Consider the following 245447-nt stretch of genomic DNA (forward strand, 5'->3'; position numbering starts at 1 on the left):
CCCCTTTCATGCTGATTGGCTCATAGGACACTGGGGACATAGGGACCCTGCTCCCTCAAATATAAAGGGTCTAAGACCCCCTGAGATCCTGGACCACTATATCCCTGATGCCATTAAAAGAGGATTAGACAAATTCATGGAGAATAAGGCTATCAAAGGCTAGCAGACATGATGGCTATGTTCTGTTTACACTGTCAGAAGCAGTTGTGTCTCTGGACACTAGTTGCTGGGAATCACAAGGGAGAGAGTGCTATTGCACTCAGGTCCTGTTTGTAGGCTTGCCATAGGCATCTGATTTGTCACCGTAAGAAAAGGATGCTGAACTGGATGGGCCTTTGCTTGACCCAGAAGGGCTTTTCTTATAAAGGTTCTTATGCTATACTAGGGGCTGCATCCCTGCTTGTTTCAATCACCAACCACTACCAGTAACGGCAGTGACAGCAAGATGAAGAGAGTCTTTCTTTCATTCCCCCTGCCATGAAAAGCCATATGATTGAATTAAATGCCTTGTCTTAAGGAGTTAGGTGTCTTTTAATCATTATCATTTAGCCATTTGTTCTTGCAAACACAATTAGATAGTCTGCTTTCTTTCGTATGTTGAATTTTAATCCAATAGTTTAAAATACATATGTAAATTCCCAACTTCACTGGTAAGATACCCAGTTTAGACCAAATTAGTACAACAGAAGTAGACTTAGGTAAATGCGGGTGATTTTGTTCCAAGGCCTTTCTAGTTGTACAGCATCATGTTCATGAATTTGAGCACCAAAATACAATTGTAGGTGTGGTTTACTTTTAAAATCCATCATTACTGGGTAAACATCTGTTATTTGGTACTTGGCTTCCTTTTGATTTTATAGATTGTGAATGATTCTTCCAACTGCCAGTTTCAGAAAATATGTTTCCCAGATAATAAGATCAAATGCCCGATTTAGTATACAATCCTATACTCACTTATCCAGGAGTAAGCCTCACAGAGCTCAACGGGACTTCGTGTTGAGTATACATGCATAGCATTGTTTAATTCACCAGGAGGGTTTCTTAGATATCCTTCTGAACAGAAATGCTTGTTTTTTCATAGTTTATTCATACCATTTGTTTTGACAAAAATTCCCTAAGGCTGCCAACAGATGCCTCAGTTCCATTTGGGTTTAAGAGAACAGAGTACATGTGCATATAGTACTGACAACAGAAGTCAGATTCTATAACTTGCTTAAACATTACAAAGAAAGAGTGCCCTAATGCAACCCTGTTTCACACTGTTTCAGACTGTCGTAACTGAACAATGGTATCAGAATGCTTCTAGACAAGCCTATGATCTGAACTTACACTGCCGAGTTTGGACCACAATATCACCATATTGATCCAAATGTTGCCATCAGATCAGCAAAGGCAAAATGGAGATGCCCTTACTCAGCCGTGAGCATTTGCAAATTAAATGGTGTAAAATGAAAGAGCTGTCAATTGTGGAGCATCCTGATCTAGATTTAGCTGTATCTCAGCAAAAAAATAAAATGGTTATTTGCACCCCATTTTTCAAATCTGTATCATCTTAAAAAATGCATTAAAATTGCATTAACTAATGGGACAATAACTGTGAGGTTAGTTTGGGATCTTTTCCATATAGATTAGAATAATAATATGAGAATACAGATAGAATTAATGGAAGCAAAAAAGCTTAGAAAACTGTCTTGTTAAAGAGGAAGTTTGTTCTTAACTTTAGTATGTGCTAGAGATGGCTGAGATTCAAACTTATTACAGTTCTTACTAATATCTTACAGCATTTAATTAATTAAATCACAGACTTTTAAAAAAAGTTTTTTCTCAAGTGCAGTTTGGAAGATTGGGCATTGACCAGCAACTAGGACTGTAATCCAATTCTCCTTAACCTGGGAGTAAATCCCATTGAAACCAATAGAGCTTACTTATGAGTAGACATGTATTGGATTGCAGCCTAAGTCCACTGTTGATTAGCTTAGATTGGTGGTTCCTGAACTTTTCCCCCCCACAGACCACCTGAAAATTGCTGAGAGTCTGGATCACTTAATTATTTTTCTCCCTTGTAACAGTTGTAATGTGCTGTGCTAGATGTCTGATATTATATCTTAATGTATTGCAATTTACATTCCATAGAATTCAATTTGTAATATAATAAAATGCAATACAAGAAATAAAAGAAGCAATAAAAATACAATGAAAACTTTTTATCAGTACTTAATGTGGACATGCCGTGGACCGCCTGAATGAAGCTCATGGACCACAGTTTGGAAACCCCTCGCTTAGATGGATTTAACATTCATGTAGAATAGGGGAATTGGAGATGTACTGCATGTATCAGCCCAGGCGAGAAACACTTACAGAATCGCTTATCAAGCCTTTATCTTCTCTTCCCTATTGCAGCCCCATTGCACGCCCTTCCTTCTTCCCTCTTATTTGTATAGGGTTGCTACCTAAAGGTTCTTGTGCCTTTAAGAGGTCCCTGATAGGCAGGAATCAAGTAGCTGAAACTTACCATGATATGGGAATATAGTGATGGGGAAGGTTTTGTTTGCTTAACTCCAATATAATTATTGTTGTCCTCAAGCGCCACTGCGACTGGGCACTTTATAGAACACAATAGCAGGCACTGTGAGAGAAAAGAAACTTGATTAACGGTTCTCCAAGTGAGCCCATAATGGCTACATGCCTTAATCTCTTCCTTGTTTCTGTTGGTTTGGTGCCTTTTTGTGTATTTTGTGCAACATAATTTGATGGGTAATATATTTTTATTAGATTTTTGAGGAGCAATTGAGCTTGAACATTTTTATTATCAGTTATATTACTTGGATTAAATAGAAACAAAAACAGTAGCAAGCAACAGCTCAATAAATAACAGTCTTTTGCTTTTCAGTATTCATTTTGTACTATTTTAAAAATACATTTTGGGCTCACAACAGGCGAGAAGGGCCTCCCTTAAAAGATATACATTCCTCCCTGACTCTGCCGCAGCTTCCCCTTTGTGTTTATAGGAAAATGAGGTGGCCTAATGGCATCACTCTGCTTATATTGGGTTTTATTGTGTTCCTGGAAGAGGGTTTTTTCCATTTGAGCCTATAAAGCACACACTGAATTTGTGTCTCTGGTTAGTAATAGACTGGATGAGGAGAAAAATCTGAAACTTTATCCAGAAAAATGGAGGTATTGGCCAGAGGGGGGTGGATTCTACAGATCCAGGTTTGGCAGTTAGCCTTTTTTTGTACAGGGTTGCACTCCCCCCAAAGAAGCAGGTGTGTGGAACCTTTGGCCTGCCATATGTTGCTGAACTACAATTCCCATCAGCCCAGCAAACATAGCCAATAACCAGGGATGATCGGAACTGTAGTTCAGCAACATCTGGAGGGCCAAAGGTTCCACACACCTGTTCTAAAGGATCAGAGAGGCAGCTTGGCAGTGCTTCTGAATGCAGACACCCAGATAGTGGCAATGGTCAGGAACATTTTTCAACAGCTTTGGCTGATTCACCACTTGCATCCTTTCTTAGAGAAACTGGACATGGCTATAGCCATTCATGCACTTGTGACATTCACCTTGCAACATTGCAATATTGTCTACAATCTGCAGCCAGGGCAGCCAACACAGTGCCCTCCACGTGTTAGTGGACTCCACCTCCCCTCAGCCCTAACTAGTCTGCCCAAGGGTGAGGGATTGTGGGAGTTGTAGTCTAACAAAATCTGGAGGGCACCACATTGGCTATCACTCGTCTATAGCCTTTTGCAAGTCACTATCAGTGCAATCCTATACATGTCTATTGCTCAGAAGTAAACCTCATTAAGTTCAATGGAATTTACTCCCAGGTAAGTGTGTATAGTAATGTGGCCTAGGTTCAAGGCTAAGCTGAGGTTTTAAGTGGCAACTTTCAGCAGTTATACAATACTCCTTACATTTTTTAAATTTTTACATTGGAAAGCCTGATCTTTTTGTTCCATGGAACAGGCACATCATGACGCACAAAAGGTATCCCTGTGTACTTTCTTGGTGAGAAACTTGAAATCAGGCTGCCATTTTTATTGCTTGCCTTTTTCTTGGCATGTACAAATCTCATTATGTGATCAAGGATGGCTGTCAGCTGAAAGAACAAAAAAAAAAGAGCAATCTCCAGAATATCATTAGACAACCTCATATTTGTCTTTTCAGTTGGGCAATTTTTTGGTTGCCATCTTCTGGAGAGCCAATATTTGCTATGGGCAAAAGGCTAATGCTACAGAAGCCAGGAAAGTGGCCTCATCTGATTTTTGCTGTTGTAATGCTATAACGTTTGACTTGGCTCTCAAACTGCATCACCAGGAGTGATCTGCTCTGAAAACTCCCTTATTGTATTGCACCTGCTATCTCTGCTTGTCTTGGAATAATAGGTTGATGAGGAAGAGGCAAGGAGAGAAACAGAGGCTGCCAGATAAGTGGTACTGCTCTAGGGAGCAGTTGGCCTTTTTTTTGTCTTTTCCCCATCTATGATCTGGTATATATACTTTTGATTAAAAGAATATTTGTTTAACAGTGGAATAATCTGGTACATACTTTTTATTACTATTGTGAATTGAAATGTAAATGCAATGAAAACAATAATTTTAATAAATATCAACAGTCTTGGAGTTTGAAAGCATCCCTCTCTAACACCGATTTCCTAATTTAACATGTCTCCATTATTGTTCCTTTTAAAATATAACATTGGGGTTTTAACATGACTGGAACCGACTATGCACCCTTCCTTTCCATATCTAACTGAAGTCTAACCCTATCCTTATCCCATATGCTGAAATACAATATTGCAAGGCATCTGAACATTATCCAAGAAACGCGCAGGATAACTACCCTACACTCTGGATGCTGCATGGACAGATCTCCCAGGCTACAAAAAAGGATAGGCGTATGTGCTAAACATAGCTTTCAAGAAACATGAATTTAGAAGTCCTTCCATAGCACCATGAGGTAAAATTCAGTAAGATCTTCTTTCATATGAGTGAGATGGTATGCTATAGACCAATATATTAAATAGTACTTTGGTCCTACATCAAATCCCAATTTACCTCTTAGGCATTTTTCAGAAATCCTAAACTGAGAAGCTCAGATTCACTCAAACTTGCACTTTGAGCCCTGCCCAAGTAGGTATGTCTACAGTTTCCATGTATTTCATAATAGTCCTCTTACAATATTGGAAACCACCTGCTGTTCCAGGAAAGAACTCCAGCTATGTGCATCTTTGTTACCTAAAACTCCATGCTAATCCTATCTCACTATATATCCTTGTGTGACCCTATCTTAAAGTTAACAACATTCCCATTTATCCAGACATCTAGTTATCTACAGCTATAATAGGAGTGTGTTCACTGGCTTTTTAGCTGGGTATTTAGTACCGCTGGAAATGATCCTAGCACTGAAAGGTTTACACACATCCAGTTCTAAAATTGGACTAAAAGCTTTCTGACCGATGCTGGTGGTATCTCCAACACATTCCCTCCCCCCATCACACACACACACTGACCAAATACATTGGTACTAGGGTTGCCAAGTTCGTGGCCTGAGACTGATCCTGTATCTTTAGAAGAGAAAGTCAGCCAAGTGCAGATGTTCTTGCAACCCTGTAATGAGAAAAACCACAAGGTGGAATTCTTTCTTCCCCCTACACAACTTTTAAAGATACAGAAGACCTCTTGCTTGTCACGCCCGGCCTCCAAGAGGTCTTCTGTATCTTTAAAAGTTGTGCAGTGGGAAGAGAGAATTCCACCTTGTGGTTTTTCTCATTACAGGGTTGCAAGAACACCTGCACTTGGCTGACTTTCTCTTCTCCTAAAGATACAGGATCAGTCTCAGGCCAAGAACCTGGCAACCCTAATTGGTACTAAGAAGCCTAGCTTGATAGTTCATCACTGGGACCAATTAGTACAATAAGCCATTTAGTGTAGTTGGGGAAACAGAAGTATAAACCTTTACTGAAAAGCTTTCCTAGTGAGGAAAACCAGCTAGCACAGCTGGCTGGGACTAATGGGAGTTGTAGTCCAAAGCTGCTGGAGAATACCAGGTTGGTAAAGGTGAGTGCACCATACCTTTGGTGATGAATCGTGTATTGTGAGAAGCACACAAATTCAGCTCCTGACCTGGTGACTGCCCTGTCCATAGTACAGATTATGCTGAACAACTGTTTGTGCACATCTTATAGAACTGATTCACAGCATGATAGAAAAGGCATGAATCATCTGATGCAAAACCAACCCATAGAGAGGAAAGAACAGAACAAATACCATACAGAATTTAGGAAACACAGCTTTATGTTTTATTCTACCTTCATTCCACAATAGGATTCTACTGCAGAGCCACTGTGGCTGCACTGTAATATTAAACTCAAAAAGAAAGTGGAAATTCCTCATTTTATACCATTATGCTGCCTAAATTAAAATGAAAAGCAATGGCTCTATGCACACTTACCTGAGAGTAAGTCCCACTGAACTCAGTGAGGCTTACTTCTGAGTAGACATCTATAACATTGCACTGTCAATTTCTGAATGTGTTGATTTTACTTGCCTCTCCCTATTAGGGTTGCCAGGTTCAAGGCCTGAGACTGATCCTGTATCTTTAGGAGAAGAGAAATCAGCCAAGTGCAGGTGTTCCTGCAACACTGTAATGGGAAAAACCACAAGGTGGAATTCTCCCTTCCCCCTGCAGAACTTTTAAAGATACAGAAGACCTCTTGGTTGCCAGGCCCAACCTCTAAGAGGTCTTCTGTATCTTTAAAAGTTCTGCAGGGGGAAGGGAGAATTCCACCTTGTGGTTTTTCCCATTACACTGTTGCAAGAACACCTGCACTTGGCTGACTTTCTCTTCTCCTAAAGATACAGGATCAGTCTCAGGCCCTGAACCTGGCAACCCTACTCCGTATACAGTGCTAAATACATGGATACAATTGGAAAAAGAAAATTTTAACCAGAATAACATATTTTTACACTAACACTCAATCCTGTGATAAACTGGATGTGATGAGAGCTGGTGGCTGTACAGATGTCCATGTATTGCTGGACACAGAGCTTTTTGCACAATAAAAAACTTCAGAAACTTTAATAAACCTTTCAAGGCTGTGCACCAGCATATGATATAAGATCCAAAATGGGCCTTTTTCCTTCCAGAAGTGTCACTGAGGGATTGCCTCCAATCCTTTTATTGCTGCAAGAACAGTTTGGTTCATCCTACGCAGAATGAGAGAATTCCAGAAAACAAACAATCATCAACTGAAGTCTGGATAGAACAATTAAATGTAAACAAAAATATGCTGCATATAACTGCTGGCCTGGTAAAGAACATCACTCATTTATGGAGAACTATAATTATGCATTTATCATTTATATAGCAATTTAATATGAAGAATGCTTTACAATCCATACCTTAGGCTCTCTTGCTTTCTATAAATCCAAATTCCACTACATGCCATATTAATTTCATTCACTTCATAATTATTTGCAGCCAAAAGGAAAAAACATGGACAATTATTCCATAGAACACTTTCTTTCCTAAAGGAAAAATAACCCAGTATCCTACCCTGTTTCTGCAGCTTTTTTGTAATTCTGAGGATGTAAAATATTGGCTAGGGCCTTATGTACTTCACTGTCCTCTGCTGGATAAAATCACAGCTACTGACTCAAAGCGCTCATGACTCATCATCTTTTCAAGCAAGTGTCCTACAAAGATGGCATAAACAACGTCTAATGCACATGCAAGTGAAGTCTCAGAAGCCCGTGAATGTAGATCACAGGTCTGTTTGTTCTCTTCTTGTTGTATAATAAATTAATAATAATAAATTTAATTTTTGTGTCGCCTATCTGGCCGAAACCACTCTAGGCGACGTACAACATTAAATTCAACAATACATAATAATACAATACATAATAAAATACAATGCAGTCAACAATAACCATTTTAAAAAGCGGCAGTACAGGGCCATCAATAGACAATTTTAAAACAATATAAAGAAATTAGCCCACCCCGGGGACCCCAAAGGCCTGTTCAACGAGCCATGTTTTTAAGGCTCGGCGAAATGTATCTAGGGAAGGGGCATGGCGAAGATCGAACGGGAAGGAGTTCCAGAGAGTGGGGGCCACCACTGAGAATGCCCTCTCTCTAGTCCCTACCAACCTAGCTATTTTCGTTGGTGGGACGGAGAGAAGGCCCTGTGTGGCTGATCTGGTCAGGCGGCTTAGTTGGTGGTACTGGAGGTGCTCCTTCAGGTAAACTGGGCCGAGACCGTATAGGGATTTAAAGGTTAAGACCAACACCTTGAATTGGGCCCGGAAAACAACTGGAAGCCAATGTAGATGAAATAACACCGGCGTGATGTGATCACGGCGGCGGCTGTTTGTAAGCAGGCGTGCCGCCGCATTCTGCACCAGTTGTAGTTTCCAGACCGTTTTCAAGGGTAACCCCACGTAGAGCGCATTGCAGTAGTCTAATCGAGAGGTGACCAGGGCATGTACCACCAGTGGGAGCTGATGAATAGGAAGGTAGGGTTGCAACCTCCGTATGAGGTGTAGTTGATACCAAGCTGCCCGGCTCACTGCCGAAATCTGAGCCTCCATGGACAGCTTGGAATCAAGAACAACCCCGAGGCTGCGGACCTGATCCTTCAGGGGCAATTTTACCCCATTAAGATTCAGGTCAGCAATACCCAACCTTCCCCTGTCACCCACAAGTAGCACCTCGGTCTTATCAGGATTGAGCTTCAGCCTGTATGCCATTTACTAGTTCAGCCAGCATCTATGTATATGGTTAAACATTTTTTTGTACAAAATTAAGCTAGCGTCTGACTATCTCAAGTCCCAACTGAAACCATGTCCCCATTTGCCAGGTATATCTAGACCACAGGTCATCAACCTTTTTGGATTAGAGGCCACATTTCAAATGTTGAGATGGAGCTGAGGGCACCAGTCACAAAATGGCTGCCATGGGATGTGTGGCATAATGCAAAATTAGAGAGAGTATAGTCATTGCTGCTTTTCTCCTCCCACCCCCCCACCTCCCAGACAATCTCATGTTTACCATGGGAAGTCACCTATGTCCTGCTGGTCCTAACTGTAGAGATACAATCCTAAAACCAAAGCTTAGGCTGCCATCCTGCATTCACTTACCTGAGAGTAAGCCCCATTAAACACAAGAAGACTTACTTCTAAAGTAGGCATGTATACTATTGTACTGTAAATTAACTATACAGTGAATTCTTAATAAATGCCTGGTCATCAGTTCCTGCAAAGCAGGAGACATGCCTAAGCCTCTTTGCAAAGTTTTTACATTTTGCATTTGCCATTTGGAGAGAGAATTCTTTAATATCCACGCAACTGATTGTGTAGTAGTATTTGCAGAAAACAGCTTCTAGGAAGTGCCTGATCTCAGATGAATTTACCACAGGAAAGATGCATTCTAGTTGCTAGGAAAAAAGGAAGGGCAAACTATGGAGATTCCAAGGACTACTAGAAAATAAGACAAAGGCAGGAAAAGTGCAATTAAGGGGAGGGGAAATCAGACGCTCTTTGATACCCTAGGGATTCCTATTGCCCAGTGTCCAAACAACTCACTTATCAGTCACAGCTCTGACTTTACTCTTTGGCTAAAAACACTGACACGCAGGAGCAGCCAGGATGGCTCATTTCACAGAAATCGCTTAGAAGGGTATCTGTACATTTTGCTTCATAACTTTCTTTCTAGTACAGCTAGAGACTTACTTTCTTTTTTTTTAAAGAAAGCTCAGAGTCTGAAACCCCTTCCTGAGGGCACGAATGAAGGGGTTTGTGGATGCCATGCTGCCTATGGGCACTGGATTGGCATCCCCTTATCTAGACACTGACCCAGATGCTACTCTAAAAACTTCGCAATCAAACCAAGTCTATACATCCCACAGAATTATTCGGGAAAGATCTGAGGGTATGTTGTGTGGGCAGTACACTTCAGAATGTAGATGGAGATGTCATTTCTTAATATTCTTCAACATTTTACAACAACAACAACAAAAGCCTTCCTGCAAATAAAAAGCTAGTAGGGAACAAAGTTCTAATCCAGGTTTGTTAGTTTTCTACTTGCATTCAGGTTTGGTTAGGGCAGCATTATAAAATGAAAGTTCCCATCTTCTTTCTGAAGTGTTCTGTCTGTTCAGACCTCTACCACCTCATTCTGCTGCATGTGTAGACCATACCTCACTTTGTTGTTTTGAACTGGAGGAACAAGATGGGTTGTCTTCTATTTTCATGTGGTGTTGAAAAAAGAGCCTCTGGGTGGTATATAGACAAGACATGAGTTAGCAGCAGGAATATATCAGTAGAGTAACAGATACAGAACAGAATGAGAGTATAATAAACTAATAGTAGTATAAAAGAATGAAAGAGGAAACACTGACACATCTTGCATCTTATTTGTTGAATGTTCAAGGGCACACAAGAGATTAAGCTTCAAGAAATTCACATATCTAGCTGTATGGAAAAGTAACAACTATTCATTCCCTTAGGGTAAATGACAGAGAGAAGAATAATGTACTTCATTTATAGGCACCTGCCTATTAAAGTATCCCAGGTGTTCCATAATAAAACACCTATAACTGACTGACAACATACCATAATGATTATGCACATATTTTTGTGGTGAATAGACACTTCCACAAAACAATACCAGGCCAAACCCTGAAAAGTTTTTAACAAAAATGAAATCAGCCTACGACAACTATAAATAATCTTGCACATATCACAGTTTTAGACTTCTATAATCAAGCATGATTGTTTTGTTCACATTACAGTGGTATGCTGAGAATGAAATCTTCAGATAAATTACAGAACTCTCCATGGGATAATTTCCTCTGGAAGCCAGACTCGTCTATTGTATGCATCTTAAAATTTTAACTTCCATGTTTTCACATTTACTGAATACCTTTTAAGGTACAAGATTATTGCTGGACGCTATGGGATATTTCACTTGAAAAAGAAGTGTATGCCAGATAAAGTTCACTGGACACATGAAAGAGCATTACACAGAATAGACGAACTGGGGATAATGTAAATGTACTGCCTTCAAGTCGATTCCAACTTATGGCGACCCTATGAAGAGGGTTTTCATGAGGCTGAGAGGCAGCGACTGGCCCAAGGTCACCCAGTGAGCTTCATGGCTGTGTGGTGATTCGAACAGTCCAACACCTTAACCACTACACCACACTGGCTCTAGAGAGGTATATATACTGGAGGTAGACCTGTGGAACCAGTAGACTTTCCTATGCTGCCTTAGGTTCCTTTTTATTCTAAACCACAGGCATATACCCCACAAACCTGCCACCAGAGGAACCACTGGCCTATTTCCACCTGAATCCTGCAATATCAAGACCGATCCAATACATCAATGTACCTTGTCTCCCTACTACTCTCCCTATTAAACTTGGAGGAATCAGTCGCCGTGCATCACGGGAAATGGTTTTACTTCCCCCCCTCCATTTCCCTTCTTTTCCTCAAGTCTGCGCGCGGTCGAGACTACATCTCCCAAGAGGCTCCGCAAGAGCGGACGGATCACCTGATGCCTCACACACTCTGAGCAAAATGGCGGCCCCCGTGATGCGACGCTGCCGGCATTGGCTTCGAGCTGGGAAGCTCAGCATCGGGAACTTCGTTGAACTGCGTGGCCCGAAAGGTCTCGTAGTTGCTAGCGCGCTCTGCCGGAGTGGAAAGGAGATTACAGAGAAACAGAAACGGTACGGCAGGGAGCAGTAACCGGGCCCGGCAGTCGCGCTGAGTAGTGGAAAGCCTCGAGCTTCTCAACTCCTGTCGCATTTGCTCGCCTCCACGCCCCCTCCCTTTGCAGTAGGATCGTGCTGTATGCAGTCAATTTCGGCCCCCTAGAATTATAATCTTCTTTCTTTTCTTAACCTTCCAGGATCTCAAGTTAACTATTAATCTGTCGCAGAAATCTGGATAGGAGTGATAGTAAAATAAAGTAGCTAACAAGTGGCACCTCCCCACCCTCATACTTGTTTCTCGAAGTTTAAAGTAAAATGAGGATGATATAGAATTCAAGTTAATGTTACCTTTACTGTTTGGAAGACGTTAATGTGCATCAGAAATATGCTGGGCTGCTGTGTGGATACACTGAGGACCACTTCACAGATTACACTTTTCCTACCCGGTATTGCGGGGGGGGGATCCATTTTGCAGCCCCTTCCATATAGGGAAAGAGCCACAGCTCAACGGTAAGAGCATCTGCAGAAGGCTCCAGGTTCAATCCGCTATGTCTCCAGATAGGGCTGGTAGTGTTCCCTGCCTGAAACCCTGGAGATCCATTGCCATTTAGTGTAAACAGTATTGATCTAGATGAACTAATAGTCTGATTCAGTATAAGGCAACGTCCTATGTGCCACAAACATGTATGCATCTCAAAAATACACAAGCTTGCTGATTATGATGTCTGCACCTCTACTGTCTTTTCCTATAACTGTATATGAAAATGGCATATTTGCAACAGCCTTTACATTGCAGTCCCAAGCACATGTGAGACACTTTATCAAATTTATTATAGTGTACAATTTTGTGGACTAGAATCCACTTCATTAATCCTAATTAATCTGAAGGATGTCTGCTTTTCTTAAGAAATGAGATGAGAATGGAAAGCTCACTCTGTTCTGGTTTTTATAATTCCAGTGTAGAGAAGCAGAAGCCTGAACATTGGTCTTGTTAAAAAAAAGTGTTTTAATATTTGAAAGAAAAACTGTGTTTGATGAATTTGCTTAGTGCTTTTCTGGTTTCCATATTTCCCATCTTGATCTAAGTACCTCTGTCATGCTGCAGCATAAGCTTCACTTCACCAGTGAAATATATTTGTGTCTTTTCTTTATACAAGTCCAGATAATTACTTCCAGAACCTGTCAAGCGGTTCATGCAGTAAAGGTGACTGTTCTCTTGCTCATATAAAGATTAATTTATGGATGTGAGAGCTGCAATTACCTTTCAGCAGATAGGAAGGTGTTTGTCCTTCCTGTTCAGAGAACCATCTCTTGAGTTGAAAAGAATATTTCTTTATTGCCAGACTACTGATGTTTATGCTAATCTAGTACTAATAGTGCTCTGTAGACCCACCTTTCTCAGCTTCAAAGTGACCATCTGACAGCATATGCATAATTGAATATGCCACCTGTCTGTTGGAGATTTCTTATACTTAGAAGGAAATCAATTAATATTTATTTTCTGTTTCATAATCTCCACTGGGTATGAAATTGGATACCTGTCCAACAAACCCTCTCTGGATAAAACTGTCTTCTGAAATGCACACTTTAAATTGATGTAAGGCCTTCAAGATACGAGTTTCTTTCTGCCTTCTTTTAACAACCTGCTTTCTGTACAATACTCAGTGATGTTTAATGAAAACATTTCACAATATCTCTCAATATTCATTATACAGCAGTGGTGGGCTTGCAGTGTGCTATAGCACGCTGTTGAACTCTGATGTTTTTGGTGTTTGCATTCCAGCCAATGAATATGCCTTTTGATTTTCTTTTAGTGATGTTCCCTGGGCAGCAGTGGTTGGCCTGGAAATTCATGCACAGATCTGCTCCAACTCAAAGCTTTTCTCCGGTTCACAAGTCCAGTTTGCAGCACCGCCTAACTCTTTAGTATCTTTTTTTGATGCTTCTCTACCTGGAACTCTACCAGTAAGTTAGAATTCAGTCCTGATTGCAGTCTTGAATTTCCAACAACAAAAAGTCTGTATTTATAAACAGAAAGAGAGATTCAGGAGAGGCAGCCACCATTAATTCTTCAGTTTTTAAAAATATTAAGAGTCATAATAGTTGTAAGGAACACCAGATAATTACGCCACCTCTGTTGAACAAGGAGCACAAACAAGGAACACATAGAACAAGCCTTGCTGACGCAGAACTAGCATGGCTTCTGCAAAGGTAAGCCCTGTTTCACTGAGAGTTATTTGAGAGTGTCAATAAGCATATATATACAAGTGGTCCAGTTAACATAGTGTACTTGCACTTTCAAAAAGCTTTCAACAAGTTACCTCACCAAAGGCTCTTCAGTAAGCTTGGCAGTCATGGAATAAGATATGAGATCCTCTTGCGGATCAGAACTGGTTAAGCAGAGAGAAAGCAGAGAACAGGAATAAATGGAAAGTGTTCCAGATAGAGGGGTATAAAAAGTGGAGGCCCCCAAAGATGGCTATTGGCACCTCGGCTTTTTAACTTGTTCATAAATGATCTAGAGTTAGTGATGAGCAGTGAGGTGGCCAAGTTTGCTGATGATACTGAATTGTTCAGGGTGGTTAAAACAAAAAGAGGTTGCTAAGAGCTCCAAAAGTAAAATGACAAATGCTATTCAATATACCAGTGGTTCCCAACCTGGGGACTGGGACCCCCAGGGGGGCCGCAAAGTAATCCAGAGGGGGTCGTGAACAGTAAAGAAATGAATTTATTAATTTTTAAAACAGTCTTCACTCCTTCTACACTGTCTGCTTTCCACTGCCGCTGCAGATGACACCTCCTCCTTGCTCCAAACGAGAGGGGAGGCCTTTTGCTGAAGCGCCAGAGCGTCTTTCCGGCGCACTAAGGGCAGGCATCTGCCCATAAAATGCATGGCAGATGCCAAAGGAGGCTGAGGGTGGAGCTACCAGGAAGAAGAGGGGATTACTATCACTGATTCCTGTCTCCTTGCACTGCTGCTACTGGCAACACCCTTACTTAAGAATGAGAAGAGAGGGCTTTTTGTGAAGCAAAAAGAAGCAAGCCTGCAAAGAAAGGCTGCTTTCCTCCTTCCTTCCTGGCAGCCAGCCTGCCTCCCTGGGGGGAGGGGGTCACAAAAAATGTTCAGCTTATAAAGGGGGTCCCGTGCTCATAAAGATTGGGAACCACTGCAATATACACAAGTGTAAAGTTATGCATATTGAGGCAAAAAAATCTTAATTTCCCATATATGCACAACTGGCATTGACTGACCAGGAATGAAACCTTGGGTCATAGTGAATAGTTTGATGCAGGTGTCAAACCAGTGTACTAGGGATCATTAGGAAAGGAATTGAAAATAAAACTGCCAATATCAGAAAACAATTATACAAATCTATGATGCAACTGCATTTGGAATAGTGTGTATAGCAGTGGTCCCCAACCTTTATGAGTAAGGACTCCCTTTGTAAGCTCAAAATATTTTGTGACCGCCCCCACACACACTAAGTGTAATTTTAGTCTCTGTTAATTGAAAAAAAATGGTGCATGGCAAAATCACATCTCTAAATATCCCTTTCCATAAAAAGTCCCTGCAGACAGTGAGGTGTTGCTTTCTTTTCTTACTGCGAAGGTTCAATCAGATTTGGATCCCCCTCCCCCCCAACAGTCTGAAGATGTACAGTCCTGTCTCCCAACACCAGTGGGTTACAGTGTTGGGCTAAGATCCAGGTTCAAATCCCCACCCAGCCATGAAACCCACTGGGTGACCTTGGGCCAAACATGGTCTCTCAGCCTGACCTATCTCACAGGGTTGGTGTAAGGATAAAATGGAAGGGCAGGGAAACCATGTGCACCACCTTGAGCAACTTGGAGGAAAGGTGGGATATAAATGCAATAATAATTAAATAAATACATTTCAGCTGCAGTATGTGGACCCCAGCCTCAGCCAACCTTCTGAACTTTTTAAATAATAATAATAATAATAAAGCCTTCTTCTGATTTCTTGACTATTGTCTGCATTTTGGTTAATGACTGTGCCAAGGTATTGATAATCCCTGACAAGTTCAATGTCCTCATTGTCAACTTTAAAGTTACATCAATCTTCTGTTGTCATTACTTTAGTCTTTTTGACATTCAGTTGTAGTCCTGCTTTTGTGCTTTCCTCTTTAACTTTCATCAGCATTCGTTTTAAATCATTACTGGTTTCTGCTAGCAGTATGGTATCGTCTGCATATCTTAAATTATTGATATTTCTCCCTCCAATTTTCACGCCTCCTTCATCTTCATCAATCCCGCTATGTTCTGTGTATAGATTAAATAAATAGGGTGATAAAATAAACCCCTGTCTCACACCTATTGGGAACCAATCGGTTTCTCCATATTTTGTCCTTACAGTAGCCTCTTGTGCAGAGTATAGGTTGCACATCAGGACAATCAGATGCTGTCGCACCTCCATTTCTTTTAAAGCATTCCATAGTTTTTCATGATCTACACAATCAAAGGCTTTGCTGTAATCTAATAAAGCACAGGGTGATTTTGTCCTGAAATTCCTTGGTCCATTCCATTATCCAATGTATGTTTGCAATATGATCTCTGGTGCCTGTTCCCTTTCTAAATCCAGCTTGGACGTCTGGCATTTCTCGCTCCATATATGGTAAGAGCCTTTGCTGTAGAATCTTGATCATTACGTTACTTGCATGGGATGACAAAAAAATATGTCTTTACCAGTAGATCACTTTTTGGCTCTTGTCTTGTTACAACAGGAAAAGTAACATGGGGTTGATTCCCTAGTCTTGCTGGCCACTGAGTCCATATCAGGCTTTGATTTTTCTTTAGCCTTAAGCACTACTAGCATTTTCTGGCAAGAGGAAATAGCTTAGCCTAGCCTGGAGGTATCTTATCCCAGCTATCATCTGCCAGACCACTGTGCTGTGCTTCCCAGCTGCCATAGCAACCTATAACATGGGCTTTGCATAGTTTGTCACTTGAATGTTTACCTCGGGATAATTGCTACTTGGCGACTGGTTTCCTAACCAATTTGTAGCTATTTGGCCAAGCAGTTGAAAAAATTTCAGTTATTTAAATATACCATATGTGGTTCTGCCTTCTTACACTGTATTTCTCCAACAGCAGTTCTTTTGTGGAATGCAGTAAGATCATGCTTAAAATTAACTGTAGGTGTGTTTAGGAACATGGGAAGCTGCCTTATACCAAGTCAGGTCATTGGTCCATCTAGCTTAATATTGACTACTTCAGCTGGCAGCAGGTCTCCAGAGTTTCAGTCAGCGGTCTTCCCAGCCGTACCTGAAGATGTTGGAGATTGAACTGGAGACCTTTTGCAGGCAAAGCATCTGCTCCACCATTGAGCCATGGCCATCAAACATACATTAGCTGTAACTAGATTATTGGATGGATGAGTTGTATGTGTGGAGGGTTAGCGCTAGGTGTGGCTAATTCATTTCAGAAACTTCATTTTCCTGTGCCTGGTGTAGTATTTTTAGATCCCCTGTTTTGAAGAGACTGAGTATGCAAGAATAAAAAGTCTTAAGAACACTGGGTGGTATCTAATGGTACCTTTTGCTTTTGCAGAAAGTTTGCATAAGTTGGGACACCCCATCTTCACCAATCCCCCTATACCCACTTAAGCTGACTGTTCTTGACCCTGCTGCAAGCTGTTCATAAAGGTTAATGGACCAAGGCGAACACAATGGTTTATAGTACAGAGGGCTGCAGTAGGTAGGAGGGATTGATGAAAATCAGATGCCCCTTTCCACAAAGGACCACGTTGCCATTAGATGCAACCCATTGATAGTTTTGCTATTCAGATTTGACAGTGAAATGTAGTTGAGCTTCTGGTGGAAAGGAAAGATCAGTTTTCTGCTATTTTTGATTTGTAACAGAGCCCATGCTGCACAAACAAAAATATCTCAATGCAGCTGTTGATGTCTCTTGTAGTAGGGTCCCAGGATATGCAGAGGAACACCCCAATCTGAGGTATTGTTGAGCGGCTACTCATCAGAATAGCCAGTGCCAGCAAGAACAAAGGTGTGACCTGGTATACCATAGTGCTGGGGTTGATATATGAAACCTAGGTTGAAGTCCTCACCAAGAAATTGCACAGCACTGGTGTTTGCTGTGTCTATAGGTAAAGTTGTATATTGTGAGTCACCTCGGGAGGGTTAACCCTGAAAAATAAACAATACCTTATAAATGTCTAGCTAAATAAATAAGCAAGACAGAACTAAGTGTAAAGGTTGTCCCTGAACACACATTGGATATGTGCAGGGGAGCCTGAGTGTATCTTGCTATTTTCTTGTGGATTTCTGTACATTTTGAGGAGAAATTGTTGTTTCTTTTACAATTGTTCCCTAGTGAGAAATCTTGAGCCTAAGCTGAAACAGTCTTCCTTTGAGATAAGAGCTCCTGATTAGTAGTCAGCTTGATGGCTAACCTAATGAAAAATTCGTGATCTGTTCTTGTTCACCTCCAACAGAGGCTTTTATCTGTGTAAGGAGAGGGGGAAAAACATTTTCCTTTGCAGTTTTTGGTAGATAAGTTGAAAGTGGATATTTTAAAATACTAGTACTTGAGTGTCAGAATGTGATATGGAATTCTACTATTATTTATTAGCATTACTGCTTCATAGTTTCTTGCTGTGTTAGACAAGACTGGTGGTAACTTTAGCAGTGTATGTATGGCCTTCCTGATTTTAACAGGATGCTTTAGCGTGCATGAAAATCTTACTAGTTGCACAGGTTATTTCATTATTACTCCGAATATGATTGGGCTTCTGTTTTTGGCTTAAAATTCTTTCTTCTTTAAATAGATGAAAGAAGTGGTCTTTGAGAAATATTAATTACGTGTGTAAATTTCAGTTTTTTCAAATGCAAGACTATTAATATTTATGCAGGGGTTTCCAAACTTTCTTATAGCTGATTCAAACAGCATTTTTCTAAGTACTTTTGTGGGTTAGGAAATAGACATCAGGAGATCTGCTATCTAATCTGTGTGTTTTGTTGTGGGGGAGGGTGTTAAAATGTTAAAAACATTCATGGGGATGGAATTGAGGCTGTGGTGTTGGGAGGGGTGAATTTTTACATGTTTTCTGCATCATTTTCTTGATCTAGATCACTTATTTATAGCTTTCTGCCCCATAGTTGTTGTTGTTGGTGGTGAGAGAATATACAGATACCATACATCTCTTCTACTTTGATCCCCATTGTACTCTCAGGTAGACAGAAACAAATTATAGAAATGATGGTCACATGGTCAGGCAGTGTGTTTCTAAAGCCCCAGAAGGAGGAACTCGATTTGATGTTAAATGTTTTAAACTTTTGTTTTATATGGATGGTTATATAGTTGTAAACCGCTTTGGGAAGCATTTTTGCCTGAACAGCAGTCTATGCATTTCACTTGTTTCACAAATCTCCAAGGAAGTCATACAGCTTACACAGCAATATGTACTGTACTGGTTGGACATGAGTAGAAATGACACTCTGATGCCTGATGTGCACAAAGTTGGCTGTAAAGGGTGGGGCTTGCATCTACGTAGAAAGGATGGTTTTACATTTTGGACTCATTCACAGAGGTAAATGGCCTCTGTATGGCCCTCTAGAATTTACTGGTGGCCTCTTCCTAAAACCTACAAGCAAACAATCCTTCAAAAATGCTTACAACTCCTAGCCAACTGACACACACACACTAAGCTTCAGTATTATTTTTTTTTTAAAGAAACATTCCCAGTGGAAGAGCTGGCGCAGTGTATCGGTTATGAGACAGAAACAAATCAGAATGTCTCCAGTTTGAATTTCACTCTATCATGAACTCAGCAAGTGATCTTAGGCCAGGGGTGGGGGATCTTTGGTCCTCCAGATGCTGCTGAACTACAGCATTAATCAGCCACAGCGAGCATGGCCAATTTCCAGGGATGATGGAAGTTGTAGTTCAGCAACATTTGGAGGGTCAAAAGTTCCCTAACCCTTGTCTTACACAAACTGCAGTCTTTCAGCTTGAACCTCCCTTTTCCTCAGTATAGGGATAATATTCACCTATCTTACAGGGTTGTTGTACATTGTAAGGATTATAGTGATGGGATATGTAAGGTGGTTTGACCCTCAAACCCTATACTAATCTTAGAATTTTAATAATAATATTTCCCAACATGCTCTTCTGCCTCTTACCAGTTGCTACTAGGCCCTGACACATCCCTTCTCAACAACTGGGAATGTAAAACTCCCAGACTTGTATACAGGAGTTTGAAGTACTTTAATAATTCTGGCCAAAAAAAAGTAAGCCCTTTGTAGCCCTTCCTTTCTAGGAGGACCCAGTGACCAACCTGGCTGTATGAGGCTAGTCCAAAGCTTGAGAATACCTCACTATTCTGGAAGATGCTCCAGTCTGCAGTCCTGTGGCTCACCAGGTGGGGCAACCTCACACACAGTTGTGGGTTCCCAATTCAGGGCTCAACAACTCCTGACATATCCATCTCTTGCTCCCTATATTCCCTTCCTTTGTTATGTCCCTCAAAGAAAGATATTTGGGGAGAATCTAAAATGTTTTCCTCTGAAATGTTGAAAGCATCTCCCATATCTGAAATGTTTTCATTCTGTGCATCTCAGTTGCTAATCATAGCAAATTGTTCTGGCAACAAACAGAGGAACTGAAGTATAATTAAGGCTTTGAACTGGGACAACTTAAGGCTTGGGGTCCTTATTTTGCAGAGCCCATCCACATATTGCAGGCATACCCCGCTTAACGTTGCTTCACTTAACTTTGCCTCGCTATAACATACATGCTCCATATGTCCCCATACCCTGCTTAACGTTCGCGCATGCAATAACGTACATTTTATTGGCATGATGCCACTGCCATCTAGTGGTGATTGTGTGCAGTACAAATGAAGACAATTGCTTCACTTAAAGTAGATTTTCACTTAAAGTGTACTCTCCTGTCCCATTGCGAACGTTAAAGCGGGGTATGCCTGTACATTTCACACAAATTACTGAACTTTTTTGGGGACCAAGAAATGCCGTTAATAGGTCAAAAGTACTAACAGTAGTGGTTAATTCTGAATGCTTCTGTCTCAGATTCTTCCATCATTCACTTTAAGCTACCTGTGAAGGTGTCAGAGATTGTGGAAGACTGTGGGAAAGTTGAGAGCATGACAGAGTGTGAAATTTGCAACTTGTAGGGGTGCCCAAGAGAGAAGGAGACACAAATGATCTTAATGTTTAGGCTGGACAGGATCAGGGGAGGGAGCTGTTTTGAAAAGATTTTGGAGGGCAAGCATTGGAGAGTGGCAAATTTGGGAACTGCAGGGATTTTCAGACTTGGAGAATGGGGTCAGTGATTGTGCTGGTGAAGGGGTTTATAGATGTATGATCTGGAATAATGTCATTTTGGAACTTGAGGGTTATTTTAAGAAATTAATAACTACTCTTTTTCTATCCCAAAGTGGCTGTCTTGGTAAAATGTTTTGGGTGTGGGTGGCCACTGGGGACCCGCTGGATGGAGAGTTTGGTCCTTTGACCTGTTTGAATTTGATATTCAGCTTTAAGTAGTCTAGTGAGCAGGATCTTCCATGAAATTGGTGTATAATATTTAGCCACTTTAAATCTACTCTCATGGCTGAAATTAATATAAACTTCATCCTGACTTCAGGAGGTCAATGCTGAGACTTTTGCAAGTCCCAGTTGTGTGCCACTTTTTTAATAGCTGGGAAAAAGTTAAACCAGGAGAGTGTACAGCTTAATTATTGTGAACTTGAAGTTCCATATCAATAGTTAATTAATTTAGAAGATTAATCTGTCACTTGGGGAATGATGACTAAAGCAGCAAGATAAAGAAGAATTATTTTGTTTACTGGACAAGGTTTTGTGTCTGCAAAGGGATTTTTTGTGGTCTTCATTATCCTGTACTACAGTATCTAAATATTTCTTTGATCTTTCTTAAATTGGTTTTGCATTGGCAGAATAAAAAATAAACTGCAGAGTACATTATTAATTTTGGCAAACCCCTTATGTAATTATTAATGGCACCTCATTTGAGGGAGCAGGGGTTTGTGATGTGTTTAGTGATGGATTTATTTATCTGTAAGAAGGATCCAACCCTTTCACTGAATTAAACTAATGCATATACATTGATGATTAGCACTGAGAACGTCTCTTTTTCCAATTTGTGTTGGTAATGCAGGACTGCCTTTATTGAATTTCTCTTTTCTACAAACGCCAATATTTGAGGGCTTCATTATGCAAGAGCTGCTTTCTAACAACACAGTTGTGGTAGATTAGTGAATCGATAAACTTGTAATAGTCGGTAGACAGCTACATTAGATTTAAGTTTTGTGTTTTTTAGTTAATTTTTGTAAGACCGTGGATTTTGGAATCCCAACTCACATCCAGTCTAAGATTAAAGATCCCTTCTTCTTTCCCCCATTCTCTCTCTCTCTCTCTCTCTCTCTTTGGCAGTAAGCTACATTACCAAAATAACTTGTTGGGCTGTCCATAACACACACATGCCTAAATGTATAGTGTTGGGTTTTTTCTTGTGGATAGTCAATAAGAATCAATATAAAAGCTGTCCAAATGTGCTTGGTTATGCCACCAGCAGGCATATCGTTTCCATATCTTTTACTCCTTACTTCATAAGTTATGATTGTCAGGGTTGTGTGCTATTGGTGTGTGGAAGCACTGCTTTCACTGGGACCGACACAAATGATTAGAGGTTTTTAAGCCTAAGGGGCTGTATCCAGTTGTGTTTGTCCGCTCATTGAAAGGTCTGTTCTCCTGCGGAAGCATCCATGTGTAGAAGAAAGAGGGAAGGTTGTGTGTATGTTTTTTGTGAAGTCCCTTTTTTCCTGTACCCACCCCCCTGTCATGCTATTTCAATGGATCCCCCAACCCACTGTGACAGGACACTAGGAGCTGGAAGGAGAATCAGAAAAAAAAATGATCTCCCCCACTTCTGTTAATGGAAGCTCCCTCTGAACCAGAAGCTTCTTCCTTCTGTGAGCAGAGACAACTGAATACAGCACAAAGCTTGTCATGTGAAGCACTGCTGGAGGAAAGTGGTTTACAGCCACTTCCACCCTGAGACTATAAGGTTTAATGGGTTCCTTCTCGGAGAAAGGGCCGGATTTAAATTTAGTATATAAAATAATAAATAAATTGACCACACACACACCTTCCTTTTGCCAACTTACTCTGCTTCATGGAAAGGAGTTCTTACACACAGTTGTGTTATTGTTAAACACTTAAAAAAAAGCTGGTTCAGTAATATTAAAACATGCTTTTTTAAAAAATAGTTATGAATTGTCTTCATATTGTCTATGTTCAATCTGGTTTCTTACAGCTGAAAACCACAGTATACAGGTAATTTTGTGAATCCTTGATGTTTAGGCTTTAGCACTTGCTTAGAAAGTATGAACTGTTGACTTCTCTCGTTTGACTTGAGGTCAAGTAAATAGCTATCAGACATATTTTCTGGTTTTATATTTTCCTTTTTTTAATTGTTCCACTATATATATTTAAATATTAACTTTTCTGGCAAAAATTATGTTGTTTTACTATTAATATAAATTCTGTGTGTATAGAGAAGGGGATGGATTAGGATGTGGTAATTGCTCCTTTGAAAGCTGAAAAGCTGAAAATTAAGAAAAAGAGTTGATAGAGACTGGAGGAAGATTGTCCAAAAAAGCGTGTGTGTGTTTGTGAGAGACAGAAAGTGCTCTTGTAAGAACACGAAAAGGTTTTTAAAAAGTGGATGATTTTTTATCCTTTATACCCTGAACGGCAAAGTAGGTGCTTCCTTAGATGTTGAAAAGGGCCAAGAATTTACTCAAAGCCACCAAGATCTGTAATCCATCGAAAATAATGACCCTGGCTTGTTCCACAAATTATCTGCTTTGTGGTAATGTGGAGGTGGGCTTTTTTACTGGTGGCATCAATGTTGTAGAATGCATTCCTGCTGAAATACGAGAGTTCTCATCTGTACTGGCCTTCTGTATTGGTCCACATCCATTTCACAAATGTATCTAGACAATGTTCCAAACCATGCCCAGCTCCTCATGACTCAGATGCTATGGAGAAATTAGAGCTGCTTATCATCAGCATACTGATAACACTTTGCCCCAAAACTCCTAACTGCTCCTAATGCTTTCATATAGATGACAGGTGACAGGATCGTGCCCTATGGCACATCAAAGCAAAAAGACGTGGGGCTGAGACACAGTCTCCCATTGCTATTCTCTGGACCAATACCCATCCCACAGAGCCAGTCCATGAGGATACCATGGTCAGTGGTATCAAAAGCCACTAGAAGATCAACAAGCAGAAGAGATGCATTCCCTGTCCTGCTCTTGGTACATGTCATCCATGAGGGTGGCCAAGGTTGATTTATTAAAAAAAACCACCCTGAACCCAGATTGAAATGGATCCAGATATTCCCTATCCTCTGGGAATTCCTGCAACTGTCTGCCACCACTCTCCACCACCTTGCCCCAAAAGGTTTTTTTTTTTTTTGCAACAGGGCAGTAGTTATTGTAAATTGCAGGGCCCAGAATGGGTTTTTCAAGAGCGGATGCACTACTGCGTATTTAAGAGCAGCAGGCAGTAAAGGGAATAAGCCCCACTGAACTCAGTTCAGTGGGGTTATTTCTGAGTAGACATGAAATATATAGTATTATACTGTATGTATATCTGTCAAAATCTGATTATAATGAAGAAACTCAAATGGCAAAAAAGGCTGAAATTTCAAGCCAGCTGAACAGTTAAAAACAAATGTAAAATGTCAGAAGAGACCAACCTCCTGAGGCAGCTAGTTTTTTATGTTTTAGAGGATAAAACTTACCGCTGAAAGTGGAAAAATGTACTGCATAGGAAACTATTAATTTGATGTTAAAAAAATTTAATACTTCAACATTATTTGCTGACTGGGGTTGATCGGAGCTGGAGTCCCAACAACATCTGGAGGGGCACAGGTTCCCTACCACTGATCTAAAGTTGATATTAAACTAGCCTAAACAAATCAGACCCATGCCCATCTGTTAGAAGAATTTTGGAAATCTATTTCGAGCATTTTCAAACATTCAGCCGAAGTTTTTTCTCCACTCCAAATCCTGAGGATTTGGAAGATAAGTTGGCTACATGAATAAGTTGACATCTACTAGCACACAAATGTGAGGTTGAAGAGCAGGGTTACATCCACACCATTTATTTATTTAAATTTATATCCCTTCCTCCTAGAAGGAGCCCAGGGTGGCAAACAAAAACACTAAAACTCTAAAACATCTTAAAAACAAAATACATTAAAATATTAAAACAAAGCATCTTTAAAAATACCTTTTTTTAAAAAGCTTTAAAAACATCTAAAAAAGAAATTCCAGCACAGACACAGACTGGGATAAGGTCTCTATTTAAAAGTCTTGATGAAAGAGGAAGGCCTTCAGTAGGCGCCGAAAAGATAACAGAGATGGTTCCTGTCTAATATTTAAGGGGAAAAATTCGGTGCGACAACACTAAAGGTCCACTTCCTATGTTGTGTGGAACGGACCTTCTGATAAGATGGTATCAGGAGTCCCTTGCCTGCAGAGAACAGTGATTGATTGGGTATATAGGGGGTAAGACAGTCTTTCAGGTATCCTGATCCCAAACTGCATAGGGCTTTGTACACCAAAACCAGAACCTTGAACTTAGCCCGGTAGCTAATAGGCAGCCAGTGCAATTCATTCAGCAGCGGGGTTAACATGTTGACAATACCCTACCTCAGTGAACAATTGCGCTGCTGCATTTTACACCAGTTGCAGCTTCCAGACCAACCTCAAAGGTAGTCCCACATAAAGCACGTTACAGCAATCTAGCCTGGAGGTTACCAGTACATGGACAACAGTGGTCAGGCTATCCTGGTCCAGAAATGGCTGCTGTTCTTTCAGAGGGAGTACGACTCCATCCAAAGTAGGCAATTGACCAATTATCCGAACTCAGGAACTACCAACCCACAGAGTCTCCATCTTGCTAGGATTTGGACTCAGTTTACTGGCCCTCATCCAGCCCATTAGTGAGTGCAGGCACTGGTCCAGGGCTTGCACAGCCTCTCCCAATTCACAATACAAAGAAAGGAATAGAATTTCCCTGCGAACTCTTGTGGAGACTCAGATAACATTTTTTCTAGAATTAGGTGTTTTAATTGTGGCCAGTGTGTCTCTGACATGCAATACAAGGACAGTAACATTGACGTTTGTTATAAGATCGTTGCTAGGATAACTAAGAGAATGTATGTGAAATACTTTGAACAATCAGAAAACACCATGCTGGATTAGATGGACTCTTGGATCTGATCTAACAGGACTCTTCTTAATTTCTGAAAGTGCTAAATAAATGCTTAATAAATGCTTATTTATTATTATTTCTAATGAAATAGCGTAGGGAGATGTTAATGAGTTTCTTTTTTAATTTTTGAACTCGGCCTTCATACATTGTCACTATAAATTAATAGCTATTCAAAGTATCAAAAAACCTGCTGGTTTAGGATCAGAGTTGGCTCAAGCTCCACAAAGGCAGGAAATTGGTAACTAACAGATGTGCCCCATGATCGGAAATAATTTTCTGCAATATCTCAACTTGGGCTTGCTTACTACTTACCCACCGTGCACCCACACTTTTCCTTGGTCTTCCAAATCTACATTGGGAAGATAGTGCCTGGAACCAGCAAAGACGCCCCATGTTGTCCTGGTCCTGTATTGTCTTATGAGGCATCTGAGCCTTACTGTAGTGCTCCTGCAAGTTGCCTGTGGCTGTTTGTTGCTTCTGTCAGTAGCTCTCAGGATGGACACTTGAGCCTTACACCTGAAATGTGTCATATGATCAAAACATGTGGTCTGCCCCTAACAGCTCCCCCAGTTCCATCCACCCACTCCAGCATGGGAAGATTCTTTTGCATAAGACTTCAGCTTCTTGCTGCCGAATCTGAGCTTCCCACACAGGAGAAAAGAGATAGTGCTGCTTGTAGGCAAGCAAAGAGGAATACACACTGTTTTAAAGACAGCATGTGGGAGAGGCATTTGTTTCATACTGGCTATCTGAGTGAAGTCGTGTGTCGTGTTTCTTTAGGTTCTCAACAGGAGATGTGTAGAAGCCGCAGTGATGACGGGCCTTGCGCTGAACTGCACCATAAACAAGAAGTCCTTGTTTGACAGGAAACACTATTTCTATGCAGATCTGCCTGTGAGTATGTATTGAGCTTTGTCCCTCTGCAAATCGGAAGAGAGATGAGCCTGGAGAACTGATGGGGAAACAGGCTGGGAGAAGAGATGCATTTCTGTTCTCTGCCACTGTTTTGCCCATCCAAGCACTATGCCTTGATGAATAGGCAGCTGTAGCCAGGCTCTTGCTGATTGAAGGTGATTGTCCCGATTGCTGACTCCAGTACTGCGCCTCATGTTTCCAATGGCTCTGCGTAATTGAATTGGGAGAAGGCGCTGCTAGGGCCAGACTTCCTCTATTCCTAATTGTCTGTTAGGGTTAAGACAAACAGTCTGATATTGATCTTTCATTTAGAATGAATGTACTACAAACACACTTTATGGTCCTGTAGACATCTACAGGCGGTCATTCTCCTTACTTTTAAGGATCTGAAATGGAACGTTCTATTTTAAATCTCACTGATTGCTAAAGCAAATAAAGAAGATTTAAAATCACATAGCAATAACTTTGGATATTACAAATGACTTTTATATTAGGACTATACTTGCTTTGTCAAACATAATGAAACAAAGCTCAGTTCCAAAGTGATGCCCATCTGTTCAAATTCATCAAAGAATCAGGATTTATCATTTTAAAATTTAAACAGGGGTTTGTGTTTTTCCTGGAAGCCACAATTTGTAATGCTAAAGATACTTGAGAGTTTTTGTTTTCTTTGTGGAGAATCCTTATATTATGGGATGGGATGGAGTACAACAGTGCCTATTACAGACATCGTATTAGTTGTTCACCTCTACATTTGTATCCCACACTTCCTCTTAGGAAGTCAGAAGGGTGTTTTAGCCTCATAAAAACCATACAAGGTAGATTAGATTAAGGAACAGAAGTTGCCAAAGGTCACTTGGGCCAAACGTAACATGAAGTGGGATGTTTTTGGTCAGACCTCCTGACCTTTTTTCAAATTGAAAAGCAGCGGTGAGGAAGGGAGTGGAGCTTGGGAAAGGGGTGTTTAAACTGTCTTTGCTGTGATGTTTTTCCCATGAAAACTACCGCCTACCTGAAGCTGATGTTGGCCCCACTGAGGAAAAAGACAGGTAGAATATGTACAACATACAAAGGTCACAAGTGATGTTTAGCTTTATTAAAAAATAACAAGCTTTGCAACCATTCTTAAATTTAAAACAAAAATAAAAAAGCTGTTTGGGGAAAATCCATGATCGTCTAGTTTGGCCTTCATAAGTTTATACTTGAGTGGGAATGTGAAACTGTGCATGAATACAGTATACAAAAATCATCTGAAAATAAACAAAATGAGGTTTTTCTGGATTTAAAAAAAAAGATTGGCTGACTGCAGATTTTGTTTAAATTATTTTGAAAAAATTATAAGGGGTTCTGCTTATGGTGCAATTTGGAATAGAAGAACTATCAAGCCCATTCATTTGGGTTTGGAGTTGTCCTTTAGGGTTCACATGAGCCTTAATTTTAACCAGGGCTCCCTATAATATCGCTCCAGAATCTATTTTGAGTGCTATGTCTCAGCTGTGGTACATATGAAAGGATAATAAAGTAGTGCACTGTAACAAAGCAGAACTTTGCAGCGCATTTTGTTGGCTCCTAAGCACATGCAAACTGCACCTTCCCCCTCCCCCCCCTTTACACAGTGTGTTGAGCACCTGAGTGCAAAATGGCCAGTTTGCTATGAGGGGAAAATGGGGTTCCCAATACTTAGAACACTAATGCGATGTGTGAGCTATTTGAAGGGGAGAGTCATAGAATCATAGAATAGTAGAGTTGGAAGGGGCCTATAAGGCCATCAAGTCCAGCCCCCTGCTCAATGCAGGAATACAAATCAAAGCATTCCCGACGGATAGTTGTCCAGCTGCTTCTTGAATGCCTCCAGTGTCAGAGAGCCCACTACCTCTCTAGGTAATTGATTCCATTGTCGTATGGCTCTAACAGTTAGGACATTTTTCCTGATGCCCAGTCGAAATCTGGCTTCCTGCAACTTGAGCCCATTATTCCCTGTCCTGCACTCTGGGACGATCGAGAAGAGATCCCGGCCCTCCTCTGTGTAACAACCTTTCATGTACTTGAAGATGTTGTGCACCGCCCAGGGAGCCATTGGTTATGGGCGGTTTATAAATGAAACTAAATAAATAAATAAATAAATAAGTGCTATCATATCTCCCCTCAGTCTTCTCTTCTCCAGGCTAAACATGCCCAGTTCTTTCAGTCTCTCCTCATAGGGCTTTGTTTCCAGTCCCCAGATCATCCTTGTTGCCCTCCTCTAAACCTGTTCCAGTTTGTCAGCATCCCTCTTGAAGTGTGGAGACCAGAACTGGACACAGTACTGAAGACGAGGCCTAACCAGTGCTGAATAGAGGGGAACTAATACTTCACGTGATTTGGAAACTATACTTCTGTTAATGAAGCCTAATATAGCACTTGCCTTTTTTGCAGCCACATCACACTGTTGGCTCATATTCAACTTGTGATCAACGACAATTCCAAGATCCTTCTTACATGTCGTATTGCTGAGCCAAGTATCCCCCATCTTATAACTGTGCATTTGGTTTCTTTTTCCTAAGTGTAGAACTTTGCATTTATCCCTGTTGAATTTCATTCTGTTGTTTTCAGCCCAATGCTCCAGCCTATTGGTCAGCAGACAGGAGAGGATGCTTTACTTTCCACCAGCCAGTTCTGCAGCCACCTGCAGCTGCTACTCCCCAAGAGTGTTTTTCCATGCAAAACTGCCCTAAGCTAGCATTATCAAAAGCCTGTAATGGGATTCATAGTTTAGTCTCATACATGTAGATAAGATGAATGCTACTTTGGAGATCATTGGACAGTTGGATATGACACATGGGGCTTCAGAGAGAAAACAGTTGCTTATTGTCATATGTGGGCTTTAAAAAGTAATTGTTTTAATGAAGAATGGTGGAGGAGGGGAAAGCTAAGTGGAAAGATGATACTGAGCCTTTAATGTGTATTTTGTGAATTTGTTGTTGTTAATGGCTAAAAGGAAAGGGCCATCTATTGGAATATAAAGCTGGTCTATGTCCATTTTAAAGTAATTGATCACTGCAATTTTAAATGCAGGCTGGCTATCAGATTACTCAGCAAAGGCTTCCCATTGCTGTGAATGGGAGGTTGTCATACATTCTGCACACAGGGAAAAACCAGAATGAAATGGTAACCAGGACTGTGAGGATCAAGCAGATACAACTGGAGCAAGACAGTGGAAAGAGCCTTCATGATGATTTGAGGAGCCAGACGCTTGTGGATTTGAACCGGGCAGGTAAGTTTGGGATTCTTTTTGTCCATGTAATTATGTCATTTAAAACAAAATAGAAAAAAGCTGAAAAATTCTGTGTTTCTGCTAAAGTACCTGACTGGAGCTGTCAGTGTTGCCTCCTGATGTGAGTTGCTGTTTTTATTTTTTGTTAAGACAAGTTGAAAGACTTGCTTGATCAAGGCTTCAAGAGAAATTCATGTATTTCTCACAGCTGGCCAACATGTCTGGCAGCAAGCACAAGGTTGGGTCCCTGGCTGATAGTTCTGTTTGCCATTTTCGGAGGGGAGGGTGGGTGGGAGAGCCTGAATCCTTCATGCATGCTCAAGTTCACATGCAGGAGAGTTCCTTTTCTTCTAGCCAGGTTCCCAGACAGGAGAATGGATGGAAAAGGGAAACTGAATGGAAACTTGCAAGATGGCTGATTGATACAAAATCTTGAGTATGATTCAATATGGCCTAGATGCTGAACTATAACATTTCTGGTCTACCCACCCACACAGATACCTGTTCACCATGTCAAGTCAGGGAGAGCTTGGGGCTTGGTGGGAAAAGGTTAAGCACCCTCCACCTGTTGAGTCTCTCTACCTCCACTGTTTTTCAGTGGAGTTCTCAGCCCTGTGTTTGGTGCCAAACACACAAACCGGCCCTGAGCAACTGCTTTTGAGCCTTACCCTTGAAGAATGTTGGACCTAGTTTCTCTCTTGATTTTGGCCGGAAATGAGTGTTTGTGTGATAGTTTTGAAGATCCAACCATTTTGACAGTGACATTTTGCCAGCATGGTTAACGAGCAAAGTCAAGGAAGCTCTTAGAGGCAAAAAGTCTTCCTTCAAAAAATGGAAGTCTTGTCCAAATGAAGAAAATAAAAAAGAACACAAACTCTGGCAAAAGAAATGCAAGAAGACAATAAGGGATGCTAAAAAAGAATTTGAGGAGCACATTGCTAAGAACATAAAAACCAACAACAAAAAATTCTATAAATACATTCAAAGCAGGAGACCATCTAGGGAGACAATTGGACCCTTGGATGATAAGGGAGTCAAAGGTGTACTAAAGAACAATAAGGAGATTGCAGAGAAGCTAAATGAATTCTTTGCATCTGTCTTCACAGTGGAAGATATAGAGCAGATCCCTGAACCTGAACTAACATTTGCAGGAAGGGATTCTGAGGAACTGAGAGAAATAGTGGTAACGAGAGAGGAAGTTCTAAGCTTAATGGACAATATAAAAACTGACAAATCACCGGGCCCGGATGGCATCCACCCGAGAGTTCTCAAAGAACTCAAATGTGAAATTGCTGATCTGCTAACTAAAATATGTAACTTGTCCCTTGGGTCCTCCTCCGTGCCTGAGGACTGGAAAGTGGCAAATGTAACGCCAATCTTCAAAAAGGGATCCAGAGGGGATCCCGGAAATTACAGGCCAGTTAGCTTAACTTCTGTCCCTGGAAAACTGGTAGAAAGTATTATTAAAGCTAGATTAGCTAAGCACATAGAAGAACAAGCCTTGCTGAAGCAGAGCCAGCATGGCTTCTGCAAGGGAAAGTCCTGTCTCAGTAACCTATTAGAATTCTTTGAGAGTGTCAACAAGCATATAGATAGAGGTGATCCAGTGGACATAGTGTACTTAGACTTTCAAAAAGCGTTTGACAAGGTACCTCACCAAAGGCTTCTGAGGAAGCTTAGCAGTCATGGAATAAGAGGAGAGGTCCTCTTGTGGATAAGGAATTGGTTAAGAAGCAGAAAGCAGAGAGTAGGAATAAACGGACAGTTCTCCCAATGGAGGGCTGTAGAAAGTGGAGTCCCTCAAGGATCGGTATTGGGACCTGTACTTTTCAACTTGTTCATTAATGACCTAGAATTAGGAGTGAGCAGTGAAGTGGCCAAGTTTGCTGATGACACTAAATTGTTCAGGGTTGTTAAAACAAAAAGGGATTGCGAAGAGCTCCAAAAAGACCTCTCCAAACGGAGTGAATGGGCAGAAAAATGGCAAATGCAATTCAATATAAACAAGTGTAAAATTATGCATATTGGAGCAAAAAATCTTAATTTCACATATACGCTCATGGGGTCTGAACTGGCGGTGACCGACCAGGAGAGAGACCTCGGGGTTGTAGTGGACAGCACGATGAAAATGTCGACCCAGTGTGCGGCAGCTGTGAAAAAGGCAAATTCCATGCTAGCGATAATTAGGAAAGGTATTGAAAATAAAACAGCCGATATCATAATGCCATTGTATAAATCTATGGTGTGGCCGCATTTGGAATACTGTGTACAGTTCTGGTCGCCTCATCTCAAAAAGGATATTATAGAGTTGGAAAAGGTTCAGAAGAGGGCAACCAGAATGATCAAGGGGATGGAGCCGACTCCCTTACGAGGAAAGGTTGCAGCATTTGGGGCTTTTTAGTTTAGAGAAAAGGCGGGTCAGAGGAAACATGATAGAAGTGTATAAAATTATGCATGGCATTGAGAAAGTGGATAGAGAAAAGTTCTTCTCCCTCTCTCATAATACTAGAACTCGTGGACATTCAAAGAAGCTGAATGTTGGAAGATTCAGGACAGACAAAAGGAAGTACTTCTTTACTCAGCGCATAGTTAAACTATGGAATTTGCTCCCACAAGATGCAGTAATGGCCACCAGCTTGGACGGCTTTAAAAGAAGATTAGACAAATTCATGGAGGACAGGGCTATCAATGGCTACTAGCTGTGATGGCTGTGCTCTGCCACCCTAGTCAGAGGCAGCATGCTTCTGAAAACCAGTTGCTGGAAGCCTCAGGAGGGGAGAGTGTTCTTGCACTCGGGTCCTGCTTGTGGGCTTCCCCCAGGCACCTGGTTGGCCACTGTGAGAACAGGATGCTGGACTAGATGGGCCACTGGCCTGATCCAGCAGGCTCTTCTTATGTTCTTATGATTAAATAATAAATGGTTCCCAGTTTTCCTCACACAAAAGCATGAGCGCTTTTCGTGTGGACTCAATTTTTATGTCTAATTTTTTCACTGAGATCAAAAGCTGCTGCTAGAAATCTCGTCTGTCTCTGGTAGGAGTTGGCCTCATGGAGGTTGTCATGGAGCCTGAGATGTGCTGTGGGGAAGAGGCGGCTGCAGCGGTGAGAGAACTTCAGCTTATCCTGCAGGCTCTTGGGAGCAGCCAAGCAAACATGGCAGGTACAGACCTAGGAGGGCATGTTTATCCTCCCTCAGCTGTAATTTTATCCTTACAAAGGCACTTTCACAGCATCTTACTTATTTTGCCTTCCAGCTGCTTATCATTCAGTACTGTTGCGGCACTGTGTTGTGTTTGCTTTCTTTTTTCCATCGTCAAAATCTTCTGAGTATGAATAAGGTCACTTGCGCCTCTGGTGCCGAAGAGGGGCCCAGCTGCCTCATCTCCAGTTCAAATTCTTTTGTACTGCTAGGCCTTTTTACATTTTACAAGATCAATCTTAGTGGGAAGGGAATGACTGATGGCTCCTGTACTGTGTTGTTTTTTCCCCTCCCCTTGCCTGCCAGCCTGCTTGCCTTCCTTCCAAGTTACTGTGGTGCAGATTCTTTGGAACAATGGCAATGTAACCTGACTAATAATCTTTGGGCTCACTGCAGCTTATGTGCAAGTGGACCTGGGAGAGTTTGTGAGGAGGTCAAGGGAAGTGGACAGAAGTATTTGAGCTTACATTTCATGTGAACATTTGCTATCCAACATTTCAACGGCAGTGTATATGCAGATGTGTAGATATTAGTTGCATATTAATCGACCTAGGTTTCATCTAACACATCAGAGTAATCAAGATTGAAGCCCCCACAAACTGCTGCAGCGTTACATGGGAACAAACCTCAGTATCTCTCTTGTACTCATTATATGGTGTGCGCCTTGGCACTTTCCCCTTTCCTTTGTTCCCTTGTCTCTGTGTGCAGCCACACAATTTGCAATAATTATTTAGAAGCAAACACACACTCTGCTGGGGACTCTCTGCTTTTGAACAGTAGACAGTAGCATTTCTTATTTCACCCCCTCCCATTCAGAAATCACCAGTGGAGAAAAATATTAACACTTGAATAGGACATCCACCTTTCAAATAAATTCTCAGCTGAGTATGGTGTGGATAGTGGCATCTTCCACTTCTCTGTTTACATGAGGCTGCCACTGCTATCTGCAACTCTTATGTTTACAATTGCAAAAATGGCTACTCCTGCTTTTAAAAACCTTTTCAGGAAAGCAGTCTTACCTGGAGAGGCTTCATTGATTTTTATCCTTTTTGGTATTTGTTTGTTTACATTTGTGTCCCACTTTCCCACCAAATGGTGTCCAAGCGCATCTTTTTAGGTATTCTTTGTGGTGGCTTATTTTTATTTTCCACATTTAACTGAAGTACTAAGCATCCATAGCCTTACAAATAAAGCCTAACAATAAATAACTATTCTATATTTCAGTGAAGCACAGTAACTTCTATCACTTTTCAACACAGCTGAGTTTTGGCAATGAAATTGTTATGGGGCTTGCATCATTTGGTGATATTTTCCCTGTGATGTATCAGGTTCAGTCACGTTCTTTTCAGCTTGTTATACAGAATCTACTTTATCTCTGGTTTTGGTATTATCTGGGCTATTTCTCAGCTTGCCCCTTCTTGCCTTTTCTATCTTCCAATTGAGTGTGGAGACAAAGGCAGAATTTAATATCCATCCTTTCGGTAGCAGCCACCTGCAGTGCACCAAGATCAGGACTTCATTGCAAGATAATCAGAAAAGGTGAAGGCACTTGGAGGGAGTGCTAGCTGTGTGATTGTCATGCCTTGCCCTAGGGTTTGTGAGAAGGTCTAGTGGTAGAGTGAGCACATGGTTACTACCCACAAGATGGGGGTTGGAGGCAAGTTCAAATTAAGGTGAAAGCATGAATTGCCAAAGGGTAAACAGTAAGTAGTTCATGTGCAGATACGAGTTATAAAAACATGCAATTGCTTGGTGCACACCCGATCCTAAAACAGCATAGTGATAAAGGACAAGTGAAACCTACAAATTCAAGCAGGTGATCCAGTGGCTTCAGTCAGTAGTGTTCAAGCTCTGTGTCTTGAGGGAAACCTTTTTTCACATTGACAAGTCTGCCAAGAAACCTGTATATGTACTGTAGAGGACTCCAGGCACATTCTAGGCTGCACACTCAATTCACCTGGGACACTGGCTGAGCCTTTTATAAGCTTCATTGTCACACTGGGTGATCAGAGACTACATCCTGGAATGCAAGTAACACTTCTGTGCAGTTGCGCATTGCAGGAGAAGATCAGTTCATAGGAAACTGACTTGTTCTGAGTCAGACCCATGATCCCTCTACTTCAGTATCATCTGCATTGGCTGGCAGTGACTCCCCAAGGTTTCAGACAAGGGTCTTCCTGATCCCTGCCTGGATTTTTGAAAAAAAAAGTTGAAATTTTTTGCATTCAAGCCATGTGCTCTACCACTGAGCTGCGCCACAATCTGTGTTTCAGTTTCTCCTCCGTTAGTGATTTTCTCATTGAGGAATCCTGGATTTGTCTGGAACACAGTTTTAAAATCAACCAATTTAGATGAAAGGTGATTGCCCATGATAGTTTTTGCATGCTATGGTACATTTTACTGTGATCATAACGCCAATTGAGTTTGTACTGAAATGGTCATCTGGTTGTTTTACCATATACATGATAAACCAGGGATCTCAGCATGAGATGGGCAACCTTTTTTTTGCTCTATCCCTTCTGGTTTTGCTGGTAATCTGTGCTTGTGGTGAAGCAGTCATTAATAGCTTAAAGTCAAATTAACTGAGTAGCAACTGTTAGAATGTGACTTGGACATAAGACGTTTGAGCTCCTACAGTAACACCAGCTGTCCTTGCCTTGGAACATAACCTCTTCCATCATCGATATTTACCACTGCTGGAACGAAGCAACAACGCTTGTAGTTAGTTAACCTGAATCAGTGGGAGGTGCTAGACAGAAAGAGTAATGTTTTGTGTTCTTCTTTTGACCACCTTGTAACTTGTTTGAGCATCTTCTTCCTGCTTCTCCTAAGACCACACATTCTTCCTTTGTTCTCCCTCCATGTTGTGAGGATGAGTCTCTCTGAGCTCTTACTCAGAGAGAAGGATATGTATGTTCTTAGTGAATAAACCTTAACTTTTCTTTCTCATCTTTACCAGTGGTCTTAACAGACTGATTTGTTGCAACTGCTGTATTAACTCTGCTGACCTTCCAACAACCACTGCCCTATGTATTTCAAGAAAGGAGTATTGTGTCCATGTCCCTTGCAGACCTGCCAGGCATTCTGCAGCATGTTATCACACCTGTGGCCCAGCTAGTACCTGGGAGCAGCATGGAGATATAGAGAGAAGCTGGAGTATGCTAGGAAAAGACCTTATTCTTTGAATCTTAGGGGATGGGCAGTAACTCAGTGGTAGAACACATTCTTTGCATGTAGTATGTCCATGGTTCAGTCACCAGACAGGACTGGGGGAAAAACTTTGCCTGAAACTGTGGATAGAGTAGACAATTCTGAGCTGCTTTGTAGAATAGACAACATTGAGCTAGATGAACTCAATGATTTGGCTTGGTGTAAGGTAGCTTCTTACATTCCTATACTCTTTCATTAGCCAGTCAGTTTAGCCAATTCTGGCTCTCTAACAAATGTGCTTGTTTGATAGATGGGCTTGCAAACTCATGTTTTTGCATTCATATATTTTCATAGAATGCCTGAACAGGAAGGCACCATCCTTCAACACTTTCCCTTGCCCAGTGTTCTGCCCAGAAATATAGAAAGGGAGCACTTGTACCTTTGGAAAGTGCCCTTGAGGAGATTTAACTCTGGCTGGATGCTCAGTTTTTATCCTTTACAAATTTAATACCTATGCTGTTTACTACATTGTGTAAATATCCAATGTTTACTTCACTTTACAGAGCATTAACTTAAGTGCCGATAAGAAGGAAGGTGTGAAAATGTGTGTGTTCTGTGTAGTTTAGTGTTATGGTATTTATTGGAGAAGGTTTTATATTGCTTTACTAGTTTGACTGCCAGACTATTAGATACCTGTTAGATGTGGAAAAGCAAAGAATTATAACTCGGAAAGGACATTGTGGTCCTTTGGTCTCACCCCTTTCTTCACTGGCAGATTGCCCTCTGCATCGCTTTCTATAGGGCTATATATGAGACACTTTTTGGCAGCTGGTAGGATTCAAAGTTGTATTTCTGGCAAAGATTACAATTCCTTGTGGGGAAGGCAAAAACAGGTTTCTGACACCTGTGCTTGAGGTGAAAATTTTCAAGGACACTTCAATAAAGCTGCTCTGTTATTGGCTTTGTGACAAAGTAGTGTGAACTCTTCAAATGATAGTTTTATAACAGGCAAAAGCCATATTCTGTCTTGATGTTTTGTGATTTCTCTGCTTGCCATTAAAGGCTTTGATCAGAGTTCTATCCTCTTGCCTAGGATGTATCATCACAGGACTATCCTGTATTCCTGTTAGTTTGGTTAAAATCTCAGAAAGCAAAATCTGATAAAAGGTGCTGCCATGTTCCACAAAGTTTACACCACAGTTTCCACATGTTGTGCCACTATTCTTTCTGCTGTGTAGTCTTGCCAGGAATTTGCAGCTGAGCTACAAAACTTTATTATGATATGTCCTATTTTTAAAAAAAATTGACTACGACTGCACAAGTCCCATATAGCTCTGAAGCAAAAAGCAAAAATGAGCATAGAGGCTTGAAAGGGGTATAAGGGCTGCTTTCTCTGTGATTTCTGAAACACTTGGGTATGCTCTCAGTCACTGTTGTGTCCTAAGATGTGTGCAAATGCTACCTTGAAGGGATGTACATGTGCTTTTTCACATAGAAGAAATGTCAGCTTGGGACAAATCACCAGAAGAGTTTCGAGTGTGTGTGCTGTCAGAGCTGTCAGTCCCTTCTACTTGCATCTTTAAGTGTATGCAGTTGTAGGCATAAGGGAAGAAACAGGCCTTTGTTTATCTTCAGAGACAGCTAATCCATGTCCCATTTTTTTTATGGGAAGCCCTGTACAAACCACTTGCAGATAATTTGAGACTAATACCTTATGGTGAAGCCTTCTCACTCAACTGATGTCTCTTTAGAGGGTCAACTGAGAGTAGATGCCAATGTATCCGTGCATCACCCTGGACAGCTTTACGGAGTGAGGACTGAAGTGAAGAATATCAACAGTGCCCGATTTCTTGCCAAGGCAATAGGTAAACAAAACACTTTTTCCCAACTGAGAAACTTTGGAATTCCTTGCCAGAAAAACTTCAGTTTGTGTGATTGGACAAGTTATGCTGATATATACAAACATGCTAATGTTGTAAATGTAAATGTACTGCCTTCAAGTCGCTTCCAACTTATGGCGACCCTATGAATAGGGTTTTCATGAGGCTGAGAGGCAGTGACTGGCCCAAGGTCACCCAGTGGGCTTCATGGCTATGCGGGGATTCGAACCCTGGTCTCCCAGGTCGTAGTCCAACACCTTAACCACTACACCACGCTGGTTAAGATGCATATATTATTTTAGTTCTCCAATTATGTGTTGGTGTCAGAATTTAGAAAATCCTTTTCTTACCTCACAGATATCATTATTAACAATAATTCACTCATAGGCAAAAAAACCCTTGCGGTTTAAGAACGTACCTATAGCCCACAGATATTTCTGGCAGCTATAGTGAATGCACCAGGGAAGCAGGAGACCTGACCTCCTCTCTGAGATATTGTACTGCCCTACAAATTTGTCAAAATGCAAACACAATTTGGGTTGGTCTTTCACAGTCCAATCCACTTCCTGTCTAGCTCGGAAGAATTTGGTAACATGTGCATGTTACAGGGTTGTTAAGCAAGTGTTTCTGAATTCAGGACTATAAGTTTTGTAAGGTTTTGTTTTGAAATGAGCTTAGGGGAAGCATCAGAATGGCATGGGGGGTATTTTCAATTTAACATAGTGGAATGTGAAAAATCCACGCTGGCTACAGTATACAGCCACCCTTGTGGCTGTATAATCAATTTTTTTACCACACCTAATCAAATCTCTCTTTAGGTAGCTTATAAACAATACCACAAATGCTTCCTAAAAGTCTAATGCAGATTAATTATAAACTAGTCATCAAGAAACAAACAAAAAAGCAGTCTAAAAGTGAATTTCATAATCCAGACTAGGATTAACGTATTCCAAAAAAAGTCATCCTAAATTTTCAAAAACATTCCTTTGTGTCTCAAGGTGGACAATCTGTAGTCCACACAGATCTCTATCAGTAATTTGTTATGCAATTTCCAAAATATCACTCAGAACAAGGAACTGTGTTCAGTAGGAAGAGTACCTGTCCCTGATAACTCAAGGCCTCATTCTAGAATTGTACACATTTTAAATGTTTTAATCTACAATCATGACCCCCTAAAATCATCTTTAAAAAGAAATGCTCTAATTCTCTTGGAATTTCAGAACATCTGTTTAATTCTGTGTTAGAAATGGGATTCTTCACTCATCAGGATCTCAGCTGAGAAAGATGCAGGTTTCTACAAATCAATCTACATAACTACCATACAGTTAAGATGAATGGCCCATTCTTGATATTCAGCTGCTGAAGAACATAGGATTCATGAATCTAGTGCAATAACAGATGTAGCATAGAATTGGTCAACAACCTAGCACTATTGCCTCAGAAGTCAAACAGTCCATTTATGGAGTCTTGCAGGCACACTCAGAGCAGGGGTAGGGAAATTTGAGTCTGGGGGCCAAATAGATCCATCTGGAGTGCTGCATCAGACCTTTGAGACTCTCCTCCCCCAGGCCATAACCCCTCTTTGCAGGCTGCACGCCACACAGCCCCTGCGCTGCACCTTCCTTGAGTGTTTTTGCCTAGCTGAAATGGGTCCTTAAACTCTGATGATGCCTCTAAGCATTAACAGCAGGGTGTGCATAGAAACCCCTGACTCTTGTATAGCTAGAATGTAGCCTACTATATACAAAGAAGAGAGTTGCTCAGCCCACGTTTGCCTCAGGGTATGCTAGGCATTGTGTAGAGTATGGAATAAGTCTTTGAAGGGAGTACACCTTGACTGGAAATGTACATTATTTGCTGCCTTCCTTGTCAAGAACTGCTGCTTGTACCATCACCGTTGTTGTAATCAATAGAACCAGGTGCCTGCAAACTACTTACACTGTACCTAATCGGCTGAAATGCAAGCACGCTGGTATAATTTGTTCTTTTTAATTCTATTTTCCTTGTTTTTAAATTATTGCCTTAGATTACATGTTAGTCCATTAGGTGTGCACACATGCATGTAATGTCGTGTTATAATACAGGAAAGTATAATTTCTTGGCTGGTGGTTGATGGGCCGTTTTTGTTAGCAAGGCCTCTGTGATGTTCCTATATTAATGTATATATGGTAAGTGTTGGTTGTTTAGAAGATACATGGTAAGTGGAGTGAAAGAGGAGGGGGAGTGAATGGGCAGTAGAATGCTAGATGATTGGCTGAGTGTTTAAAATGGTTGAACGTATAAAAGGAAGAGTGAGAGTGGAATCTGGGGGGAGAAGAGAGGGTTGTTTGGTGGGTTTGAGAGAGTGGTTTGCCAGGAGAGAGTGGAGAAGGAGGGGGGTGGAGTTCGGATTAGTATTGAGTAAAACCATATGCTTATGTGCCTTAAGAAGAAATCTTGTTAATCTTGTTAGCTTTGTTATCTTTAATAAATACTTAATTTGGTTTACCAAAGGCCTGATCCTTGGCTGGGGTTTCACAGACCAGAAGGGAGGGTAAGGTAATGACCAAGGCTGAAGGGAAACTGTAACAAATGGTGGCAGCGGTGAAGAGAATAACAATACCAGTATTCAGAGTCTCTGGGAATACTAGTATTAGGACGTGACTGGTGGTTGCCTAGCAGGGGGATCTGTTGAGATCTGTGCTAGAGTGGGGAGAGAAACAATAAAAAAGGACAGTCCGGAGTGATGGAGTCCCTGGTGGTGCCTAGTGACAGGCAGTAGCCACGCGCAGGTAGGAACCTGACAGGGAGAGCCAGGGAAGGGCGTCACAGCCTCCTCTACAACGAAGAGAGCAAATGAATTGGTTTGCTATTTGGTAGATACCAGTTTAGTTCTGTAGTAACAGTAGAAGTAATAGTAATTGTTGTTTTAAGTTATTACCTGTCCTTTGTCATAAAGTCTCAGGGTCAGTTAAAACAATTGAAAAAACATTAAAAACAGTTTAAAGAAAATTGCAATTACAAAAGTAGGGCGGGTCCTAAAAATACACATCTCTGGTGATAAAGGCCATGGTAAAGAAGTGTGTCTTCAGCATTCACCCAAAACTGTACAGTGAAGGTCCCAGATGGACCTCTGTGTGGAGCGATTTCCACCCCTTAGGGGCTGCTACAAAGAATGCCCTCACATGGGCCACCACCCCCTGAGCTTCTGAGGGCAACAAAACTACCAAGAAGGGCTCCTCTTCTGATCTTAACACCCAAGAGGTTCTGTAGGGAAGAAGGCAGTCTTTCAGACATTTGGGACCTTAAGTCATTTAGGGATTTGAACACTAATGTGAGCACCTTAAATTCGGCCCAAAAATGAATTCCAGCCAATTCAGCTGTTTTAAAATAAAGATTATGCAAGTTCTAAATCAGGGGTTCCTAAACTGTGGTCCATGAACTTCATTTGGGTGGTAGGCAGTGTCAAGAATAGGTAAGTGCTAAAATGGCTCAACCAGAGGGAATTCTGGGGGGCTTTGTTACAAAGACCTCCAGGATACTCTGTGCTGGGGAAAGCGAAGTGTTTTAGTGCCAGACAGCTGCAAATTGCTAATGTCAAGAAGATGCAGATGAGCCTTATCTATTATCTCTTACCTGCTTCCTAAGATCAAAGTCAGGAATTTGGGTACTGCAGATCAGGGACCACTTGGTGTGAACTGTCTAGCCCTCCTTATCTTCAAAGAAGGTGATCATGGAAGGGGCGCCTAGGATGGCAAATTGTCCCCCCTCCCTGTTGTCAGCTAAACCCTATAAAATGAAGGGTGATCCTTCAATTACTTGTTCCCCCATTTCATCCATCACCATTTGTCTATGGATTTCAGTCAAAGCCTTCAGGAACCAGGCTATCAGATTGCAAAGTGAGTATTAGCTAGGGTAGGTAAGCTTTTTTTTAATTTTCTTTGTCTGTTTCAATCTCTCACAGTGTTATGTAAACGTATCTCTTGCTCAGTCCTGTTGAGGGAAATTGGCTTTAAAGGAAATATATGCTGCTCGTGGTAACGCAGCCAAAGCTCTGCTCATGGCCGGAGTTCGATTCCAATGGAAGGAGGAAGTCGAATCTCCGGTAAAAGGGGTCGAGGTCCACTCAGCCTTCCATCCATCTGTGGTTGGTAAAATGAGTACCCGGCATATGCTGGGTGGTGAAGAAAGGCCGGGGAAGGAACTGGCAATCCCACCCCATATATACGGTTTGCCTAGTAAACGTCGCAAGACATCTTCCTATGAGTCGGAAACGACTCACACTATAAGTGCAGGGACACCTTCTCCTTTTTTCTTTTCTTTTAAATAAACTACCTTTTCTTAATCGTGTGTATTGCTTGGGGCTTTGGCTCTGAATCTAGTTTTTGACCACGAACCTACTGACTACTGTTGGTTAATTTAGGTTAATGCTCTAGAGCAAAGAGTTTAGCAATAGGTCTGCTCTAGGATTTAAATTAGTGCTCTGAGTTCCCCTTACTCAGAGTGTGGGCTAGTAAAGGGGTGGTGGCAGTCTACCTTCTAGGGTTGGTGTTGGGTATAAATTAACCCTGGGAAAGTGTTTGCCTGGGAAGCAGTGGCCCAGGGAATTGGGACTCTTCTCAGAAGCAAAGAACCCCTTGGGGTTGCTGAGGTCAAGGGACCCTAAGGGGCAATCATTGACAGGCAGGATATTTGTGGTTGAAGACAGGAGATCAATATTCACATTGATTTATAATTGTATTTGAATTGCTTCTCTTATTTCTTGTATATTACATTTTCTTGTATTACAATTTGAATTCTATGGAATACAATAAAATACAATATATAAGAAATAGAAGAAGTGATAAAAATACAATTAAGAATTGTACTTCATCTAGCACAGTGCATTACAATTGTTACAACAGGCAGAAATATCATTAAGTGGCCCACCAAGACCAGCAGTTTAAGTGGTCCATGGGAAAAATGTTTGGGGAGCGCTGATCTAAATGGAACCCCAGCCAGTAATCTGGCCACTGTATAGTGGATCAGTAGAAGTTTCCGAGTCATCTTCAAGGGCATCCCCATGTAGAGTACATTGCAGTAATCCAGTCTGGAAGTTACTAGAGCGTGGAGTACAGTGGTCAAGTCATTTCTATCCAAAAAGTTGCATTGCTGGTGAACCAGCCATAGCTGGAAAAAAACAATCCTGTCCACTGAGGCTATATGAGCCTCCAGTGGATCCAGGAGCACCTCCAAGCTATGGACCTGATCCAAATCTGGAGGAGCACAACCCCATCCAAAACCAGCCATCTCCCCACCTCACAGACTCAAGAGCTTGAGATACTTCCTTAGATGAACATGATGTCAGAGATGCAGTGAGTTAGGGGAAAATGTATGAGCCACAGAGCACATGCATCTATAGCATGGGTGTTGCATGAAAATGATGCTGCTATGTTCCCAAGCAAGTGCAGTCTGGGCTCAGAAAATGGGAGGAGACCCATTTATGCGTGCTAGCATATGTGCTGAGCTGTAGAACACATGTTGTGCATGCATAAAGTTCAATCTGTGTCTTCTCCAGATAAAACTGGGAGGATTCCAGCCTGAAGTCCTGGAGAGTCCCTGGCATTGTAGACAGTGTGAGCTAGATGGACCAGTGATTTAACTCTGTATTAGGCAGCTTCATATATTTCTGTATATGCAATTTATTTTTGCACCTTGGACTGAGTCAAAAGATGTGAAAAACACAAAACTTGCTTATGATCTCTTACAGAAATTGGTCAATAAAGGCCCTATCAAATAAAGGTGAAGAGTGTGCAGTCAGTCCAATGACAGTTTCATTTGTATGACTTCAGAATGTTTTGGAATGGGCTTGTGATCAAAATTATACCTTCTAAAATTATATACATGTTCACATCACGTAATGTCAGAAAGCAATTCAGTTTCTTCATGATTCTCTGTTACTGTTAGGCTTGCTTTGGCTTTGATAGGGGTTTCCCCCTTGCTGTCTGACACTTAAAAATAGGTAAGGATGCAACATAACTCAACTGGATTTGTTTGTTTTATTAAGACTATGAAATACGTAGGCAAATTGAAGAGTTGGAGAATGGAGGAACTATTTTGAATGAAACTAGAGCCTTTGACTTTAAACTGGGGTAAGTTTTACATTGCACCATGTTTGGGGATTGTTTGTTACATATTGGAACGGCATACAAAAAAACTCAAATGAGAAGAAAGCAAGATTATTAGTCACAGAGCCACCCTGAATATATCTGACATTCTGATCCTAAACAAAATTATTTTAAAATTCATATCGACACTGGAGATGTGGTAGTTATGGAGAAAGCACTTTAAGTTATGTGTGTTGTGTTTCTTGGCCTGTGGCAGTCTGGTTTTGTGCCACATTTGTGGTTTTGGACACATTATTCATTTTGTGTTAGCATGTTGAAGGTCAAATCCTATACAGTAATACCTAAGTTACAAATCCTCCAGGAACAAAGCCCCTTTTAAGGATGGCTTTTTTAAGGTGAAACTGACTAGCTTTGTTTTGCTATGGATAAACTTTCAAGCCTATGCCTTTGCTTTAAAATGAAACTGACCAGCCTATGGCTTGGCTTTGCTTTACTATCAATAACCCCAGGAGCCTATGCCTTTGCTTTAAGGTGAAAGCAAATCCTGTGTCTTTCCTTTGCTGGGGATAAACTTTCAACCCTGTGCCTTTGCTTTAAGGTGAAACTGACCAGCCAGTGTCTTTGCTTTGCTTTCAATAAAACTGATAAGCCTGTGCCTTAGCTTTCCTATGGTGAAACTGACAAGCCTGTGGGTTTGCTTTGCGTTAAAGAGATATCTTGCTTTCTCCCAGGGCTGGGGAGGAAAGGATCCAATACGATTCAGAGGAGGAGAAGGAGGGGAGGGGGAAATGATGGGGTGGGGTGGGGTGGGTGCCAGATAGGCATGCTTTAAAGCCCCTGTTGAAGCTGACCCCACCATCTATGAGTGGGTATAGGAACCTATCCCTGTTCTTTTCATGTTATTCCTACCTCTGGTACCAAAGTTTCTGTTAAAGAAATAATATCCAGGAATGCATCTACTTCATTAACTGAGGTATTACTGTACATGATGGTGTCAACATGCGATCACCAAAACACTGTTTTTTCTTCTGTCTGCCACGTATCCAGTTGGTCATGTGATTAAACACCCTTTCCCAGGTTTCCCTGGTTTAAGTGGAAAGAGTCCTAGGAGATTCCTATGTAAATACCCGAAGACAGCACATTAAATCAGGAGTTCACAATGTAAATTATTTAGGTGGACTTCTGCTGAATTGTGTTCTCCCTGGGATGGTTAACACTAGGGTAGACATGGGGAATGTCTGGCCTGAGGGCCAAAGTAGGCCTGTCAGGGATCCTAATTTGTCACGTGAGCACATTTTTCCAAACCATGGCCACCTTGGTTGGTTAGGACTAGGGACTGGGTGCACTAGAGAATTCCCTAGTGCCATCGAGGTGACTTGCTGTCAGTGCCAATCAGCTGACATGCCTTTCTGTCTTTATTTTAGGTGCACTGTAGCAATGAGAGATAAAGAAGGAAAACAAGACTATCGGTAATGATGTTTATTTTGTTTTTAAAATAAGCTTTTAATTGAGCACCTGAAAGCCACAGTTCCCTTTTGATTTTCACAGACGTGACTTGCCAATGACAGTTAGCCAAATCTGTCTCTGTACTTTGCTTTTCCTAACTTAGCAAGCGATACCTCCAGAATTGAGAAAAAGCTGGAGAGACGTAGTTGCTTGCTGCCCTTTAGTTGGGTTTACAATCGGGAGGAACCGTTGTTTTGCTGTATTAAGTAATATCTTAATAAGAAAATGTGTGTATGTATTTATTTATTACATTTATATCCCACCTTTCCTCCAAGGAGCTCAAGGTGGCGTACATGGTTCTCCCCTCCTCATTTGACCTTCACAACAACCCTGTGAGGTCAGTTAGGTTGAGAGGCAGTGGTTGGCCCAAGGTCACCGAGTGAGCTTCCCAAATTGTCATTGGGAATGGTCCTGTGTTCCACTGCCAACGTAGATGCAGCTAACGGTAGCATAAGATAGGATCTTCTCAGTGGCAGCCCCCCCCCATTGTGGAACTCTGTCCTGAAATGGGTTCAACTGGTCCCTTCATTTATAGTTTTTATACATGGTTGTCTCTCATCTTTTAATGGACTTTTACTGTAAGTTAACTTTGCTGGCTGTTGTTTTTATAGCTATTTTACTGTTCAAATTTTTAGTGTATGAGGATTGTGATTTATTGCTACAATACAAAAGCCCTGCTTGGGGGCCCTAAAGGGTGCTGCAAGGACGTACATGTAAAGGTTTCTGTAAACCCAAGACTGACCACTGCTGAAAATACATTCATTCTTCCTTGTTGCTGGTCAGAGGTCAGGACTTCACTATCTATCCCTGGCCTCTGAAAGACAGACTTTTGAAGAAAAGAACTTGTGAGTGCTGCCTGTTTGGTTCTTTTGAATTAAACTAATTACATTTTATCATTAATGCAAAATAAATAATGAAATAAAATGAAGAAAAATCCACCAAGTATTTATGTTAACTTAGGCTGCAATCCCATCCCTGCTTACCTGGGACTCAGCCCCATTGAATTCAGTAGAACTTACTTCTGAGTAGACATGGTACAATTGCAGTTAGAATCAAAGTTGGAAAGTACAATCAAAGGTCATCTAGTTTAACCCCCCTGCTAATGCAGTAAACCCACTGCTACAGCATTTCTGAAATCCAGGTGTTGCTTAAAACCTGTAACAAAGGTGAATCCACCACATTATGAGACTTTTAAAATAATTTATTTTATTTTTAACAAAATGTATATACTGCTTGATTGTAAGAAAACCTCTAAGTGGTATCCAAGATGGTGTGTTCCATTGTCAAACCACTTAAACCATCAGAAAATTAATCCTAATGTTTCATCTAAATCCATTTTCTTCTACTTTGAACCAATGGGAATCCTACCCTCTGGAGCAACAGAAATTAAATTTGGTCTGTCATCTGTCTGACAGCCCTTCAAATATTTGAAGAGGCTATCGTATCTCCTCTTAATAGTCTATTCTCCAGATTTTCATTACCAGCTGTAATTTAAAAAAATAAAAAAGCACACTATAGCTGCCAGAGTATGTTCAAAGCTACATAAATAATACTTCCAGTTGTCTGTCATGTGGATTAGTTGATCGTTTTGTATGCCTCTTTGCTGTATGGACAAAAGGGGCTGTACTTTCTTATCAGGCTTTAGATGATCTGCAATAGATGTTCTATATTTCCACAGCTAATGCAGTTGAATAATGTAGCTAATGCAGCTATAACCTCTTTAGACCTCATTTTCTTACATCACAGGATACTGTCTGAAGAAAGGGTTGTGGCTATTTCATTAGTTCTTTACACATCTGCTAGCCTCAGATGCTTTTTTTGCTGCTTAAACTGATTAACTTGGAGATATACATACACCAACCAACCAGAGGGAAGAAAAAAACAGGAGAAAACAAGCATGAATAAATAAAGACAGAAGTTATACTTAAACTTGCTTTTTAAACTGTGCTTTTGTTTATTTAAAGCTGGATTTGAAAGCAGTGGGTGTAGCATAAATGTAGCTTCTTCAAGGAATGCATCCCAGCTGATCGTAAAAAGAGATTGCAGTGCTTTAATTGTTTAAGTTTACAAATCCATCATTTGTTTATGTAAGGCAGGAATTGGTGCTTTAATTGCCATGTTTTTATGATGGCTTGAATTAGCCCCCACTTCAGCACAGCCCTTGTCCTTTGATGTTGTCACTCAGTTTTATTTACCATGGCACCCTGCTGAAAATGGCAACTTGGCTTTTAGCACAGCTTGCTTCTTTCATTGAAACTGCTCCGATTAATATGAGAGAGGTTGCAACCTGCATGAAACACTCTTAGCGGCTGGCTGTCAGTCTTCCTTTTTCCCTTTGCCAGATTGTAGTCCCAGTTGGTCTGAATCACAAGTCCTGTTTGGCACTGAGGAAAAGAAGTGGCATCTGCATTTTGTTTTTTTGGGTGTGTGTGTAAAATGGCTTAAATTTATTCCCTCTCCCCATTGCTGACTCTTGACAGCCGGTGGCGGATCATCAAAAAAAGCTTGAAGCTACACCTTAGCACAGGGGCTTATCTATTGCTACCCAGAGGACTTGTACTAAACTGTGCACTCCACGTGTTTGGTCTCCTTACATTAAGTGCCATAATTATTAGGAGAAGTAGCAACTTCAGCACATGTTGCTGGGATGCGGCAAATTGGTTTAAATGAAAATAACAGCAGAGGAACGTCTTTGTTCTCTCCCAGGTTTATGCCAGAGCCAAACCTTCCTCCTTTGATTCTTCATGATTCTAAATCTTTGCCCATTCACACAAGCTACCAGCATGTAGTGAATATTGATTGGCTTCGGGATAGGCTTCCTGAACTTCCCAGTGCGAAGAGAGCAAAGCTTGTTGAACGTTATGGGATTCAGCCTCAACACAGTTTCACCTTATTGGTAAGTCTATTGATTGAACATTCAAGTAAACTAAGAAACTTCAAAAGATCCAATGCTTCAGAAACACTCTTAAAAAATGTCATATTAGCCAACTGTCAGTTCTCATACATTTTTCTTATGTAGAGAATGAGTTCAACACATTTGGCCATTTCTGGTCAGATATGCACACGAGAGGGTCTCTGAAACCATATACCTGCTGTTTTGGACATGCATCCACATCATCAGCATAATAGCGAATTGAAGTATATAGCTAGTTATTGTAGCCTGAAAACCTTTTGTCTTAAAAACGTGCCTTTATCCTATTTGTTCCAGTATACCAATGCTGGTGTCCCAGCAATGCTGGCACAACAGAGTGAACTCACAGAGCACAGACCCAGTTGTTGCCTCTCATCCTAATGTCCTTGCTCAGTCAGTCTTAAGAGCCAGGCCATTAAGGATATTGTTCATATTATTCTCAGCTTGTGGCTATATTCCACTGTCTGTAATGTTCAAAACTTGCAGAATTTCAGCACTTCTGTAATCTTCCCTATGACGCATTGCTGGTGGACTGCCCTGTATCTACACAAAAAAGTGGGTTACTTTCAAAGAATAGAACAGCCCCTTATGGCTTTATGACATCCATTATTCTACCTTAAACTACTGTTAACACACTGAGAGAAACTATGAGACTTCTCTGGAATTTAATCATGCCTATATCTGTCATAAGCCTACCATATAAACAAGCCCTTCCATGCAACATTATGTTCTGGCTTCAGGGATTTTTTTAAGCTGTGAAAATAAATAAGACTATCTAACTTAACTTCAGATTGCTTTCATTCTGCTAAGTACTAAGCTTTGGCTAACATTAGCCTTCTCTCCCATGTATTCTCTTCTCCATCTCTTTCTATCTAATGTGTCTCTCAATTGAATACAACAAAATGAAAAACTTGGACACCATAGTTATTCTAGACACTTGCTTGAATTCAAGTCAGGAGCTTGCTTTGAGGATGATACCAGCCATTTGAAGCCAATAGGAGTTGTATTAATGTTTGTGGTCCAAGAATGACTCTCTGTCGTCCATTCCCTGTACATTTAGGTCTTAAGGTTTGTGTTGAACAAAGATTTTTCTCTTCTTTTGATTCACTGAATCGAAATTCACCTGAGATGTCTAGTTTCTGTTGGTGTTTTAAGCCTAGATCAGGAATACAAACAGATTGCTAATGGGGAGGATGCATGAATGTAATGAACAGTCTTTCAAGTTAGAGTGCCCAAGTGTGCTCATTGAATAAATGGCATAGTTACTGGGACACCTTCTAAATGCAAGATCCATGCTCCATGCCAACTTCTTAGTGAGAGCATTATGCAGGGAAAATTGCATTAAAATAAAGCCATACTTCAGTAATGAAATACAGGTTTTTCTCCCTTTGCTTATTCTACTAGCTGTTGCATTAATTCTTAGGGGAATTTTAAACTATGTATTCTAAATTTCTAACTGTAACTGTAATGAACCCAAAAATAAAATAGATAGAATCTATACATAAAATAGGCAGGAAACAAAATCTACAACAAAGACAATAAATTCAGCATTGCACATGTAAAAAAAAGTAAGTTGCCAACCAAGGGTGAGTAAGGCACGGTATGGTAAACCACAGATCTAAATAAGGGTTGAGGTTACAAGGCTTTAATATGTGTCTATAGTTTTGTATTTTTGGACTATGCTGCTGCTCCATCAAGACCTCTAGCATATTCAGTGAATATAAAAAGAAATTAAATGGTCTCTGGTTTAACTCTGCCTAGACTAATTTGTTACATAATTTTTTCAGCAATGAGAAGATCCTACACTTTGCCAAATCTCTGAAAAACAGCACATCGCTCTAATGAAAAGTGATGTACTTACTGAAATTCTAAACTAATGGCACTGGAGGAAAACCATGTTGCTGAAATTTTACCACATTCTTCTAATTTCATTGAGATCTTCACGTACATTTGCATCTTTTTCAACAATGTTTTTTAATATATTGCATCTGATTGTTATGGGATGCATCCAGAGTTGTTCCTTTGTTGATGGAACACACTTTGATCTAGTGGAGGCTCCCATCAGGGAAACGGGAAGGAAGGCTATTTTTGCCAGTTTGACCTCCCTACTGCAGCTTCCTAACACTTCGCATGCTGTTCTGAAGGCTTGCCCAATCCTGTACGACATTTAGATGGTGTTACAAGAGGGAGAGTGAATATACGAAAAAGACCTTACTTTCCTGTTCCACTGATAGAAGCCTCCACTGGATTAAACGACACAATTGAATACAAAAAAATATGAAAACTATAGGGGGATTGAAAAGACAGAGTTGGGGTGGTAGTGTATGAATCAGCGACCTCCAAGAGCATCTGTCGTGAACCACCCTGTTCAGATCTTGTAAGTTCAGGTCTGTGGCTTCCTTTATGGAATCAATCCATTTCTTGTTTGGCCTTCCTCTTTTTCTACTCCCTTCTGTTTTTTCCAGCATTATTGTCTTTTCTAGTGAATCATGTCTTCTCCTGATGTGTCCAAAGTATGATAACCTCAGTTTCATCATTTTAGCTTCTAATGATAGTTCTGGTTTAATTTGTTCTAACACCCAATTATTTGTCTTTTTTGCAGTCATGGTATGTGCAAAGCTCTCCTCCAACACCACATTTCAAATGAGCTGATTTTTCTCTTATCCGCTTTTTTCACTGTCCAACTTTCACATCCATACATAGAGATTGGGAATACCATGGTCTGAATGATCCTGATTTTAGTGCTCAGTGATACATCTTTGCATTTGAAGACCTTTTCTAGTTCTCTCACAGCTGTCCTCCCCAGTCCTAGCCTTCTTCTGATTTCTTGACTATTGTCTCCATTTTGGTTAATGACTATGCCAAGATATTGATAATCCTTGACAAATTCAATGTCCTCATTGTCAACTTTAAAGTTACATAAATCTTCTGTTGTCATTACTTTAATCTTCTTGACATCCACCTGTAGTCCTGCTTTTGTGCTTTCCTCCTTAACTTTCATCAGCATTTGTTTTAAATCATTACTGGTTTCTGCAAGTAGTATGGTATCACCTGCATATCTTAAATGATTGATATTTCTCCCTCCAATTTTCACACCTCCTTCATCTTGGTCCAATCCAGCTTTCTGTATGATATGTTCTACGTATAGATTGAATAAATAGGGTGACAAAATACACCCCATACTGAACGCTTCCAGTCTGTGGGCCATTGTTTAGTTTTCCATATTTCTTGACAGATTTTAGTCAAAATTTGGACAGATTCAGTCTCAGTATCCTGGTGCTTTGTTTCTTCCAAGTATTTTAAGAGCAGCTTTCACTTCACATTCTCAAATTTCTTATTCTTCATCATACAGTTCCTCCATGAATGAATCTGTCATCCTGGCATCTCTTTTATAGAGTTCTTCAGTGTATTGCTCCCATCTTCCTTTTATTTTATCTCTGTCAGTCAGTGTGTTCCCCTGTTGATTGTTCAACATCCCTACTCTTGGTTTAAATTTGCATTTCATTTCTCTAATCTTTTGGAATAGGGCTGTTGTTCTTCCCTTTTTGTTGTCCTCTTCTATTTCTATAGAATAACTATTGTAATAGTTCTCTTTGTTCCTAGTCGCTGTATGGTTGCATTTAGGGTTCTGACCATATTTCTATCTCCTTTTGCTTTCCTTCTCTCTTTAACCATTTGAAGAGTTTCTTCAGTCATCTATTGAGGTCTTTCTCTCTTTTTAACTAGAGGTATGGTCTTTTTGCATCCTTTCCTGATAATGTCTCTGACTTGACTCCATAGTTCTTCTGGTTCTCTGTCAACTAAGTTGAAAGCCTCAAGCCTGTTTCTTATTTGATCTTTATATTCTTCTGGGATGTTACTTAAATTGTGTTTTGGCATTATGATTGCTTTGTTCTTCTTCTTTAGCTTTACTCTGATTTTCGATATGACCAGATCATGATACCACAGTCTGCTTCTGGTCTTGTTTTCACAGAAAGTGTGGAACTTCTCCATCTTCTGCTGCAAATTATATAATCAATTTGATTCCTATATTGACTATTTGGTGATGTCCATGTGTACAGTCGTCTTTTCGGTTGCTCAAAAAAAGTGTTTGCAAGAAACAAATTATTGGCTTCACAAAATTCAGAAGGTCTTTCTCCTTCTTCATCTCTGTCTCCTAAGCCCCATTTCTCCACAATTCCTAGTTCTTCTCTGTTCCCTACTTTTGCATTCCAGTCCCCCATGATTATCAGCACATCTTGTTTTGGTGTGTGATCAATTTCTTCCTGTACTTCTGCGTAAAATCTCTCCAATTCCTCTTCTTCTGTGTTTGCTATTGGAGCATAGACTTGGATGATGGTTATGTTAATAGGTTTCCCATTTAATCTCATTGATATCACTCATTCAGACCTTGCGTTGTAGCTCCTAATTGCTTTTGCTACATCACTTCTCACTATTAAAGCAACCCCATTTCTTCTTGATTTCTCATTTCCTGCATAAAATATTTTGTAGTTGCCTGATTGAAAATGTCCCATTCCCATCCATTTTAATTTGCTCACGCCAAGTATTGTAATGTTGATACGTTCCATTTCTTGCTTGACAATTTCTAACTTTCCCTGGTTCATGCTTCTCACATTCCATGTTCCTATTGTGTGCATCGTACAACTCTGGACTCTCCTTTCGCATCTGTGCGCATCAGCCTCTGGGTTTCCTTTCGGCTTTGACCCAGCTGCATCATTAGTCATAGCGCTACTCGTACTTGTCCTTTGTTCTTCCCCAGTAGCTTGGTGAGTGCCTTCTGACCTGGGGGTCTCATCTTCCAGCACTATCTTGTGTTGCAGTTTGGATACTCTGTTCATAGGGTTTTTGTGGTAAGAGGTATTCAGAGGTGGTTTACCATTGCCTTCCTCTGAGTTTGGATGCATCTTAGGCTGGTGTCTCAGCTTTGACCATTCCACCTTGGGTGCCCCTGCTAGGAGTCTAGCCTCTTGGTCTAGACTCCTGATGGCATTGCTCTCAGCTTCTTCAACACTCTCAAACCCCCTCACCACGTTAAGATGTGCATCCTAGAGGGGGTTTCAAATACTAGCTCCTTTAAAAAAAAATCAGTATACTGCAGAACAGCTTTTAAAAAAAAAAAAAAAAACCTCATCACTTTTAATCATGTTTGTTATCAGAAAAATTTTGCATGCGATATGTATTTGCTTGAGTTAATTTGTATGCCAGATACAGGCCCAGGAGAATCTAATGAGCAAGTTGAAGTGCATTTGTCAGTACGTAATGAACTGTCCCTCCATCAGGATTTTTTGTATCCTTGCCTTTGTGGAAGATTTAGAGTCTGTTCAAAGTTAAGCAAAGGAGGTAGCTCAGTACTGTAGCTTCTGAGTGGGCTTTATGGTCAAATATGAAAGTCTGGGTTAAGGAAGGAAGTGACAATCTATTGCTTTGGCATTTTTTACATGCACACAGCTCTTAAATGCACTGACCTCTCCTGCTCAAACCTGTCCTTTGATTGGATACTCTGCAGGTGGACTGGAGTTAGGGGAAGGGCCACAGCTCAGTGATGAAGCATCTGCCTTGCATGCAGAACCTCCCAAGATCAATCCCCAGCAACTCCAGGTAGGGCTGGGAGAAACTCCTGCCTGAAATCCCAGAGAGCTGCTACCAGATAGTGTAGACAGTACTGAGCTAGATGGACCAATGTTCTGACTCGGTATAAGGCAGTTTGTGATTTTGGTTGGGCAGGGTGCTGTTTCTGATACATTCCAAATACTCTTCCCAAACATTCCCTGACACATTTGACTTTCATCTGCATGTGTGTATGAATGTATGAAATTCAAAATGGCAGAAATAGTAGACAGATCCACATGGGTGTACTTGTTAAATATGTAGGATTTCTACCAGACTGAGTATCTCATTAAGCTGTTAGGAATTAGTGGATAATATATGCAGCAAGAAAACTGAAACTCCTGACAAACGTGCTTTGAACTGAATGGGACTGGATAAGAGTTAGGATTTTGGAGACGATTGCACTTGGCAGTGGATGTAAGCAAGTTCCTTTCAAGGGTTGCCTTGTGTGTGAGCTTATTCCCTAAACTGACAAACTGTCTGAGAGAAAAATATTCCTCCTATGAGTCATAGGATTACTCCAGTCTTCTGTGCTAAGCAAGTGTTGGTTTGAGTCTGCCATGCATTTTGATCAACTTTCCAGCAGTAGGAGTTGTCTGGAAGCAAACAACTGCTCAAGTCTTGCCTGCAGAACAAAAACGGCAAGAACTAGAAGGCTAGGATTGAGTTTGTCAGTCATGGTGAATTTGATTCAACTTAAAACACCCACACAAATTGGGCAGAAGTGCTTACGTTCTGGCTAATTATGCTTGCTGACCCTCCTTTAATTAACAAGTTTATAATCTCTTTAAAGATAATAGCTTTTTTCTCTTCCAAAAAAAGGTTGTATTTGTCTGATACTTATCCTGACTCCACATGCCAGTTTGCTTGTTCAAGTTCAGCTCTTTCTTGGGTTGTTGTGGCCATATCTATTTCAACCATTTTAGAAAGCATTAGTATAAAGTACCATTATGACATTTGACAATATGCCGGGCAAGTTCTACCTGATCTATCATATTGGGGAAACTAAAAACTTGCTGACTCTTCCCTCCCTTACTAGACTCACACCTTTACCTTTCTTTACATGTCTAGTTAGATACAAATGTTTGCAGATGTATATACATCCCTACCCCGTGGCACTTTCCTTAATAATGTGGGTGCTCCATTGTTCTACAGCGTCATCTGATTTTACAGGGATGTGGGATGTGTGTCTCAAGTTGGGATGGGGAAGAAATGGGCTGGTGAATGCACTGTGTAGACTTGCCCTAATCTAGCCGGCTATCTACAACAACAACATAGCAGCAGCAACTGCATGCTTCATCACATTTGCAGCATTTGTGAAAAAGCACAATATGCATATAGGATAGGTAATACACTTCTGAGCGTGTGTGGGTGCATTTATTTATTTATTATTACATTTATATACCGCCCCATAGCCGAAGCTCTCTGGGCGGTTTACAGCATTTGGTGATCTATGACCAACAGTAAGAGCAGTTATAACTGTGAACTCCTCTACATGAATTAATTCAAGTAAAGAGCTTGTGAATGGTTTAGTTTCTGCAAAACTGGCAGCAGAGAGGCTGAAGTCTTGTCTAAAATACTCTTCCATCAAATATTTATGCTATAGCTCTTTTTGGAAGTGAAGTTAACTTGGAGCGCGTTAATCAAACTGACTGCTGGGCATTACTGAGAAGTCAAGAGGTTAAGTATATTTCATGTGTGTTGAGAACAAAAAGATCATGGGAAGGGGTTTTTTATTTGTTTGGGTGCAGTGGGGATAGGTGGTTTGGCTGCTGTCTCCTTAATACATCATTTTATTTCTGAACAGAATGAAGATGGATTAACAGAATTTTTTGAAGCCGTGGTGAATGCCACAAAAATGAGTCCCCAAAAGGTGGCTAGCTGGATTCTAAATGTTATACTTGGCTATTTAAAACAGTATAACCTTGAAGTAAAGGAAAGGTGAGGCTTTTAAACTTCCATATTTTTGCTTAAGCAAATCTTGTACACAAATAGTAGTATTTTTCATAATAGTCCTCTGATGCTACATGGACATCTGAATGAAGTGTTCTGTGATCAGGGATGCCACAGTAACCTTCAAGGTTCAGTTTATAACTGTGTAGGTAGTGTGGTTCAGCTGATGCAGACAATTATACTGGACCTTCCTTATCTGATCCTAGTAATTTACATAAGGAAGAGGGGAGAGAGATCAGTGGCTGGAAGAGCAAGTCTTGTGCAAGATAGGTGAAGAGAGAAGGAAAGAGGATTTCCTTCTAATGGACAATCAAGTACAGATGTCAGTCAGTACTACAGTACTCTCAATGGGATGCATATTCCCATCCACAACTAGCACAACCCTTCATGTGTAACTTGGCATGATTGGAACTGGATTAAGATATCCATGGGAAAGTCTAATGTGCAACATAAACAAAACAATCTGAGCCTTTAGCTGGCAATTTCCAGGATTGTCTGTGCATGTGTACTTGCAGTTCCTAATTTACACTTCTCAGTTTGCACACGTGCACTCACATCAAGGTATATGATCAATATTTGTTTTTAAGGCAGCAAAACGAAAGTAAAACTGTCATAACCAGCAATATCAAATGTGCATTTGTGCAGTAAAATGTCTGCACACACACGTGTCAGCCTACTGCAATAATGTATCAGTTTGCACAATCATTTTTTGTTTTTGTTTTCTGCGGGGTGGGAGAAGAACCACGAAAAGCAACAGTATTTGAAGCACCACTGACTTTCCATGGATATTTTTCAGCACTGGGGCAGTATGCAACAACGTGCTTTCATTTGCACAAGGAGTTTTGGCTGTATAATGCAACTTCCCCTCCCTCTCCACTCCCTGCGTGCTCCCTAAATCTTATTTGAGTTTTTCTCAACCCCACCAAGCTTTGGGGAGGGTGCAGGGGGAGAGGGAGGAGAAGTTCTGTTTTGCAAGCAGAAATCCTTGTGCCTAGTGGAAGCATTTAGTTGGATACCATCCATGGAGAGGTAAAACAGGAAATTCTATGTAAGGATGGGGTTTTGCACATCCCAACTTTGATACTTCAGTATAGCTGTATTTCTAATATCTCTGATTATTTAATTCATTTGATGTTGTCTAGTCCAGTCAGTCCTCTTCTTCTGGCTGAACTTCTGAACCTTCTAGAAAGTGGAACGATTTCCTCTTCAGCAGCCAAACAAGTGAGCATTCCTCTTTTTGAACATTACCTTCGTCATAAGCTTGTTTGTGTCACAGTACATTTCCGTCTAGAACGGGTTCCCAAATGGTGGTCCGTGGGCTACCAGTGGTCCATGAGCGTCATTCAGTAAAATACAATTAAAAACTCATACAGCATCTTGTACAGTTGCTACTGTAGGCAGAAAAATCATTAAGTGGTTTGCCAAGACTCAGTAATTTTCAAGTGATCTGTATGGGGGGGGGGAGGGGGGGGGGAGTTTGGGAACCACTGGTCTTCCATAAATCAGGACAAACAGATGCTGTGGCACCTCCATTTCTTTTAAAGCATTCCATAGTTTTTCATGATCTACACAATCAAAGGCTGTGCTGTAATCTATAAAGCACAGGGTGATTTCCATCTGAAATTCCTTGGTCAGTTCCATTATCCAGCGTATGTTTGTGATATGATCTCTGGTGCCTCTTCCCTTTCTAAATCCCGCTTAGACGTCTCGCTCCATATATAGTAAGAGCCCTTGTTGTAGGATCTTGAGCATTACTTTACTTGCATGGGATATTAAGGCAATAGTTCGATAATTACTGCATTCCCTGGGATCCCCATTCTTTGGAATTGGGATGTATATTGAATGCTTCCAGTCTGCGGGCCATTGTTTAGTTTTCCATATTGGTTGACAAATTTTTGTCAAAATATGGACAGATTCAGTCTCAGTAGCTTATAGCAACTCTCTTGGTATGCCATCCTACAGGGGTTTGAATAGCTATAGTCTGCTTAATCACTGAAGCCCCTTTCAGTGCAATCTTATGCCTGGCTCCTGAAAAGAAGTCTCACTGCACTCAGTGGGCCTTGCTTCCAGGTAAGAAGGCTGAGGCTGTTGCAGTTTTTATTGCATGGCATCCCAGAGTTGTTGTTTAGTGGTGTTTTTTTTCATTGTGAGGTGGTATGAATGTGAAAGTTGGCATTTACCTTGAGATGTCTGCATTCTGAGACTTTAGCATTAGCTTATCCTTATAACATTTGTAGTGCCCTGGTATGCAAGGATTGTTAGGTCTTCTGCGTGTGTTCTAAAACCAACAAAGAGCCTTGTGCCACCTAGAAGACTAAACACATTTATTATGGCATAAGGTTTAGTCCATGAAAACTACCACTCTGGAGGGAGGTGAGGGGGGTGGAGAGAGAGGGAGAGTACACAAACAAAAAGATTTTTTTAAAGATTTTTTTTAATATGTTTTCAAAGATGTTTTGTTTTAATATACTTTAAAGTCTGCTTTTATGATGTTTTAGAGTGTTTTTAGTGTTTTTATTTGCCGCCCTGAGCTTCTACTGGGAGGAAGGGTGGGATATAAATTCAATAAATAAATAAATCACACACACATATATGTATATTATATATGTATATAATTCCCACATGGAAAAGAGCTTGTAACGTGGCAATTGTATTTGCACTTATTTTTTATGTCATGTTAGTACACCTGCTGGGCAGATAGAGCCAGTTGCACCTTTTTTAGCCCATGTTCATGCAGTAAAAAGATGCATGCAGAGTGTTGCAATCTACTAGTGCAGCCTTTCCCAACCAGTGTGCCTCCAGATGTTGTTGGACCACAACTCCCATCAGCCTCAGCCAGCATTGCTAATGGTCAGGAAAGATGGGAATTGTGGTCCAACAACATCTGGAGGCACACTGGTTGGGAAAGGCTGTACTAGTGGTTTTGCCACAAACTTTTACACAGATGTGTCTTCCTGCTTCCATCCTCTGTATGCCTTTGGAGGAGTTCTGTGATCACACTGACGTTTGGCTCTCCTATCAATCCTCTCAGTGGCCCACTTCACATGGTTTAATGTGAATGAGCAGCATGCACAAAAGTTCCTTTAGCCCTCCTTCACTTCTCTTGCTGCAGATGAAAGAAGTCAGTGTCTGACTTGTGTGCTATCTAATCCTGGGCTCATGGCTTGTTTCTGTCTAAACCATGAGTGGTAAGAAAAGAACAAACTTTACCTCTCGTGGTTTGTTCGGAGAGAAACAAACCACGAGCCCAGGTTTAGACAACACATCTTCCTGCACATTATATGTTCACATTATATGTTCACATTAAAGCACAGTTTGTTTTAAAACCTGTATACCAGGCCATTGTCTCACAGAGAGAGTTTCTAATCTATTTTTCTTGGTGTCAAAACATTTACATTGTGTTAATGGCGTTATTTTTTTATTTTTTTAAAAAAACTGTTTAGCTATCATCTGTTTGTGGAGCTAGTATTCTCTGTGTCTTTATATTAATAACTTGTTAAGACTTATATCCATCTCAAATCCCAGGGTGGTTTCACAAACGTAATCTAACGACCAGTATAAATAACACATCAACAATGTCATTATTTGGTTATCATTGAGTAATCCTGTGAAATACATTGCCCTTGCTACACTTAGAACTTTTGGTGGGCTAGATGTCTGAAGAATAACAAATGCTTCTAACAATTCTCAGCAGTAGGCAGAGAGATTGGATGGCCTGAGGGCACAAATAGCTATATACACGCACGCAACAGCAAATGAATTGCTGCATTTGAGAGCGGGGTGATTGACCTGCAGCACTGATGGGTTAGGCAAATGGAGATGCATACACACACAACACACACACATGTACATGAAAGATTTACTGTGGGGGTAATTACCAGCCCAGGTATGCATAAACAAGTTGAAATGGATCCTGAGATGACTTGTGTTCAGCCAAAATTTGATTGAATAAAGTTCTAGCTTTATTCTACACGTGAGAGATGTTACGAACGCCAAACAGATGTGGGACCGGTTGGAAGGCATTCATGTGCAACAGACCGCGGGATCTAAGTTGTGCTTGGCAAGGAAGCTGTACCAGATGCGCTTCACGGGTGAGTGCGAAATGAGTGAGCATCTCACGGAATTCAGGCGCCTATTTGCTGAGTTGCAGGATCGAGGCATGGAACACTCTGTCCTTCAGAAGACCTGTTTGATCCTGGCTTCACTTGATGGGACTTGGAATAATTTTGTTATGGGAATCAAAGCCATGCCTGATGGAGACCTGAACGTTGAATTTATTGAAGAAAAGCTGACCCAGGAATGGCAGCGGAGACAGGAGGTGAAAAGTGCCGTGCCGAAGGAGGCAGCCGGAAGCAAGCAGGAACAGCAGCGGCTAAAGGCTTGTTGGAAGCTTCCAGCAGCTTAAAATTTGTTTGTTTTTCATACTTAGTACAAATCAGGAAGCTCAAGTTGGTAAGGGCTGTGAGCCTTATCTAATGTGGTATGTAGGCTTGATAGTGTGGCTGAGATGAGGTATGGCTGTGTTAATACTATATTATGTAATTACAGCACTCCCAAACAAGCCTTCTCCAAATCCATGCACACAGTCATCAAAGAACCATTTCAGGCATGAGCTTGCTCACTCACCCTATAGCTTATTAACTCATCTCCTCATAACAGCACATTTCAATTGAGGAGGTATTTGGCATGTTTTCCATGTACAGGAGGTAACCATGATTATGAGCTCCAACTGGGAAGCTGCAGAAACCCCGGCTTTGACGATAAATAGGGAGATGCTGTACAGTAGGGCCCCACTCATACGGCAGGTTAGGTTCCAGACCCGCGCCAAAAAGCGAAAAGCGGATCAGCTGTAGTGTGGGGGTCTGGAACTTAACCCGCTGATCACGCAGGAGGAGGAGAAGATCACGCTACAGCTGATCTTCCCCGCTTCCGGCATGATCAGCTGGAGTGCAGGAGTCTGATCACACCAGAAGAGGAGATCAGCTGGAGTGCGTTACAGCTGATCTTCCCCTCCTTCGGTGCAATCAGCTGGAGTGCGGGGGTCTGATCGCCCTGTGAAGAAGAAGATCAGCTGTAGCGCGCTACAGCTGATCTTCCCCTCCTCTGGCGAGATCAGCTGGAGCGTGAGTCTGATCACACCAGAAGAGATCAGCTGGAGCGCTCTAGCTGATCTTCCCCTCCTCTGGCGAGATCAGCTGGAGCGTGAGTCTGATCACACCAGAAGAGATCAGCTGGAGCGCTCTAGCTGATCTTCCCCTCCTCTGGCGAGATCAGCTGGAGCGTGAGTCTGATCACACCAGAAGAGATCAGCTGGAGCGCTCTAGCTGATCTTCCCCTCCTCTGGCGAGATCAGCTGGAGCGTGAGTCTGATCACACCAGAAGAGATCAGCTGGAGCGCTCTAGCTGATCTTCCCCTCCTCTGGCGAGATCAGCTGGAGCGTGAGTCTGATCACACCAGAAGAGATCAGCTGGAGCGCTCTAGCTGATCTTCCCCTCCTCTGGCGAGATCAGCTGGAGCGTGAGTCTGATCACACCAGAAGAGATCAGCTGGAGCGCTCTAGCTGATCTTCCCCTCCTCTGGCGAGATCAGCTGGAGCGTGAGTCTGATCACACCAGAAGAGATCAGCTGGAGCGCTCTACAGCTGATCTTCCCCTCCTCTGGCGAGATCAGCTGGAGCGTGAGTCTGATCACACCAGAAGAGATCAGCTGGAGCGCTCTACAGCTGATCTTCCCCTCCTCTGGCGAGATCAGCTGGAGCACGGGGAGCTCCAGCCCCCCCTCCAGCTGATTGCCCCGCTGGCGCCGTATTAGCAGAACACCAAAAAGTGGGGCCCTTCTGTACACTGAACAAGGCCAATGGTCTATTAAGTCACATACTATATATTGTTAACCCTGATGAGCAGAAGGTCTTTACCTTGTTTCTTCCCTGCAAAATATTTTATTCCAGTTTTGTTTTCTACCCTGAAATCTTGGATGCTTGAGGCACCCAAATCAAAGTGTGGGGGTTGGAGGTGACGGTGGTGGGTTCTAAATAGCAGGCATTGGAGGATGTAAGCAGGTTTTATACTCTTCAGGCTTGCTTGGTGCTGTAACTTAAGCCCAATTTATGTCCATTTGGAATTGTAGTGCTCTACAGCTGATCTTCCCCTCCTCTGGCCCTTGCAAGGGCAGCATCTTTTCCCATTCTATTTGTTTTTGTTGCCCACACTTTGTACTAAGGCAAATGACCAATGGAAATGTTTGGAGTAGCATACACCCCGCACCACAACCAATCAAGAAGTCATCATAGTTCCCATTTAATGAAACTGGGACTAATGCAATCACAAGGATGTAAAACTTCTCTGAAGGGAAGGCAGTATTTGTAAATTACTGCTTGAAAGCTGGTTCACACTTACCCTCCCATCCAGATGACATTTACATATGAAGAAGCCATGTCATTTGTACTCAGCCCAAGAACTTCTGTCATACACATACAACTGGAGGAGCATGAAAAGAGGCCAAAGGAAAGCGAATCTAGTAACTGAATCATCCCTTAGGAGACACTAAAATGAATATTCTATCTAAATAAAAATGTAAGCATCATGCTGAAGTTCGCAGCACCACAAATAGTGGCACTGTGAATTGTAGTGTGAACACCCCCTTACCTGCATGCCACTTACACCACCCGCCACCACTCACCTCCGCAAGCAGCTAAGGCAGCAGCAGCTTGGTTGGGGACTGGCTGGCTGGTGTACTGCAAATACCATTTGTCCAGGGGGGGGGCACCAGTGCGAGGCAGCAATGGCAGACTGGGCAGAAGGCTGGCCTGTAGTCTGGTTATGCTGCAAGGCCTAGTTGCACTGTGCAATGGCACTGTTTGTCTGGGGCAGCAGAGGAACAGATGAGGCAAGCAGGTTGGTGAGGGGAGAGGGGGTGCCTGGGGGGGATGAGGAGAGCAAGCAGGGAGCAGAGCCCCTCCTTTTAGGACATTATTTGGCCATGATTCACTTGTGTTTGTTAGAGGAGTTCAGAACTGTAGCCTAAACTGGAAGGTGTCATTTGCTGTTTTTAATTAAACCAGTGGTTCTAATATATTTACTGGTGTATTTAAATTTACATTGTATAACACCACCACATGTCTTGGGTCTTGATTGCCTGAGAAATAAAACAAGTGGCGCACTGTGGCTACCTGAGATATCTTTATTTATTACTCTCTTCTGGCCTCCAGCCAAACAAATGCGACTGCAAGCTTAAGCTTGGGACTTGGTACAAGGTAGATTAATTTGAATAGCAGCTCAGATAGAGTCTATGTGTAGTTCATCACCTACCTGGAAAAGCACTGTACTGTTATTTTGAGTCTGGTGACCTTACTGTCTTGAGAGAATTTTCATCTGTTGTGGCGAAAGATTTACAACATGGTTAGTCCCCACCATCTTTTTTTAATCTTGTTTTGTGTAAAGCGTTGCTAATTGTGCTAGGGAGCACTATGTTAAAGAGCACTCCCATTTTCTTAGCTTCAGTGAATTAGTAACACAGAATTTCCAGCGTGCTAGTCATTTCTGCATTGGCAGATTGCAATTGCCCAAACATGCAATTATGTCTTCAGTGCAGGATCAAGCAGAAGCAGCTGTTTCTAAAGGTCTCTCTCTCTCTCTCTCTCTCTCTCTCTCTCTCTCTCTGCACCTCCATCTCTACAATAAGAGTGGAGGGAATACTGAAAATGACTGCCCAAAGAAATTGCTTTTTTATAAATAGCCCATTCTCTAGGGCCTATTCCAAGGTACTGGAGCCCAACTACAAAGCTAGAAAGCACTGCAACTTTAACTGATAATTATTCTATACAGATACTTAAGTTCATCCAGCTGTGCTTTACAATGATAAATGGGGTAGAGCTGCCACATGGTTTTGCATTATAACCTTCCACATCTCTGTGGTCTATGATAACCTGCCTTTATGTAGCTATATTTTTTTTTCTCCCACTGATAGTCGGTAAGGTGACAGTTGCCTGGTTAACTGGCAATTCTTTTGGAAATGCATTTTGCAGTCTCATTTATGCATACCCATGGAGTAGATGGTTCAGCTAGTATGCATATGCAAAGATTACACCCTTAATATTTCCAGCTACGCGGTCCCAATCCAGTGTGGTATTCACAGTGAGCAATGGAGGGTCAAAATCTTCATTCCACACAGGTGAACAAGCACTGAAGGGGTGGAGGAAGACAAACTACTTGGTTTATGTAGTCACACCATAGTATTAGGCAATCACTTGTACACACCAGTTAGGATAACCAGTCTGCATTAGTAATATCGAATATGCATTTCACATGTTTTAGACCAGTCCTTCACTAGGAGTCCTTTATCAAAAGGAAGATACTACATTTTACCAACTCATGGAATAGACGCATATTATCCTTTACAAAGGAAGAGAATGTGAGAGTTTTCCACTAAGACTGAGCAATGGGCATTTCAAAACAACCGTGGCCTGTTATCGAACTGTGGTAAGCCAAAATGCAGGATACCTTAGTATGTGGAGCCTGAGAACAGCATTAGGAGCCAGAACAATAGTTCATCTAGCTTCGTGTTTTTGTCTTGGACAACAACCATTGCAGTGGAGGCTGGCTGATTAGGGCAAATGAGACACTGCCCCATCAACTATAATCTGCCCACAGCCAGCCCCCACCTGCCTGCCTTCTCACTTGCAACCAGTCCAGGGGAGTGACACTGCCTGTCACCTTCCTCCTCCTTCGTCTCAATGTTGCCCTTGCAATGAAGACAATCGGGACAAAACTAGAATGAGTTGGCGCTCCTCTCATTGGCTCTGGCTCCACCTCCTGCTTTCTGCCCCACCAGTCCCAGTGGGCACCAGCCGCCACTGAATCAGTGCTGGATGCTGTAGATTCTAAAGTTTAGAGGACTTGGTTTTACGGGCATGGTTCTTCTGGTGATGCTTTTCAATTGTATTATGATTGGACAAGGATCACCAAGACTCTCTTCTCAGTAGGAGAGTTACAGTGTCTTGCATACTTGTACCATAAATATATAATCTCTGCTTACCTTGCTTTCTTAGAGAACTACAAATGGCAGTCCAAAAAGAGGTGTTCATGATTTGCCAAGAGTGAAAAACTTTTCATCACAAATATCTTGCTGGTTTCCTTTGCACATCTAGATAATGAGGTGTCATCAGTAGATTGATTTCTGCTTTTTTGTAAGAATAGGAGTCATTATGCCCATAACTCTTTACCACCACCTTATTGCTAAACTCATCCTTGCCTTCTGAAAGACAAGACGCATGTTTCAAACACTGATTTTCCTTGATGTTGCAGGTGTTGGAAGAGATGTGGAAGGGGAAAGGGAAGACTCCAGCTCTGATCGTTAAAGAAAAGAAGCTTGAACTGTTCTGGGATCAGAATGAGCTTCAGCGCATCTGTCAGGCTGTGATGGGAGGCCATCAGAAAGAGGTGATATTGATAACAACCCTGGGAAATTGAGAACAAGAGACTGTGACTCTTACAGGGTGGGTGGTGGTGATAAAAGATTTAAATTGCCATCTTCTCTTCATATTGCCCTTTTGCTTGGTAACTCTTTAGAGAAAATGGGGAAAAACTGCATTGTGACATGTGAAGTTGCTGTAAGAGATGGTAACTGAGCCAAGATTTAAATCTACATCTCCCTGGCATCAGAAACTGCACTAACTTGAATATTCTTTATAGACTACACTAGTAAAATAGCATTTGCATGTATATTAGAAGCAAAGTATAAAACATCTCAATCTGAAGCTTCTAATCTTCCAGTTAAATTTTAAAAAAAGAACTTGCAAATGAAAGAAATCCTTCCAAAGAGTCAAAATTAGTTTTATAGGGAATAAATGCTTTTACGTTGTCTCCAGAGCACAGAATGAGAAAGCAGTAATGAATTGCTTACATTAAGTAAAATGCTGTCTGGTTACAGATGCAGTAGGAAAAATGCTAACATCTATCAAGAACAATGCTGCCCACGCCCATAGCTCTTCAGTGGAGGCTAACAGCTTTTGCAGAGAGCTTTTGATAAAGAAAATGAGCTTGTGCTAGGTCTGTCTGACCTTCATCGTGCTAACTAATTTGCAGTGGCTGATGAAAGTGCTTCTGTATTTTCCAGCTAGTACTGCAGCACAAACACAGATAGACTGAGAATTAGAACTGATCAAGGTTCACAAGATCTCCTTGTTATTAAAACTAGGACCTAGTAAACAACAGATTATGAGAATGTAATTCTTTCACTAGTATTCTAGCTAAGTCAAGCATGAAAAATCAAATGCTGTTTTGATGCTGCTTTTCTGAATGATAGACTATTTAAATGGGTGATTGTCTGTGCTCACACCAGTATGAGATCCTATCTTTGAGACAGGTTTTTTCCAGATAATTAATCAAAGTATTTGCCACAACACACTTTAGTTAAACAACAGGATAATCCTGCAAGCCCTTTCCCAAGACCAGTAACACAGTGTCCAATCCACCTATGATGGGCAAAACATCACAGGGACCGCAGACTTTCTGCAAGGGGAGAACTATTCACAGATTTTGGGGAATAGAAGGTGGGGATGGGTGGAGGAAGTGAAGGATCTTTGCTGATACACACTGCCATGTAGCCCTGTAAGTGATGATTAAGCAAAGGATTTTTTGAAGCCACAAAATGGGATTGAGGGATTTATCATGTCACTGATGCTACAGGCAGTTTCCAACCACCTTCTATGTGGCTTTGGCAATCACATTAGAAACTGCAGCACTAGCCCTGAGGGAAAATGCCATTTTGCCCCAGCAACAGCATACTATGATTTGGATGCTGAGAAAATGAGGTTTTCCCTCTGTAGCAGCATTACCTCAAAAGTAGTAACTTTGTTTTCTAGCAACGAGGCAGCAACTATATTGCTTACAGAATTACTTTAATAAGCCCCTTAACTTTGGGCTCCTTCTGGGAGCAAGGGCAGAATATAAATGTAATAAATTAAAAAAATAAACTTTGGCTATACTGTTGACAGAATGTGCATCTTGCTTTAGTAACAAGTTTTTTACCTAGAAGAATAAATACTTAAATTTTGAATGGCTTCAAAAAACTACATCTCAGTATAACCTGGTCCCACAAGTTGTCTAAAAAGTGTCTGGGTATTGCCAGTAGCAATATGCACATGGTGGAGCAGATAACAAATCGACACAATACTATAGACTAATTAAAGAGTCGGTAATATCCAGTAGCAGTTTGAGTGCTGGGGCAGAGCCCTGCAGCCACCTTCCAGCCATAGGCATTGCTGCCGTTTACCTGGATGGGAGTGGTGGTGAAGTTGTGGTTGCACTAGATTGGTGGCTGTGCCACCATGCAGCCCTGACCTTTCTCTTTTCCAGCTAAGCAGCGGTGATGCCATTGCTGGCAGGGCAGCTCCACCCAATCACATGCACCTCTACTGGATATTGTCAACCCTTGAATTAGTGTATACCAGCTGCTGGGAAACAACAGTAGAAGGCTATTGGCCTTATGTTGTGCTTGTGGACTCCCCAGAGATACCTGGTTGGCTATTGCTGTGATACAGCAGTGTGATTCATATGATCCGCCAAGCCAAATGCATCTCATCAGTGGATTTGTAAGCCCCTTGTTTTTGCTAACTGAAAAGTGGTGTGCGCACTTGGGCAGATCACAGTATATGGCTAGTGGGCTATGTTTGATATAATGGTAGCAAGTTCTACAGGCCTGTTTTATTTTTTCCAAGACTTTTGTTGTTTTTTTAGTATTGTGAGCTTTCCTCTTTTCATATTAGTTGTCTGAAGGAATTGTAATTTGCCTCATGGAACCTGTAATAAAATGTTAAAGTACATAATCTCCCTCTTAATGTAGGGATAGGGAGCCTGTGGTCCTCCAGAGGATGATGGATTCCAGTTCCCACCAGCCCCAGGTAGCATGGCCAACTGTGAGAGATGAAAGTTAGAGTCCAACATCATCTGAAGAGCCATAGGTTCTGCTCCTGTCAGGGTCCCAGCCAGTCATGCCTTCCTTTTAAGATCGTAGATGCTCAAGCAAGCCACTTCTCACACAACTATTTTCCTGTTGGCATGAACTTGTTTCACAGAATTCAGTGAAAAAGAATATACATGGTTTACTGTGTATTCTTAAATCTGTGAAATCATTTACTACTCTTGAAAAATACTGCATACAGATGTCAAAACAATTAGTATTGAAGTATCTGCTCCATTGGTGAGATAACATGTTAGCCAAATGCTAACGAAAAGCTACGCATTGCCTCTTATAACAGACTCCTTTATAACTCTACTAAAGAGTGCTGTAATGACCCTTCACCTTATTAGTAGTTAAGACTAATCACTGCAAAACTCTTAATTTCACAATGCATGCTTTCTGCATTATGCTTGCTGTTACCAAAAATAAAAAGTCCAGCTTGGCTTGCCATTTTTGGATGCAGAACAACCCTATCTTGGCTTCCAAATGTAGAATCTTTAAATCCAGGTAGACCCTTGTCTGCTCTATAGAAACATGAGACAGGAATTGTACTATTTAATATCATAGGAATAAAAAAATTGTTAACTTCTGGGTTTGTGAAGTGTAATTAAATCAACGTTTTATGTTGAAAGTAAAAGATTTTTCTAGAAAAACTAGAAAACAGTCTGCCAGTTGTTAAGGTTTGCTCTGGCTTTTCCTATTAGGAAGATTAGAATTTAATAACAAGTTTGTTCAGTGTTTTTACATTTATTATTATTATTATTACCCACAGGTCCCAGGGCTGGTTACAACCATTTTAAACACATAATTAAAAACAACCTAAACAACATCACAGAAAATAGGGTGGGTCCTAAAAATATACATTTGGAGTGTTGAAGGCCAAAGTAAAGAGGTGCATCTTTATCATTCACTAAAAGTTGCACCTCGGTGGGGAGGGAACTCCACAGCTTAGGGCCTGTCACCCCCTGAACTTCCAAGGGTGGCGGAATTACCAGAAGGGCCCCTTTGCTGATCTCAACACCCAAGAGGGTATGTAGGGAAGGAAGTGGTGTTTACTGGAGGATGATCAAAACTGAGGGTTTTTTTTGGCATTTTTCTTTCCAGGTGGCCGAGATAAAGAAGGGAAACAAAAAAATACTGAATAAGCTTATTGGACAAGTTCAAAGAACAACCAGAGGACGCTCAGATCCTGTATTGGTGAAACAAATACTCGAGAAGCTGCTATCATAGGAACTTGGAGTGAAAATTCCATATCTGATATTCACAACTGCTGTCAGGGCAGTTATTATTTGATACTATCTTTAGCAGTCAAACCATTGTACAGATTATTGTAGCTACTTTCTGCAGTTTTTAAGCTTTATTCAGGCCATCATCCTCTTCAGTGTTCGTCAAACTGGAACATAAGGCATGCAAAGTGAGCACCAAAACTGTAGCATGCACAAGTTTTCTGTTTAAAAGATGCTAGTTTTGTAACATACTGAATTATTTTCTCTAAATTATCAGTAATATTTCTTAGAAGTGTATTAAATACAAACCTCTTAATGTATTTTCAAAGCAGAGTACCCCCTTCTGCTTGTAAAGTATGTGAGACACTTAATAAAAGATATCTACAATTGCTTGTATCAGCAGATGTTCAAAATCAAATATTTTGTTACATGATTAAGGGAATCCTTAAGTGTGCTCTTAAGCAAAAAGAGTGGCATATTCTTAAATTCCTTATATTGTGAGTTTCACCCGATACTGGACTCTTGAGAATGACTATTCGTTTGAATACTGTTTCTCCCAAAATGCAAGTAAATTTGAATCTGAATTTTTATCACTTTCAGCTTCTAATTTAAAATCCTAGCCCATGTAAATAACATACAAAATACATTATTTAAGGTTTGCTGTTTCATTAAGCACACTTATGGCAGCAGTCCAAACATGAATTCACACTTTGTTTTGTGAGAGAAGAAAAGTTCCCTTTGATCTTACTAACATTATGCCCTCTCTGAGAAGGAAGTTATCTTTTTATTCCAATGTAAAGGACTTTTCTCTCCTTATACTGATTCTCTGCAACTCCACAAACTACTTTGGAATGAAACAGTTAATTATTTTGAGTTAGAAAATAAACAAAACAAGGACCCTTGTTAAAAAGAGGAAAGCTTTTTTGAGATCTCTTGTATCACAGTTCTATATATTGTATGGGGAAAGATAACTACCAAGCAATTCAGCTGCCCATCCTCTGGAATTTTAAGCCAACTCCTCCCACCCTGACCCTTTACTCTAGGTTTCAGCCACTACAGAGAATAAATATTTTGCTTTTGGACTGAAGCAAAGAGATAATGAGCCTTTCAAAACAGGTTGCAGAGACTCCAAGCTGGTATTTCAAGACAATATAGAATGGCAGAGTTTTTATATGTTTAATGAATAAAATTTGTACATAAATACAACTGTTTTATAAACAATAAAGCAGCAACATTTAAACTGACTTATTTTTGCTGGACCGAATTAAAGTACCTTGGGCACTTTTGTCCCTCTTAAAAAGTGAATTGTGCATGTACACTAGCACTCAAACAAAGGTTGCATGTCTCCATGAAATCAAGTATCATAATCAGCAGATGTTGTTTATGGTTTGGGATTATATATTTTTGTCATAGCAGATGGCCTGTCCTGCCCTTTTCTCTATTACAGTGTGGTTGCTTTTTTGTTCTATATTGGCTCAGTTGAGATGTAAGCTTAAGTGAGTAAACAGACATGAAAGAAGAAATCTGACACATCCTACCAAAAGGTAAGAACATACAATACAGACAACTTGTTAAATAGGTTATAGGGGCAATGTACAACCATTCACCATCTCACCATCTTGTCCTCATATTCCAGAACAGACCAGTTGCTGCCTCAAGCTGGAAGCATTAGTTGTGATGGTGATGACCTGACAGTGGACATTAGTTTATAATCCATCAATTGCTGCCAAAGCAGAAGCCAAAGTAATGAGAATGGAAATTGTAGAAGACACTTGTACAAAGAAAGTGTTGTGCTTTAATGTCTCTTGGCCCACATTACATTTCAATTAACAGTACATAGATTAAACAGTTTCCTGAAGGATTGCTCTGCAGCAAACATGAAATCTTGTGGCACCTAAAAAAACACATATGACATAGGCCCTCACAGACTAGAGTTTACTGCATCCTTAGCTAGTTGTATCACATGTAATCCTCAGTTGCTAGTATATATATATATGGTTGTAAGGTGGGTTGTAAACAGCAGGGTCAAAACAAAGTGAAAATTGAATTTGTGACCAAATGTATATAAAATAAGTCTCCTAATACTACAAGACTTTGTTGGCTTATATTATATAACTATTATCTTGCAGTATCTACAGCATAGTTCCTGGTTGTAACAAAGTATCTGTGGGGCTATCAGACATGTGAGCCATCGAAGTGCCAGAATTTAGAGGAATTATGATTGCTACCAAACGAGAAGAAGCCTTCAGTTTATTTTTTAATAAAAGCTAGCTACTTTTTTATTCTACAGACTCCCCACCCCCTGAGTGTCATTAGGTATTTTGTATTGTTTTCAATGAAGCTGATGGAAACTTTCTACACTTTTGATCTACCAAGTGTGACCTATAAGCAGAAGCACCCTGTCGTGTTGGATAGGTGATGCAGATATACACGTGGATATGTATCTCCATCCTAGGCACAATGCTGTCTTGAATCAATGAACAGTCTGAATGAACATTTTCATGTTATGTGCAAGAAGCACAGAATTAAGGATGTTATCTCAGTGTTTAGTGAGTTGATCATAACAGCAATTATAACAACCATCTCATTCTACTGTCAGTTGTACATATCAGAACATAGCTTATACATTAAGTATTCAATCAATCATAGTGTGGATGTATTTGCCAAACAGGAAAGCACCTATTCCTAGTTAAAACCATTTAAAAGAAGTAAGTAGGTATGAAAATGAACTTGAGCATAAACTCCTCTACCAAAAGCAACCAGTAAGACAGAGCCTATTTTCTCTGTCAAAATCTGTAGTCAAAGGACAGTGTAGTAATAAGCAACCAGGTTTAAAAGACCTAAGAAAGAAACCACTTTGATGTTTTTCTTGTCCACTATTTGACCAGTGATTGAAGTACTGGCCATCGAGGCTCTGTGAAAAAGTGTTTGCTTGAGGATACAGCTTGCTGGGAAGGCTATTTTACCAGAGAGTTCTTGTAGGTAGAGATGCACTATCACCTTGGTTTCCAGTTTTCTTCCTAACATCTATAAGAGGCTACTGATCACCTTAGAGAGATACTGTACTCTTTGCTTAACTAGGACATACACTTAATGCTATGTTTAAGGTAGGGATTTTGGAAGTAACCACTTGCTGCAGTTGCTTAAATCCACTATTCAGACTGTGTTTGGGGGTTGTGAAAGTTACCATAGACAAGTCTAGCAGCAGTGGGGGGGGGTCATTTAACTGCTTTACAATCACAAAGCAATTCCAATCATCCTTGGGGAAAGTATCTCATCCTTGGGGAAAGTATCTCTATCACTGCTGGGTTCTTCCAGAAGGAGGCTGCCTCACCCACTTGTATCCCTCTCTAACAAAACAAACAGCTAACCTCCCTTGAAAAGACAGACTGAATATAGGTATGTAACTCGCTGGGTTATTCTTAGACTAGTATTCAGCCTCCCCTTTTTGAAAAAGCTAGTTAAGCCTCACTAAACGTCTTTTTTCAGCAGATCCTGGCATACCTGTAGGACATTACTGTGAGATGGTATTAATGAACCTAATGGATAGTGTTCTCAAATTACCAAAAAATGCTGTCTCACTGCAGCTTGTGTCGTTGCTTTTAACCACTCCAATATCACAGATTCTTTATATCATAGCTAGGGTCCTCCAGGCAGAATGCCTGTGGCTTATATCTTGTCTATCTAACCTCAGTCAACAGGTACTTCAATGCCATGGGAAGCTGACCTGAACGGCTCTGATTTATTTGGCATCTTTACATAGCTGGGAAAAATCAGCCAGAATTCAAATATGGAGTCGATGTATGATCCATAAGCTGTCCTCTTAAGTCTTGAAACAGTAGTTGGAAGCAAGTGGGTAAGAAACTGATATTGAGTTTAGACAAAATGGAATAACCTTTCAACTGTTGATGACTTTATTTTTGAAGGGAATAGTATTTATTCTCTTTGAACAAGTTTGGAGCCTAACAGTGCTCCTAGACAGAGTGGTAGTGGTAAGGAATACCTTTTAATAGCTACATAGATTCTGTCCCTTTTAGAGCCATGAGTTCTCACCACAGTAATGTTTTAGATGCAAGACTGCCCTTGGAAGATGACACAAGATTCAGCTGGTGTGAAATGCTGTCGTTTGCCTTATAATTAACAGGCATGAGCAACAGAATATACATCTGTTTTACGACAACTGCTTCAGAGAGCTAGCGCTTGCCTTTAAAAGCCTGGAACTGACATACCATATTTTGTATGGCCTCAGCCAGGGACAAGCATGAACTGTAGTGAGAGTTAATAGGCCACAAACCATTTGTGAAGTTTTGTTGAAATTGTTTTGTAGAGTAGGATCCAGAGAACTGTGAAAGGAGTCCTCATAAAATGTTTCCTTGCTCCTGCAGACACTACTGCATCTGAGAAAGATGGTCCTGTGCAACAGGGGACTCTACAGAATGGTACTGGATACACCAGCAGGTTGAAGAGAGGTAGCTTTGGAGGCTTCACTTGCACAAGCATTTTTTTTAAACTTCCCAATTTCTTAAGTTGTTTTGGATTTAGGAAAAGCAGCATGTAGGTATCTTAAAAGTGCTTAGAATGGATGAATTAAAGACAAACTGAATTCAGATTCATTATGTTAAAGTATTTCTGTGCAGGAAATTGAAGTTAAAAGAAAACACAGATGCAATGGACAAAAATAGAGTACAGTCTTTCCTATATTCTACAGTTAAGGGCATGAAGTAAATGCTGTAAAGCTTATTACAGATAGGTTTATTGAAATGTATATTGTAGCAGCAGCTAGGCCATACTGTGCCACACACTAATCTTGGTGCAAATGCAGGAAGTACATTAGAGACTTAAAGTTTATAGGGGGAAAAGGGAATAAGATTGCTATAAGGCAGGGTTCCTCATACAAGCAGCTTACAAAGGGAATATCAACCTACCTACAGATAAACTGTCTCCTTGTAAACATCCAGCTAACCAGTTGCTTGTACAATGGTTAACATTATTTAACTAATGAAGGAGTTAGTAAGGGAAATATCGGCTTCCTTTGACCTAAAAGGTTGCTTATCCCTTTCTAACATAGCTTGCAAATGGCCAGCATGAAAATCAGAGCAGTTTTCTTGGTGGTTTGAGCATCTTAGGGTTAATATTTTCAACCTGTATTCTGCAAGGAATAGTAATTTTTCATTGTTTAAAAAAAGTCACTGGTCATGTAGCCCCAACTGATCACTTGTGGAATTAGAACTTGATTGTGGCAAGAATGTACTCCATCAGATGCAGCAAGTGATCTGTGGAATTTTTGGATATTACATAGAGCCATGGGAGCAACGGAAGATATTCTAGGTAAGACTAAAAAAAAATTTTTTTAAACAGCCTGAATACAGAAATCAGTAAAATGCTTAATCTGAGCTGATTTAGAGAAAGTTGTTAACTATTCCTGCTTGAAGACGTATTTCAAAGCTAGCTTGCTTTCTGAATGCCTTTTTGGGCCAGTACCCAGTTCTAAATTATTCCAAATAGCTTACTTATGCAAAGTAATCCAAAGCCACATTAACCAAGATGTAATTTTCACTTTCCCTGAGATGGCATTTATATAGGAATAATTACAACACTACAGCTTGAATTAGTGCTATAATCATGGCTTGGATAATTATACCCAAAAACTGCAGCACTTGATTTCAGAGTTGTGGGGGGTTTGTTTTGTTTTTTGCCAGATTTGGGTGGTTGTGACATGTGAAACACAAGCCAAAATAGCAAAGTCTTTTTGTATTTTGCACTCAGATAGGTCAAGAATAGTCTGCTTTCTAGCAAGTTGCGGTTGGCATTTTTACTTATTCATGTATGTAATTCTGTAGTTTTCTATTACTAACCCTCCAGAAAGTCCCTGTAAAGACTTTATTGTAACTCTCAAATTCATATTAACACTACTTCATTAAAATCTACAGAGTTACAAATATCACCTTCCTCTCTACTCTCAGTGAGAATCTAACTTCACAAATGTTAACAGTGGCCTACAGAAAAGAGGCACAACATAACTCCAGTGAATGCAGCTCAGTAAATTGCTTATTAAATCAAGCTACCCTCAAATATGAACTGTGGCTACAATTCAAAGTAAATGAAGATCTTCTCTGTCCTGAAGGGAATGGGCATAGAAGTGTTCTATACATACACTGCAGCAAATAATGGGCTCAGGAACAGGCCAAGTGAATTAACATGTATTAAAACAGGGTTTTTTAAGCAATGTTACAGCGACACATATTAAAGTCAAGGAGGAGAATGTATGTTTTCACTCCTTTAAAAATCGTAAAGTTTCTATCTCACACGGCAGCCCTGGTTCTAAGTTTTGGGAAGCCAAGTAGATTCACATCCTTTGTACACCTTGTAGGTAAGCATAGGGGGTCAAAAGATAAGTGACTGAAAAATACGAAGCTAGTTTATTCCAAGGCCAAACCGGTCCTCCATCTAGCTCAGTATTATCAATACTCTGTACCGAACAGCAGCAGTTCTCCAGGATTTCAGACAGGGCTATTCCTCAGCCCTACCGGGAGATGCCAGGAATTGAACCTAGGACCTTTTGCATGGAACACATGTGGTTCTTTCACTGAGCTATGGCCTTCCTTGATTGATACAGGGTACCCCACACTGGTGCCTATATTTCACTGGTTTGACCAACCACTGAGAACCTGGCCTTCCTACTCCAGTCAGAGGTTTCACAAAAGCTGAACTGATAAAGGGATCCTCATCAACTGCCTGTGCTTCTTTAGGAAACGCACTAAACAGCTAGGAAGACAGAACAGATCACTTTGTTAGAGATTTTTCTGCAGCACTCTAGAACACCCAGTTAAGCCTTGAGCCAAGCCTACACATTGTGCATGGTGAGGGTTTTTGTTTGTGTGAGTGTAGTCCCTTTCAAAAACAAAGGTCAAAATTTCATAATTGATTACATAGTCTGTAATATGGCAGGTTCGTTGCGTTTTCTAGAGTCAAATCTTTTTAAAGTATGATTTACTTTATAGCAAATATATTCACATTCCAGGTTCCTCTGACGTTACGACTGAGAACCGCTCTTCATTGGTGGACAAAGGATTGCAATCTACGCAGAGGACTTTCCTTAAAGGACCCACCATGGGAGACTGTCACATCAGATGCGAGTCTCCAGGGGTGGGGAGCTCACTGCAGAGGTCAAATCCTGCAGGGATCTTGGTCCCCTCACGAATCAAACCAAAGCATCAACTTACTAGAACTTTGGGCAGCACGGTTGGCGCTGCAACATTTTGTGCCTTTATTCCATCTCAAACATGTGCTGCTGAGAACAGACAACTGTGTGAAAGCGTTCATAAATCGTCAAGGAGGGACGAAGTCACTGGTTCTTCATCAGGAGGCATCTCTACTAATTTCCTGGGCAGAGCACACGCTCCAATCATTGACAGCGGAATATATAAAGGGAGTAGAGAATGTACAAGCGGACTGGTTAAGCAGACAGCAGATGTTGCCGGGAGAGTGGCAGTTGCACAAAGATGTGTTCAAACAGATACGCAGCAGGTTCGGAAGGATGGATGTGGACCTTTTTCGCTTCAGATGTCAATCATCAACTGAAGAGGTATTACACACGCTATCCATCTCTCAGAGCAGAGGGTGTAGATGCCCTAAATTCTCCTTGGCTGAAGGCAACACTGTATCTTTTCCCTCCTTTTCCATTGCTATCTCAGGTAATGAAAAAGGTAAGGATGGAGAGGACCAATGTTGTTCTACTAGCACCAGATTGGCCAAGGAGGCCATGGTTCTCAGAGCTAGTCAACCTATCTGTTGAGCCCCCATGGCGTCTGCCTCTTCGACCAGATTTGCTGCTACAAGGACCGCTTCGCCACCCCGATCTCCAATGGTTGAGCTTAACCGCATGGAAATTGAGCAGGTCAAACTGCTGAGGGCTGGATTACCAACGGAAGTGGTAACCACAATATTGGCATCTAGAAGACAGTCCACAATAAGAAGCTACCAGTATACCTGGGCGGCCTTTTTGAAATGGTTTAATAGGAATCATGTTACACCTAGGAAGTCGGGAATTACAGAGGTGTTATCCTTTTTAAATGCTGGTTTGAAGAATGGGTTGAGACCCAATACTTTGAGACGACAAGCATCTGCGTTGTCAACAGTCCTGTCTAAGTCTTCTTATGCATCACTGGGAGCTCACCCCTATATGAAACAATTTCTAAGAGGGGCTTCACTATTGTCAGCACCTGTTCATCATCGTTTTCCAACATGGAATCTTCACAAGGTCTTGGCAGCTCTTCAAACACCGCCATTTGAACCATTGAAAACGTCTACGTTACGAATACTTTCCTTCAAAGTATTATTTCTCATAGCAATAACATCAGCTAGACGAGTATCGGAACTTGGAGCTCTCTCGGTGGCAAAACATCTATGTATCTTCCATACTGACAGAGTCATTTTGAGAACAGATTCTACTTTCGTTCCAAAAGTTAATTCAGCCTTTCACTGTCAGCAGGAAATAGTATTGCCAACATTTTGTCCTTCGCCAAAGCATCCTCTAGAGCACGCTTGGCATTCATTGGATGTGAGGAGAGCACTTAAAGTATATATAAATAGGACTAGGCCAATAAGGCAAACTGATTCTTTGTTTGTTTCTTACCACCCAACTACTCTCGGTAAAACGGTGTCCTCCTCTACTGTGGCGAGATGGATTAAGGGCTGCATTGCCTTAGCATACAGTTCTCTAAACATACCACCACCTTCAGGCATCATTGCTCATTCCACTAGAGCAGCAGCTGCCACTGCAGCTTATTCAACAATGCATCTCTTCAAGAAATATGTAGGGCGGCCACTTGGGCAAACCCTAACACTTTTACTAAACATTATAAAATAGATATTTATGCTTCAGCTGAAGCAGCCTTTGGGAGGCGAGTTATTCAGCAGGTCCTGAGTGATCATTGAACATTTATGTACCCACCAATCAATACGTCAGCTCTGGAACATCCCACTTGGGGATGTCCTGGTGCCCACTGGAGAAGGAACCGTTTTACTCACCAGAAGGGTGTTTCTCAGTGGGCGCCAGTACACCACCAAGGCCCACCCTGGGATACAAACGACAGGAAACATTATAATAAAACGGGTTGACACTGAAGAGTCAATGATCACTCCTATCCCATGTATCATTCAGTGGAGTTGGCAGTCGCTCTGAGTAGAGACTGTATAGTTATTTTTACAACTTAAGTGTAAAATGTATGTTTTCATAATTACAGTTAATGTTGTCACAGTTTTTTAGATATGTATAAGTTTATATTTTAAGCTTGGCCAGACGGCGAACTAGCACTCCGTGGGAGGGGCCGCATTAACGGTCGGTTTGGAGTGTTAACTCTTTCCTGCCTCAAGCACTAGCAAGGAACACAATACCCACTTGGCGGTGTCCTGGCGCCCACTGAGAAACACCCTTCTGGTGAGTAAAACGGTTCCTTCTTAAACCAAAATAATATTTTAAATTTAAAAACAGCTTATAGAGGCAGGCTATTCTTTTCCACTTTTTTTAAAAAAAAGACTTAAAAAACAGATAGTATCAACTCCCAGAGGAAGTTAACCTTTTAACAGCACTTAAACAATAACTGGAATATTTCTCTTCAGCTTATCAATAAAAGGATACAAATATGTTCTACCAAAAAGACTACAGCTTGCATAGAAACATTTGTGTGCAAATCGTACTAAATTTAAGGCTTGAGAGTTTAGTTAGGTAGCAATCAAAGAATGCTGAGAAATGGCAGGCGAAAAATTCCACACAGTCTGCACTCAACATCATTTTACTCATTTGATTTAAACTTCAAAGGAATCAACAGCTGAGAGTGTCAGATTTGTCCACAATGTAAGGCAATATGGTATGTATTCAGCACAGCACCTGCTTTCAAAAAGTCATGGGCTTATATATGCTGAATCCATTTACATTCACAACTCCAGCCACTTGTAAAGCACAAATTAGGGAAAGAATTGCTCCCCCCTCCAATAGATACCTTAAATGTTATTTGCATAAAAGGCTTATTGAATTTGTCATGCTGGTCCTGGTAAGTACACTCTTACGGAGCAACCAACATTCCTAGACAGAAAAACAAAACAAGTCACCTTGCAGTTGGTTACACAATTGTATGTTTTTTAACCCAAAGCATCTCTAGCAGAGTTTAAAGGGAGAAACTGAAGTAAGTAAATTCAAGGGTGGGAATAAGATAAAAAAAGAAATCATTCCATTAATACATCAGTGTCTATGTTGCAGAGTTGGAAATAAGGCCCAACATAAAGATGTAACAATTTCCCCAAATCAAGTATTAACAGGAACATATAGTAGAATTTTTTATAAGTAGGTCTGTGTTTAAAAACAAAACAAAATCTTTTTTTAAAAAAAGTCTTAAAACTAATAAAAATTCTCAAAATCACCAAATACTTTGTAACACAGAATGGAATGTTCCTGTGCAAGAGCAGCCAGCTCCTTGAGAAACTCTGGGAAGAGGGCAGCAGCAAGGACAGCATTCCTGATGTGCTGGGGAACACTGGGAAGAGCAGCTCCTTTTTTTGCCTTACTTCCAGAGAAAGGTTGCAGGATGACTTGAGAATCCTCTGAAAGGTTTCTGCCTTTCCCCAAAACGTTGTGCTGTATGTTGTCTGAAAACAGAAAAGATTGATCATTTTTGCACCAAATTAAATATAGACTATTATAACAAAGGTGTAGTACAGATGTGGGGAACCTTTGGCCCTCCAGATGTTGCTGAAGTACAACTGGCATCATCATTGGCCATGCTTGCTGGGGCTGATAAGAGTTGTAGTTCAGCACCATCTGGAGAGCCAAAGGTTCTCCACACCTGGTGTAGTACATGGAACACCAGCCCAGAATCAATACTAGAATCATTTCTATAGCACTTTAAAGTGTGCAAAGCATTTTACAATTCTACTTTTCTTTCATCCACATAATCACCCTAAGAAGATAGGTCATTCATATTCTCATTTTACTATCAGAGAACCAAGGCTGAAAGGCTCTGAATTCCAGCTTTATGAGATAAAAGACCATATAGGAACAAATCTTTCCAAGCTCTAATAGATACATTTCCATATGCATCTGTTGTTCTACATGCTATTATCCTAAACTAAATCATCATCAAAATTCAATATAAATCCTTCTATATTTAAAAAGGAATGTGCTGCCAATTTTTTTTTCAAATATATAAAAAAAGGACATTTACTTTACAGTTTGGGGAAGCAAGTCCTTATTATATTGGTAAATTTGGTTCTGAGCATTCCACAATAACCTTATGCACAATTGAAATAGTCTCATATATACCATTACCACAGGCAATTTCTACTTGATATTCCCTAATTGACATAATGATACATGTTGATGGACAACTGGCTGCAGGCACTGTAGTTTGACTGCTGATATTACAAGCTTGACTGAGAGCCAAACCTGCAGCTATCCAAGCATTAGTTTTTTCTATAAGCATTAGTTAAGAAACCTCAAAAGGTGCTACAACATGGGGGGGGGTACAGCACAGGCAGAGTGCCTTCAGTCTCTGCATCAGGTTTATGAAAAAAAATACCAATATGGAAGAACAAATGATCAATCCTATTTTTTTAAAGAAAGAAAGTGTTGGTGGGGGGAGGAGACAGGAGACCTGATGGAGAACTTAAAACAAAAACCAAACTCTTCATGAATAGATAATCACTGAATACTGGAACTTGTTCACAGAGCATGAGCAAGTGTTTTGGGGAGAGATGAAGCAATGTTAAGAATATGATGGACAAGGATCTCGTTGCAAGACCTTAGGGGCCACATAAAACAGTGGCCAGGACGCAAAGAATCGTAACACTAATTCTATGTCCTCAAAGGAGCCTCAGGCTTGTTTTTCCTCTAAAAACAGTCCTCATTTCCCCAGGAAAACTGCTTTTGAAATGAAGGGCTATTCAACAGCAGTTTATGATATGACCTGATAGTCAGCTGTTCAAAGATAAATCCAATGGGCTAGACGAAAGCCTCTGATGTGAACCTAAGCAATTCTTTTGACACCAGACTGGATAATCTATAGCTCAGGTATAATGCCTCACAACAGTAAGGTTTTTTTTGTAGTACAGTTCTCTGAAACAGCTTCCCAAATCCTATGATCTCTGGTAAACATCTTATTTACTGCATGCACCCATGATAGGCTAATAACACATTAAGAAACAATTATTTTGCAAGTCTATACTATTAGAAGATGTCATTATGCCAATCAGAAATGGAGAAACATTAAGATGAACCAGGGTGGGGGTAGGGAGACAGAATACATGCCTCCATTGCTTCCCACAGCACTAGTGAAACACTTCAAATCAAGCAGAAAGACAAGGATTTTAGTCCCCAAAATAATAGTGACTTCTTTATACATTCTACTGGTACGCAATTAGTCACTATGGTTACTGTTCTCATCAGATTCTGCACATTCCCCCATCATACCCTCAACACAGCTTCTGTTGAAAACTTATACCCACAGCAGCTATACACCCAAAGCGCTCTGACACAATGATTCTAGCAAGATGCAGGAGCAGATGCCGTCTGCCATGTTGTGGCAGCAAGTGGCAAAATGTGCATCTCTGTTAAAGACAAGGGCCAGCATTCAATGGCAGCCCAAAGACGCTCTAAGCCCTTTCTGGTGCATGTAGGAATGAATGATGGAGCGACTCCCTTACGAGGAAAGGTTGCAGCATTTGGGGCTTTTTAGTTTAGAGAAAAGGCGGGTCAGAGGAGACATGATAGAAATTATGCATGGCATTGAGAATGTGGATAGAGAAAAGTTCTTCTCCCTCTCTCATAATACTAGAACTCGTGGACTTTCAAAGAAGCTGAATGTTGGAAGATTCAGGACAGACAAAAGGAAGTACTTCTTTACTCAGCGCATAGTTAAACTATGGAATTTGCTCCCACAAGATGCGGTAATGGCCACCAGCTTGGATCGCTTTAAAAGAAGATTAGACAAGTTCATGGAGGACAGGGCTATCAATGGCTACTAGCCATGATGTCTGTGCTGTGCCACCCTAGTCAGAGGCAGCATGCTTCTGAAAACCAGTTGCCGGAAGCCTCAGGAGGGGAGAGTGTTCTTGCACTCGGGTCCTGCTTGCAGGCTTCCCCCAGGCAACTGGTTGGCCACTGTGAGAACAGGATGCTGGACTAGATGGGCCACTGGCCTGATCCAGCAGGCTCTTCTTATGTTCTTAAGAGAAGAATGAGGGCTCTGGATGCAGGAATTTAATTTTGAAACCATAACACCTACTGACTGCAATACACAGAATATCCATATTACTTCCAGATGATTCCGTAAACAAAGCTATATTGCCTCTCAAGACAGAGGTTCCATTTAGCCATGGCTACTGTCAATATCTATTATCCATGGATTGGCCTAAGAGCTGTTTACCCCCACATCTATCTTTTTTAATTTAAATAATTTAATTGATTGACTGGTTGATTAAATTTATATCCCACTCTTCTTCCCAAAAGAAGCCCAGGACTTGAGGTGGTCATTACACCACATCTTGTGACAGTCATTAAATGCTGTATGAAGTAGTACTTTAATTCATTTATCATTAACCTATAACCAACCAGACCCCTTTTGGTCATCTTTCTTCTCAATTAAAACTCCATTTTAGATATATTCTTCATGGAGCTCTACAGAGTTTGCTTGGGATTTCACCATCCTGATCAATCTGAGGTACGCAACAAACTTTGCTACCATGACAGTAATCACCTTTGACTCTGTAACTTTTATGGGTAAGTAAAATAGCACCAGCCCCAACAATCCTTGAGGAACCCCCAGTGCTTATTTCCCTCCACTTTGAGAATAGTCTGTTGACTCCTACCCTCTTGCTTAGCAATCCACAAAAGGATCTCTCTTCTTGCCCTATCCCTATAGCTCTTAGGTGCTTTTGCAAGGGACTTCATCAAACACACTTTGACAAGTAATAATGACTGCCAAATTGCACCTATTTGAATAGTTTGTTGGCCCTCTCAAAGAATTATTTATTCATCTGTTACATTTATGTACCACCTTTCCTCCAAGAAGCTCAAAGGGTTGTACATGGCTCTTCCCCTCTCCATTTCATCCTCACAACAACCCTGTGAGGTAGGTTAGGCTGAGAGACAGTGACTGCCTAAGGTCACCCAGTGAGTTTCATGGCTGAGTGGGGATTCAAACCCTGGTCCAACACCCTAATCATTACTCCACACTGGCTCTAAATCTTTCTTTACAAAATACATGTTGATCCTTAATCAGCAAGACTTGTATGGGTTATATCCAGACTTAGTCATACTTATGAGTAGACCCACTGAGAACCTGATATCTATGCGGTAACAGCTCTGCCTTGACAGGTTACTTCCAAATCAAGGTACAACAAACACTCATTCATCACACTAACAGCTGTGTGAAAGAACCCTTAAAGTCCCAAGTTTAAAAAGGAGTTTGGAGATTTGGTATAAGAGCTGTTCAAGGAAATCTGCCACTAATGCACATGGAATTTTTTCTCTGAGTTGCCCTTTAAACAGCTCTTGTGCAAAAAATCTCCCAAACAGTATTGTTGTTTTGTTGAAAGCAGCCAACTTGGGAATTCTTTGCAGGCAGCTCGTGAACAAGAATCACAGAAAATGCATGTGCTCATGTGCCACTCTCAATCACAGCAACTGTTTTACTATCATACCTATGCCTTGGATGCTGCAATAAAAGTTGACTTTGGCTAAACACATTAATACTGGTGGTAATATATTTGGAAGGCAGCTGCAGTACGGAACCTGTTACATATAAGACCAAACATCTCCCCCCTCACCCTCAGGGAGTTATGGCTGGACTTATTTTTAACGTAGTCAACTCCACTTAAGAGAACACATTCATGAAATGTTGGACATGCTCATCTCTCACGACAATGCATAAACTGCAGAGCTTTTTCCTACTAGGATTTCTAAATGAATGTTTGTAACTACTCTCTCCATCACATGGCCAAGCTAAAAATAAAAACTCACATATATTACCAATTACCCCTCTGATAGTGCTGAAAAGAAGAAAATATTATTACTCAGTTGTTGGAAATTTTAGTATAAAGGAGCCATATCCTTACAGAGATTTTAAGGGTGTTGGGTCCATCATGTGATCTAAAAGCTGACAAGCCATGAAGATAACTTGGTCAACCAGGGCAAGTTACTGTCTCTGCACACTGCCCATAGCTTCCTGGAGGAAAAGTGAGATACAAGGGAATGGAAAGAACACAGCTCAGTAGTACAGCATAAACTTTGCATGCAGAAGGTTCCAGGTTCAATCCCTGTAATCACTACTTAACAGGATCAGGAAACAGGTGATGGAAACCACCTCTACCTGAAACCCTGGCGAGCTGCTGCTGGTCAGAGTAGGCAATACTGGGCTAGATGAACAAACAGTCTGCTCTAGTATATAGCAATAGACAGATTTTTCTGTTCCTATAAACATACAGACAAGATGAGATTGTTGCTTCTTGAAAGGCAGCAGTAGCTTACACGGTCTTTAACTGGGACACACTCTCATTATGGGATACCTCTGCAGGCAACTTTGATATACCATACCAGACTCTGCTCAAGAGGTCAACTCAGGCCTCCCTGGGTCTTAGCTTTCTCATCTGCTGGCCTCCAATGTGGGGTGCACCCTACTCCCAGTTGAGTGACCATAGTGAATCTATCCCTAAATAAATTTTATCTCCTTTTGTATCTGAAAAGAGGTGTCTACTTTGAATTGTTTAAATTAATTTGCTGTTGTGTTTTGTGCTGTTTTTAGTTATTATATTGGGTACATAAGACATATGTGGAAAACAATTAAGTAGTAGTAGTAGTAGTAGTAGTAGTAGTAGTAGAAGAAGAAGAAGTAGAAGAAGTAGAAGTAGAAGTAGAAGAAGTAGAAGAAGAAGTAGAAGAAGAAGTAGAAGAAATTATTTGACCCCAATATATTAAGACTAGCACATAATTAAATAAAACATAAAAAGTTATTTGGTAGTAACATAGCAAGCTTCTTATTTATTTAAGTTCTTGTTAAGAACAGGTAATAATTAATAACTTTTAATAATTTTATCCTATTAAGAATTGCTGTCCTGGGTTCCTGCTGGGAGGAAGGGCGGGATATAGATCAAATAATAAACAAATAAATAAATAATAATAGTTACTTGCCTTTGGTCAATGACTCTAGTGGAATATCTGACATGTCCACCCGTAAAAGCAGGTACTGCTGGGCTTGCATGAGAAGAGCAGGGAAATCCTTTTCAACAGAAGCAAACTGTTCAATTTTGTTTTTCACAGATGCCAGCACCTGCCAAAACAATAGTAGTAATACATCTTCATGATGTCATTTGAGTTTTGTACTGAATTGTCTGTTTACTGTGTCCCTTGCTCGCATTAAGGACAGTTGTGGTGCCAGGCTCTGTTCAACGGCATTACTAATGCATCAACTTTAAGGCACTGTTAAGTAGCAACTAAAGAAAAAGTTCAAGGCAAAATATTTTGTAAATTCACTAATAGGTTTAAGAATGTACCTATAGCCAACAGATATTTCTATCAAACTTTAAAAAGTAAGGAAATTGGGCAGCGATAGTGAATGCACCAGGGGAGCAGGAGACCTGACCTCCTCTCAGAGATATTGTACTGCCCTACAAATTTGTCAAAATGCAAACACAATTTGGGTTGGTCTTTCACAGTCCAATCCAGTTCCTGTGTAGCTTGGGGAAAAATGGTAATGTGCCTCTGAGCATATGGTGAATGGAAGGGAGGGGTGAAGGAAGGGAGAGGGAAGGGGCAAGAGGGAGGAGATAGGAGGAGAGGAGGGCAGGTTTTATCATTTGCATGCTTATTGAATTCAGTGGGATTTACTCCTGTGCAGTCATGGCTTCTCCCAAAGAATCCTGGGAAGTGTAGTTAGTGAAGGGTCCTGAGAGTTGTTAGGAGATGCCCTGGTCCATTCACAGAGCTTCAGTCAGAACGGCTGACTGTTAAACCACTCTGGCCACTGGACCTCTGTCAGGGAATAGGAGTCTCCTCTCAACACCCTTCACAAACTACCAGGATTCTTTGTGGGAAGCCATGACTGTCTCAAGTGAAATCAAAGTCTGATGTGGGTGTGGTCCCCTGATCAGGCAAGCCCAGCAGCTGTGAGTCTGGCTTTTAGAACACTGACAGTTGGTTCTTACTGAGCATGCCCGACATTACCATGGAGTTCAATGCAAATTTTATTAAATTAATTAAAAATCAGCCAGGCATTTTTTTAAATTTTAAACTGCAGAAGGTGATGGTCAGAGTATGGGGCCAGGTCAGTAATAGGAACACAGGTACTCTGTGAACATGGCTGATTTTTAATGAATTTCAAAAATTATGTGAACTCTGACAGAAAAAAGTCCAAAAGGGATCTGGGTTTTTCCCCTCTTTTTAGACTTTGAACTCTCAATTCTCTCTGTTTTGTGTATTGCCATGAAAATTTAGAGGGTTGTTAAGCAAGCGTTTCTGAGTCCAGCACTGTATGTTTTGTAAGGTTTTGTTTTGAAATGAGCTTATGAGAAGGATCAGAATGGGATGTGGGGGGTATTTTCAATTTAACATTGCAGAATGAGAAAAATCCATGCTGACTATAGTATACAGCCACTCTTGTGGATATATAATCTTGGGGGTGGGGGGACAGATGGCACAGGGAGACTTCTACCTGCCTCATTCTAATGGAGTTTGATTAGTAACAATGCAATACATGAGGAAGATCTCCAGCTTCCTTATCCTCATAGAAGCCTTGTGGAGTAATATTCAACAGAGTTCATCCACAAATATGCATGGAGAGAAAACAGAGAACAAACTGAAACTAATGCTAACCATATTTGCTTGTATTCATTCCTTATTACTCTTGCGTCTAATATGAAAACTGTAAGGTCTTTGGGACAAGGATCTGTCTGTTGCTTACATCATTGCAGAGTACCATGCACACTGATGTCACTATATTAATAATAAATATAAAACACATCAAGAATAATTAAAACAAACTATATTTTCAACCATATCAGGACTTGCCAGGATTTGTCTTAGGCAATAACGAAGTACCTGGTACAATGACCGCACACTAGGCTGGAATACCATGTTGGTATTGAGCAGAAAGGAACGGAGAAGGGGTTGTGGGTAACTGGCCAGATGAGTAATGATGCCAATGAGCAGCAAGTTTACATGCAAGGAGTTTTCCAACATGTTTTCCAGTTTTGAGAGCACCACACTGATAAATGGACCTGCAGATTTAAACACACACAAACAATTGTTAAAACAACAAAAGTAAGGAAAAAGGAAAGGCTCTGTAATGTTAGGAGAACAAGCATTAGGAAACATAGTTTTCTGTCCATTTGTGCCCAAAAGTCAGGGTGAGGAGAGAGGGACTGAAGGTGCTATGCTTGATGCACTACATGCTAAGGAAACCATGTCCTTTAGTAAGCTCACTTTGTGTCAGTTAGATGGCGATCAGGGCAGACTGGAATTGAGTCTAATGAAAGGCCCTTGCCTGATCCCCAGCTTGCATCAGATTGACATAGAAATAAGCCAAGTTCCTTCTGAAAATACTAGGAAGCAGTTTCACTTATTTCCCCCTTTCAGTTACGCCCACCTTTAAAATCTACAGACTGTCCTTACAACCTATTCAGCCCCCTTCATTCCCTCCTAACCCTTACTAGGCTGAGTGGCAGTAGCACTCTAGCTCCAGCAAACTGCAAAGGGGCCCCTAACATCTCTTCCAACATGTGTCAGAAGGATGTGTAACAGTTGCCCCTGAGAAATGTAGTTTCTAAAGGGCTAATACATTCCCACATAGCCAAATATTTCCCATGAGCTACTTTGGTCTAGCCTAGCATTCTTCAGAGAAAGGAAAGGGGAGAGACCTCTCCCTTTGTTCTCTCTCCCTGCAGCTTGTCATGGCATGCCACCACCTCCAGAGCTACTGCTACCACCCCAGTCCAGTAAAAGTGAGGTGGGAGAGGGTCATGAAGGGAATTGGGGAGTTTTAATGCTTGTCTCTTAACAGAGACAAACACTGTAAGCCTCTGAGGCTTTTAACAAGACTCTATGACATCTCAAGTAGAAACTACTTAACCTCTGTTCACACCAGATTAAAAAAAGGAAACTTGATCCAGGAGAAGCTGGTGGACATTCCACACATCCACCCATAGTTTCCTGCTGATATGTTTGCTGATTTTCTTTGCTATGGAAAGATTGATGGGTGGAGCCAGGAAGGAATATTAGTAGGCCTCCAGATTCATAAACTTGGGGTACCTGCTTTCAATTTCTTTACAGCATTTCTACATAGGTTGGTTGGTGCTGATTTGTTGTTCATATTGCCACAATTGGCACTTGTGCAGGGACCATACTTTGCATGACAAGCTGGGACTAGCGCCCCACAACCCCTGATGAGCATGCATGGTCCTTAAAGTGTCTCAGGAATGGTGGACACAGACAAGTGCCTCATAAGCATTGGCTACCAGGCACACACCCAATATTGGTGGCTACGGATAGCATGAGTCTCATGCTGTTTTAGGACATTCTTCCTTCCTGGTTTTCCCAACAGGCAAGTAGGATTGGTTTTCCAGTCTGTATTCAGGCTGTCAACAGCACTGCTATTCCTTTGTACTTTACCACTAAGCTGTCAGCAATAGCACTGTGTCCTGTTTTCAGCCCAGCACAATGTGTGTTCCTGTCCCCTCTCCTACCTACTGTGGAAATGACAGAATTTTGACTTGCAGTTCTACCATACATAACTATCCTATGAGGGACTGCACTAATGCAAGACTGCACAGCTCTAAACATAGAGGTCCCAGCTTCACATTGGAGGACACAACTACCACTACCACCCAGCCCCAGTCCATGCACAGAAATTATATGCAGGCATTCCGATGCCTATGCTTTTCCTAAGCTTAGCAGGGAGTACAGACAGTGACAGCCTCATGCTATTTTAGCATGGACTTGGGCCCTGGCATTTTACAGTGTCTACTTCACAGAAGTTTGGCCAATTAATTAGGATAGAAGGGTTTAAAATGGCAAGCAGGGCACAGCTGGACGTCTCTGCTCCACTTGCTATGCCTAAGATGCCACTACATAGCATAGCATTAGGATCAGGTTGCTCAGGCTTCCTACATGACAGTTAAATCCAGGAAGTCCATCAGAGGTCACTGCAACCTTTTAACCTCTGCTACTCAAAGGAAAGTATGTGTTACTGAGACACAGTATTAAAAACTCACCACGTTTTGTTTAACATAGACATGTTGCCATATGCAAAACGCATGAGGGGGAAGGGTCATAGCTCAGAGGTAGAGCACATGTTTTGCATGCATACAGTCCTAGGCTCAATTCCCGGCATCTCCAGGTAAGGGTGGGAGAGACTCCAGTATGAAACCCTGGAGCTGCTAGTCAGTGCAGATGTAGACCATTCTGAGCTAAATGGCCCAATGGCTTGATTGATAAGGCAGCTTCCTGTGGTCCTATACCACTAGTAAAGACCCAGGTCAGTCTAATGATAGGGTTTGCTTGCAACCTTTGCAAATTCACCCATTAAATCATCGAATTCTTTAAAAGCTCCCATAAGAGTTCCATAAAATTCTTTAAAAGTTCCACTGTCCTTTAAAAACGTTTTTAAAAGAGAAAGAAAAAAAGTCTCGCTTACTTTCAGCACAGCCTGTTGGAAATCCAGACTCTGTCTTCCGCTGCTAGAAATGCCTTCTTATCTCAGGGGGATTCCTGATCAAATCTAGCAATCTACAGCTCGACGGAGTTCCGTGGATAATCTCTTCGGTTCCCCTTTTATCTTGGAGAACATTTACACCAGTCAAAAATTCCTCTTGACTGGCTTTTAACTGAAATAAGCTTCCTCTGAGATAGAGCTCACTCAGAGACGACCACCAGCCAGCACTCCTTCCGGGAAGTTTTTAACGAGCTAGCCTCCTTCTGTCTAAATCTTATCAACTAACTTAAATTACTATCGTAAAAGAGACTTGTTTACGAATCGGCAACTCAGAAACTTGGGTGAGTCACACTTTTTTTGTATTATACAAAGCTAAGGAAGAAGGGAGCAATTCAAAGAACCTGCTTTATTTTTTATGACAAAAAGCTGGCTTAAAGCTGGAATTACAAAGATTAAACGGATAAGAGGCAACTTATTAGATAAGATGATTTGATTATTTGAAGGAAATATATCTGAGAATATATATTTTTTTGGGGGGGGATTAATTTTTTTTTTTTGAACGAATCTGCTGTTCGTGTATCTTACTAACTGCTGGATGCTGAGAACTGGATTTGTTTTACATTCCTGAATGTGCTGGAGATAAGAACTGTGTTGGTTAAACAGGCCTGGAATATTAACTTTTTTGTTGCTGGGAGAAAAGAAACTGTTTGCCTCTACATTGGCTAATAATAGAAAAGGTGTTTTTTTTTCAAGAATGACAACTAGGAAAGCAGCCAAAGTTTTGGAGCGAAGAGTTTCAATTGATACACAGGAAGGGATGGACATGTTCCAGAAAATTATGGAGGGATTTAGTGATTTTAAACAAGAGTTGAAACAAGAGATGAAACAGGACAGACAACAACTTAAAGATGAATTTTGCAATATGAAAAAGGATTTTAAAGATTTACAAGATCATATTAAAACAGAAGTGGGTGAGATTAAAAATAACATTGGGCAATTAACACAGGATGTAAAAAATGTTAAAGTTAAGGTGCAAACCTTAGAGAATAGAATAGATATTACAAATATAGAACTGAAAAAAAATTGGACTATATTGCTGTTATGGAACTTAGAGATAAAGAACATTGCTTGAGATTCCGTGCAATTCCTGAGGAAACAGGTGAAGATATCAGAGAGAAAATTGTTAATGTTTTGGCAAAATCCTTCGACAGGAATGAAGATCGGATGGAATTTGAAATAGACAAAGTTTATAGAATTAATTCCAGATATGCAACAATAAAAAAAATCCCAAGAGGTGTGCTTGTTTATTTTTTAAAAAAGAGGACCAGAGATATGGTTTTGCAACATCATTTTAACAATGTCTTCAAAATTGACGGTAAAGAAATACAGGTGATGAAGGAAATTCCTGTTAGGCTTCTACGTAAGAGAAAAGATTACGCTTTCTTCACAGAAAAACTTAATGTAAAATTCAATTTAGATGGGATGTTCCAGAGGGAGTGATTTTTACATTTAGACAACAGAAGTATCGATTAAATACTGTTCAAAAAGCAAGGGATTTCTTGAGAAAAGCTTCAAAAGACATGGAAGAAGATAAACTCAAAGATATGGACATAATTCCTGGGAAACAAAGTCAACAGAAACAGGTAGAGGAAGAAAAGGATGATGATGGATTAAAGGGAGCAACAGGCACAGACTTTTCTAAAATACATGCTTGAAAATGGATTACAAATATCTAACTTGGAATATAAATGGAGCTAATTCATCGCAGAAGAGAAAGTATTTCATTATTTGAAAAAATTAAAATTGGATATAATTTGTTTACAAGAAACTCATATTAAGAAGAAAGATTCTAAATATTTAATTTGTAAAAATTTGGGTGAAGAATTTATTTCGACAGGATTCAAAAAAAAATGGTGTGGTTCTTTATATTAATTCACAATTGTCTCCTAAATTGATATTATTGGATGATAGTGGCAGATTTGTGGGAGTTGAAATCACCATTCAGGGTACAAAAATTTTGATAGTGGGCATTTATGCTCCTAATGAAGATAAAACAAGGTTTTATACTGGACTTATGGAAAAATTATCAGAGTTTGCATATGATCATTGGTGTGTCATGGGTGATTGGAACGGGGTAATTTCACCAAAAATGGATAGACTTTCTGGGAAAAATATTAAAGAGAGACAGGGCAAATTGCCGAAGATCTGTTTCGAATTGATGGAAAATTTAGAATTGGTGGATGCTTGGAGATATATAAATGACAATGCAAAGGAATTTACTTACTTTTCAGAAAGACATAAAACATTTTCGAGGATTGATATGATTTGGATGTCTAAAAATTTAGTGAAAGATATTTCCAAGATGGATGTGTTACCAAAAACCTTTTCGGATCATAATCCAGTGATACTGACTTTTTTAAAAAAAATCTTGGATTTAGATGGAGACTAAATTAATCTTTATTACAGAATGATAAAATAGTGCAGGAATGTAAGAAGAAATTAAAAGAGTTTTTTGAACACAATTTACATAAAGGAACAGATGAAAATATTGTTTGGGATACAAGTAAAGCATTTATGAGGGGATATTTTATTAAATGTAATTCTGAATTAAAAAAGAAGAAACAACAGAAAATGGAATTGATCTTGGAAGAAATAAAACAAAAAGAGGAAGAATTGGAAGAGAATCCAACTAAAGCTTCTACTGTAAATCAAATTAAAATGTTACAGAAACAAGTGTCAATGTTGACAGTTAGAGAAATTGAAAGGAAATTAAATTTTGCTAAACAAAGGACTTTTGAATTTGCAAATAAACCGGGGAAATTGTTAGCATATAAATTAAGAAAAGAATGACAAAAAAAATCTTATTTTAAAGATACAAGGAGATGAGATGTTGACAGACAATTTAAAAATCCAAAGGGTTTTCCATCAATATTATTCAACTTTGTACAAGTGTCAGGAAATTCCCTCTGAAAAAATAGAAGAGTATATATCCAAACAGAATTTGCCTAAAATTACAGATCTTCAGAGACAAGCTATTAATGGTCCTATTATGTCAAGAGAAATATCTGAGGCTATAAGTAAAATTAAATTAGGAAAGGCGCCAGGACCAGATGGACTATCAGCAATGTATTACAAATGCTTGGAGGAGGAACTTTTACTACCTTTACAGTATACAATGAATTCTATTTTACAAGAGGGGAAGATACCGGATAGTTGGAAAAATGCCAATATAACATTAATACCTAAAGAGGAGCAGGATTTAACCAAAACAAAAAATTATCGGCCAATATCTTTATTGAATAATGACTATAAAATTTTTACAATGATTTTGGCTGAAAGAATGAAAATAATATCGCAACAATTTATTCAGGAAGATCAAGCGGGGTTTTTACCTAAAAGACAATTACGTGATAACGTCAGGAATGTTTTGAATGTGTTGGAATATCTAGAACAACGAAATGACATACAAGCTGCTTTGATTTTCTTGGATGCTGAGAAAGCATTTGATAATTTGAATTGGAAATTTATGTTTAAGGTTCTAGAGCAAATAGACTTTGGAGTTAATTTTATAAAATGGATCAGATCGATTTATACATCACAGAAGGCACAGATAATTGTCAATGGGGATTTAACGGACTCATGTGAAATACAAAAGGGTACAAGACAGGGATGTCCATTGTCCCCACTTCTATTTATTCTGGTTTTAGAAGTGCTGCTTAGAGACATAAGGCAAGACAAAAGGATTTCGGGAATAAAGATAAAAAAAGAGGAATATAAATTGAGAGCATTTGCTGATGACTTGATAATTGTATTAGAAAATCCCTTGGAAGGAATCAAAGTATTGATGGGTAAACTAAAAGAATTTGGACCATTAGCAGGATTTAAGATCAATAATCAAAAAACGAAGATGTTGGTGAAAAAATTATCTTTAAGAGATCAAAAAGAGTTAATGGAGAAGATAGATTTTAAAATAGAAGAAAAGGTGAAATATTTAGGTATCATTATGACAAATAAAAATTCAAAGTTGTTTCATAATAATTATGAAAAACTATGGACAGAGATTAAGAAAGATTTGTTAAGATGGGATAAATTACAGTTGTCATTAATGGGTAGAATATCTGTAATAAAAATGAATGTATTGCCGAGAATGATGTTTCTATTTCAAACAATACCTGTCATATCCTCTGATCTACCTTTCAAACAATGGCAAAAAGATATTTCTAAATTTGTTTGGCAGGGGAAAAAACCAAGAGTTAAATTTAAATTATTACAAGATGCCAAAGAAAGAGGAGGGCTGGGATTACCAAATTTGAGACTTTATTTTGCTGCTTGTTGCTTAGTCTGGATAAAGGAATGGATTCTATTGAGGAATAAAAGATTATTGGATTTGGAGGGTCACAACCTGAAGTGGGGATGGCATGGATATCTATGGTATGATAAAGGAAAAGGTAATGTGGATTTTAATAATCATTTTATAAGACGTCCTTTGTTGAATATATGGAATAAATACAAAACAAGGGTTTTTTTGAAAATACCACTATGTGTTTCAAGTCAAGAAGCATTTTATAGAAGAGAAATGGCTGGAAAAGAGAAATGGTTAACTTACCAAGAACTATTAGAAAATGTGCATGGTGAATATATAATGAAAGAGAGAGAACAACTAATAAAGAAGGATATAGTTCACAATGGTTTGCCTATTTACAATTGTTAGAAAGATTTAAAATGGACAAGAAAATGTATGGGTTTGAAATAAATAAATCTGATTTTGAAATAGGTTTGTGTACAAATGATGAATGTATAATTGCAAAAATGTATAATTTTTTATTAAAAATGGACATGGAAGAAGAACAAGTAAAAGAGTGTATGGTTAAGTGGGCAAAAAATTTTGGTTATAATATACAAATGGATCAATGGGAAAATATGTGGAAAAAAGGTTTGAAATTTACATTAAGCTATAATCTTAAAGAAAATTTTTATAAAATGATGTATTGTTGGTATATGACTCCAGAAAAGTTGTCAAAAATGTATAGTAATGTTTCTAATGTATGTTGGAAATGTAAACAACAAGGATCTTTTTATCATATGTGGTGGTTGTGTAAACAGGCAAAATTATTTTGGGCACAGATAGGTAGGATGATGCAAAAAATTTTAAAGATAAATATTCAGTCAAAACCAGATTTTTTTTTTATTGGGTTTTATGGATAAACAAAAGGAAAAGAAATATGGAAGAATAATATTATATATGATCACGGCAGCAAGATTACTATATGCACAAAAGTGGAAAATGGAATCGATACCAACAATGGAAGAATGGCTATTGAAATTAATGGACTTAGTTGAGATGGACAAATTGACATGTCTTATTAGAGAAAAAACAACAGATACATTTCTTAAGGAATGGAAGCCTCTTTTGGACTTTTTGTTGAAAGAAAAAAATGAAATGATGATAATGGGATTTGACGATTAATTAAGATAGACTTTGGAAAAAAGTGAATTTCGTATGTTTTAGGAGACAGGTTTGATATATATTATATACTTATAGCTGATCTGTAACAAATCGGAAGTCAAGTTTTTCTTTTTCTTTTATTTTTTTTCTTGTTGTATTGTTTTTGTTGTATTTGTATTTGTTTTATAAAAATTTGAATAATAAAAAAAATTATTATATAAAAAAAAGTTCCACTGTCCTACTGGACTTTTTTAGATGAATGGGATGGTGATCATTATTGCTACCATGACCCAAGAGCAAAAGCTGTGCAAGAGACTGAGAAGAGTATGATAGATATTGAATGGTTAACTATTCTGGAAATAAGTCCACAGTTATAGTTGGAAAAGGGTTCTCACTGAACAGATGAATAGCTTCTAAGACTTAACCATGATATATACAAATGGCCCTGTCATCACTAAGCTAGCTTCAAGCACCTTGTTAGATGAAGAATCTCAGGTGACAAGTAGAGGTTTACAAGCTTTGCAAGAGAAATAGCACAGACTAATTAGATCAAAATTAATGATGTTATACAAAACTCACCGTTCAGGCAGACATAAAACTAATTGGGGTCCTATTCATAATAAAAGTTTTATTTGCCACATTACATTCCCATTACTGAAATACTGATTGTGTCCTTGTCAGTGGATGAATGGGTTGGGGCTTGTATCACATAAATTATTAGTAGGAACGGATGCTGTTTTTCTCAGCAAACATAAGTTTAGTGGCACATACAAAGATTACTTAATGTCCACATTGATGTCTGGAAAAAAGAATCTGCTCATCCCTAGACAGGGAAACTATGTTTCAGTGCTGCAATCCTATGGAAAAAGAGGCATGAACAAAATTCCTTATGCTGCCTGTGTTTGGATGATTAAATCCTGTTTTAATAAGTCAGGATATGTATAAGCTCCATACATTTGAAGCAGGCCCCTTTCTTTACATGAGCAGGGAAATACACCAGGAAGCTACAGTAACTGTAAGTGCAGAAATGCATCTTTGATTTGAGTGTTGCATGTATCAGAGTTAATAATAATGTATTAGAGAATGCTGCTGCAATTGAGGTTTGATAAGAAAACACCACTGCATATATTTCATTTTTTCCAAAATTCCTGTTCCCCCTACCCCCAAGGAGGAAATGGGGGGGGACATTTTCCAGCCATGGCTTCAAAATTTTCAGGAATTTCACATTTCCAATTGAGACTAGTGCCAAATCTGAAATCTCCCAAAAGCAAAGGCGGTGAAAAAGTAATTGGAGAAAGAATAATCGCAACATCCAGCACAATAGAAACTTTCCCATACTACCAACGCAGTGCCTGCATTTGCACATAATACTAAAACATGTTTTTATTAGGAGGATGAGTCGCAGCAGCTTTGGTCTCACATGCTAACCCCCGCTACCCAGCCACAAGGAGACGTTTGGAAACGTTTACTTCCATTTTAGATTAACCGCATCCTCTTGTGACATTCAAACAAGGATAAACTGGAGTTAGACAACTGTGGTGAGCGGAAAATAGGCAAATTCAAACAATTTACAAGTTTTCATTAACCACAGTTAAATGTGAATATTTCCAATCTCCTCTTCACAGCCACATCAACAGTAGAAGAGGGAAGAATGGAAGATGTAAGCCTGAGGCTCACTGCAACTCATCCTAGTAATGCCAAATATGGTTTAGTGTTACATGCCAACTGGGCTACTAAAAAGGAAGATGCCACTCAAAAAGCTGAAGATGTATTAATACTGGAGTAATTTGAAATACCAATTTTTCTTAATTTGGCTGCAACAAAGACAACTGTGGTTTTTGGCCTATTAAAAGTTGTCATCAGTTGCTACTGTTCAGAGACCACAAAGCTTTCAGGAACATAAATCCAACTATTTATGCAGTTTTCATGTTAAGGTAATTATTTTTTGTACTGAACAGCTGTACTAGTGGAAATGAAATTATTTCTAGACCAGATGAATAAATCTGATAGCAATATGCTCATTCAATTGCATTACTCAATTTAATTGGTGGATGGAGCTACGTGACATGTGACCATATTTAATATATCCTCCTTACCTACCCACTGTTATTTTCTGAAAAATTTCTCTCTTATGTAATATTGCCTGGATCCTTTGGGGAACTGAGAAGTGCTGAAGAAATACGATTTACAATTAATAAATAACAAATGGAAGTTTGCTTAAGTTTTTTTGTCATTTTAAACACAAATATGAAAACTTCTATCCCTTATATCAATATTATTCAAACTAATATTTTTGTTTTTGTTTTTCTAATAGGCTGGATATTCATAAAATGTGATTCCAGGAGCTCAGGCATTCAGAACAAATCATATTCCAAAAGCTACCAAAGTTACACAGTTATACTGTGTTACCAAGTCAACATACAATGTGTCTTGCTACATGATTACAATATAATCCTGCGGGTAAGTGTGACACTGAAACCAGAATGAATACAACTCAATAATGCGAAGAGTTTCACATTTGGGGAGCAGGATGTCTCAATGTGCAGGCAAAATGGGGCAGATGCAAAGAATGGCAACAGAGCTGCCATCTAGTGGTCAGACGTGAGAAGTAGAAGTGACTAAGATACTTGCAACTTGTTTATATAGTGAATAAACATTTTTTTTGTTTCACTAGGAGTAAGATTAATTGCCAAATCTTTAAGTAGCAACTGCTTTTTAGTGGCACCTGCTCTAATAGTTCCATTATCCCTTTTCTTAAAATATGTAGGAGTATTTCCTCATATGATGTTGCTACTGGAGATTTTCTGTATAGAAAATATAAATACCAAGACATTGAAATGATCAAGTAAGATCTAAAATCCAAGCCAAGAACACATCCACAAACTTAATATTCAATGACAATATAATAAAGAAGTTCTCCTGATTCATATGCCCCTTTTTGCCACCCAGAACATTGTTGAAGAGAGTTCAATTTAGTTAAATAAATTAGCAAATTCCACCTGTAAATGGGACACTCTGGATTCTTGCAGGATTGCTGGACCATGCATCTTTTGGTCCAAAGGGTGAAGGTGTACTTTCTGCTGATGGTGCATCAGCTGAAAAGTTTTCAAAGTCTTCTTCCTCTTCCACTGGAGAAACTGGATCAGGAATAAGCAATTTAAGTTCTACCAACCCTGTAGGGTTACAATCCAATTCTTTAATGATATTATCGCACTGAGAAATAAAATCCTCACTTTCTGGGCTCAGCAACCTCACATTAGCATTGTGATTTGTTTCTGGGGAAGAAAACGTCAGTTTCAAGTCTGGCTGAGATATTTTTTCAGCAACGCTCTCATGGATTTGTTTGGCTGTTGTATGCTGGGTTGAGTCAGCATTTTTCATGTTGTGTTCCTCCAAACTGGAGTCCAACTGGGGACTTCTAAGAGGACTGTTGATAGGGAATTGATTCAGATTATCTGTGCTTTGAGTTTCTGATATTAAAGCTTCCTCTTTTAAGGCATCTGCTTCCTGAGCATCCTTTTGAGCACATAACCTGTAAACCATGACATCATCCTGAAAGTCAGATTCTTCTATATATGACCCTTTGATAAACATAATTGCATTTTTCTTCATTTCTTGAATGTGCTTTGGTGGCTCTGTAGGAGGTTGTGCCTCTACATTTCCTAAATCATTATCATGATGGGGAGAGCCCATATCAGATCCAGGAGAAATCCCTGTATCATAGCTATCATCCCATTCCAGTTCTAGCTGCAACTTTTCTCCCAATGGAGTCACCTGAGAGGAACTACAGTTACTAGGTGTTCTGTGCTGGAGTCGTAAAATGGGCTGGTCTAGGTTTTTACCATCCTCCTCAGCTAGAGTTTGGATAAAGGTATATGGATCAGGGTTTTCACCATCATATGGAACAGACCAAACCTGGCAGTCCCTCATACAGTGGAGGATGAGGGTTTGAGCATCCCAAAGGTACTGCAGGTAACTGATATCAACAGTTTTCCCATATTCCACAATACATGTGGCATTTGCAATACTGCTACAAATGGACTCTTCAGTTCTATCTGAAATGGAATGGCAGAATAGTCACAATTAGGACATTTAATAGTAATACATATGACAGAGCTCACACAAATATGCAAAGATCATACCAATATGCTTGTAATTTATAGCTTGGTTACATGTCTAGCACACTTGCACAGCACATTAGTATATACCATCATTCAACAGGAGGCAAATTTACAAAGAGATAGCTGACCATTTAGATTTGACAGCCTTGCTAGGCTACATAGTTCACATTTGCTAACATAGGTATTGTTTGGTCCTACTAGTTTTCTAGTGCAGTTGAGAGATCTGACTCTTATTCTTGCCTGTTGCTATTTTATACTTATTTACATTGATAAATACCATTTTTATTGTTCATGTCACTTCATAAAGAAAGGTTGTTTTTCTGCAGACTAGTTCAACACTCCTCAAAACTAGGAGGCAGGCTCCTTGACAGGAATATCTGATGGATTAACAAGCTGCAATTGTACAGAAGGATGATCTTTATGCTACTGCAAAATCACATCCTATCCCTGGCAAGTGGGGCAAAATGAAGCACCCCTCTTCCCTTTATTTTGGCAATACTCTTGAAGCAAATAAATGTTAACATCTGTTGCTCATATAGGATAGTAGATTCCATAAGATGCAGTAAAGAGGACTGCCCTCCTCACCACTGCCCTATCTACAATAGTACTTCCACGTTTTTGTGCTTTTCATCAGACCAGGGGGGAAAAGCCCCTTCAAAATCAGTTCACCATAGCTGGCTGAATGAAGTCTATTCCATACTACTATGGAACTCTTATTTCAATTCCTGCTCCTATTATAAGCTTAAGGAAATACTCTTGCAATGATCCTGCTGAAGTTTAGATGGCTGAAGGCAGCTCAACATATTATAAAGCACACAGGCAATGCTGAGCAACAAAATAGCCAAATGATTGAAACATTTGTTTGGTTTTGTGGAAAATAGACTAAACCCCTAACAAATAAGTATGATGAAAGCCTGAATTTGACAAAGCTTAATAGGCTCCTCTATAGTATAGAATGTCCTTTATTTTTATAGATGGCTTTGTAACATTTAGTGCAATAGTTTACCTTGGAACAAGAAGTTCAATTATTTTTTTCCCACTATGAAAAGGTGCATATTTTAATTGGTATTGTGATGCTTCCTACATCTGACTGAATTGTCAGTCATAAACACAGAAACAACAAGGTGTTAAAGATCATGTCACTGGCTGCTGGAAAGGCAATTTCCACCAAATTTCCAATAAATTTGTTCAGCTGACCTATGACCAAGATGTCCTGAGATATTTATGATGCTCTTGTGGACAAAATACTAAAGTTTGGGGCAAATGGCTCAAGTTTTATTAGTTTGCATGGTTGACATTTCTTTCCTTAGAGGAATGACTGCACTTTTGATGAGTTTAAAAGAAGGGTTTATTTCCCCTTTATTTAGATTCCAATCTCAAGAGCTCCAAGTGTGCTAATTTTTATCTATATTTACTGTTAAAACAACCTCTGAGGGGCAGATCAGGCGTAGAAACAAGCATTTGCATAAAAGTTACCTAGAGAGAGAGTGTAGTAGAGCATGGATGTGAACAAACCATTGGTGGTTTTCTTGTGTATCATGCCATCAGGTGAGCTACAGCGCCTAATGACCAAAAGCAGGAATGCTCAGGAGTCAGGACTTGGACAGCTCCTTCCGGTCCCTTCTCCAGGCCATTCCAGATGAGGCTGAAACAAATTCTTCCCCACAGGCACAGGATGAAGGCAAACCACAAATAGATAATCAGGGAGAACCATGCATACAGAAGGAGCAGGAATACAACATATCATAAAATCTTGACTCACATCGCCAACATGGCAAACTGAAGCATAAACAAACATGAACTTTAAAAAAAACAGGTAAACACACAGTAAGAAATTTGAATGTATAAGCAGCCCTTAGGGAGGATTCTGATGGCATGATACCTTGGGAAACCACCTTTCAGGTGAGACCAACATTCCATTTCCCCCGGGTGGCATGCCATCAGGTGAGATGTACTAAAGCAGCCCCAGTAGGGAGAGTACCCTGGCTGCCTATATAAGAGACACAACTTGTTGCAGAACATGCCTCCTGAAAGAAGGATCAGCTGAGGCACACCATTCTATTTTATAGTGTCTAATAAAAGAATCAGGGTAGACCAGACCACTGCCTTACAGATATATGAGAGGGGCATTGGTGGCAAATACTGCCAAGATGGCTGCAGACTGAATAGAATGCACCATGATGTTACGAGGTACCATAAGCTTGAGACTCTCATAGGTCAGAGTGATACAGGCCTGCAGCCAACAAGTCAAATTGGAACTCGAAACCTTCTTCTCCAAAGTTCTTGGGTGAAAGAAAACAAACAGTGAGTCAGTCAGCCAGATGTCACAGGTGTAAGCAAGATAGACTCTGATGGCTCTGCGAACATTGAAGGAATGCCGGGACTTCTCTAGAGGGTGTACAGGATTTGGACAAAATGATGGTAGAACAATGTCCTGATTGTAGTGGAAAGTAGAACTTATTTTAGGTCAGTGAGTAAAACAGAGTCCTTGTGAAAGACACATAAATGATGACCAGAAGACAAGGCCTCGAACTCTGATACTCATCTTACCAAGGTGATAGCCATAAGGAAGAAAACTATGAAGGAGAGGAATTACAGAGGCACAGTTCTGAAGGATTCAAAAGGAGGTTGCTGAAGACCCTGTAGCACCTTCTGTAAACTCCACAAAGGGAAGAGGTGAAGCACTGGTAGTGAGATTGAGGCTGCTCCATTAAGGAAACATGACCAGTGGGTGAGAACCTAGAGAAATGTGTGAAGATACAGCTGATAAAATTGACGATATGGCAGATACCTGTCAAGACAAGATATTGGGCTTCAGTCCCATCATCAAACCCTTTGAAGGAAGTCCAGGACCTGTTGAACAGCAGCTCTGAAAGGACAGATATATTTGGGAAACACACTAGTTGACAAATGAAGGCACGTACTTTGGTAAATCTGGATTGTAGAAGGCCACCTGGAGACTAGAATGGTATCAATGACCACCCAGAAAATACCAGACCAAGTCAATTGGCGCTGCTCAGATACCAAGTCATCAGGCTCAACCACCCAGGATCTGGATGCCGGATCAGACCCTGTGAAAGGAGATCTGGTTTCATTGGTAACATTCATGGTTGTGCAACAGACAGAGTCAGAAGGTCCAAGAATCATGGCCAATGTAGCCAGTATAGAGCAAGCAGCATTACTTGGGTGCTTTCCAGACAAAGCTTCCTCAGTGTCCACAACCTACTGTGGTACTGGTGGGAAAATGTAAAGCAGACCGCCTCGTCAGGGAACCAGAAGAGTGTCAACCAGCTCTGCTCTTGCGTCTTGATATCTAGAGAACTAGCGAGGAAGCTGTGTGCTGTGGCTTGAGACAAACAGTTCCATGTTCAGGAGGTCAAAATAACTTTGCAGACTGCAAAACACTTCCGGATGGAGTCTACTCCCATGGCATGACCTGCTGCCTGCTCAGCATGACATTCAACTCTCCACTGAGATGTTCTACTCTCAACGACTGCAAATGATGCTCAGCCTAGCTGAAGATGAGAGTGGCCTCTGCGCGCAAGTGCCCCCTTGACATTTGCGCCTTTACTCAAGTGTTGGTGCGGATGAGGACATGAGTGAACTGAAACTTTTGACAAAAATGAAGTAAAGCTAGACAGACTGACCTCACTATCAAGCCATTTATGCTGCAGACCGCCTCAGTTGCAGACTAGATGCCCTGAACAAACTGGTAATTGCAGTGAGCTCTGCAGCTGATTAAGCCGGTGTCCATTGTGATCAAGGTCCTGACTAGCTCCTGGAACAGGGAGCCCCTGTGGAGATTTTGGGCCATTGTCCCTCCCCTTAAATATTAGACATGCACTATCTCTGTTATCTTTTCAGCACCTACTGAAGACCTTCCTCTTTCAATAAGCCTTTTAAGTAGAGACATTATCCCAGTCTGCATCTGCATTGGAATTCCTTTCTAAGATGTTCTGAAAGCTTTATTTTAAAGATGTTTTTAAAGATGTTATGTTTTAATATGTTTTTTAAGATGTTTTAGAGTGTTTTTAGTATTTTGTTTGTTGCTCTGGGCTCCTTCTGAGAGGAAGGGAGGGATATAAATTTGTTAAATAAAATAATAAAAAATATTGGAATAAAGAGCTGAGGAAGGGAGAGAGATTTTGTGTCTGAAGTTGGCAACATCCAGCTGAAACAACAGTAGCACCCACTCGAGCAGTCTCATATGGTGTCAAGCCCAAGGAACGATTTGGATGGTCAAAACAAACACTCCCAGTGTTTTTGCAAGCAACATAATATATGCAGCCTGGTGGTGCATCGGGAACCATGTCATGTCTCTGATTGATGAGATTTGTTCCAGAGATAAATAAACTACGGCTCATGCAGTGTCCAATAAGGCCTCACATGTTGGAGTTGCTGAGTCGGTGAAAGATGGCTTTTGTCCAGGTTTACCAGAAACTTATGGTCCCTCAGGGCTGCAAGGGTGAGGTACATATGGGGCTGATGCCTGCTCCGAGTAGCCCACCTGGACCAGAAGGTCATCAGGTATAGGTAGATATGGATACCCTGGAGCCAAAGATGGGCAACCAGGATAACTATAACCTTTGAAATCACTCTCAGAACCAATGCAAAGCCAACCAGTAGGGCCCAGTACTGGAAAAGAGCCCGGCTATATGTGAATTTCAGGAAGCATCTGTGGGCAGGCAGAATAGGCACATGAAGATAGGCTTCCATCAGATCAATAACTGTTATGAAGTCCCCCTCCTGAATGGTCTCCACAATCATATACAGTGGCTCCATTTTGAGATGGTAGTAACTCACAACCTTGTTCAAGAACTTGAGGTCAAGGATGGCTCTCCATGAGTGGTCCTTCTTGCAAATCATAAATAAGATGGAGTAAATTCTTGAGTAATATTTGTCTGCACTCACCGGCTCTATGTCTAGAAGATGACAAATTGCCTCTACCATCACAGTGCATCTCTCGGGACAGCAGGATAGAGGAGAAGGAAGAAACCTGCTTGGAGGAAGATGCGAGAATTCTATTGCATAGCCATACATTATCAGATCTTGTACCCAGGAGTCCATTGCCATCCATTGCCACATGTCCGAAAATTGGTCTGCTCCCTACCAGTATGGCATCAATGCTGTCTGTTTTGACAGTCACCTCTTCAAGCAGATGAAGACTGTCTTGGCCTTCCCTGGTGTTGGGAGAGGGTCTGGAAACGTTATTTAACACAAAAACCTCTAGCTGAATGGAAATCACAGCCCCTTCCTCTCAGTCTCTGGTGCACAAAAGGGCTGAAAGGAATGGTACATAATGAACATCCAGGATGTTTAATGCTCCTCCCTCTTGGTGGTGGCTAGGACAGGTTTTTGCTTATCTTTTGGACTAACCAGTACTGACTTGAGGGTCTCCTAGCCAAAGAGCATGATACTTACATACAGGGCAATAGAGAGGTTGATCCTGGTGGTATTATCAATCTCCCAATGATGGAGCTAGAGGCTCCAGTGTGTCACCACTCCAGTTGACATGGCATGTGTCATGTCGAGAGTAGTATCTGCCATGAAGGCAGCTGACTTGTATATCTTTATCAGTCTTTCTCAACTTTGCAGGATCAGTGTCAAACGCAGGGGTTCACAGAGGCATGCAGCTAATGAACAGATAAGGTCAGACCATCTGCCAGGCAGGAGGAACCAGGGGGTCAGCCAGTGTGTTTTACCGTTTGGGAAGCACCAAAGAAGGCAGAGAAGTCCTTAAGGGAGTCCAAATGTCCAGAAACCAAGAGGTCCAATCAGGCAGGGCAGGGTTCAAGGCACGGGTTTAACAGAGTTGGAGTAATGTCTGCAGCAAGGCTTGATGTTGACTCTATCAAGGACTCTCCCTTTCCTTCCAGCCTTTTGTATTCTGCATGCTGGCCTAGGTGCTTCCAATCAGCCTGTGTTCTTGCGAGCTCTCCTGCTCCTTAATTGCACTGATTGCCTTTGTTGCTGCAACACCTGTTGGTGTCTTCTCTCTGCTGGGGAAGGGGCAGCCTCCTGGTCGCTTCCTGATTCTGGCAGGCAGGCTCCCTCGGGCTTGTTTCTGGTCTGGTGAAGGGTCCTGGGCTGTCTCCCTGCTTGTCCCCTCCCCTGGGTCTGCGGTCTCCCATTCCTCTTCCTTCTCGGATGAGTCCTCTGAGGGGAGCATGACAATCAGGATCATCTAAGAGATCATCAAGCCACATCATGGAGGCTCTTGTGAACAACAATGCAGTGCACAGAGTTCAAATGGCATTGGCATAGGCATAGGCGTCATGGGTCTTCCTAAGAGCAAAGTCCAATTTGCTTTCAGAAGGATCCTTAAACTGAGAGTCCCTTATTTGGGAAGGAGAGATTTGGAGACCAAATTCGATATCAGCATGTCCACTGCCAGGTCCTTCCAACAGGTTCCTGAAATCAGGGTTCAAGGAATAGTACTTTGTTAGCAAAAGCAGTAATGCAGCGTGCATGTAGTGGGTAAGCCTATTCTTCCTTTGTCAACTTGTCTAGAGGGTCAGGAACCGGGAACAAATGAATGGCTGCCTAGGGAGCCTTCAGAACTTTAGCACCCTTTATTGGTGGAGCAGGGTCTGATGGAGTCAACACAAGACCCAAATTGTCAAGAGTCCATCAAAACAGAGGCTGAAAACTAGGTAACTCAAAGAGGGGATGTGAGGTATCCTCTTCCACCACAGATTCAGATTGTCCCACAAACACATAAACTCAATAGTCTCTCTCACACACAAATTCAGGACCAGAAATGAAGAAGAGCAAGGACTAAGCAGAAGAGATCTGCCTCAGACAAAGGCAGGAATGGACTGAAGCAGGAACCAGAAGGAGCAGTCTAAATCTTGACTCCTGAGCATTCCTGCCTTCAGAAGCTAAGAGGCGCTGTAGCCCCCTTGATGGCATTCTACCTCAGGAAAACTTGTGTTTCCCATATGCAAACTAGGGATGGAGGGAAATTTGCTCAGTTCACATATTAATGTGAGTTTACTCCATTTGAAGTCCTCAAACCAATATACAAATCAAAATGGAGTTACACTTGTGATGCAGTTCTGAAACCAAATATGTACAAAAAGCATATTTTAGGGGGAAATGTGAACAACAATGCATATATTTGTGAAAATAATGAACAAAAAGGAATTGAGAAAATTGCTTGCAGGAATGCATATACTGGGAGAAATACACACAAAAATGTGTATGAATTTTCATGAAGAATTTTTTGTTTTCAACTTGGTAAACTGATGCAGAAATGGTGCAAACTAAAGACTGAAAAAATGAGAAAGCAAAGTAGACAGATTTGTCCATTCCTAGTGTGAACTCAGTGATGATGCCATGGACTACTTGTGGCTGCTTGCATCTCTTTTCCTCTGTTCTCTCAAAATATGAAAAACTACCTTTCAGAAATAAGAATTTTCACATCTTTCTATGTTCATGCACATACACACATCTATATAAACTGGGGTCTTCTGTAAAATGTTTTGAGGTTTTATTGCACTCAATATATATATAAATTACAATATAAATTCTTTTAAATAAACAAATTTATTCATGAAGCATTCCTACCCCAGCCCCCAAGTCTAAGGAAAAACCTCAGCTAATAGTGTATAGTGCATGAATGACCCAAATAATCTTTCAATAATGAAGGACCCTAAGAATAATGGATAACTGTTAATTGTTAACAGCATTGAGGGGGTGGGGATTGCTTATAGGTAACGTGTATGTATTAAGGAAAAATCAATCCAGTGCCCTACATTTTACTGGATAGCTACCTTACTGAAAATAGGGATCCAAATAGATATAGCTTTACTTTAGCATTACTTAAATAATGTTGGTATGTTAATTTTATATGCAAGCTGTCTGGGCAGGCAACATGAGTTGAGTTACAAGAAGTTCTTCCACGTGGTGAAGGCACCTTCTGCTCACAGATGTGCTGTTTTACACCACTGTGTGAAATTGAATCTAAAGATTATTTTCTGCTTACGTAGTAACTTGCACATGCTGTTATGCAGGAAACATCTACAAAATCTGTTATGGTACTACACAAACTCTTGCACAGGAGCTTGTGCAAGCATTTGCAGAAATATACTAGGAGCCATTTTCCTTCTACTCATGGTAAATACTTAGCTCTTCAGTCCAAATGCTGCACAAGAGTAAAAAGGTTTTCACAAGATCTCATGCAGTTTGTGTAAGGCAATTTAGGCCAAGAACAAAGTATTAGTCTGGGACATAGAAATCCTGCACTGAACTCCTCACATATTCATTGGACTGCTTTATATCATCATTTCTTGGATCAGTTTCTCATCTCTACCGGAGAATTATCACTGGCCTATCTCACAGAACTGATATAAAGACTAAAGTGGAGGGGAGGCGTTACCTGCTGCTAAGTACAAGATAAATCTAGCCAAATGTTACACATGGGAGAAATTAAGAAATTTAATTATCATCATGAGCTCAAGTTTTGTAAACGTGCAGCTACTGAATACACTGTGAGGAAGAAAAAAAAGGCAGATACAACTTAACCCTAGGCTTGTCCATTCAGAAAACAGATGAAATATTTACCTGCCCTGTGTATGTTCTTTCTCCACAGAATATAATCTTTTTCTTGCCTTTCAAAAGTCAGAGTAATCCCACTAGAGCAACAGACTGGAGTCAAAGCAAGCAATCTAGCAGCAGATACAGAATACCAATCCCGTTCCCTCACAGCCCATCTTTGGCTGAACATGATGTGATTACAGGGTATCAAGTACCTAGAATAATAGAGCCTTTCATTAATAAATTGCAGTGGCATAGTCTTTTAAAAAGTTGTTCTCTAGTCCTAATTTATTCCTTAAATTCACAGTGGTTTCTAGAGAAGTCAGCCTAACACGAGCCAACAATGGGATTCACCTTCTGACCCAGCCCAAGTGTCAAAGATTTGGGGATGTACTACAGCAAAACAATCAGGACACTGGTAGCCACATAAAATATTCTGGGGGGAAAGTTTGCTGAGGCTTCAAAACATAAGAAACAGCTAGGGGTATGCTGAAATGGAGGAGAATGTTTGGGAAGCAGCAACTGAAGTATTTCAGGGGGGAACTTACCTTGCCATAGGGGCAGGGGGAAATGGTGGAATACAGCACTCTCCTGCCCCCTCCAAATGAATGTGTACTTTTAGCACTTAGGAACATTGTTTTAAAAAAGCATGGCAAGTGCCCCCACTCCCAAAAAAACTTTCAACAATATTTTGGGGTGGGAGAATTAGCTGAAACAGCTCTCCCCATTTTGCAGCCTAAAACCTGCATTGTACTGTGTACAGTTCTGTCTACAGTACAGTTTGAGGTTCCTCACCTCGAAAAGGATATTGTAGAGAAGGAAAAGGTTCCGAAAAGGGCAACCAGAATAATCAAGGGGATGGAGAGACTCCCCTATGAGGAAAGGCTGAAGCACATGGGGCTTTTTAGTTTAAAGAAAAGGTGAGAAAGAAGTAACATGATAACAGGTGTGTAAAATTATGAATGGCATAGAAAAAGTGGATAGAGAAACGTTTTTCTCCCTCTCTCATAACACTAGAATTCATGAACATCCAGCGAAGCTGAATGTTGAAAGATTTAGGACAAATAAAAGTACTTCTTCACACAGTGCATACTTTTTTTGTGGGGGGTGGGGGTTATGTGGAGATTTTCTTTTATTGCAAAAAAAAAGGATAACAAAAGAGGAAGAGAAACTAGAATGCAACATATTAAACAAATCCCCAACAAATGTCATATACACAGTGCATAGCGAGACTGTGGAATTCACTCCCACGAGAGGCAAGATGGCCACCAAGCTGGATGGCTTTAAAAGTGGATTAAAAAATTTCATGGAGGATAAGGCTATCAGTGGCTACTACTTTCATGATGACTATGCTGTGTCTCCATAATTGAAGTTAGTATGCTTCTGAATATCAGCTGCTGGAAACAGCAGGAAGGGAGAGTGCTCTTGTGCTCAGGTCCTGCTTGCAGGCTTTCCATAGGCATCTGGCTGGCCGCTTTGAGAACAGGTTGCTGGACTAGAGAGGCCATTGGCCTGATCCAGCAGGGTCTTCTCATGTTCTTATGCCTTATATCAAGTCAGACCACTGGTCTATCTAACTCAGGGGTGGGGAACTTTTGGCCCTCCAGATGTTGCTGAATTATAACTCAGTTCTAGCAAGCATGGCCAATGACCAAGGTTGATGAGAGTTATAATTAAGCAACATCTGGAGGGTCAAAGGTTGCCCACACCTGATCTAGTTCATTACTGTCTGCAATGACTACCTGTGGTCCTTCAGGGTTGCAGAAAGAGTTCTTTCCCAAGCCTATATGGAGATACCAGGGATTCACATGCTTGCTAGTCAGCTATGGTCTTCCACCCAAATCACCAAATTACACAAAAGACTGAGTGACGTAACCTTTAGGTCCCTGTTTTGAATGCTGCCAATTCATCTGTGTAAGTAACCAACCATCCTTGTTTTTGTTTTTTAAAAAGAAAAGAAATAAAGCTGTTTCATGAATGTAAAGATGTGTTATAAGGGAACAATCTGGCCTGCCACTAACTTCAGGAATGGTTAGGGCAGAATGTTGCAGCAATTTTTTAAAGAAAATTCATAATGAAGGTAGCATATCCCCAGTTACAATAACTAGTTAGTAATTTGCAAATATATGGTTCAAGAAGTAGAAGGAAGGATTGAAAATCATGGGCATAAGAATAATTTTATCACAGCAGGCTAAAATTTCTAAATGATACAGAGGAAAGGGTTATATAAAACCTTTAAACCAAGAAACACAATGATAAGGGGCAAGAAATATATTCCTAGCTTCCTTTTCCACCTTTTCCAGAAAAAAGACACATCATTCTATATGCAGAAAAGCCTGTTAATTTAGTCTGAATGAATGTAAATTCTTTCACTCAGTCAGCTAACTTTGTAAGAAGTCTACTTTCATTCTTCTAAGTAGTTTGTGATTTTTTAAAAATATTCTCCTTTTTCTTCTTTGTCACTAGACATCTAGGATTGGATTGACAGTGAGCTTTCTGCATGCTTGTGCATACAAAAATAGAAACATGTGATCTTCACCCATAGCAGTGCATACCAGGGGTTCCATCCACATATATCATGCACAGTGTGGAGAAGACAACACATGAAGCAGCCATTGGATACTATCAGAGGGGTCTGCAGGGCAATATCAGGAGAGAGAAAGGAACAGTTTGGTTTTACCTTAAAACTAGCTGTAACATCACATCTTCACAATGCAAGCTGGTAAGTGTTCTGAACAATGCCAAGGACACGACACAGAGCTAGGAAACGATAAGCACAGTCAAAATCTGCAACTTTCCATCCTTTCCTGAAGTAAAAAAAATCATTTTGCACTAGACAGCAGCACACAACCTGAACTCCTGTACTTTTGAAATAAGATTAGCGGCATGTTTTACTTTTACTTCACTTCCGATGAATCTTGTTGGCATGCCTCAAAGTAAGCATCAAGCCAGATGTAAATATAGATACTGTATAGTAAACGATAAACTATAATTTATACAGAAATGCTTTTAAGCAGCAAGAGAAAGAAAAATTCCAATTAGTCAAATATGCATTACTGAAATGTAATTGGCCTCTAACCATCAAACATTTATGCAAGTATTCTTTTCTCTTTCTCAGGTTTATAATATATTCATATACAAATAAAATTATCTGGGAATGGTATTCTTTTATATGCCTGGAATACTCTGATCCAGCTGGAGGCCTTTGAAGGAAAATGGTTCAGTTCCTCAAAAAGCAACTAAGAAAATAAATAAATAAATAAATAAATAAATAGTACCATCACATTTTTTCATTGCATATGGAAAAGGGTAGTATTTTTGCACACCTGCATAAAACCTTAACACTTATCTCATGTAACCAAACATGTTGTATCTCTGGTTTCTAACAGAATAAGGAATAAACATTGAGAAAGATCTATTGTGAGAGCCACTGTATTTCACTAAAGGGAGAATTTAGCTTGCATCTGGAAGTATGGATTGAAATGTCATGGACTTTGTATGTAAAGTATTTGAAATTCTTCTCCATGGATTTGGAGACTATTTAAATGTTTACATGATCACATGATACAAATCAACCTCAGTACACAAGTCCTACTACTTGATTTCTTATGTAGAATGAAAACATAAAATGTCATCACTCAGCCCCACTGGAGAACATGTAGTACCTCATGACAGTCCTGGGATTTGCATGAAGTCAAGACAGGGTAGGGAAACAAAATAGAAGGCAGGTTGCACAGCAGCAATGGCTGTGGCATGGGAGCAAGAAGGGAGGGACACTGACATGGGAAAAGTGGTGGTCTAAAACAAGAGGTCTGAATAGATTGGCAAGGGAGGAACATTGAGAGGTTTGTTGGTATTTTTTTTTAAAGGTTTTAACTTGGAGAAGTAGTATAGATGGGTACAAGACAGGAGCTAACACAACAGAGCCTTTCCCAACTCCCTTCTTGCTGTACTCAACCCCCTGATCACTCTTTCTTTGTGTGTTATGTGCCTTCAAGTCAATTATGACTTATGGAGACCCGATGAATCAGCGACCTCCCATAGTGGAGATGGCCTTCCTATTTTTCTACTCCCTCCCCCCCATAATTGTCTTTTCTAGTGAATCATGTCTTCTTGTTATGTGTCCAAAGTATGATAACCTCAGTTTCATCATTTTAGCTTCTAGTGATATGTCTGGTTTAGTTTATCTTTTCCATGGTCCATGGTATCCACAAAGTCCCCTTCCAACACCACACTTCAAATGAGCTGATTTTTCTCTTATCCATTGCTAAAACAGCCATTTTCTTTTAGTGTTTTTCAGTTCCTGGATTCACTCAAACCTCTGCCGCTGTTAAAAATAGCAACTTTTTCCCTTTTAGTGTCCCTTTTTTCTCATTGTACTCCAACAACTCCCGCTTCCATTCCTCAGTGGCCTCATGTGAGAGAGATAAAGGATGCAGAGCCCCCAAATATTCCATAGTACTTTCACACAATGTATTTCACTCCTGGAACCATGTCTTGTCTTCAACATGAAGTTACAGATTCAACATAGCAATTTAGAACAGGTATTTTATTAACAAGCAAGCACCCATCTATATACAATATGCATCAACTGAACTTAGCCTTCTCTGACAGAACAAACAAACTGACAGGCTTGCTCTTAAGATTCTATTCATCTTGAAGATACAGCAACGTATATCATCACAGGGGTATGTGTGCAAAGGGGGCTGCAGAATAGGAGAGGGGGGAGAAGGCATGGAAATGGGGGTGGCCTGTGTGCTTGCACAGGGGAGTTGAGAAAAAGGAGGAGAAAGGGATGAAAAAGGGGGAGAAGGTAAAATTGGGGGTGCAGATGGGGTTGCAAAGAAGGCAAGAGTAGGAAGCATGGGAATGGGGGTGAAGATGAAAGCAGAGGTATGAAAGGGGCCACAGAACATGAGGGGATGGTGGCTTTATAATTACGTGGAAGGTTACAAGGGTGCTTAGTACGTTTAGTGTGTAGGAGGAGAAAGATGCAGGAGATTACCATGGAGGTGGTCTGTGTGCAAGGGGGAATTGCACAAAAGGAAGAGGAGGAGGCATGGACAAGGGGTTAAGATGAAAACAATGGTACAAAGCAGGGCTTCAGAATAGAAATGGCTTCAGAAATGGGGTTGGGAAGGTGAAAAGGGAGATTAGTAGTTCGATGGGAAAGGGAAGCTCTAGAAGGTTAATGTGTGGGGGGAGTGGAAGGGGACAGGCATAAAAATGTCAAAATCACTATACATACCAAAAGCTTATGATAATGAGAAAACTATTTGTGTTCTGTGGAACTACATTCACATGGATGACATTATCTGTGGCTCAGTTTATGTATTTTCACTCAAAACACATCGTACTTTAGCTTCTTAAATCAAGAAAGAACAGTTAACGTCTCCCTTGCTGCCACAGTTCTCTCTAACCAGGTCAGCACAGAAAGACCTGACCTCCCATCCTTAAGTATTATAGTGACAAAAGGGTTCCTTCTTCCTGACAGGCATGATAGCCTCAAGACCATCCCTTTGGTCCCCATTCTTGCACTCTGAAAGTGAGTCACTGCTGCCTAGACGGCTAACAGTTCTACACAAATAAGTGAAGGCAGACTGATGCTTTGTCTAGGGCACCAAGCAAAATTACATACAAATTCACCCTTTGAAGGAGTGCAAGAGAAAACTTGAGGCACTTAAAGAATCCATTCTGAAAGATTACTGATTAACAGGACACTAAAATTGGATTCTGTGAAGGAACATCATAAATGGGGTTCTCTATTCTATAGAATTGTTCTTGCTTAGTTCTGTCATCAGCTGAAGATGTAGAGGATACATTGATTAAAATTATGAGCTTACAGAATGGAATATGGGGGGACATTCATTGAGGGAGAAAGGGTGATCTTAATTAGTCCATGAAATGAAAGAAAATGTGTTTTATGTATGTATTCAGGAGGGCAGAAGTGCTTGCACATTTAATCTTGGCAGTAACTGCAAAATCATTCTGCAATAACACATAGGAATGTTGTGCTATGGTAACATGCTGAAAGCTGCGGCGCTGGTTTCTATACTTAGCTAAGTTATACAGCAGAGAACTCATTTAGCATCACTGATGCATTTTGGTGGAGCTCCTGAGTTGCTCATGGCTGGAGAATTCTTCATAATACTCACCCCCTCTGTCTGTGGTACAAATAATTATGGTTCAGAAGAGACAACATTAGCAAGCTGTTAGCTACTGAAGTTGCTTGAGAGTTTTCAGAGAGTTAATCTGTTTGGAGCTAGAGTCACAGCAGCAAGTATGTGTTGTGTGCATGTATTCCCTTCCCTACTTGAAAATGTTTATTTGGCCCAAGATGTCAGCCTTAATGCACAAAGTTAACACACATACTGATCATCTGGCTTTGCCTGTAATTCTATGCATATGCTACTCTGCATCTCATATGCAGCAATGCCTCCTCCATCCTTTAATAGGGAATAAGTGCCAGCCAAAGAGGGGGTCAGAAGGACAGCTTGGCGAATGCACATTGAAACAGGTGCTCTTGCTTTCTGATCAAGATTAACCTGCCTACAAACAGAAGCCGCTCTTAGATTAACTCTTTCTGTAACTTAATTAACACATCACAATTATTTTCAGAAGGGTCTCTTGGCAGTCTCAGTACCAGTGAAATATGTTTATGCTGCAAAGCCCAAGGAACTGATCAAGCTGGTTATACTTACAGAATTATACTGACATTGTATCAAGCAACATCACTTTACTAAAACAAGTGTTTAGATACTGCAAAGAAGGCCACGCCATTCTGTTTCTCTGTACTGAGACAACGAAAACAGGAAAGCTTGCATAGGGAATGCTAGCAGTGTTTCCTGGGATGGCGGAGGGAGGGGAGTGACTGCTTTGTATGTCTGCATAGTTATTTCAAACTCTTAAAAATATGATGCTGTTAAATTTTTATAAAAACCTGCTTCCAAGATATGCACTCTGCAGTTGATTACTTAACACACAGGGAATAACAAAAAGACAAAAACAAAAACAAAAGTCCAATTAAGTGGCAAGCAAAACACTCCAAACCTCCAATTCAGTTTTATGCTGCTGCAGAGCTGATTTTACTGCTGACTCATTGCTTTTACTGTTGTTTACATTAATAGTTTTATTGTTTTAAGTGTTTATACAATTAAATTTTATTGTGTTGCTATGGTTGTTTTTTAATACAGTGAGCTGACTTGAGGACTTTGTACAGGCAATAAAGTTAAAATTAACAAAGCAAACTCAAATTAAGTATCAAAAAGGATTTACAAATAGGCACAAACAGTACCAAATCAACCATTAAAATACTAATACTAGTTCCTTGATTTTTCTGAATAGTATTATGTTCAGATGACTAAGGTTTTAGAATGCTGAGAACCTCTATATTTATTTCATTGAAATATGTTGCTGCCTTTCATGGTTTCAGGCTCTGATAACATAATTGGACTGTATGTACTAAAAATGAATATACCCTCCAAAAGCAAGTGACCATGTGCCCCAAGATCGGAGTAACAGAGAAACCCATGGCAGTAAAAAAAAATCTTGAAACTACATCATTTATGTTGCTCAAACTTCAGATGGTAAACAGCTTTCTAGATGAGCAGAAATTGCCAAGTACCTTTGGTACATCTCCTCCCAACCCCCAAGATATCCTAAGTTGCCCAGTGTAAAATTGGGATTGGAATGACCTCTCTGGGTTTCTGAAAGAATGAGCTGGAAATTTATAAATGTGGGGGGACGGGGACTGTTTCATGATTACGTTTGTTATGTTTATTAAATATCTAATTCATTTAAATCACATTCAGTTCATTAGCATTTGTTCATGTCATGTTTCTGTTACTCTCATCTCACCCGAAATGGAGTGTTTATGCGGCTTGTGAGGGTGTCCAGGATTTGCACAGTCTCATGGCAGTGCAGCAAGATGAACCGGAGGAAGATCTTTAGTAAAGCTGGTTCTGAAACATTCCGCAAGAAAAGATCCAAGTACGCAGTTGTAGTCATTACTTCCTCCACAGTCACCTAGGAATGAATTCAGACCATATCAACTTTGTTGCTCTGGTTATACAGTCAACATGGCCTCCACAATGATTTTTCTATGGGATATATAATAAACACAGTTTGTCTTGAGTGGGTATAAGCCAGAATATATAGAACAAACATCTGTGTGCTAGTTTGAGTGTCTTGTTTAGTTAATGGCAATGCTGGAGTTTAACCATTATGCCGGGAAAGAAGGATGCTAACAACTAACCCATTCCACAGTTGTTTGAAACCTTCTCTTCTAGTACTTGACGTCCTCTTCAAGCTGCCATTTACTGAACACTAAAATGTCTGCTATTTGGTATTCAGAGAAGGTACTTGCAACAGACACAGGATTTATAAAAATCCTCCTGCTGCATTGTATTTGCTCTTTACATTTCCTGTCTGTACACTGCCCATAAAAGATAAAAAATCACACATTTCATATCAGTTGGAACGAATTCTTGTGAACACATTGATTCGATCTCAGCAAACCATACAGAACACCTATTTCCATTGCCTGCTGTGGAAGTCATGCAACACAAGTCACCAAAATTCACAAGTGCAGAATTTGCTTGCAGCACTCTATCACTGGATTGTGCCACTATAGTTCCCCACCCAGTTACAACACTAAGAGATAACTGCAGCTATCAGTTCTAGCCAACTGCAACCCTACATATGGAAGATGCCTAGATGTAACTGAAGATGTGTACCAGGACAGCCTACCTGTAATTTATTGTATTGTACAATAGCACATGGTCTCAGAAGTAAAACAAATTTGTTGTAAAGTAAATGCCACACAAAAAACTGAATATATGTTCTTGCCATACACTTCTGATCCTCACATGGTGCATGTTTGTGTTTCTAATAGTACTGCATGTTACTTTGCTAATGCAGTCCTTTGAAGATTGTGTATCAGTAGGTATCTGATGTTCTAGAATCAATCTTGGTGTTGTGCACCAAAGGGTGCAAAGTCAGCAGTTTCAAAAATAGTGATGTGTGAACTTAATAAGCTTAAAAGTACAGATATAAATGTATACTGGCTTGCCTTTATTTATTTATTTATTAGATTTATATCCCACCCTTCCTCCCAGTATATGAAGAAGAGCATTAGCCATCTTTTGTTTAATTTTCTTCACTGGATAAATCAGGAGACTTTTTTTTCCTGAAGAAAGAAAAGGAAAGGGGGGGAGGGAGAGAGAGAGAGACTCCAAGTAATCACTTAAAAGCTAAGAGGATGTAGAAAGTACTTCAATGGGTGATACTTGCATAAAATGCTGTAAATTGTTTTTTTCAAACTCAAAGCCTTGAGCACATTAGCTGCATATGAGGAAATCTCTCAGCATACAAGTTCTTTTTATTAAGCATTTTTAAGACTGTAATCAAAAGTATACATTTTCCCTACTAGTATCTTACTTGTTAACACTATGCTTCTATTTGTATTTACATACCAAATTCCATCTAACTATCAACTTACTACATATATTGCAAAAGTTGTGCTCTCTCTTGCAGCATATTTAGTCATATACTTACCCATGAGCTACCATAGATGCAACATGAGCAATTTTCATTATAGGTGCAATTTTCTCCTCTCAAGTTCATAATACAAAACAGAACAAAGGCATATATAACTAGAAAAAAACACATCCTGATCACCATGGTCCTCCTTACAGTTACATTCATCCTCGTGAGCCACCATTTTAGGCTTCTCAACTTAAACTATTGGTGGGGGGGGAGACAGAAAAAGACCATATAATGTATTCCATACCTTGGATATACTAGACTGATCAGTCTTCAGTGATACATTATTTATGAGAGTGGAATGTTCATTCATCACTCTTCAAATAGTCTTGAGAATCTGATTCCTGACCAAATAAGCTTACAGCCTAAGCTTGATTCTGATAATAGCGTATACACTTTCTTTTAAAAGGAAGAAGGTAGAGCTGAGTAGTTCCCAGGCTTAGGTTGCTAGCACTTTCCCAATTTTTTTTAAGTGTGGGCCCATCCATACAAATGTATAATCTGCAATGTTATAGCTTTGTGACCCCATTAATTCACCATCATCCATATGACGTTACAAGCTAGTATGGATTTTCGCATTAACAAATCTGCATTATAAATAACCCCAAAAACCCAATAAGCTTTCCTAAACCAATAATCAATCGCATTAATGTCCATGGGCTTGGATGCAATGCCGCGGACTTTACTGCAGCAGGCAGTCCATGGGCATTCCTCTTTCATGTGCCAAGCCGCTTCTCCTTCCCCCCACCCTCTGTCCATGTCTCCTTCTTACAGTTCATTCCTGCTTCTGGTAGTGAACTGGGGTACTTCCTCCTTCTGGCTTCTGTAACATATCACATTGGGTTTTTTGTTTTTTTAAATCTACTATTTTGCTATTAACCATAGCACTTAAAAGCTATTTTGCAATGTTACACAAACAATTAATTGAAAACACGGAGTTTAAGGGAGGTTTTTAACTGAGCTTCCTGGGGCTGATAGGGAGAAGGGGGAGAGAGGAGCAAGCTTTAGTACTTTAACGTGGCATTGATCTTGCAGCCGATGCAGCAGCAGGCAAAGCCTCTCTTTTCCTGCCCAACAGCTGATGGGGATGGGAGGGGGAGCCAAACATACCAAAGAGACAAAAATTGGGGAATGAGAGGAAGAGATCAGCTTCTCTCCCTCCAAGCAGCTAGATCTCTCTCTCTCTCTCTCTCTCTCTGTGTGTGTGTGTGTGTGTGTGTGAGTGAGAGAGAGAGAGAGAGAGAGAGAGAGAGAGAGAGAGAGAGAGAGAGAGAGAGAGAGAGAGAGAGCGCACACTAAATTGTGCTCTTTTCCTCCTAGCCTGAAACTGACTAATCTGGGTCCTCCCTTGATACCTGAAACTGAATGAGAGAAGATCTTTTGCTTTCTCCCATGGTGGGCAGTGGAGGGTCTAATACAATTTGGGGAGGGGAGGCACGGAGAGGAGATTTGGTGGGTGCACTGGGCAGAAGGTAAGCTCTTTCAAAACGGTAACAACAGGAGATAGTGAGAAACAAACACAGAAAGTGATTTGCCTCTCAGTTCGACAAATTCAATGGAATCAGGAGTAACCGGTGGCTCCCATCCTTAGTATGCACTATGTTATATGTAACAACCCAGACATATATTTTGCTTGCTCTTGGGGGGACATTAACATCACCCTTTTGCACATCCACAAACCTGTGCATGCATGGAAATTAAAAAGAAAGTTTCTGCACTCTGTAATGAGGAATCAAATATTGGGAATTTTTAATCTTTGATTCACCTCAATGAAACAGAGTTTGGAAAGCCTGCAACAGCAAAGATTCCTGGGAGACAGCCCCTCTGTGACACCTGAGTACATATCTTGAAAGCCTGAAGGTATAGACTTCCTGACTCCTATGGAAATTTGGGGAATGTCACCCAGTAAGAACAGGCGCTCCTTTCAAACAAGGAAACGTTTATGATAACCTAAGCCTTTAGGAGGAGACAGAATAGCTCCTTTCAAACTAGGAAATGTTATGCATATCTAAGCCTTTAGGAGGAGACAGGATAGCTCCTTTCAAACTAGGAAATGGTCTGCATAATGGTTATGATAATCTTAACCTTTAGGAAGAGACAGAACATCAGGAGTTCACAGGTAGGAGACTGCAGTCATTATCTGGGAATTCCTCAAGGAATGGTTTCGGAAAAAAGAACAAATTCCTTGACTGATGATCCAAAACTTTTTAATTGTTCTTATTTGTCACGTCCACATCTTCCTGGAGACATTTACACTGAGGTCAGTTTAGTTAGGAAAAGGTATAAAACAAGAGGGGTTGGAAGGGGTTGGCAGTTCCTCTTCTGGAGGACTCCAACAGCTGCTTTTCTTATCAACGCACCCTAGCATCTTCGGGACAATTGCAGAGCTTCAGAGCTAAGGATTTGGGTGAGAACTTTCAAATCTAGCGCTGGTTACAAAGGGAGGAGCTTTGGCTCATTGGGCTAGATACGAAAGTCTCTCTCTCAGCCTTAGTCTTGCAGCAACTCTCCAGGAAAGGTATATGCAACTTCTGGGCCTTTTCTTTCCTTTTTCTTTCTGTGTGGGTGAGCTTAATGTGAAAGTGTTCATAGGGTTAGTCTCTTTGCTTTAGTCTATCCAGTGTTGCTGAATGAATGAATGAATGAATAATAGTTAGAACACTGCTCATTGTTAAAATTGTAATTATACATAGCAATATTTTCCCTTGTTTCTTCTCTTAATAAAACCACTCTTTATTTTACTTTCTGTGTATGTGTCATTGGGTTAAGGGTAAAATTATACATGCTCTGGGGGTGACGTGCGGGTAACTCCAGCCAAAGATCCTGATGCACTCTCAGTAGGGGAACTTGCATTTCTAGTGAGCTCTGCTCATGAGGAAGTTCAAGGTCCATTCGTAACAACTCTTCTGAAAAAGCACATGAGAAGCTAATGACTGTTATGGACCAATCAATGAAAAGGGGTGGACTTAGGGGAGCGACCAATGCTAAAGCAAAAAAAAAAAAAGACCACATGTAAGGACACTTGATAATCAGGTTTTCACAATAATCTGACCACAAACAGGACATGTATGGCTCTCAAGGCCACCAACTGAATATGAAAAACACAGATTTTGCCATTAGGTATGCCGATAGGTATGGTTTATAAGTTTTTCAACCCTTATTGAAAGTTCTCATATGCACAAGAGACCTTAAGTCATTAAGCCAGGTGAGAGGACAAGCAGGAGGTACAGAGTTTACAGATTTGCTGTCGTGCCCCAGAGCATATAAAGCTATAGGTACTGCTCCACCAAGATCCTAGTAATTCACAAACTGGACACATTCTCTACTCACAATACGGTTTGCTATATTTCCCCACACCTATGTGTCATCAGAAACTGCCTCAGAAATTCATAAGTAGTAAAAATAATTAAGACTCTAAAAGAAAAAAAAGATATTGTACAATAAAATCACTAAAACTTGGAAGAAGAGTGTAAAAAGCAACTTTGATGTGATAGAAATGAACAGCTACATCATGCACAAATCCCTACATGCACATAAAGGAGACTGCAGCATCCAAGAGTGTTTCCTTCCACTTACACACCATATAATAAAACAGCCTTCCCCAACCTGATGCCCTCCAGGTGTTTTGGACTATAATTCCCATCAGCCCCAGCCATCATTGCCAATGGTCAGGAGTGATGGAAGTTGGACTCCAACAACATCTAGAGGACACCAGGTTGGAGAAAAAAGGAGAGATATTTTGCAGGGAGAACATTTTAACAGTTTGAAGGAAAATGAGTTGTATATATGCCTGCTAGTTGTATATAAACATTTTTAAAGTGTGATTGTACTCCCCACTCCACCCCCAAACGTCCAACAGTGACTATATATCCATCACAAAAACCTTTGAAACTGGGGGATTTCTTTGGCAAAAAGCCCAAAGAAATATTGAATGCAAACACAAGCCAGGCTCTTATCACCACTGCTGACACAGAAATAGACTAATAGAAAAGTATAATGAGAATAGTGGAAACAGAAAATGCAGCAGCAGGGGTCATAGGAGGTGGGAAATTTAGGAACTGGGCTGAACTCACTCATGCCTAAGGCATGGGTGGCCGAACTGAGACACATAGTATAAGAAGGAAGGATTGTGACATGCCTCGACAGGGCCATGAGGGCTTGCACAACAGGCATACATCTTTATTGCAGGGTCAAGCTTGTATAACTAGGTTCATAAGGAGGCGGGGAGGTGTGGGTATTTATTTTGAGATATTAATGCTTTATTTATATGTTACATGTTAGATCTTGTTGATTGGAGATGTTTCTGCACTGAAAACTTCTTGTGGCTACATACATATAGCCTGGATCATCCATTCAAGTAGCTTGTGTTTTGGTTTATTTGGTTCATTGTGTGTGGGGGGGTTGTTGTTGTAGTTGTATTATCTGTACTCCTTGACATGCATCTTTAATTAAATTCAACAAAAATAATGTTTTTGAAAAAGAAGGAAGTCCATAGAAAATACTGATTAAGACCTGTAGTCAGGGCCACAGCAGAGGGCCCCTGAAGGACCCCTCCTTAGGGTGGAAGGGTAGCACTCCCATTCTGCAATCCACAGCAGTGCCACCTCCCAACCCTGTCACACATCACAGAGAGAGGGAGCTTCCAGGCACACACACACAATACAGTCAGCGCTGGCTTCAGTAAGCCCACATGCATGCCCCACCTACCTCTCCCATCCTGAGAATGACATGCATGTTGTGCACGCATGCCTGCCATCAACCAAGATGGCAGTGGGGGCTTTCCTAAGGGGCTGACACCCCCGCTGCCATCTTAGTTGATGGCAGACATGAGTGCACAGCTTGCACATCATTCACAGGAACACGAGAGGTAGGTGGGTTGCATGGATGGGCTTATTAGCCCCATGCTGCCTGTATGGGGGGTTGGGATACAGGCCTGGGGAAGGCTGGTGCCCAAGGGCCCAGTCACGTCTGGCACAAGACCTGCTGGTAGTCTGGCCTGCCTCTGAAATTCCATATTATTGCCTAACGCAAAACTATACCAAGGCCTAAGTACAGTAATGACCATTAACTATAGGAGACCAAAAATTGCAGGGGCAACATTTTTCAGAAGTTGCAGGGGCAATGGTACTAGGTTGGGTTCCTTTGAATGAAAAAACATCTTGAAGACTCAAGGTGTCTTTTACTGTTGTATTTACAAATATACAAGCACAGCATTAGTGGATGCAAACAGGTACTCTTAGTGCAGTCAGAAGATTCCATCAGACAGCAACTTGTGCAGCCTAGGCAGGCTGTCCCTCTCAGTTTCACTTTGCTCTCTCTTACTTTCTGTCTCTTTCAAATTGCTCTTTGGCCCCTCCCAGAAGGTCTCACCTTCTCCAAACTCTGATGGCTACCTCCTTCAAAACACTCCAGCTATCAAAGAATATCTCCTATCATTTGTTCTTATTGAAATATCTACCTGGCTATCCTCAGCTATTAGCCTAACAAGTCACCAGCAATAACAGTATTGTAGTAAACTTGACTCCATCCGTCCAAAGGCCAGCCAGCACTGACATCAGAATCTGACATATTCCATTTATTTATTTATAACAGTATTTATATACCACAATTTCACAAAACATCAGCAACTTCTTTTTTAAAAAAGAAAACCTTTAAAAGTAGTGAAAGAATAAGAACTTCCTCTATATCTAGATGTAAAGAGAATTAACCAGAATAAATCCATCATATGCCTTTATCTGGCAGCCCTTTCACAAAGACAACTTTCATGCAATTAATACAATGTGAAACTTTGCACGATCAATGAAATTGCACCTCTCATTTTATTCCTTGAACCAAAGTAAGTAATAGATGCAGCATTTGTAAGCCTTCTGAATTTCAATTGCGAGTTCAGTTTAATATTCTCCATTTGCAGTAACTGGGGCTTACTGTCTGCATTGCACTCATTGACAAGACAAAAGGGGATGCTCAGGTTCACTCAAACAACTTACACTGCCCTGAGGAAATTGTTTACTGTTAGCCTCCTAAAGCTCATTAGAGCTAGTTTTATAGTGTTTACAATCCTGGCCATTTGGCTAGATTCGGAGAAAAGCAAATGGAAGAAATGCTGGTGGCACTGTTCTGCAAACTGTTACACTTTGTGCAAGATAGAATTAGGGCAAGCCTAGTGCAATATATTGCACAATGCCTCAGCTAAGACAAGCACAGTGCTAGTTCTCAGTTATTTCTCCTCAAGCAAGAATCTTGTGCTAAGTTAGGAAAAGCCTATTACACATGCAGAAAGGGCTTTCTGTTCAAAGAAGAGCACCTCTGAATTCAACCCATAGTCTGCAACTGAACTGCACTAACTTTAATTGACAAGATCTGATCAGTAATGTTTTACACCAGCCTTCACCAACTCAGTACTCTATAGAAGTTTGAGACTATAGCTCCCATCACCTCTGCCCGTTAGTTCTGCTGTCTGGGTATTGAAGTCCAAAACATCTGGAGAACACCAGTTTGACAAAGGCTGGTTTATACAATCTGGGTGAGGTGGAACTGCCTGCTCTACAGGGCATCACAATCATCCTGAAGGATGAGGATGAGGATCACAGCTTGGAAATATTCTTGGATCCAGCTTTGCTCTGAAGGTTTAAGGTGGTGACAGTTTTGTGTATAGGAGTAGTTTTCATTTCTTCCATCTGCTCCCTTATTTAGTTATAGTATTTATAAACTACACTATGCCAGACACACCTGAGGCAACGTCCAATTTATAAAAGCATGTCTTAAATGAAACTAATGCATAGCAGAAGTCAACTAAAACCTTAAATACACTATGGCCAAGGCAGCAGCAAAATACTATCATTCCTTGTCCAGTTCAGAGCGAGAACTACCAGTCGGAGACGAGGGTGCAATCAATTCTTGTTTTATTAAAGTAATGGATACATCAAAGGCTGTGAGCCTCATAGAAACCCCTATGCTAACACTACAATCCCTAACTGCACTCCAGACATGCTCTGCAACTTGTGAGGAAAGTTGACTCAGTGCCCACTTCCGGGCACAGTAGCCTCAAATAGGAGAGGTCTTGGGGCGTAACCTCTCAGTCCGCTTCTCCTGACGTCGTGAGCGCAGTGAGGGGGGGCGAGCCTCCGAGGGCTCATAGGAAAACACAGGTTTCTGATCGGCAGGCGGGAGAGCGGAGGGCGGGGAAGCGTAGGGCGTTTCTAAGATACTGCTTGGTGAAGAGTGAGTGTCTGCTCACTCAGGAGCATCCCCCAACAGTCTTGTGGGAGTGCTGGGGGGCTGAGCGCTGTCCCATTGAGGGGCAGGACTAGTCATGGGAACTGGCGGGGTGGGCAACTCGCTCTCTTCCCCAAGGTCGGGGTTAGACTCAACAACAGCTGGATCGTCCATGCTCCCTAACGGCTGAGGCTTCTGAAACTCATGCCTTCCCCCTCCTTCCTTGGGTAGGACGCTGGGTCCATCACCCCTGGGCTCAACATTCCTACATAACCTCAGCAGCAACAAAGCTGGGTTTAAGGCTTTACAGTTCAAGACCAGCACCTTGAATCATGCTTGGAAACTCACGTGGTCTGCATTAGTGTTTATTCATTCACTGATAAAAGGTAGTTAACAAGGCAGTTTTTTTTGCTGGCAGAATGACATCAGGAATGTTCTTTGGGAGGATATTTCAGAGATAGTGCATACTGTTGGGAAAAAGCACTGATCCTTGTTCACTCATGTAAAACTGTTTGAGCAACTGAAAACAGAGGATACCTTTTCCCTTCAGTTCTCAGTGAATGGGAGGGACTTATGGGAGAAAACATTCCCTATGGTATACCAGCTGTACCTTTATCTGGAAACCTGGCCAATTTATCCATTCTCTAGTAACCCTTAGGACTTATTATTGTAATGTATGCTATAATAATGAAGGCTCAGCTTTGAAGATAGTTGGAAGCTGCTGCTGTTGCTTATCTTTTGGTTTGGGTATAATTTAGGGAGCCTATTCATTAACTCATTACATTTATATCTCACCTTTTTCTTCAAGTAGCTCAAGATGGCATACATGGTTCACCTCTTCCTCATTTAATAACCACAACCACCCTGTGAGGTAGTTAGGCTGAGAGATAGTGACTGGCCCAAGATCACCCAGGGAGCTTCATGATTAAGTGGGGATTTGAATCTTGGTCTCCCAGGCCCTAATCCAACACTCTAACCCAGTGGTTCTCAAACTTTTTTGGTTTGCGGTGCACTGTAAAACATAAAAAAAAATTCTGGCGCACTTCGTGTACAAAATTAAAAATATATTAATATATTTTAAACTATGAATAAAAATAACTTAATAATAATATACTTTCATAATATTCGCGGCACACCTAGCCACCTCTTGCGGCGCACCAGTGTGCCCCGGCGCACCATTTGAGAATCACTGCTCTAACCACTACACCATACTGGCTCTATGATAAACACTAATGCAGACCACGTGAGTTTCCAAGCATGATTCAAGGTGCTGGTCTTGAACTGTAAAGCCTTAAACCCAGCATATCTTAGATGTGCCTTCTGCCAAATGGAAGATCTTGTTTTAAGATCTCCCAAGGAGGACGCAATCTAGCCCCTTATTTTTTTTATATACTCCTGGGAGGTGCATTTTGTGGCTCTCTATGGTATTGAACCAAGTTAAAATCTTTTTATTCCATTGGGTCTGCCAGCTTTCATTTCAGCATGTGCTAGCTTTAGTCCATGTCTTAATTTTCACAACCATAGCTTTTTACACGAGTTTTCATGACCTTGGCTATATGTGACTTTTGTTGTTTCCACCTGTGCTATGGCTTTTAGTTGCATTTTGTTAGAATGGTTTCCATTGCTATAAATAGCACTGAGCAACTTGTTTTAGAGAGGTGGTATTTAAAATTTAAAATATATTGATAACATTGTTATCTCTCACAGATGATAAAGTTACTTAGATAAAATGGCTGAAGCGCAAGCAGATTTAGCCAAGGGAATATCTCATTATGTAGCTACAATGGAGTAGTGACCCTGGAGAACGACTCCTGTATATGCTGGTATTAGTAAAATTGGAAGCTGCTTACTTTCATACTACTCTCTTTGTATGACACTTATTCCAGTACTTTGTGCTTATCAAGATGATATGATGGCACCTTGGGGACAGACCAAAAGCTCACTGGCAGAGCTCATGGCAGTTTTCAGGTTCCATTCCCGCTAAATCTAGTGAAAAGAGTTAGGTAGCAGTCAATCAGAAAGACCTTTGCCCGAGACCTCAGAGGGGTCAGTCAGAATGGATAACATTGGGCTAGATGAACAAATATTCTGGTATAAAACAGCTTCCACCTTTTCCTCCAAAGTCTGTGCTGGTACATTGCCATGAAGATTGCATAGTTGGCAAACTGGCCTCCACTTCAGGAAATGGGGTCAGACAACCTATTCCCAGAACAAGTTTAGGAACATTGCTCTATGTGAACTACTATGTGTCCTTGTTTATGTTTAGGTTTCTAGCTCAGTTTAATGGAGCCGCTGAAAGTTTAGGAAGGTGCGTCTGAAGTAGCTAATATTAATCAAGCCACACTGCTCCCACATGAAAGGTATGGGCTCCTGCACAGTATTGGTCATCCATGCTGAGTGCTCCCAGATAGACCAGAGACAAACTCTAACATTTCTTCAAGGAAGATGAGGTACAACCCATGCTTATCCTTAACACTTTTTACACGAAGCTGACCAAAGTGATGCTACAGCAAACAGGGAGTAAAGATTTGGTCATCAGGAAAAGGCGGCACTTGTGTGCACAAAAACAGGAGCTGATGATGCAAATCTATTGGTGTGCACATGTGTCTAATAGGAGTTCACACTTCAAAAGCCACTTAACACAAGTAAGTTCCAAAAGTGAGCCAAAGTCTGATTGAAACATTTCTATTGCAGTTTGGCTGCTACTGAAAATTGCAGTGGTGTGAGCAAAGTTTGACACAGCATTTAGAATTTTTAAGCATTTTTTCCATATGGGTCCACCAACGGAAAGAACTTTTAAACTTTCTACCAGCACACTATGTACTATACAGGAAAAATATGATTTTCTTTAACTCTTAGAAGATTACTTGCATAAACACAATGCTCGGCTATGCCTTTAAATCTTGTTACAGAATTCTGCAGTGCATTGCCATTTCCCTGCAATGATGTAGTAATGAGTAGTATAAAAGAACTATGAAATATATTTATCATTAAATATTCCGTATTTGAATAGTTAGTTTCCGTACACAATAAGGCTCCTGTATACCAAGAGAGATCCACACAGTATTTTCAGCATTCAGTTTTATATATTACCAACAATATGCACACATATTTATTTTTTAACATTTCTTCCAAGGAAGAAAGCAACCATGTGAATGGTCTACTTAGCTGTCAGGATTACCAGGCCATGCATATTATAGTTAAATGTGCAAATAAATATCTATGAGAAAATTAAATAAATCTAAGTGACATGTGTATTTGAAAATTTCTATAGAATTCTTGCCCCACTGACAGATCACTAAGGCTCTGTTGGGGCCACGTAGGAAGTTTTAGCTTGTTGGCCTTCATTTGCTGACAAGTTTTTTGCCTACCCTGTATCGTTCTTCTAATTTGGCTGATTGGCTTGTTTTTATTTGGCTAATTTGTTTAATTTGGATTTGGCTGATTCATTGCCCAGCCAGGTAGTTTAATACTGTAAATAGGTTAATCACATCTAGTGGATATGTGCGGGAATTTAACAGGGTAAGGTTTGGTGAGCACCCTTAGGCACCCTTTAAGGTAAAAGGTGTGATCTGAGGCTTGCCTTCTGGGTTGTGAGGACTGTTGGCAATATGAGGTTCACCTTTGGGGTTAACCTATAATGCCCACTCAGAGTTGTGAAGCCCTGGGAGGGGGTGGAGCAGGAAGGCCTTCCTAACCACCCTGCGGGGCAGGGGTCCAGAAAAGAGGATTGGGCTTGAACCACCTCCTTTTTCATGGCAGGATGTCCTCATCTGATTGGTTAAGAGTTCTGTCCCGCACTTTACTGTGCAGATTATTTTTATACAATCAATCACGTAACTGGCTTTATTTAAATAATTGTGACCCTTGATTTACCCACACTTCATCTTGCTTGCCTCTTCATTTCCCAACTATGGCTGCAATATCTTCCAACTCCCAAAAAAGTTCTTACACTTATAAGTGCAGCTGTGTTAGTTATGCAAAATGACTCAACACGTTAGCCTTATGGGAAAACATTACAATCATCATCCTAGATTGTCTCATAGGACATATGTAAGTTATGAGAAGCTATAGTAATTACAATAAATGAAACTGCAAGTGTATTTTGTAGAAAGAATTTCAAAAGAATGAGACTCCATATTTCTCCACCAGCAAGTACCATGAGTGCCAGAAATAAACTGGCTCTATGATCTAAACGTTATACAACAGCCCCTGTTATCAGAAATTTAGCATTCTGAAAATCAGTGCATCCTCATCAAATTAAGAACATTGTTAAAATGTGCTTCCATTTAATTTAGTAAGTTTAGGGCATGCACATGTAGTTTTTTAGACAGATAGAAAATGGGTGAGGCCTGGTGTGTGTGTGTTTTTCCCATGCTAAAAAAATCAGGTGAGTGAGAGGATAGCTAGAAAACATCATCAAATCAGTACAAATTATTCAGCAATTACAAATGGTTTTGCGATATAAAAAAGTTGCTCTAGCATAATGAAAAAGTCTTCTTTATCTAGGTCAGCCAGAGGCTGTCTATGTTGAATGCAAAAATCATCAAGCAAATATCACCTGTTTAGTAATCAAATTTATGAACAAAGCAAAAAAAGGAAGACCCCACATGCACATTTAGTTAACTCATGTTTATCTGGTTGAACACTGTGTTTTCAGTAAAATCTTTTAGCTTTAGCTCAGATCCACTAGATGGCACACTCCAACTTTCTCTATTCAACATGTCTTAAAAGATATTGCTAAAAATTAACATGTGATCAAAATACATTTAAATAGCAAGAAAAATAATAATCTACGAATACCACCAGTTTTAAATTAAATCCAGCAATTGATGAAGTTGTCACCTCTACAATGTCATTTGTCTCTTTAGGATGAGAACTATGATTTTGGCTGGGGGGGGGAGGTGCAGAGAAGACTCAACATTGTTTTTTCTATCCTGGCCTTTGACACTTCAGACATATATATTTTTAGGATCTACCCTATTCTTGTGATTTTTTTCTTTTTAAAAAAGGTTATATTTTAAACATAACACCCTGGGACATCAGGCTGAAGTGAGGGTAATAAATAAATAAATAAAAATAATAATAATATAAAATGTCTGGTTTGAATACTTAAAAAGAGCAGAGTACTCAGTAGAATTTACCTCTGAAAATGTTGTATGATCAACTTGCTACGTTTAGACCAATTCCTCCGTTCTTTTTTCCCTACCTTGACTGCAAGATTAGACAATTAGCTATTTGCAGTTAACTCAGAATTAATAGACATTCATGGGGACTTATTCCCAGCCAGGTATATAAGGATCGCAGCCTGGAAAGTATACATTTTTTAACATATACTGAAATGCAAAATTGTCATTGAGGGTGACAGTTCATCACTAGAAGAGGTAGGAGCTCTAGGCTAAAGGCCTTCCGCAGATGTGAATATATTCGGTAGAAGGCAACATAATGCACTTTAAAAAATCTTTTTTAAAGCCTTCGGGCTTAGGGCGGTATATAAATTAAATTAAATAAAAATAAATAAAATAAATAAAAAATCTAAATTTATTACTAGATATCAAATTTTATTTGTAGGGCACACTGTACTCTTTAGCTAATTTGCCTTAACAGCAATTAAATGATCACAAGCTTCATTGCAAATTGGTCTTATAGTCTCTGGGGTTTATTTCTCCTCCTTTCTTCATATACCCCAGCTTCACTTAGAAGCTTAGGCATATAAAAGAAAAACTGCTTAAACGTATTTCCCAGAAGTACTGTTCAAATTTTTCCTCTCTTTAGTAGCAGGCAGTTAAACAACTAGTTCCGATGTTTTAATCCCATTTCTGATCAGGATGCAGTGAACCCCATTTGGGATCTTAAGTGTAGACACTGATTATGCTTTGGATCACATTCACTTCTAGGAATTTCTTTAGTGTTTTTTCATACTCAGAAGGAAAGGTTTGTTTCTTTGCAAATACATAAATCATTTAAAAATACATATATATCCACTAAATTCTATTTCTGCTTGATTTGTTCCAACATGAAGACGACACAAGAAAAAAGAGCTCAACAATCTGACATGTAAAGATGACAGGACACACTGAGAAATCTAAGAAAAGGAGGACACTTTTTGGCAATATTAATAATTCTATTAATTATCTACATGGCAGACTGCACTGAGAGTCTTTCAAATGCTAATGAGACTGTCACAACAATCTCTCATTTAAATAGCTGTAATGCTCATGTTACAGCAATGCAAGAATGTACTGCTGAAATATAGTTCATACTTCAGATGTGCTGCCAGGCACCAGGGTAAGTTCCCCCTCTGGTTCTATAAAGCATAAGTTGATAATTTATGGATTGCAGTTGGTGTATATCACATTCATTTAGGCAACACATTCAAAACATTTTAAGAACGGGGGTGTCATAGGCTTATATTGCAGAGAATGAAGCTATGAAAATATAAGATTGCTATGCCTGAACTAAATTTCACAAGAAAGTAGTCTCAGGAACTAAGACAAAAAGTTGTGACAAGAGATGAAGTTGTAGGCCTTGCTGACAAGAGGATCCTGGAAATTACAGGATGGTCAACTTAATATTTCTTCTGAAAAAACTGGTGGAAAGCATTGTTAAAGACAGAATTACCAAGCATATAGAAGAACAAGACTTGCTGAAGAAAAGCCAGTGGAGCTTTTGCAAGGGCAAGTCCTGTCTCACTTTTAGAATTTTTTAAGAGGGTTAACAAGCATATGGATAGAGATGATCCTGTTGACATTATGTACGTAAGACTTTCAAGATGTACCACACCAAAGACTCTTGAGTAAGTTTAGCAGCCATCAAGTAAAAGAAGTGGTTCACTTATGGATCAGGAACTGGTTAAGAAACAAGAAGCAGAGGGTAGGAATAAATGGACAGTTCTCCCAAAGAAGGGATGTAGAAAGTGGAGTCCCCCAATGATCAATGTTGGGACCTGTGCTTTTCAACTTGTTTATAACTCTAGTTAGGGTTGAGCACAGAGGTGGCCAAGTTTGCTACTAACTACAAAAATTTGCAGGGTCATTAAAAGATTGCTAGGAGTTCTAAAAGGGTCTCTCCAAAGTGAGTGAATCTGCATTAATATGGCAAGTGCATTTCAATGTCAGCAAGTGTACAGTGATACACACAGAAGCACTAAAATATCCTAATTTCACATACACAAACATGAAATCTAAATTAGCAGTGGCTGACCAGGAACGAGATCTTGAGGTCATAGTGGATAGCTCAATGAAGATGCTGACCCAGTGTGCAGCAGCTGTGAAAAAGGTGAATGCCATGCTAGGGATCATTAGAAAAGGAATGATCATAAAACTACCAATATCATAATGTCATTATACAAATGTAGGACATGACCACACTTGGAATACTGTGTATAGTTCTGGTCACCTCTTCACAAAAAAGATATTGTAGGGCTTGAAAAGGTTCAGAAAAGGGCAACTAAAATGGTCAAGGGGATGGAGCAACTCCCTTATGAGAAAATATTACAACATTTGGGGCTTTTTAGTTTACTAAAATGGTGAGTAAGAGGGAACATGACAGAGGTGCATAAAATTATACATGGTGTGAAGGAAGCAGATAGAGTGTTTCCCCCCACCCCTTGCTTACAATATTAGAACTCAGGGACATCCAATGAAACTGAATGTTGGAAGATTCAAGATAGATAAAAGAAAGTACTTCTTCACACAACACACAGTTAAACTATGCAATTCACTCTCACAAGAGGTAGTGATGGCCACCAGCTTGGATGACTTTAAAAGAGGATTAGACAAATTAGTGGAGAATAAGGCTGTAAGTAGATACTAGCCAGTATGCTGCTGCCAAGTATGGAGAGTGCAACTGCACTCAGGTCCTGCTTGCAGATTTCCCATAGACATCTGGCCGGCCACTGTAAGAACAGAATGCTGGACTGGACACGCTTTTGAGCTGATCTAGCAGGGCTTTTATGTTCTTCAGAATTTTGCCAGCAAATCTGTTTAAAGTCAAAGAGAGCTTCGGCTATGGGGCGGTATATAAACTGAATTAATAAATAAAATAAATAAATACATACACAAATACAACTCACCATAGCTCTTAAAATTAACCTTTATATTTATTTGAATAGTTTACTTCCTTATTGGTGTTTTTTGTAAGGATGGGGGAGGTTGATATAGGTCTTACAAATGGGTTTCCTTAGGGAGAGGGAAAAGCAAGATTAACCAACTAATGACTAAAAATACCTGCTGGTCTACTCAGTTAATCATGGAATTAACACCGAGAATTAACATTCTCCAGGCAAATTCAAATAGCCAGCTAACTTTCCAGGCCCCCAAAAATCCTCTAAGTCTACATTAATTCTTACATTAACGCAAAATAAAAATACCAGGGGTGCATGCTAAATTGTGGGCCTATGTAGTACTGTGTATGAAAATACAAGGTCTTCCTTAGCTATTACATATTACAAGCCTCCAATGAGAAGAAGTGATTTTCAGAAGACAGTTCGGGTTCTATAACTCAAGGTTCTTACACAATGAAAATATCTGTTCCTCTATGATATGGAAAATATCTGTGAGTGTAGCCCATCACATTTTATAGCCATGTGGAAAACCTACAATGATTTATTACTTTAAAAAATTGGTTATGCAAGAGCCTAATTTCAGACAGGGAAAGATTTCACATTTGATTATAACAACTCTAGGAATGTCACCATCAGCAGAGGCCCAAAGGAGGTGGTTCAAGTAAAGAAATCAGGCCCAAATGGCTGAGGTTCTATTAGTCCTCTGTCATCGTACACATAATATACATAGGCCATTGAAAATTGCTACTGATTTTTGTCAAACAAAAATATATGAAAAACACTGACCTTATGCAAAGCTGGGGCCATAACTGGTACCAGAAACCCATTATAAATGTAGTTCACAAGCTGGATCCAAATCGAAGGATGTGCCACCTGAAAATAAAGGAAACAAATCAAGGGAAATCAATCAAAAATCCATCTGGAGTATCATACTTATGATTTCACATATTTTGCAGATGTTCATAGAAGAATTAAGGAAGAATAAGAATAATAAGCCTCTGATAAAGTCTTCTGAGAGTTAAACAAATGAAAAGATGATAAAAATCAAACGATAGCTCTTATCCTACACACACCTATTGGAGACAGAGTCTCATTAAACTTAGATATGCTTGCTTGTATACATAAATTTACTTAGAATTGAGCACAGTAATTTACACGTAAGCAAAGATTAAAAGGCTTCTCATATCTTTAGGTCATACAATTTAATAGTGCAAAATGGCAAATTAAGAGCTACCCAAGTGCATATCACATCCTGCTGATGTCACTTTAGAGTGATCAAGCTATTATTAAATTTACTAAATTACAGTAAAGCAACAGAAAGTTCATTATTTATCTTTGAGCTTTTCAGCACATTGCAACATTCTTTGAATAGTTAAAACAAAAGAATTTATCCACATACTAACTACTGTTCTGTAGTGAGAGAAAACACAGAAATGTGAGGCACTCAATAACTCTCTGGCAACTATGCATTTGTGAAAATGTTCTTGTAGGTTAGAGAGCATTAGATCACTCAGCATGGATCTCAGTACAGAATGATTTGAATCATTGCCTTGAGAGGAAAAATGTTGATCTGAATCTAGACTAGTGAACAACTATCAACCTTTTAATCTTTTGCAGTATGAAGTCTGTCATTAGCAACAGCAAAAAAAACCCTATATGAATAAGGGAGTGAATTAGTTGAGTGCTTTGTTTGTTATAATGAAGCCACAAACAAAGACAGTACTTGTTTCTCATGCCTTTGTACAACTTTTTCAGGTTAAATCTCCTTGCTTTAGGAAAGGAAAAAGATGCCTTGAAAAAAACAGTAAGGGAGCTAGTATTAGGAATGATTAAAACAGGAGAACTGATTCCACTGTTTCATCCTATATTTGTTGAAAAAAGAGGTGAAAAAATTAATTTGAAAATATAATACACTCAATGATAAAAAAATCTAAATTAACAAATATTTTATTATAATGGGTTGGGTCCATGAAATAGAATGCTTCTGATCCCTTGATCCAGTAAACGAAATGTGACTGGGCTGTGGCATTATGAACACCTTCCAACAGCATCTCCTGTTGAGTTTTCCCCACTCTTCCCAACCATAGGTTAAGATCACATCAGCAGCAGAAGCAGCTTGATTAGTGGGGCAGAGCTGCAACATTAGTTTCCCAGCAGTGGAGTTATTGCTGCTTACCAGGATAGGAAGAGGCAAGGTGATGGGGAGGTTGGGGCTGTGTAGGTGCAACAGTGGAACTTGTATTGTAGCTCCATTTCACAGGGCAAGCAGCTTCTGGTTGACACTAAACTTAACTGGGATAAATTTTAACCAGCGTTGAAAATCAGTGATTGAAAATGATTTTATAATCCTGGTTTAGAGTGAATTATTATTAGCAATAAGCCTTAAGTATGGTAAAAGAAGGGGAAATTAGCATTAAAATTTGTGCTACATGATTCCATGGGCCACTACCAATCCCTTAACCATGGTTAAGTGCTTGGGAGCATTAGGTCAATTTCATCTTTATGTACTACATTTCTGCTGTGAAGTAGTTGTTCTTAACATAGAAACATACAGTTAGATATTACATATAGTGACCACCCCTGTCATCTTTCCATGATCAAGTGTAACTGACCATAACTGACAAAAGACATGCTCAGGTCCAATGCTGAGAAATAAAGACAGAAAGCTGCAGTAATTTTTATATATTTGTAAAGTTGTATTTTCTTTTTAAACACACAATTCCTATCTGGTTATAAGTATTAAGGTAATCCTGAGTAACATTTTATTACTTTTTATTATTGAATTTAAAACTATTTTATTCTGAATGGTGCAAAAATGAAAATCTCAGTTATATAATAAGTGTTTGCTACAGAACAGAAATTCTTATCTTGGAAAATAATTATATAAAAAGGTTAAGACAAAAATGAGGCCCTTTATTTTCTATATAAATCTCTTTTGCAGTGTGAATAAAAACAGCAGTTTTCCTATATTACTCATAAAAACTCTTCCATCCTGTACTTTCACTAACGAGACTCAGCAAACTTGAATGATTCAGATAAAGCTACAGATACCAAAGAGCCATAGTGCAATAAGAATCTTGAGTGCATCATCAAAGAGATATAAAATGTGATCTTATCATTAGACTGGAGAAGGACAAAGACTCAAAAGAGAGAAAAGCTAATTAAGAAATAATCAAGAACAAAGAAGATGAGAAGACCAAACAGAATTTAATTTAGATTCTTGAAACATACTTAAGCTCCTGATCAACTCAACCACAATGAAAATTGTTCACAGCTATTGGGGTGCATTTGTGTGCATGAATTTTACTGTTATAAAAATCTGATCATAAAATAGGATAATTAGTTCAGACAAGCACAATATTTTGTCTGAAAAATAAATCTTCGATTTTAGAATCAGTAAAGGTCATTCAGCAATCATCCTGAAGAAGATGGCAATGTTCATCAAAATAAATTTGTATTTCATTTATGAGGCATATTTGTTCCTAAATCCCAATTATTTAAATAACCAATTCTGCTTATAGTCACAAGAAACATGCACAATCATTACATCAAGACTGAACTCTAATTATTCACAAAAATATGAACACAGGATTGTATTCAATTGTGCCCTTAACATGAACAGAAGTCCTTCATGGTACAGCCGGTGTAAGGAATCTTTGGCCCTCCAGGTGTTGCTGAATTACAACTTCCATCCACGCCAGCAAGCATGGCCAATAGCCAGGGATGATGGAGTTGTAGTTCAGAAATACCTGCGGCAGAATGTTTGATCTTGTGGAGGCCTCTGGTAATGGAAGAGGGTAGGGAATATGTTCTTCAGTTACTCCTTTCTCCATCCCTCAACACCTTCCACACAGTTCTAGAGGATTCCCTAATTTTTTCAGCATATCTTCAGGAGAAGGAAGGGATTGCAGGAGAAAAGAGGTATCAGCAAAAATTGCCTCCCCCAACTTCCATTAACAGAGTTGTCCACAGAATCAAAAGACTTCCCACAAATGGAAGAGCACAACTGGATTCCATCCACATATTTTAAAAAGCTGTATTCTTAAGCAGGATCTCTCTTTGGCCTAGTACCTGTATTACTGCATTGCAGAACTCAAGAGAGTTCATAAATTGGACAAGAGCTGGAGAAAGAAGCCAGTCATCTTTCAGCAGACAGTGCCATTCTTCTCCTTTGTCTTCCAACTTTGTAGGTAAGGATGAATATAGGCCACTTAAGCCTGTTGCTAGCACCTGAATTGAGAATGAAAAAAGAGGGGGAGAACACAACTGTTTAAAGAAAGTATTTGCGTCACTGATAAGCTTTTCCTTAAGAAGGCAGAACTGGAAGGTTCCGTCACTTTTCAGGAAACAGTTTTAAATTCAGATATTTAAAAATCATTATAATAGCATCCCTATCCTGTGTTAATGGCAGGTTTTACACACGTATGGTATCTCATGAAAATTGACAACCAAATCAATGTAAAGAAAGCAGATCTCTTTTTACCCCAATTAAAATACTTGCAAAATGCCAGCAACTTATTTTAAAATACTGGTGTAAACTGCTTAAAGATTTCTTGAAATATAAATATACAAGCTAAATAAACAAACAAACAGAGAACTGGTTGTTAGAAGCACTAAACATTAAAGTATGAAAAGGCGACATGTCTATAAGCTATAAAGGGCATATGGGCAACACACAGTAGACACAGGCAACTGAAAGAAAATAATGTCTCCCATCTATATATCTACTACATGTCTGAGTGTTTGGAGGTGTAAATCTTATTCACACTTCTCAGTATTTAGCTTTGTAAACAGTTGTGTACATACAGGAAGGATATTTGATGTGTATAATATAGGTCAGCCCTTAGATGTTCAGACAGTAGGATTTTCAGATCTAAATTTTTTTGTAATGTTTTTATTCGTATTATAGTTGTTTTAACACACAAACTGAAGTAGTATTTTTTTCTGTGATTTGCATTTTAATCTATTTCTAAAATAGTAGGTGTCAATGATACCATTGCCCAATATTTATGTGAAGCTCACGTGTTTTTTCTACTTGCTTCTCTGACCCCAGTCACAGTCACTACATTCTGCATAGAGAACTATGCTATCTCCAGGGTGTGCATACAAAGTCTAAAAGACTATTGTCAGGCTGTCCACTACATCAGTGGTTCCCAACCTGAAGGCTGGGACCTCCAAGTGGGCTGCGAAGTCATCCGGAGGGAGGGGGGTCGCAAAGAGCCAATATAAGAATTATTTATTAATTAAAACATTAATTAATGGGTGATCTGTGCATCACCAACTTGCAAGCCTGCACTGCATGTGCATGCAACCATCTGCCTCCCCTTACTTCTGGCTGGTACAGTCAGTTCCTGCCTCACAGACAGCTTACTCCCAGATAAATCACATTTCAGTAATTAGACCAGACTAAGACTCTGTTGAAGCTTTGAAACTTTACTGCTTTGGAGGGGCATGAGGCTTTATAGTACAAAGATGCATCATTCTGGTTAAAGGAAGTCAAACTTTATGTCTATAATACAAGAGGTCGCAATCCTAACCAGGTCTATTTAGAAGTAAGTCCTATAGAATTCAATGGAGTAACAGCCATATGAAGTCGGTTAGGCCAAGAATTAGTGTATGGCCCCGGCTGTAAATGAGCAAAACAAGATGGGTAAAGTAAGTTTTAAAATGTGAAATTGCACATGCTCTGCATATTTTTGTTGCTGTTTATCAGGGCTTTGCATGGTTTAGCGTTGCCACTGGGGGAGAGCAGGGCTCTTGTGCTTCTAACAACTGGGTGTTAATAATAATAATAATAATAATAATAATAATAATGTCACTTGTTTCCTGAGCCAAGTGCTGAAGGTGAGACATCGTTGTGTCCAGATGGAGGGAACACTTAGAGTCCAAATGCCCTGGTATCATTCAGGCTCCACTCACCACTCTGGGTGGTTTACTTTTATTTCCTTCAAAATTTGTTAAAAGTTGATTATATTGCTGCAACCTGCCCTGGGACCTTATGGTGAATATAATCATCATCATATTTGTTTTTGTGATGAATAAAAAGTGACATTATTTAATGCTTTATTATGTATTTTTTCAATTAGCAGAGACTAAAATTGCAACAATTAGCATGCAGGGGACATGAAAATTTTTGAAGTTACAAAGGGCATCCCATTCTCATAGAGGCTGGGAACAACTGCTCTATATCAATCAAAAATGCATGTTTATAGTATAGCTATATGCTTATGAAGCCGCTTGAGTTTTGGACCAAAACAAACAAGACCTGCTAAAAGAAGACTACATGGGCCATTATAGTTTTTTCTTTGAATGCAAATAATCTAGGCAGGCGCCATAATAGGAATTATGAGCTTTTTTAACATTATAGTCATTGCTGTGTGTTGGTTTCTTACATGTATTCTTACATGTATTCCAATAATCAATGCAGAGACATGTAAAGAATAAATATTACCAGTCATGCAACTCTAATTTTACAAGAGCCAATTAAAAGGATTCTATCTGTAAATCATTTCGAGTATTTAAATGGTAAGTCTGATATTCCAAAAGACATAAATATGAAACATCAATTTTTTGACTGACAAACAAAAAAGGCTGCCAAAGTGTGTTACCCTGCATTTGCTGTTTGTTACTCACTACTTATTCTATCACTTAAGCTACAATTAACAGAATTGTGGGAGGAAAAAAAGTTATAGTCTGTCAGGGTAACACTTCAGGAATATTAACTACAACAATATTCCTGTATGGTTGGTGTACTTTAGTCATATAGACAAAACAATAAATACACCAACAATTTCATTCTGCAAGATAGCTAATGCAGCTAATGTGGCCACAATCATTTGTCAAACATGTGATATTTTCTCCCCCCTCAATCATCTCTAAGCTATTTCAAAGGAAGGAGGAGCAACAGAAGAATGCAGGAGGAAGAGAATTCTTCTCAAGGTATGATACACTCCTCCCTGCTTCTCATGTAGTTTCAGTTGGAAAAGTGCTTCAAAAGATAGGGTAACACCCGAAATGCCTGTGTAGCAATTTGGACCTTTCACTCCCTGATCCTCTGTTTCCTGAGCTATATCAACTCTGTAGGGCTCATCTCTTAGAGGTTTGAGGTAGTGTAACACTATGGTTACAATCCACAGTACCGTGGACATTCTCAAGAGCTTCCATGTGCCCAGCAGGTTTTTTTCCCCTCTGGAAAGAACAGATGCCTCGTCATATTGCAAATGGCTTGCTGTTTAGTGGAGAGATGCTGTTTTATGAAATACAAGTCCAGATCCTGCTCATATGAAGGAGCTTGATACAGTCAGACCAGTGGTCCCCCTAGCCCAGTACTGTATAACTCTACCAGCGGCTCTCCAGACAATTAGGTGGAGGACTTTCCCAGCCCTTCTACCCAATATCCTTTTTAACTGGGGAAATGCCCTCTAACACTATGTGTCAGTACTATGAACTGTTCCAAAATCCAAAGCCCAGTTTAGCACACGTCTAGACATCAGATTTGTCTACTGTGAGCTAGTTTTCTGCTGTGAAGACAATATCACAAACTTGGTGCCTGTATTCCTTATCATTAACCATGTTGGCTGGGCTGGTGAGAGTATCAATCCAAAATAATTACAGGGCACTAAACTGGGGAAGACCATGTGAAACTACAGACCCAACAAAATTAAGTCACAGGTCTATGGCAAGCCTACATATTACCTTGTCCCTGTGAAAGGCCATTTCCAATGGCTAATTCTCCATACATTTGCAAAATCTAGTCCAGCTTGCTACATTGATCCTCATAATTGCTAGCTATCCCTGGAAGCAGTCATTTCTCAAATAGAAACTCCATGAAGCAAGGAGCATCATAATCAGGACATATAGATATTATATTGTTAGCCATTCTGTGCTGCCATTAGGAGAAGGGGTGGAATACAAGTATGAGGAAATAAATAAAAATATTGGGGCATGTTAGCCTGCCATAGAAATAACATTATGTGGGGATCAGTCCTTAGACAGCATACACACTACATGTTAGTTTTAGAGTTACCAGATCTCAATTTGTCAGCTGGAGACTCAGGTTTTTTGGGGTCCCCTCCAGGTCTCCAGGTGACTCACCTTAATCTCCGGACGTTCAGCTTTCATTAAAAAAAAATTAAGTTTCTAGGTGGTATGGTTGCAGAGATATACACCAAAACGTTAGCTGCCACCCCCACAAGTTCTTAGTTACTCTAAGCTCTGCTCTAATCCCTGCCCTTGCAGGCTTTTAGCTAATAAAAAGTCAGGGTTGTGATTGACAAGGAATTATAGAGCCAAAAAACAATAGAGTCAAATTGAATTGTCTGCCTTCAAATCTATTCCAATTTATGGCGACCTTATGAACAGGGTTTTCATGGTAAGTGGTATTCAGAGGGGGTTTACCATTGCCTCCCTCTGAGGCTGAGAGGCAGTGACTGGCCTAAGGCTCAGAAAACATGATTTCTCCTGCTTTTCTGAACATCTCACAGATAGAATAAGTAAGCTTTCCGTCTTTTCCTCTCTTGTGTGTAGGAGTCAGACAGGTTTAAATTTTGAAGAGGGCAGTGTTTTGCAAACTTCCCAATATGAAGCTTTCATCCAATACTTGCTTTTCCAGAGTAAACATACCCGGAGTAAACCCTACTGAATTCAAGAGGACTTCCTTTTGAGTAGACATGGTTAGGATTGTGCTGTAAATTGATGGGACTTTTGAGTGAACATAGGAAAGAATTGTGTTTGTGTTGTATCTTTCTCTCCCCCTCCAATCCTATTTTTAAAGCAATTAGGCAGGGCTTACTTAGGTATCACTGTTTTTATTATGTAGGAAACTAACAGCGATTTTCTTTTTTTAAAATGTTCTGCAATGATCAACTGGTTTTGACAATAAACTATTATATGGAATGCATGTATTTTTACATCTCAAGTTCGTGTGTGTATATGGGAATCTTTCCAACAACCCCGTGAGGTAGGGTTGCAGTCTGGAAACCAAGGCAGTTCACAATAAGAAATAAATCCCTTTAAAATCCAATAACCATAAAAACAATTTGCAAAACAGCTTAAACTGTTGCAAAACAGCTTAAAATGGCATGATTCTGAATTTTGGGTTGCATGAATGAAGTTGCTTATCACTTGAGATTGCAGTTCTGTCCCTGTTTGAGTAAGCCCCACCGAATACATTGGGACCTGCTTCTGAATTAATAAATGTAGGACTGCACTATAAATATCTTTACAGGTTGTGTAAATAATAAACATATTTGATAGTCATGCTTATACAAATATTTCTTCATTTTTCATATTTTTGGTTAGGAATCCTGACTGGTTGTGGGATTCTTAGTTTTCTGCCTTACTTGTAGAAATTTTGTTGTGGTTGGTATGGTATTGCATTTAAAAAATCATCACTGTCTTTTGTTTTTGTTTTTCTGTTTGCATGTCATTTACCTTTATCCTCACTCCCTTTCATCCATAGAAGCAACAACAGTGGTTCCATGCGCTCCGCTCAACCTTCTTGAACCTTGTTGTTTGTTTCTTCGGCTATGGGGCAGTATACAAGTTTAATAAATAAATAAATAAATAAATAAAAGAGAATTCACATACTGGGCAGCGTGGCTGCAATTGTTGTTGTTCCTAAGTTGCTGCCTATGAAAGTAGACCAAACCATGTGTGCTTTCTCTCTGTCAATTATATTCACTGGAATTGGGTTGGCTCATGAAGTGAGTTTATAGCAGCGCACAGGGGAGACAGAAAAGGGTAGTGAATCTTCTTACTCATTACTCAGACCTCTTTCTGAAGTGAAGGGTCAAATCTGTAAAGACATTTGGATGTTAAAAGGTAGGGGCCTGGCATTCTAGGCAGGGGGTTGCCAACCCTACTTGGATATGGATATATTTGCAGAGGATCCCTAATCAAGCTTTACCAACAACACAATCCGAACCATATCTATTGAGAAGTAAGTCCTATTGAGTTCTATGGGGCTTAGTCCCTTAGTGTGTTTAGAATTGCAGCTCTTTGGGGGCATCCATCTTTACTCGAGTGCTGCCATCTAACATCTCCACAACACTAGGCTCCTTTCTTGCTACAATGGCCTCCTGGTGACTGGCCTGGCCTGAGGGCACTTAAACCCTTCTTGCTGAAAGCAAGTAGGATAGATTAAATGTTTCCTACCCAGGAAACAAAATCTTTTAGCTAAGATTTCTATCGTAATTTCCAATCAGATAAATGTTTTTGTATGAATTGTATGCACCAAGCAACTGTGGTTGATGCTTATGTATCATGCTTAATGACATCACTTGGACCCGCCCCATGATGTCGGGATGCTTCTGACCTGGCAACCCTAGCTAGGTTAGATAAGTCAGTTTTAATTAAAATATGTTATTGACTTTATCATCTACCTAATTTTTGTGGATAAAGTCTTGAAACTCTTAACTGCAATGTGTACCTTAAATAAAATTACAAAAATCATAACATAGCAATATTGGGGATTGCTAAGAAGTCTGTAGTGTTAGGAGGGTAACCTGCTTTTTCAACTACTTGAGGCTAGAACAAGGGCACACATTCAGGAATGTCCTAAAGTTGAATGTTTGTTTCTTTAGCATAGCTAGCATTATTTTAATTATAGGGTAGGGATTTTGATATTCAGTACAATATCATGTCTTGTTTTGTTCTAACTGAATCAGAATTGAGATGTTTTATTGCTCCATGAGGAAATGACAGTATAAGAAACCCTTTAATCATTCTGCATTTTTTTACAGAGTGAACTTTGGATGCCAACTAGGCCCCTGAAGCATCATTCTGCATTTTCACAAAGGCAGTACAGAACTCTGAAAACTACAAAGCTCAAACTCACAAGGCCCACACATTATGGGTCTTTAAAAAGTGAGCAACACACAGGATGGACTTTGATATTTTATTATAGACTTGGGCTAGCTACCTTTTACACACTAAGACAATCATTGTAATTAGGAATGTGTTTTGTCAATGATGGCCCCCTACTGTTCGAAGGTTAATACAGTTGTCTTTAATCTTCAGAGTAAAACGTCTTTCTAAAAATTAATTGGCAAATGTAATTATGGAAGTTACAGCATGGATCTAATAAGGATATCTACCTTGGGGGTTGTTTTTAAATATGAGTACTCTTTAGATGTATCTATTTAAATTAAGCCAACAAGAAAATCTCTGAGATAGAGACTGATTACTCAGTACTCAGAGTTCAACAGTAATCTTGATTTTTTTAAAAAAATAGAAACAGGATAAGAAGTTTCATATGTTACACAACTATTACATCCTGTTCCACACTCTCCACACACACACTCCTCTAGAAGGATCTTTAAAATTATGCCCAAAAGGACTGGGGCCACTACTACATCAACACTGAAATTAAACAAAACTTTACTTAACTATACAACATATTTTGAGCCTATGGAATTTCATTTATTTGTAGACCAGGGAGGCAGAGAGAAAAGAAAAGTATTTTTAGACTCACGTGCCAGTTGCTCTGGGACTGCAAAAAAAGTTAGGGGAAAGGTTTGAATCCAGACTAAATCAGTTGAAATAGAAACCAAATCAAGTTATTACCAATTTGCCCTGCTGATTTCAAGGGGAACTAATTTCAATTAACTTTGTCTGGATCCAACCCAATGACATTCTGGAACAAGGAACATCAAGCAGTTACACAACTCTTAACAAAGTAAGATCAACCACAAAGGAAAATCACCCTGGATATCATTGGATCATCTTCAGTTCACCACTTCATTTCCGCATTATCAAACTGATCTCTTTTCTAGCTCATTTTTTCCAAATTTACATAAACCACTTTGGAAGATAGTATTTTTCTGTGAAGCCACATGATAAAATAAATAAATGAATAATGAGGCAGTAGGTCTAAAGATAGCAGGAACTGAATGTAGGCAGAGAAGAGTAGCAGTAGTGGTGGCAGTGAAGAGGCAAATGTGAAGCTAGCATTGTTTGAGAAACATTGCTAGTTTCTGACTTTAAAAAATTAAAAGAAAGCAGACTGTTTACTTCTAGAAATCATTATGCATTATCTCATGGAAACTTATGCAATTTGGCATGTGTGTCATTGTGATGGGTAGGGGTAGGTAGAGAAGCAGAGGGGAAATAACAGGTACTTGGCCCTGCGAGTTCAATAAGATTAAGTAATCCATTGAATCATATTCTTATTGTAAGATGGGGGAAATAGTTGAATTTGCTTAAAAAGAAAATTTAATCAATAAACCAGAAGCATAACTGAAAAGGTGAGATTTTCTAAATTTCAACTCCGTTTTCAGGTTTAACAGCTAAAAAATGCTAATGTTTTATTTTAAAAAACTTGTCTGATCTTTAAATGGCATATTATAATACTATTAAGATAATTAGTCCCAAATGGTCACCTAAATATAATACAATATTATCCACATTAAATAGCATGTATGTAGTCCATAATTCATTCATTTTGCCCCTCAATTAGTTTTCTGTTGAGAAAGCAAATTATAGTATAACAATTATCATGATTCAATGCAGACTTACAATTTTTTAAGAGTTTACATTTTTTCTTTTGAAAAAGAAGACATTGTTCAAGGCAAGGATTAGTTTGTGCTCCTTCGTGCTTGCATCCCTTCTGGTCCCCCTTCCAACCCTTGGGACACTGGTAGCTATGCTGGGAACTCCTTGGATCTTACTGTTCTGCTGATGAATGCAAGGTCAGTGACTAATAAAACCACTCAAATTCAGGATTTAATCCTGGAAGAATGCACTGACCTTGCTTGTATTACTGAAACCTAGCTAAATGATCAGAGTGGAGTAGGAATTTCCCAGCTCTGCCCACCAGGTTTTGTGGCACTCTAGCAGCCTAGATCCAGGGGACGGGGAGGTGGGGTTGCAATTGTCTGCAGGGAATCTATCTCCCCTGTCAGGTACCCTGTCCCTAACACCTCATATTCGGACTGACTTGAACTCCTCATTAACTACAGTTGTGCCAGATGTCCCCAAGGCTTCCTCTGGTCATTTTTCTATGGATAATTTTCAGCTTGTAAAGCCTGAGGATGTGGACAGGATTCTGGGAGAATCGAGGGCCATTACTTGTTCCCTTGCCCCTTGCCCATACTGGTTAATCAAATCTGCCAGAGTGGGAGCGGTTGACTGGTTGGCATATTTAATTAACACCTCCCTATCAGAAGGTTCTATGCCAACATTGTTGAAATAGGCTGTGATAATAAGACCTTTGTTTAAAAAGCCTTCTTTTGTTGTTAGACTCTGCAGATCTTAACAACTTCTGCCCAGTCTCTAATCTCCCCTTTTTGGGCAAGATGATTGAGAGGGTAGTGGCTGATCAGCTCCAGGTTTTCCTGGATGAATTGGACTATCTAGACCTTTTTCAATTGGGCTTCAGGCCCGGTCATGGGACAGAGACTGCCTTGGTCACCCTGCTTGATGACCTACGCCGGGCATCAGACAGGGGGAGTGCAAACCTGTTGGTGCTGCTGGACCTCTAAGCGGCCTTCGATATGATCAACCATGGTAACTTTCTGGGCCGTCTAGCTGAGATGGGATTGGGAGGTACCTGACAGACAGGACCCAGAATGTGGTGCTGGGAGACTACTGCTCGTCCCCCTGGCCATTGGCCTATGGGGTACTGCAGAGTTTAATTCTGTCTTCCATGCTCTTTAACGTTTATACGAAACCCCTGGGAGAGGTCATCAGGAGATTTGGAGTACAATGTCGTCAATATGCTGACGACAATCAACTCTATCTCTCCCTACCACCTGATTGTAGGGAGGGAGTGCTCATCCTAAACCGGTTCCTGGAAGCTGTGAAGGGCTGGATGTGGGCTAACAAACTGAAACTTATGCAGACAAGAAAGAAGTGTTGCTGGTCAAGGGGAAAACTGTGCCAGGGATAGGGTTGCAACCTATTCTGGATGGGGTTGCACTCCCCTTGAAGGAAAAGGTCTGCAGTTTGGGAGTCCTCCTGGATTCTGCCCTGCTGCTTGAATATCAGGTGGCTGCAGTAGCCAGGAGTGCTTTTGGCCAACTCAAACTGGTCTACCTGCTGTGTCCTTTCCTGGAAGTTGACTTGGCCACAGTGACACATGCATTGGTGACATCGAGGCTTGATTACTGTAACACACTCTATGTGGGGCTGCCTTTGAAAATGGTTCGGAAATTACAGTTGGTTCAAATTGCAGCAGCCAGTAGGTTAACTGGAGCACGGCACAGGTAGCATATTACCCCTGCGCTTTATTGACTCCACTGGGTCACAATTTGTTTCCAGGCCCAATTCAAAGTACTCGTTCTGACCTTTAAAGCCCTAAATGGCCTTGGACCAATGTACCTGAGGGACCACTTACACCCATATGTACCTGCCTGGGATTTAAGATCATCTGCCTCGGGTCTCCTTTGCGTGCCTGGAGTGAAAGATGTTAGACTGATAGGCACGCAGGAGAGAGTCTTTTCAGCTGTGGCCCCCAAGCTTTGGAATACCAAAGACTGAAGGTAGAGCCTGACACTGATTTTATGCCTTCTATGTTAATTTTTAGCTCAGTAGTCCCTTCAGTACCACTCCCTATATATGTATATATGCATGTATGTGTGTGTGTATGTATATATATTATTTTATGTATTTTAATTACATTTTATGTATATTATTATTATTTATTTTAATGTTTTTGTTATTTTTATTGTGTACAATTTTATTATGCACAGGCTCGATTTTATTGTAAGCCGCCCTGAATGCCCTATTATAGGGTAGAAGGGTGGCATAGAAATATTTTAAATAAATAAATAAATAGTTAGTGTTAAAATGAACTGAACACACTTCACAATTACAGTGTGGAGTAGGCATCCTGAAACTGGATCATTAATATATATATATTCACTAATAGGCAAAAAAAACCCTTGTAGTTTAAGCACTTACCTATAGCCAACAGATATTTATATCACTCTTCTATCCTTTCATTTAAAAGCAGGAAAATTGAGCAGCTACAGTGAATGCACCAGGAGAGCAGGAGACCTGACCTCCTCTCTGAGATATTGTACTGCCCTACAAATGTGTAAAAATGCAACACAATTTGGGCTGGTCTTTCACAGTCCAATCCACTTCCTGTGTAGCTTGGAAGAATTTGGTAATATGTGCCTCTGAGCATATGGTGAGTGGTGGCAATATTGCAATCAGCCCAAATAATAGAAACAAGACATGTGCTGTGCTGGTCTCATTTTAGCAGGGTAGGAAGCAACAATATTAAGTCAGTTGATATAGTTCTGATATTCACTTTAAATATCTTTGATTTACTTTGCAATTATAGTAAAACTTCCTATGGTAAATTATTTTATTTTATTTTGCTTCTGTTTCTGTGAATATGTGAAGTATAGCAACACTTTGCATAATTTACACTAAAACATATATATATATACATCCCTGATGCCACCATTTCTACATAATCATAATAAAATCAGAATGCACCAAGTAAACCCAGTTCTGCTTTGTTTAATAAGGTTGCTGGGGAAAACTTCAAGTTGGGGGGTGGGGAATGAATCAAAGTTTTCCTTTGGAGGATGGAGTCAGAAGAAGCAACTTACCGGACAGAAATAAGTATTTTCTACTATATGATTAGTAACCACATTGTTTTCTGCAGAAAGTGACATTATAAAGAGTAGTGCATCACGGGCCTGCTGGCCAACGGTCCCTTCTCGATGGATGAAAGGAATCAAGAGAGAAAAAATTAGGAAATTTGCAGCTCCTTGGTCCTCACTGGTATGGAAAAAGAGTTCTAAAATTGATGGATCTTTGGCTAGGATTGAGCACAGCTGGTTGAGAAGAACCACCAGCTGTGCTTCCACTGCTGGTGTAGTAGTTCCTGAGCAAGAACTCAGCAACATCATCAAAGGCTTCAAGATGGGCTTGTGATGCAGTAGGGGCTGGTGGGACTGAGTGATGATCATTTCATACATCTTCAGTTGTTCAGTTTTCATCTCATCCGTGAATTCCCGTCTGAGACTCCAAAGGAAGAGTTTCTCCATGATATTCTCTGTAACAACAAACTCCAGGATAGGTCCCATTGCAGCATCTTTTGCTTGTTCTTCAATCAACAGGAAGAGCATGTGTTCTACGTAATTCTGCACAGTGCTGGCTTCATCTGTAGGAATGGCCCCGTACCTTGCCTGAATATTTTTCAAAGGGTCATGCTTCTCTAAGATTTTCACAACCTAGAGAAATGTAAACAATTTCTAATCATCTGAGCGCAGATATTTTACAATAATCTTTTAACTCAATCCTATTTCTTACTCAACTCAGTCTTTGAAGTTGCTAGATGAAGTATATGTTTTAAGCTCCCAGTGTAAAAATATCTGCTTAACAAATAGCTTCATAGAGTGAAGTACTTTTAAAAGAATGGACTTCAGAATGGATTGCAAGGGATTAATAATTTAATCAAGTAGCAAACAAGTTATAAATTAACGAGAGAAATTTGCTTACAAATGTGCATTAACACACCTCATACATTATCTATCCAAAGAGTTTGTTCAAAATGTATTCATTTAATATCCCACTCTTTGAGCTTGAAGGTTCTTGTGACTTCCTCATATCATGACTTAGCAAGCTACCGTTGATCACAATCCTTATAAGTAACAAGGTTAAAGACAAGAAGTGTGGTAGGTGCTGGCCAACCACGTCACAAATATCAAACCATCATGACAATATCTCACTAATTCAACTTCTGGGAGTGCTGAATAGGAAGTCAGGATTCAGTGCCATCATTTGCTTACATAAATATCCTACAATGGTAGTAGGTCAATCCCTTGCATTACATTAGAAGGATCGGAGGTGACAGAGGCAGAGAAAAGACCACTTGCCTGGAGATATGTGCTGGTCGATATGGACAATACTGGATTAAAAGGGATCATTGCCTGATGCTGTAAAAGGCATCTTCTTAATATATTATTGCTGCACTTTTTCATAAAGCCTTCTTTGATGGGATTTAAGCAGCTAACCACGTGCAGGATTGCAGTTAATGCCAATATGTTCCACCCATTTCTTTAAACTCCAGTGGAGCGTCAAAACATAACAATTTTAAATTATATGCCAAGTTTTAGTTCTTTTCATTGAATCTAGATCTAGATTTCATCGAATTTAGTTCTGTCTCTAGCCCATCCATCAAACAAAGCAATGTTCCTTTATTATAAACACTATGTCCTGTTCACTTAATAATGGGAAGCAGGATTCTACAACTTTCCAGGAGAAAACATAAAACACACGAGTGTCAGGCAACAGACCATAGTATGGAAGTAGCTTGTATTTGGCAATACAAATCAACTCCCAGTCTTCTTCTTCTTGTTGTCTGTATTTTGAAATGGATTCCTGTTGGTGCAACCAATCTGACAACCATAAGAAGAAGAAAAGCTTCCCTGAGCTGCATTACCTGTGCCCAGTGGGTTTTAAATACTATCATGCAGGTTTCTGGGTCAACTCCTTCTAGGCTCACAGCCTGATGGTTTTTCCTACTACTCGCATCTGTGGACATCATAAACTCTCCAAAGTTCGATTCTACTAGGCCATATTCAATTTCCTTTGCAGCCACTGCATTACAAGTGTCACGCCTAGATAGTATCTTTCATCTGTAAAGAAATCAAAATAATTAATTTAGAAAAAAAACAAACATTTGGGATTTAATAGTAACATAAAACATGAATTTTAAAAAATGTACTGGGAACAATGTGACATCATAACCATGGTCCTGGAACTGTTGCAACACAAGTCTGCATCTTCTTTATAATGGTATATTTCACTGGGGAATAATAGGAGGAGAGCCCTATTGCACTTGATTCCTGCTAGTGGACTTCCCATAGACATCTGGTTGGCCTCTGAGGGAAACAGGATACTGGGCTAGGTAGATAGGTCTCTTAAGTCCTTAATTGCTGTAATAGATTAATCTCTATCTCTGACACAGTGCTCCTTGCTTGATTCTGTGCTCTCTTTGCATCACACTATAATTGGGTGTATGTTATTTTTTTTCAATTAATTTTTATTCAAATTTTCAAAACCAAAACAATACAAAAAGAAAAAACACAAATCCATAACTAATACAATAAAAAGAAAAAAAATATTAAAAAATTGACTTCCGATTTGTCGTAGTTCAGCTATAAGTCTATAATATATAACAAGCCTGTATCTTATAGATTATAAAATCACCTTCCTCCAGCGGTTATCTTAATTGGGTACAAATCTCATTAACATCATATCATTTTATTCTTCCACAAAAAGTCAAAGAGAAGTTTCCAATCCTTGAGATATATGTCCATCAATTTTTTTTTCTAGATAAACTTGTCAATTAATCCAACTCATCAAGTCTACTAAGTCCAGTAATTTCAAATCGCTCTTCTTCCATTATCCGTATTGGTTCCATCTTCCATCTTCCATCTTTACGCGCCCAATAATCTTGCTGTCATAGTCATATAATAAGAGTCTGATAGGAATTTCTTTTTTCACAGATATTTTCTTGCCATCAGTTCCGAACATATCACTGAAGTATTGTTGCAAAGCCGCATCTCTGTTCCTCTTTTTTATATGATACATTAGCACATCTCTTGAAGATTTTTCCATTGACACAAAACAGGGATTAATTCTGTTAGCTTTCTCCATTTCAAGTTCCATCAAATCTTTCCAGTCCAGGAATTTTTTTGAACCGATAATATCTTTATCTCCAATCTCTTCAATTCCTTCAGTGACAGCGCTGAGTTCCAAACCGTAATATTTGTCTCCAGAATCCATCACAGCCAGGAAATCCAAATCTTTTTCCATATCCATATTTAATCCAATCTCCATGGTTTGAACCTTGCCTTTAATTTCTCTTTCATCCTTTTTTGGTTTTCCAGATCCCTCTTTATTCTCCTTTCTCATAGAATCCTGAATTTCTTTCAGCTCCTGTCTCATTTCGTCAAATTCAATTCTCCACGCTTGACTATTATTTCTCAGTTCTTGTTTTATTGACTTAATCCCATTCATTATTTTCTGAAACATGTCTAAAGATAAAGTCCCTTCTTGTACATCCATGATCTTCTTAATTGTCATTCTTAAAGCCAAAGGAACAAAACTCCTTCAATTTTCAATGTCCCAAGCAAAGAGCAGTTTATTTCTTTATCCAGTTACAAAGGAGTTAATCTTTCAAACCAACTGGCGTCACACTCTAGACAGCCCTTATCTCTTATATGCCCAGAAGTGCAAAAACAGCTTTAGTTCACAGAGTCCAAAAAACTAGTAGCAGAAAAGATGAGCAGATTCGTCAAAAAAAAAAAAAGTAGATCAGAAAAAATAGTCCCAGACATATATTACACCAAAGTCTTATAAGTCAAAAAGAAAACCTTCATCTGTTGTAATCTTTATAACGCTATTTTCCATGTCAGCTTTTTGCAATAAAAAAAGATAGGCTATTTTTATTTTCTTCCCCCTTAGTTCCGTGAGTAAAAAAGAAGGAAAGTTTTGGCTCACCCAGGTTTTCTTAATTGCTGATTCTTTGACAAATCTCTTTAGCTGTGTAGATAAGAAAGTGATAAGCGTAGACAGGAGAATGCTTGCCTGTTAAACCGTTTTTCTAAAAAAAAAAAAACCGGGTCACTTTTTCAGCTGAGCTAGCTAGAAATCCTCGCTCCGTCCAAGCTGCTGGAAGACCTTCTTTCACAGACAATTCTGACGAATTCCAGTCTCCAACAATCACAACAAAGCTGTGTGGGAAATCTCACGTTTCTTCCTTATCCGGAAGAAATTATCCCCAGTCAAAAAAGACCCTTCTGACTGGATTTAAAACTGAAAAAGTTTCATCCAAGACGGGAGCCGTCTCAGAGGCTGCACAGGCGGAGGGATCCTCCTGGGAAGTCCTATAATTGGGTGTATGTTATAGGAAAGGTTATCATTCCCTCTTAGGTGAACAATAAAGTGAATTGTGGATGTAGCTAGCTTTTGAGACCTCTGTAGGAGTTACTAATTGGATAAAATAATAAAAATAAAAGATTAATTTGGTGTACATGGAAAAATACATTATGCCTTTTCTTGAATTGTCCTTGGTAACTAGGCAATACTAACAACAAAAGCTGAATATATCTGCAAGGTTGAGGGCTTTTTGAAAAGACTTTCTGACACAAACAGCTATTCATTCAAAAACACTTGACTTTTTGTTAATAAGAGCCAGAGCTTGGAAGTAACTAGTTACAAGTAACAAATTACTTGTAATTCATCACTTTTTTGAGTAACGAGTGGGTAATTCCTTTACATTTTGATTGTAATAGGACTAGGAGTAATTTTACTACTTTTGTGGAGTAATTGTAACATTTCCAGAATTACTTTTGGGCATTACTTGGGGGGGGGAGCAGGGGAAAGTCTTCTGCTCCTCTGATTTGTGGATGAAAATCATGTGCCTCAAACTGGGCTTCTGTACAGCGTCACTCTTCCCTCATGCTCTGTGGGTGGGTAGGTGGTGTCAGCTCTACACTGCAGCAGCAGTGTCAGGGGGGGCTGGAAATTCCTGGGTCTTTGGCAGGGAAGGAAAGTCCTTAGCCAGCAGTCAGGTTGTAAATCTGCCAGGCCTATCCGAAGCGTACTTGCCGAGTCAGAAGTCCAGAAGCGAGGTCAGTGGAGGTCCGGGATCAATTGCCAAGGAGGTCAGTCAAAGAGATGCTGCAGGGAAACTAGGTCTACACAAAGCCACGCCTGACGTTGCAGTCAGCAACAAGCTGCAGCCAAGGTGTGCCTTATAAAGAGCAGGATGGACAGCAGGTGTGAGCCCTCAGCGTTTGGGCCTTTTTTTTTTACAATAATTTTTATTCAAATTTTCATAAAACATACAAAACAAAATCATAAAACATTCAAAGACAAAAAACAAAACAAAAATGATTAAACAAAAATAAAATAAAATGTTGACTTCCCATTTGTCACAGATCAAATCAGTTATAGGTCTACAATATATAACAATCCTGTCTCTTAAATTATATTATAAAATCACTTTCCTCCAGTAGTTATCTTAATTAATCATCAAATCTCATAAACATTACTTTATTCTTTCCACAAAAAGTCAAAGAGAGGTTTCAATTCTTTAAGAAATATATCTATGAATTTTTCTCCTAATAAACATGTCGATTAATCCATCTCGTTAATAATAATAATAATCTTATTGTCATAACCATAGTCCAAATAAACATATCGATTAATCCATCTCATCAAAATCTGTTAGGTCCAATAATTTCAATAGCCATTATTCCATTATCCCTATTAATTCCATCTTCCATCTTCAATAGTCCTGTTAAGTCCAGTAATTTCAGTGTCCAATCTTCCATTATCAGTATTCCATAATAATCTTGCTGTCGTAGCCATAGTCATATAATAAGAGTCTGATGGGAATTTCCTCTCTCCCAAATATTTTCTTGCCATCAATTCTGAATAAGTTGCTGAAATATTGTTGTAAAGTCATATCTCTGTTCTTTTTTACAAAATACACTGGCTCATCTCTTGAGAGTTTTTCCATTGTCACATGGCTGCAGTTAATTCCATAGATTTTCTCTATATCAAGCTCCATCACGTCATTCCAGTCCAGAAAATTATCCAAGCCATTGATAACTTTATCTCTAATATCTTCATTAATTTCTTCAGAGATAACGTTAAATTCCAAACAGTAGATTTTATTTCTAATATCCATAAACTCCAGATCTTTTTCCAATTCCACATTTGTTCCAATCTCCAGGGCTTGTATCTTCCCTTTATTTTTTCTTTTCTCATCTCTGATCTCATTCTCCTCTCTCACAGGATCTTATTTCTTTAAGCTCCTGCGTCATTTTGCTCAGTTCAATTTTCAGCTCCTTACTGCCCTGTCGCAGGGTTTGTTTCGTTATCTCAATCTCATCCATTATTTTCTGAAACATAATTACTTCCAGATTCTCAGCCACTTTCTTGATTGCCATTTTTAAAACCACGAAAACAAAACGAAACAAAAATAAAGAAGAACCACTTCTTATTTCAGCAACAATTGGGTTAATATTCCAGGCTTGATGACATCACAGTATAAACAGAGCAGCCTGCCTTATCTCTCTATGTTCAAGAATACAAAACAAATTTAGTTCCCAGCATCAAAACAGTTAGTGGCGTCGTGAAGAAGCAGATTCGTCAAAATAAAATAGACCAAAAAGAGAATAGTCCCAGACAATATAATGTTCCTCGGAATACAAATCCCTCTTCTGTTTATATCTTTAGAATGCACTTCCAGGACAGCTTTTTGCAATAGAAACAGAGATAAGCTGTTAATTTCGTGAATAACAGAGAAGAGTTATAGCTCACCCAGAAGTTCTTTAAAGCTGATTCATTTGACAAATCTCTTTTTGCTGCAACAATTTAAACCAAGTAAAAAAAATAATAGAAAGAAGGGTGCTTGCCTGTTAGTCCGTTTTCTCTTTGAAGAAAAGATAAATGTATCGCATTAAACAGATAGAGCTTGTTCGGAAGTCCGTCCGGCATTGCTGGCTGGACCTTTTCTCATAAATCAATGAAATCCAGTCCTCCCAACAAAAACAGGCTTTTGAGGTTGATCTCTACGTTTCTCCCTGCCCGGGAGAAATTTCATCAGTCAAAAAAAAAAATGTTCTGACTGATTTATATCTGAATAAGCTTCTTTTGAGGCGGGAGCCCGTCTCAAAAGCAGGCACAAGCGAAGTCACCCTTCCCGGAAGTCCACTCAGCGTTTGGGCCTTAAGGAGACAGGCCTGCCTCTCTTCTGCCTGACCTTCTGCTGTCTACGTTCTGCAGGTGAGGGGGGAGTATCCTGTTCACTGTCTGTGTCTGGCTGCAGGACCTCTGCTGTCCCTGGGGTGCTCTGCAGCTGAGGGGCAGAAGGAGCTGGATTCTCAGGAGGCTCCTCCGTGTCTCCTGCTGCTCCTGGGTCTGCTGCTGTTACTCCCGAGTCGTCCTCATCTGAGGAGTCCTCTGACGGGGCCATGACAGGAGGCAACGAGGGAGGAGGCAGAGAGTGAGATGGGGTGGAGTGGAGGAAACAATTATTTTAAAAAACGGATAGTGGTGGTGAAGAATGGAGTGGAGGGGGAAATGGTCCAGAGGTCAAGAACATGGATAAAGGAGAAGGAGGCAACAGCAGAATGGAGATAAAGAACTGTGGAGGTGAAAGATGACAACATGTTTTGGCACGCAAAGTGGCCTCCACCACCCTCTCTAGTTACTGTGCTGCATTTGCAGTATTTTAACCTTTTTGCATCTCGGGAAAATGTTTGCTTGAGTGAGTGTCCCTTAGTTGGTGGCAGGGCAGGGTCCAGGATGTGGTTAAGTGAGAGAGATTATGCTTGCTGGCTGAGTGGGGGGGGAGGGTTGCACTTGGTTTGATGTGCAAAGATCTGAGTAGTGGCCTCAGCCTCCCTCCCCACCACCCTTAACAGTGGAGAGACCACCATTGCTATCTTATGAATAAAAATAATTATTCTACTGCCTCTGTATGTGTTTGTTTATTTTTAATGTTATTTTAGGCTACTTAGATGTGCAGCAGCCAAGGCCAGCACCTTGTAGGCATTTTTTTAAGTAACTGAAATGTAATTGTAGTGATTACTTTGGAGGAAAAGTAATCAGTTACTTTCAAAGCAGTTGTAATTGTAACGGTAATTACTACTTTTTTGGGCCATGTAACTGTAATTTATTACTTTTTAAAAGTAATCTTCCAAGCTCTGATAAGAGCAAACTGTATGAAATTACAGCATGTTAGAGAACTCAGGATGGACGCATCATAGTTTGTACCAATGGAAAAAAACATTATAAAAACAGAAAGAAGTTTTTATATGTAATCAAAATATCAATTGACAGCACACTACCACCCTGGCCACATTCTCACTTAATGTTAAACCATGATTTCATACTAGCTGTAACAATCCTGGGTTTGTGAGCTCCTCCTTCTACCATGCAGCCAGATGAAATACTTTGCCAGTGTTTAGTTCCACAAAATCCTGGCTTGTCATGTCATACAATCCAAAGAACATAGTTTATGAAAAAATATTGTTAAATAAACCATAACTCATGGTTTGAAGATGGCTTGTTTTAAAACTGACCACACACACACACACACACCACAATAAATTCTTTAATCTAAGATGCTGCCATACACTGAGTTAGGTTGTTAGAATTAACAAGAAGATGGACAATGTTTTTGTTTTATTTAAGCATTTACACTTTCAAGTTGCTCTTTCGCACATAGTTGATAGCAGTCTTCATGTTCAGGAATTAATAAAAATGGGTAAGGAATGTGTTTTGCTATCCAAATGCTACATCTTAGGAATCCTGTTCCACACCTACTTCTTGGTAAACTACCTTGGAAGTGGTCCATCTTAATGTGCTGCTTGACAAGCACAGCAATTAAGACAAATTATGATGATTTAAGAAGTGTGCTTGATATTATAAAGAACAAACTAAAAGGCCTTTGCAACTGTTGGAAGTAAATATGAACTGTCTCATCATCCTAATAACCACAAGAAATAATCTTTTACAGCAAAACTACCCAATCACTATTTGGTCAAAAAATAAAATTGTACTGTAACTAATTCCATATGACTCTCTAATATCACTGTTAAATTTTTTCATCAAGCCATCACTGAATCAAACAAGGTACGAAAACTATTCCACATTTTCCCTAGACAAGTACTTAGCAAGTACTTCACAATGTTTAACTCAAATCTATTTCTTGAGAGTAGACTGAAAATAATTATGTATTATATCCGAAAGAAAGAAAGAAAGAAAGCCTGAGATTCATGTAAATATCTGCTAACTGCTAAAATAGCTTGCCTGCCCATCCTTGCCCTTCTTGGATGACAGCAGCAAGCAGAGGAGGAACTAACCAGCTAGGTCCAGATAGTGATTAATGCCTCCATGATCCCAGCCACCTTGAAGGAGGCAGTTGTGAAGACACTTCCAAAGAAACCCTCCTTGGACCCTGTCAGAGCTTGGAAGATTACTTTGAAAAAGTAATAAATTACAATTACTGTTAAACTGCCCTAAAAAGGAATAAATTACCATTACCATTGTTCTGAAAGGAATTCATTACTTCACTGTTACTCAAAAGTAATCACTACAGTTACACTTAAGTTAATTTTTTAAAAAACTAGAGTGCCTACAAGGTACTGGCCTTGGTTGCTGCACACCTAAGTAGCCTCAAACAACATTAAAAATAAACACGCACACACAGAGGGTAGTAGAATATATTTTTTATCCATAAGGTTAACAGAAAGACATAACAGAATATCACATCCACCCCCACCCCCGCAATAGTGATATCCCAACCAGAGCTTGGAAAAGTTACTTTTTTGAACTACAACTCCCATCAGCCCTATCCAGTGGTCATGCTGGCTGGGGCTGATGGGAGTTTTAGTTCAAAAAAAGTAACTTTTCCAAGCTCCAACACACACATATTTTTTCACTCAAAATCAAATTCTGCACTTCAAATGCTGCTTTTACAATACGTTTCTGCTATGTCTCCTCTTTGCTCAAAGAGCACGTCAGACAAGGAATGTCTTTTTACAGTCATTACACTGTCACCAGTACTGAACAGGCATTCCATTGAGGCACTTGAAGGCATGCTTGTGTTGTACTGCAAAAAACACCACAGCACTCCTTTCAGCTAAAACACATTTTGATCAATATGGCAATCTCCTATCATCAAAGAAAAATGCAAACTTAGTTCTTTATTTGTTGCCTTTGTAATTTTTTGTGTGAACAGTATAACTTAGAAGTACATTAATCCTGTACATACTTATCTGGGAGTAAGTCCTACTGAACTCATTGGGTAGACATGTATGCACAATTGAACTGTCAGACGTAGAACTTAAGAGACATAACATAGGTAAACAGAAAATGCACTTATCAAAAGTAATCCATCAGAATAAACTGCAATTAAAAATGTAGTCTTGCACAGTCAGAGCCGGTGCCAGAGGGCAGCCAGGTCAGGCCCTGGCCAAGGGCCTCTGGGTCCCAAGGGGCCCCTGAATGGCCCCTCCTTTAGGTGGGTGGGTAGCTCTCCCTTAAGCGATCTGCATCAGTGTCAGCTCCTGACCCCGCTGCGGATTATGAGAGGGAGCTCCCAGGCACCCCCTACTGCCACGTAGGCCCACAAAGCCCACCTGCATACCCCACCTACCTCTCCCTTGATGTAAATGATGGTTGCACTGCGAGCACAAGCCTGCCATCAACCAAGATGGCGGCCGAGGTTTCCCTAAGGGGCTGAAGCCCCTGCCGCCATGGCAGGCATGCACACATGTAGCACATACGTGTGGCATCAACCAAGATGGCAGTGGAGGCATCAGCCCCTTAGGGAAGCCTCGGCTGCAATCTTGGTTGATGGCAGGCATGCGCACATAGCGCGGGCAGCATTCGCCAAGGGAAAGGTAGGTAGGTGGAGTGTGCGTGATGAGTGTGCTGGAGCCCAGGGCAGTCTGATGCCCAAGGGCCCTGGCATGCCTGGCACCGGCCCTGTGCACAGCATATATTTAAACTATGGAAATTGCTACCACAAGAAGCAGAGATGGGCACCAATTTGGATAGCTTTAAAAGAGGATTAGACAAATTCATGGAGGATAAAGCTATCAGTGGCACCTAGCCATGACAGCTATGTTCTACTTCCACTGTCAGAAACAGCATGCTTCTGAATATCAGCTGCTGGGAAAACAAGTGAGGAGAGTGCTGCTCATGCACTCAGGTCCTGCTTGTGGGCTTCCCTTTAGGGCATCTGGCAGCTGTGAGAACAGGATGCTGGACTAGATGGGCCACTGGCTGGATCCAGCAGGCTCTTCTTATGTTCTTATATGTATTGCAACAAACAACAAAAGTTACTTGTGGGGCCTTATAGACCAGGGATAGCTAACATGGTGCCGTCCAGGTGTTGTAGGACTACAATTTCCATCTTCACTGATAATTGGTTATGTTGTATGAGAATGATGGGAGTTGTAGTCCAATGACTGGAGGGCACTATGTTGATGACCAATTAGATTAACACAATTCCCTTCCCACCTACCCATCTGCTTCAAACATGTCCAGAAAAGTATGTCTCTTACATTCAGATAAAAATTAATCTGCAGTCCTGTATGGGTATCCATTTAAGTCAATGAGGCTTAATTTGCAGTAGACATATATAGGACTGGACTCTACAAGAATACATTTCAGGGGCTATACTTTATTAATGCTGTACCAACTACAACTACTAACTGCTGCTTATGTACATATATTATCTCAGCCTAAGCTACCTCACAGGGCTGTTTGCAAAGATAAATGGGGGGAGGAAATGGCAATAGTCATGGCATTCACAAATCAAAAGTAAATCTGGAGAGGGGGGCACACACAAGTAATAAGATATCTGACAGAGAGAATGTCAGGTGAAGCTTTCCCCATAATTGTATTTCCACAGTAGAAAAGGCTTGCCCCATTTAATTTCTACCTGCCCCACAGCTGTTAAATGTGCAACAGCCCTGATCTCCTGCAATACCAACCCTAAACCATACAAAGAGCTCAAGTTTAAAAAAAATAACAGAATTTTGGCCATTTTTTTTAAAAAAAAGATCATCTGTAACTGTATAAAATAAAGCATTCTCAGCCAAAAAAGTGATACAACAGTAGACATAAAAAACACACACAAAGCCTTGACAAACAGCAACAAAAATACTCTGAGCATTTTCACATTTTAAATTTTTATTCATCATTATTTTTGCTTATTTACTGCCTTGGTCCAATCCCTAAGTCTCAGCCTAACCTCTCTCACATGGCTGTTGTGAAGATACAGAAGGCAGAATTGAAATGGCTGCAAAAGGAGATGGCTGCAATCCATTCCATGTCTACTCAGAAGTAAGCTCCATTGGGTTCAATAGGACTTACTCCCAGGTAAGTGTGTACTCCAATACACACTTACCTGGGAGTAAGTCCCATTAAACCCAATGGAACTTATTTCTGAGCAGACATGTATTGGATTGCAGGTTAGTCTTTGTATTATCGGCATTAAATTTTCCTTGCCTTAACCAGTGATGCATCTTTGTATTATAAAATGTCATATATATTTTCCTTCTCTCCCCCCCCCCCCCCCAAAAATAAGTACAGCTTTAAGGCTTCAACCAAGCCTTTTCTGGCATAATTAGTGCAATCCTGTACCAAATTTGATTTACCTGGGAGTAAGCCCCATTAAACATAAAGAGATTTACTTCTGAGTAGACATGTATATATTGTACTGACAATTAACAATACAATTATTTTTAACAAGAGCCTGGACAAATGCGTTTGCAACTCTTTGCATTTGCATGTAGAGGGAGATGTTTTAAATTTGCACAAAACTATTTCCTGGGAATATCTTCCTCATATGACAAAGATGCATCCTAGTTTTTAGGAAGAAAGGAAGGGCAGGAAACAAAACTGGAAGCAGCAGCTCGTGAGGACCCTGACTACTTGCTGCTGCAACTTCTGCCTGCCTCTCATCACCCCAAAGCAGCAGCTGTGAGGAGGCTTTTGGCTCTGCAGCTTGCTCTCTCAGCAGCCCTGCTACTTCTGGGTGGTTAGTGAGTGGCAGCACCTAGCTAGCAGTGGTGGTCTCTTATCTCTCCTCTGGTAAGAGAGGAGAGGAGAGGAGGGGAGGAGAGGAGGGGAGCAGAAGCCACCGCTCAGAGCTTTGCATGCCAAACCACATGCAAACTCCCACACACACTCTCTCAGCCAGCAAGCATAGTGTCTCTCACACAACCACTCCTGGACCCTGCCCTGCCACAAAGCAGACATTTTCCCCTGGGGTGCAAAAAACCCACTGCAAATGCAGCAAAGTGGCCAAGGAGGGCTACTCCCTCGCACCAAGTGCAAGCACAGTATACACACACGCATTGTCATCTCTCACTTCCACAGTTCTTCATGTCCATTCTGCTGCTGTCTCCTTGACCTCCAGCTCCTTTCTCCCTCCCCTCTATTTTTCTCCATCACCATCCATTTTTTTAACAATTGTTTTCTCCATCCCACCTGTCTCACTCTCCACCTCCTCCCTTGTCACCTCCTAAACACCCACAGAGGACAAGGGAAGAGCTACGCTGCACATAAGCATGTGATTTTCATCCACAAATCAGAGGAGCAGAATGCTTCCCCTGCTCCCCACCCCCACAATAACCCTCAAAAGTAACACTGGAAACATTACAATTACAGCTCAAAAGTAATAAAATTACTCCTCATTTTAATACAATCAAAATGTAAAGAAATTACTCACATGTTTTTTTGACATCTATGAAACTGCTAGAGGAGGTCATCCTTGGATTTGGAGGAAGGTGCCATCATCATGCTAATGATACCCAGTTCTATTCATCTTTATCAGATTCAGGTATGGAAGTGAAGTGATGGAAGTGCTGAACCAGTCAGTGCCTGGAATCACTAACGAGGTGGATGAGAACCAATAAACTAGCTCAGTTCTGACAAGACAGAGGTTCTGAAAGTAGATGGCTCATCTATTCAGGGAGATGGTGTTCTATTATACTATAATAGATTCTCATAATAGCTAAGTGCAGCCAGAAATATTTGGAGCAGGAAAGAGGCAGGTAACTTAACAAGGAGAGATTTGAATAGTGTCAAGGTGGGAAGGGAAACAATGAGAGAAAATGTTTTCTTTTCAGCAAGTGTTCCATTATGTGACATCATTTTAACAAATGATTTCAACTTTATCACAGAGGAGCAGAGTATTGTTTTCACTTATTCAGAGCAAGAACAAAAACAGGTATCCCTCCCTACACCAGATTCCGTTATCTTGAAACTAATTAGAATGTGGATTAAACCCTCCCTCTGCAATTTCCAGAAGGGTAGCTGTGTTTGTTGCATTTGCTGCAACAGAATTCACTGAAAGTCGTTGTTGTTATGTGCCTTCAAGTCGATTACGACTTACGGTGACCCTATGAATCAGCGACCTCCAAAAGCATCTGTTCTACCCTTTTTGTTGTCCTCTTCTATTTCTATATAGTAATTATTGTAATAGTTCTTTGTCCCTACGTACTAGTCACTGTATAGTTGCATTTAGGGTTCTGACCATATTTCTATCTCCTTTTACTTTTGCTTTCCTTCTCTCTTTAACCATTTGAAGAGTTTCTTCAGTCATCCATTGAGGTCTTTCTCTCTTTTTGACTAGAGGTATTGTCTTTTTGCATTCTTCCCTGATAACGTCTCTGACTTTATTCCATAGTTCTTCTGGTTCTCTGTCAACTAAGTTTAAAGCCTCAAACCTGTTCTTTATTTGATCTTTAAATTCTTCTGGGATGTTATTTAAATTGTATTTTGGCATTATGAGTACTTTGTTGTTCTTCTTTAGCTTTACATGCTTTCATTTTCCTGTTCCTAATCACATTTTTTAAACTTTTCTCAGCAACAATGAAGGCTAGAAACATTTCCCCCACTCCAAATGAAAGCACAGGTACTTAAATGATATAACAAAAGCCCTACAGCTGTCAAAATGAGTTGGGAAGTCTATATCCTGAGAAAGGTGGACTACAAAAAGGGATTTGGTGTAGTAAGATTGCAGTCAGACTTAATAGTTTGAGGTTCATCTGAGAAATCTGTTCCACTTTTTTGAATGCAGAGATCTCAGCTGCCATTCATATAAAGAGGCTAATATTATTTAACATATTTATTCAATTGAATCAGTACACATTATTATTATTAAATATGTAGCAAATATATCTTGGAGACATACAGGTTCCGACCCAGAATCAAAAAAAGTAGAAAAAGGATATTATCTTTCAAAACATTTTTCTGGGAACTAAACTCATGAATTTTAAATGTTCAGTCACTGCCTCTCAGCCTCATGAAAATGAGTGTACAGTCTATTATATACACAAGCTTGTGCTGCATTCCACCAAAGTACCCCCAACCTTGCTATCTCTGTGCCACTGCCATTCCCCCCCCCATGTATCACTGCTGACCTATGTCATCAAATTATTGGAAGAGTCTTGGCTACATTTCTCTTTCTTGACCTTTAGGAGGAAATAGAAAGCATACAACAGAATTTACCTTACCATTGATTTCAATAGGTTTTAAAAGACCAAGGAAGAGAAGTATAGTGGGTAATTTATATTGGATTTATAGAGGTATTGTAGTACACTACAAAAGCCAGCGTGGTGTAGTGATAAGAGTACTGGGCTAGGGCCTGGGAGACCTGCATTCAAACCCTCATTCAGCCATGAAAATCACTGGGTGACTTCTGGGCTAGTCACCTTCTCAGCCTAAACTACCTCATAGGGCTATTCTGAGGATATATTTGAGAGGTGCAGGACTACATATTCCACACTGAGCTCTTTGCAAGAAAGTTGAGACGTAAAGGAAATAAGGCATTAAATAAGATTAAGGCTACAATCCTTTGCACAATTACTTGAGAGTAAGCTCCATTGAACTGTGAAAGTTACTTTCGATAAACCTGCTTGGGATTATGGTGTTAAGATACAAGGGATAGCTATTACCCAAAATTTCTATTATTTATTGATAACTATCATTTCTGAGCAACGTGTTACCTAGCCATTAAGTTATTTTATTATTGCAGTTGTGATAGCAGCTGTTATTCATTACCTGCACAGGGGGGTTGGAGCAAGTTTTGGATCTATTTGTGGCACTATCCTGAATAGTAGATGTACTACTAGTAACAAGCAACAATAAGAGTCACATGATGACACATTGAACATTTAACAGACATTATAAATTTTATAATATTTATTGATAAATCACCTAGTATTTAAAGGAAAGGACTGAATTTGGAAGTTAAAGGCTGTAATTCTATATTCACATTCACTTCAGGAGTAAGCCCCATTAAACTCAGTGGAACTTACTTCTAGGTAAACATGGCTAGGACTGGACTGGACTGTGAGCAGATACAGAGGCAAACTCCCCTCCCTTTCTCTGCCCCCCCTCCCAACTGTTTCTTTTAAGAGGCTGGAATCCTAATGCTTCTTACCTGGGAATAAGTCCCACCAAACTGAATGGAATTTACTTTAGAGTAGGCATGGGGGTTAGGATTGTACACGATGTAAACAGTCCTTGCCTAGCTTTAGCTTCTCTGACAGAACACTTGCTTTTTTTAGGCAATCCTAACTCCACTTACCTGTGAGTAAGCCCCATTGAACTAAGTGAGACTTACTTCTGAGTAGACATTTTTAGAATTACAGTGCGAGACCTCAGAATCTCTCCCCCTTCTCTCTCTTCACTAGCTTTCTGATTGCTCCTTCCTTCTGCCCTTCTCTCAAAATAGCAGTTTCCACTTGTCTGAGCCCACAAGAGGCTTAAACTCCATTTAAGTTTGTAAAACAAATTTATTTTTTAAACCTAGCTCTAGCTTCCTGACAAGTCTCTCTTACATTTTTAGTCACTCCATTTACCTGGGAGTAAGCCCCACTGAACTCGGTGGGATTTACTTCTGAGAAGACATTTTTTCCTCCTTTCTTCCCTTGAAGCTCATTGCTCACACAGAAGCTCTGCTCCACTTACCTGGGAGTAAGCCCCATTGAACTCAGTGGGGTTTACTTCTGAGCAGACATTTTTAAAATTCAAATGTGAATCCTGCAAAGCTCTCTCCTCTCCATTTTTTTCCTCTGTCCTTTCCTCAAACTCACTCATTGCCAGCACACAGAAGCACTGCACTCAATGGGACTTACTTCTGAGTAGACTTTTTAAAAATTGCAGTGAGTCCTTCAAAGCTCCCCCCCCCCATTTTTTACCTCTTTCCTTCCCTCAAGCTCATTCGTTGCTTCAGGCTGGTCTCCCTTCCCTTGCCTTGCCTCCATTTTAAATTTATTCTTCTTTGACATTTCCTTGAGCCCATTTCTGATTGGCTGCTGCTGCTAGAACGAAGTCTCAGGCTGTCCCCGGGAGAAAAACTAATTGCTCATGATCAGCTCCACATGGACAGCATGCAGGGAGAATCACCACGTGAGCAGAAGATGTCTTTTTTCAGGATGCCTGTACACGTGGTGATTTTTGAAATCACCACGTGTAGACACTTTCTCAAGAGCAGCTGTACCCAGGCACAGGGGGCTTCTACCTGGGTACAGAGTAACGTGTGAATATCCCCCTTTTTTCAGGGTACCTGTACATGTGGTGATTTTTGAAATCACACGTGTACACTCTTTCTCAAGAGCAGCTGTACCCAGGCACAGGGGGCTTCTACCTGGATACAGAGTAACATGTGAATACCCCCAAAATCAAACAAATATTTAGGTAGAGCAGGAGTAGCTAAATATTTATAGATCAAAAGCCACACTGAGGGTTGGCCAATCTTCTGAGGGCCACTTGTCATCAGTGGGTCTCGTTAAAATGGATGTGGCCAACTTATTATCATCATCATCATAATTATTAATCACCTTTCACACATATTTCAAAATGCAATAAAAACAGCTAAAACAACTTAGAAAATACCAGCAGATAAGAAACGATACCAAGTAGACACCCATGGCTGAAACCTATTCATCCAACTGGGAAGGTTGTCAGAAGAAAAGTACCTTCAACTGCTTCCAGAAAGTGTAAATAGTGGGGGCCTGTAATATTTCAACAGGAATGCTGTTCCACAGCACAGGGTCAGCTTCAAGCTGCTGCAGATCAAGCTTCTGAGATCTCTAGCACTTGAAGTAGTTCTCCCACAGAGCACACGCTCCACACTAGGGTTGCCAGATCTCTGGTTTTCTGCCGGAGTCTCCGGCAAAAGGGGGCCGTCTCCGGTCTCCGGCCATACTTATGTTAAACAGGTGGATCTCCGGCTTTTCAGCGGCCCCCTCAGCCACGCATGCGTGATTGACACATGCATACGTTGGGCTGTGGCTGGCCACCTTCCCGCCCTTTCTCAGTCAGGCAGTAACTGCAGAGACAGGAGGACTTGAGCTGCCGTAGTCGTTCCTGTGCTTGAGCGAAGCCCAGCACGTCTAGCCACCGCCCCTGCAGGGACCCCCCCAGCAGCAGCCCCTGCCCGCTGGCGAGCGGCACACAGCCGCAGCTACAGCTGCAGCAGCAGCCCCACCGCCCACACAACCGCAGGTGAGGGTGCTGGACGTGGAGCCCGTAGCTGCCTGGCTGAGCGAGGGTAGCCTCCTGGCCCACGTCTGCCACGACGTGGGCGCCTCCATCCAGCCGCCACCCCTGCAGGGACTCCCCCCCCAGCAGCAGCCCCCGAGGGAGTGGTTGCTAGAAGACGGCATCTGAGCAGCCTGGCAGCCTCAGCAGGGGCCGTGAAGAGGCGGTGGCAGTGGAGGCCAGGCTGGGTCGGCTCCTTCTTAGCCCCGGCCCAGAGCCAGTTCCCCTGCTCCAGCAAGGATGGCCGGCCGCTTCACCCCTCATGCTGTGGGCGCCGCTGGGCGGGAGCGGCCATGATGAGGCTCAGCAGTCTCTGGCTGGGGGGGGCTCAGCAGTCTCTGGCTGGGGGGGGCTCAGCAGTCTCTGGCTGGGGGGGCCCCATCGCGGCCGCTGCCGCCCAGCGGCGCCCACAGCATGAGGGGTGAAGCGGCCGGCCATCCTTTCTGGAGCAGGGGAACTGGCTCCAGGGCTAAGAAGGAGCCGGCTCTGGCCGGCCTACACTCCTGCTGAGGCTGGCAGGCCGCTTGGACACCGTCTCCTAGCAACTGCTATTTATGTATGTATATCCAGAACTGCCCTCCCGTTTGAAAAGCATGAAGAGGCCTGTACTCATGTGTGTTTGATATACACACTAGGCTCCAGATTAGAGCAAGTCGCTAACTGATTGTGGAAACCATTAAGCAACATTTTAAAACCAGAGAGAGAGAGAGAGAGGTGTCTAAGCAACAAGACAGACTTCTTTCTGCTTTCTCAGAGAAGGGTGTCCCTCTGCCTATAGTGTTCCAACCTGAAATTGTGACTTGATACTGAACACGCATATTCCTTTGTAACCAGTAAAGTTTGAGGCACTTTTGACCGTTAAGTTGTTCCCTCCAGTGTAATTATCATCCCTGTGATAATGGTGGCAATAATTTTCAAATTATAGACTAATAAAACCTTTTAATTTGTTAGGTTTCATCGAGGTCAGTTTTATATGTTCCTTATGGTAGTAAGAGTGCAATGGCAATTTATTTTTAGATGTTATAATTACTTTGGGTAGTTATAAATGTACATAAATAGGTATTATTGCTGTTGTTAATAATAATAATAATAATTTATTATCATTATTAATTGCATTAGAGAGCCCTGTTAGTCAAAGAATCAATATAGATTTATTGGAATCGGAGATTACAGATCCCATGTTATGAAGTCTGTTTCCACACTTTTTAGCCTTCCTGAGTAGCAGCAATAGTGTGTCCTTGTTCTTGCTCCATTATCCTGTTGTCAACAACACATCCTGTGAGAATCTGCAGTCATTACCACATGGCTGAGCAGAGATGTGAACCAAGTCTTCCCAGCTAAATTCCAACATACTAACCACTACACCACCTTTTCACAGTTCACTCTCACCTGATCCTAATAAATTATTATTAGCTGCTCTTGGGGTTTGGGATGAACTGAATAACCCTCAGAGAGGGGCTGCATAACCTCAGAGGGGGGGGCAGAGACAGCAATGGGCTGCATAACCTCAGAGAGAGGGGGGGCAGCTGTGGGCTGAACAATTCTCAGCGCTGATGTGCCTGTCCCTCCACCTTTATCTTGCTGTAGATAGCCGGGACGAGGTCCAGAACATCCAAGAAGCACGCACAGCAGGATCTTGGTAGGCATGCCTTTATGGAATCATATGGCTTCCTTTATGGAATCAATCCATGTCTTGTTTGGCCTTCCTATTTTTCTACTCCCTGCTATTTTCCCAAGCATTATAAAAGATTATTCTTAGTTTATATAATCTTTTATAAGATGTTTCATCTTGATGCAATTAAAAACCCTTCAATTGCTTCAGCAGGCAAAAAAATCATTAAGTGGTCTGCCAAGACCCTCAGTAATGTTCAAGTAGTGGTGGTGGTGAGTTTGCAAATCCCTGGTCTATCGCCTTGCTGTATGGTTGTGAGCTTACAGGATGCATTTGACTGGCCAGGGTTGGATGCTGGGTTTGAAGAACATAAGGACAGCCCTGCTGGATCAGCCAAAGGCCCATTTAGCCAGCGTCTTGTTTGCACAGTGACCACCTAGATGCCTGTGGGAAGCCCACAAGCAGGAACCCAGTGCAGCAGCGCTGTCCCCACTTGTGATTCCCAGCAAATGTTACACAGAGCCATATAGCTTGTGATATGAAGGGCCTTTACTCTGATCCAACATTTCCATTTCAGCTGGTGATTACAAGAACTCAAGAAACAGTAGCAGTTTTCTTTCTTTTTTCCTCCAAATCCCTTTTCCTTTTGTGGCATTTCTTTTTAGATAAGGGATGGGGAACTTCAGGCTTCTCTATCTGGCTATCAAGATTCTCCAAGTCATACCTCCTATCCAGCCACACCAATTCTCCCAGGCCACATCCTTCACAGGACCAGCTCTGCACCCTCTGTGAGTGTTTTAGGCTGGCTGAAATATATCTTTGAACACTGATAATAATTCTTGCTTGCCTACATGAAGAATAGGGAGGTGTGTGAGAGTGCGGAAACTACCCTACTGTTCAAAAATGAAGTGCACATTCAGTACTCTGCCCGCTTTTGCCTCAGCCCCACCCACCACTGGCATGTAGTCCCCAGAAGTGAATGTGGTCTTTGGGATGAAAAGGTTCCCCATCTCTGCTTTAGATTGTAGGCCTGAGGGCAGGGACTGTCTTACATTTGTAAGCCACTCTAGGCGTAGTGGTTAAGGTGTTGGACTATGACCTGGGAGACCAGGGTTCGAATCCCCACACAGCCATGAAGCTCACTGGGTGACCTTGGGCCAGTCACTGCCTCTCAGACTCAGAGGAAGGCAATAGTAAACCACCTCTATCTGAATACTGCTAACCATGAAGACCCTATCTGGGATCAACTTGAAGGCAGTCCATTTCCATTTTGCATCACCCTTAAGCTTGTGAGAAAGAATGACCTTGTCACTTCAGATGGACCTAGGAACACCCTATTTTAGGTAAGATTTCTATTTTAATCTCCAATCAGAGAATTTTTTTTTGAATGGTATGCTCCAAGCAACTGTGGTTGATACAATGTATCACGTTTAATGACGTCACTAGGGCCCGCCCCATGACGTCACTAGGGCCCGCCCCATGACGTCACTAGGGCCCGCCCCATGACGTCACTAGGGCCCGCCCCATGACGTCACTAGGGCCCGCCCCATGACGTCACTAGGGCCCGCCCCATGACGTCACTAGGGCCCGCCCCATGACGTCACTAGGGCCCGCCCCATGACGTCACTAGGGCCCGCCCCATGACGTCACTAGGGCCCGCCCCATGACGTCACTAGGGCCCGCCCCATGACGTCACTAGGGCCCGCCCCATGACGTCACTAGGGCCCGCCCCATGACGTCACTAGGGCCCGCCCCATGACGTCACTAGGGCCCGCCCCATGACGTCACTAGGGCCCGCCCCATGACGTCACTAGGGCCCGCCCCATGACGTCACTAGGGCCCGCCCCATGACGTCACTAGGGCCCGCCCCATGACGTCACTAGGGCCCGCCCCATGACGTCACTAGGGCCCGCCCCATGACGTCACTAGGGCCCGCCCCATGACGTCACTAGGGCCCGCCCCATGACGTCACTAGGGCCCGCCCCCATTTTCTCAGGTTTTTGGATGGTTCCGACCTGGCAACCCTACTCCACACATACAGGACACATTCTAGAGCATCAGGGAAGATTTCCCTCTTGCCATACCACAACACAAACTTGAACCAGCACTGATAACTATTCAGATGAAGGGGAAAGGAGAAGTGACAGCAGTTGCCACGGCAGTTTGCAAGACAACTGATGGAATTACAATCCTTACTCTTAAGCACTGGGGATATGGCAGTGGAAAAAACAGAACAACTTCCTTTGCTGATGGCAGCAATCCATATCGGGAGACACTCTCCCATTGCTACTGTATATTGGCTTACCAATCTTAGGCTGCTTTCACACATGGGGCTGACTGCGTTAGTTTAATGGATTTATAAGGTAGCACTTCTGTCCTGATTTCGAAAATCTCTTTCACACTGCATTACCTGTTGCGTTAAGGAACAGCAGCTTTTTTAGCTGATATACCAGCATTTTGCGCAACTGTCTTCCACACGGCTTGTTTTCGTCCCTCACCCATGCACACTGTTCCTCACTGTGTAGGAGGTCTAAGATCTCATCCTGTTGCCATGAAAGCCCTCTCCCTTTAGGATCTGACTTTTTAAATTGTTTTAGTTGTATCAAGACAGGGGTATGTGTGGGAAATGCTGGTGCTATCTGCACCAGTGCCGGAATACCAGTACAACGTTCATCAGGCAACCCCCCCCGCACAACTAAAGGATGGGAACGCACTGCATGCTGGGATGCCTGTCACATGAGTGGCTGCAGCTAACAATAAACTCCTGCAATCTTCCAGGTTCCCAGCCTTGCTAACGGATTATTTCTGGTATCATTTATCATGGAAATTAGCGCTAAACTTCCATTACATTCCACTAGAATTCTGGAGCTAGCTGGTGCGCAGTGTGAAAAATCAAATGTAATGCACAAATTACCACGTAAGAAATCATCAGAATAACGGAATAAAGTGCAATGTGACAGCAGCCTTAAGAGTGAAAATTCTGCCATGACCATCTGCTGACAATTCCAGCCAGTGAACTGCCTAACTATCCAAAGTTGATAGGAAGCTAGGGAACCTTTCTGAAAGGAGGAAAGAAAACTGTCTGCAGAATAATAATTTAATTCCAAAAGGAAAACATTGCACCTTTTCTTGTGTGTGGAAGGATGTGCCATTCACCAATTTGAACCCCTACACCTGTTTTAAAATGAAATATAACTTTGTTTACTTTGTCAGTGAAATCTCTTTTCCACACAAACACATTCAAGAATAAAGCAGCAGAGACACAGACATCTTGTAAGGAAGTAGCAGCCCCTAGGAAGATAAAACAAGTAACTGCATGAATTATTTCACAATGACATTTAAATAGAAAAACACGGAGGCAGAAAGGCAAGGGAAACACACATGCATGTCAAAGTTAACCAAAAGGTAACAAAAGCGGCAAATAATTTTCTTTTCCATCATTTGTGTCATGGTTGCAAGAATCTAAATATCTCTCTCACTCACTCTCTCTGTCACACTCAAACACACACAGGTTATATGTTTCATTAATGCCCTTAAAACTATTCCAGTAAAACACATGGTCAGATAAATGGTGGAAACATGGGAATCCTCTCTGCTGCAATGTGAACCAGCCCTTTAGTAATCGGTGATGCAATTCCATTAGATTTCTTAAAGAAAACCCTTTTTTTTGGACTGTAACTATATTTTTTCATTGTTTTATTGTTCTAATTTGTTTATACACACACAAAGTATTTAATTGTTGTAAACCACCTTAAACTCTATTTTTCCAGTAAAACAGCAAATAAAATAAAGCAGCATATATGATTTCACTGAGCACGGGTTTACAATATATTATCTCTTTTTCTTTTCCACTATCTCTGGTATCTGTACTACAATTACAGCTGCATTCAGACAGCACTTTATTCCATTTTTCCAATATTTACTTACCTATTAATTTTCACATTTTATGTGATCTTCCACACAACGTAAAAGCCACTTCTGGAAATTAGTGGAATCAAATAAATGTTTAGCACTCATGTCTTTGTTAACTGCTTCCAAAAATAATTCAATTGCAATCCCCCTGATCTGGAAAATTGTTGGATCCGACGGTTTTCTTGGAATTACACCACTGCCCCTCACATAACGAAACTACATATGGACACAGAAGTATATGTTCACACAAACCAGTGAGCGGATGTCCAATGACATCCACTGGTGTGAATAAGAACATAAGAACATAAGAACATAAGAAGAGCCTGCTGGATCAGGCCAGTGACACATCTAGTCCAGCATCCTGTTCTCACAGTGGCCAACCAGGTGCCTGGGGGAAGCCTGCAAGCAGGACCCAAGTGCAAGAACACTCTACCCTCCTGAGGCTTCCGCCAACTGGTTTTCAGAAGCATGCTGCCTCTGACTAGGGTGGCAGAGCACAGCCATCATGGCTAGTAGCCATTCATAGCCCTGTCCTCCATGAATTTGTCTAATCTTCTTTTAAAGCCGTCCAAGCTGGTGGCCATTACTGCATCTTGTGGGAGCAAATTCCATAGTTTAACTATGCGCTGAGTAAAGAAGTACTTCCTTTTGTCTGTCCTGAATCTTCCAACAGTCAGCTTCTTTGAATGTCCACGAGTTCTAGTATTATGAGAGAGGGAGAAGAACTTTTCTCTATCCACTTTCTCAATGCCATGCATAATTTTATACACTTCTATCATGTCTCCTCTGACCCGCCTTTTCTCTAAACTAAAAAGCCCCAAATGCTGCAACCTTTCCTCGTAAGGGAGTCGCTCCATCCCCTTGATCATTCTGGTTGCCCTCTTCTGAACCTTTTCCAACTCTAGAATATCCTTTTTGAGATGAGGCGACCAGAACTGTACACAGTATTCCAAATGCGGCCGCACCATAGATTTATACAACGGCATTATGATATCGGCTGTTTTATTTTCAATACCTTTCCTAATTATTGCTAGCATGGAATTTGCCTTTTTCACAGCTGCCGCACACTGGGTCGACATTTTCATCGTGCTGTCCACTACAACCCCGAGGTCTCTCTCCTGGTCGGTCACCGCCAGTTCAGACCTCATGAGCGTATATGTGAAATTCAGATTTTTTGCTCCAATATGCATAATTTTACACTTGTTTATATTGAATTGCATTTGCCATTTTTCCACCCATTCACTCAGTTTGGAGAGGTCTTTTTGGAGCTCTTCACAATCCCTTTTTGTTTTAACAACCCTGAACAATTTAGTGTCATCAGCAAACTTGGCCACTTCACTGCTCACTCCTCATTCTAGGTCATTAATGAACAAGTTGAAAAGTACAGGTCCCAATACCGATCCTTGAGGGACTCCACTTTCTACAGCCCTCCATTGGGAGAACTGTCCATTTATTCCTACTCTCTGCTTTCTGCTTCTTAACCAATTCTTTATCCACAAGAGGACCTCTCCTCTTATTCCATGACTGCTAAGCTTCCTCAGAAGCCTTTGGTGAGGTACCTTGTCAAACGCTTTTTGAAAGTCTAAGTACACTATGTCCACTGGATCACCTCTATCTATATGCTTGTTGACACTCTCAAAGAATTCTAATAGGTTACTGAGACAGGACTTTCCCTTGCAGAAGCCATGCTGGCTCTGCTTCAGCAAGGCTTGTTCTTCTATGTGCTTAGTTAATCTAGCTTTAATAATACTTTCTACCAGTTTTCCAGGGAATGAAGTTTAGCACAACATGGCGGTATATTGATTAAAAAAAACACAGTTCCATAACACAACAGGTACAGCAGTGTGAAAGAAACATTAGAAATCAGGACAGAAGCACTAACATTATAATCTGAAAACGCAATACAATAAACCCACTGTCTGAATTCACACTACATCTTAGAAAGTGTTAACATGATGCTGCATATCCTCCTCCTGCCTTCTTATAATCTAGGTAGATGTGCTTATGATATAATTATCATACAGAGCACAAGCCCTTTTTAGAATGCAACCAACCTACATCAATCTCCCATCTAAACTATTCCTGGAATGTTTCCACAGAACAATATTCGTTTCTTGCCTACTTCTACATACTCAAAACATACACAGTTGTATCCAGTGCTGTACCAGCGGGGGTTTGCTGGTGCAATGGGACTCTTCTCCCTGTATGCAGCCCCAAAACTGGGAGAAAGGTCAGGATATAAAACCAATAAATAAATAATCTGCTCTACAGGATTCCTTAACCCTCCAGAGCTGATTCTGAGGATACGTGAGAGGCTGGACAGGATAAAAGAGGAGGTTCAGTTGCACACATAGAAGCCCCTTGCACCAGCAGAGCTGCAGCACTGGATACATCCTTTAGGTGTGAATCCCAAGCTGCTTTTCTGTGGAACAGAAGGAACTCTAATCCAGTGGAGGCTCCCAGTGACGGGGAGGGGAAGGAATTTTCACCAGTTTTCTGCTGCAGCCCCAAGTACCACACAGTACCACACAGCCTGCAGAGCAGCCTAGGAAGAGTTCTCAACTATCTGGAGCAGATTTTTTTCCCTCCGCTCCCTCCTTTCTGCCTGTGGGAATGTCATGTGAGTGGAATTCTGCTGATGGGAAAGCCAAACCATTTAAAAAAAATTATGGTCCATAACCAGCCACCCAGATGCTATACCAACAGTTCCAGCAACAACACCCAACCATATAATGGAACAAAATACCCCAATAAACCTTATAAAACCTCCACTATATGCATCTAAGTCCATCAATGTATATTGGATACGCTATGCAACATTGTATTAGCACAAGTGATTCCTCAAAGAAAGATGGGAGAGAATTAAAAACCAGGTCAGGAAAGTAAGATTTATCTATCTGTCTATCTATTTTACCGTCTCTCCACCAACAGTTAACAATAAAACTCACAATTATAAAAGCAAATGAAACCATTATTTATTTATTACTACATTTATATCCCACCTTTCCTCCAAAAAATTCAAGGCAGCATATGTGGTTCTCTTCCTTCTCCATTTGAAGTAGGTTAGGCTACAAATATAAAACACCTAAAACCTTTCGAAATGGAACAAAACCTGCATACGTTCAGCAAGAGGTGGGGTTCCACAAAACAAATTACCTTAACTGTCAAAAGCGGGGGTAAAGAGGTGCATCTGCAGCATAACTATATTAGGAAGAAGTTAGACATACAACTGTGGAGAGGGAGTTCTACAATTTAGGGGGTGCCACAGAAAACGCCCTCTCCTGGGCCACCCTTTCCTGCACTTCTGAGGACAGCAGAACTACCAAGAGAGCCCCCTCCATGGTTCTTAACACCTGTGAAGTTCTGAAGGAATGGAAACAGGCCTTCAGATATTTGGGTGTAATTTGTTTTGAGCTTTAAACAACATTGTGAGCACTTTGATTTGGGCAACAGCCCACATACCCCTCTAAAGCTTTTCAAGAGAGTTGGAAGTATGTCCAGAGCAGATTTGGGAAGGGCAGAGTGCTCTGGAGTGGGACGAATTGCCAAAAACCGCCTCCTTTCCTGTTCCGATTCCTTTCTGTAAGTGGACAGTCACCATTGGCTGTTATGCATTTTCTTTTGTACAGTATCCTTAGGAGAATTACTGCCCAATAACCTTTAATATAGTTTATGTGAACATACGTAAAAATATGCTGAACAGAAAATAAATCTGACCAACTTCTGTGCATGTAAACCAGATTATTACCTTAGCGCACAATGTGGCTGTAATTCAGGGATACTGTACCTCATTACTTAGTGTCACTACAAGTTCCAATGACACAAAATTTCATTTCTGCTGGAAAAACTATTAAACAAATCATAAGACTAACAGCTAAAGCTCTATGTGATGCTGGCTGGCCTACTTGTCAGAAAGCACTTGCCCCTGGTGAGCTGGCTAGTGAATTTGTGGATACCTGCCTAATACTCCATATGTACAGAATGGTTATTTCCCATTAATGTTGACAAGTTTCAAATCTGAGGCAATCCAGGACACACATAAATCTGAATCAAATGAATGTTTAACCAGCAGCTATAAAGGTTTACATATTCACGGATGCCACCAATATTAACTACCCCAGAAGAAGCTTTAAAATAAAATAAAAAAGCAGTCAGACAGCAGCAGCAGATTATTGGGTCATTATCAGCAGTGCAGTACTATTAAGAACTAATAAGTGAAACTTAGCATTCATTATGCTGGTTAAATTTGCATGTATATCTTCTTTCAATATTAAGCCCAGAGTACAATCACCTCAGTTCTAATGTTAAATTCAATCACAATAATCTTTATCATAAGCACCATTAATAATGCTTGAAAAGTTTAATTCCAAAGAATAACATTAAAACTTTGTCAAGTGAACAGTATATTGCAATGCTTGTTTGTGCAACTATTGCTTTTAAATTATGAGCTTTTGAGAATAAATAGCTTTTGAGCATAAATAGAGCACTTATTGGGAGGGGAACAGCTTCCTTATAAATAAATCTTACTAAGAGCACACAATAAAATTTTGATTTATACCTATAAAGGGTATTATAATAACAATGTATAGAACCACAGCATGTTCAGCTTCTTATTACTAGTTCATTTGTAGTTTTGCCCTTTCAGAATATTATGTCTGAAAATATATTGATTGATTGTGTTTTAATCCCCTTCTGCCCTCCAAGGAGCTCAGTGAAGCCTATGCTGTTTCCTCCCTACTCTCATTTTATATAATCCCTGCAAGGTAGGTTAATCAGAGAGAGTAAATGGTCTGTAGTTACCTCAAACTTTATGGCTGAATAGGATGATTATATTCAGGGTTAGTTTAGCAACATTTTTGTTTGGTTTGTTGTGTCTCCTAGGAATAATACCTTCAGTCTAGGATGTGAGTAGATGTGGAAGTCAGTGAGCAAAAACTCAGAGGCATAGGCGAGGGCCATAAGACAATGTACTATGGAAGCAAGATTTGGGAATAAAACCAGATAGAATTAGGAATATCCATATAGGAATTCTGATACTTTCACAAGATCAGGTCTTAAAGACTACAATGAAAAATGTAAATCACATCCCAAGCAAAAACAGGAAACAAATTCAAGACAGAACCTATACCAGGAAAATAAGGGCAAACATCCAGTAGGCAATCAAATAGGCAGGAATACAGGACAAGGAGCAGCTCAAGGAAAACCCCAAAATGAGATTCAGGACTAAAGAAAAACAGCTCCACAGACAAGCGGGAAGGCTAAGGTTGCATTATACCCGCTAACCACAGGGTTAAGTTTCATAGAACTCAAAGGGACTTACTCTGAATACACATGTATAGAATTGCACTGCTATAGAGATGCAAACTTGAAGAGAAGCATGACTTCTTGCAATCTGGGACTAACAAAACCAGGGCACCCTGACGTCAGCATTTGAAATGGAACAAGGCATACTTGACTGACAGTGGCATCCAACAGGTACGAAGATGAGATAGAGGTGTGCACCCAACAGGCATTGCCACTGCATGAAGCAGCTCAGGTTGGAGAGAGACAGTAGTTCAAGCTTTAGCTTAACCCCAATACAGTGCATTAGCTGTGAAAGGCAAAGGCTGCCTACACAGAAGGACACAGCTTTCTACCCCAGGAAAGGAGGCTTGGTGCCAGGTACAGGCTGGCTCCATCTGAGAGAAAGGAGAAGGGGCAGGAAGAGAGATATTAATGGTGAGGATGGAGCCACATCAGGCAGCGGGCCTCAAGTACAGATGGGGTGGGGAGAAGACAGTCTAATCCAAGCAGAACTAGCAAGGGGTTGGCAATTGGAGCAAGCAGTGGGCATAGAGCCTAGTTGTATTGTGCTTGTTTTGGAGAAGTCACATTGTGCTGCTCTGTCTTTGGGAAAACTACAGAAACTATATATGACTAATGAAAATCTCATCCTTCTGTATGTGTCTCATGCTCATTTGACATCAAACCTGACTCACTGTATTTTTTAGCTCCCCGTGTGTAGAAGTTTTAAATGAAAAAAATAATAGATACAGTGCATGGGGAAATAGTTCCACCAAGCCCTACTTCATCCCTGCTTGTTGCATTGTCCCCAACCTCCATCAAATGTCGGCAAAGTAATCTGAGAAAATTATTATTGCCAAAGGATAGAAGTGGATTTTCTAAAACGGCAAAATATGGAGAAGGTTATCCTGAATATAGGCTACCTGCTGTCTGCATTTGTGGCTATCAAGGACATTTGGCTCACCAGAACCAGACCCATCATCGAGCCAGCACGGAAAATGAATCACTTCAGGCTAAATTCCCCATCCTCACTAATAAATTTCCTGAACCTAGAGATCTACATAGTCAGAATTACTAACATTTGCATTAAGCAAATGTATTGCCATAGTAACAAAGACACTACACAGCTATCTACCTGCCACAGCCTGCTAAATTATTTAGCATGCCAATACTACAGTGACACTACGTAAATGATCACGTTCATTAACAGAAGCCTCTGTGGTGAAGAACTATAAAAACATGACATCAAGATTGATTGCTATTTTTTAAAAGGGGAAGGGGAACCAATTGTACTGATTATGTTAAAGCAAAAGGTACAGAAATAGGAAAGGATGGGGAGGTAATGGAAGACCAAGCTATATTACCAGTATGAACAATCTTAAAAGTATTTAAAAGTTGTCACTCTTGCCCTATTGTGCCAACAGTTCTGAAAAATTATAGGAAATCAGCATTCTGACTCGGCTTATAACAGATGCAGGCCAGACAGCATAAACATTGAGAACATCACAATTCCAATAAGTCTCTCATAGGGCCTCTTATATGAAAACCTGTTTAAACAAATAGGCTAAGTAAATCCAATACGCGGTGCCTCGTAACATGCCAATCTGAGCATTGTTGAAGTGAATGTTGAAATCTAAGCACACAAGTGCAGTTCGCTCATGCAAGAACAAGCTGTCATCCACAGTATTCTCCAAAGTGGAAACACTGTTAATTTACACATGAGGAATCCTATAATCCACCTATTTGTAAGCATTCACATACAATTTATAAAAATAAAAAGGAGAGAGACTATTCACCCCCTTTTTTATATTTTTAGAAGAGGGCTTTGTACCAATGAACAGGTCAAACTGCACCTCAGGCAGACTGGACTCAGATCACTATCCTGTGCCTCTTGAAAGTTTGCACACCACACTGTGAACCTGGTTGGTTCTAATAAATATAAACAATTTTTTCTATATCTGTTTAAGTTTTCATACAAGTCTACCTGTCACTACACTAATTTAGAATACTGTTTGATCCTTATGTAGTTTGGTTTCATTCTCTGGTCAATTATTCTAATTAATTATCCCTATAGCATATTCTACATGGAAAATGGTTTGCAAGCCTTATCTTTTTTTGTCTTACTAATTAATCCTTGTATTTTACAGATAAGGAACTGAAACTGATATCTACTTGTATAAATCCAATTAGTGGCTTTTTTTCTCTGCTCAAAGCTCAGCCTACTGCTAATATTTCCAGCTTCATTGAGGCTGCCAAGGCCTAAACAATGTTGTAGGTAACTAAATATATGCTTTTAGTTTCAATAAACCAAAATTTATTTCTATTAAATCCTACCCCAAGACCCAAATCTTCTGCAAATCCTCTTACACCACCTGAGTGTCACCTTGTCTATTTCCCCACAGTTAACTGTCAGCTGTCCTTGGACAAGAGCCGCAGCTCAGTGTTACAGCACATGCTTTTCTACTTTTCAAGATCCCAGGTTCAATCCCTAGCATCTGCACTTAAAATGATCACAGGTGGCATAGCTGCTTGAAATGTTTACAAGCTTAGTAAACAATACCAGATTAAATGGACCCTGGATGAAGTAACTTAATGGGTTCTTACTACTACGTAATCAATCCTATCATTTTACTCTTTGCCCAGTTTTGCTTATTCTGTGTGCCAGTCAGTGTTGTGGTTTTTCTGGGAAGGGGGAATAATTGGAAAAGGGGAAGGGCCATAGCTCAGTGGTATAGCACCTGTCCTGCATGCAGAAGGTCTCAAATTCAATCCCCAGGTCCTCCAGTTAAAGAGCTGGGAGAGATTCCTGCCTGAAAACTCTGGAGAGCCACTGCCAGACAGTGTAGACAATACTAAACCAGATGGCTCAATGGTCAACTCAGTTCAAGGCAGCTTCCTATGTTCTAGAAATTAGGGTAATTTGCAACAGAAGTCTGTTACAAGCAGAACCACAACACTTGCTGAATATCAAATTGTATCCAGCGTTGCAGTTCTGCTCATGCAACAGACTTTCACTTGCACAACAGAACTTTCCATTTCATTCCTTTCCCCCCTGCAGCCCCCACATGCACCCTCAAAATGTGCTCCAGAGGGTTGTGGGACTCTCTGGAGATTTTGATACATGCAAGGGGAGGAGAGAGAAGGAAGCCCCATTGGTATGAGCAGGCATCTGCTTGTGCAGCATTGGATACAACCCATTGTATTTGTAATTGCCATCCACTCATTGTTACTAGTTTGCTTACAAAATAGAAAATTTCCATGGAAAAATAAAGCACAAAATATTTTCGACCAACAACACTCTCATACGTGCACACACACTTATTAATTTTATTAATCCAGAGTCCTGGTTCTAAATTCAGGACCCACTAGCGCACACTAGATCATTATATATAAAGTGAGAATAATTCATGCTTTCAACCACTTTTTAGCCATTCTGACTAAAAACATTATGACCTTCTAGGACATAAGTATAAGTGATAAAACGTACAATACTCCTCCAGAATGAGTTTCTAGATTGTAACCTTTCTTGAAAGAGTCAACATCTCTTCCATGCTTTATTTTATTTATTTTTAAGGCATTTATATACTACTATTCATTTAAAAAGAGGTTTACAACATATATAAACACAGAATAAAAATATAAAAATTTAAAATCAGAAATCAATAAACTACTGCCCGCATAAACCTGGTGACATAGAGAGGTTTTCAGCAGATGTTTAAAAACCAGAACAGAAGGTCCCTGCTGAATCTCTATTGGCAGAGCATTTCACAGTACTAGGCCAATGACTCGAGTTCTTGTTATTGTCAGCTGAGCCTCACCAACTCAGGGGATGACCAGTGATGTTTTGGCAGATGATCTCGCAACTGAGATAGGATATAGGGGTTCAGGTGGTCTGGACCAAAGGTATCCTGGACCTAAGTTATTCAGGGCTTTGTGAATGAATGCAAGGACTTATAACCTGGCTTGGCAGTGGATGAATAGCCAGTGCAGATTTTTAACAATGGTGTCTCATATTGTTGGCCATGTAACCCATTGGTAGACTGGCTGCCTCATTCTGCGCCAGCTGGAGCTTCCAAACCAGGCCAAAGGCAGCCCCACATAGAGAGCACTGCCATGAGTCTAAATCAATGCTAAAAACAGTAGATGCAAAATTTAAGCTGGATCTACAGACATCGCAAGTTTCAAAAATTATTAAATATTTAGCAGGTTTTACAAGAACATTTTTGTCTAGATGACATTATTTTTATTATCAGCAAAATTTTACTGTTTCAAATTTCATGTTGTTTTACAATACACATATATTCAGTCTCATAACCATGGCACTTTGCAAAAGTTTCCATCTCAATTTCTTTGAACAGTTGTCATCAATAAGGAGCAGGAACAGACAAAATACCAAGCAACAATCCACCTGATGCTACTTTTGTGAATCTGGTATGAGAAGGAATGTACCCCTTCTTCGTCCACTCTCTTATCTTCCCAGGGAGAAGAATAACAACTGATCCAGCCAAACATCATTTTCATCTGTACCTAGAATCTTGTGTACAAAACAAAGCAGCATTCAGCTGGGTGCAGGTTGCTTGCTAAATGTCAAAGGAGAACAGGGAGACTTTGCTTATTTGTATACAGCTGCATAAGCACTGAACAAGATTTCAGGTCATAATTGAAAACTGATCTGTGTTCTCTATAAACAAAAAACATAATACTGATTTCAATCAAGAATTCTAGCTGACAGGAAAGCATATGGACTTGCTAACTCATCTTTATCAGAATACTTTATAGCCAAATTCCTTTATGTAATAGATTTTTCTCCTTGCTATGTACAGAATAATCTGTTCTAGTTCACAGCTTTTACAGCACATCTGCAAATATTCCCATAATCCTTGGACAATTTAATCTAGTGTGCAGATGTTTGAAATCTCACCAATCTAACTGCTTTGCTTTTGGAAAACAAAATGTGTTCTCCTGTGCTGGCAGCATACCAGAGGCACATACTGAACTATCAAATGCATAATTTTATATCCCTGTTCCACAGCCAATTTTTGTTGTCATCTATATAATTTTACAGCAAACTCTGAGACTCTGCCTTGAGAATGCAAACAGTAGGGTCCAGATTTCCATTTACTCTCTCTTGTTCAGTGAGGGCCTGAAATGTTTGCCCTAGAAGAAGACAAGGATTTCATTTTTAAAAATACTTGGAATTTATATTTACTTATTTATTTATTGAATAAATGCATATAACAAGGGAATATTGGTGCACAGAAGTTAGGGACAGACGGATTTCTTGGCTCTCTTGGTATCGGGTTGGGAATTTTATTAGACAACCTGATATCAAGAAAGAAGCTCTGAGCGATCTTACTCCATTTGAAGTTCTGTTGCAGTCTTTAGAGGATACAGCAAATGGTTTTGTATCACATATCCATGTGCTTCTCTTGCATAGAAATAATAGCTCACCAGATAGTCTGAGAAGAATGTGGGAAATTGAATGGAACATAGAGATAGAAGAGGCAATATGGATATCTATGTGGACCAAATTTCCATACTGCTCAGTATCACCTGCCACAAACGAACTAATGGTAAAAGTAGTGCAAATATAGTATCTCCTCCCCCCACTGGAGGGGGTGTTCAGAAAAGGGCTTTTTTCCCCACCTGTGGTGGACATGTGCCAAGGTTGCCAAATTTTGGGATGATGTTCACAGAAATAGAAAAAAATACAAAACGGTGTTCACAGAACTCCAGAGTTAGCTTTATTAAATTTATTTTTGAATTAAAATCAGGCCCTTAAAGATAAACAGTTAATTTGTTTAATTGGTTGCAGCCCATGCACTAACAGCACATTTTTGGAAAGGTTTTAAAGGTATTTCCATCCCTCTACAGTATAGCAAAGGGTGGCAATTAGCATTAACAGAAAAGCTGACACAGAAATTGAGGAGTATAAAATGACAAAAATGTAAAAATACATTTATTGCAGAATGGTGGAGCTTCATTGCATACACAAACAAGGCAGATAATAAAAATAAGGTCTCGAAGCTTTTCAAAACCTCTGGGTTTTGTAAATGTGACAAAATAAAATTAATAGATTTGTTTGTAAGCTCATGGGCAGAAAAAGTTATTTTGTATATGATGTATGCCTCTCAATTTTGGGTTATGTACATTTTGTTATCAATAAAATATTCTTTAAAGAAAAAAGGCTATACCAGCCTTCAACAAGAATGTCCAGAGCAGGTCACATATTTTTTTAAAAAGATATAGGGCTGTTGGGGAAATTCTTTATATAATGTTTTATTTTTATTAAAAATAAAATGTTTTATTTTTATTAAAAATAAAATGTTTTATTTTTATTAAAAATAAAATCTCCAAGGTTGTTTTCAGACACCAGCATTGGGTGATTGTCTTTCGGCCCCCTGGCAGTTGTGCTGTGGGGTGCTGCAGGGTACCATCTTGTCCCCCATGCTGTTTAACATCTATATGAAGCCCTTAGGAATGGTCATCAGGAGATTTGGGGCGAGGTGTCAGCAGTACACTGATGATACCCAGCTCTATTTCTCTGTAACATCTGAATCAGGAGAGGCCATGCAAGCCCTGGACCACTGCCTGGACTCAGTGGTGGGCTGGATGAGGGCCAATAAACTGAGTCTGAATCCCAGCAAGACAGAGATGCTGTGGATTGGTGGTTCCCGAGTTCAGATAATTGGTCAGTTGCCAGCTTTGGATGGGGTTGTACTCCCTCTGAAAGAACATGTCCGTAGTCTGGGGGTGCTCTTGGATCCATCTTTGTTGCTAGAAGCCCAGGTGACCTCAGTGGGTAGGATTGCTTTTTACCAGCTTTGGCTGGTAAGACAGCTGCCGCCGTTCCTGGACCGGGATAGCTCAACCACTGTTGTCCAGGCTGGATTACTCTAATACGCTCTATGTGGGGCTGCACTTGAGGTTGGTCCGGAAGTTCCAGCTGGTGCAAAATGCAGTGTTGAGACTGCTCACTGGGGCAGGGTATCACCAACATGTCACCATGCTGCTGAAAGAACTGCACTGGCTGCCCATTTGCTACCAGGCCAAGTTCAAGGTTCTAGTTTTGCTCTACAAAGAGCTATACAGCTTGGGACCAGGATACCTGAAAGACTGTCTTATCCCTTATATACCCAGTTGATCACTGCGCTCTGCAGGGGAGGGCCTCCTGCAGATACCATCTTATTAGGAGGTCCGTTCTGCACAACATAGAAAACAGAACTTTAATGCGGAGGCACCTACCCCGTGGAATTCCCTCCCCTTAAATATTAAACAGGTGCCCTCTCTTTTTGGTGCCTATTGAAGACCTTCCTCTTTCATCAAGCCTTTTAAGTTGAGACCTTATCCCAGTCTGCATCTGTGTTGCAATTGTTTTTTTAATGTTTTTAAATCTTATTTTTAAATATATATATTTGTTTAATATTTTTTAAGAAAAGATGCTTTGAAAGCTTTTTAAAGAAATGTTTTTAAAGGTGTTTTGTGATAATGTATTTTAAAGTCTATTTCTATGATGTTTTAGGTGTTTTTAATGCTTTTGTTTGCTGCCCTGGGCTCCTGCTGGGAGGAAGGACGGACTATAAATCAAATAAATAAATAAATAAATCAGTTTTCCAGACATCTAGATCAGAAAACTATGGTAATCACTGTTTCATTGTCCTCTCATATTCCACAAGAAAGGACAGAAAAGTATCAAAACTCCTGGCAAGACATTGTTCCTTGGTTCTGGTTTGCTCATACCATGCACTGCTGGTATATATATGGTAGTATTTGGAACAGATGAAGAACAGACAGAAAAGTATAACCTGCTAGCCTAGGAGCCCCTCCCCATTAAGAGAAATTCAGCACAGAGCATTCAACTTGCTTTTGCTCACCCTTTTTAGCTGAAGGGAGACTGAAAAAGACATATGTGCAATTATATGGCATGGCATTTCCAAGTGGGAACTAAAGCACAGAACAACTCATGCTGCCAGTGCAATTTTAAATAGACAGGATGTGTACCTGTAATAGCTGTGGCAGCACAAGACAGATAGGAGGGAAGGATAGGCTAGTTTATCTTTTTCCTTTCTTAGAAGGAATTCAGGCCATCAAAACATAACGTTCCCATTTTATCTCACAGCAACCCTGTGAGGTACACTAGGCTGACATATAGCAATATTCCCAAGGCAACACAGTGAGCTTCATGGCCATGTGGGAATTTGAACATTAATTGCCACACTCAAGCCAATATTCTATCTACTGCACCTGCAGAGTACCTGTTTGCCACTTCCTTGTTCACCAGGGAAACTGCTACTTACCTTGTACTCCTGGCTTGTTAAACCAGTTTTCCCAGACAGACCAGAAAACTATGGTATAATCACTGTTTCATTGTCCCCTCATATCCCACAGGAAAGGATTGAAAGGCATCAAAACCCCTGGCAAGACATTTTGCCTTGGTTCTGGTTTGCTCATACAAAGTCCTGCTGAGATATATACAATTGCTACTTACCAGAGACAAGCACTGATGCAAGGAAGATTTTTTTCTGTTGAAAATTTGCTAAAACAGAAAATCCCAAATGCTTTATTTTTCTGCAGAACTTTTTTCATAAGTTTATCAGTAACAATGAACAAATACCAACTGCAAATACGATATTAGACAAGGTTGGCAGTTCAACATTGTAATTGCTTTTCAGGTAATTATTCCTAGCAAGTATGTGAGTCAGCATATCGTACACAGTTCTTTGGTTTGCTAAAATGTATTAGTTTATCAATAGTTTTCACTATCTTTGTTTTCTTCAGTGTAAACAATGAGACAGAAATACTGTCATTAAATCTTTTACAAGTAGTCCAATAAAAAAATCTACATATTAACACATTTAAACCATATTAACAGTGCTTTTAATTTTTATTTCCTCAAATATTTCAGGTCAAATACCTGTGGTGTATTGGGGCAAAAATTAACATGGGGTACTTGTTTACTAAATACATCTAAAATAAACATCAAAACACTCTCTAAGACATCAGAAAACATTCCAATGAAAACTGAAAATGTTCCATTCCAAATCACTCTATCCACATTAGTCTACTTTGCATAGGAAAACCTTCTGGAAAACTTTCCAGTTTAAAATTTTCCAGAAAATCCACATCTCTCAAGACAGAAAGCGAACAGCCACTGTATTCAAATTACACAGTCCTCTTCTACTGGGGAAGGGAAACTTTTTAAATACTCTGTTGAAGCAAAGAGAGCTCTCACATGGCTCCCAACTGAGCAGAGCGAACAAAGGTTTATCAACATCTCTCCCATCATCTTTATGTCTGCAATGGTTCATGGTCCTAACTTCCCAATATGATACAAAGCTCCAGGGTCAGTAGGCAAGCATCTAAATGCTAGTAGTTAAGACAACATCAGTTCACAAAAGCCACAGCATGCCTTTGGAACACCTACATTACCCTTCCTGCTAGCCAGCTGCAAAAAAATCAGATTTCTTTTTCTGTACTCGCCACATTAAAAAAACTGTTTAAACTGTTTTAATTTTTCAGTTCCCCACCCACTAAGATGGAGTCAGTCCAATAGCCACTAAACATGAAAGGTTATCTGTGCTCATGAAGTAAGTGTCTTAAACAGACTATACAAAAGGTCTAAGAGGTCATTTTGCATAACTAGTCAAAAAAACTTACCACATGATAGCCCACAACAAGTTTAGGAAATTATCTTTGGAGACTGTATCAACAACCAGCTGACAACATGGTAAATAAACATGCTAACCACCATATGTACAATTTTGTCCTGAATTTCTCTTAAGATCTAACTGTTGAGAGTGAAAATCAGTTTTCATGACGACTGCAAAGAAAAGGTATAGATATGGCTCCATATGAGCAGATTTAAATTACCAAAGATTCATCGTTTTTGGAACCCATGTTGATGTTTTATTTTTAAAAGAGCTTTGTCATAAAAGTCATATTTCCAGAGAAATTATCATCCAAACCAAGATAGAGTACATTTTAACTACTGTCACTCTTATCAAACGTACCAAAAGGAGCTCTAAAGGTTCTAGAAAATCAAATGCAGATCATAACAAGCAGTCATTTTGAAAAAGAATAAAAAATGTATTCATCCACCGTAGAAAAGTAAATAAAAATCTGCCTAAATTCTTAGGTTACATTCTGAAGGCAATTTTATTCACACGCTGCATGGTACACTGAAAGGCAGAACCAGTTTGTCTTGTTCCTTTTAAGCAAAAACTGGGGGCGGGGGGGGGGGGGGAATGGGAAAATATGCACTTCCCTAATTGTTGCTCTCGGCTATTCTGTTGCAAGATTCCACAAGTTTTGCCCTCACCTCCTGCAAGATACTTTTCCTATGTGCATTATTTCTGTTGTCTACAGTTCAGTTCACATACTAGCTGTTAGGCTTTTGCTTGGATGAACAGAGAAGCAGGGCAAGATCTTCCCTTATTTCTTTAATTCTCAGCAGCACAAGGTCCATTCAGGCACACATGAGTTCCAACAAAGAAAAACCACTTTTATTAAAGAAAACCTTGATTTCATATTTAATTCAATCTGGATGCATTAATCTTAAAAAATTATTAATCCTATTACTGTGCAAATTGCTAATATTGTGTTTTGGGGTGGGTAAGCAACTATGAACACCTACACAACACATGGTATACCAACCTAAATGTGGAAGACTTGTGCAAAAAAAAAAAAAGTTAAGCAGCAGCACCTTTTAAAAAAAAACTTTAAACTGACTTAAAACCAACAGTAAGGAATCATGCAAATCTCTAAAATTTCCAGCTCTGCCACCTGAATATACTGGTTATTTTACAGTTTAAGAAAAAATCTAGTTTATTATAAGGGGTTCAACTCATTTGAAATGTGGTGCTGGAGAGCTTTGCACATACCATGGACTGAGAAAAAGATAAATAATTGGGTGTTAGAACAAATTAAAGCAGAACTATAATTAGAAGCTAAAATGATGAAACTGAGGTTATCATACTTTGGACACATAATGAGAAGACATGATTCATTAGAAAATATAATAATGTTGGGAAAAACAGAAGGGAGTAGAAAAAGAGGAAGGCCAAACGAGATGGATTGATTCCATAAAGGAAGCCACAGATCTGAACTTACAAGATCTGAACAGGGTGGCTCATGACAGATGCTCTTGGGGGTCGCTGATTCATAGGATCACCATAAGTCGTAGTCGACTTGAAGGCACATAACAACAACAACACTATAAGGGGCAACAAAGCTGAGTTATTACATCAGTGAAAAGGGTGCCCCTTTTCATTATATTGCTAATTTTTAATGCAAGTACTTATCAGAAACTGCAGATGGCATGAATCTAAGAGAGGCATTCCTGTAACTTTATTATGGAGTAAGGCCTGCCTCCATAATGGTGTTTGTTGAAAAATTATTGAAAAACAAACCAAAAATGTATTTTCCTTTCAAAACTATCATTCTATTAATATGGAAATATATGCAGATTTAAGACAATTAAAATCTTGATACTTAATCTACTAAAATTTCTTTGTGTGGAAAACATATTTTTCAAGCAGAAAGGTATAGCGTAAGATACTTTGATGTTATTGTTATGAGCATGGGGGTTGGGATGGATGATTCCACCTTTCCAGCCTCTGATTTGGAATCCTATGCCTGGGGGCTGGCTCTGCTAGCCAGATGAATCTCCTTTGTTAACCAAATAGATTGGCCAGGTAAGATAATGGGCCAATCAGTTGCCTAGCAATGGTGAATGGGCCAGTGAGACCCTTTTGTCATTGAAACTCTTCAGGAGAGGATCCCCCCCACTCCTGGAGCCCAGCGGAGGCTGGTAGTTTGAGTTGTGGGCAGAGAATTGCTGGGAACTAGAAGGCAGGCAGAGAGACTGGCCCTCTGCACCATGGCCTTTGGGGTGTCTCCTGCAACCCAGATAGAAAAAGCTGGATATTGGACTGCTGATGCATTGAACCCCTCCATCCTTGAGCTCAGGTTGGCATGTGTGTAAATAAATAAACCATTTTTCATAAAGACACTGCAGTCTCCGCTGACCTTCTTCCCAAAGGAAACCAAACCCTGGAGGGGTGCAGGGACCCCCAAAATCTCACCGCTCGGAGATTGGGGAAGGCGCGCAACACTATGCTTAAATCCTGTCAAGTCAACAAGAGTTATGATGCAGCCCAGAATCATCCAGCTGTTTACATTTCAACAGGCTATATTGTTTGTATATTGCTTGGCAGCATAAAGTTAACACAGAAAAAAATCAGATAATATGATAGGCATTTACACATCCATTTGTTAGAGGGAGTACTTGCATCTCAGAGTAAAAACTGCATTTTACAACTTTGACCCATCAGCCAAACGTATTATGCTAGCCACTGCATGTCAGCCTACTTAAGGACTCAGTAAGACCCCCCCAAGTTTTGTTGCCTACACCTTACGTGGCACAATATATAGCTCGCCATGGGCTGAATTTGCTTTGGTGAATCACCTGGTAAGTAGGTGTGTAGCATATCATAATAATTATTGAAAATCCAAAATAAAGAGGGGATGTGGAAGGATTTGGCCTGCCAAATTCGGCAACTTATTTCCAACAGCTTCTGGAAATATGCTTTCATTTGACCTAATTACTGTTACATGTTACAGTATAGGACACAGAACAAGCACAATAGAATGCATTTATGTGCCTTTGGATTTTGTGTGACTGGTAATGAAAACAGAGGATGTGTTCCCTACCTATGCCTCCTTTTCAGTTTCCTTCTTAGGAAGGGATCAATATAGTTAAATCAGAAAAAGGAAAAAAGGCCACTGTCAACTCCTTTTAATGGAATTGATTGAACTGATGCATTCCGCATGAGACTGTGGGCTGCTTTGCATGGTATCCACCAAGGAATACTTTGGGCAATACAATCTTAAGTTTTCTCCAATATATTCACTAATAGGCAAAAACCCTTGCGGTTTAAGAACATACCTATAGCCTATAGATATTTCTATCAAACCTTAAAAACCAGGGAAATTGGGCAGCTATAGCGAATGCACCAGGGGAGCAGGAGACCTGACCTCCTCTCTGAGATACTGTACTGCCCTACAAATTTGTCAAAATGCAAACACCATTTGGGTTGGTCTTTCACAGTCCAATCCATTTCCTGTGTACCTTGTAAGAATTTGGTAACATGTGCCTCTGAGCATATGGTGAGTGGTGGCAACACCTGTCATCTCCAGAGATAGAGAATTATATTTTTGTATGTTTGTTGGTGTTCTTACTTTGCTTCTTTCCTGTGTTACTAATGTTTCTACAGAGAATCTAAACTAGAAGATTTTATTTCCTCATTATTCATCCTAGAAATCTGTGTCAAATTTATTTTTATTAATTTCAAAGCCATTTTATGTCATATGATGGTGAAGACAGCCATTTGTGTTTCAAATTGGAGGTTATGTTCTATTTCTATTTTGGGTGCATTAACAGTTGAATCTGAAACTGCAGTTTGATGTAAAATCAGACTGATTCCAATATGTTGCTACTTCAGCAATGACTCTTAGCTGTGGGGAAAAAGAGGAGGCATGTGTTCAGCCTACTATGTTTAAACCACTTCATTTAAGGCAAGGTGGGCACGGTCAGTTAAAACATAGAGCACACCTAGCATTTTGCTAGAATATATTTCACCTCCCACTGTTTTATCTTGTGCAAATGGAGATACTCCTGAGGTCCACTGGAGATTCTTCTGCAGAAGTCAGTGCCATTATTCCACAATTATGTTTGGAGTTTTTTTAGTGTAAATTTTGCAAAGTGGTGCTGTACTTCACATATTCACCGAAATAAAAGCAAAAGAAAATGATTTCCTATAGGAAATTTAACTAAAATTGCAAAGTAAATCAGACATATTTAAAGTGACCATCTGAACTATATCAACTGTCCTAATAATGTTGCTTCCTCCCTGCTAAAACAAGATCAGCACAGCACATGTCTTCTTTCTATTATTTGGGCAGATTGCAGGTGTTGCCATCACTCACCATATGCTCAGAGGCACATTACCAAATTCTTCCAAGCTATACAGGAAGTGGATTGGACTGTGAAAGACCAACCCGAATGGTGTTTGCATTTTGACAAATTTGTAGGGCAGAGAGGAGGTCAGGTCTCCTGCTCCCCTGGTGCATTCACTATAGCTGCCCAATTCCCCTCCTTTTTAAAGTTTGATAGATATATCTGTTGGCTATAGGTACATTCTTAAACCGCAAGGTTTTTTGCCTATTCGTGAATTTCTCTGCTTTTTAATCCGGGAGGTAAGAAATGGGATCCTGTGCAAGTTTGCTGAGAATGGATCGATCATTTGCATGCTTATTGAGTTCAGTGGGATTTACTCCCCTGCAATCATGCTTAGGACAGGTGAAACTGACCACAGCGGATGGGGAAGGGAGGAAGAGGAGGAGGGAGGGGAGGAAATGCAGAGGGGAGGACTGGGATGGGAGCAGGCAGGAGGGGGAGGGGAGAAGGGCAGATTTGATCATTTGCATGTTTATTGAGTTCAATGCAATTTACTCCCATGCAATCATGCTTAGTATAGGTAAAACTGACCAGGAGAGAGAGGGAGGGAGGGCTGAAGTGGGCAGGGGAGGATGAAGAAGGAAAAGGGGAGAGGAGGAGGAAGGGAGAGGAGAAGAGAAGGAGGGGAAAGGCAGGTTTGATCATTTGCGTGATTATACAGTTCAATTGGATTTACTCCTATGCAATCATGATTAGGATAGGAAAAACTGACCATAGGGGAGGAGGGGGGAGGAGCAGATTGGAGGGGGGCAAAGGAAGGGGGAGGGGAGAGCAGGTTTGATCATTTGCATGCTTATAGAGTTCAATGGTATTTACTCCCGTGCAATCATGCTTAAGATAGGTAAAACTGACCATGGGGAAGTGAAAGGGGAGGGGGAGCAGGGGGAAGGTGGGTATTGGAAAGGGAGGGGGAGGGGAGGGAGGGGATAGGAGGGAGGAGAAGGAAGGGTGGGTTTGGTCATTTGCATACTTTTTGAGTTCAATGGGATTTATTTCTGTGCAATCATGTTTGAAAATGGAAATGGGCTGCCTTCAAGTCAACCAGACTTATGGCGACCCTTTGAATAGTTTTCATGATAAACGGTATTCAGAGGTGGTTTTACCATTGCCTGTGTAGCTCAGCAGTTCCTAATTATGCTGCGTAATCAGAAGAAGAGTACTCTTAAAGATGGCTTTCTTATAAAATGGGACTCTTAGTGTAGGTCCCAACCTTATGAACTACTGCAAGCATTGGCAGAAATGTTAATCAAACTGCACTCGCAAGGAAGACACAATTCAAGAAGTTAGAGGGATGAGTAGAGATGTGAAGGCCCAGGAAAAATACAGAAAAATTGGGGGGGGGAATTCCCCCCATTTTTCCTTAGTTTTTCCATTTCCCAAAAAAAACAATTAGGGGGGAAAAGGAAAACCCAGGTTTTGTTTTGTTACTTTTTCCGTTTTTCTCCCCAGGCCTTCACATCTCTACAGATAAGAAGCAAGGCAACCAGAACTGTACAGTAGGGCCCCGCTTTTCGGTGGCCTGCTTTTCGGCATTCCGCTAATATGGCAGCTTTCAATTAGAGTAAGGCCCCACGCATACAGAGCTTGTTCTGCTTTTATGGTGTTTTTCAGGCGTCGGGTGCCATTTTATTGATGGAGTTCTGCTTTTTGGTAGGTTTCGCTTTTAGGCAGGAGTCTGGAATGTAACCCACCGTATGAGTGGGGCCCTACTGTACATTGAGTATCTGTGCTTGCAACAAATTAGAGCACTCATGTTTGGATGTGACACTAAGCCATGGCTTACTGCTACATGAAGAAGCCCTAGCAAGCCTCAGGCTCACACTCCCCACTCCCCAACAAGCCAGCATTAGACTAGCCTATATTGTCAAAAACCAGACAGTCCTGAAACCCTTACTACCACAATGTCATGAGCCCCAAAGAAAGGGGGTGGAGTTGCAAGAACGAGAAGGAAGAGGAGGACTTTGAATGGGGTGAATGTCCCAGTGATGGGCCTACAGGTGCACTGGATTCTGAAAGCTCTCATGCCATGGACAGGGATAGCTCTGCCCCTATAGCTCGCCAGCTGGGAAGCCTGCATCAGGACAAGAACTCAGTCAGGACTTATAACACTTTTTGAATTTGGGTACAGGAAGTGGATTGGAATGAATCAGCTCAGATGTACCAATACCACATGGGCCTAAATGATGAGATTCACCTGCTGATCCACCTATATCTACCTTCAGGACAGAGCATCCAAGTACATGCTATGGTGGATTTTGCAGCATTCAGTAACTTTATGGACTTGGGCTTTGCAAAGCAACACAACATTCCCATCACTACACTTGAAGTACTTCTAGCCGTGGAAACCATTGATGGACAGCTCTTAGCTTCAGAGGCAGTCACGCAGGTGACTGTAGGACTGCAAGTGGAACTGCCTGGGCATAACAACTATCTTTCTATCTTGCCATGTTTCCCGGTGGTTCTGGAGATGACCTGGCTGACACAACATGATCCTACAATCTCCTGGGAAGCATCTGTGGCATTCCAGTCGGACTATTGCAAATGGCACTGCCAGCCTGTGGTAGCAGTAGCCACCCTGCCTCCTTCTGCACCAACTCCTCTACCTGCAAAGTATCGAAATTACTCTTGACATGTTTAACAAGAAGGAGGTGGACCAGTTGTCCCGCATAGACCTTATAACTGTGCCACTGACTTGTTCCTGGGGGCTCAGATTCCCTCTGGCCACATCTACTCGCTGTCTGAGCCAGAGATGGCTACTCTAATGGACTTCCTCAATGTCAACTTGAAGCATCAAAATCCCCAACCAGGACCCTCTTGCTATTCAAGAAAAAGAGCTGAGAACTTTGCCCCTGCCATGATTACCAGGAGCTGAATAAAATTACCATCCCCAACAGCTACCCACTTCCCTTATCAATGAGATGCTGAAGCAGCTGTAAATGTCTAATATCTATACCAAGCTGGTCCTGCATAGGGCCTATAACCTCATCAGGATCCGGGAGAGGGATGAGTGGAAAACTGCTTTCAAGATGCAATATGGGCATTTCAAGTACCTGGTCATGCCCTGCAGACTATTGAATGCCTCAGCAATTTTCCAGCATTTTATGAATCGCATCTTTTGAGACCAACTAGATCACTTTGTGATTGTTTATTTAGATGACATCCTTATTTACTCTGACTCCCTGGAGCAGTACAAGGCACGTGTTAGTGCTGTGTTGCAGAGACTGAGACAGCATCAGCTTTATGCAAAGTTGGAGAAGTACTCCGGACTTAACTACTCTGGACTTTCTAGGTAATCGTATTACTCCAACAGAGGTAGAGATGGATAGGGGAAGATGCATTGCGTGTTCTCCTGGTAATCCCCCCAAAACTAAGAATGACCTATGGCAATTTCTGGAGTTTGCCAGTTACTACAGGCAGTTCATTGCTGCCTTCTCCAACATGACTGCCCCATTAATGGACTGTCTTAAGGGCTCTGGTCCATTTTCAACAGTCCAAGGCAGCCCAACAGGCTTTTGAGTGTCTAAAATGTTGTTCTCCTCAGAACCAATATTACAACATGCCAACCCCCACTGACCTTTTGTGGTGGAAACGGATCCTCAGACACAGCCATTGGAACAGTGTTGTTATAGCCCTCCAAGAAGGGGGGGGACCTACAACCTTGTGCATACTTCTCCCGAAAGCTGAATGACTCTGAACAAAACTATATCATATGAGAGTAGGAGCTACTAGCCATCCGCGATGCCTTCAAAACCTGGCGGCACCTCCTAGAAGGAGCGTGACATATTGGACATCCACACTGACCACCAGAACCTCAAGAGCCTCCACAACAGCCCACAAACTGAATCAGCATCAAGTGCGCTGGTCCCAATTCTTCACCAGGTTCCACTTTGGTATCACCTACATCCCCCAGGTCCAAAACCACAGAGCTGATGCACTTTCCCACAAGCCAGAATACAACGAACATCGGCCAGACTCACCTCTATGCCAATCATCCCCTTAGACAAGATTGTGGTGGCTGTCTGTCCAGACACCTGGACCGAAGAGCTCTGCACCACTCAGGAACAAGATCCATTTGCTCAAAAACAGGTCCAGGAGCTACAAGGGCCCCCTCAGGACTTAGCTCCAGCCTTCTCCCGAGGGGGGTGTTGCTTTATTACTATGAGGCCTTGTACATGTTCCCCCAGTGAGCTTCGTGCCAAGGTCGTATAGTAACATCCTATGGCAATGTCATGCAGGGCACTTTGGGGTGTTTAAGACTCTACAGGCAGTCACACAAGAATTTTGGTGGCCCAGAATAAAGCATGACGTCGAGAAATATGTGAAGTCTTGTCCAACTTGCATGAGGGCCAAGCATGCCTCTGGGCGACCAGCCAGGCTGTTAGAGCCTCTACCCACACCTGAAGGGCCTTGGATAATGGTAACACTGGACTTTATCACAGATCTACCCCTTCCCATGGAAACACTACCATTCTGGTGGTAATTCATGCCTTCAGTAAAATGGCCCATTTAATCCCATGTGCCACCTTTTATCTGTAAAATAGACTGCTGAACTATTCATGAAACACATTTTCCAAGCGCATGGTCTCTCAAACAGCCTGGTCTCGGACTGGGGACCCCAGTTCACCATCCATTTTTGGCATGCCCTGTTGCAGCTGCTACATATTGAGCTATCACTGTCTTCTGCATACCATCTGCAGACAGATGGGCAGACAGAGGTTAATGCCACCCTGGAACAGTACCGTCGCTGTTATGTCAATTATCAGCAGGAGTTTGCCTATAACAATTCAGTGCATGCCTCTACCTAACAGATTCCTTTTTTCACCAGTTATGGCTACCGTCCTCACATCTTTCACATCCTTCCACCATTCTGGCTTTCCCTGCAGCAGTGGAGTACATGCAAGAGCTACAGGCGAAGCAACAGATCCTACAAGAGCAACTAGCGAGGGCCAAGGGTGTTTACAAAAGGGTCGCAAACCAGCATCATCAAACTAGTCCTGAAATACAGGTGGGATACAGTGTCTTTCCATGCGTTACTTGCCAATGGTTGCTCTCTGCCATAAGTTAGAAGTTTGGTGGGTGGGGCCCTTTGAACTAGAGACACAGATCAACCTGGTAGCATACGCTTACCTACCTCCATGAAAATCCATCCGGTATTCCACCATTCGTTGATAACCCCTGAGGAGCCACCATATCCATACTGGGCACCCAAATCACCACCCACTCCTGTACTTGTTCATAGCATGGAGGAGTATGAGGTGGAGCAAATTCTTGACTCCCATCAGCACCGAGGGAAGCTGCAGTACCTGATCCACTGGAAGGGGTTTGGACCAGAGGAAAGATCCTGGGAGGCAGCACAGGACATCCATGTGCCAGATTTGGTGAGAGAATTCTATGAATGCTACCTTGGTAAACCCAAGCCTCCGGGGTGGGGGTAGGATCAGCATGGGGGGGGATGATGTCATGAGCCCCGCAGAAAGGGAGCAGAGTGGCAAGAATGAGGAAAAGGAGGAGGACTTTGAATGGAATGTCAGTTCTAGTGGCGGGCCTACTGGTACACTGGATTCTGAAAGCTGTGATGCCATGGACAGTGACAGCTCCGCCCCTATATCTCCGGTTACCCACAAGGAAGCTCAATCCAGGCAGGTGTTGCACTCTGTGCAGTTGTGTTGCTTAATTTCGTTTAAAAGCAGCACCACAGCAAGCAGAGAGTAACAGCAGATTGTTGAAATGCGAGTGTGCCAGCATGTGTGTGCTTACCTAAGAAAGCAGGCTTTTACCCTGCATCAGCATCACTGAGACTGGAGACTTAGTAAAATATGAAAAGCCACTTTATTTATAGAAATACATAGTAGATAGAAAAGGCATACCTAGTTCTAACTAACTAGCTAAGTTGGAGGCATAACGCCCAGGTGTAGGAGTTAGCCCCATGGCTTGGAGAGAGCAGAGACAAATGGATGTCTCCTCTCTCCTGGACAGCCGGAGAACAAAGGAATGGAAAGGACAGAAGGAGGAGGGGCAGGTAAGCTACCCTAAAGAAGTCACAGTCTAGCGACAGAAGGAAGTCAGTCAGAGCATCACAGGTAAAAGGTAAACAAGCCTGTCCATCTGGAGGACCCTAGCTCTATCTTCTTTCTGGAGCTTAAACAAAAGAACAAAACAGGAGTTGCTCTTGCCCCACTTCCAACATCAGGCAGTTACCTCTCTGCCCAACATTCATCCCCTTCCAACACCCACTTTGCCACTGCCACAGCACAGCCTCTCTCCAATGGGGAGGAGCTTGCTGAGGCAGAGCAGCCAAACCTCCCTTAAAATTGGAGGCTGTTGAGCCAGCAAATTCAATGTGCCCCCAGGACCCTTCTGGGGAGGAGCTCTCGTGTGTGCACACATTCTCAACAGTGACATTCAGTTCACACAAGTAGGGTGCCCGCCCATCCTTACTTAAGCATGGTGAGAGGGCACAACTAAGGGTGAGGGGACAGCTTAGCACAGTATAGTTGTGTCTAGTTACTCCTAGTAAAGATGAAGCACTGTGAACTGAAACTTTCTATTAAATCTACTAAAGAAAAGCACGCCTCCATGTTTGTGACTGACTTCAGTGGGTTCGGGCACGACACACAAAGCTTTCTATATCAACTGCTGATCTCAGACTTAGTGTGATAACAGGACATGATTTCCCTAAAATTCATTAAAACTAGATCACAATAATGCATTCAGAGGTTTCTTTATCATCATTTGAAAGCCAGGTGGTAGAATAAAGACACAATTTTAAAAGCTGTGTCTATTCAAAGTGACTATTCATGAGCATTAATATTCCTATTAAACTTGCATTGCAATTTAAGATTAAATGTATAAGTGTTAAAGGCTTGCAAATATTTTGTAATTTAGGCAAGAAGTAGACAGCAGCATCTAAACATGTCAATTAGTGGTGAGCGACTTCACTCTGGATGTTATCATTATTGGTTTCCTTCATCATTCAAATACACAACCAGGAACTGGGAACTATAAATCAGTAGCTTCATCAACTTAGAGAACCATCAAGCCAAAGAACACTCACCAGCCAAGTACTGTGGCCTTCCAATACTTAACAACCTGCATTTTTATAGTTTCATAGAGACAGCAAAATACAAGTTTTATCAAGCCTCTGATAAACCACCCTATTTTATTTATTTATTTAATTAAGCTTATATACCGCCCGACTAGCAACAGCTCTCTGGGCGGTGAACATTAAAAATACAATAAAAATAACACAAAACTGTACACAAAACTGTACAGTCTAAAATCAAAATATAATAATTTAGAATTAACAGGAATTAAAATGCCTCAGAGAAGAGGCATTTTGTTGATAGGCTTTTTTAGACCACATACTTCACAAACCAGCCTGCCTTTGTCAGATGAGACTACAGGGAGCCTTTTTTTTTTTTTGAGACAACTCTTTCTCAGTATATTAAACAAATAAGTTAAGCAAGTCTATTTTCATCAAGGAATTTTTAAAGAGCATATTGTGGTTTTGGAAGCTCATTTGTTGAAACAGCCTTCTTTGCCTTCTCAACCTCCAAGATTATGTGCCTAGAGAATAATAAAAATTACCTTAACTCACATGATTGCAAAAGGAATTATTTAACTATTATTCTCCTTATCTGCAATGTCCTCATACAATCTGTCCATTGAAAGAACTTAACCTATTTTATCAAGATAAATCTGCTATAGTGTCATGCAGCCCCAACCATGCACATGTTTATTCATAAACAAAGCCTAGTGCAATCAATGAAGCATACTTCCAGATGATTATGCATTGGATTACAGCCTAACATGTGGATCTTTGCTGCCATACTATCCAGATTTACCAAGCTTTCTTTTAACCCAGTCAAATTTGTTTCAGGGTAAAGATCCTTAGTCTTGTGTTTTAAGATGCAGTAAGCACTGAACAGTTGCATGTAAAACTTAAATGTTTTTTTTAATGTTGTAATACAGCACGTTCCACTGTGATGGCCTTATAGTTTGTTCATGTGTCTAGAGTCCAAAGTCAAGATTTGGAGAGGCAGAATCAGCTTTTTTAGGCACCCATCTTGTACAAAGGGAAGGCACAGCCTGTGAGGATATGGGATGTGAGATAAATGTCTCACAGCGCACTTACAGCCTTACAATGTTGCTTCCTCCTGGAGGGTAGAATCTCCCATGTCTCTTCTCTCCCAAAAAAATCAAAGAAACCCAAAATATCAAAGTTTCATACTAAAAGCCTAGAAAATTAATCTGGACTGCAGGAGTCTGACCAACAATTCCCTTGCATATGTGTAAGTTTCACATCAGCCTTTGCAAGCCTAGTTCCCTGGATTGGGAAAGAGTGCCTTACGAACTTGTTACAATATTGTGTCCATCTGGCACTACAGTTTGTATAGGTCCTCTCTGCCTTTTATACCCATATACCTACCAACTGAGGTTCATACTGCATGCAAGTGATGAAACAATAAAGAGGAGTCTAACAGTATAGTCTGCATACATTTTTAAACAACTAACCCATATATAGTTTGATACACTACAGAACTATATGCAGGTTAGTTGCTTCAAAATGTAAGCAGACTATATTGTTAGAATCTCATTTATTGTTTCATTACTTGCATGCAGTATGAAGGTTGTTAATAATATACTTACAAGATGTGCATCAGATATAAAACAAAAAGAAGATAGTTGGTAAAAAAAGTACAAGTAATATAAAAAAAATAACTGTAAGCATCATTTCTGGGAACAGCCTTACTTTGATAAAAACAAGCATCTCTATAGTATAGCCAAAAAGATAAAGGCGATTAAGCTGGAATAATTTCCCAGTGACCTATATAATTTTGTCAGCTTGCCAGTTAATATTAATACGGGCCATCTAACTCCTGAGAGACAGAATGGTAATAATTAAAACCTAAGCCTTTTCTGGGGGCAATAGGGGTCAATGCAATAGATCTCTAAACAAGACAGTAATGATTAGGAGTGATGTAAGTAAACCAAGTTTAATGTGTAGCTGCCGCCGTCCTAGGTGAGAAAATCGCTTTCTCGTTTGCTCCTCCCACAGTATCATTAGCCATTCCCAAGAAGGAGCGAATTAAGTTTGTTAACTCGACAGAGAGACCGGTTTTGTCTGGGCAGAGTTTTGACAGACAGAAGGAGGACGTTGCGTTGAATCATCTGTCGCTGGTGTTTCTGCAAACCGAGGCAAGAAGCACCCAACCCTTTTCGCCTGCGTTTGCAAATTATACTTCTTTGTTGGGAACTGCCCCTTGCAACCAGGCACACTGACAATTAACAGGGGTGGGGGAGAGAGCACACTCTGATGCAGGATTCCATCCCAAGGGTTTCAGAAATACTTGGGGGGGGGACAGGAAGAGGAACAATCGGACTGGGAGGAAGAGAAAGCGGGAAGACCTCACAAGCCTCTAAGACTTTTTTTTCCTGAGAAGCGGGGGGCCATGATTCTTCTAACGTGCCCCTCCTCCTCTTCTGAAACCACCTCTGGGAGGTGCAACCCCCCTCCCCGCCAAAAGCAAGCACAACATCCGACTCCTTCCTAGGCCCCAGATTCACGGTCAAAACAGCGTCACTCCCGGGGTCGCAACCGCCTTCCCAGGATGGCAAAGCACTCCTTCACCACCACCCCCATACCACCACCACTCGCTCAGGAGCCTCTCTCAGAGTGAAGAAACACAAACTTTTCTTCTCCCGAAGAGGAAAATTCCTCTCTTTGAAACGCGTGGGCGTGACTCGCTCCCGCTCCAAGATTAACCCTAAAAGAACTAAAGAAAGCGAATACCTGGGTTGCCTCAAGCGTCTCCTGGGAAAGGTTCTCTCGCTGGCGCCGCGACTCCTCACCCCTGCCGGATACTTTTTCTAGTGTAAGAATCCTTCCAGGTGTGGAGAGTAGACAGTTTTCTCCCTGTCAAGGCGAAAGAAGGCGAGGCGGGCACAACTCTCCCCACTTTCCCCAGCGGGTCTCCGGCTGTTACCTCAGCCCCGCGGAATCCTCTTGACGCCGCTGTTGGAGAGAGAAGAAAGAGGCGGGGAAGGGCTGGTAACAACAACAGGTAAATCCCTCCCTTGCTTTGGAGCAGCCGGCTTTGAGCAATAATCTTCAAGCGCTCGAAGGGAGGGCGAGGGCAATAGAGGCTGCTCTGCGCAGTCCTTTCGTGCTTTCCTGGCTCGGGGTCTCGTTCCAGAAAAAAAGAGAGTAAAAACAACACCTGCTTGATGGTGTGTGGTACAAAAATGGAGAAGGGGTGTGTGTGGAGCTTGGGAAAGGAGGCGGCCAGCGCGGGCTCTTCGTTTCGGACTAGTGAGTCAGAAGAAAGGACCTGCAACGCGTGTTTCTCTCACGCTTGCTTGAGAGCAAATCCCATTGAACTAAGTGAGGCTTAACTTCCGGAGTAAACGTGGCTTCAGCCCTAAATCGACACACACACCCCATTTAAGCAACTTAGCCACCTCCGTGGCGTTCCCAGGCGCCTACCCTCTTTTCTTTGAATGGTACTTAACTCCCAGGCGCCGCGCGTAAAAGAGCTCCTTTTTTCCATACAACAGGCAATTAGTTCGGGAGTACACCTGAGGTGGGAACGCTTTTCTCCCTTCACTTCGTCTCTTGGGGTTTCTCGTTCGTTCTTAGGGCAACATCTCGAGGGGATTCGGGGAGGAAGATGAACAATGAAAGCTGATAAAACATCCACTTATAAAGACAGACGGTATTACATCTTTAGATCGGTATTGTCAATGCCAGATTAAAATCAGTGGGTAAAGGGCAACTGAAAAATACTACATGACGAGAAGTGCTCAGAATTGGGCTTTAGTGAAACTTTTATTAATAATAATTACACTGTAATAAGTAACTATGTGGATCATAGGATATGATTCAGCCAAAATTTAGGAGCTTTGAAGCTCCTAATAAATAAATATTTGCAGGATTATGCCTAGAGAGTTCACAGCTGCCCATGTATATTAGCCTACACTTCAGAAATCCTTACAACAACCCTGTAGGGTAGGTAACCATCCTTATGTTACCGGCAGTAGCCTGAAGCTGAGATAGCATCTTACTTAATGTCAGAGACTTCACCAAGTGATTATAACTTAATCTTGAACAGTTTCTAAAAGGCAGCCAGCTACAGAGAACATCTTCGTGTCTGAATAAATCTGTGGCTTATTAACTTTTGTTGTAACTATTTATGTATTTATTCTTACATTTATATCCCACCTTTCCTCCAAGCAGCTCAAGGTAGTGTTCCTGGTTCTCCTCCCTCTCCATTTTTTCCTCACAGCAACCTTGTGAGGGAGGTTATGCTGAGAGACCGTGACTGGCCCAGGGTCACCCAGCAAGCTTCATAGCAGAATGGGGATTTGAACCCTGGTCTCTCAGGTCCCAGTCTAACATTCTAACCACTACATCACCACTGGCTCTCAACAATGATACTCCTCCCTGAATCTCCTTGAGAATTTGTGGACTAACGACACGTAAACTACACAAATGAAAACAAGGACTATCAACACCTTTCTAAACCTTTTCTTGGACTGTGGAAGATAGACTAAGTTATGGGTAGTCTAGTCATCAATCTTGAAAAGACTGCAGACACGAAGTGTGCAGAAGTGATTCTGGGCAAACTTGAGATGGGGAAGAAAAACAAATATTAATACTGAACTGAAGACTATTACTAGACATTGCTATGTAAGCCTCTAAGCTCTTTGTTGTTTGTTTATATTATGTAGTATTAGTTACATAATAATATATATTTTTTAAAAAGACATGAATTCAAAACAGGGCGGCACCAAAACACCACATCCTGAACCCAAAGTTAATGCAGTTAATTAATATGTAGATTAGACATGCTAAATTACAATTCCTCATTTGTTGTATTTATTTATTCTTACATTATGTCTCACCCTTCCTCCAAGGACCTCAAGGTAATGTATGTGGTTTTCCTCCCCATTTCACCTTAGGCTGAGACTGGCCCAAGATCACCCAATGAGCTTCATGGCTGAATGGAGGTTATATCCAACAGCCATTATCGGCTCTCTATTTTGGAGAGCATGGTCTTGTGAATAAAACTCAGACTTAAGATGCTGGCCCAGGTAGCAATACTTTCATAGAATGAGATGATGCTAGAAGGAGGGGCAGGACCATGGCTGGGGGGCTAGAGGGGCCTTCCCTCCTAAGCATTTTCTGCTCCCCAATTTTTTTTTACAAAAAATAATTAAAATTATTACTGAAAAAAATCCTGCCTACATTTTTGGTGCCCCAAAAAACTTTTAGGGTGGCTGCAGACCTGAGGGGAGTAAGGAAAGGAGAGAAACGGGGAACCAAGTGGGAGCATTCCTTATAGCACAGTCCATGAAATATGACACCTGCAACTAGCATTGAATAAGGTGGGACACAAGTTCCCTCATCTGGCATGTGCAGTGAAGGAGTGATTTCTGGCCTTGTCTCTCTGGAACCTACATCTTGATCTTGTTCCCAGTCTAAGACATGCAGGAAAAAAATATTAATAAGTATTGCTTATTAAAGCCCAATTGGGGAGGTGGAGGATGAGATTTTTTTTGTAAGTTTTTCTTTAACCCTTACAGGTAGCAACTGAGTGTGTAACTTGAGAGAAGCAAAATACAGAACTCTCCGTTTCCCATAATGAATACCATATTTGAGGGTTTCCCCCTGCCCATCAAGAGAAGCAAAGAGGAATCCTTATGGCTGATGAATACAAAGGCAGCAGAAGTACATGCTCTGGTAACCTCGCGATTGGACTACTGCAATGCGCTCTACGTAGGGCTACCTTTGAAGACAGTTCGGAAGCTGCAGCTCATGCAAAACGCGGCGGCCAGACTGATAACAAAGACCAAGCAGTCTGAACACATAACACCTGTTCTGGCTCGCTTGCACTGGCTGCCAATATGCTTCCAGGCCAGATTCAAAGTGTTGGTTTTGACTTATAAAGCCTTACACGGCACGGGACCACAATATCTGCTGGAACGCCTCTCCCGATATGAACCTGCCCGTACACTGCATTCTACATCGAAGGCCCTCCTCCGAGTTCCGACTCAGAGAGAGGCTCGGAGGGTGGTAACAAGAACTAGGGCCTTCTCGGTGGTGGCCCCTGAACTGTGGAATAGTCTCCCCAATGAGGTGCGCTTGGTGCCGACTTTGCTATCTTTTCGGCACCAAGTTAAAACCTTCCTCTTTTCTAAGGCATTTTAATCGAATTTTAATTTTAATTTAGTTTTAAATTTGCTATAATTGATTTTAGACTTTTCATTTTCTTATATGTGCTCTTGTAGTATTATTATGGGTTCTTATTGTATGTATCTGTATTTTGCTGTAAACCGCCCAGAGAGCTATGCTAGTCGGCAGTATAAAATAATAATAATAATAATAAATTTAATTTTTGTGTCGCCTATCTGGCCGAAACCACTCTAAAAATCTAACAAATAAATAAATAAGTAGAAGGCAGGGTCAGCAAGGCAGGGGTAGACTTTTTCTTTTTGTTTCAAGCAGCAATGAAAGCTAAGAACATAAGAACCCTGTTGGATCAGGCCAAAGGCCCACCTAGTCCAGCATCTTGTTCTCACAGTAGCCAATGAGATGCCAAACAGGACCAATAGCCATTGATAGTTTTATTCCTCCATCAATTTGTCTAATCCTGTTTAAAAGTCATCCAAGTTGGTACTCATCACTACATTTTGTGAGAGAGCTGTGTGAAAAAGTTTCTTTGGTCTCTCCGGAATCATCCAACACAGATTCCTTGGACTGCCCCAGGTTCTAGTGCATATTCTTATACACTAATGTTATGTCCCCTTTTATTCCCCTTTCTTTCCTAAACTAAAAAGCCCAAAATGTAATCTTTTCTCAGCTAGTTTGTAGTTCTTCTAGTTAAACATTAAAATGTGGACATGTGCATGTGACCTGATACTGAATAGCAATGGTTTCCTTGCTATAACCTGCCCTGCCTTATGTTGAAGAAATCTAATAGGAAAGAAATCTAATAAATAATAACAATATTGTGCGAAATCACAGCTTTTTTCCTGCCCTCTTGGAATTTCAGGGTGCCTCAGTTGCTAGAAGATGAGCATAACATAGTGTTTGATCTTCAATTTGTACATACATTAATGTAGTAAAATATATTTTTAAAGTTTTTTTTTAGAAAATCAGAATCACTTGGCATTCAGATATGCAAGGAAAGAAGCAGCACAATCCTATGCATTTTACTCAGAAGTAAGCCCCATTGGTGCATAGGATTATTGTTTCTAAATCTGGCTAAAATTAATTTTTCTTTATTTCAGGATGGGATGAAAAAGAAGACAATACTTTTATAACTACAGGATTATCAGAGTTAATAGCATAGAAGACAGTTGCTATTGTCCCACACATATGCTGTCTGATACAAAGGAACAAGGAAGGCAGTTACCCTGTGGTAGGAAGCTCCCAACTGCATCTGAATGTTCTGGTCTGGAGAATCTTCAGTAATTAAAATTTAATACCAGTGGGCAAAAGGGTATGTGACATGGGCCAATCAGTGTCTTAGAAACAGGCTTGTGAACAGCCAAGCAGATCTATTCTCCTTGTTAAAAAATAAAAAATGAACTAAGCACTCATGTGTTGCACAGTCAGATAGAAATAGGAAGGTTATAGTAACTAGTCTGACTGCAATTAGAAAATTCCTGTATTTACAGGACGCTCAAGGTTAATAGGCAACAATTAACTGGGCAGGGTGAATAAAGCCTTGTGCTGCCCTAGCAAAGGGAACCTAATACAATCCGAAGAAGAAGAAACAGGACAGAAAGAGACAAAGGTGCCATAAAAGATATCTGAATCCATACACACACCTGTTTTTCTGGAAACTGTTTTGGATTAATCTAAAGGAAAGATGATATTTCATTTCACATATTGTTCTTTTTAAAATTCTGTCAGTGTTTCTTTTTCTTTCAGGGTTTCAATTCTTGGCTCTCCTTCCCTTTACTCTTTATACGCTTCCTCTTAGCAATCTGATTTCTTCTTTTGGCTTTCAGTGTAGTGCTGATGATATCTAGCGCTGTTTTTCTGTTTCCTCTTCTCACTCTGTTTTTACCAATATGTCCAAGTTATCTGCCTGGATGTTGGGTCATTATCTGAAACCTAATATGTAGAAGACTAATGCTGCAATCCTACACTCAATTTCCTGAGAGTAAGGCTCATTGAACTCAGTAGAACTTCCTTTGGAGTAGACATGTATAGGAGTGCCCTGTGAGTTTGTGTTTCTCCCTAAATCAGGGGTGGCTAACCTGTGACCCTCCAGATGTTATTAGACTCCAACTCCCATCAGTTCTAGCGAGGATGGCCCAGAGTGAGGGATGATGGGGGTTATACTCCATTTGGAGGGCACAGGTTAGCCATTCCTCCCTAAACCTTGCTGCTACTTTATTTTCTCATACTGTTCGGAATATTATCCTCTACATTTCTCAGCTGTTTAGGTTTTATCTTTTATCCTCTTTGGGTCATATTTCTTCTTTGGACAGTTTGTCTGTTCTTTATAACATTTCAAAAATGGATCATCCTGTCTCTCAGCTTAAAACATTATCTTAGTTTTCAACTCTTCTGCTCATTTAATGTTTGTTTCCTCACACTTAAATCATTTTATATATCTATATTTTTCCCTTCACTAGATTTTTCTGTTGTTTTTGTAGCAAGTTTTAAACTTCTCTTCATGATCTTGCCCCTTCTTATCTATGTGGATCTTTCTCCATTCTCCTCCACAGTACCTCCATTCATCTAACACTAATCTTATTAAACTTTCACATTTCTTGTCTCCTTGCTTTATCTGTTTTATGACTCCTTTTGCATGGAACTCTTGCTTTAAATATCCAGCTGCCCTCTTTTTTAAAAACAAAACAAAACGTCATCTCCTGTCTTGTATTTCTGTCTTGATGCGTTAGTTAGCTTTGTTTCTTTCTTATTCTTAAGTTAATTATTGTATTTTTTCAACTCTCCTTTCCCACGCTCTCAGCTTGTGCAGTGTTTTTCCTTTGCAGCTGCAGTCAGGATATAAAGAGGCATGACAAGGTGATGTGTGGGTAAAACAAGGGCCACATTTATTTAGATAAAGCCAATTAAATGGATGATTATGCAAAAATGATCTGCAGAGTAATTGTGCAGGACTTAACTCTCAACTAATTGGGTGAGGAGACCCTGCCACATGAAAGGGGGTGGTCCAAGCCCAATCCTCTTCTCTGGGCTCCAGCCCCACAGGGTGGTTAGAGAGGCCTTCCTGCTCCACCCCCTCCTGGGGCCTCACAACTCTGAGTGGGTGTTACAAGTTAACCCCAAAGGTGAGCCTTATTCTGCCAACAGGCCTCACTAACCTGAAGGCAAGTCTAAGGTCCCAACTTTCACCTTAAAGGGTGCCTAAGGGTGCTCACCAAGCCCTACCCCCTGTGAAATTCCTAAAAGACTGCTACAAAAGAGGACAAACCTAGGTTTAGTCATTATCCAAATCAGATATGTGGACACTGTCAGTCCTACCACACTTCGTCTCTGGATGGTATATTACCTCGCCCTGCGAATCAGCAAGAGAGAGCAGAACTTCCCTATTTACTTTCTTCTGAGCCTTGTTTAGGTTCCTAGGGTCAATCCCGCTTTCCAAATCCTCCTAGGGAGGATTTTGGACCAAACAAGGTCCTGGGCCACCAACTCTGAGTCCAGGCAAGCCTGTATGATAAGGGCTTTCCCCTTCAACAATCCCAGATCATTGCCTCCCAAATGCACAACCAAAACCTGAGAGGGTGCTACACCAACAAAGGAGCAAAAATGGTTGCTAGGAGGCATTTACACAGCAAGCCATGTCTACCCAGCCACTGGACCAAGGTGCAATGGCTGAGCCCCAACTGGGTTCAGTGCTTGGTCTGCAATGCCCTCTTCTTGACCCAGACCATCATGCTGTGGCCACATAAGAAGACCTTGACACTCTCTAACATCCTCCAACCTGTTAAAACAGAAACAAAACAATTAGCAAGGGCCTCACTAGTGCAACAGTTAACAAGGTCCCTTGACTGGCCTCACATAAGCCGAGAAAGCACCTGATCACCAGTGCCCCACTGCCTATATTATCAGTGCTCCTAAAGCCCAAGTTAGCAGGACTGATCCTAAAGGAATGCATGCCAAACTGCCCTGGATCATAACCCAAACATGACAAGGACCACCTGGTAATGGTCCAAAAGTGAAACTTAGTTAAGGACTGACCATCTTGATGCCAAAATAGAAGCCCTCCAAACTTGTCCCTAAGCTGCAAAAAAAAAAAAAAAAAAAACTAAGGCCCGGACCAGGCACAACCCTCCATAGGAAAAAGGCCAAAGTGATGACAGACCCCCCGGCCCTTTTGGTCAGTCCTAGACATACACAGTTGGATCTGTATGCTGCTGTCACCTAGCATGATGTCACTTGCATCCAAAGCCTGACCAGACCTGTCATTCCTTGAAAAGCTAAGCAACTCACCCATAAGAAAAGAACCCCAAAATGCTGTTACAGTAATAATTAACAATAATAAAAATAAAATTATTACTATTCTTATTACTCACAATAACAAGAATAACAGTAAAAAATGACAGTAAGGCCCCAACAGGAAGCCCCACAGAAAAGTTGGAATAATATGTAGGCCCAGAAAGCCCTGTTCACTTGTAACAAGCCTAGAAACAGTTGAGGCCTAAAGAAAATGGCTGTTGCCACCCCCAAAATGGCTACCAGACAACAAGCCAATTAGGTCACACACAAGATAGCTGCTGCCACCAATGACCTTCACAAAATTGCCACTGACTAGGCTACAATCAAGACGGCTGCCACCATCACCAGCCTTCCCAAAATGGCCGCTGACTAGGTCTCAATTAAGATAGCCACTGACACACACAACTCTTATAAAATGGCTATCTACACAAGGCCAGGTAACAGGCCAAGTAGGCCACAAGATGGCCACCCTCCCTCAGAATGGCTCCTTAAGAGGCAGCCAAACAGGCTTACCACCACCACCCAGCCACCAAAATGGGCCCGTCGAGCCCAAAAGGGCCATCCCCTGCCCCATCTCCAAACCACATGGGCCTGAGAGAGCCTACCAACAGCCATTGGTGCTGTTGCTGCTGCCAGTTGTTTTATCCTATTGTTTTAATACCTCTTAAAATTGTTTTGATTGTATTGTATGCTCTTGTATTTTATGGTTGTATTCATGGTGGTATGATCATTTTAAAATATTACAGTAGGTCCCCACTCATACGGCAGGTTAGGTTACAGACCCCCGCTGAAAGCGAAAATCGCCAAAAAGTGGAACACTGACAATAAAATGGCGCCCGAGAAAGCAGAACAAGTGCCATATGAGTGGGGCCCTACAGTAATTGAAAACCACCGTATTAGTGGAATGCCGAGAAGCAGAATGCCGAAAAGCAGGGCCCTACTGTATTTTGTACAGTACCCTGATATCTATTACAAGGATCATTTAAAATATTTTAATAAAAATAAATATTTAATAAAAAATACTGGAACAGTTTTGTGTCCAACCAACCTCTGTAGTTATGTTTTTTTACAATAGCTTAAGCAGAAGATATTAGCAAGTGGTGATAAAGTTTTTGTCCATCAACAGAAGCTTTCTGCAAATCAAGCTACAGTGCCATTAAAGTCACAAGAGCAGGCTTGCCCAGATTTTTCCCCCTGCTCAGATTACGATCCTGTTTTTAAATGGGTGAACACCACAGCAAAAAACTTCACAACTGTGTGACTCAGACCTGAGATCATATATGAAATATAATCCTTTCCATTTTAAGAATTAACCATTCAATTTTTGTTCTTCTGAGCAAGCAGGAGTAATCCTATACATATAGTAAGTAAGCAAGCCCATTAAGTTTGATGGGAGTATTCCAGGGAAGTGTGTGTAGTAGTTTGCAACCTAAGAATTGCACTTTTATTCCAGTTAATTGTGGTTCTGTCAACAGTGCTGCTAGTTTCTCATGTATACTAGCGAACCTGTTATCTTGAAAGTTCATGCCCCCTACTGCTAGCAAAATATATCACAGATACTGATATCTTTTTCCTTGTCACAGGAAAAGAGCTAGAGGGGATAATTTTTGGCTGCTAGGGAAATAATTAAGAATCAATATGACTTACCGTTTCACTTTTCCAACTCACCACTTTCTAAGTGTGCTTTTCACCTTAAAAAAAGGGGGTTACTACACTTAACAATGTATAATGTATAGTTTGCTCCCAAGGTTATAATGCATTGACCTGAAATAGAAGTAAAAAACTTTGGTAAAGTTTTACTCTTGAGCCACAACTGAAAATAAAACTAAATAGTTATATTTTTTAAAAGAAAAGAAAGAAGAAGCTGGCCTACTCAGGAATCTGTTCCATAACGTACCTGGTTTCCTGCCACTCACCAAATTCCATGTCCTTTGGGTATATTTTCTATCTTAAATTAAAATGATTCTAGAATGTTTTCAAAAGCTTGAGATTCCAGCAATGCACAGTAAATTTGCAGATTCTAGCAGTGTCCACAGCTAACATCTTATTAGATGACTGACAGTAAAAAATCTCACACTTTCACATACTCTTGTTTTTTTATGCTGACTTAAATGAAAAAGACTAAGGAACAAGACTTGAGAATAAAAAGTAAATAATAGTTACATATTTATAACTAGCAACTACACACTAGGAGTGGAGATCTTGCATTTTTGTACTTGTTTTCACTAAAGCCAAGCTGTTAAATCTGTCATTTATTCTCTACTGAAATTTTATTCTGCACCCATATTAAGTTGTGAGAATAGTAAACAGTTCAATTCTGTGCATGTCTTAAAAAGTAAGCGCAACTGAGTTCAGTTGTACATACTCTTAGGTAAGAATTGCAATATTAGATTGTCAGAAAAAAAATTGAATTATATTTACACATGATAAAATAAAACTTATTTATATTTTATTTTACCTTAACTCTTAGACAAATGATGGTTGACAATGTTATTGAGAAAATTTAAAAACACCAGACTGTACATGATTTTTTGTTCCGTATTTGACCTTTAACTGCAAGCACAGTTTCAGATTTAACATACTACATTCAAGCATGTTTTTCTAATCTTATTTGATAATGTTATTCTCTGATCTTAGTTCACATGCTTCAGTCAACTAAAACTGAATGTTCTTCAGACATTTTAATGGCTCCAGCACAGTGTCTGGGGGACTCTGTCATTTGTACTGCAGTGGTTAACCTATAGGAAGTTGCACCTTCCAAGTGAGATCAACCAAAGTCAGGATATGCCAGAAACATAAAGTAACATGAAAAACTCAGTGCCAGCATCCTCCTAAATACATAACCAAGCCTCTGCTATGTGCCCTTGAAAGGCTCCTTGAGTGGTCTGAACAGATTTGTGGTAGTTTATTTATTTAAAAGCATTTACATACCGCAATGTTTTTAAAAAATCTCTAAGCAGTGTTTCAAGGAGCCAATAGGCTCTAATGATCAGCTAATTAGTAGGAACTTTTTTAAGGCACCAGAGGTTGGAATGCTCCCTTTTTCTGCCCTCTGTGCCTCTCCTGCTCCCAAACATTGTTGGCATTATTCGATTCTTTCTTGTGTCTTGGCTAGGTGCTTAGTAATGTTCTACAGAGTTGATATTCTGCCTGATAGTTGCTTGAAGGGCCCAGCAGAGCCTGTACAACCCCCCCCCAACTTTTATTGTCCTAAGTGGAACTTCCCTTAACTATCAGCATTCTGTCTCACATACAGGTAGTTCTTATGTCCAGCAATTGGGTGTTCACCTATTCTGAATGGAGTCGTACTCCTTCTGAATGAGCAGGTAAGCAGTCTGCATGTGCTACTAGATCCATCTCTGTAACTGGAAGCTCAAGTGGCCTTCATGGCATGGAGGGCCTATTTCTAGTTCCAGCTTGTTCATAAACTGGCAGTTCTGGGCCAAGATAGCCTGACTACAATCTCCACCTTGACTATTGTAATATGCTCTACAAAAAGCTGCTTTGAAGATGGTCCAGAACTGCAGCTAGTGCAGAAAGTTGCCACTCGGGTATTAGCTGGCACATAGGTGTTATTGGGTCTCGCCAATCTTGTGGGGTCTGTGTTGATTGACTATACACTACCAGGCCCAGTTTAAGGTGTTGATGTTAAAGCCCTGAATGATTTGGGACCTAGGTACTTGAGGAAGTGACTCTCCCCATATCAGCCAACCTGAACTCTGAGAGCTGCAAGGGAGTCTCTTCTAGTTATCTCACTGCTCACTATGTGGGAATATAGAACTGCGCCTTCTCAGTAATTGCACTCTGACTGTGGAACTCCTTCCTCCTGGAAACATGGAGGGCCACATCCATGCTTACTTCCTTTAATCAGACCTTCTGTCACCAAATTAATGCATTGTTGTTCTCTCAGGCTTTTGGTGGGTCTGATTAAATTGATCTTAATGATGTTGCCTGTTAGCTGTTGTTTTGTTTAAGTAGTGTTTATATTTTAAAAATATAATTGTATTGTTTTATTGGTTGGTAAACTACTTTAGGATCACTGTTGTGGTAAAACATGTATATACATTTTGTAAATAAATACATAAACTAAATACAACCTCATCTGGATGGCCAGATACCAAAGAGGTCAGGCTGTTGCACCTTTAATAGTTATGTAGTAGATGGAGTTTCAGCAGGGGCAGTTTGCATTACAAGCCATACCTGTTGAAATTCCTTCTTCTACACAACTATTAAAGATGCAGGAGCTCTAGCCTCTTTTTCATTAGGTCACTCTAACTTCATTCAAACCACCTTTGGATTCTCCAGGTTTGCATAGTTAGAATTTCTGCATACAATAAACTAGACCTCTGGCAGATCTTCCTGTTAAAATTATGTAATATTAATAGCCATAATAAATGGCTGGTGATAGTTTACAGCCTGGTTAACAGCCAGCTTGTGCTTATCTCAGATTTGTTGTTCTTTCTCAGTTCTTTTGACTTTTTAAAGCAAATGTGTAAAACTCTTTTTTCAGCAATTCTTCTGACACCCAATTCACATGTCTATGACTACAGCAAGTGTCCTAAAATAGCATCCCCATGGGGTGGGAAGTGAAAATACAATATTTTTTCAACTAGTCTTCTAAATTTAGCATGCTTCTGTAAAATTTAGCTAATTTGTAGATAATTACCAGTCACTGCCTCTCAGCCTCAGAGAAAAGCAATGGTAAACCACCTCTGAATACCGCTTACCATAAAAACCCTGTTAACAGGGTCGCCATAAGTCGAGATCGACTTGAAGGCAGTCCATTTCATTTTTCAGTACATTGTATATTTGGTATTTTATACATAACACATTGGTAGTCTGGAGCAAGACAAGAGGTAGCAGACAGATGCAGAGGAAGCATGCATAGTTAAGTACCATCAACAGGCTTGTAGCCCTATTCTTATGAATGTTTACTTAGGATTTTTGTTGCATTGATTTTTTAATAAGAAACAAACCCCACTGATGTATCTCAGTTTACTGCTCAGGATCTTGCAGCATAGCCACAGATCGTTAGCATACTGACTTGAAAGTAAGCACAATTGAAATCAGTGGGATTTATTTTTTATGTGCATAGTTCAGTGTTGCCATATTCTGATTTAGTCTGTACTTTTCCTCCTATCTGCTACATTTCTGCTATGAAACACCTATTTAAGGGGAACATTTATATTATGTCTTTTATATTAGTATATTTAGAGAATTTGTTCAGCAAAAAGCTGGATAATATTGTTTGACTGCATTAAAATTCAAACATGCACATAAAATATATTCAAATCAGGAACAAAGACAAGAAATATTATTTATTAATATTTATGGGTTGCTTTTCTCATCAGGTGATCCAAAGTGACTTATATAACCAATTAAAAACAAACATAATCCATAAAGCCTAAAAACAACCCCTGACAATTAAAAACCAAATTAAAACAAACACAAGCAATACCAATGAAGGCCAGATATACAAAACCTACCCCATTAAAAGAGGTCATCAAGGGCCAAAGGCCTGGGTATACAGGAAGGTCTTTGCCTAGCAGTTAAAGATGGACAGAGATGGCATCAGGCATGCCTCCGTGGGGAGAGCTTTCCACAGCCAGGAAGCAACCACTGAAAAGGCCCTTCCTCACGTTGCCACCCTCTGTTCCTCCTGTGGAGGGGGCACACAAAGAAGGATCTCAGGGTCTGCATTGGTTCAGAGCAAATAAGCCTGCGCTGCAGCAGAGTACAGAAGCCCAGCTTTAAAAGAGAAGTATAAAATGTCTGGGAAATAAAAGATCTTCATCTTGCACTAAAAAGAAAACTGGTATTTGAACCCCCTGGAGAAGGGCATTCCAAGGGACAGGCACCACTGAAGGAGAATTTTCTCCTTTGGGATCCTTGACTAGGGGTCCTTGAATAAATTTGAAGACACAGGCTTGAAGCAAAAAGGTAGGCCTTTATTCTTTACAAGCATATGCAGGGTCAGCCTTCCAGACAGTCTGGAGAGGATTGCAATGAGACACTGTGTGCAAGCTCTTTTATACAGTACAGTTACAGCATGTGACATTAGTTCACCAATCCCACAATTTCCTGCCCACATAACATCACAGTTCCTCCTCCCTGCAATCCTTCCAAACCAATCAGAAAGCATTAGGTAATTCTACTTCTTATTCCAATATTCTGTTCGTCTTATTAATATCACCATTGTTCTGCTGTCTCACCTTATTGATGGGTTTGGGGGCCAGTTGAGACCAGTTACTATTGTGAATAGGCTTTCAAGCATATCCAGTACATCCATTGTTCCATTGTTCTTGATCAGCCAGGCTAACATGTTCCTTAACAATGCCAGGTTGGGTTTGGCTCACTCAACTGAGGGTGACTGGATGTTCATCAGCACCACAGTTTTTATTGTTTGTTATAGAGGTTCTTATTTCTTATATTTTCTTAGAAATTCCATTCCTGTAAAAATACATAGCTATAGAGGAAGGGTTATGATTAAGGTGTTGTACTATGCCTGGAGACCATACATTTAAGACAAGGCACTAGGTAATTCTGAACCAGCCAGTGTCTCTCAGCCTCAGAGGAATAGAAAAGGCAAAGGCAAACCACTTCAAAATACCTTTTTATAATGAATACCCACTTACAAAGAGCAGCTTTTAAACTGACTGAGGGGGGAAACCCGACAGGAGCTGAGGAAGGTCCGGTTCAGAATAAACTTCCCCCCTGGGATAAAGACCAAAGAAATGATAAAATTTTAAAAGGGGTAGGCCTAGAAGTAGGCATTGTGAGAGCAGGGGCACAGGATATAAATTCAGAAGGGCAAAATTACCACAGGCCAAACCACAAGTGCCGAAGACACTTGAAGAGAGACACTGCTTACAAGTGCCTGTACGCTAATGCTAGGAAGCCTCTGAACCAAGATGGGAGAACTGGAGTGCTTGGTCTTAGAGAAGAGCATTGATATAGTGAGCATAATCGAGACCTGGTGGAATGGAGAAAACCAGTGGGATACGGTTATCCCTGGATATATACTATATCGGAAGGACAGGGAAGGACGCATTGGTGGCGGAGTCCCTCTATACGTGAAAGAAGGCATTGAATCCAGCAAGCTCGAAACCCCAAAAGAGGTGGACTCCTCCACAGAATCGTTGTGGGTGGTGATACCATGCTCCAGGAAGGATTTAATACTGGGAACGATCTATCGTCCCCCTCATCAAAATGCTCAGGGAGACCTGGAGATGAGATACGAAATTGAGGAAGCATCCAAACTAGGAAATGTGGTAGTAATGGGTGACTTCAACTACCCAGACATAGACTGGCCGCATATGTGTTCCAGTCATGACAAAGAAGCAAAATTTCTAGATATTCTAAATGACTGTTCCCTAGACCAGTTGGTCATGGAACCGACCAGAGGGACAGCAACCCTGGACTTAATCCTCAGTGGGGACCGGGACCTGGTGCGAGATGTAAGTGTTGTTGAACCGATTGGGAGCAGTGACCATAGATCTATTAAATTAAACATACATGTAAATGGCCAATTGCCAAGAAAATCCAACACGGTCACATCTGACTTCAAAAGAGGGAACTTCACAAAAATGGGATTGGTAAAAAGAAAGCTGAAAAACAAAGTCCAGAGGGTCACATCACTCGAAAATACTTGGAAGTTGTTTAAAAACACTATATTAGAAGCTCAACTGGAGTGCATGCCGCAGATCAGAAAAGGTACCGCCAGGGCCAGGAAGATGCCAACATGGTTAACGAGCAAAGTCAAAGAAGCTCTTAGAACCAAAAAGTTTTCCTTCAGAAAATGGAAGTCTTGTCCGAATGAAGAAAATAAAAAAGAACACAAACTCTGGCAAAAGAAATGCAAGAAGACAATAAGGGATGCTAAAAAAGAATTTGAGGAGCACATTGCTAAGAACCTAAAAACCAACAACAAAAAATTCTATAAATACATTCAAAGCAGGAGACCATCTAGGGAGGTGATTGGACCCTTGGATGATAAGGGAGTCAAAGGTGTACTAAAGAACGATAAGGAGATTGCAGAGAAGCTAAATGAATTCTTTGCATCTGTCTTCACAGTGGAAGATATAGGGCAGATCCCTGAACCTGAACTAACATTTGCAGGAAGGGATTCTGAGGAACTGAGACAAATAGTGGTAACGAGGGAGGAAGTTCTAGGCTTAATGAACAATATAAAAACTGACAAATCACCGGGCCCGGATGGCATCCACCCGAGAATTCTCAAAGAACTCAAATGTGAAATTGCTGATCTGTTAACTAAAATATGTAACTTGTCCCTCGGGTCCTCCTCCGTGCCTGAGGACTGGAAAGTGGCAAATGTAACACCAATATTCAAAAAGGGATCCAGAGGGGATCCCGGAAATTACAAGCCAGTTAGCTTAACTTCTGTCCCTGGAAAACTGGTAGAAAGTATTATTAAAGCTAGATTAACTAAGCACATAGAAGAACAAGCCTTGCTGAAGCAGAGCCAGCATGGCTTCTGCAAGGGAAAGTCCTGTCTCAGTAACCTATTAGAATTGTTTGAGAGTGTCAACAAGCATATAGATAAAGGTGATCCAGTGGACATAGTGTACTTAGACTTTCAAAAAGCTTTTGACAAGGTACCTCACCAAAGACTTCTGAGGAAGCTTAGCAGTCATGGAATAAGAGGAGAGGTCCTCTTGTGGATAAGGAATTGGTTAAGAAGCAGAAAGCAGAGAGTAGGAATAAATGGACAGTTCTCCCAATGGAGGGCTGTAGAAAGTGGAATCCCTCAAGGATCGGTATTGGGACCTGTACTTTTCAACTTGTTCATTAATGACCTAGAATGAGGAGTGAGCAGTGAAGTGGCCAAGTTTGCTGACGACACTAAATTGTTCAGGGTTGTTAAAACAAAAAGGGATTGCGAAGAGCTCCAAAAAGACCTCTCCAAACTGAGTGAATGGGTGGAAAAATGGCAAATGCAATTCAATATAAACCAGTGTAAAATTATGCATATTGGAGCAAAAAATCTTAATTTCACATATACGCTCATGGGGTCTGAACTGGCGGTGACCGACTAGGAGAGAGACCTCGGGTTTGTAGTGGACAGAATGATGAAAATGTTGACCCAGTGTTCAGCAGCTGTGAAAAAGGCAAATTCCATGCTAGGGATAATTAGGAAAGGTATTGAAAATAAAACAGCCGATATCATAATGCCGTTGTATAAATCTATGGTGCGGCCACATTTGGAATACTGTGTACAGTTCTGGTCGCCTCATCTCAAAAAGGATATTATAGAGTTGGGAAAAGGTTCAGAAGAGGGCAACCAAAATGATCAAGGGGATGGAGCGACTCCCTTATGAGGAAAGGTTGCAGCATTTGGGGCTTTTTAGTTTAGAGAAAAGGTGGGTCAGAGGAGACATGATAGAAATTATGCATGGCATTGAGAATGTGGATAGAGAAAAGTTCTTCTCCCTCTCTCATAATACTAGAACTCGTGGACTTTCAAAGAAGCTGAATGTTGGAAGATTCAGGACAGACAAAAGGAAGTACTTCTTTACTCAGCGCATAGTTAAACTATGGAATTTGCTCCCACAAGATGCAGTAATGGCCACCAGCTTGGATGGCTTTACAGGAAGATTAGACAAATTCATGGAGGACAGGGCTATCGATGGCTACTAGCCATGATGTCTGTGCTGTGCCACCCTAGTCAGAGGCAGCATGCTTCTGAAAACCAGTTGCCGGAAGCCTCAGGAGAGTGTTCTTGCACTCGGGTCCTGCTTGCGGGCTTCCCCCAGGCACCTGGTTGGCCACTGTGAGAACAGGATGCTGGACTAGATGGGCCACTGGCCTGATCCAGCAGGGTCTTCTTATGTTCTTATGTATTCTATTTATCAAAAGGGGAAAAAACACTGAGTTATTTTAAAATTCAGTATTAAAGCTTGAAGTTTAATGTCATTCCTGCTCTGCTAAGGTTATAAACTTTCTCCAGTAGTTGGGCCTATTGCTCTACAGAATACTAAAACAAGAATACAATTGCCAACCATGTCTTTCTTTAACAATATAATACATCAATCATAGGTTATATTGCTCATTGCTCCGAACAATACACTCATTAATAATTGTCAGTCGTGCACAGGCCTATTCCTGGCATGAGCAGGAGTTCACTGTGAGGTTATTTTGACCATTGCCTGCTAGCAACAGGCCTTGCTCACAGGGTTACTTATTTAGGGTTACTAGATTTTGGGGTCTCCAAAAAGGCCTGTGGGTCTATTGCTTAGTTCCTTGTGATTTTCCTTGTTTCATAATCATATATCTTCTAATATCTATGTTTATATGTGTGGATATATAAAAATTCTCCATTACCACTGCTGAAAGTATCCAATATTCTATTATTACCCATCTTATCTAATGGTGGGGGGACTTAGGGAGGGGCCTTAGAAAACAGTCTTAATACTGTGTCTTGGCAGGTTCATGATCATGAATGCATCCCTCGTTTAAACTTTGGATTAATTAACACACTGAGAAGGTTTAATTAATTTTAAATATAACCAATTTATAATAATCTGCTTTACTATTTTATAAATATGGTTTATCATAAGGGCATAAGAATAAGAAACACATTATAATAAATAATATGACTAACCACAGAGGAAAACACACTAAGAATGTACAGGTTTTTGTTGACAGAAACACTAGGACTGTCCATTATTTATAATGTCTTAAAATTTAACACGTTAGTTTTTTAAATAAGCCAGGTTTGTTGTCCTTCAGCCTCCCCCCCCCCAAACAATCAGTATCTGGAGGATATAATCTTGATGAAACTGAATCTTTTACTCACCAGCTGTGACAGATGTGAACTGCCAATATAAAAGCAAGCAAGCAAGCATCTGCTGCTCTTACAAAAGGCTTTTTGCTGAGAACTTATTCCTTAGAGATCATCTTTGTATTCTAAACTACAATCACGAGCAAACATTAACTGTCATTGAACTCTGTTATACACTGCTTTTCATAGCTCAATTCTCTGCATGTTTACTCAGAAGTAAGTCCCATTGAATTTAGTATGACTTAGCTCTATTCCATCACTTCTGGCCTGCATCAAGAGAATGTTTTTTAATACCACTATATGTAGTATAAAATGCCAGGATGTTTGTGTTATCATCACTCCTTTGTAGATAATAATTATTTTACATACATTTTAGCTTTAATATAATTGTTAGTCTGTATTTTTTCATTTAATTTCCCTTGTATGTGTATGATGTATATGTATGTATGTATGTGTGTGTGAGTGTGTGTACACACATATATCTTGTAACTTTGGACAACATTTCATGCATCTGTTGAAGTGGACTGGAATCCATGATAGTTGGTGCTTTAACAAATTAGAATTCAATGTATCACAAGACTCTTCCTTGAACTTTGAAAGTACTGCTGGTTTAAGAGCTACAAACAAGTGGCAAAGTTTTATAACAACTGGTTTTCCTTGATTACATTTTGGAATATTACTTAAAGATATTATGAAGCTCGATATAATATATTCTCAATTGCAGAAATATCATTTGGATTAAACATTTTATTTCCCATTATTTACTACAATTAGTAAAAATGTGTCTGAAGAGTTAAAATTTCTGGATTTTAATTTATGTTGTGTTTTAGTATTAGATTGTGTTTTATTGTTTTGTGTATTGTAAACTGCCCTGTGATCTGAATAGATGATTTAATGGGAATATCTGCCGTCTTCAAAAAGATACAGAAAAGAACAGTAAAAATATTGCAACCTACAATTATTTTTTGATGTTTTCAGCAGCAGATCAGCTGGTTGCATTAACTACAGCTCAGAACTGATTTACAATAAATATCAACATAGAAAAAGTCACAAGTATTTAATTATTGGGGGGGGAGAGAACCATTTGCACTGCCTTGAATTCCTTGGATGTAAAGGTGGATATAAATGTAGTTAATAACAGCAACAATGAAAACTATGTTGTTATATCTGGTCAACCTAAGCATGATCCCAGAAATTGGTTGGAGAGCTAAGAGCTCCTTAGCAGTGGAATATTCCACTGCTAAGAAAAGTTGGAAAAAAAGTTCATTTTCTCATTTGCCTAAAAGATTCTCTAGGGTAAAGCAAGAAAAAGTACAAGGCATCGTCCAGTATCAAAGGGAAGGAGCAATTAGAGCAATCCATAAGCCACTAGCTGGTTTGCTTTCACATAAGGTCAAAGGGAAAAAACTCAACCAAAATGTGGTTTAATGCTAAGTACACTAGCTGAATTGCTTTGTGGATCATTGAGAACTAATGCTCTTACCCTCAGAGATAATCACCATTCGTATTTAAGCAAAACAGAATCTGTCTCCCTCACCACTACCAGCACAACTCGACATTCCATTTTACAACTGGTTTTAATTTCAATGCAGTCACACAATAACATTTTGTACAGCACAAAATCTATTGGATACACAGAACTGCTGGCTATTCAATTTGTCTATGACAAATAATGGTTGCACAGTAGCAAACAACAGTGACCAAACTGCATTTGCAAAACAACTTTCTTTTTTTTACTCTCCTAATATTATAGGAAATCAGATATTAAAAGGGGAATCCAATATCAAAAGCGAGCTGACCATTTCTGCTCAGTATTTATTAAACTTATCCACAGAGTAATTCCTTCACAAATATATTTTTGCACCAAGGAAATCCAGCTATTTTCCATGGAACACAGCCTTCAAGGCAAGTGACCATTTACTGTGTCGTTTTAGTTCCTAGCTGCCTCCTAGGAGAGAAATTAACAGACCCACCCACTTGTTACGGAAGCCTATTAAAGGTGCTGACTCCACACCTCTCAGGTTTTGTCAGTAGTGCCTAGTTTTATTTTTAACACAGACTGGAATTCTGACAGCATGAGGAAAATTTTCTTGATTGCTTGATGAAATATTTAATTAATTAATTTTTTAAATTTTAATAATTAATTTTAAAATTTATATCCTTCCCTTCATCACCAAACAATCTCAGGGAGGTCATAACCATAAAAATACACTGTAAAGGCAATCAAAAACATTAAAACCAGCATGATACTATAAAACTCACTTCATCTGTTCATTCCCAATTTAATCCAGGTGGGGGAGTGTGACACAATAAGAAAGAAGGGAAAGGCCAAGGAGCAGAGGCCATGGGCCACATGGGCCTCTGGGCCAGCAGTTTCCATTCCTCAGTCTAAGTACTTGTTGAAATTAAGGCCACATCCACATCATACATTTATTCTACTATTATTCCACTTTAAACATTTATTTTGTGAAGGGTGCTGTTGTTAGGACACTCCTATTCTCTTCACACAACTACAATTGCGAGAGTTCTCTGAGAATACAGGTTGACTGTTAAACCACACTGAGAATTGCAGCTCTGTGAGGGGAATAGGTTACCCTAACAACTCGCAACACGCTTCACAAACTGCCCTTTCCAGGATTCTTTGCAGAAATCCATGACTGTTTAAAGTGAAATAAATGTATGGTGTGGATGTGATCTAATGGATACTAAAGTTGCTTTAACTAAACCATACCCTTTTGAAACCACTTTTCTGCATTTTCCTGGGTCCCTGGTAGATGTTACCCCCAGTATAATAGATTTTTGCCAACAGATGACATAAAAACTGTATTCTCATGGTACCTAATATTTCTTCTAAGGCAAGAAGTAATAAGAGTGTTATGCTTCAATCAAGATGTGAAGCTGCTAAGAAAAGGTCAACCCTGCAAGGGGAATTTTCAAAACATAATTACTCATCAGTAATTAAATCTGTTGTACTGCAAAAAAGGACTATAAATCTGTCTTGAAAGCCAAAATGTTCACTGACCAGAGACATCTTTGGTTCTGCTTAGAGATTATAATTAAAACTAATCAGACTGTCAACTTTTGTAAATTAGTTAGAAGTACTAAAGTAATCACAGTGCTAAATAATGGATGAAATCCAATGTGACACAAGTGGGTGTTCCTTTCCTCCCCCTACTCAAATCTGCTCCAGAGGGTCCCACAACCCTCCAGAGCAGATATGAGGGGTGCAGGTGTGAGAAGGGGGAGGGGATGGCTGCTTGTGTGCGTCACAATCCACTACGTCCAAGGACTAACACAACTGAATGTAACCCAATGTGATTGATTGTGTTTGGGAACAGCATTTCTTCACCATTTCGAACATGTATTCTCCAAACTAGGTCTCTCAACGCTTTAATAACAATTGTATGTCTATGACATGTGGCCTTCTATGATTGCCCCAGAATGGATGCCATTGATCACCCAACTTTCTAATAGCAAGACTCTGGAAAATGATGGCAGACACAAGATATTTATGAACATCTTAAAAGTAGTAGGAACCATCAGGAACCATTTGGATTATATCACCTAGTTCTGTTGGCTGGCATATCATCTAAGAAAGAGAACATTATAAACCCCTCAAATTATAGACATAAATACTTAATTAACATTGAAGCCAAACTATATGAAAAATATCTAGTTTTGGAGCTTAAAAGATGGTCTGCCAATAATATTTTTGCCAAGGAGTTTCAGTTATCACTACTCCCCAATGAATAATGATTTTGTGTTTGCCTGCATTTTTGCATAAATATGTATCTGTGTGAAAGGTCTCCATATCTGTTGCTTTTGTAGACCTGAAGGCCGCTTTCAATACCACTGATGGGGAGATGCCCAGGGATATATCACCAGTCTGGGTCAGCAGCATTTTGTTGTTGTTAGTGTGAACTTTTCACACTGGTATCAGGTTGAAGATTATATCTGCACCTTCCAGTATTCTTTATAAACAACACTGTATCAGTAACTAGTGTTTAGTAATGTGGAAACATGGATGTGTACTTGCTCCATTCCTATGTAACTTCTTTATATTTTGCCTCAGAGCTCAGGTATGAGAAACACTTTGAATCTGTCAAAGGGAAAAGAAAACTCTGTTTACTACTTTATGCAAACAACATGGTATTGTTTCCTTCACTCAGTGGGCCTCTGTCAGCCTTCGATTCTTTTTGCATGAAGAATTTGCTGTAACATTAATTACAATAAAACGAAAGTGGTTACCTTAGGGACCAAGACAGCTCTCCACATCTGGTGCTTAAATTCCCATATAACTGAACAAGTACTGATAATTGGGAGTACTATTTTCTAGCACTGAGAAATGGGGAAATGATCTCAATGGTGCCATGCTAAAGGATCAACAGTCGGAGTTCTGAGACTCTTCAACAGGGGCAGCTAGCCATTTTCAGGCCAAGGGCCATATTGACCCATGATCAATCTTCTGGGGATGAGGCCAAAGTGTAAAAGGTTTATAAAAAGACACATTTTGAGGATGCGGCAGGTGTCACAAAAACTTTTGCCATCACAGAATCACAGTGGGAATCATCAGTAAAATACTTTTTTTAAATTAAACTTTTTTAAAAAATTGACAAATTTGGGGAGGCCTCAAGAAAGCTTTTGGCATCACAGAATAACAACTGGAGACCTATGGAAGGAGTGCAGTAAAGAAACCTACAGTGCAGAGATCAGAATAGAGCACAAAACATCTGATTTGTTGTTATTTTCAGGGCAAATTTTGTGATCACCACTGTGCATGCCTAGATGCCTGCCTTGAGTTTTTCTGTGAATTGAAACCCAAGTTGTCCCAGTTGAAATAAGGGCTCAGTTACACCTTTTTAAATTATTGGTTCAAACTAATATTTTGCCAGAGAAAAGTACCAAAACTATGTTTGCTAGAACAAACTCAATCCAGCACGGCAAAATCAAACACCTAGTGTAGATTATTTCCCCTTCAATAAACTACTTTCATAGATTTAGAAAGACTCCTAAGCAGGAATCCAAAAACAGGATGGTAACACAAAGTTACTTTTTTCTTTGTCACCACAAAGACTGTCCTCTGGTTTAGTTTGTTTAAACATAAACATAACTCTGAAAAATGCTCTAATATGGCTCAGATTTCAGTTTTATGCACATGCGGTTTTAGAGATAGTAGATTTCACAATACTGCTTGCATTCTGTAGTACTGCATGTGTAAAGATGCAGGTTATTCTGTTGCCCTAAAACATAACACAAGTGGATCAAATTATTTCCTCCCTAAATTGCTGAAGGAATGTGAGGATTGTTCAAGTTTACAAAAATATATTGTTTGCTTTTAAATAACAACCTCAGCCAGAGTATGGCTACTTTATGTGCTTTAATACTATTTACTGAATATAAATGAGTATTTACAGAATATGAACTGATGAAGCAAATTGATGAATATGAAGCAAAATGATGAATTAATTGTAGAGGGTGATATCCAGCATTAGTCATATTCAGAGTAAACTCCTACTGAAATCAGTGGATGTTAGCCCGTTAATTTCAGTGGGTTTCCTTTGAACTTAGGTGTGTACAGTATCACCCATGCTGTTTACCTTTTAGACATTTTAATTATAGACAAATGTATTAAAAGGTGGCTAATGGAGGAAACAAATAAAACTGAAACTTCTTATCTGAAATATTATTTGCATTAATGTTATTTTTTCCTCTAGGAAGAAAAGATCAGATCAGATCAAACACTCTATTTAAATATGCCAAATCAAGTTTTTGTCCTATTCACTTTACCTGAATAGCAACATATACTACCTAAACTTAATTAGTTTTAACTTGTAATATCCCATATCTTCTTTTTGTCTCTATTTCATAACCAAGACCAGAGTAGAAGGTAGAGCACACAAGGGAATGCTTGTGACTCTTGGATATTTTGTGTTTGTTTTTGTTATCATTCTGCCACTTTCTGGCCATTTGCAGAACTACAATGTTTTCTGCTAAAACAAACCCAGTGTTATTGTAATCCTTCTACGCAGCTTGGTGAGATGAGAGCTATACATTGCAGCCTGTGTATTTTATTACTGTAGAGCAGGGGTAGCCAATCTGGTGCCTTCCAGATGATGGCTGAGCTAATGGGAGTTGTCCAAAATATCTGGAGGGCAATACTTCAACTACCTCTGCTGTTGATTTATGTTTTTAGAACACTGCAATAACAAAATAGCATTCTCACTCATCTGATGAATAGGTTTGAAACTGGAGGATCGGAGAAGTTCAAATCAGAGCTTTGCCTTGGACTTGTAGGGTAGGCTAGAGCAGGTAACAGTTTCTCAGTTCTACACCTGTGAAACTGTAAAATTGTAATCCTGCTCAGAGGGTTCTTGTGATGATGAACAACAGCATACAGCAGGTGGTGTTTGTTAAAGTGCATTATTAATAATAATTACTAAAATGCCACATATCAAATAGCAATACACAATATTTTAATGTGTACTGTCATTTCTGTTTGTGCTTAAAATGAGTATTTTATGAAGAGAAACATACACATTTATAAGATATTGAAATTTAGTTTGGGGCTTCATTCCTCACCTCTACCTTTTATTAAATGTTTATATTTGCCTATAATGTAGTAGTTTGAAATGTTTACTAACATTAAAATAGTTTTCAAACAAGTCTAAGAAACTGTAACTTTATTTGTGAATATTGTTCCCCTGATATCCTTCTGTCTGTCTTTCCTCCTCTCGCTCTATCATCTGGTCCTCTACCGAAATTTAGTATGCAATGACTTTTCCATTTTTAATTTTTTTATTAGCTTATGATATTTTGTAAAGTATAATGTACATTGATGACACTATTAAAACAATAATATTCTCAGAAGTTGTTTATAATTGAAAATATAATTCTACAGAGCATGTGCAAATGTCCTTTCTATTACTGTTACTTGTATTGTTATGAGCATGGGGGCTGGGATGGATGATTCCTGCAGGTCTCCTTTCCAGCCTCTGATTTGGAATCCCATGCCCTGGGGGCTGGCTCTGCTAGCCAGATGAATCTCCTTTGTTAATCAAATAGAGTGGCTAGGTAAGATAATGGGCTCTATCAGTTGCCCAGCAATGCAGAATGGGCCAGGAAGACCCCTTTTGTCATTTAAACTCTGCAGGAGAGCCTCCCCACCACTCCTGGCAGCTAGCAGAAGTTGTGCTTGTAGTTTTTAGTGTGAATTGCTGGGAACTGGAAGGCAGGCAGAGAGACTGGCTCTCTGCACCATGGCCTTTGGGGTGCCTCTTGCAACCCAGATGAAAAAGCTGGATATTGGACTGCTGATGCATTGAACCCCTCCATCCTTGAGCTTAGGTTGGAATGTGTGTAAATAAACAAACCATATTTCATAAAGACACTGTAGTCTCCACTGACCTTCTTCCCAAAGGAAACCAAACCCTGGAGGGGCGCAGGGACCCCCAAAATCTCACCGCTCGGAGATTGGGGAGGCACGCAACAGTATGATGCCAGTATCCCCCAATGGGTGCTTAAGATTAGAAATATAACGCATAACTGCGGCCCTGGGCCGGATATAAATCAAATAATAAATAAATAAACATAAGGAGTTGCAGGACAGAGCATTTAATATCAAGGCAGGCTTAAACCCTAGTGGCTATCATTTTAAATATTAAGTACTTAAGCCGGTTTACTGTAATGCAGCTGGAAAGCCTCAAATGTTGATTTTCATCCTCTTAAGCTAATATATATGTCCAGAAACAAAGTATAATCTCACGTTCGTGTTTCCAGAAATGAGTTACTACACAATACTGGATCTGGCTCCTGTACAGAAAAGCATCACTGTCTGTAGAGCATCAAGAAAAGGGGTTAAAGTCAAGGATAATATAATCTAATAAAGGCTAGTAGAACTTGATATTTAAGTTCCATTCATCATCTGGTCTCAACCCAGAGCAGAATCATTTGCAGCAAAATAATGTTCTGCTGTATCAATGGTTCTCCCTTGCAAACTCTGCACCTACATATAATGCCTTGGTAAGGTACCTTGTCATATCGTCTTCTTCATCTTCCCTCTCTCTAGAGTTCATAAGTTTTCTTCTTGAATATTCATGAAAGTCGGTCAAGCCTTCAGGCAGCAGTCATTTTATAACAGTGTTATTTATGACAGATGATCTACGGAACTTCTTTATGTTTGCTGTTTGTTGTTGTTATGTGCCTTCAATTCGATTACGACTTATAGTGACCCTATGAATCAGTGACCTCCAAGAGCATCTGTCATGAACCACCCTGTTCAGATCTTGTAAGTTCAGGTCTGTGGGTTCCTTTATGGAATCAATGCATCTCTTGTTTGGCCTTCCTCTTTTTCTATTGCCTTCTGTTTTTACCAGCATTATTGTCTTTTCTTATGTTTGCTGTACTGGTAATTTATTGACCTTCAAAGGCAAAAGAATGTTCTTGGAAGAAATCAGCACAATGCAGTCCTCTGCAGTCACACAATGGAAATGCTTTCAGTCATTAAAAAAAATCCTAAGTTTTACCATCTGTCAGAAGATGATTAATGCGATGTAGGGTGGCATGTTGTATATATTAAGTCAGACTTTTTAAACTGTTTTCTTTCACTGTCATTCCCAGGATTCTGGCTAGATTTGTCATTTATATATTTGGTACAATAATAAATCTGGAAGGAGTCCCATGAGCCTTTTACTCTTAATTCCTTGAGAAATAGTGACTGTGTGGTCCTAAGAACAAGTGGGGTCCCATGGGGCAAAATAGGTACCTGGTGGTGCCTTATTTAGATGCCTTAGTCAAGAAGCATCACACTGAGATCATGCTGCTAACTGGTGTACACATTACTGGTCTATATGGATGGACCGTTGCTCTGACTCAATAGCCCTCTTCAGGCATTCAAAACAATGTGTGAGGGCTTAATCTATGTAAGGGTCATGTGCACCAGCCCTACCTTCTCCTGATTTTCATGTGTTGAGCACAAAGGCCTGCACGGAGATGCTAACCATATTCAGCTGAACAATATTAGAACAGCTCAGAAGAGAAGGGGATAGTTGATTGTGCATGATTCCCAATTGCATTTCTCTAGATTTCACACTCATCTATAAAAAATGAACAGTCTGAGTGTGTGAAAGCAACCAGCTGGGTTGCAAATTGGCTTCAAATAACAGGAGAGATTTTTAGGAATGTGGACACTGGTAGTGACTTGACATATATAGCTTGACATATATAGCTCTGAAACTACTTTATTGGATAAGAGATTAGTAAACTCTAGCTCTGAAACTACTTCATTGGATAAGAGATTAGTAAACTCTAAACTTGGGCTAGTCACTGTCTCTCAGCCTCAAAGGAAGGCAATGGTAAACCACCTCTGAATACCACTCACCATGATCACTCTAAGCATAGGGTCGCCATAAATCAGAATCGACTTGAAGGCGGTCCATTTCCTTTTTTTTATTATTTCAAATGTATGGTGTGTACACAAGCCATATGTCTCCATGTTTCACCATTCTGTTCCCATTTCACTATGCAGCAGTCAGATAGGATGCTCCAGTGGCCAGGTGTGTGTCTCTCTTTCTTCCTCCACATTCTCAGTACACTTACAATATAGAATAAGACTTAGAGGTTCACCTTTTGTGGAAGATTACGGTTGCATGTGTTCTTGTTAGTTAAGAATGCTTATAGAATCCTATACTCCAGTTAGGCTAGGGGTGTAGAATGGCTGCCATAGCATACATGGCCATGCCCAACCAAGAAGGGGAGGAAGGCACAACCAGAAAATACAAAAACATTGTAAAAAAGAAACAACTCAGAACTTGATTTTTGTAAAGCATAGTTTGACTAACAGACTCTCATAAGATTAGTTTCAGCAAAATTCTCTTGTTAAGGACTTGGGATGCTTTTCCAACTAATGAAAATGAATTTCCATTAACAAAAACATTTCAGTTTAACATGTTTTGTTATGGGCTTTCCATGTTCACCCAAGCTCTGCAATTCTGGGAAATTGCAGCTGTTAAGGATCACACCCTTAATAGACATGTTATTTAGACAATATGCAAATAGTCTGATATTCTTTCCTGTGGTTCATTCAAACTTCACCACTACCATGGATGACCTATATCCTAGATGTGTGTTCACTGGAATGGATGAATGGATTCTATGTAAATAAAGCTACCATTCCACATTACAAGTACCCGACTGGCAACCAAAACCACTCACATAAGAACAATCTGATTAATATTTATTTTTCTTTCTTTTATTCTCTTCTCTTTCCCCTCCTTCTCCTTCTCCTTTATTCTTTTATCTTTTTATTTTGCATTTTTATCATTTCTGGAAAACTTTAAAGAACTTTGGAGAATCTAAAACAATGAGCTAATGTTTATTATTGTCTATAATCTTAACTGATTATTTTATCAAGATTCTACTCATGTGAAAATAACTAAAAACAAACAAACAGCAACCTCAGAAGCCCTGAGACAAATGGCTGAAGGTGTATGTAGATCAATCCAGTTACTGACTAGACAACCTAAGTGAGACTGTCACCCCATGGTCAGTTTCACCTAACCCTGATTGCAGGGGACTAATTACCATTGAACTCAATAAGCATGCAAATGATCAGACCTGCTGTTCCCCTCCCCCTCTCTCCTTCCCTGTCTCTCCTTCCTTCTCCTCCCCCCTCCTCCTCCCTTCTTTCTCCCCTTCCTTCTTCCTTCTCCCCTGCCCACTCCAGCCCTCCCTTCCTCCCTCCTCCCCTGTGGTCAGTTTCACCTATGCTAAGCATGATTGCAGAGGAGCAAATCCCACTGAACTCAATAAGCATACAAATGATCAATCCATTCTCAGAAAACTTGCACATGATCCTGTTTCTCCTGGATTAAAAAGCAGAGAAATGCATTAATAGGCAAAAGAAAACCTTTCAGGTTTAAGAACGTACATATAGCCAACACATATTTCTATCAAACTTTAAAAAGCAGCGAAATTGAGCAGCTATAGTGAATTCACTGAGGAAGCAGGAGACCTGACCTCCTGTCTGAGATATTGTGTTGCCCTACAAATTGGTCAAAATGCAAACACAATTTGAGTTGGTATTTCACAGTCTAATCCACTTCCTGTGTAGCTTGGAAGAATTTGGTAACATTTGGTAAGAGGGAGAGCAGAGGGGAAGAGCGGATGGGAGCAGGCTGGGAGGGGAGGAGGAAGAGGGCAGGTTTGATCATTTGCATGCTTATTGAGTTCAATGGGATTTACTCCCGTGCAATCATGCTTAGGATCGGAGAAACTGATCATGGGGAAGGGGGAGAGGAGGAGGAAGCGGGAGGGGAAAGACAGGTTTGATCATTTGCATGCTTATTGAGTTCAATGAGATTTACTTCCATGCAATCATACTTAGGATAGGTGAAACTGACCATGCGGAAGAGGAGAAGGGGAGAGGGAAGGCTGGAGGGGAGGGGGGAGGGCAAGAGGGGAGGGGATAAGAGGGAGGAGGAAGGAAGGGCGGGTTTGATCATTTACATGCCTATTGAGTTCAGTGGGATTTACTCCTGTGCAATCATGCGTAGGATTGGTGAAACTGACCTGGAGGAGGGGCAGGGAGGAGGGAAAGTGGAGGGAGGGGAGGAGATTGGGTAGGTGGGCACTGGACAGAGGGAAAGCCACTTTCCTTTCCAAAAGCAAAACATTGTAAACAGTATGATTATTATTCAGAGTTTCCCCACCTTTTTATTCTACAGCAGACACATGTAATCTTCTACCTAAATTTAAACTAAAGCTGTCCCTGGCCACATCCACAACCAGACCTTTATTTCACTTTAAACAGTCATGGCTTCCCCCAAAGAATCCTGTGAAGTGTAGTTTATGAATGGTGCTAAAAGTTGTTAGGAGCTGCCCTATTCCCCTCACAGAGCTGCAATTACAGAATTCTCTGGGAAGAGAGGCTGAACTACTCTGGCCAGTGAAGCTTTGTCATGGGGAATAGGAGTCAGCAACCTTCACAAACCACACTTCCCAGGATTCTTTGGGGGAAGCCATGACTGTTTAAAGTGGAATAAATGTCTAGTGTGGGTATGGCCCTTGATTAGCCAAACCTCTGTTTGTCTGGTTTTTAGAACACTGACAGTTGGTTCTTAATGAGCATGCCTGCACTTATCATAAACTCCAATGTTAATTTTCTTAAATTAATTTAAAATCAGCCAGGCATTTTAAACTACTTTTAACTAACTTTTAAACTACAGAAGATGGTCAGCATATGGGACAAGGTCAGTAATAGGGTTACAGGTATTCTGTGAACATGGCTGATTTTTAATTAATTTCAACCAATTACGAGACTACTGACAGAAAAAAGTCCAACCGGGATCTGGATATTTTTTTACTCTTCCTTTAGAATTTGAACTCTGGATTCTCTCTGTTTTCTGTATCACCATGAAACTCAGAAGGTTGTTAAGGAAGCGTTTCTGAGTTCAGGACTATATGTTTTGTAAGATTTTTGTTTTGTTGGTTTTGTATAGGGCAGCAAAAGAATGACATGAGGGATATTTTGAATTGAACATGGTGGAATTTGAGAAATCCATGCTGCCTATAGTGTACAGACACTTTCATTGCTGTATAATTTAAAGCACTCCTATTTCACTTTAATAGTCACGGCGTCCCACAAGGAATCCTTGGAATTGTATTTGTAAAAGGTGCTGGGAGCTGGAACTCTGTGACAGGTCTCCTAACAACTCTCAGCACTCTTAAGAAATCTCAGTTCCCTGGCTCCTTTGAGAGAAGTAGCACAAGAGTGCTTTAAATTTATGGTGTGGATGTAACCATAAATTATGAGTTTCTTTGAATAAGCTTCATGTAGAAAGTATGGGTTGATAAGCAGTAATATTGTCAAAGTCATCCTTGCATCACTGAGAACATGAAGTCTGATATACAATTTCTCTGAAGTAATGGATAAACTTGAAGTACCTTTAAAATATCACATTGGTCTTGTGGCCATCTTAATAGGAATCTTACAAATGAATGCCAGGCTAAGTTTAAGGTGTTGGTTTTTGTGTATAAAGTCCTGTACAGCTTGGAACCAGGATACCTGAAAGATCATCTTACCCCTTATATATCCAGTCAATCACTGCTCTCTGCAAGTGAGGGCCTCCTGCAGATGCCATTGTTCGGTATTATAAAAATACCAGAGAGAAATAGGAACTAATTTGGTTGGTCCTATTTCTTAGCAGAGATATAGGAACACAAGCAGCAGAGTGAGAATGTAACCTTCTTAGGTAAAAGATAAAAACGTTTACTCATGACCTCCTCATATGTTAGAAACATAGGCTGTAGCTTAGATGAAAGAAAATAGAAGTCTCAGTCCATTTTTGGTGTTTGGTATTGATGCTCTCAGCAGAGAGCATTATTTGCCATGCGGCCTCTCTCTATGGTGGATAGATCAGCAATGGAGAATATTCAAAAAATCCTCCAGGAGAAAGGAAGGAGGAAACCAGGTAACTAACCCCACCCATAAGGAAGTTACATCATGGTGAACAGGTGCATGGGATATTTCCCAAATATCCCCCCCCAAGTGAACATGCAACATTTTCCTATTCCAACAGCCATCTCATCAGGAAGTATGATCCGCACAACATAGGAAGCAGACCTTTAGTGTTGTGGCACCTACCCTTTGGAATTCCTCCCCTTAAATATAGTAATACCTTAGTTAACAAATCCTCCAGGAAAGGATCTCCTTTTAACAAAGCCTTTATTGGGTGCGGGGGATGGGAACACACACACTCTGACATAGTCAGAATGTGGCTCCTTGTCTACTGGATTGTAGCTGCTAAAGGCAGCTCTCTCACTCATGGCTGGAATGGCACTCCTTGCCAGGTGGCGCAGGCACCTCCGCAGTAGACAGTGCTTTGGATGCCCTGCAGACGTGTCTGCTTGAGTATAGGGGAGGATGGCAGAGAGAGAGGCTGCCCCTTGCCTGCCTGTTCAACTGTATGAAGAGAACTGTGCTCAAAGCTTGAGATTGCTATAGCAAGATGCTACATGATAAAAGAAAAGAGGCAAGGCAGGCATCCCTGGTTGCATTTTGGAAGAAGCCAAGTGGTCTGCAAGGCTTACCAGACCCAGTTGTTTCATTTCAGACATGTGTATTGTTTGTTTTTATTAAAAAGTTTGCGGAAATATGTTGAATTGCTCTTCTTTTTTGTGATATAGGAACCTATCCCTATTATTTCCATGTTATTCCTACCTCTGGTACCAAAGTTTCTGTTAAAGAAGTAATGTCAGAAATACATGTATTTTGTTAATTGAGGTATTACTGTATTAGACAGGTGCCATCTCTGTTGTCTTTTCAGTGCCTACTTAAGACCTTCCTCTTTCAACAAGCCATTTACGTAGAAACCTTAATCCAGTCTGTATCTGTGTTGAAATTGTTGTTAAGATTTGTTTTAAGTTTTTTAAAAATATTTTTAAATGCATTTTGTTTTAGATATGGTTTTTAATATGTTTTGTTTTTAAGATGTTTTATAGATTTTTTTAGTGTTTTATCATTTGTTTGCCACTATGGGCTCCTTCTGGGAGAAAGGACAGGATATTAAATAAATAAAACGTTAAAAAATATCATAATGTTATGTTGTCATTTTACTGCCTTAAGTCCTAAACTTTTACTGAAACAAATTGACCAATTATGTTTAGTACAAATGTTCCGTTTATATATGTTGTTCTACCTCTTCTTGTAGTAATATATTGACTGCTCTGTTGAAGATATATTTAATACACAGATATAATAATTAGTTCACTGGAAACTGTGTGGACTCAGCATATGTGATTACTTGGGAGGAACCCATCACCAACCAGGAGTTTCTCCCAATTGTTGAAATCATGATGTGAAATAATCACATGTGAAACACAAAAACTCACCAGGGATAGAGAACCTGTAGTCCTCCAGATGTTGTCAAACACCAACTTCCATCAGTCCCAGCCAGTATGGCCAATGGGCAGGGGTGATGAGAGCTGTAGTCTAACAATATCTGGAAGGCCACAGGTATAGCCAGCTTTCCATTTTTTCCAGGCAGACATCTTTCTCAGACCTACTTGGAGATACCAGAGACTGAACCTGGGGCTTTTTTGTATGCAAAGCATGTGCTCTGCCACTGGGTTATTGCCCTCTCCATGCTTGTGATATGCAAAGAGTACATGCCATTTCTGAGACGGAACTGGAATCCATGTAGGAAATGTATTTTGTATTAAACAGCTCTAATTTTCCAAACATACCAGACTGCCTTAACATATCGGATCCACCCCAAGTCCCACTGCAAAGCCTTATTATGGTATTTCAAGAATCTGTGAGTTGTCAGAATACATGGGAACCCAGGTGAAGGAGGAGACAAGAAAAAGTGGAAGACTATTGATATGCCATTGTCAATTTTTCTGTAAAGCCAAATAGGTACAGTTATCTACCGAATTCCAACAAAAGCCATCAGTGCCTGGCCTCCAGCAACCTGAGGTTTTCATACTAATTATTCTCCTAAACCAGCCACCCTTCTGAACAGAACCTTACCTTTAATCAAGTAATATCATAACGGTATTAATATTATTGTTATATTCATAGACTACATTTTCCACAATGGAAATGCAATCTTATTTCCTGATATTTCTTCCTTCTTAATCCATTCATCTTTTGATCCTTTGAGGATAGGGACTCTTGTTTCCCTTCCACATTTTGATATGATAATTTCAGCCTTAGGTGCCTTGCAGCCAAAAATGGACTTAATATTTAGGCTACATAAGCAATTCTTAATCAGTGTCAGCTCTAGGTTTTTTTTGCTATCACTGCTATAGAGACATTTGCTGCACTCTGATTTTAGGTCAGCCTACAGAAATGCTATTATATTTGCTAGCTCTCTCAAATTGAAGTAGAATTCCTATTTTTCTAATTTCCATATAGATATGTTGGTGCTTATATGATCACTTAAAGTGCCATTATCCACAAGGAAAGCCCCAAAGAGTAATTATTGGTAAAAGAACGAATCAGCATAGTAACTATTCATATATCAATCACTACATTCTGCAGGTGAGGGCCTCCTGCAGATACCATCTTACCAGGAGGTTCGTTCCACACAACATAGGAAGTGGACCTTTAGTGGTACCTACCCTTTGAAATTCCCTACCCTTAAATATTAGACAAGCACCATCTCTGTTATCTTGTTGGTGCCTACTAAAGACCTTCCTCTTTCAACAAGCCTTATAAGTAGACACCTTATCCCATTCTGTGTCTGTGTTGGATTTGCTTTTTAATGTGTTTTAAAAGCTTTTTTAAAAAAGATGTTTTAAAAGCTTTTTTAAGATGTTTTTAAAGATGTCTTGTTTTAATATGTTTTTAAGGATGTTTTGTTGTAATATATTTTAAAGTCTGTTTTTACAATGTTCTAGAGTGTTTTTAGTGCTTTTGTTTGCCGCCCTGGGCTCCTACTGGGAGGAAGAGCAGGATAGCAATCTAATAAACAAACAAACAAAGAAACAAATAAATAAATATACTTCTCAGGCAACATCTCTGTGCATTTTCCTTGTAAATATTATGGCCATTACCATCTAAGGGTGCATTCACACAGCATTTTATTCTGTTTTCCCAATATTTCCTTACCTTATAATTTCTGTGTTTTATCTTTCATATGATGTAAAAGCCAGTTCTGGAAATCTAGGAGAATATAATGGTAGTTTAACATTTATTTTGGTGTTAATTGCTTCCGGAAAAAATCTGTCTGCAAGCCTTCAAACCCAGAAAATTGTGGGAGTTTGGCATTTTATTTTTCCTGCGGTTTTCTTGGGATCACACCACTGCCACGTACATAACAAAATTTGGGGCAGTATTCCAGTATACAGAAGAGCACGTGTATAAAGGGTGGGGAGTGGCGACATGTCCAATGGTGTCTGGTATTGTGTCACACCATGCCTGCTGGTATGAATGAAATTTAGCACGACATGGTGGTATATTTATGAAAAAAATGCCATTACATAACACAACAGGTACTGTGGTGTGAAAATGACATTATAAATTGGGACAGAAGCACTTAGTATAATCAGGAAAAATAATGCAATAAACCCCACATATGAACGTAGCCTAAGAGTCCAGTCTATGGAGCTTCTGAATGTTGGCTGTCCTTCTAACAGCACAGCATTTGGGAGAGGAAGAAAGTGTTTCTACACAGCCATTTGAGCACATAGTAATCTGCATTAGCAATGTAGAAACGCATACATAGGAAGTTGTCTTAAACTGAGTCACACCACTGGTCCATCTAGCTCAGTATTGTCCATGCTGACTGGCAGCAACTCGTCAGTATTTCAGGCAGGACTCTTCCAGCCCTACCTGGAAATGCTGGAGATTGAATCTGAGGCCTTCTGTATGCAAAGCAGTTGCTCTACCACTGAGCTAAGACCCTTCTCCTGTGGTAGACAAGGCCTTATAGTATTGTTCAACTGCAGAAATCCCCGACTCCTGTTGCTGTTGGTCAGTTAATATACCCCCAGATCTCTCTCTCTCTCTCTTGTGTACCTTCTCTTTGTTTGTGCCATACTAGAATCTGGATTGTGCAGGCTGAATTTAACGAGGGGTGGGAATCTCAGGCCCAGAGGCTGAATGCAGCCCTCCAAACCTATTGTCCTGCCCAGAGTGAGAATCATGAAACAGAGGAGAGACTGGAATTAATTCCTGTTTTATTAGAGTAACATTGAAGGCAACGTGTCTCATAGATTTTGCTAACTAGCTCACTGTAATCCCTAACTAGACTATTCAGGCTTACTCTGCAGCATGTAAGGGGAGTTGACTCAGCACCCTCATCGGGGGCGCGGGCTTAAGTAGGAAAGGTTTTTGCTCGTAATCTCTGACTACTGTGCGGAACCTCCCTCTTGGCAGTGCGCACGAGGTGACAGAGGTCTGCTCATCGGACAGTCTAGACTCCTCAGGTGCCGGCTCCATTGAAGGGGGAGGAGACGTTTCTGGCAGGGAGGCGTTTGAAGGGCCAGACAAGGAATCCTGGGGTGGAGTTGGCGCACGCGTGAGGTCTTGCTCCAACGGCTCTCCTGGGATGCTTGGCAAGGGAGGGGTCTCCACGTGAGCGGGCAAATTTCCCGTGGGAATTAGAGAGTTGTTGGTCATGTCTCCTCCCCCCAGATCTTCAGGAGCATCCTCCACATCTGACAACTCTCCCATCTACAGAGCTGGGGGTGTGTCCTCAAACAGCTCCCCCCCAGAGTCACTCTGTGCTGGGAAGGGGCCCTGGGCGTCCCCCACCTCCTGATCCAGGCCTCCCTGGGTCACCTGGGGCTCGACACCTATCTACCTGGCCTCAGAACTCTCCAGGCCACTTTTTAGGCCACACACCCTCTTCCTAGGCCACAGCCCTCATCATCCCTCCTCCATGTTCTCACTGAGTGCTTTTGCCCAAGTGGAATGTTTAACTGAACTGTGATAACGCTTCTTGCTTGCCTGGTTAGTGTGTGTAGAAACAGCAGGACTTTTACATGGCTGGAAGGAATATATCTTCTGTGTAAAGGCAAGAGATGTTACCAGTAGAAGACATGCAGTGATGTTATGTTTGGTTTTGATCCCCAAGGATGCAGAGGAACAAGGAGTTAATAAAGAGCCAAAGCGAAGGCTCAGGTTGCATCAGCTACACAGCTGCAGGAGATTAACTCTAATTACCCAGGGCCTATAAAACAGGGATAGAGACAGCAGCGTGTGTGGGGGTTTAGGAGTAAAAGTTGATGTGGTGTTGTTGAAAGCGTTCCTACGTGAGTAAGTGTATCTACCTGTTACAAGGACTTATTTGTGTGTTGCGAATAAAGTTCTTCTTATCAAGCTCCTGTGTGTTCTGGCTTATCTAACCTACTCGGTACTGAACAGGCTACCGCTAACAATAGGGTTATGGGCCCAGCCTACAGACTGGCACAGTCTACAGCCTGACCCAACAGTACCAGTAAGCCGACACACTGAAAGAAAGGAGCACGCACCAACAAGCTCCTAATGAGTGAGGCAAGGATGGTGATATCTTACGCATCTGGAATGCCTCTAGAGCATCTCAACGGGAAAAAAAACTACTCGAGTTGGAAGGTGAAAATGGAAATGCTTCTGATCCATGAGGATTTATGGCATGTCGTTGAGACTGATGCTCCAACTGACCCCACGGAGGAGTGGCAACGCCAAGATCAAAAGGCAAAGGCCACCGTAATTCTAGGAGTGCAAGACTCTCAACTGCTGTATGTGAGCGATAAAGAGACGGCCAGAGACGTCTGGGAAGCGCTCCGGAATGTGCATGTGAAAACAACAGCAGGCAGCAAAGTATTGCTCGCGAGGAGACTATTCTAAACACGCTTACAGGAAGGTGTGAGTATGCACGACCATTTACAGACAGTATGTAGCTTGTTTGTGCAATTGTAAGACAGAGACGTTGTATACTCTGACCAGCAACAAGTATATGTACTACTTTCCTCATTAGACGCCTCATATGACTCAGTCATTAGCGCATTAGAGGCCATGCCAGACAACGTTCTGACTTCAGAATACGTTTCCGGAAAACTACTCCAGGAATGGGAAAGACGGAAGGACGACAGCACGAGACAAGCAGCTGCTGCCGGACCAGCAAGGAGGAAAGAAGACCAGAAAGACTACACAGTAAAGAAATGCTACAGATGCGGGTCTGATAAACATCTGCGTAAAGACTGTACCGTGAAAAAGAAAAATGAGCGAGAGAAGGAATTCAAGTCAGTCCGGATCGTGACAAGCAAGACAAGGGAAGAAGGAAAGGAGAACGGCTCAATGTGGGTGGTCGATTCGGGAGCAACCCATTTCCTTATAAACGACAAGACCCAGTTTAAAGTATTATCTCCTGCATGTGAACATGTAATTTTGGCGGACGGGCCCAAAAGAGAGGTACTAGGGAAGGGAACAGCATATTTAGACTGTCTGAACACTGTACTAACCAATGTGTTATATGTCCCTAAGATAGAAACAAATATCATGTCTGTTTCTAAGTTAAACAAAATGCAATATGATGTTATGTTCTCTAAAGGGGTGTGCACCATAAGTAAAAAGGGAGAGGTGCAAGTGAAGGGACGTTTAAAGAATGAACTATATGTAATAGAAGAACTTCCCAAAGTGAATGTCATACTACAACCTAACCATGTGGGATGTATCCATGACTTCCATAGAAAACTAGGGCATGCGAGTTTCTCAACTCTCCAGTTAATGCCTAAGCACAGCGCGGATATTGAATTCAAAAACTGTAAACAGTATGTTGAATGCACTGTGTGTAAAGAAACGAAAGCAGAGGCTAAACCTATTAAGAAATCAAGTGATTGTAAGGCAAACAGAGCATTTGAGCTGATTAGCATGGATTTGGCGGGTCCGTTCCGCAAATCAAAAGGAGGTGCCAGGTTTTACTTAGTACTGGTAGACCATTTCACCAGATACAGCTTCGTATATCTGCTCAAGGCTAAAGCCGAAGCAGACCAAAACATACGTCACTTTGTAAAGTGGGTGGAGGCAAAACACGAAGTTAAGGTGGCGCAGCTACATTCAGACAGGGGAGGGGAATTTCTCTCTGTCTCACTTAAACGGTTCCTTAAAGAAAGAGGCATAAAGCATTCTCTCACAGCCTCTTGGTCGCCGCATCAGAATGGAACTGCAGAACGTAAAAATAAAAGCCTTCAGAATATGATGCGTGCTATGCTGCATGGCTGTAACTTATCACGAGTGTTCTGGGGAGAAGCCGCAATGTATGCAAATTATGTGTTGAATAGATTGTACTCAATACCCATAAATAAAACACCGTATGAAATGTTATACGGGCGTAAGCCCAAACACGCACACATACAAGCATTTGGTGCTGCATGCTGGGCGCGTGTGCTCAAAGCACATAGAAACGGCGATCAAGGTAATGACTGGGTAAAAGGGTTGATCCTGGGCTATGAGAAAGCTACATACAGAATATGGGTAGTTAACTCCCAGGGAGTAATGACAAGCCAGGAGGTGACCACCGAGAGCCCAGAACCCCAAAAACCCGGGGAAGACCTGGTAATGTTCTGGAACGGAAACATAGAAATTAAATGTGCTGATGAGAGGCAGCAACAAGAGAATGTAGGAGGTCCGTATGTTGATCCAATTAAGACACATGAGGTAGAAATACAAGAGGCAGTAAGTACAACTGCATCCCCAGGAGCCAATAGGGAAAACCAGCCTCCCCTTTACGTAAAGCAAGAAGTAGAAAACGAAAAGACTGAAGGGGAGGAGGTGGGTCAGACAGTTCTAAGTTCCAAGCAACCAGTAATTGAACCCCGCAGGTCACGAAGATCCAACCTGGGAAAGCCTCCAGACAGATTTAAAATTGCAACAGTAGAAACAACCCAGCAACATAAAAAAACAGCACAGCCTGATAATGAGGTCAATGACTGGACCGAACAAGATTTTAAAGTGTGGTTCGCAATGCTGGATGGGGGTAGAGATTGGGTAGAAAAACTGGATGACTCTATAACTGATTATAGATGAATAGATGGTGTTAACGACATAACAATGTATTAAAAATGTAAATGTATTGTCGCATATGCGTGTACACTGTAAAGGTTTGCATTCCTCGAGAATCAAAAGGTGGGGGAATGTTACCAGTAGAAGACATGCAATGATGTTATGTTTGGTTTTGATCCCCAAGGATGCAGGGGAACAAGGAGTTAATAAAGAGCCAAAGCGAAGGCTCAGGTTGCATCAGCTACACAGCTGCAGGAGATTAACTCTAATTACCCAGGGCCTATAAAACAGGGATAGCGACAGCAGCGTTTGTGGGTGTTTAGGAGTAAAAGTCGATGTGGTGTTGTTGAAAGCGGTCCTACATGAGTAAGTGTATCTACCTGTTACAATTACTTATTTGTGTGTTGCGAATAAAGTTCTTCTTATCAAGCTCCTGTGTGTTCTGGCTTATCTAACCTACTCGATACTGAACAGGCTACCGCTAACAAGAGACACATCTGTTGCTCTGCCCACTTTTGTCTCTGGCTCCACCCATGATTGGCATGCGGCATCTGGAACGCTCCCTATTCAGAAATGTGGCCCTTGCGCTGTTGGATTTGCTTTGTGACAAACAGCCTTTTGGTCCTTTAATCTTATGATTCAATTTAATTATTTGCTCCTTTGGGATCACACAGATACCCAAAGATGACCCCAGAGATTAACATACATAATGCTGCACATAATAACTTATGTGGTTTTAGGGTTGCCAGGTCAGAAGCATCCCAAAACCCGAGATTCTAGGGGCGGGCCCAAGTGATGTCACGGGGCAGGCCCGAGTGATGTCATTAAGCATGATACATTAAGCAACAATCACAGTTGCTTGGAGCATACAATTAAAAAATAATCTGATTGGAAATCAAGCTAGATATTTTAGCTAAAAGATGGAGCCTGGGTAGGGAACATTTAATCTAGCCTACTTGCTTTCGGCAAGAAGGGTTTAAGTGCCTTCAGGCCAGGCCAGCCACCAGAAGGCCACTGTAGGAAGAAAGGAGCCTAGTGTTGTGGAGATGTTAGATGGGAGCATTCGGGAGTAAAGATGGATGCCCCTGAAGGCTGCAATTCTAAACACACTTACTAAGGGATTAAGCCCCATAGAACTCAACAGGACTTACTTCTGAGTAGATATAGTTTGGATTGTGCTGTTGGTAAAGCTTGACTAGGGATCCTTTGCAAAGACATCCATATCCAAGCAGGGTTGGCAACCCCCTGCCTGGAATGCCCTACCTTTATCTTTTAATGTGGCTGCTCCAAATTTCTTTACAGATTTGACCCTTCACTTCAGAAAGAGGTCTGAGAAATGAGTAAGAGCAGAGCTTGGAAAAGTTACTTTTTTGGACTACAACTCCCATCAGCCCACTCCAGTGGCCATGCTGGCTGGGGCTGATGGGAGTTGTAGTTTAGAAAAGTAACTTTTCCAAGCTCTGAAAGAGTTAGAAGATTCTCTACCCTTTCTGTCTACACTGTGGGCTGCTATAAACTCACTTTGACAGCCAACCCAATTCCAGTGAGTAAAAATTGACAGAGAGAAAACACACATGGTTTGGTCTACCTTCACAGGCAGCAGCTTGGGAACAACAACTGCAGCCACACTTTCAAATATGTGAATTCTCTTTTACCACTATTGGGCAAGAAACAAACTGCCATGAAACCAACAAGGTGCATCATCAATTTCTTGTCTGCTGGGATCAGCACAGCAGTGAATACCCACTCATGTTAAAGTAAATGGCTACTTGTTCCTTTTTATTTCTCTTCCTCACAGATGCTGTAACCCTGAATAGGCTACAGGACTGATTTACCAGTGGTAGAACTGCATACTGTTAATGATCAGCTTGATAAGACATCTCTCTTGTTTTCAGTGATGATTTCCATACACTAGATCAGGAATGGGGTTAATTGGGATCTATTGGTAGCTCTCTGGGTGATAGGCAGTAGATTGGCAAGAATTTCTGACTCCCAATTGTTTAACAGCAGCAAAAACAAAATGACTCTCCAAACCTCCACTTTAGAAATAAAGCTTGGGGTAACAATTAATATTTTTTAATGTGAAAGGCCTGTGAGCTCATCTCAGTTCTAGGACTCATAACAAATCCCTGTTGTCAGTGGTTGTTCAAAGGCACCATGTTCTTTGTTTCTAAGTGTATGTCTTTTGCACCTGGCTCTACTTGGTGGATCTTAGGGTTCTACTAAAACACAAAGTAGATCCCACAAGCCTGAAGTCTGCCTTCCTCTGCTCTAGATATTGGGGAGAGTGTTGCCTAAGGGATAAGCAGACTCCTGGGAAGGAACTGTGTGTTATTCGGATAAGCCAGAACCAGTGTGATGACACAAAGAACCCCAAACTCTTGAGCACCAACAATATTTCTAGATGCTGCAGTGTGCAATTTGAGAGTTACATTCCAGGATTTTTCATAGTATTGCAAAGGATGTTGGGCAGAACTCTTGGACTATGTGTAATTTGCAGTTGTGCTCTACTAAATAGTTGACCACAATATCCTCCTCAGCATTCTATTCCAAAGGATCCTGAGGTTCACCAATTACCTTGTGCAGTGCACCTGTATGGGCATAAACATGTGTTGTGCTGAGATGGTAGTAAGATAGACTTCACTGGGTGAGGAGACTTCATATGGAAAACTACAATAATTAACTCTTTTTTGTTAATATTTCTTGGGTTGCAATAGGTGTGGTGGAATGCTTGAAATATGGGAGAGAAAGAGGAGATTCAGTGAAATCCATTATGCTCCATATTCCTGGCTTCTCACCATTATATTCAAATCAAGCCCTTCTGTAACCTTCTTTAAAATAGTAACTGAGGGGGCCTCAAGGGGGTTAGACCTCCTCTGGCCTCTCTGTAATTTGAGCACTAATGGAAAGAGGGAAGGTGCTTTCAGATTAAGTTTGACTGTGGAAGATAAACACCATAGACGTTGGAGTATTGCCAGGATTCTAAAGCAAGGGATGTAACAGGCAAATGAACGTAGAAGCTGCCTTATACGGAGTAAGGCTATCCACCTCAGTACTGTCTACACGGAGTGGCAGAGGCTCTCCAGGGTCTCAGGCAGGCGACATTCCCAGCTCTACAGATACCGGGGACTGAACCTGGGACCTTCTGTATGCGAAGTCGGTTGCTTTGCCCTGAGCTAGGTTCGTTTCCTAAGAGTCTCTCAGGAGTCACTCATCATGGGAGCGACCTTTGCCCGCCTTCTCTCTCTCTCTCTCTCCTCAGTCGATTCAGCCTCTACGGAGAAATAACTGTCGTTGGTTGTTGCATTGGGAGGAGCCTTTGAAAGGCCTTTCGCCGCCTCAGAGATCGCTCCTACTAAGAATGGGGGGGGGAGGCGCCCCAGGCCACATCGTTAATTGGGGTGATGTGTGTACGTGTGCGAGCGCGCCTCTCGTTCAATATTTCAGAGGCAAATGCCCGCTTCCCTCTCTTCCCACCTCAGCCATAAGGTCGCTCTCCCCTCGCATTC

The 245447-nt window shown here is 40.5% G+C and overlaps 2 protein-coding genes and 1 long non-coding RNA gene across 10 annotated transcripts; 2 read left to right on the forward strand and 1 right to left on the reverse strand.

Moving 5' to 3' along the window:
• Positions 1 to 11540: 11540 nt before the first annotated feature.
• Positions 11541 to 70891, forward strand: GATB (glutamyl-tRNA amidotransferase subunit B). Of its 3 annotated transcripts, XR_009757798.1 has the most exons (14): positions 11541 to 11737; positions 13537 to 13687; positions 26806 to 26919; positions 29995 to 30193; positions 33231 to 33353; positions 38294 to 38407; positions 44448 to 44532; positions 45933 to 45977; positions 48721 to 48910; positions 56340 to 56473; positions 57628 to 57706; positions 65789 to 65923; positions 68328 to 68385; positions 69549 to 69627. XR_009757798.1 is itself a non-coding variant. In XM_061583879.1 (13 exons), exons 1-13 carry the CDS (start codon positions 11586 to 11588, stop codon positions 69672 to 69674), a joined length of 1647 nt encoding a protein of 548 aa, XP_061439863.1. In that variant the 5' UTR covers positions 11541 to 11585; the 3' UTR covers positions 69675 to 70891. The 3 variants fall into 3 exon arrangements, 2 of the variants coding, with proteins under 2 accessions (XP_061439863.1, XP_061439864.1); XM_061583879.1 differs by lacking the exon at positions 68328 to 68385 and having other exon boundaries at positions 69549 to 70891; XM_061583880.1 differs by lacking the exons at positions 11541 to 11737; positions 13537 to 13687; positions 68328 to 68385 and adding an exon at positions 13728 to 13933 and having other exon boundaries at positions 69549 to 70891.
• A 40-nt stretch (positions 70892 to 70931) lies between these two features.
• FHIP1A (FHF complex subunit HOOK interacting protein 1A) lies at positions 70932 to 202726 on the reverse strand. Of its 5 annotated transcripts, none has more exons than XM_061584649.1 (14): positions 201965 to 202726; positions 172165 to 172250; positions 162525 to 162685; positions 150696 to 150891; positions 148858 to 149484; positions 137366 to 137524; positions 134081 to 134167; positions 116329 to 116496; positions 111152 to 111231; positions 108499 to 108686; positions 98812 to 99867; positions 87756 to 87934; positions 85851 to 85989; positions 70932 to 80314 (listed from the first exon to the last, which is right to left on the reverse strand). In XM_061584649.1, the coding sequence occupies exons 4-14, from the start codon at positions 150798 to 150800 to the stop codon at positions 80067 to 80069; spliced, it is 3036 nt and encodes a 1011-aa protein (XP_061440633.1). In that variant the 5' UTR covers positions 150801 to 150891; positions 162525 to 162685; positions 172165 to 172250; positions 201965 to 202726; the 3' UTR covers positions 70932 to 80066. The 5 variants fall into 5 exon arrangements, 4 of the variants coding, with proteins under 4 accessions (XP_061440633.1, XP_061440631.1, XP_061440634.1 ...); XR_009757907.1 differs by lacking the exon at positions 172165 to 172250 and adding an exon at positions 84779 to 84888 and having other exon boundaries at positions 80226 to 80314; positions 201965 to 202725; XM_061584647.1 differs by lacking the exon at positions 172165 to 172250.
• Positions 201306 to 225898, forward strand: LOC133364291 (uncharacterized). Of its 2 annotated transcripts, none has more exons than XR_009757909.1 (5): positions 201306 to 202886; positions 204757 to 204913; positions 206464 to 206675; positions 212910 to 212979; positions 223310 to 225898. It is a non-coding gene; the product is annotated as an uncharacterized LOC133364291 (long non-coding RNA). The 2 variants fall into 2 exon arrangements; XR_009757908.1 differs by having other exon boundaries at positions 201306 to 202235.
• The last annotated feature ends 19549 nt before the right edge of the window (positions 225899 to 245447 follow it).

The sequence above is a fragment of the Rhineura floridana genome, chromosome 9 (assembly GCF_030035675.1).
Source record: "Rhineura floridana isolate rRhiFlo1 chromosome 9, rRhiFlo1.hap2, whole genome shotgun sequence".
Taxonomy (NCBI): Eukaryota; Metazoa; Chordata; class Lepidosauria; order Squamata; family Rhineuridae; genus Rhineura; species Rhineura floridana.

Excerpts from the sequence above, each read along its gene's own strand:
- GATB (XM_061583879.1), top strand. The coding sequence starts at position 11,586 with ATGGCGGCCCCCGTGATGCGACGCTGCCGGCATTGGCTTCGAGCTGGG. Across the intron at positions 38,408-44,447 it reads ATTTCTTGCCAAGGCAATAG|ACTATGAAATACGTAGGCAA; the intron begins GTAAACAAAACA and ends TGTTTTATTAAG. Across the intron at positions 57,707-65,788 it reads CCTCTTCAGCAGCCAAACAA|GTGTTGGAAGAGATGTGGAA; the intron begins GTGAGCATTCCT and ends TTGATGTTGCAG.
- FHIP1A (XM_061584648.1), bottom strand. The coding sequence starts at position 150,800 with ATGATGTCCACAGATGCGAGTAGTAGGAAAAACCATCAGGCTGTGAGC. Across the intron at positions 134,168-137,365 it reads TCTGCAATGCAGTAATACAG|GTGGCACATCCTTCGATTTG; the intron begins GTACTAGGCCAA and ends CTTTATTTTCAG. Across the intron at positions 116,497-134,080 it reads TGGCCCCAGCTTTGCATAAG|GTGACTGTGGAGGAAGTAAT; the intron begins GTCAGTGTTTTT and ends ATTCATTCCTAG.